Raw genomic sequence first — 278,311 nt, 5'->3', positions numbered from 1 at the left:
GGTATTAACATAACTCAAAAACCACTGGATGAATTGACACCAAATTTGGACACAATACACCTATCAGTCCAAAGAGTGACCACCACTCATAAAACACTGAAAAACAGAGTGGAAAATACTTTAAAAGCAAAAAAATAAGAAATACATTACAATGCATATGCAAAACCACATATATACACATATACACATACATACATACACAGAACACATATACATAGACTGGGCCACAGCAATGCGTGGCAAGGGACGGATAGTGTTATATAAGGAAAAAGCAAATAAAGAAGACCCATTACCAAACCCAAATTGCCACGCTAAGGCAAAAAGTATGTAACGTAGGGCATATCTACAAAGCAGAAATAATTCAATTTGACACTGCTTTAACTGCTATGATTGAATGTTATGAAATCATAGGGGTTGTAGTTTTGCAAGGTTTTTAGCCTTCTCTGCCAAATGTACTGATGCTTCACCAAAATAAATATTCTGTTGTACTTTGAACCTTACAAAATTCTGCTTATGCATGCTTCATTGGTAAGAATATTCTCTCCCCCCCCCCATACCAGCCCCTTCATTTATGCATTATACATATATTCAAAGTACATTTTTAGAGGCTGCATTCCGAAAGTTAACAAGTCTATAGTATCTAAATTTTTAACTATTGCCATCTTCAAAAACAACCACCCTGAAAATAAGAATCTAGTTTCATTCACAGGTACATAAAGTTTGGAACATTTAAGGGCCTATTATTCAAAATCACTTGTAAAATACTAAGGGTTGATATATCACTTTTCCTTTGGCTAACATCACATCATTTAGGGGTGCTCATTGCACTTATGTGAAACCAATTTTGGAAAATGATGAATCATAGAGTAGAGCTGTGCGCAGATCTGTTTCCTTCATTACACCTGTTCTTTCATTACTTCCGTTACCTTCAGGAGCAGATAACAGCAAGCCCCCTCCTGATACAAAAATCAGCTCAACATAAAAGCAAGCAGGAGCCAATTCCAGTTCCAGATTTTCATGAGCAGCCTCCTTGCCTTGTAAAGAGAGTGTGTGTGGTGTGCAGGCCCAGAAAGCATACACACCTGCCTCTAACCAAGCACTTCTCATCTAGAGTAGAGAAACAGGTAAGAGAGTAGTTCTCAGCCTGTAGGTCCCCAGATATTTTTGGCTTTCAGTTCCCAGAAATCCTAAAAGCTGGTAAACTGGCTGAGATTTCTGGAAGCTGTAGACCAAAACATCTGGGAACCCACAAGCTGAGAACCACTGAGGTACAAGAAGCCTCCTTAAAGCGTGTGCTTGCCTGCAGCTGAGCACTTCTCCTCTAGAGAAGAAACAGCTTAAATGCCTAAAATGATGGGAAGGAGAGCCTGGGAAGCTCTCTCCCAATAATGGGCCAATAGAAAACAGATCTTTCGGCACCCCAGAGCGAAAACATATTTGCCCTCCCAATTTCGGAAGGCTCCCAAAAAATGGATCGAGGCCCCCACCGAAAGCCAGAACACAACATGGGTCAAGGTTTACCAGGATTGCACAAGCCTATCATAGAGCTTTATTTGAAGATTTGCCAAAATCATACTTATGTTCAACCACTAATCTCTGGGAGAGATTAAAGCCACCCTAGCAGTTTAATTCCTGTATACTTTCTTCTACAATACATTTTCAAAACATGGCTTTGTTGTGTTCTGCCATGGACTCCTCCCAGAAACTTCTACTTTCTGCTTTCTTTTGCTCCTGAGAATCTGTATATATTTTCCAGGAATGCTGAATAAACTCATGTCTTCAAACAGAGTGAATGTTTCTGCCCTGATCAATCTACTTTGAGGTTGCACCCTCAACAGCAAGGGTGGTATAAAATTCCATATCTTCTGAACAACCCTGATGTATTCTTTTGTGAGAGTGTTGCAGATTTTATCTTTGAGATTATTTATTTATTTTACAACATTTTTATCATGCCCATTTCAGCCCGAAGGCTTAGTATTTTTAAGTACGGTTTCTTTTTATCTGTGACTTTGTTGTATATCTTTGTTGTGATTCTGTTGTTGTATGCCAATAAAGGCTGTGTGCATGTGTAGGTTGCACACCAACATCCTTCCCAGTGTAGTTTAGGTATCAATGCAGTATAAATAAGCTGGCTTTGAGAGAAAGGCACGATAGAAATTCAATAGATAATAATAAATCCACATTTGGAGAGATATTTCGGTTGTGCCAAAGCTTTGGAATATGTTCCCAGAAGAAATTAGATTGGCTCCTACCCTTCTGTCATTTAGAAAAGGAGTGAAGACCTTCCTATTTGAAACAGCCTTTAATCGAATCTTAACCAAGTTCTAGCACTTTATGGGCTCATGGAATATTGGCAGGATTTTAATATATTGAATATATTCAATTATAAGCCAACTTTTCAGCCCTTTTTTAAAGCTGAAGAAGCCCCACTCCGCTTATACTTGAATCAGTTATTTATTATTTTACTGTAGTATTATTATTATTATTACCTTTACATTATTTTACTCTATTATTTTATTACATTTATTATTTTACTCTCTTTATTATTATTGGAAGGATATGTAAGCACATATACACTGAAGAAGGTTAGAATAATGGTTTAATCCGAGTTAGACAATCTTATCTTAAATTAGTTTTATGTAAATATTCAAAAACATTTAACCTACTGATGTCTTCAATGAATGTAGTTTTACTGGCATCTATTTTTATTTTGAAATTTAGCAGTAGTTGTGGCATTTCCCACACTCAGCTTATACGTACCAGAGTCAATATATTTTCTCAGTATTTTTGGTAAAATTAGGTGCCTTGGCTGATATTCGGGTCAGCTTATACTCAAGGATATACGGTAATTTAATTTAACTGTTTACAAGATAGATGATGCTATGGAACATTTTTGCAACTTTTATGATCTGTTTTAGCGAATGGTTTTATGTTACTTTGTATATTTTAATGATGTTGTGAACTGCCTTGGGTCCGCTGGGAGAAAGGCGGACCCAAGGCAACCCTGAAATAAATAAATAAATAAATAAATAAATAATACATAAATAAATAGGCAATGCAAGGGCAACAACATAGGCAGGGTGATATGGAAAAGAATAGCCAGGATCCAGAAGCAAAGAAGTTTCAGAGTAAGGAGATAAACCTTGCTTCCAGTAGCCGAGAAGAGTTTGCTGCGTGCTTTATGGAGACAGAAGGGTTGCCCATTGAGACTGGCTAAAACAGCACCACCTAAGCTAAAACAGACACCCTTTATCCCAGGATCTCATCCCAATTATCCCAGAATATATGAGTCCCCACTGCCAGATAACCTGGGATAAGCAGATCATCTGGGATCAGATTCTGGGATAAAGAGGCAGTGTGGAAAGGCCCTAGGATAACTAATCTTGGCTATCTACAAGATTACAATATGTACATACTATCACTACCTGACTGCTTAAAATCTCAAGTGATGATGAACAGGAAAGTGTGGTTTCTATGTTAAACCTTTACATGTATACTATCTCCATGCCAACATCATATCTATGGTTTCCATGGCTTTTCTTTCACAGCAATGTGTGGAAGAGACGGCTGAGGAATGCAGGAAGCTAGGTGCCGTTGCATGTATATTTGAGGTGACACAATGCACAATGTACTGCCACAATGTCAACAGAAATATTTATTTTATAGTTGTGTTTATTTACCGAACTTTACTACACCATTTATTACATTGAGGGTAAAGCTGCAGGAATTCATTTTGGGGCATTTAAGCTCTCATCTAGCACAGGGCATCTTAAACTTTTTCCATTCATGACTCCTTTCTAGCCAAGTAATTTTTACACAGTTATATAAAATAGGTATGAAATCAAATATTTACTTATAATAAATCAGCATTTGCAAAGCTTTCTAAACAGGCTGGAGCATTTTCTACAGAGTCAACTGTACACTGCTTGTTGTTGTTATCAGATTTTATGTTGCCAATTTTTGTGATCCCAACATTTAGCTAAGGGGACCTCACATGAGGTTGGGACCCACCATTGAAGAAGCCCTGGCATAGCCCTCTAGAATACCTTACTTTTTCTCCTAAAACACAAGTGGGAATCGTGTGACCCTCTGGAATTTTGTGAATTCAGCTATTTTAGCAAGCATAGCCAGCGATGAGAAATGCTGGGAGTTGCAATTCATAGAATCATAGAATTGGAAGAGACCACAGTCTACAATGCCATATAATTCAGTTCAATGCAGTTAATTTGCATTCTGATACTGTGTTATATGGTAGTGTAAATGGGACGCTAGTCTCTGGAGCAGCAGAAAACAAGCCAGTTCCATCTTCGGTATGACTTTGTTTCAAATGTTTAAACATGGCAATCATGTGATCTCTAAACCTTCTCTTTGACAGACTAAACATACTCAACTTACTAAGCCATTCCTCATAAGGACGTGGTTTCTAGACCTTTGGCCATTTTGGTCACTCTCCACTAGACATGTTCCAGTTTGTCAAAATCTTTCTTGAATGGTGGCACCTGAACTGGGCATAGTATTCAAGGTGATCTCTGACCAAAGCAGAAGATAGCAGGACTATGACTTTCCTTGATCTAGACCAGTGGTTCCCAACCTGTGGGCCGCAACCCGGCAGTGGGCCACGAGAATGACAATTCAGTCCATGAACCACCTCCTCCTTTATATATCTATTAAATTTTATTTATTCTATTTCCACTCCTTTCCAAAGAGCTGACCAGCCCCGCCCCTTTTGCTACTAATGTTGAAGAGTCATCCCTTCAACAAATGCAAGATACTCCACTTAGGCAGAGAAAACGAAATGCAAAGATACAAAATGGGGGACGCCTGGCTTGAGAGCAGTACGTGTGAAAAAGATCTTGGGGTCCTTGTGGACAACAAGTTAAACATGAGCCAACAATGTGATGTGGCGGCAAAAAAAGCCAATGGGATTTTGGCCTGCATCAATAGGAGCATAGTGTCTAGATCAAGGGAAGTAATGCTACCCCTCTATTCCGCTTTCGTTAGACCACACCTGGAATATTGTGTCCAATTCTGGGCACCACAATTCAAGAGAGATATTGACAAGCTGGAATGTGTCCAGAGGAGGGTGACTAAAATAATCAAGGGTCTGGAGAACAAGCCCTATGAGGAGCGGCTTAAGGAGCTGGGTATGTTTAGCCTGAAGAAGAGAAGGTTGAGAGGAGATAGGATAGCCATGTATAAATATGTGAGAGGAAGCCACAGGGAAGAGGGAGCAAACTTGTTTTCTGCTTCCTTGGAGACTAGGACGCGGAACAATGGCTTCAAACTACAAGAAAGGAGATTCCATCTGAACATGAGGAAGAACTTCCTGACTGTGAGAGCTGTTCACCAGTGGAACTCTCTGCCCCAAAGTGTGTTGGAGGCTCCTTCTTTGGAAGCTTTTAAACAGATGCTGGATAGCCATCTGTCAGGGGTGATTTGAATGCAATATTCCTGCTTCTTGGCAGGGGGTTGGACTGGATGGCCCATGAGGTCTCTTCCAACTCTTTGATTCTTCTTTGATTCTTTGGTCAAAGTGGTCTCTGTTCAAAATGGGCCCTGGTCAAGAAAAGATTGGGAACCACTGATCTTGACAATAATATCAATAACATTGGGTCACAAAATTTCCAACCCTGCTTTAAAGTGATTGAATTCGGGGCTTTATTTGAAAGAAAAAAAAAGAAATTCACAATTTCTCTGTTAAGAAAAAAAAAACCCAATTTGTCAATCACAGTTATTAAAGTAAGAGATAGGGCATTATTGTATTTCCAAGAAAAAATGTAATTTCAATTCTACAAATATATATAGTGTGTGTGGGAGGTTATTTTCTAAGAATTTCATGCATACGACATTTCTCAATTGTTTCGATTATTCTCAAATTTGGTGCTCTCCAGTTTTTACAGATCTGAGCAATGTGGCCGATAAGGGGAGGCAGGGAATGGGATTTGTAAACTAATACAACCTGGTTTAAGTTCAATTTTATCCTTATTTTAAACATGAAAGCATTAAAGGCTAAAATAAAAATTGAATAGACACATCCATTCCCCTAGTTTTCCTCGTCCTTGTAGCCGATCATATAATCAAATTTAAGTTCATGTAGCTTCCAGAGAGCTGCGGATGACCGGTCTGGAAGCAATCTGAGGAGGAAGAAAGAGAAAGTGTTAACATAGTTCTTCTAAACTGAATTACCAAAAAGCTCAATGAAGAGAATATTTAATTAGGTTTGAATCATTAAATGGGAAGACGTAGCAAATGGTTATTTTTAATCACAATACTCACCTATCCAGCATTAATATGAATTTCAGAAGTGGTGGAATGAAAATCATGCTCTCGTTGGTTAATATACCCTTCATTACTTGTTTTGCAACATCCTCTGGCTCCATAGGTGGCATGAACCTGAATTTTTTAAAAAGTCATTGCATTACCACTGCATAACGTATTGCTGGAGTTTCAAATTAGCAATGGGGACACTTAAAATTCATGGATGTGCGAAAATGACAATTGGGAAGCAGCTACAAACAAATTTGTGTTCTACACCAATTCAAGTATCCCTTTCAATCAGCATATTGTTCACATCCATATAAATTACATAAAATCCACATAGAAAGTATAGTTTTCCAGCTCTCAAATAGGTCATAACTCTTCTAACAAGGGGCACAGCCCCCGGTTATGCAGCGGATTAAACTGCTGATCTGCTGAAACTACTAAACAAAAGGTCGCAGGTTCAAAGCCAGGGAGCGGCATGAGCTCTCGCTGTTAGCCCCAGCTTCTGCCAACCTAGCAGTTGAAAACATGCAAATGTGAGTAGATCAATAGGTACCACTCCGGTGGGACGGTGATGGCACTCCATACTGTCATGCCGGCCACATAACCTTGGAGGTGTCTATGGACAACGCCAGTTCTTTGGCTTAGAAATAGAGCTGAGCACCAACTACCCAGAGTCAGACATGACTGGACTTAATTTCAGGTGAAACCTTTACCTTTACTAACCCTACAAAGGACAAGCCTTCTAGTCCCGAAATAAAGGACACCCCTTATAATAAGGGGCATTTGACAACCCTAACACCATCTACAATTTATGTCAGCTAGTAGAGATTCTGCAAGATCAGGACCCAAAACTCAAATTCATACAAGAAAAACTTTACAGAAATGAGGAGAGATGATAGGAATTGAAAACCTTTAGTTTTCCAGATGTCTTCAAATCAAAGACCTCAATTTCCAGAAGTCCCTGACTATATGACCAATGATAAGGAATTATAAATCTATAGTTTAAAACATACAGAGAACTAGATGTTCACCAACACATGGGACTGTTCTTGTTGTGTGCCTTTAAGGCATTTACCTCTAATGGCAACTGACCCAAAAGCCAAGTTAATTTTTGACTTCATTTTCCACTCACTGACGCAAGCCTCCCTCCAGTCTCATACAATATATGTTTTCTGATGGTCTTTGTTGACCCCTCTGAAACCCTCTTGTGACCCCCCCCCCCTGCCCACACACCCAGGATTCAATGCTGGTGTCCCACCTCCTTACCGTGAAGATGGATTTTTGACAAAATCACTTTTTATAAACATAGGACAGACACATGATGTTTTAACTCCATGCTTCCCCAATGCAGCCAGCTCAGCTGTCAAAGCTCTGTGAAACCCGACCGCAGCACATTTAGATGAGCTGAAGAGGAGGAGGAGGAGGAAGAGGAAGAAGAAGAAGGAGGAGGAGAGGAATTCAGACATTATTAAGTAGCATATAATACTCATACATAAAATGTAGGCAATGGGGAATCTTGAACATATGGGTACAGTATTTTGTACAATTAGCTCTGTCTTATTACAGTGTTATTAATTTTTTTCTAAAGAATTAATTGAAACCATGCAATCATGTGGAGATAAGTCCAACATAGAATCATAAAATTGGAAGTGACCAAATGGGCCATCCAGTCTAATCCCCTCCCTTGCAGGAAAAGTACAATCAAAGCCCCCTGACTGGTGGCGATTTAGATGAGAGCTGTAGACCAACCATATCTGGCACTTTGACCAATCCTGTTGAATACGGTCAATTTTACATTTACTCCCCAATATTTTCCAAATGAAAACTAGGCACATGTGGTCAAGCAACATCAGTATGTGGTCAAGCAACATCAGATGCTGCATATACCAAAATGTACTGCTCAAACATAGTAAGTCAGGATTTTCTGTATCATGTGTGAACATAGAGAACATCTAGGTTAATTGTAAGAAGACAATAAGTAAGTATCCAAAATCTCCAGAAATATTTCCTGTGATTGCACTGGAAAAAGCATCATTTTGGGTTTCTAGGAATACTCTTGTCATACGTACCAATAAGCCACAAGAAAAGGTGTGACTAAATGGCCTCCGGCAGAGGCCACTGTGATAACATGGCCATGGTTATTTCTCATCATGGTTGGCACAAAGGCTTTTGTTGTCTGAAAGTAAACAAAAAGTGGGGAAAATAACTGTCAGTAAGAAGCAACTGTTCCTTATATTTGACTTAAACTGCAATTAAAACCATATTATGACTGAAAAGCAGACTATCAACTCACCCGCCGCATGTGAGGTTCACTCAGTGATACGGTTTTGTCAGCAAGGAACCTGCCTGCTGCAGAAATTCATTGACAGATTTGTGAAGTGTACAGTGATACTGTTATGAGTGAAAGCAAAGTGCGTAAGTGGGTACGACAATTCAAAGATGGCCGTGACAACGTCCATGATGAGGACCGTTCAGGTTCCTTGCTGACAAAAACCGCATCACATGCGGCGGGTGAGTTGATAGTCTTAAACATTTTTAAAGCACAGAACAGAACCGTACAGGTTAGCTACAGAGCGGAAACTGAGCACAGTTGTTCCCGAGGCATGCACTCGTTGCGGTATGCGCATGAACTACTAGTGTCTACAACAAAACGGACCTTACTTAAAAAATACCCCTCGTACATGCTGCATTATAAAATAAAATAGAATATTCTGAAGATGTATCCATTTAACATTATTATAGCACTTTGATTCCACTTTGACTATCCTGTGGAATTTTGGAAATATATGGGATACACAGAATTATTTGGAAGTCAACTGTAATTCTCATTAAATCCTGGAATTCTTTAGGATGGAACTATGATAGCTAATGTGAGAAGTTATAGTTGTATATTAAAATTGTAGTAGTAAATTTTATTGATTAGCCCAAAGTCATATCATAATACCAGACCAAACAAATTATAGTTGTTATTATTTGCTATAATTATGTGGCATGGATACATTCTAACTCAACTTGCCATATTTTGTCACTCAATATGGCAAGTTGAGTTAGAATGTATCCATGCACACAATAAGTATTCACACATTTAGAAGAGCACAAGAGGATTCAGGATGGGAATGAGGCTATACAGCCTGGCCCAATACAGACATAGATTGGTTATGGAACCTGGCCATAAGGATCACTGGCAGCATTTACCATAGGGTATGGCTTGATCTGCCATTGCATTTGATTTGCTGCTTGAGATGTTTGATTTTCACTAGCTGAGTACCAACACCTGTAAAATGAGCCTTCACCACTGGGAGGGGACAGAGAGGAATAGTACTGCTGCTTCTTCACACTAGAGAATGAATCCAGTTTAAAATACATCTTTTCCTTCCTGTCTTCCTAGGTCTTCAGCTGTAAATGCAGGGAGCCCCTCTTATCCCAAGCTTTAAGGGCTTGTCAGCTGTCAGAAAATGGAATCTGTTTAGAAGTGGAACCCAGCTCTTTTGAACTGCAAATACAATACTACAATTAGGCAATGATGAAATAAACTTAGTTTGCTTGACTTTCTGAGCTGTAATGTTACAGCTACTGACCATAACCAATTCTATAACACCAAAACACCCTGTAGTGTTTTGTGGGAACATGATAGCTCTGAGCCATGCAGTAATTCTAGGTACAACTGCAACATTATTACATGTTCATATGCTTGCACAGATACTCGCAGGAACACCTCAGCAAGTGAGAGTCCAAAAGTGGCAGGCTAAAACCCAGAATCTGAAGCTATGACTGATACCAAATGAGAGACTGCCCCCCCCCCCCCGGAACACAGAAAACTGAGTGATTTGGGGGGCACTGAATAGACTGCACTCTGGCACCACAAAATGAAGAGCCAACTTTAAGAAATGGAGCTACCAAGTGAAGTCCCTGACATGCGAGTGTGGAGAAGAGCAAACCACAACCACCTATTACAATGCAGTCTGAGCCCTGCCACATGCACAGTGGAGGACTTTCTCACAGCAACAACAGAGACACTCCAAGTGGTCAAAAGACATTTAGTATAATGCCAGGTTTTAAAAATGTGTGTGTGTTTTTAAATACATTACAACTGTACCTTCGGTTTGCTTCTGATACAATCCATAAATAAATAAACATGCTTGCAGACTTGATCTTACAACAGAGGGGAACTAGTAACATAAGACATTTAACAATTATTACCCAGCAATGAGCGAGAATGTTGACTTCAAATATTTTTTGAATATCATGGTCATCGGTGGACACCACGTCTATCGGAGCAACCACACCAGCATTATTCATCAAAATGCTCACATCACCAATTTCTTCTTTGACCTTTCAAATGAAGTGAAGAATATATATTAGGGAAGTGTTTACCATAACTATAAAAGGATTTTTATTCTGTAAGCCGATGGCAGTAAAACAGACCAAAGAGACAGAGCTCTCAGAAAGGCTTAGATGCAATGGAATCTGTGGCATAAGTTTTAGGACTATGGCAGAAAGCCATCCGGCAGGGCTCTTCTCAGGAGAACATGAATATGCTATGCTGAAAGCTATCTACATATTCTCTAGGCGACTGCTTGACTGAGAGTGAGACAACATAACAACAACAACAACAACAACAACAACAACAACAACAACAACTTTATTTGTACCCTGCCACCATTGCCCCGAAGGGATTCGAGACGGGTAAGATGGGGCCAAGCCCAAACAATTAAGGCAAAATAAAATACTTACTAAAACAGATGATAACATCAAGTAAAAAATGCTAAACAATAACATGGTAATACAATAAAATACTGGCATTAACATAATAAAACAGAGTATAAAACGATGCAAGGATTTAAACAAGGGTGAACTGGGCCAAATGCGAACGGTAAAAATTGTAAAACCCATGGGTGAGATAGGTAGATAAAGTGCTGTGTCTAGTGAGGGACTCGGGTGGGATAAACAATGAAGTTAATCTCCACTAAGGAATGAGATAAAGTGATTCAGAAAAACAAATTGATCCTGGGATGGGACCTGGCATGGGAATTAGTTATTCATTCTTCAAAAGCACACCCAAAAAGCCAAGTTTTTAAACTTTTCCTAAAGGCTGCCAGGGTGGGTGCTTGCCTAATCTCCCTGGGGAGCGAGTTCCAGAGCTGAGGGGCCACCACAGAGACGGCTCTCTCCCTCGTCCCCCCAAGCTGCACTTGTAACAAAGGTGGGAACGAGAGGAGGGCCTCCCCCAAAGATCGAAGGGATCACGCAGGTTCATAGAAGGAAATGCGAGCACAAAGGTAGGCAGGTCCCAAACCATTCGGGGCTTTGTAGATGATACCTGCACCTTGAATTGGAACCAGAAAATGAATGGCAGCCAATGGAGTTCCTTAAACATAAACCTGCATGTGGGATCCCAAGATGCAGAGCTGTACATTGTCTTTCTTGCAGGGACAAACTCAAACTGGATGCATACAATTAAGGAAGCCACGGCCTTCATTTTCAAGACTTGGGCAGAACAGTTGATATCTGAGAACTTTTGGTGGCCCGATGAATTTAATGGGATTTTTCTGAGCAAGGAACATTCACAGGTGGTTTTTCCAGTTCCTACCCACAGCATTAATATTCTTTGGTGGTCTCCCATTCAAGAATTAACCAGCTTGCTTAGCCTCCAAGATCAGACAGGATCTGGTGCCTTTAAGGTATTTAGGACCTACCTGTAATGTAGTCTTCCTCTTCTACTACTACATTCTACTTTTATAAGTGCTAACTTATAATGGGTCATGCTGTCTCATATCCAAAATACAGCAGGCTTAGTTTAGTGAGAGCTTCCATTTATACAGTTTCTGTCCAGACTAAAATTTTTTTTGTTCTGTCAGGAGTGCTTGAGAAACTGCAAGTCGCTTCTGGTGTGAGAGAATTGGCCGTCTGCAAAGACGTTGCCCAGGGGACGCCTGGGTGATTTTTGATGTTTTTATCATCCTTGTAGGAGGCTTCTCTCATGTCCCTCCAGACTAAATGAAAAACTGTATCTCCTAATATAATGCAGTGCATTATATGCCTAAAATTGGGGTTTCTTGGAATGCTTTTAGTGCACTACTTTCCATTTAATCATGTTGCAGTGCACATTAGTAGTGTGCATTTTGGGACAACCATGGTCTCAGGTTGGTTTGGAGCTGCATTATATGGTCAGCCTTCTGACAGAGGGGGAGAGAGAGAGGTAGATAAAGAGATAGAGGTTGATAAAGAGATAGAGATAGAGACAGAAAAAGAGATAGAGAAAAAAAAGACACAGATAGATCCAGACAGAGATTGAGACAGAGCAAGACAGATAGGTATCTTTTTCAAGTTTTAGAAAATCTTTCAGAATTAAAGTCTCACCTTCTCTGCAGCTTTGTAGATCTCCCTTTTCTTGCTACAGTCCACCACAAATGCATGTGCTGTGGCTCCCAGTCTCCTGCACTCTTCAGCTGTTTCCTCAACACCATCCTGCACATGGAAAGCAATGACCTCTGTCACCATCACTACAATAACAACAATTCAGTCATATATATCCTGCCTTTTCATGATGCGGATTGACATTTAAGGAAAGCTATTGCCCTTTGTCAATGGTTCTATTGTCCAAATCTCATGAGACTTTCTAGAATAGTGGTTTTCATCTTGTGGGTCCCCAGATGTTTTGGCCTCCAACTCCCAGAAATCCTAACATCTGGTAAACCGACTGGGATTTCTGGGATTTGTAGACCAAAACACCTGGGGACCCACAGGTTGAGAAGTACTGTTCTAGAAGCAGCATTGCAGCAAAATAAGGTACGTTCTAAACAGCTTGTTGATGGCCCAGGTCCTTTCCTAGGGCAGTGAGTGTATATCTTGACTATATCCAAGCCTCTATATTTGTCAGTTTAACTTTTGAGGATTTGACTAATTTTGGATTTGATTGATATATTATCTCTAGAAATCTCAAGGTTCTCCAGAGCAACTCTGTAGACCCAAAAAGTAACTTTCTTTTTGGGTCTACAGATCCGGCCCAAGCTACCTATCCGACCGCATCTCGGCCTATGAACCCACCAGGACTTTGAGATCTTCCAGGGAGGCCCTGCTCTCAATCCCGCCAGCTTCACAAGCACGGCTGGCGGGGACGAGAGATAGGGCCTTCTCGGTGGTGGCTCCCCGGCTGTGGAACACCCTTTCCACAGACATTAGATTAGCACCATCTCTAATGGTATTCCGCAAAAAAGTAAAGACCTGGTTATTTGTGCAGGCGTTCGAATAATTAGTGCAATGATTGGTAATGACATAGGAATGGAACAATGGATGACGAATCTGGATCGTGTTTTCTAGTGATGAGACGCTAGTAATTGTGTACTAACTGTGTATTAGATTAGGTTGTTAACTGTTTTTTATATTGGTGCATTGAATTTTGCTGTTTCCTGTGTGCTGTGAACCGCTGTGAGTTGTCTCCAGGCTGAGAACAGCGGTATAGAAGTAAAGTAAAGTAAATAAATAAATAAATAAACTTTCTGCCTTCTGTATATATGATTTTGTTAAGGAATTGAGTAGGAGAAATTTTAAACCAAAATACTATATGTAATGAATGTCTATAGTATGAAGCACTTGAAGATTAACATAGCTTACGTAGGTTTTCCATCAGAAATGTATAGTACAGTAGAGTCTCGCTTATCCAACATATCCAGGCTGACAGAACATCAGATAAGCGAAAATGTAGTATAATAAGGAGGGATTAAGGGGAAGCCGACTAAATGTCAAATTACAAATTAAGCACCAAAACATCATGTTTTACAACAAATCGACAGGAAAAGCAGTTCAATACATGGTAAAGTTATGTAGTAATTGCTATATTTACGAATTTAGCACCAAAACATCGCAATGTATTGAAATGGCTGTAGATCCAGGCGGGAGGCAGAGTATGTTGGATAAGACAGAACATTGGATGAGCAAAGGTTTGATAAGCGATATTCTACTGTACTTCAAATGTATATAATGTTGGCAGTATTAAACTGCAAAAATTAAGAATTCCTTAGAAACAAATCAAAGTACTGAGGAGCATACAATTCATTCCCCTAGTCACAGCAATAGGAATGTAGACCAAATGATACACTGAAATTGAGAATATGAGTTTAGTTAATGTAGGACTGCTCTACTTTAAACTGAGTTGGTATCATCTCTTTACTTCTTTGGAAAATGTTTTAGCATAAAATGTGAGAAAACACGTCAGAAATCTTCTGATGACTACAGGCAAGCAATGGGTGGGGCTGAAGTAAAAAAAGGTGAAAATCAGCACCTGAGTGCATATAGAGCATAGAATTATTGCAGTTTGACAACATTTTAATTGCCATACCCCAATTCTATGGAATCCCAGGATTTGTTTTTCGTTGAGACACCAGCATTATCTGGCAAAGAAGGCTAAACAACTTGTAAAACTACACCTCCCATGATTCCATAGCATTGAGTCAATGCCAGTTAATTGGTGTCAAACTACATTAACTCTGCTGTGTAGATGCATCCAAGGACACCATACATCAGAGTCAAAGCACCCCTGACAGACAGCCATCCAGCCTCTGTTTAAAAGCCTCCAAGAAGGAGCCTCCACCACACTCCAGGGCAGAGAGTTCCACTGCTGAACAGCTCTCACGATTAGGAAATTCTTCCTACTGTTCAGGTGGAATCTCCTTTCCTGAAGTTTGAAGACATTGTTCCACATCCTAGACTCCAGGGCAGCTGAAAACAAGCTTGCTCCCTCCTCCCTATGACTTCCCTTGACATATTTATACATGGCCATTATGTCTCCTCTCAATCGTCTATTCTAAACATGCCCAGCTCTTTAAGCCACTCCTCATAGGACTTGTTCTCCAGACCCTTGACCATTTTAGTCACCCTCCTCTGGGCAGAATATGTTTCAAAATAATAAGTGATGCTTTTCAAACAGGGTCACAACAGAGAACAAATTTTGAACTGCATTCACAGCTTTGCTGCTCCTACCTTGTTAATATCCCACAGAACTAAGTTGCACCGACGCTTTGCAAATTCATAAGCGGTGGCTCTCCCAAGTCCATGGGCGGATCCAGTGATGAGGACAAGTTCTCCACTGATAGATTTTTTCTTTGCAGGAATGAAAAGCTTGAGAAAGGCCTCTAAATAAGAGAAGAAGGTAATAAGGAGGAACAACGGGATCTCAAAGAAAAGATGCATTCTCTTCTGCTGCTTTCTTGACACTGAGCAATCCTCAGCTGTTTGGATACGGTTATCCATTTATCAAAGCTTACAGATTGTGTGTCCACCACAAGGTTGTCTCAAGCTTGGACAAAGCTCTAAATGCTTGACTAATGTTCATTCCCCATCACAAGATTTCACATGTTCCAAGGGACTGCTGCTGTGGTTTAGCAATATGTTGGAGCGTTACAGACCATGTTGCTTAACAGTATTTTTCATCTTCTGTCTATCAATTTGGTCTAAGGAAGAGGCAAGTTTTGTCATGTTAATTGGATTGAGAAGTGTAATTAATTTTTTTTCTACAAAGGTCTTACCAATTTTCATTGCTTTGTGGCAAATTGATGATTGTTAATTGATCTTCCTATGTATTTTTGTACATTGAAATCAGAACAACTAAGCATTATATCTTTTTTTTCCAGAGCTTGGTTAGGTTGGAACATGTCACCAAGAGGTCCTTTTCATCCACCACCCTAAACTGTGGCATGCCTTGCTTGAAGACATTTGACAGCTAGATGAGCTGTTAGAATTTAAACAAAATTGAAGACCTATCTCTTCCAGCAAGGTTCTCCAGCAAATTTTAAGCTATGGATTTAAAATTAGATTTTATTGGAGCAAATGATTATAATTTGTTTTAATCTAATGCCTATGTCTTTTAATTTATGTACTTTGGGGCGACTACTAGATCCACCCCATCACTCCCAGACCATCCTCAATCCAGGTGTATTTGGTGATGTGGAGAAGTTTTACCACTTCACCTAGTTTGCCACTGCTAGCTATTCTTAGGATTTGATCACAGGAGGCAAGTGGATGGCAACTGTAGTGGAAGGTCTCTGAGTCACCCAACTCCCTGCCTGTGTGTCCTTGAAAGCACCTCAAGTGGTTTCCGTTGTTTCCTCAACCAGGACCCATTGTGAAGTTCCAGCGAAGAGGATTAAGCCTATCAAACCCTGAACTTTGCACAGATTCCTTTCTATTAGGTAACATAACCTTTTAGAGAAGAGCCAAAAAACCCTTTAGAGCAGAATCTCATCTTATGGTGTACAACCAAATTTAATTATGCTAGGGAATGGTTTCAGTTGCTAGTCTGAATAGCCAACAATCTCCAATCAGTCAGGAAAACAGAGATTTGCCAGTGCGGGGGGGGGGGGGGGGGACCAGAGCTTTAGAAGTGTTTTTATTCAGTGCCCAAATCAGGTACTCTCCCATAAAACAACTTGTTTCATATCATGCACTCAAGAGACAAAAGTGAAGTAGACTTTGACTGAAATAACATATTTGGTTTACTCACAACTTTCATGTTTTCAGCATACACAGGTACAAAAAACTAGTCTAGTTTCAAATATCTTTGAGATGGCCAGGGCATCTCTCTTGTAACAAAACAGCCATCAACAGGTCACATAGTCAAAAGGAGAGAGAAAAAGCATGTGGTCTGCAGCCCCCTCTTTATAACTTCTCAGAAAGCTGCACACCAGAATAAACATACAGGAAACAGCAAGCAACAAGATCACAGAAAAACAGATTGCTAGAGAAGGCTTGAAGACTATTGTCATTTCCAACACTTTCCTCTCGCACATAAAGAAGGCAGAAACAGAAAATAGCCACAAGCTTCAAACAGAGCAATGACGATTTATTACATTTCATGCAAAGCCAGGAAACCAATCATCTACAATAGCAGTTGGTATGTGTCCAATCAGGGCGCAGATCATAACTTGCACCAATCAATGCCTGAAGAAGCAAAAGTCCTTTTTAAAAACATTCCTGTCAATTCTTCTCTGTATGAATCTGTTACTTTATGTCTGATAAAGTAACGGATTCATACAGAGTGTGTGTCTTCAAAAGCCACTTTTGAATAAACCTCTGATCCTTATCTTCATCTCTCTTGTGTCTGAATTTGATCCTTCTGAGCCTAAGTATGCTGGAAACCTGAACCTGCGATTCTGCAGAGCTGAAATCACATATCATAAACACACCACTTTTCCCTTTCTCAACCAGCAGATCCATTCTTCTCCTTTATCCATATGCTTTTTGGGGGAAAAATTTCACAGCCCCAAATACATACTTATATGACCTTAACTTTAAGAACCTTTGACCTAGAGGGCTACAAAGTTGGTTGGAAAGAAACCTTACTTAAGTACTTGCCAAACAGCTTCTTGTGAATGATGATAGCATCCTACCTAGGTTGTGTTACATCTGCATGGTTTTCTTTCTGGAATTAAATGTTTGCCTTATATGTTGGAAACCGCTCTGAGTCCCTTCGGGGAGATAGAGCGGTATACAAATAAAGCATTATTATGATTATTACTATCATTGTATTGTCAAAGGCATTCAATGCCAGAATCACTGGGTTGTTGTGTGTTTTCTGGGCTGTATGGCCATGTTCCAGAAGCATTCTCCCTTGACATTTCACCTGCATCTATGGCAGGCATCCTCATAGGTTGTTATTATTGTTATTGCTATTGTTGTGATTATTGTTGTTGTGTGGCATTAATTTCAGTTTGAGGTTTAACGCACAGCACACTTCATGATTCTCGAGAATTAACAAGCATTGGTTGCTTCATTTGGAAAGCACATTTACAAATTGCTTGGCCATTCTTTTCTATTGTAAATCTATTTTCTAGCTTCTGCTGAGGATGTACTGCAGCTTTACATTCTGTTGTTGTACATGTTACTCACATTTATTTGTGATGTGCCACTCCTACCTTATTGATATCCTAAAGAAATAAATTCTAGGATGCACTCTTTTCTACTGCTTTTTGGCACTGGGAGCAATCTTCAACAGTTTGGATAATCTTATTGATACAGCTTACAAGCTGTATCCCCACCACAAGGTTATTAAGGTTAGACAAGCATCAAAATATTTGTCTAATGAGCAATGCATAGCTTTCTACACAAGATTCTGCACGTTTCAAGGGACTGCTGCTGTGATTTGGCAATATGTTGAAAACCCACAATCAGTGTTGCTTGACAGCATTCTTCCTATTCTATTTATCGGTTTCGATCTAAAGAATGGGCAGGTTTTCTAATGTTAACTGGGTGAGGAGCTGTGCTTGAGTTTTGCCTGTAAATTTTCCATTGCTATATAGTGAACTGATACTGATCTTCATATGTGTTTTGTATATTTAATCAGAACTAAATTATATCTATTTTTCACAGCTAGGTATGGTTAGGTTTTGGGGCTGGAACATACCCATTGGTAAGCTATTCTGATTCTGCTAAAAAGGTGGGATATAAGGAGAAAGAAAAGGGGAGAGCAATATTCCAGTTGGGTGACTTCAGCCAGACTTGGATGACAAGGGTTTAAAGGGCAAACTATTATTTCAAGAAGGCAGTTTACCATTTGGTAAGTTTATTTTTTCCCAAAAAACATTTAATTGGTGGAGGTTAATGGGCTTTAGAGAATCAAGAACCTTGAGGTTTGTAAAAAAACAAAACAAAACAACAACAACCAGCTGGGACCACATGTGCCTAAGCATCACAGTTTGTCCCCCTCAGATTGTGGAATAATTAAACCAATCAGTCTAACATGCAATCTAACTGGGAACTGCAAATGATACCATCAGATTGGTTCACTTTACACCAGTTTTAGAAAGATGCACAAGTGGATGGTAATTTGCTTTTGAATCTGGGCTAGAAGAATGCAAAGAATTTGTTTCATTCTTGGTTCATTCTCAATTTTTTTTGAACCGGTTGGTAAAGGTAAAGGTTTTCCCCTGACATTAAGTCCAGTCGTGTCCAACTCTGGGATGTGGTGCTCATCTCCATTTCTAAGCTGAAGAGCTGGCGTTGTCCGTAGACACTTCCAAGGTCATGTGGCTGGCATGACTGCATGGAGTGCCCTTACCTTCCTGCCCGAGCAGTACCTATCGATCTACTCACATTTATGTTTTCAAACTGCTAGGTTGGCAGAAGTTGGGGCTGACAGTGGAAGCTCACGCCACTCCCTGGATTCAAACCTGCGACCTTACCGTCAACAAGCTCAGCAGCTCAGCACTTTAACCCACTGCGCAACTGGGGGCTCCAGTACTCTTGTGAGTACCGGCACTCTTGTGAAATTCATTCTGGGATTGTAATCCTTTTTTCCCTTTTGCCCTTTTTCTTTTACTAAACTAGAAGTGATAAGTATGTGCCCCCTCCAAAATGTTGTTGAATTACAACTCTTAGTATTCCAAGGCAGCACAGTCAATTGTGAGAAATACCAGGAGTTACAGACCAACTACACTTAGAGGACTTCGAAGTTGGTTCAGAAGAAGTCTTACTCAAGGGGTGCATCTACAGTGTAGAGTTAATGACGTTACTTTAACTGGCATAGCTCAATGCAATGGAGTCTTTAGACTTTTCTTTACTTTTAGACTTTTCATACAAGTCTTTAGATTTTTCTCTCAATGAGTACCCACGCCTCACTGAACTCTTAATGAGACATGCCGAATTATCACGGGGTGTCTGCGTCCTACACTACTGGAGAAATTACACTGCTTAGCCAATATTGCACCACCTGACATCCACCGGGCAGTAGCAGCCAATAGTGAAAGGACCAAGGCAGAGACATCTCCAGCTCATCCTCTGTTTGGGTATCAGCCAGCACGTCAACGACTTGAATCTAGAAAGTTTTCTAAGATCTACAGAGACACTCGCTGGAACACCTCAGCAAGCGAGAGTCCAAAAGTGGCAGGCTCAAACCCAGAACCTCAACCAATGGCTGATACCAAATGAGAGACTCCCCCTGGACACACAGAGGACTGGGCGACTTGGAAGGCGCTGAACAGACTGCGTTCTGGCACCACAAGATGCAGAGCCAAACTTCAGAAATGGGGCTACAAGGTGGAATACTCGATATGCAAATGTGGAGAGGAGCAAACCACTGACCACCTGCAATGCAACCTGAGCCCTGCCACATGCACAATGGAGGACCTCCTTGCAGCAACACCAGAAGCACGCTAAGTGGCCAGATACTGGTCAAAGGACATTTAATCAACTACCAAACTCACAAATGTTGTATTTTGTCTGTTTGTTTGCTTTGTTCTGTTAGAAATGTAATATAATTGACTGGTTGATCTGACACGACAAATAAACTGAACTACAACTGTCAGAATTCCATAGCATTGAGCCATTATGGCAAACTGCATAATTTTTTCACTATCAATGCACCCAAGGCCTTGCTAGGGAGCTTCCTATTAATGAAGTTATAGGTCACTTATAGGTAGGCCTCACGCCTACCTATAAGTGACATTAATTTCATGGCTGGGGTTTAAAACACAGCACACTTGGAGATTCTCAATGATTGGCAGGTGTTAGTAACCCTGTTTGGAAAGCACATTTACAAATGGGGTCAAGCTGTTCCTTTGTGTTGATGATCTATTCTCTTGCTAATGCTGAGGATGCACTGCATCCTTACATTTCATTGTTGTTTATATGACTCATGTACATTTTAATAAATGCCCTGTAAGTGTTGCAGCATACCTTTATCTTATACAATTTTCTCACGCTGAAAACAACAGTACCACCCACTCCATGTGGGCAGTTGCATCTCCTTTGCCTATTGTGATATTGCATACGATTGTTTTCACACAGAAGGTTATAAGTGGCATTTGGGCCCCTCTAATAAGTCAAAAGCTTCTGCTGCCAGAACATATAACAGTCTGTCGCAGTACAGAATGTTTCAGTGTAGAATTCCTCAAGAAGGAAAAGTATTACCTGTCCTACTGACGCTCCTCAAAAATGCCATCATATGTATCTATTCATGTTTGGAGGCTCTGGTAAAACTCTTCATTCCCAAGAACAGGAAGTCCATCTCTGGAGAAATTGTTCTCATCACTGGTGCTGGACATGGACTCGGTAGAGCAACAGCTTATGAGTTTGCCAAACATCAAAGTGTGCTGGTCCTTTGGGATATCAATAAGGTTGGTAGTTGTTACTATTTTCCTTCTAATGGAATTATCAGCAGCACTAGTTCTGTATGTTGGAAATAGCTGTCATTTTGTATGCATATAGTTGGGTGATTTCTTAATGGGGATAATGTTATTTCTGGAGAAGATAAAGAATCTTATGTCTTTAAATTAGAAAAAGGTGTTCTCTTTTCAGTTGTTGGTTACTACACTTTGAAGTAATGGTGTAAATTTCTCCCCTTATGTTTGCCGGTGCCATGGAGAGCAAGATATTTCAATTGGGTCACCTGTCAAAAGAAGCTAAAACATTTCTGAAAATTCTCAATGAATGAGAGCAAAACACATTCAGCTGCCTTTCTCTCCCTAATTCTTTTTTTGCAATTAGCACTGTGAACCATAAAAACCAGTTTGTAATGTCTAACAAGGAAGGGTGCCCTACATTATTTTTTTAACTAGATTGGGGACCCGGCAATGCCTGAGTTACTTGAGAAAGGCATTGCTTGTTTTGGGACGTTTGGTAATATCTCTAGATGCAGGGTGAACTACAACTCCTGTGTAGGCAGGTCATTCCCTCCCACAAACCCCTCCAATATGTTATGTTGCCCCAAGCTATTTGAAAAAGTCACTGTTTATTTTGGGGTGTTAGATAATATAAGTTTGATAATTTGTAGCTCTATATTTTCAAGTCATGGATGGTTGAATTCATGAATGCAAAATCCATTGACATGGAGGCTGACTGTATCTTGGCTTTTGACTAGTGATATTAATGTACTTATTAGCATGAAAACTTGAACATAAATATGTTATATACACATTCAGCCTATTTGGATAAGGAAAAATAGAACTAAATCATCTACATGTATCAGAACATTACTTGCTTCAAGAGTGAGAAGAAAAAAGAAGTGAATATAATTTCTTGCATTAAAGTGTTCATACACAAAAATTAAATAAAGGAGGACAAAATCTCCATACATTCCTTGAGAGACTCCATCATTTTCTGTGACTTGTCCATCAAATCCCACGCAATGTTAGTGACATTATTTTAATGTACCGTATATTCTGGAGTACAAGATGAGTTTTGAACCTAGGAAAATCATCTCCATAATAGGGAGTTGTCTTGTACGCTGGGTATCGCCGGGTCCCTTTGGTCTCTGCTTCAGGTGTCCTGCTCCAGCGGGTGCTTTGCTTGGTTGCGGGAGGACTGCACATGCATTTGTTTGCAGGGTGCAGTTTTTCCCCTCCTCCTCCTCTCCCCGCTTGGGATGCCATTTAACAAGCACCCTGCTTTGCTTTCCTTTTCCTCCGTCGGTGGTAAGAGGAGTGCGTGGAACTGCCTGTTGTGCCTTCGTGGGGCTTGAGGCAGGCAGGCATGCATTCCTGGTGGCTCCCGCAATAGGCAAGCCTTGGCGGCGGTTGCAATGCTGTTCCGTGAAGGCGGCGGGCAATGGCCAGGGCTTTGCAAAGAAGCGCAGCGGTGTGGCAAAGGTGGTGGTCGAGGAGGCAGCAAAGGCGGTGGAGGAAACAGTGGAGAGGCTTCTGGCTTGGCAGCACTGTGCTGAAGGAGACGAGAGAGGAGGCTGCTCTGGGCACGAGGAGAAGGAGGAGAAGGAGTTTAGGGTCCCTTCCAACTCTAGGATTCAATTATTATGGTTGTTATTAAGCAAAGTAGGATGGCCACCTATCATCCCGATATGTGTTTCTGCCTGGCGGAATTAGGGTTAGACTGACTAGGATTCTATTATTGTTACTGCTGTTGGAGAAAGGACATTAGACCTGGCCCTGGGCTCACTCTAGGTAAGGTCAATGTTTTCCCCTGACATTAAGCTGGCTATGAAAGAGGGGTAGTCTTGTATGGTGAGTATATCCCAAAATCTATATTTTAACTGGAAAATGTGGGGGTCGTCTTATAAGCCCAGTCATCTTATACACTGGAATATACGGTAGGGTTTCTATTAACCAAACAATCTTTTATCGGTGTTAGATTATCTTCTTCCAAGGGTGGGCTCTGTTTACTGAATCCAAGGCCGAAGTTATGCCTATAAAAACACAAACAAATATTTAACGATCCTTGTGTTTGTGTCTGTGTTTATTTTAACATTTAGCAAATCCCAATGTGTGTTTCTGTGTCTGTGTGTATTTTAATCAAATGGCAAAGAATAAATAGTCTGCTGTACTTTGAACTCTACAAAAATCTGCTTCATTGGTAAGAATAATATCTTCCACGAAGCCTCTTGATTTATGCAATATATGTTCAAAGTACAGTTTAGAAGCTGCCTTCAGAAAGCTAATTAGTCTATAGATCCTAGGATTTTAGCAATTGCCTTTTTAAAAAAATTACCAGTCTGAAAATAGGGATCTTAATTCATTAATAGATACACCAAGTTTAGGAATTTAAAGGACCTAGGAGTCAAATTCACATTAAAAATATCAGGGGCCAGCAGATGATTGTTTTGCCTTTGGCAAATCTCATCCAGCCCATCAATTGCAGTTGCTCATTGCTATCCAGATAAAGCCTGTTTTGGAATTAGTTCAAAAAGAGAAATTTGTTTGAAGATTTGCCAAAATCTTGGATATGTGCAACACTCAATCTCTAAGAAAGATTAAAGTCACCCAAGCAGTTTAATTCTTCTATGTTTTCAGCTGCGAATAACTCTCCAAAACTTGGCTTCTCTTTTTTGCCATTGCCTTCTCCCAGGACTTTCTATTTTCTACTTTCTTTTGCTTCTGAGAATCTTTATGTATTTGCCAGGAATGTCGAATAATCTCACATCTTTAAACAGAGTAAACTCCTCCCCAATAATCTACAGAGGATGCAATCCAACATCCTTCTCAGTGTAACCTAAATATCACTGCAGGATAAATAAGCCATCTTGGATCTCACTTTCATAGAAAGGTGGGGTATAAACTCAATAAATAATAAATAAAACCTCATTTGGAGAGAGATGTTATGTGAGCACTATGAGGTAGACAGAGTGACATGGAAAAGAATAACCAGCTTTGTTTCCAAGGGTCCAGGAAGCAAGGCAGAGTTTCTGGGTGGACTTGAGTTTTTTTTCTACAGAGTGGGAGATATACATTGCCTTATGGAGACAGAATGACTTTGCATTGATATTTCTTAAAGCCAGCACCACCTAAGCTATAGCAGTCACCATTATATCTGGCTAGACTCTTTAAGATAACTCATCTATCACCAAGATTCCAATATTTACATTCTATCACTATGTGGCTGCTTAAAATTTCAGTGGTGATGAGCAGAAAAGTGTGGCTTCTGTGCAAAACCTTTGCATGTTTCTCTACATGTCAACATTATAGTTTCTATGCTTTTTTTCTTCATAGCAAGGTGTGGAAGAGACAGCTGAGGAATGCAGAAAGTTGGGTGCCATTGTACATGCATTTGCAGTGAACTGCAAGAACAGGGAGGAAATCTACACAGTTGCAGACAAGGTAAAATATCAGTAGAATGAATACAAGCTTTTTTCCAAGCCTGTCGATGGGACAGACCTCAGGCAGCATTGTGAGGGGACAGGAAGGGGCTCTGTCACCTCTTTGCAGCTTGCTGTGGGTTGTCCAAATATAACTTAATTTCTTTATGAACATCCCTAATTTGTATTCTCCCTCTCATCCCATTCCATAGGTGAAAAAAGATATTGGAGATGTTAGCATCTTGGTGAATAATGTTGGAGTGATAACCGCAGCCAAACTACTTTCAACCAAAGATGAGCAGATCCAAGACATGTTTGATGTCAATGTTCTTTCACATTATTGGGTAACTGTCACTAATACCTGAAGTCTGAATTTGGAAATGAAAACTATAAATGCAGCCTTATAAATACAGATGTTAAGCAAAGATAAGCATCAGACTTTCTCAATTCAAGATATGTTGGACAACAACTCCTACCAACTCTATCCAGCATTGTGGAAGACTGGTACATGTGTACAAGATATAACCTTGCTATTTAATGGCATCTCCATATTATTACAGTGAAAACTTTGCAGATTATTTAATGGAAAATAGATATCAAGGGGATTAGAAGGCTGACAGCCAGTGATACGTAGCTGGGTGCATGCAAACCCGTGCAATACATTAGTATAGTATCTTTAGCATTTGGAAAAGTAACTTTAAAAAATTAAATTTTCCAGAATCCTTCAATCAGTAGGGCCAGTAGATGGGGAATTCTAGGAAAAAAACCCTATTTTCCCCAAACTCTGAAGTATCCAACCAGTTTAATGTAGCAAACATTCCAGTGTCCGCATTTCTTCCAGGTCATGCCACTCACTGTCATATCCTTCATTTGCAAACTGAACATTTGTATCATGATCTAAATAAAAATTGGCATATTTTTGATCGAGTGTTTTGAATACTGGTTTCTGACTTGGTTCTTCTTGTTTTTGTCTGTATTTAAGACAACCAAGGCATTTCTACCAGCAATGATTAAAAATAATCATGGCCATATTGTCACGGTTGCTTCCATTTCTGGACATATTGGTCTTCCATTCGCAGTGACTTACACGTACGTACCATGTCATTTTTCTCTCTGTTAACAATATGGTGAAACTCAGCCGTGACAGCTATTGGCTTCCATTTCAGAAGAGCTAGGATTCAGAACATTGGATATCTCAGTTAAATTTGGATAAAAACCTGGAGCTGATTCATTGCCTAACAAATATGATAGTTACCAATTGTCATTGAGATCCACCACATTAATAGAGCCTGGAATCAGTCCTGGAATAAGGATAAGCAACTAGAGCCTCAGATACTAAATCCTGATCTTGTAAGTCAGTTGCTCATTTAGCCAGCAAGGTAACTTCTGATCCCAAAGACATATTGCCACAGATAAGAAAGAAAAGCCCATTTTTTTGAATCTCAAGAGTGTATTTCAATGATACAGCTACAAGGCTCAGACCTACAGAATCCTGGGATTTGTAATCTGGTGAAGTACATAAAATAGTAATCTGTAGATCTCTCATGGTTCCCAAGCTTTTTCGATCATGGAAACCTTAAGAATACTTCTTTTTTTTATCATGATGGGGACAGCAATGTCTAGAGGAGCAATGGGGAACATAGACAGAAATGGCAAATATAAGATCAAAGATTCAACCATTGATTAGACTCAGACCCCCATCAAATAATTCTAGATATTTTTCTGTTTTTGGGTGGTCAATTACTTCTAGATTTATTTAGGATCTCCTAACTCTACACTGAATTGCAGTAATGGATTTCATAAGATTTTCTAGATCAGTAGTTCTCAACTTGTGGGTCTCCAGATGTTTTGGCCTTCAACTCCCAGAAATCCTAACAGCTGGTAAACTGGCTGGGATTTTTGGGAGTTGTAGGCCAATACATCTGGAGACCCACAGGTTGAGAACCACTATTCTAGATGAAAATGGCAGATTTTAACCACACACACTTACCCACACACACACACCATATGGAAGAGAGCCAGCCTGGTATGGTGGTTTGAGCACTGGCCAACAACTGTAGAGACCAGGATTCAATTTTCCATTTAGTCATAGAAGCCCATTGGTTGACCTTGGGCAAATCAGTTCCAGAGGATCTCATCCTTAGGGTTCCCGTAAGTCAGAAACTTCTTGAAAGCAAACAACAACAGCAACCGCCAGGAATACAATAGCTGAACTATTGTGCGTTCTGATAATTCTCCAGTTGCTGCACTATTGGGTCTGATCCCTGAGCTCATACATATGTCTCCCTCTCAGTTTCACTGTCTCTGTGTGTGGGTATATGTATGTGGCTAAAATCTGACATTTTCATCTAGAACTGCTCCTTCTGCAGTAATTAAGGATTGGAATAAACTTGAGGGTGAGTGGGGAGTGTGAAGAGTGGAAGGAGCCTAGACAGAAGGAGGTGGGAATTGGGGGTAAAGGGTGCAAAGGGACAAAAGATAGTCTGGACTGAGGGTTCTGCAGTAACATTTCTCTTGGGAGTAATGGATATAATTTTTTTTCAGTTCAAGCAAGTTTGCAGCCGTTGGATTCCACGAGAGTCTGAAAGAAGAGCTACGTTTTTTGGGAAAAGATGGGATCCAGATGACATGCGTGTGTCCCTCTATTATCAATACTGGATTTACAAAGATGAACAAAACACTGTAAGTAAGAGGTGAATTGGTAAATTTCGCATGTGCTTGTTCTTTTTTCTTTTTACTATTATGAGGTTCTGTGACCAAAGAAATTTCTTGGAGCTACAGTTTTAAGTGTCCCCCGCTATTATGTCATTGTATTATATTATATTATATTTTATATTATATTATATTATATTATATTATATTATATTATATTATATTATATTATATATTATTATCACTAGGTACAAGTTGAGTATCTCTTATTTGAAAATCCAAAATCTGGAATATTCCAAAATTCAAAATTGACTACATGGATAGATGAGATGGTGAAACCTTGGCTTTCTGATGGTTCAATGTATGCAAACATTATTTTAAAGTATTGTACATTAAACTGCTGAGATGCTGAACTTGCTGACCAAAAGGTTGGTGGTTCAAATCCAGGGAGCGGGATGAGCTCTCGCTGTTAGACCCAGCTTTGCCAACCTAGCAGTTCAAAAAGAAGCAAATGGGAGCAGATCAATAGGTACTACTTTGGTAGGAAGGTAACGGTGCTCCATGCAGTCATGCCGGCCACATGATCTTGGAGGCGTCTATGCCAGCTCTTCAGCGTAGAAATGTAGGTGAGCACCATCCCCCAGATTTGGACATGAGTAGACTTAATGTCAGAGGAAACCTTTACTTTTATTTTACTCACATAAAGTTATCCTCAGGCTGTGCATATACAAAGTGTATATGAAATGCAAAATAATTTCATGTTTAAACTTGGGTCTCCTCTCAAAAATATTTCATTATGTATATGCAAATATTCCAATTTTTTTAAAAAAAATAATAATCTGATATCCAAAACTTTTCTGTTCCCAAGTATTTCGGACAAGGGATAGTCATCTTGTACTTTTACAAAAATGTTATTTTTTAGCTTCTTTTTACCAAAAGTATCCAAAGTAGTAATTTTTTTAATTATGAAACATTTCTTAAGAAAAAAGCAAACACTGTTACAACTACATTATACTAGGTTTGGAATTATCCTTTATTATGTTACAATCAAAGTGTAAAGTTAATACATTCCCCTGTCTTTTGGAACTAGTCATAACTTACTGTAACATTACAGATTGACTTGAATCTCTATGATATCCAATGCCAAAGCAATATTTGTGTGAGCTGACCGTGCATTACATTCATAGTAATAGATGGCTGAAGTTTCTGAATAAGGCACAATATTCATTTCTCCTCTATATGTCTTCAGAATGGTTCCTGTGTTAAAGGTTGAGGACGCGGCCAAAGATTTGATGGAAGGAATACTTACAAATCAGAAAATCGTTTTCTCTCCACCTTGGGCAAAGATCATTGTAGTTTCTTCAAAGTAAGTATGCACCATAGAAAATCAAAGTTATGTTTATTTGATTTTAAGCTCAGCATTAATATTACTGATACAAATTAATTACTAGACATTATTAGCGAGAGTCTAACCCATCATGTCAAAGAAGGGTGCATAATACTGCAGCCTCTACTCATTCTGCAAAGGTTGAATTTCTAGATTCCTTCAAACAGGAGCCAAAAACAAACAATGTGTTTCCAATGTATTGTTGAAGGCTTTCATGGCTGGAATCACTGGGTTGTTGTAGGTTTTTCTTGGCTATATGGCCATGTTCTAGAGGCATTTTCTCCTGATGTTTCGCCTGCATCTATGGCAAGCATCCTCAGAGGTAGTGAGGTCTGTTGGAAGTAGGAAAACTTCCAACAGACTTCCAACAGACCTCACTACCTCTGAGGATGCTTGCCATAGATGCAGGTATTTATTTATCGTGTCATCAGCAACCATTGTGTTACAATTCTAACAGAGCAAAACAAACACAGAGTTTAAAAAGAAAAAGAAAAAGAAAGAAAGAAAGAAAAACCACACAGATTTTGTAAATTTGGTATTTGGTTAAATGTCCTTTGACCAGTATCTGGCCACTTGGAGTGCCTCTGGGGTTGCCACAAGAAGGTCCTCCATCGTGCATGTGGCAGGGCTCAGGGTGCATTGCAGCAGGTGGTCAGTGGTTTGTTCTTCTCCGCACTCGCATGCCGAGGATTCCACCCTGTAGCCCCATTTCTTAAGATTGGCTCTGCATCTCGTGGTGCCAGAGCGCAATCTGTTCAGTGCCTTCCAAGTCGCCCAGTCTTCTGAGTGCCCAGGGGGGAGTCTCTCATCTGGTATCACCCATGAATTGAGGTGCTATAGATGCAGGTGAAACGTCAGGAGAAAATGCCTCTAGAACATGGCCATATAGCCCGGAAAAACCTACAACAACCCAATATGTTTCCAATCCACAATTTCTGTTAGAATTAAATCAGCAGATATGAAGGTGTCTAGATGCATAACTGAATGTTTTGCCCCAGGCCGCTTTGTACAACCTGGCAAAAGAAAAAAAGGTTATAATTAAAGTCACAATAGCTTTGGAGGGTTTCAGAGCTATTGTGACTTTAATTAGATCCTTTCTCTTTTGTAAATAGTAGTTTTTTGTTCAAACTAGCAAGGTATTACTTATTGTTTGACATTAGTCAGTCATTGTATCTTACACATTGCGGAATTTTTCCCACACAATGCATATTTAAATTACTTCTTCTCATTGGTTTATTTAATGGCAAAATAATGTTATTGTGTTATAAGAGAAATAATAAAAATAATGAGAGGAAAAGTCAATTAGACTCCAACTGTGGCACTCTCCTCCCCAAAAAAGGGAAGAAGAACTGAATAATTACACTTTAAATACATTACATCAGTAATGCTTATAATAATATAATAACTTTATTTTTATACCCCACCTCCATCTCCCAGAAGGGACTCGGGGCAGCTTTCAAAAGGACAAGCCCAAGGATTACAAATTAAAACAGACACAGTAAAATACCATCAATGACAACAAATCAGTAAAAACATTAAAATCAATTGACATCAAAAGAACAATAACCTGGCTGGCCAACAAATTGCTTAAACATGTTGAACATAATCAATGGAAGGGAGAAACAAAAAAAGGAGAAGCTGTTAATTAATATTACAGGGGACAGTTGCTGAACAGAACCTACTTGTAAATAAACATTATAAAACAGTCCTGGGTATGGTGAAAGTCATTACCAGATAATATAGCACTTTATCAAATGCCACATAGAACCACTGCTTTAATGCCACTTTCAAATGGTTGTGGGAAAGCAACCCTCCAGTAATATTAATTGGTCGTGGTGTGGAAGCAACTCAAGAAAGGGTCAGACTAAACTGCTATTCTGCAGAAAAATTCTACTGATCTAAAAGTCAGCAGTTCGAGCCCAGACTTGGGCGAGCATCCGCCGTTAGTTCCAGCTCACCTGCCCACTTAGCAGATCAAAAGCAGAAATGCAAGTAGATAAAATAGGTACCGCATTTAGCGGGGAGGTAATTAAGGTGCCCTTAAGGACATCGATCAGAGGAAAACATTTCCACTCCATATAACAATTGTAGTAGAATTTTACCTTGTTCATTGCATTGAATGTTTGCTGTATGAGTGTTCTGTAAGCTGCTCTGAGTCCCCTTCGGGGTGAGAAGGGTGGGGTATAAATACTATAAATAAATAAATAAATAAATACAGGATTTTCTATATTTAGATTTGCATTAATGTTATCTGATTTTAAATACTCCTCTAGAAATACCATTCATTACATTATAATTTTTAAAATTATTTCTTCTAGGTTTCTGCCGGAACGTGCTTGCAAGGCTCTTGTGGATACTGAAAAGAACAACTATTATAAGCTGTTACAATGAACAAAATACCAGTTAATTCCACACATTAGTTGACATAACATATATGTTTTTCTCCTTTTCTTTCTATGAACAAATTCATTCTTATTTCTAAGTTACAATTTTTTCAGGGAACAAAATTACCATCTCACAAGAGTTTGCTGCTTCTGTATTAAAATAGAGAGTGTTATATGGACACAATGGGAAGAATTTAAAGATTTCTACAGGAGAAAAAAAGGTTGTTGAAACTAAATGACTTAGCAGATATGGTTTTTAGTTAGATGAAACAAAAAAAACATTGTGATATACACACACACACACACACACACAACACTAGCTGTCCCCTGCCACACGTTGCTGTGACCCACATGGGGGTTCTGTGTGGGAGGTTTGGCCCAATTCTATCATTGGTGGGGTTCAGAATGCTCTGTGATTGTAGGTGAACTATAAATCCCAGCAACTACAGCTCCAAAATGTCAAGATTCTATTTTCCCCAAACTCCACCAGTGTTCACATTTGGGCATATTGAGTATTCGTGTAGAATTTGGTGCAGATCCATCATTGTTTGAGTCCACAGCGCTCTCTGGAAATAGATGAACTACAACTCCAGAACCAAAGGACACTTCCCACCAAACCCTTCCAGTATTTTCTGTTGGTCATGGGAGAACTGTGTGCCAAGTTTGGTTCAATTCCATCATTGGTGGGACTGAGAATGCTGTTTGATTGTAGGTGAACTATAAATCCCAGCAACTACAACTCCCAAACGACAAAATCAATTTTTTGAGTGAAGGACATACATTGGGTTGTTAGGTGCCTTGTGTCCAAATTTGGTGTCAATTCGTTCAGTGGTTTTTGAGTTCTGTTAATCCCACAAATGAACATTACATTACATTATATATATATATATAAAGCAGGTTATTCTAACCTGCTAATAAGAAAGAAAAATGATTAAAAATTGTGGATTTTGAGAATTAATATCTGTTGACTATCAGAAGAATTGTAGCATGTAATTTGTTAGAGAGTCGAGGTGACATGTTCTGTATATATTGCCACAGAGTCATTGAAGAGAAGATTGGAAGTCATGTTTTAGAAAAGCATGACCTTTTAGAGATCATAGCCTTTTAGAGAAGAGCCAAAAAACCCGTATGAGTAGAATCTTCTCAACTGATAAACAACCAAATGTCTTGTTGAAGGCTTTCATGGCTGGAATCACTAGGTTCTTGTGCGTTTTTTCAGGCTATAGGGCCGAGCCTGGGAAAATCTTTTGTTGAGAGGTGTTAAGATGTGCCTGGTTGTTTCCTCTCTGCTGTTTTGCTGTTGTAATTTTAGAGTTTTTTAATACTGGTAGCCAGATTTTGTTCATTTTCATGGTCTCTTCCTTTCTGTTTTCCCAGGCTCAGCCAGGCCTTCAAATGCTAATGAAGGTGGTCAGTTGAAACATTCACACCTAGCTCCAGCAGAGAAGAGCTCTTTGCCCCACCCCAGCCATTCCACAGATATATAAACCCATTGTCCCAATTCCAACAGACCTCACTACCTCTGAGGCTGCTTGCCATAGATGCAGGCAAAACGTCAGGAGAAAATGCCTCTAGAACATGGCCTTATAGCCCGAAAAACCCACAAGAACCAAATGTCACTATGTAAGGCAATTGTCTTAAGTTGTAAAACTGAATAATCTGTTGTCCCTGATGTGTTAGGAAAGAGAGCATATGCCAGTGCATAAAAATAGAGTGGAAACAACCTAAATAGACTTAATATCTGGATAAAAGAGATTGGAAGTTAACAATTCTACTTTTTTTTCTTTTTTCCCCACTTACTGAGCTCACGATAACCTTTTACCCTTTGGAAATAACATTTTCCCCTTTTTGCTTAATAAAAATCATTTGAAAAAAAAAGTTCTTCAGAAGTGTTTTTCATGACCAAAAAAAATCTATTCTTCCATGAAACAACTTGTTTATATTATACACCCATGAGACAAAATAGACTTTGGTAAAAATAACATATTTGGTTTATTCATGACCGTCATGTGTTCAGCATACATAGGTACACAACTTATCAGTCAGCTATAGATATGTTTCTGTGCCATCCAGTCAGAACATCTTTCTACAATAAACAGCAGACAAGTGTTTGCAAGTCTGCGATCTGAGTAGTCTCAAAGTCTGAAGAAATCTGTGCTCTGTGCTTGTCTCAGAGCGGATCACATGGTCTGCAGCCCCTCCCACAACTTCTCTGGAAACATAGAGCAAGGAAAGAAAGCTGCATATCAGAACATACATACCATAAGTAATCAACAGGATTATAGATAAACAAACAGGAGCCCCCGGTGGCGCAGTGGGTTAAACCCCTGTGCCGGCAGGACTGAAGACCAACAGGTCACAGGTTCAAATCCGGGAAGAGGCGGATGAGCTCCCTCTATCAGCTCCAGCTCCTCATGCGGGGACATGAGAGAAGCCTCCCACAAGGATGATAAAAACATCAAATAATCTGGGCGTCCCCTGGGCAACGTCCTTGCAGAAGGCCAATTCTCTCACACCAGAAGCAACTTGCAGTTTCTCAGGTCGCTCCTGACACGACATATCCTATAGCATTGAGTCATGGCTGTTAAAGTCGTGTCATACTGCATTAATTGTAGATGCACTCCCGGAGAGCTGAAAATGCCTTCAAGAAAACTTACAAGGCAAGGACTTGCTGTCTTTGTGCTTCACTGTTTTGACAAGAGGAAAGGATTTAGATGCAAAAATGCAATGTTATTCTTTGAACAGACTGTATAAAGCTTTCCAAGTCATAGCAGATGTCACATACAAGAGCATGTTTCTGCGCTAGATCAATAGCTGTGCATTCTGTTCCGTCTGGAAGGCAAAAGGAATTTAAATCATTCCAACCATATGGGAAGAAGTCTAGGTTTTAGGACAGACCAAATGATTTGAAGCAAATGAATGAGAAGATCTCCTTTGTTTCAATGTGGGGAGATTTCTAAAATTCAGTCTGAGATGGGGAAGAATACGATCGGCAAATGGGGTTGCAAACAGTCAGAATAATAAAATTCTTGTGTACACTGCAGAGCAGATTTGTCCCAACACCAGCACTAAAGTAAAATAATAAAAAAGAAAAGTGTTATTGCAAAAAAATCAAGCATTTTCTGTGTGCTCACTTCAGGAAGATGATCAGGGTCTATTCAATTTTTCATTATCTCTAAGCACATTTGTGGGCATTGCACTGTGCAAGATAGACTTAACGTTTCCAACACATTTCTTCTTACGTCAGATTCTATTATTCCATGAATCAAGTAGACAAAGGCAATAAAAAAGGCTGAGATGCATGCCCTTTGTATTTAGCCTGGAACAAGAAGCTATTCAAGCAGAAATATGGATTGCTCCAGTGATTTGGGTGTCAAATTGTTGCTCAGCTATAGGTGAATCTGAGTCAATCACACTCTTTCAACCTCAGAGGAAGGCAATGACAAACCTCTTCTGAACACATTTTTGCCAAGAAAATCCTCTGATATTGTCATCTTAGGATTATCAAAGATCAGAAATGATCTACAGATCTACAATAAACTACATAACTTCTTAGAATCACTCTTTGATGTTAACTGAATATATTGTTCTTTTCGAAATATTACTATTCTGGTATTTCACACCACTAAAACCATGGGTTTGGGGTCCAGAGTGCCAATTTTCCAAAGGACTGGAAGAGACAAAGATGGGTTGAAGGCAAAATCAGAGGCTTTATTCTCAATAGCCAGAGAGGATGTCAGCTGAGACAGCACTCCAAAGACCTGATATACCCTATTCCAAACATGCATGAGAGTTTATGAAACTGGTATGTCCGGCCTAAAAGTCATTTGTGGAGGTTAGCTCAGATTGGGTTTGGCTATCAAGACCACAGGTTTTGGGTTTGGCTATGGCCACAGGTTTTGGGGTCATTCTTGAAGTTTCGGGGGTTTGATAAAAATATTCTTTGTTATTTTACCAATTAAAATGGAGAAGGGGGAAGAAGATGCAAGGTGGCTTGGGTGGCTTTTAATCAAAACCGAAGAGTACTAATAGATGCTAAACTGCCAATGAAGGTCAGAGACGATATTTTCAATGCTACAGTTCTACCGACAATGTTATACACATCTGAAACATGAGCAAAAACAAAGTAAGAGGAGGAAAAACTGGTGGTGACTCAGAGAGAAATGAAAAGAATGATGTGTGATGTGACAATAAGAGATAAAGTCACCAACAAAAAGCTGTGTCAAAGAACCAAGGTATGCAACATGGTCAATGATATCTATGAGGCAAAAAGAGCAAGATCATATATTTTGGCAAATGGTAGATTTGCGTGAAGCCCAAAAAAGAGGATCAATGACAAATTTATATATTTATTTATTTACAGTACCCATATATTCCGGCATATAAGACGACTGGGCGTATAAGACGACCCCCAACTTTTCCAGTTAAAATATAGAGTTTGGGATATACTTGCCGTATAAGACTACCCCTCTTCCAATGCACACCAAATAAAATTTTTAAAAGCATCAGATTTGATTTCAATATGGCAATTTTCCTATTACTGTACCTCCTTCTCTGCCTCTCATATCTTGCACATGCGCACCTGCAACACTTCACTGCAGTCTTCAGGAGCAAGATCTGTGTTGGGGTTCAGCCTGGGTGTGAACCTGAACCTGAACCTGCTTCTCTGATTGTATTTCCTGATGCTACTGAAAATGATTCTAATGAAAATGTATTTCCTGGTGCTAATGAAAATGTTGATTCTGAGGTCAGTGTAGAAGAAACTCCTGCAGGCTTGGAAGGCTTGGAAACTGAAAGTACACATTCTCCTGAGAATGTTTCAGGGTCAAGCGGTGATAGCTCTCCAGAGAAGTTAACACCTGGGATCCTTAATGAGGATAGAAGAGGACAGATTTGGAAAAGCAGGAGTGAATCGCAGAGTCTGCGAAGGTCAAACAGATTAAAAGAAAAAGAAACAAGGGCTTCAAAGCCCGGAGGCGTGTCACGAAACAGTTTCCTCGGCTGTAAATGCCTCTCACCGGGTTGACTCTGTAGATTAGGCTTCGTTTTAGACTGAGGCATTGCCTTGGCAGATCTCCCGTTTCCTGTGGCCTTCATCCCAAGAGGCTTCTAGTGCTCCAAGTATGGTTAGTGGATTGCTAACAGGTTCCAGGATTTTACAGTGTTGCTTTTGGTTTTTGATCCAGTACATGGAAATTTCTGATTGCTGATTTTTACTGTGGCTTTTTGACTGTGCATTTTCCTCTATTTTGTAACCATTTTTCATCAATAAAAAGGGATTGTTTTTCCTACAGTCAAGTGTGGTGGATGGTTATCTTAGGGTCTCGTTTCGTGTTCTGGGTTGCAACAATCTGAGAGGCAGAGGAGGAGGTACAGTAATAGGATAAAAGGGCGGGCCAGACAGGTAAAAGAGTTCTGTTTTTCTGGGCCCAGAGCCACTCTATCTCTTTTTTCCATACCCTGGGAGCCCCGGACGCCTGCAGCTTGCTCCTCCCTTGAATTACAACTTCCCGATGAGGTGCCCCTTCACCTCACCATCAGGACCACATTAAGTCCATGGATCCTGATGAATGGATTTTCTTCCACCATACTTGTACAGCGTTGCCCTTAATGCTTTCATACAGTCGCTGCATACGGCAGGCCATGTCATTTTTGAGCTCCCTCCACAATATGCACCAACCACAGATTCTCCATTCCGGATTGGAAGTTTCAGTACCCGCTCTATAAAATGACTCCTGGCATATAAGACTACTCCCGCATATAAGACGACTCCCGAGTATAAGATAACTCCTGACTTTTGAGAAGATTTTCTTGGGTTAAAAAGTGGTCTTATATGCCAGAATATACGGTACTTATATTCCACCCTTCCCACCACAAAGGGGACTCAGGATGGATATAAAGCAAAGTTTCAATGCTGATTATACAGTGACAAGACAGACAACAGACAGAGGTATGTCTTGGCTTTTTCTCATCATATGGCATCTTTTGGAGGCTGTGCTCAGTTTTGGCCACAGGGGGGTGCTGTTGCTCCATCTCCTTGCTGAGAGCTTTCTTTGTTCGTAAACTTTCCTCTGAATACCATGCCTAAAATACCTCCTTGCTTAATGCGGTACCTATTCATCTACTCACATTGCTCTTTTTGATCTACCAAGTGGGTGGGGAGCTGGGCTGAAGGCCAGGAGCTCACCCTGACCTGGCTTTGAACTGTCGGTCTTTCGGTTGGCAAGATCTACTGCAGCTGTAGTTGTTGATTAATCTGCTGTGCTAAAGCTAGCCCAAATTAATCAAATTGAATAGATAGAAATACTACAGTCCTGAACTCACAACCTTACTGACCACTTATGTTATGGAGCACAAGCCCATAACTGGGAATGCTGTATATTCGTCAACCTAGCCTTTTGGAATGGTAAAAACACACAACAGGAGCTCTGCTGAAGACCTCAAGTTCCAAGTAAATGTATGACTTTCACTCAGAAGAAACAGAGAAAACAGGGAGTTCTCCAGCAAAGGAGCTTCAAATTACACTTAATGCATCATTTGCAGGAAACTGTGGATGATTCCTGGAAATGTAGAGAACTGTTCAAATAAAAATAGCTGCCAGAAGTTATAATCGCCTGGAGTAACAGTGGAATATGTAAGAAAGTTCTAAGGCACAGAGTTCTTATTCTCATTAGTAATAAATACAAGGATTTAATTACACTAGGTAACATGATTTTTGTTCCTGGGTTATAAATGTCATTTCCTAATTGGGTGTATCATAAAAACATGGAAAAAGTTTACTCCCAATAGCACTGGCAAAGATTAAGGGTGCATTTACACCAGGCATGGACAAACTGCTTAAGTGGCTGAAGGAGAAAAGGAAGGGGCCTGAGGCTGTTAGGAATTATTATTATTATTATTATTAACTTTATTTGTACCCCGCTAGCATCTCCCGAAGGACTCGATGCGGCTTACACAGGCCGAAGCCTCAAAACACAATACAATAAAGGACGTAACATCACAATAACAAAGCAAATCAAACAATAAGCAAAATAACATAACTCCACAATAACTAAGCAAATCAACAGTAAGCAAATAAGCAAATAACGACATTATTAAAACAGGTTCGGCCGGCGTAATGGGGTACAAGGGTTAAAAGTGCTGAAATGGTAGGAGGCACGTAAGGTTGAAAGTGCGGTGTGCAGCGACAATTTATTATGCTAAGGTGCTACTAGGACTTGGGTGGGGGTTTCTAGTCTGGGAAGGCACAACGGAACAGCCAAGTTTTTAAATTCCTTCTGAAAACGGCTAGAGTGGGGGCCTGTCTGAGATCTTTTGGGAGGGCGTTCCAAAGTCTGGGGGCCGCCACAGAAAAGGCCCTGTCCCGCGTCCCCACCAAGCGCGCTTGCGACGTGGGTGGGATCATGAGCAGGGCCTCTCCGGATGACCGTAACGAGCGTGTGGGTTCGTAGATGGTGATGCGGTCACGCAGGTAGGGTGGTCCCGAACCGTTTAGGGCTTTGTAGGTAAGCACCTGCACCTTGAATTGGGCTCGGAAAATAAAAGGCAGCCAGTGGAGCTCCTTAAACAGAGGGGTAGACCTCTCTTGATAATGAGCCCCGGTTAGCATCCTGGCTGCTGCCCGCTGGACCAATTGAAGTTTCCGAGCCGTCTTCAAGGGCAGCCCCACGTAGAGCGCATTGCAGTAATCCATTCTAGAGGTGACCAAGGCGTGGACCACCCCGGCCAGATCAGCCTTCACGAGGTATGGTCGCAGTTGGCGCACAAGTCTCAGTTGCGCAAAGGCCCTCCCGGATACCGCCGACACCTGAGCCTCAAGTGTAAGCGAGGAATCCAAGAGGACGCCCAAACTGCGGACCTGTGGCTTCAGGGGGAGTGTAACCCCGTCCAACACAGGTAACCACCCTATACCCCGATCCGGTTTACGATCGACCAGGAGGACCTCTGTCTTGTCGGGATTGATCTTCAGCTTGTTCTTCCTCATCCAGATCGACACAGCGGCCAGGCACTCACCTAGCACCTGAGAAGCCTCCTTGGAATTAGGTGGAAAAGAGTAGTAGAGTTGCGTGTCATCTGCATAGAGATGGCACCCAACTCCAAAACCCCGGATGACCTCTCCCAGCGGTTTCATGTAGATGTTGAAAAGCATGGGAGACAAAATAGAGCCTTGCGGGACCCCACAGGTCAAAGGCCAGGGGTCAGAGCAGGCATCTCCCAGCTTCACCATCTGAGTTCGTCCCTCCAGGAAGGACTGGAGCCACGACAGAACCGTGCCCCCAAGGCCCATCCCGGAGAGACGACCCAGAAGGATACCATGATCGATGGTATCGAAAGCCGCTGAGATGTCCAAGAGAACCAGCAGAGTCACACTCCCCCTGTCCAGCTCTCTGCGGAGGTCATCCACCAAGGCGACCAAGGCTGTCTCGGTGCCATGACCAGGCCTGAAACCAGACTGTGACTGATCTAGGTAGTTGGTATCGTCTAGGAAACCCTGGAGCTGAGAGGCGACCACCCTCTCCAGCACCTTACCCAAAAAGGGGAGGTTGGAGATCGGCCTGTAGTTATTCAGCACCGAGGAGTCAAGGGAAGCTTTTTTGATAAGTGGGCGAACCACGGCCTGCTTCAGGTTAGATGGAAAAATTCCTTGCTCCAACGATGCATTGATAATCGGTACAAACCAGTCAAGCAACCCCCCTCTGGCTGATTTAATGAGCCAGGATGGGCATGGGTCCAGGGATGAGGTGGTCGCTCTCACAGCCCCAAGGATCTCCTCTACGGTTTCAGGAAGAACAAGCCTAAAAGAATCCCATAAAATTAGACAAGCAGGTGCCTCCGTCACCTCTTCTGGCACTGCGATGGAATTGGAGTCGAGCTCGAGGCGTATCTGGGCGACTTTATCTGCAAAATGGTGTGCGAAATCGCGACACCGAGCTGCGGGGTCGTCGGGGACCTCCTCCACCGCTGGTGGGTGGAGGAGTTCACCCGCGACCCGAAACAGCTCCGATGATCTATTTGCTGCAGATGCTATACGAGCGGTCGTGAATGACTTCCTGGCCGCCCGTATGGCCACGGAGTATGCCTTAAGAGAGGCTCTAGCCCGTGCTCGGTCAGACACGTCTCGAGATTTCCTCCATTTGCGCTCTAGCCCCCTTCTCGTATGCTTCATCACAGCCAACTCCTCGGTGAACCAAGGGGATGGCCTGTCACGACGCAACGAGATGGGGCGTTCGGGTGCGATCGTATCTAACGCCCTGGCCATCTCCCCGTTGTAGAGAGTTACTAAGGCGTCGATAGAATCGCCAGGCTCCAAGGCAGGAAGAACCCTAAGATTCCTCAGGAATCCGTCCGGATCCATCAGTCTCCTAGGGCGGACCATCTTAATTTGTCCTCCACCCCTGCGGAGGTTTAGGGTCGCAGTAAGTCTAAATGTGATCAGATGATGGTCAGACCATGACACTGGAAGGATGTTTTGATCTTCCACTCTGATCAATTCGTCGTCCGCCACAAAGACGAGGTCGAGAGTGTGCCCAGCTTGATGCGTGGGGCCAGATATTATCTGCGACAGTCCTATGGCCGTCATGGTGGCCATAAAGTCCTGAGCTGCGCCAGATAAAGTGGTCTCGGCGTGGATGTTAAAGTCTCCCAGCACCACCAGGCGCTGGGAGACCAAGGCCGAATTAGAGACCACCTCCGCTAGCTCAGCCAGGGAAGCTGCTGGATCTCGGGGTGGGCGATACACCAGCAGGAACCCCACACTGTCACGGCTCCCCACCTTCAAGTGGACGCATTCAAACCCAGCAGCTTGCGGGACAACGCATCTGGTCACGGCGATGGATTGCCGGAAGACCACTGCGACCCCTCCTCCCCGCCCCCCTTGTCTGGCCTGTTGATGCACTCCGAAACCTGGAGGACACAGCTGGGAAAGGTTTACACCCCCCACCTCATCCAACCAGGTCTCGGTGATGCATGCCAGATCCGCCCTCTCATCCAGGATCAAGTCCTGGATGGCTGCGGTCTTACCATTAATGGATCTGGCATTAATCAACAGGACCTTAAGACCAAGGGGGCTGCCAAGGAGCCTACCACTACCCACCTTTTCCAGGGTCGCAAGGACTCTGTTGCGCTTCTCCCTGGGATGTTTATGATCCGCAAATCTCCTTCCCCACACGACTCGGATAGCACCCCCTTTCTCTGGAACCTTCCCTCCCCCCGCTCGGCCGGAATCTAGTCAGCTCTCAGGGGAGGAAGTTGGGCTGGGAAATAGTCTACCTTGGGCATTTGGTAGGGATGATTCTGATATTGAGGTGGACAGAGAGGTATCAAGGGAGCTAAGTGGGCTAAATAAAGGGAGTGTTCTCGAGCGGAGAAGTGTGGCTGGCTGAGTGGAGGCGACTGGGGCAGATGGGGTCTCAAAATTATACGAACCAGGAGGGGGGGGCGTAACTGGTGAGCTAGTTGTGGAGTTCGCCCGGGGGCCAGGTGGAGTATGATGGGACAAAGCCCCAGGATCGAACAGGGGGCGAATGTGAGGGTCTACAACTACCCTCCTAATGGTGATGCCCCATTTCTTTAGGCCGGATTGTTTAGCCATTAGCTCACCAAGCCAAGTGCTGTCTTCTGAAGAAATTTGAAGACGGATGGAGCGGTCAGAGGATTGGTAATCCCTCCACAACCACACTATGGCCTTTAGTCTTATGTCCTGTGGTCTTTTACCTAGGATTTGGGCCAGGGAATTGCACACTGCCCTCTTGGAGGTCCATCTGCCTCTGTTTATCATTTGATCAGCAATGTCCACTGCAAAACTGTCTGTGGAAAGATGTTGATTCCAATCATAAAGTGCAGTGAGCTGATCCATGTGGCCGGATGTTGTGTTATTGGCCGTTCTCTGAGTAGCCAGCCCAAACCGCTGCCACTCCCGGATGTTTCCATTCCTATGTACGCCCAGAAATTCTCCTTTTCCCTCAGATGTCTCATCTTTGATCCCTCCCTCCCTCCCTCCTTCCGCCTTATGTTCCGAATGCTCTAAAGTGCTTTCCTCCCCATTCTGGCACAAGTCCTTAGCTAAGTCTGCACAGTCTTCAGTCTTTGGAGGGTTAGATTGCACAGTAATTCCTGAGAAGGAGGCAAAGCCTCTGAGGAGATGGTCCATTTTCTCGTTCAAAAACCTGAGCTGGAACAACACATGGTTGAACGAGTCCCTCAGGAGGTCGTAAAAGTGCAAAATGTCATTTTCCGGATAAGGGTCCGCTGTAGCCATTCCTATGTCAATAAATTCACTCTCTCACCACTAACACCAGACACTCTTATCACTACTCACTCACTCCCACTTACAACACAATCAGTCAATCCACCAAACATTCCACTGCTCCCATACTCTTCACATCCTCCCACATTTCTCTCAGCACACTAAAACCAACTTATACATTCTCTCACACACCCCGCAGTCATCCACACCTTCCTATAATTCGCTACTATCACGGACAACTCATACGCTCTCCTGGGCTTCTTCACTCACACCATCTCATGCAATCCTATCCTCTCCTATTGATACTCCTAATTGCTCCTCGCACCTCCTATTATTATCAGCAATTAAACATATAACATATAGCTAACTAAATAAAATACAACTAGCTAAGGAAAAAGTAAGAAAAGAAAATAAAAATAGTAAGAAAGAAGAAGAGTCAGATGGCAGCTGCAAATTCTGCTACAGGCAGAGCCTGATGAGTTCCTCAGCTCCTTCCAATGCTGGTGGGCGGATCAACCGACTCCCTCTTCTTCACCCCTTTATCCCGATGGTGTGGGAATAAAGTGGCGCAGCCTGGTTCTCAACCGGCCCTTTCCCGGTACGGCGAAAGGGCCGGTGGCTGGATGGGGCGACAGCGGCTGGCTCCCTCTTCCTCGCCCTCCCGATGGCGTGGGGGGGGGGGGGCGGATGGCGTGGCCTGGCGCTCAGCCGGCCCTTTCCCGGTACGGCGAAAGGGCCGGTGGCTGGATGGAGCAGCAACGGCTGGCTCCTCTTCCTCGCCCTCCCGGTGGCGTGGGGGGGGGGGCCGATGGCGTGGCCTGGCGCTCAGCCGGCCCTTTCCCGGTACGGCGAAAGGGCCGGTGGCTGGATGGAGCAGCAACGGCTGGCTCCTCTTCCTCGCCCTCCCGGTGGCGTGGGGGGGGCGGATGGCGCGGCCTGGCGCTCGGCTGGAAGGGCAGCAAAGGCTGGCTCCCTCTTCCTTGTCCTCCCGGTGGCGTGGGGGGGGCGGATGGCGCGGCCTGGCGCTCGGCTGGAAGGGCAGCAAAGGCTGGCTCCCTCTTCCTTGTCCTCCCGGTGGCGTGGGGGGGGCGGATGGCGCGGCCTGGTGCCCAGCTGGAAGGGCAGCAACGGCTGGCTCCTCTTCCTCGCCCTCCCGGTGGCGTGGGGGGGGCGGATGGCGCGGCCTGGCGCCCAGCTGGAAGGGCAGTAACGGCTGGCTCCCTCTTCACTTGTCCTCCCGGTGGTGTGGGGAGGGGGGGGGCGGATGGCGCGGCCTGGCGCTCAGCCGGTGGCTGGATGGACGGCCGTAGCTGGCTCCTCTTCCTCACCCTCCCCGGTGGCGTGGGGGGGGGGCGGCAAATGGCTGGCTCCCTCCCGATGGCGTGGGGCAGCAGGACGGCGGCCGAACAGGCCTTCACTCACCTCCTCCAGCACTTGGGGCCTAGATGGAATGGAGGCCCTACAGCAGGTGAGTGGGTTCCTCCCCCGGGACAGGAGATGGGAGGGCGCGACGATGGAAAAGTCGCGGCTCCAGGGCAGCCGGAGCAGGCCGCGATGCCAGGCGATGAGGAAGAAGCAAGCCGCGAAGAAATGGCGGCGTGGCGCAGCCAGCCGCGATTGAGTGGCGGCGGCGCGCGGCTGCTCCGTCCCTCGGGGGTCTCTTTCCCTTCTGTCGACCCCAGGTGCCCTCCGGGGGGGGGCCCTCCCCAAAAGCAGCTGGGCAGAGGAGGCCGCGAGGGGAAAAATCGGGGGCAATTGGATCCCGCCCTCAGGAGCTGGCAGTGCTGTGAGTGTTCACAGCGCCATCTTGGGAAAAAAAATATTGTGAGAGTTGAAGTCCAAAACACTTGGAGGGCCCAAGTTTGCCCATGCCTGATCTACGCAATAGAGTTGTTTGTTTGTTTGCATGCTGCAAGTCGCTTCTGGTTGCTTCTGGTGTGAGAGAATCAGCTGTCTATAAAGATGTTGCCCAGGAGATGCCCGTATGTGTTGCAATTCTGCAGGGTGGTTTCTCTCGTATGTCCCCCCCCCCCCCATGCTGACGATCGTGCCATCACAACCCAAGCAGGGAGCTTTGAAATAGCTGAACAGCTTCAGGTGCTCTTACTGCCTATTACAAAGAAAACCAGCTGATTCCTAATCCATCTAAAACACAGACGTGTGCTTTCCATTTTAAGAACAGACAATTCGTCCAGTGGTTTTTGAGTTATGTTAATCCCACAAACGAACATTATATTTTTATTTATATCAATTAGTTTACTTACTTACTTACTTACTTAGGCGATCCCTCGTTGGCCAAATAGGATAGTCTTCCAGGATCAGAATTCTTGTGAGTCCGTAGGTGGCTGTGGAGCCCTATTCTTGCTCTGCATCTTCTTCCGCAGTGAGGGCATTGGTTTCCAGGTGGAAGGCGGTCTCAGTCGGGGTTGGCTTGACGCGCCTTCCTCTTGGCACGTTTCTCTCTATCACCCTCCATTTGTGCCTCTTCAAATTCTGCAGCACTGCTGGTCACAGCTGACCTCCAGCTGAAGCACTTCCCAGTTCTTAGTGTCTATGCCAGAGTTTTTAAGGTTGGCTTTAAGCCCATCTTTAAATCTCTTTTCCTGTCCTCCAACATTCCGTTTTCAGTTTTTGAGTTCAGAGTAGAGCAACTGCTTTGGGAGACGGTGGTCGGGCATCCGGACAACGTGGCCGGTCCAGCGGAGTTGATGGCGGAGGACCATCGCTTCAATGCTGGTGGTCTTTGCTTCTTCCGGCATGCTGATGTTTGTCCGCCTGTCTTCCCAAGAGATTTGCAGGATTTTCCGGAATTGTTCCACGGGTTGCATGTGACATCTGTAGACAGTCCACGTTTTGCAGGCATATAGCAGGGTTGAGAGGACAATAGCTTTATAAACAAGCACCTTGGTCTCCCTACGGATGTCCTGGTCCTCAAATACTCTCTGCTTCATTCAGAAAAATTCTGCGCTCGCAGAGCTCAGGCGGTGTTGTATTTCGGTGTCGATGTTGACTCTGGTGGAGAGGTGGCTGCCAAAGTAGCAGAAATGATCAACATTTTCTAATGTTACACCATTAAACTGTACCTCTGGCATTGGAGATGTGTTGGCTTTGTTAGTTTTACTAATGTAGTAAATGCACATAGTAGTACATTTACAATGTAGTAAATGTACAATGTACAGATGTAGTTTTACTAATATCGATTCGTAAAGCACAGGAGACAAGACGGAAATGCTATGGAATCCTGGGATTTGTAGTTTGGTAAGGCACCAGCTCCTTTTGAAAGAGAAATCGGAAAAAAACCTTGTAAAACTACATCTCCCAGGATTCCATAATACTGGTGTGTAATAATGTAATAAAACTCAATCAATTTTTATTCTTTCCACACATCCGTTGAAGAGGAAAGAAACATGTGGTCTAACCTCTATTCTGCTCTGGTTAGACCACACCTGGAATATTGTGTCCAATTCTGGGCACCGCAATTCAAGAGAGATATTGACAAGCTGGAATGTGTCCAGAGGAGGGCGACTAAAATGATCATGGGTCTGGAGAACAAGCCCTATGAGGAGCGGCTTAAGGAGCTGGGCATGTTTAGCCCGAAGAAGAGAAGGCTGAGAGGAGATATGATAGCCATGTATAAATATGTGAGAGGAAGCCACAGGGAGGAGGGAGCAAGCTTGTTTTCTGCTTCCTTGGAGACTAGGACGCAATGGAACAATGGCTTCCAACTACAAGAGAGGAGATTCCATCTGAACATGACAAAGAACTTCCTGACTGTGAGAGCCGTTCAGCAGTGGAACTCTCTGCCCCGGAGGGAGTGTGGTGGAGGTTCCTTCTTTGGAAGCTTTTAAACAGAGGCTGGATGGCCATCTGTCAGGGGTGATTTGAATGCAATATTCCTGCTTCTTGGCAGGGGGTTGGACCCATCTAAACATGAGGAAGAACTTCCTGACTGTGAGAGCCGTTCAGCAGTGGAACTCTCTGCCCCGGAGTGTGGTGGAGGTTCCTTCTTTGGAAGCTTTTAAACAGAGGCTGGATGGCCATCTGTCAGGGGTGATTTGAATGCAATATTCCTGCTTCTTGGCAGGTGGTTGGACCCATCTAAACATGAGGAAGAACTTCCTGACTGTGAGAGCCGTTCAGCAGTGGAACTCTCTGCCCCGGAGTGTGGTGGAGGTTCCTTCTTTGGAAGCTTTTAAACAGAGGCTGGATGGCCATCTGTCAGGGGTGATTTGAATGCAATATTCCTGCTTCTTGGCAGGTGGTTGGACCCATCTAAACATGAGGAAGAACTTCCTGACTGTGAGAGCCGTTCAGCAGTGGAACTCTCTGCCCCGGAGTGTGGTGGAGGTTCCTTCTTTGGAAGCTTTTAAACAGAGGCTGGATGGCCATCTGTCAGGGGTGATTTGAATGCAATATTCCTGCTTCTTGGCAGGGGGTTGGACCCGTCTAAACATGAGGAAGAACTTCCTTACTGTGAGAGCCGTTCAGCAGTGGAACTCTCTGCCCCAGAGTGTGGTGGAGGCTCCTTCTTTGGAAGCTTTTAAACAGAGGCTGGATGGCCATCTGTCAGGGGTGATTTGAATGCAATATTCCTGCTTCTTGGCAGGGGGTTGGACTGGATGGCCCATGAGGTCTCTTCCAACTCCTTGATTCTATGATTCTATGTCTCTTAGTATCCCCACCATCTGCAGCTCATGCCTCATCATCATCCTTGATAATGAAAAGATGCACCCAAATGTACACCTGTGGCTTCCTGTATAAGGTAGTCAATAAACTACAGTTTCCGAGATGCTCTGCCCGAAGTCCACTTCCACTTTCAAACAGCGCATGCGCTTTGTTCCAGTTGCCTCTCAGAGCGGACGGCGCTCGAAGACGCGCGTGCGCAGTTCATGCATTGAAGCAGGCTTTTAAACACCTCCCCTCTCTCCTTCGCATCGCCTCAATTTTTTCTCACGCTTTTCCAGCCTCCATCAGTTGTGTACTTCAACTCCCAGAAACCTCCGCCAACGTAGTCGAGGATGTGGCATTCTGGGAGTTGAAGTTCTGAATTGATCCGGACGCGTTGCGCCTGCGCGGTGAGGTTGCTCGCGCTCTGAGCGTTTATCAGCGGCTCCTCAGCAGTCGCAGCTCGGCGGATGAAGGAGAAGTAACGGCGGGTGATGAGGAAAGGCCGGGCTGGGTAAGGAAGCCAAGGCTAAGCAGCCAAGTCGGGTTTTATATTCGGAAAGCTTTAATTCCCTGTCATTTCAGAGCTCTGGGGCTTGCCTGTGTTTGTGTGTGTGAGAGAGTGGGGCGGGAAAGCACTCTGTACATGCTCAGAGGCGCTGCACACTGTGTTTACACATTTCCCTCACATATTGGGATTGATGTTCCTCATCTTTAATACAGTTTTCCAAAGCAGGGCCATTTATTGGGTTGCTGTGAGTTTACCAGGCTGTGTGTCTATGTTCCAGAAGCATTCTCTCCTGACGTTTCGCCCACATAGCCATTTAATTAGGGTTGTTGTCCTGGGGAAGAGTATTATTTATTTATTGACATTTATATGCTGCCCAGAGCAGCTTACAATATATATTAATATATTATTAACATAGTACAATATCAGTATTAAATATTACTATATTGTACTATACCATTATATTGTGATATTATTGGTAATATTGCATGTAATATAAATATATAGTTATATCATTATTATTAGTATTATATTGCATTACATTATAATATTATAAATATTACATGTATATACAATATCTTACAATATATATACATATTGTACTATACCATTATATTGTAATATTATTAGTAATATTGCATGTAATATAAATACATAGTTATATCATATTATTAGTAGTATTATATTGCATTAATTATAATATTATAAATATTACATGTATATACAATATCTTACAATATATATACATATTGTACTATACCATTATATTGTAATATTATTAGTAATATTGCATGTAATATAAATATATAGTTATATCATATTATTAGTAGTATTATATTGCATTAATTATAATATTATAAATATTACATGTATATACAATATCTTACAATATATATATATATATATATATATATATAGTACTATACCATTATATTATAATATTATTAGTAATATTGCATGTAATATAAATACATAATTATATCATATTATTATTGGTAGTATTATTTTGCATTACATTATAATATTACAAAGATTATATGTATATACAATATCTTACAATATATATATTGTACTATACCATTATATTGTGATATCATTAGTAATATTGAATGTAATATAAATACATAATTATATCATATTATTATTAGTAGTATTATTATATTGCATTACATTATAATATTACAAAGATTATATGTATATACAATATCTTACAATATATATATATATATATATATTGTACTATATCATTATATTGTAATATTATTAGTAATATTACATGTAATATAAATATATAATTATATCATATTATTAGTAGTAGTATTATATTGCATTACATTATAATATTATAAATATTAGATGTATATACAATATCTTACAATAGATATATACATACAATATATTATATGAGCATAGTCAATATCAGTATTAAATATTACTATATTGTACTATACCATTATATTATAATATTATAAATATATGTATATACAATATATTATATTACATTATATTATTATTATATAATATATGTCTTTATTTATGTCTATATTTATGGAAGGCATGTCTTATTTTGTATCTCTTCCCAAATGGCTTACAATAATTATAATACAATAATTATAATATGCAACCAAAAAACCCACTCATTTACAAAAAAAGGGCATTAAATATCATGCTTAAAGACCCACTGGTTTAAAACAGATTGAAAGCATAGTTTCAATGAACACACAGTGTATCTTTATGATTGCAATTTAAGCCTTGAGGAAAGGCAGTATCAAATATGATTTGTTGTTGTTGTTTGTTTTTGAAAGCCTGCTTAGGACAACGTTATAAAACAGGATTATTGATTCTTAGGAAGGGTGATAGCCTTTCCAGCCTTTGTGCCCCATTGACATTGGACTACAACTCCTACCTTTGGCATCACTGTCTAGGGATGTTTTAATGGTTTTTAACTGGGGATTTTTAAATATTGTTTATATCTCATCCTGTTCCGATGTTTGCGTATATGTATGTTTTAAAGTGTATGCTATTTATTTATCGTGTCATCAGCAACCATTGTATTACAATTCCAACAGAGCAAAACAAACACAGAGATTAAAAAGAAAAAGAAGAAAAAAAGAAAGAAAAAAAAACCACACAGATTTTGTAAATTTGGTATTTGGTTAAATGTCCTTTGACCAGTATCTGGCCACTTGGAGTGCCTCTGGGGTTGCCGCAAGAAGGTCCTCCATCGTGCATGTGGCAGGGCTCAGGGTGCATTGCAGCAGGTGGTCAGTGGTTTGTTCTTCTCCGCACTCGCATGCCGAGGATTCCACCCTGTAGCCCCATTTCTTAAGATTGGCTCTGCATCTCGTGGTGCCAGAGCGCAATCTGTTCAGCGCCTTCCAAGTCGCCCAGTCTTCTGAGTGCCCAGGGGGGAGTCTCTCATCTGGTATCACCCATGAATTGAGGTGCTGGGTTTGGGCCTGCCACTTTTGGACTCTCTCTTGCTGGGGTGTTCCAGCGAGTGTCTCTGTAGTTCTAAGAAAACTATGTCTTGATTTAAGTCGTTGACGTGCTGGCTGATACCCAAACAGGGGATGAGCTGGAGATGTCTCTGCCTTGGTCCTTTCACTATTGGCTGCTACTTCCCGGCGGATGTCAGGTGGTGCAATACCGGCTAAGCAGTGTAATTTCTCCAGTGGTGTGGGTATGTGTATGCTGATGCTTTTTGCCTTTAGCCAGTTTGAGATTTATTTATTTAGCGTGTCAGGGGTAGACCAAACAGTTTCATTGCATTTTTTTTAACAATTAAACAAACAAAACACAAAGTTTGCAAGCTTGGTAGTTGATTAAATGTCCTTTGACCAGTATCTGGCCACTTGGAGTGCCTCTGGTGTTGCTGCAAGAAGGTCCTCCATTGTGCAGGTGGTAGGGCTCAGGTTGCATTGCAGCAGGTGGTCTGTAGTTTGCTCTTCTCCACACTTGCATGTCGTGGATTGCACTTTGTAGCCCCATTTCTGAAGGTTGGCTCTGCATCTCGTGCCAGAGCCCAGGCTGTTCAGTGCCTTCCAAGTCACCCAGTTTTCTGTGTGCCCAGGGGACACTCGCTGGAACACCTCAGCAAGTGAGAGTCCAAAAGTGGCAGGCTCAAACCCAGAACCTCAATCAATGGCTGAAACCAAATGAGAGACTCCCCCCTGAGCCACTTTGAGATAAAGTGGGGGTATAAATAAATATACTACTACTACTACTAATAATAATAATAATAATAATAATAATGCCTGGTGGGGTGAAGCACTTCAAAGGTGGCAAATTATAGAGATGCAAAAGTAAAGGTTTCCCCTGACATTAAGTCTAGTTGTAAAAAACACAAATCCACTACAAGCTGGAGTACATAAATAACAGAGGTAAATTGTTGGGTTTTTTTGTAGCTTATATAATGCCATTTTAAACATATATCCAACTTATGATATACAAGGAACAAAAAACTTATTTATACAGTGATTTTTACATCAGTCACAAAAATAGTCTTTCTTGCTGTAAAGCAGACTTCTCCTAAGGTCATAAGATCCCTTACTTTCTGTAAAGATACTATTGAGTGGAGCTTTCCGTCCCTTGTAAGAGGATATCCATGTGGGGAATTTCCAGACCGGTTTCGACTGTCTTAAGTCTTCCTCAGGTGGAGAAAATATGCAGGATACAATGAAGTGGACATCAAGTTCTCCAAAATATCAAATCTTCCTCAGGTGGATAAGTATGATGATACAATGAAGAAATGGATCTAAAGGGAATATATAGAGGTGGCTAGAACATGTCCCAAAATGGATAAATGTTTCCAAGTATTGCCAACATATAAGGCATAAATAACAAAAGACACATAGATACTTGCATCAAATTCTCCTAAATAGTGCTCTGCAATTGTTTGATTCCATAGCAAGCACATACTATCTTAGTAGTATTTGTGTTTTTTGCAATTTTGGGAATCCATTGTCTTTTGTATTAAGTCTAGTTGTGCCTGACTCTGGGGAGTGGTGCTCATCTCCATTTCTAAGCCAAAGAGCCGACGTTGTCTGTAGACACTTCCAAAGTCATTTGGCCGGCAAGACTGCATTGAGCGCCGTTACCTTTCCACGTATTGATCTACTCTAGGGGTTCTCAAACTAAGGCCCATGGGCCGAATGTGGCCCTCCAAGATCATTTGCTTTTCCCCTGGTCTAAACTTTAGACTTAGGGTCATCCTAAGTCTGAAACAACTTCAAGTCACACAACAGCAGCAATCTGAATTAACTTGACTATCTGATCAGCTAAAAGCAGGCCCACCATTCCCATTGAAATGCTAGTAAGTTTATGTTGGTTACACACTGTATTGTTCTTTCATGATTTTTTGGGCAAACTTCAGCTTTTGGACTTCAACTCCCACAATTCCTAACAGCCAACAGGGGAAAACAATTGCTCTGAGTTCACATTTAATTTACTTCTTTGATTTCCTACTTATATTTTGTGGTGATGTCCAAAGTTTTAGCAGTTACTTCTTTCCTCTTTTTTAATTGCAGGGAAGAGTTATTTACAGTTATTTGGATCAAAAACCGTGACGAAAAGCTAGGTATTCTTTTTCCATGAGAAAAAGCTGGTGGCATCTAAGCTCCTCTGGGACAACTTATTTAGGATTCATGTTGCTTTTGTATTCACTGTCTGCATTTGCGCTGTGGTGTTCACTCTCTGAACACTGCACAGGAATTTAAAAAATGCTGCTTGGATAAATTATATGCAGAGGGCATTGGTGCTTAAAACAAACATTCTCACAGCTTGGCAAAGACATCCAAGTGTGAATACATAATGTCAGTGGCATCAGCTTCAACACAAATAGTTCTGACTTCAAGCTACAGTGAAGTCTCAGGTGGCTAAGTAAAAACCTTGATTTTTTATTTTCAAAAATCTCATTTCTATGTTGGATTGCTGGCCAAAATGCAATTTCTAACATCCCATGTTCCACCAGTTTTGTATCAATTGCCTGAGGTTCCCATGTGTTCCCCTTTAAGGCCATGAACACTTTGGAGCCAAGGCTTTTGGAAAATAGCCTACAGTCATTCATTTGGATAATTCTGGGTGTTTTATGGACTCTGTCACTATATTACAATATCATAATTTGTATGATGGTAGGCGGTCTGGACAAGAACTAATTTTAAACCATTCTTGTTGTATTTGTAGGATTAATTGTTGAGATAGGGATAGTTGGAGAAAGGAATGTTGTTACTTTTGTTATGGTGCCGTGGTTGAAAATTTATGTTAATTTTGTTTATGTTAATAAATTTTTATATGTAATTACATTCCTGCAAATTGTGCTTTGAGATTGGCCTTGAAAGTATAGCCTTTTGATCTATTAGAATTGATACGTACCTGAAACAGACTCTTTCAGTTGTGGCTCCTCATATGTGGAATTTGCTTCCCTTAGAAACACTTGACTACCTGCTTTGTGATCTGTCAATCAGTCCCACAACAGACTATTGATATTTTTGCAGCCATCTATATATGATTTAACAAGCCCCTGGTGGTTCAGCAGGTTAAACCACTAATCTGCTGAACTTGCTGACCAAAAGGTCAGCAGTTCAAATCCAGTTAAGTGAGCTCCCACTGTTAGCCCCAGCTTCTACCAAACTAGCTGTTCGAAAACATGCAAACGTGCGTAGATCAATAGATACCACTTCAGTGGGAAAATAACGGCGCTCCATGCAGTCATGCCAGCCACATGACCTTGGAGGCATATATGGACATTGCCAGCTCTTCAGCTTAGAAACTGAGATGAGCACCACTCCCCTGAGTCAGACTCGACTAGACTTTAGCTTTAGCTTTTATATATGATTTTAATAAGGCTGTTTTTATGATCCACATTCCTGGTCAGTGGTTTTGTTTTGTAAGTTTTGTGAGGTTTGCACTGATCAGAGAGTTAAAAATTTATTAAATAGCTCAATGTCCAACTTCTTTGGCAGCTGTTCTACATACCAAGTTCAGAATGTGAGAAAATGCCATTTGACGGTGACACTTGTGCGCACACTTGCTGTTCTTTGGTATAGTATTACCTTAATATAAATATCTGTTCTATTGAGGTGGATATCAAGCAGCAGTATAGAGTTAGAGAGGCAGAAGATCTGGTTCTATGCCTAGAGACATTGAGACTGTGCTGTGTTTCTGCCATGCTATATTCCTCTCCTCTGTCTTTTGTACATAACAGTGCAGCAAGTAATGGATGTAGACACTGCATCAAAGTAGGACTTTGTAACTGCACTAGTTCACACTCATATAAACCTTCTTTAAAGCTGTCTATATGGCTTGTAGCATGTATAGTTCATGGTAAGGAGAGAGAAGGAATTCAGCACTGGACACTGTTCTCCATTTTGCATATATACACAACACTTTTTACATGCAGTTAGGACCCATGCGCTAATTGGGATTTCCAGCTGCATGAAGAAATGTAGGGAAATTAATCTGATCGATGTAAGTTGCAGAATAGCAGAAGAGCTTGCTTCTGTTTTTCTCCTCACCTGTACAAGCATCAGTTGTCTCAACAGCATTTGTTTCCTGCTTCCATGAAACCTTAGATTGTAAACTTCTTCGAGCATAGATCTGTTTAGTTTATTTGAGATTTCTTTGGTGTTCCATATATAATGATGATTTCTTTTCAAAATATTTTTTGTTGTGTGGCTTCAAATCAGTTCCAGGTTTTGGTGAATCCATCACGGGGTTTTCTTGGATTGATTTGTTTGGGGAGGTGAGCACTGTTTTCCTCTGAGCCTGAGAGAATGTGAAGGTTTCCATGGCTGAGGGATTCAAACCCCGTTCACCACAGTCCTCATCCAGTGCTCAAATCACTATATCATGCTGTCTTTGCACAATCTGAAAATTCCTCTTAAAGCTTTCTTTAAAAGTACATTGACCCATTCAATTCCTTGGGGGTTCTTTCAGTGCCAATAGTTTCATAATGTAGAGTATAGTTGGTTATCCATTTTTGTAGGTTTGACTTTTGCAGATTTGATTAAAATGTTCTCTTTTGGAATTTCTTTGTTCCAGTGTGACTTCTGTGGTCACCTTCTACCATACTGATAGAACTAGAGAGAACACTTCTCTAGGAATCTGTAGGTTCTCTAGTGTTATTCTGTGGTCACCTTCTAGCCATAGAGTTAACCATAGAGTCATGGTAGATGATCCAGAGATTCCTACAGAGGTAGTTTCTCATTTTTAAAATATGCAGTTTTGTATTTGCTATTTTTCCATTTTTACAGCCCTGCACTCCCAATTGGTGCAATGTGTCCTTATAGTCTTCCGCTCCTCCAGTGGATACCCAAATCCATAGATGTTCAAGTTCCATTATAAACAATAATGTAACAAAATTGTATTGGTTATATAAAATGGCCAAATCCAAGTTTGCTTTTTGGAGTTTGGGGGTGAAGGGTGAGAATATTTTCAAGCCCTGGATAGTGGAAACCATGGCTGTAGAATCCATAGGTACAAAGGACCAACTGTATTCCATCACCCTCCCTCAATGAACTTTCTCAAAATAGTCACAAACTGGATCACAGTATAAATGCCAACATGTTTTGCCTCGATACTATGTGACTAGGTTTATCTGTGGTATTTTTTAAATTTTACTATTAAACCGAGAGACTACAAGACTAGGCAGTTGGTATAGCAATGGGGACTAAAACCTATGAATCTAGTAATTGACTCCTTGCTTAGAGATGAAAAGAATGCCATTTTAGTTGACAAAGAAAAGCGCTTGTACTCTGTTTGAGAAAGGAATGGAACACTGCTGCATTGTTGAAAAACAGCTTGAACTTTCTAGACTTAGCATCTTGGAGAAGTTTCAAGTGGCTAAAGATCATTATTCTAATGTGCAGAGATCAGATTAGAGGGAAATGGGCAACTTTCCAATTCCAGATTGGTGGAAGAAGTGATCAGCTGCCTTTTGAAAGGAGAGTATACAGATCATAAGATGCTGAGTGGTGCATTTAAAAAACTATTTCAAATGATCTGACTGCTTGCTTCTAACATAAATGTTTATAGGACAATAATGACCTACAGGTCTCATGTCATGGCACCCAACGGTTTTTTAAAATGTTTGTGGGTGAGATAATGAGTAAAATGAGAGGTTCTTAAGTCATTTTGAATGATTTGTTCTAAATGTCCAGTTGGCAGGTTTTAGTTTATTTATAGAAGATAAAATGTACTCTATTCATAGAAAAGTCTGTCTGAAAACAAAAGCTAGAAGTTGTTCTCATTTTAATGTTGTTCAAGGTGTGTTTAATTCTCATGTCAATCATTTTACAAGTATTCAGAATACACAGATACAGGTTATTTTTGAATTGATTGGGATCAGTCTTCATTTTCTTGTGTTTTCTTGTATGTCTTTATATACATGTGATATGGAAAGTAGTACTCTTACAACTACTGGTAGTATTATATTTAAAGTGTCCAAATGTTAAATATTAAATGGAAGTCGGGAATTGAATAGTGGTTTGTTTGATAATGTTTGATACTTCACTTATAGTGAAGAATTAGTAATAACTGAGACATGAAAAGGAGGAAAGAGAAGGTAGTTTTCATATTAAGTGAATCTGAATGTGAAGTGTCAAGACTAAATGTTGGATCTTCCAAAATGGTGAGGGAGATCAGATTATTCTTTATACGTGCAGGTCAGTACAGTTGCCATTCTGATCTTTTTCTTGCTACAGGTGATTTAGTATAGAGAAGTAGTTAGGCCAAAGTTTTTGACAGAATAATGCACTTTGGGTTAAAAGCACCAAACTTGTACTGGTAATCCTTAAGCTTTTCCTGATAGACATCCCCTCCCCTTTATACTCCTGTTTTAAAATAAATGGGTTGCTCTTGTTATGCTTTTCCTATATATACAGAGATATGCCAGTTTTTAGGACACATCCTTGGAGGTTTGAATATAATTTTGGGGTGGCTTAAAGAGTTTTGTGGAGTAAATTAATTTCTACATACTTTCTACATACTGTATTTATGGTTTGGAGTGGTCTGGGCAAAATTTATGTAAATTTTAATTACCATATAACCACATGATTCCTACATCCTATTTTGTCTCTTGGGATGCATTTTCACTATGGAATTAATTCAGTTCCACACCAATTTATTAGTTATATCTCAGTGCTATAAAATCATGGGATTTGTTATTTGGTGAGGTACCAGCACTTTTTGGAAGAGAAGACCATTGATTTAAACTATAACTCCCAACATGTTATTGCATAGAGACATGGCAATTAAATTCGTGGCTGAGTTCTGTTTGTGTACCGATACAAAAAAGTTTTTTTTCACCCTGGGAAAGAAACACTCTGCAGCTTAAGTCTTGACTCTAAAAATACACACAAGAATCTTGAGTTATTTAAGAGATCAGTTTATAACACTTTGACTTAGAACCAAGGGTTTAATAGACCACTGTTTCTCAACCTTCCTAATGCCATAACCCCTTGATACAGTTCTTCATGTTGTGGTGATGTCCCAACAATAAAATTATTTTTGTTGCTACTTCATAAGTGTAATTTTGCTACTGTTAAGAATTGTAATGTAAATATCTGATATGCAAGATATATTTTCATTCACTGGATCAAATTTGGCACAAATACCAGATATGCCCAAATTTGAATACTGGTGTGGTGGGGGGGTGGGGGTGGGGGTGATCTTGTCATTTGGGAGTTGTAGCTGCTAGGATTTATAGTTAAACTACAATCAAAGAGAATTCTGAACTCCACCAACGATGGAATTGAATCAAACAAGTAACAAAACAGAAAATGCTGGATGAGTTTGGTGGACATTGACTTTGAGTTTTGGAGTTGTAGTTCACGTACATCAAGACAACACTGTGGACTCAAGCAATGATGGATGTGGACCAAACTTGGCACAGAAACTCAATATGCCCAACTGTGAACATTGTTTGAGGAAAATCGACCTTGACATTTGGGAGTTGTGATTGCAGGGATTTATCGTTCACCTACAATCAAAGAGCATTCTGAGCCCCACCAATGATATAATTGGGCCAATCTTCCCACACACAACCCCCATGCCTTGAAGGGACTTGCTAGTGCAAGCCTCCCTGCAGCCTCGCAAGCTCTCCCTCGCCCGCACATTTGCACCACGCTGCCATGCACCCAGAATGCTTGCTCTCCCCTCCTCGCTTGAAGTCTCAGAAGCAGCCCTCCCCTTGGTTGAGAGGCCAGCCAATCACAGCAGAAGAGTGCTTCTGGTGGGAGGATTCACCATCTGTTTCCAAAAAGGAAAAGGACGGGCAGAGAGATCTTCAGCCTTCTCTGCCAAACGGGTTCCTAAGACCATCAGAAATATGTATGTTTTCTGTTGGTGTTTGGTGACCCCTCTGAAACCCCCTTGCGCCCCCTCCCAGGGGTCCCAATTCCCAGATTGAGAAATACTGTTCTAGACAGCTTTTCTAGAACAGTTCTACAGGCAGCATTCATACAAAGAAGGACACTGCTTTTTCACGACCCTTTCTTCCTCAAGTAGTAATTGTAACAAGAATAGAGAGATATTCAAGATTTGTGTTACCTGCAAAGAGATAGAGAACTCTAATTATTTACCACAACTTTTTCTTCCATTTATTTCAGTATCTGTTTCTCCTTGCATCTATTTACTTAAGCTGTTTGTGGTAGAAGTACTGGAAGGCATTTGGTTGGATCCAAAAGTGTTGAGTGACTTAATGTAAACTATTTACTGTAGCATTAGGCAAATCTTTTAGCAGTCTGATCCAACCTGTTGTAAGACATGGCAATGTTTTTTGCCATATTTTAAGGATCAGGGTTATTCATAATCTCCTTTTTACTGGTCTTGTACATTAGACTCTTCAAAGAGGCAAACTAAAAATGGGTAAAGGGTTTCAGATAATATGTAATTAAGACTTCTACTGAAGAATATTTTTTCTCTTTCCTACAGTAAATCAGAAAGTGACGGTTCCACTCAGGACTGGATATTTAATCTGATTTGCTTGGCACAATGTCTGCCTTGGCGTCTTATGGAGATTGACAACAGATTTGGAAGGAGATAGCAGCTAATGGCTTCTGACTCTATGATTCCAGAGCAAGCAAAACACCGTGTGGTTAAAGGGAAAAGGCAGCAGCAACATGAAAGGTCGCCGGTGAACAGTGATGCGGAAGAAGAGACATTTGTGTTTGAAGCAAATGAAGCCTGGAAGGATTTCCACAGTTCTCTCCTTCGTTTCTATGAAGCTGGGGAACTGTGTGATGTTACACTAAAGGTGATGATACATATTTCATACTTCTTTGTGTACAAATTATGATCTTTTTACACCAATTTTCTCTGTGTCAGAAAGTGGGTTTGCTTTTTTACCAGGTACTGTTGGCATTTGTGAATTGGCATTCTGCCATGTTTCTCCACTTTTTAAAAAAATTGCTAAGAGTACTGCAAGTTTTGCAGAACAGTTGGCATGTGTGGGAAGCTGTGACTGTTATGTAATTATGGTCATGAGCTCAAATGAGAAAGTCACTTCCTTTAGTTCAGAGTTGCATACTTGTATAGCCCACGGTGCCAATTTTAACCCACTCAACTAGCATAACTGATGTTGTCTTGAATTGACTGTTTTGATATTGTGACTTTGAAAAGTTCCTTTCGGAGCTACAGCTGCCAGATCTGTCCAGTCAACATAACCAGTGGGCATAACTTTTCTGAGTTCAGGCTGTGACATATGAAAGCCTAGTTCTAGTGTTCTAGCTGTATAACTAATATGAAAAGATGTATGTGGGGCTTTCTAGTCTTGTGATTATTCTACTCACTGAATGTGGGTTTAGCTAATCTCAGCGATGCACATCCAAGTAAAGGGTTGGAAGCCCTGGATATGGTTACTGTCTTTGGAAGACACTAGTATTTTTACCTGTTTCCTTCTGTGGATCATGGGAAAAGGGGTGAATTCAACACCAATCATTTTTGAATTTGCTGCAGAATCTGCAATTGCCTTTAAAGAATCTAGCTTGACAAATGGTTTTTTGAGAAGTTTATATGAAGGTCATTCAAAACTGTTCAGTTCTTTATTTATGAAATTAATATGTAATTCAACTGATGAAACTCTTGGAGTGGTTTGCTATAAATCTCTCCCAAGAGGTACACTGACATATTAGGGAGAAAGACTTAATAAAGATAATGGCAACGTTTTTACAAAAAAAAAAAAAAAGCATTTTAGCCCTGGGTCTATCAGCTGAAAATATGGTGGTAATGAAAAGGATATGACACATGGATGTCGGCTTGTAAAATACAGTCATTTTTGTCACAAATGTTTCTGCTCAGTTTGGTATTTGATTTTTTTACATTCTCAGAGTCTTTGAATGGAAGCTAGCATTTAAAAGCCACGGTATAACCATGGTATTGTATATATTTTAAGTCTTTAATTTTTTTTCTTTTCTGCCTGTTCCTTTGACATTTTATTTCAAGTTTTGCCTATCAGACTCTTCAGTATCTGCAACATGTTTTGAAGTGTTTCTCAAGAATGTTTTTGTAAATTTTTATGGTTTTTTGAAGTGTTTGTTAGAAAACAGAATCATAGGAAAATTTTCCCCTTTGTTTTAGAAAGTCTATGAAAAATGACAAAATGAGCAAGACAAACTTTTTAAAATGAAGTCATAAGAATGTTGGATTATTCAATGTTTAGCATTAAATACGTTATACATTTTGATACTCCAAACAATTTAATCTTCAAGTAGAAGTTTAGTAACTTTTATCAGGGCTTTGAGCAACTTCAACAGTCTTCAGGGCAGTTCTTGTTGACAGAATGAAAAATTATGTAATGATTTAAAAATGGAATTCAGGATTGTCTTGGTTTCTTCTTTTGGTTTGATTTTCACATTTCTCCAATGTTGGGGGATTTACATCCAATTTTATCACAGAACAGTTGTGTTTGGCACGTGGAAACATCATTTTTGTGGAAAATATTATATTACCAAGGTCATAGGGAGGTTCCTGGATAGGATGATGGGCTCCAAAAGGGCTTGGGGGATATGTATGCCACATGTGCCTCTGTTAATTCACGCTTGCATTATCAAATTACCTTAATCTTCAATATATTTTTTCATCCAGGGTGACTATGCAATAGAAAGCAAACCATTATTGTCTTTATCTTCAGAAATATCAGTTATGTATATGTGTTGGCCACTTGTCACTCATTGATAGATAATCAACCTGTGTACATTCAGGCCACTCTGTGGGTCATACCGTACAGCCAGGTCTACCCAATTTATAATTTAGAGATCTTGACTGGATATAATTATTTCTGTGTGTTTCATGGCAGTACATTTTCTAAAGCCATATGCTGTTCAGTTACTTCCATGAGCTTATTTTGGGAAGCAACTCTCTTGGATGACTGTGACTATAAATAATTAAGATTATCTGATTGAGATGATGGGATAAAACATGTAGTAATAAATTGCAAACAGGACATAATCATTTTAGTGACAGCAACTTCATGATGTAGGCTGTGAAAAAATTACTAAATAATTCATGCAGGCAATAAAAATAGCTCAATTGGAAACTTATCTCAACAATAATTTTATGGGTGTGACAGATCTAATGGTGCTGTTTCCTTACACACCATGACTTTACAATCTGCTTATCCCCAGGAGAGTATTTCTCACCTCTCATTTTCAAATAAGTTTTATACTACTGTCAGGCTTTTTAGTTTCAGCCATAACTTTATATTGTATGTGCCCTGCTTCAAATCATATATCATTTCAAATCAGATATTTGTTTATTGAGACAAAGACATTAAATATTGTGAAGAGAAACTATGGTTTAAAACTATTTGCAAAACATTTTGAGCAAAGCACTCTGATGTGACTGTAATGTATGTTATATGACAGTACACATCTAATAGAAAACCATAATTTATTTTTGAAAATGGGGAATTCATGTGCTCAAGGTACATATTTAATTTGTAGACTATATTGATGGCAGTTTGTAATGGAAAATCCAGAATAGACATTGGTAACACCTTTATTAGACAAAGAAAGGGAAAAAAACATGAAGTTCATTGGCAAAGGTCGTGTAGAAATATTTTGCAAAGGGAAATGAAAGTGATGTTGTTCACAAAAGATTGCAAGTCTGCATCTGATGGTTTTAATTGTTATGTTGAGAATGTTTTCATATAAGCACAAAGCAGTGTCCCCATGTCCCCTTCCCAAGAGAGATGAAGGAATTAGCATTGTTTACAAATGGGAAAGATAATCTGATTACATAAAATAAAAATACTAGCATTGGTATCCTGTTAACTTGACAGCCTTGGATTTTAAAACTCCTCTGTGTTTCTGGCATCTTCTTCTGAAACTTAAAACAATTCTGCAAGGGTCTCAGATTAAAGATCTCAACATTCATTGTTAATCTTTTTGAAGAGTGAGGGCATTGACTGCTTTAAGAATCTGATTAAAGTTATGGTCTTCCAAATGTATTTAAAACACAATTTTGATAATAAAAGGAAGGAAAGTGTAAGAAAATATTTTTATATTTGTGCCTCCCCATGAACTTCTATAAGCCTGAGAAGGACAGGTTACTAACCTCTGGATTATGCAAAAATAGCTCAGTTTCTACTAAAACAAATGTATGTTTTCTTAATAGGTGGGGTCGAAACTGATTTCCTGTCACAAGCTTGTACTTGCTTGTGTTATTCCGTACTTCCGAGCCATGTTTCTTTCCGAAATGGCAGAAGCCAAGCAGTCATTGATTGAGATCAAAGACTTCGATGGTGATGCCATAGAGGATTTAGTCAAGTTTGTGTACTCATCTCGACTGACTTTGACAGTAGACAATGTCCAGCCTCTCTTATATGCTGCCTGCATTCTCCAGGTGGAAGTGGTGGCCAAAGCTTGCTGTGAGTACATGAAACTGCATTTTCATCCTTCAAATTGCCTGGCAGTGAGGGCTTTTGCCGAAAGTCACAACCGGGTTGACTTGATGGACATGGCAGATCGCTATGCTTGTGAACATTTTGCTGAAGTCGTGGAGTGTGAAGACTTTGTGAGTGTGTCACCTCAACACCTGCATAAACTGTTGTCTTCAAATGATCTGAGCATTGAGAGTGAAAAGCAGGTTTATCGTGCTGCTATTAAATGGCTCCTTGCTAATCCACAGCATCATGCTACATGGTTAGATGAAATAATTGCACAGGTAAGAATTAGAGGAATATATGGGGTAAAGGATGAATTCATGAACATTTCATTTTTGTATTCTCTGCCTATTGGAGTTAGAAGCACAAGCAGTAATGGCATTTTGAATGTCAGTAATTTCTCAAACGCTAAAATAGACGGACTAGCTTGCACACATCCGCTTCTTGTCATCACACAGTACTTGAAAATTGGCAGCGGAATGCAGGAATTGCTTCTCTTGAATGTCATTGCACTCGTGACAATGTATCTCCATTGAAATTTTTGTTTTGGAGCAGTCCTCAGTTATCATTCTGCATTTATAAATGGGCCATTAGTTTAATGTAAATGAATAAAACCTGTAACACTCAGACTAATGTCACTTTCTTATGGCACCTGTTGGAATATTTCTGCAACCTAACAACTATATGTTTATATGGGTTCTCAAGGAACCGTTCTCTACTAACAGGGACATGGGATATAAATTTATGTGTCCATGGAGAATCCAGCCATGTGCATAATGTATGCATAGCTGGATTCCCACCACCACCACCACCACCACAACAGCCATAACCAGTAAAATGCCCTCTATCTGTTTGTTGTGGTGGTGGTGGTGGTGATGATGATAATGAAGTTTATACTCAGTTTTTCTCTCCACAAAGAGACTCAAAGAGGCTTTTGCAGCTTCATTAATTTGCATTAAGGACACTAATAAAAAGATAAAGGATTCCCCTTGACAGTAAGTCTAATTGTGTCCAACTCTGGGGGGTGGTGCTCATCTCCATTTCTAAGCCAAAGAGCTGCCATTGTCAGTAGATGCCTCCAAGGTCATGTGGCCAGCATGACTGCATGGAGAGTTGTTACTTTCCTGCCGGAGCAGTACCTATTGATTTACTCACATTTGCATGTTTTCGAATTGCTAGGTTGGCAGAAGCTGGGGCTAACAGCGAGAGCTCACTCCACTCCCCAGATTCAAACCACTGACCTTTTGATTAGCAAGTTTAACCCACTGTGCCACATATGTACTAGTGTCCCAATGACACTAGTACATATGTACTAGTACTGCCTGCTATCAAGGTCTGCAACAGGAACATATCTCTAGCTGTTCATGTTTGTTACAAGTCCCAAACTGCTTCGTTAACATGACTGGCCTTTACAAAAGAGGACCTTCAACCAGAAATGGTTGAATGCCTGGTGTAGTCCATTTTCTCTAGGATTTCCATGTGATGTTCTTATGATTCAGGTTGTCTAGTGCCTCACAAGATTTCTGACATGCCCTGAACCTGCTCTTGCAACTTCATGAAATATAGTCAGTTTTGCAATGTTCCAACCATCCAGTTATTGAACAAAGCAGAAGAGGCAAGATTTATCTCTAATAGAATGAAAATGATTAAAAAGAAACCTGCACTTTGTTGCATGGCTAGTTCTTCACTTTTAATTTCTGCAGCCATTTTAAATAGATAAGCCGATACTTCCCTCAGTTGATCAAGTTGCATAGCGTATTACTAGTGAAGCCTTGTGCCTTACAGTATGAGACCGTTACAGACAAATTATCATTCCTTTCAGTAGCTTTGAATATTTTGCATTGCACCTACATGTTAGTGTAGGACTTGATAATTTCCATTTCATTTAAATGCATTGTCTCTAGGTACGCCTGCCTCTGTTGCCCATTTGCTTTCTTATGGGAGTGGTGGCAAAAGAAGAGATTGTCAAACAGAATCTAAAATGTAGGGACTTGTTGGATGAAGCAAGAAACTACCACCTTCACTTGAGCAGTCATACAGTACCAGATTTTGAATATTCTGTCAGGACCACACCAAGGAAGCACACTGCAGGTAATGCTTCAGCTCATCTTTTTCTTGAAATCTGCCTGTTCAGCAGTGGGACCGGTGCGTGCCTAATAGATTAATTTGAATTAACCATTTGTTCCCAGCTCTCTATTCATTACCCCCTCCTCCCGAAATGCTGCATGGTGTGTGCTTGTGATAACTGGATTTTGAAAAAAAAAATGGCTTGTTCTGGAAACAAGGATTTTTTTGATAAAGCTTCAGTGGAGACACCTTTTTCCCAGAATAACTCTTTCAGGAATGAAATTCCCTTCTGAGTGGTAGATTTCTCTCACTTCCTGTTGTCTTACCCCTGTTCTTAACTAGGAATCATTTGTAAATCAGATGTTTGTAACTCAGGGACTCCCTGTGCGCAGAAAGCTGCGCATGAAAATGTCAGAGTTTGATACTTTCATAGGTAGGAATAGCTGAGCTATTCTGAGTTTTCTTGTGTAAACCAAGCTAGCAGATTTCTTTTTGGCTAATTGAAATATGTATGAAATAGGCAGCCATCATGGCAGTAAGGAGCCGTTGTGGTGTATTGAGTTAAACTCTTGTGCCGACTTAACTGCTGACCTGAAGGTCGGTAGTTCGAATCCACAAGACAGGGTAAGCTTCTGTCTGTCAGCTCCAGCATCCCATGCGGGGACATGAGAGAAGCCTCCCATAGGATGGTAAAGCATCCGGGCATCCTCTAGGCAACGTCCTTGCAGACAGCCAATTCTCTCATACCAGAAGTGACTTGCAGTTTCTCAAGTCACTTCTGACATGAAAAAAAAATCATGGCATCACACAGTTGTATTTGTATTTGAGTGACCTTATACAGTATAGGGGTGGACAACTGTTGGGTGTTGTGGGCTTCGTTGGCTCATAAGGGGACCTTCATAGGCCCCTCTTCTTCCAGTTCAAGCCAACATACCCTGAGTGCATGGAAGTAATATGCCATTTTTGCTGAGAGACTTGGGCTATTTTAGACTTAGGTAAATGGCCTGGGTGTGTTTGAAGAAGTCAAGAAATTGCCCGGGCATGTCCCCTAGAGCACATTATGGAGCCAAACTTTTCATAGCCTCTAGGAGGCATTGAGGAGGCTCAAATTATTGGCAGCTGCAGGCATTTTGTGGACCACCCTTTTCAAATATCAAAGGACTTTACCACCTAAAATGCATATCATCTGCTTTCATTGAGTTTAATAGTAAAATTAAGCTGGATTTTGTCTGTCTGTTGTTGAACTTTGTAGCAGTATAGCTGAACATTACCTTTGGCATATTGTCGTCATTATGAATAGATAGGATTAGTAACATTTAAAAGTGATATTACCTTTTTCAAATCTGCATTCAAGGCTGAACTGGATATTTTTTTGTCAACTTTTGTATCTATGCTATAAAAACATTGGCTTAATTTGAACAAAGTTTGTTTGGGTAGAATTATTCACCTTGTACTGCTAGTGTTAAATGGCTACAAGGAAAAATAAGTCAACCAAACAGACTAGTTTCTGCTACGTGTTTCTTTGCCAGAACATGTTCATTCAGGAGGAGAGAAAGCATTTTTATTTGCTTATGTTGATTCTTTGTTGTTGTTTTTTTTGTCTTTGCTTGACTCATAAACCAAAGATGTTGCTTACAGTTCATGTGCAGTTCAGGACCTTGTATTTGTAACACAAAATAAAATGTCAACTAAATTCCATTTCTATTTATAATCTGAATAAACTGTAATATTCCAAATGTGATATTTTTATGCTATACAAAATTAAACATAATATGCTTTATGTTGCCAAAGTAACAAACTGATTTTCATTCTGTAAAGGATACTAATCCTGCTATTTTTCCTCCCCAGTTTTCCATATATTTTGCTTTGTTGAAGATACAAGTAAATAATGTTCTTCCGGATTCAAAATACTGCCGGAATTTCATGTCACTACCTTGAACCACTGCATCTTTCTTATTAGGTGTCCTTTTCTGTGTTGGTGGTCGAGGTGGATCTGGTGACCCTTTTCGCAGTATTGAATGCTACTCAGTAAACAAGAACAGTTGGTTTTTTGGTCCTGAGATGAACAGTAGACGGAGACATGTGGGTGTCATCTCTGTGGGAGGTTGGTAAAAAAAGTCAACTTTATTCTAAGATGCATATTTCCGAGTTGATGCTTCAGCTGTTCTGTCAATTGGAATTCTAGCCTTTGTATATAAACTAACCCAAAACATAATTAATTTCTTGAAATGAAAACATACAACATTTTGTTTTCATCTCAAATATAAGTTTGGTATTTTGTTATAAGAGATCAACCCTCTCCAGTACTAAAAATAATGACCATAGAAACTCACATTGAATTTGTATTATGAAGGATATATTCTCCTCAGAAATAGGATGACATATATATTTAATATTCGCTGTATAAATATCAAAGATCACTTTTTTGTGAAGTTGCTTTTGGATCCCAGAACAAGTAGCTGAAATTTGAAGGATCCATTAGTTTACTCTTTTTAGCACTCATTTCACATCATCATCATCTTTATTTATAGCCCAGTCTATCTTTCCAAGGGGACTTAGGGCAGCTTACAACAATATAAAACACAATAGCAAACATTTAATGCCAGTGAAACATATAACAAATAAGAAAACCAACTTAAATAAACATCACATAATACATTTAACATATTAAATCCATGCAAAGCTCTTAAAATCTGACTAAAATAATTGGGGTTAGGATGGTATACAGCAGATTAACAAAAATAGCTTTTTTGATGCCTTTCCACCACCACCCTGAATTTGTATCTTCACACACTTTGCTGGTTTAATATTAACTTTGTAAAAATATGCAGAACTCTTTAATTGCCAATGGATTTTTCTTGTTTCTCTTTAAGCCCTGTAGACATTTTCTGTGCTTAATTTTCTAGTGAAAAACCAACATCTTTGCCAGTGACCTACTTTACAATATTTCAAACCGTGACTTTCCAATTAAAGAGGATACCCATGGTACCTCACTGTGAAATTAAATGCATTAAGGCTAATTTGTAAAAACTATATGGAATAATATGTAGGCAGTTGTTTTTTTTTTTTTAAAGAAAACTAAGAACTCAGGGGAAACTAAAACTCAAACAGTTTAAGAGGTCAAATGCCTACAAATTAGAGAAGTCATCAAAAGATGGGGGTGGGGGATATCAGAGAGGGAACCAAATTAATTTCTGCTCACATAAAATTCCAAGCTTGGACACCACAATTGAAAAGGTTTTCCACAATATCATAACCAGTTTCCCTTTAGATACTGGTTATAGGGGTATGCACCTGAAATTCAAAATTAGTTTGTAAATGACAGAGACATAGAAATTATTTTTTGTGATTGTAACAATGTTGTTTAGATCATTAAGTAATTGGAAATTGTGTTCATTTAATTGGAGGAAATAATCAATAGGGTGCAATATATATCATTAGATATACCTAATAAGTTCTTATGAGTGAGAACTGTGTGGCCCTCCAGATAAAGCTGAATTGCAACTCCTAGCTGCCCTAGCTATTATAGATAGTGGTGGAGAATGCTGGGAAATACAGTCATTAACATCTTTATGATTCCCATCCCTGGCAACAGTCTGTAATATCCTGCTGGTTGTACTTACACTATCCAGACTACTTAACCCTTTAAGTGATACCAGCAAGGTAGAATTTTTATAACTTTTAGCAATAGGCAGATGTATTATAAATTGACAGTTATACTAGTTTGTGTGATTACTACATCATTTTGTTTTTCAGGTAAAGTGTATGCAGTAGGTGGGCATGATGGAAATGAACACTTAGGCAGCATGGAAATGTTTGATCCTCTGTCAAATAAATGGATGATGAAAGCATCAATGAATACCAAAAGGTTAGTTAAATCTGGGTTGGACCTTCCGTTTTAAAAAATAAAGAAGTGAATGTGGACTCCTGAACACCCATCAAGTAATTAGACTTGCTCATTTGTCTTGCAGTTTAAAGTACAATGGGAAACACCAGGAAAGAACTGGAAACTGAAACCAGGACATGATTCTGCTAGTGAAAAAGAAATGAACAAAAAAGATCAACTAGGCATAAAAAGCAAGAGCTGTCAAGTTATTGCCTGAAGAATTATAGATATATAATCTCAGTTATAAAGCTGAAAGCTAAAAAAATAATAATCTAAAGATAGTATTAACATTTTCACAATCAAAGTTATTCCTGATTTTGCTGCAAAAAATCCTCCACAGATTACATACGGAATAAAGATATGGAACTTACTAGAAAACAATTACTTGAGTCAATGTAAAGTCTGTTTTTTTTTTTATTCTGTTAAGTCTGCCAATAATATATGTTGATTTTTTTTTGTATTTTGACACATCTTTGAAGAAGTTTATGATCTCACATTTTACTGAATTGGTTGATTGCTCATTAATGATTTTCTCTTATGGCTGTAACCTACAGTTCCTTACCAAATAGTACAATTGAACTGAATTTAACGATAGTTTGTAGGCATAGTCAGTCCTCCATGTTAGCTGAGATTAGGGGTTCCAGACCCCCACAAAATGGGGGGAAACACATTTTTTAAAGAAATCTTACCATAGAAAACACCTCTCTAATTGTTTTAGTATGTCCTTGGTGTCAGTATCTGCTGCCAGAAGTTTCTAATTAGAATTTTATTAATTTTTATATAGATTACAACGAAAGAGTGAGAACAATAAAGTATAGGAAAGTGAGGAAATAAAGAAAAAAAGAGAAAAAAGAAGAAACAAAAAAGTATACTAAAATCCCAAATAACCCCTAAAAAGAATTCTACAAAAATACACAAAAAACACAAAAAAGAAAAAAAATGACTTCCATTCTATCTTCTTGGATCATATCTTCTTCTTATTCAAAAATATAAAATAAGTTCAAAAAGAAATTGTCTCTCTTGTTTCTTTTTCCCCCAAATTGTCCAGATATTCATGGAGATTATCCCAATTCGTTCTTCTTAGTATCATACCTGTATTTTTCTTCAACAAAAAAGTCAATTCATCCATGTCCTTTATTCCTCTGATTTTTTCCACCCATTCCTGTACGGGTGGGACTGAGTCTTTCTTCCATTCTCTAGCAAAAACAATTCTAGCGGCAGTCGTCATATATGTAAAAGGTTTATCCTCTTGTTCTGTCAGTTGTAGATCTATATCTGTAAAACCTAACAAATAATACTCTGGTTTTCTTATAAATGTTCTTTTTAAAATATTTTGTGTCTCTTCATGAATTACCCTCCAAAACTTTACTGCTTCTTTGCAAGTCCACCACATATGGTAGAAGGAGCCAACCTGTTCCAGGCATTTCCAACACTTATCAGAAACTGTTTTATACATTTTAGCCAATTGTTTCGGTGTGGTATACCATCTGTGGAACATTTTTATCCAATTTTCTTTTAAATCTATTGCGTATGTATATTTTAATTTTTTGTTCCACAGTATCTGCTGCCAGAAGTTAACCACAGGTTTGTGCCTGGGGGACCTACAAATGGCTAGAGAAGAATTCTCTAGTAATCTCTAATCCTCCAGCATAGTTCTATGGCCAATCTCCAGTAGAGTTAATTATAGGTTTGCAATGGAGAACATAGAGACTTGAAGGAGAGGACATATTACTTAAATGAATGGATAATCCATTTTGCAAATGTTGAATCTGAAAATGTGGAGGGCTGACTTTAGTCTGATTTTATTTATTTACTTATTTATTATTTACCACATTTATATAATGCCTTTTTCAGCCCGGAGGTGACTCAAAGCGATTAATAAGATGCTCAAAATCCTCGGTATATGATGGGAAACTGTACTGGCTTATAAGCATTATCAGTTGTGGCATAATGAATGATGCATTCCATTAACCCAGCTTTGTTTCTAATAGGAGAGGAATTGCTCTTGCCTCTCTTGGAGGCCCCATCTATGCCATAGGAGGCTTGGATGATAATACTTGCTTCAGTGAGGTGGAGAGGTATGACATCGAATCTGATCAGTGGAGTGGAGTTGCACCCATGAATACGCCTCGGGGAGGAGTTGGTTCTGTGGCTCTGATGGTAAACAGTTATATTTCTTAGTTGGTTAGAAGCCCAGCACTATAAGAAGGTGTGAGGTGCTGCTTTTTGCCCCTAGACATATTCAAGCATGGTAAGGTTGTGTGAAAGCCAGTATTTCTGAATGGGCTGTCACTATCATTGCTTCAGCTAATGCCTCAACTCAGGGTAATAACTTAACCACAGGTAAAAATTAAATTGGTGAAAAATTCTTTGTTCAAATAGATGTTCACCTGTTTGTAAATTTCATCATGTAACAATATGGGTGCATATTAGTAAAGTTCAAATTTGGATTATTTGAGAGAAACAGTCTATTGGCAACTCATTTCCAAAACTCTGACAAGCTTGTCAATGAATCTGACTGAAAGCCTTCTCTTTTTAGGTTCTTGATATCTGTGTATGTGCCTTCAAGTCGCTTGTGTTATAGCAACTCCATGAATTTTACATTGGTAACTAGACTTTGCTGAAGTCTTAACTGGGGACAGACATTTGCTGTATAACAAAGGAGTTGTACAACAATAACTTCTGTTGAGGAATTAAAAGGGACTGGAGGGATTGTTTTTGTTCTGATAATGCTTTCTAATTCACCTTCTGAGGCCCTGCTTTTGGATGTAAAGTTCTTCTCACCCTTTCCTCCTTTCAGAACTATGTATATGCTGTCGGTGGGAATGATGGTACTGCTTCCCTTTCCAGTGTGGAAAAGTATGATCCTTATCTGGATAAATGGATAGAAGTAAAGGAAATGGGTCAGCGAAGAGCTGGCAATGGAGTTAGTGAGCTTCATGGCTGTTTATATGTAGTAGGTAAGTAACCCATCGAGATGACAAGTGTTTTTCAGAAGCTCTGCTATAACCTGAGCAGTCGAGGTAGTCACATCTAATTGCAATGACTGATTTAATCTTTTCATAGAATCATAGAAAGGTAGAGTTCAGATTGGTCTTTGATTGTAGGTGAACTATAAATCCCAGCAACTACAACTCCCAAATGACAAAAATCATAATTTTTGAGTAATGGTCACTCCTTGTGTTGTGAGACTCTTTTTGTCAAGTTTGGTGTGATTTCATTCATTGGTTCTTTTGTTTTTAAGGTACTCATTATGCACAGAGCATTTATATATATATATATATATATATATATATATATATATATATATATATAGATGAGAGAGAGATTGATTTACCTAAACTACCATATAGCAACTGCTTCTTTCTTACGTATGTCTTTATGTAGGCGGCTTTGATGACAATTCACCACTTAGCTCTGTTGAACGATTTGACCCTCGCAGTGGAAGCAAGTGGGAATATGTAGCAGAACTCACAACTCCTCGAGGTGGAGTTGGCATAGCAACTTTAATGGGGAAAATTTTTGCAGTGGGAGGACATAATGGAAACGCTTACCTGAATACAGTGGAAGCCTATGATCCTGTGGCGAACAGGTAATTTGAGATTTTTGCTGGTTCTTTGCTAGATCAGTACATATCGAACTGACAGTATCTGACAATAGCTCAAAGATGTTCCAGGGAATTACAGAATTGGCTCATGTTAGCTGTCCTTGCTAAATATAAAATCATTCTGGAACTGACACATCTAGCCCAGGGGAGAGAAGAGAATGTGCCTTCCTCAGCAGTCAATTTCCTTATTTTTTATTTTTAACAATTCCCCTGAAGTGGTCCCAAATGTCATTTAGGAGCCTCATCAGGATTTTCCTCACATTTTGAAGCCACCCTTGGCCCCTTTAGGGCCTAAAATGGCCTTTTAAAAACCTCAGTTTGTGACCTTTTTTTCAAAAATGTTTCTCATGGGCTTAAAATTTTGTGGAAGGGGGTAAAACATGTTTCCCAAAAATGTTTCCCAGTGCCCCTAAATCAGGGGTCCCCAAACTAAGGTCTGTGGGCTAGATGTGGTGCTCCAAAGTGGACTTTAGACTTAGGGTCTCCCTAAGTCTGAAATGACTTGAAGGCACATAACAAGAACAATCCTAATTAACGTGACTCTCATCAACCAAAAACAGGTCCACACTTCCCATTGAAATACTGGTAAGATTATGTTGGCCCTCTATTCGAAAAGTTTGAGGACCCGTACCCTAGATGATATTGCAGACCAGAATGCTAGTTGGGTTGTTATGAGTTTTCTGGGCTGTATGGCCATGTTCCAGAAGCATTCTCTCCTGACTTTTCACCCACATCTATGGCAGACATCTTCAGAGGCTGTGATGTCTGTTGGAAACTAGGCAAGTGAGGTTTATCTGTCGAATGCCCAGGGTGGGAGAAAGGACTCTTGTCTGCTTGGGGCAAATGTGAATGTTGCAGTTGGTCATCTTGGTTAGCATTGAATGGCCTTGCAGCTTCAAAGACTGGCTGATTGCTGCCTGGGGGAATCCTTTGTTTGGAGGTGTTAGCTAGCCTTGATTGTTTCTTGTCTGGAATTCTCTTGTTTTTTAGTGTTATTTTTTTCTTTACTGTTCTGATTTTAGAGTTTTTTTAAATACTGGTATCTAGATTTTGTTCATTTTCATGGTTTTCTCCTTTCTGTTGAAATTGTCCACATGCTTGTGGATTTCAATGGCTTCTCTGTGTAGTCTGACATGGTGGTTGTTTGAGTGGTCCAGCATTTCTGTGTTCTCAAATAACATGCTGTGTCCTGGTTGGTTCATCAAGTGCTCTTTTACGGCTGACTTCTCTGGTTGAACTTTCACCCAGAGGAAAGTGTTCTTACCATACATCATGGGAACCATTGACCGCATAGGGAAACCGATTAAGAAACACAATCTACAAACTATCTACAGACCCACCAAGAAAATCCAGCAAATGCTACATTCAGCAAAGGACAAGAGGGATCATCTCACTTCTCCAGGAGTCTACCACATACCATGCAGCTGTTGACAAATCTACATAGGGACCACCAAATGCAGCATTGCCCAAACACGAATCAAGGAATATGAAAGGCACTGCAGACTACTTTAACCAGAGAAGTCAGCCATAGCAAAGCACCTGATGAACCAATCAAAACACAGCATTTTATTTGAGAACACAGAAATGCTAGACCACTCGTAATAACCACCATGTCAGACTACACAGAGAATCCATTGAAATCCACAAGCATGTGGACAATTTCAACAGAAAAGAGGAAAGCAAGAAAATGGAAAAATCTGGCTACCAGTATTTAAAAACTCTAAAATCAGGACAGTAAATAAATAGGAACACTCAAACAAATTCCTGACATGAAACAATCAGGGCCAGCTAATACCTCCCTCCCAACAAAGGATTCCCCCAGGCAGCAATCAGCCAGGCTTTGAAGCTACAAGTCCATTAAATGCTAATCAGTTTGGCCAATTGCAACATTCACGCTCACCTCAAGCAGACAAGAGGTCTTTCTCCTACCCTGGACATTCCACAAATATATGAACCTCACTTACCTAGTTTCCAACAGACCTCACCACCTCTGAGAATGCCTGCCATAGATGTGGGCAAAGCATCAGTAGAGAATGCTTCTGGAAGATGGCCATCCAGCCCAGAAGACTCACGGCAACCCAGTGATTCTGGCCATGAAAGTCTTCAACAACAAAATGCTAGTTCTTCAACAAAATTCAGATTGTGGTAATTTTCATCTTATCTACTTAGGTGTCATATATGTAAGCTAGCATGGGCTTTGTCTTCTCCCAGAACACTCTTGTTGCTCTCACTTTCTCTTCAGACAAATTATAAGCACTCTTGATTTAAAATGCATTTTGCCTTTGCACAATCCCAGCTATTGTACACATAAACAAAATGCCCACTTCTGCATATTTTTTTCTCTTTTGAATGCTCACCATTCAATTCTGTACTGAGCTAGACTGTTCTAAATGGGTGATGCTGCGGAACCCCTTAAAAACCATAAAATTGAATAAAAGCAATTTTTGAAATTGCATTTGTATAAAAGAGTTCATTTACATGCTAAGCTTTTTTCACTTATGATATCAGAAATGTTTGGTGAAAGGTGGGCTGCCATTGTTTCACATTCTTCCTTTATTTTTCTTTTTAGGTGGGAGCTTGTGGGTTCTGTGTCTCACTGCAGAGCTGGAGCCGGAGTAGCTGTCTGTGCTTGTCTTAGCAGCCAAATCCGTGACATGGGTCATGGGTCCAGCAATGTTGTGGATTGCATGTGAATTGGGGGTCGCAGCCAGAAATCACTGTGAAATGTGACAGGACTTGCCGACTATATTAAGACACTTTGAACTCTTGTACACTTATGTATAAATAGTCCAAAACATTTTATATGACAAGTTTGGGTTGAGTGGCAGTTTTTCTTTTCTGAAGCAAGAAAGGTTTCGGAAAAAATTGAAGACATTGACAGCACTTGTTTAAAATATACCTTCTTCTGTGTTCATTGCTGAGAACTTTTGATCTTCAGCATCTTGTAACTTAAAAGGATATTGGAAAAATAACAACTGTTTTTTTCAAGTGACTGTGTTTTTTCTCAGGTATGCTCTCCAAAAATGCTTATATTTAAAAACAACATGTAAAAACAATCCTCTGAAGAACGCCTTAAGGCTTGTATATGTTCAGTTGAAAACTTGTTCTTCCATGGTTGCACTATGCAAACCTAAATTAACCCATTGTGGATTCTTGGCTGATTCTTGATTTTTCCAAAACTATGTTATTTTGGTTTGTTTCCTCACTTGGCATGAGAATACCACCATATGCTGCTTTGTGAAAGCAAACAAAGTGCAACAGAAAATTACTGATTGCTGAGGAAATAATCTCATCCTAATTGTGTATAAATATAAAAAAAACCAATGCCAGAGAGATTTCAACTGCATTTTGTCATCTTTATGTTTTTATTCTGCTTATTGGTGGGCAGTGCAGTGGTTAGGTTTGCAAATTTTGTGTTTCATGCTGCTCTATTGTCGGATTTCTCATGTTTCTTTCCCCAATGAGCATTTGCCCCAGCCTCGGCCAGAAGGCTTGCTTCTTTGTAGCATGAGGGAAACCAAGCATGTGACAATCATTCAGCAAATCACTTGTAAAGTGTGTTCACTTCCCTGGATTATCTGCATTATTTTAATTAATAGCAAAGTAAGAGATTGTTTGTGTGTGTGCTCTTGATTTGTACACCTATGGCTGCCCTAATTATCGATTCCAGCTGGAAACAAATGCATTCTCACTTGGCATTTTTTTAAAAAAACCAACTATGTCAAGTACTTCCTAAATTGGCTAACCACCTTGCCTCCCACTTCTGCAGTGCCAGGCTATTGCTGATGCTTATTGGTAGGATGGAGATGTACCTTTGTGATATCCCTGTAAGATGCCAACTGTGTCCCCTGTGTAAATATATTTCCAAGCTCTGGGTGGAAGACTACCGTAGATTGAAGCTGTGGCCATATGCTTCTGTGTATGCAGAAGCTTATTCCTCACCAGCCCAGGCCAGTTTGCCCTTTTACTGGTTGAACCACTAAGGGTTTGTAGTGTTGAGACCACAGGAGAAGAAGGGATGACTTCAGTCAGTGTCTTATGTGCCATTATTACTTAGAGAAGTCACTGCTTGCTAGCGAATTAGTGACTATCACATTAAATATTTTTGTCTTAAAGAATTAGATTTCTGTTCAGATGTAATAGGGAGTTCAATAAGTAAACGAATATGCTTACTTTGATGTAGCAGATCCTTCCATGTTACTCTCACTCAAAACATTTTTTTGTCTAAGCTTCTTTTTGATGCTCAACCCAGCTGTGTATATGAGACTGTGCATCGCTTTGCTTTAAAAACAAGCAGGAATGGGCCCTTTAGGACAGGAGAAACTTCAAGTGGCAAAAGCTCACAGGTCAAGAAATACGGTGGAACATACACAACTTATAAAAGAAACCATGCAGATAGATTTGGGTGGCGCCAAGTTGTACAAGAAAATCATTATTTCACAAGATATTCATCAAGGCCCGAGGAAAGACGTAGCTTCATGACCAGAGCATTTTGGATGAATGAGAAAAATTGGAGCACAATAGGGGCATACAAACATTGTGTTTCTTGGGGAAACAGTTATATAGTTTTTTTTTGTGTGTGTATTACTGTCACAAAGCCCACAGATGGCTACTTTACATTTGCACTGCCACTTCTTTGTGTGTGGCTGTGATATCCAGTGGACAAAATGAAATATTGTGTTGTATAGAAAGGGGGAAATTTGTAATAAAATGTGTTAATTGTTTGACCTTGTGTGTTTTATTTCTCTGTTGAGTAGGAATTCAGTGTAAATAGATTAAAGATGCTGGGGGGGGGGGGGGGTCAGATTTACATTTTCAGACAAACTGCATGTCATGTGGCGAAAAATACATATTTATCTTGAAAGTGTTTGTTTTGGAAAATCATTGGCCCCTTTCCAGTTTCAAATGTTATTTCTTTAACCGAAATGGATTTCTTTATACTAACTGGATTAAACCCACTAAATCACATTTTGCTTGAAAAATTGACACTATAATGGCTAGTGCCAAGGAAAAATATGATTTGTTTTTGCTAAGGTTTTCCCTTTACCAAAATATATTGTTGGGTTAGCTACTGAGAGAAACTACTTCTTCCTTCATGGATCCTGTAGGATTCATCCATCAGCACAAGCTGTGCTTCATTTGCTACACATTAGTAGTGGCAAGGCTATGTAGCCTTGTAGTTGTTCCCTGGCTCTTCCCTCTTGTCCTACCTAATAGCACTTTGTTCAGTGCTCTAGCTATTCAGGAATGTATCCCTTTTTTCCTTAATCTCTGCTTTCATGGAGCATACATTAGCTCTGTTCAATTCCCCACAATGCCTTAAACATGTTGGATTTCTTCTCTTCTTCGCTCTCGTTGTTGTTCCACAGAGTGAAGAGAGCTACATGCAAATAACAAAAGGCAAAATGGATGAGCCTCAGAGTTGGAATCTATTTGAGCACACTTGTGATTTTTATTTATTTACTTATTTATTTACTCTTATTTGTATCCCCCTTTTTCTATCTTGAAGGGGATATGACAACTATGACAACTATTCAATGTCTTTGAACAACAAACAATTAAAATACATTAAGATTAAAAATTAAAAATTAAATGCACATTTAAAACATTACTATCACTATTAAAAATCATGCCATCCACAATCGTAAGCCGGGACCATTCCAAAAGTCATTGCACATAATTCCATAGCTATTATTGCACTGTAGCTAATCTCCAAAGGCGTGATCCCAGAGCCAGGTTTTCACTTTCCTTCTCTAATATCACTGGGGAGGGAGTTCCACAGCCAAGGGGCCACCACAGAGAAGGCCCTTTCTCTCCTCCCCACAAGTCACGCTTGCAAAGGAGATGGGACCGAGAGCAGGGCCTCCCCGAGCGATCTTAATCTCCGAGGTGGTTCATAGGGGGAGATGCATTCAGATAGGTTAGCTAGGCCAGAACCATTGAGGGCTTTATAGGCTAAAGCCAGCACTTTGAATTGTACTTGGTATGGCAGCCAGCGGAGCTGATGTAACATGAGGGTTGCATACACCCTTTATGCCGCTCCAGTGATCAGCCTGGCTGCAGTCCATTGGACCATTTGAAGCTTCCGAACAGTCTTCAAAGGCAACCCCACATAGAGCGCATTGCAGTAATCCGTTATTGATGTGACCCAGAGCGTGGACCACCGTGGCCAAGTCTGACTTCCCAAGGTATGGATGCAGCTGACACACAAAACCTGGAGTTCCACGCTCAGCGGGAGTGTAACCCTGTCCAACACAGGCTATATCCTGTTCAGCCTTGTGACTGACCAGGAGTGCCTCTGTCTTGTCTGGATTCAATTTCAATTAGTTTGCTCCCATCCATTCCATCACAGCTGCCAAGCACCGGTGCATTTTGATCCCGATCGCTGATTTTAACAATCTGCCAAACTTAGTGGAGGCTTTTTGCTCAACAGGCTCAAGTAGGGGCACAGCTGCTCCAGAAAAATAGCAGACTGTTCCTTTGGTGACTTTGATGCTTGGCCACCTCTGCTGCACTTTCTGTGGTTTGGGTTGTGACATTTTGATGATTAATTTCACCAACAAGATGACAGACTGTTTCTCTCAACTGGTGCTGGGGGACACTGTTGCCTATATCATCAGATGATGGGTCTCCTTAAGGCATTTGCATGGCCACTGCGTAAAACTTTCCTTTAACCCAGCATGATTCTTATGTTTTTAGGTGCTCCTCTGCCAGCCTTCCCTGCTCCTTGTGTTTGTCATTAGTTTGGAATCTGGTAAACATTTGTTCATGCAACTCAGAATTTGAAATGATTGTGTAAATGCAATTTCCAATTTTGGTTCACAGGTAAATTGCTTTGGGTTAGTTTTTCTATAGCACTAACTGTGCTAGGCACACCCACAAAAATAACATCAAACAACTACAGAGTTAGGTGTGTTCAAAGTTTACGCTTGGCATGCTCTGTGGACTTGCTTCCAAGGAGTTGCATCTTGCAGCCTTTGAGGTCTCTGATGTAAAAAAATACACCTAAAGCTTGTCCTTGTTGAATATAGACTGCAAGATTAGGTGGATCCCTAGTCTGACTCATGCTTACACTTTGATCTCTTCCCCAGCTTTTATATCAGACATAATTGCAGTACCTGTTTATTTAATTACAGTTTACTTATCCTTCCCCATATCCTGAGATCTCTGGGCAGCTGGCAATTGAAATCATTTGGGACAGTTTTAAAATATAAGACCAATTTAAATAATTTAAACATTCATGTATATACTGAAGTTAAAAGATGGTTGCAAAATCATATACACAAACAAATCTGAAAAGCTTTTATTTGGAAAAATAAAGACAATTTATAGCACAAGGCAGTACTTTTCTGTCTGCTTAATAATGAGCCTTTCTCCTATATCTGAATCATATTTTTGTGCTGTCCTTACGCAGTTTTTGGGGGGTGATTTCCATGTTTTGGGGGGTGATTTCCATGTTCTCTCAAGCTGTACTATGCCATTTCTTCCAGCAGAAGGCAGGAAAGAGCCACAGTTTGTCATTTTCCTCTTAAGCGAACTCTGCTACATTCTGATTGGAATCAGGAGTGGCTTGTAACAGGAGAAGCTGCTTTTGGCCTGAATCCCAGCTTGGTCCAGCTTCAAAATTGAGAATCATCATCATCAACTGGAAAGTCCTGTGGCTCCAGTAGGGACTTGTAAATGTATTCAAACATAAATCTTCAGTAGGCTAGAAGTTTCTGATGCAGAACGAAACCTTGGAGGGTTTCTAAGCTATTGCAAGCTGTCAGGATTTGTCCTTTTTAGCTCCAAGAAAATAGGACTAATTTTCTGGAATGTAGTAAAGATGTAGGGTTGGGAGGATGTGAATCTGCTTTGGTGCATTCATTCACATGTAAACCCACTTCTATTGTTATCATGAATCTATAAAGTCATTTACAGAAGCAGTACTAATGCATAGTGCTTCTACAGGTATTCACTTCCAGGGCATGTGTGCAGAGCAACCTGTACTCATAAGTACCTTACCAGAAATGATAGCGAAAGCATGTGGTAAGAGGAAATATCTAAATATTTCAGAAAAGCCATTCATGCATAAGGCACTAAAGCAATCTTGTAAGCCTTCACTAAATCTTGTTTCTTTTTGTTTCAGCTTCTCAAATTACCCCTGCAGAGTGTATGCATAGGGCAAGCATTTCCAGTTGGTATGCAAAGGTTATTTATAAGAATGTGGAGCTGTTTTACCCTTCCTGGCTTGTGTGCAGGGCTGGTTTCATATGGAAGGCACTTGGAAGTAGGGTTTTGGACCTCACAGTCAATTTCATACTTGTTATAATGCTTTTGTCTTGAGAGAACGAGCCAATCTTTAGATGGAGCGGGTGTAATATCTTGATATCTTCCTTTGCCAGTATAAATAGATTAGAAAAAGTTGCTGAGTGGTTACTCTTCAATCTATTCACTTTTTGGCATTTGATAAAAATGAGGCTATTGAGAAAAGTGTTTTACTGCACATTATGTTTTCAGCTGTAGCTTTTGAATCGCTCTAGAGGGGCAGCCTGGGATTCTTTTTGCAGCCAAGTTTATTAACAACATATGGGCTGGAGAGATAGATGACATGCAGTGTGGATTCTGGCTGAGAAAGAGGGGAGCCTGGGCTAGTTAGTAAACAGTTTTTAAATGTATACTATTCAATGATTACTTGTTTTCCATGCAATAATTTGGTGCTTTTAAACAGATTAAGATTATTGTAATAAATAAGAGACTATGAAGTTGGAGCACAAGATGTAGAGATTGGGAGTAGCAGGTTGCTTATTATAGGAGTCAACAGGAACCTATGATGTTCTTTTTTTGTTTTGTTGGCTAATAGCATGTGGTGCATTGGAAAATCAGAAGTAGTTGTTTTGGGATATTTTGACACTGGACACTGTTGTTGTGCCAATTTGGGACTTATGGTGACCTTAAGCTGAACTTGGTGTTGGAGGAAAGTTCTGAGAATGCCTTGGACTGCGAGAAGATCCAACCAGTCCATCCTTAAGGAAATAAAGCCCGACTGCTCATTGGAGGGAAGGATACTAGAGACAAAGTTGAAGTACTTTGGCCACATCATGAGGAGACAGAAAAGCCTAGAGAACACAATTATGCTGGGGAAAGTGGAAGGCAAAAGGAAGAGGGGGCAACCAAGGGCAAGATGGATGGATGGCATCCTTGAAGTGACTGGACTGACCTGGAAGGGGCTTGGGGGCGGTGATGGCCGACAGGGAGCTCTGGCGTGGGCTGGTCCATGAAGTCACGAAGAGTCGGAAACGACTGAATGAATGAACAACAAGAAGCTGAACTTATCAAGGGGTTTTCTTGGCAAGGATTGTTCAGGGTGAGCTTGCCTTTACCTTCCAATGCATTTTCATGGCTGCGTACAGATTGGGCCCCTGGTAGGCAGAGTTGAGGTCCATTAATCAAGCCACTAGACCTCATTAATGTTCTTAACACAGCAGGCAAGAACAGATGCTACAAAAACAGTGCTGTTATGCTAGGTGTTATAAAAGCCATGTCTCTTTCTAAAATGGAGCCCCTAGTGGCACAGTGGGTTAAAGCACTGAGCTGCTGAACTTGCTGATCAAAAGGTTGCAGTTTCGAATCTGGTGAGCTGCATAAGCTTCCGCTGTTAGCCCCAGCTTCTGCCAACCTAGCTATTCAAAAAACATGAAAATGTGAGAAGATCAATAGGTACCGCTCCGGTGGGAAGGTAATGGCATTCCATTTAGTCATGCCAGCCACATGACCTTGGAGGTGTCTATGGACAACACTGGCTCTTTGGCTTAGAAACTGAGATGAGCACCAGTCTCCAGAGTCAGACACGACTGGACTTAATGTCAGGGGAAAACCTTTACCTATCTAAAACAAGTCTTACAGAACAAAGTCACGTGTCTGTTCAGCTTTTGGGAGCCCTGAGGAGATATCCCTCATTGGCCAATGTGTAGCACTTTGCTGGTCTTTTCAGGGTATGTCCACAGGGCATTATATTGAATGAAGCTCCAGCACTCTATCACACTTGCAATCCATTGGAAGCATGTCTCTAGTAACTCACACTTGATTTTACTAGACAGATTCTAATGAGTTAATTAATGGGAACTATTCCAGTCATCAAGTTCTTGTGTTTAACTGAACAAGGATGAATTGCAGGAAATAACTGGTACTAATTCATACCTTATTTCTACGGTTGCAATACATTAAATATTTTTAAAGTAAAAATAACACAAGCTTAGTATTTGCCTAGATCAATATTATACAAGCTTCTGGGAGAAAATATCCAAAGTGATCAAAATGATGGAACTGGCACATCCCGATTGTACAAAATTATTCCCGTGTATTTCCACAAACAAAAATATTCCAATGTTATCATGCTTGTATCTCATGTTTTTAAAAACTGTGCTTAGCTGCACTACTTTATCATTAAATTCACTGGGAAACACATATAGAACATCACCACTTAGATGACTACAATCCTAGATTGCCTACTAAATTAAGTATAGTTTAGTGTCTTCCCAACCCCTCAAAAAGCTGCTGTACCAAGCAGCTGCTGCAAGAAATGTTGGTGGTTTGTTCTGTTAATAGGGGTGTAGTTTCCAATCTCTTTCTTGCTAGCGATCTCTGGTGTATCATTCAGAAGCAGGATCCTTATTGTAGTTTCACACATGGAAAATTACAGGCAGAAAGGGGTGTCAACATGTACCAGTCCCTAGAACTGACCTCCATCACTCACAGCAGCTGCTGCCAAGTAAAGCAAGATTGGAGCATTATGACTGTTGCAATAGTGTTACGATCATAAATATAGGCAGTGTCCAAGTTACAAACATCTGCCTTACAAACTACTCATAATTAAGAATGGAGGTGAGATAACAGGAAATGAGAGAAATCTACCTCCAGGAAGGGAAAGTCGCTTTTTAAAGAGTTATCATGGGGAGAAGGTGTTTCCACTGAAGCTTTTTCATCAAACTTTGTTTCCACCACAAGCCAATTTTTTTCAAAATCCAATTATCATAGGGACAGAAAGTGAGGCAAAATCTTCTGAACTGGGGCACAGACAGCAAGACTAAAACCACAGGAGTGTTAACCCTTCCCTATGCAATACAAGGCTTATAAATATTTTTGGCTGGAGTTACACTTTAAAAATGTACTTGTACATGAAAATGAACCAGCTATAGATGTCTTAACTGTAGGATATGCATCCATAACTAATAGCGAAACCTTTTGTAGAGGCCTATTTCACACTGATCTTCAGATGCTGGGCAGAGGCGCTGCATTTTGTACTCTATTGCTTGCTTGTCATTGTCTTGGTTAACCATTCCAAGAGATCATTTCCTGCTGTGAAATGTAATTATTTATAATTTTTCTGTGGAAATTGGGGTTGATTTATTTCCATTGAGAAGTTGTAACATTTCCATAACTGTCTTGTTGGCTCTTTGTCAGAAACAGTACTAGCCAACCAAAGCGGTATCGTGTGTGATGCATACAAGCTTGGAGGCACATAGAAGCAACAATGCTATATTTTTTGTGACTTGATTTGGAGTACTAGCCATTGAAGCAGTGTTTCTCAACCTGGGGTTTGGGGGGGTCGTCAAAGACCTTCAGAAAACACACATTTTTATGGTCTTAGGAACCCCTTTGACAGAGAAGGCTGAAGATCTCTCTGCCTTTTCTTCTCTTCCTTTTTGGAAACAGACTGCGTATCCTCCCACCAAAAGCCCTCCTCCTGCTATGATTGGTCAACCGCTGAATCAAGGGGGGGGGGTTGCTTCTGAGACTCCAAGTGGGGAGGGGAGAGCAGGTGTGCCCTCTCCTAAATTGCTGCCAATTCCTCCCAAATCTCAATATTTTCTGTTGGTCATGAGGGTTCTGTGTGGGAGGTTTGATCCAATTCTATTGTTGGTGGGGTTCAGAATGCTCTTTGATTGTAGGTGAACTATAAATACCAGCAACTACAACTCCCAAATGTCAAGGTCTATTTTTGCCAAACTCCACCAGTGTTCACATTTGGGTATATTGAGTATTCGTGCCAAGTTTAGTCCAGATCAATCATTGTTTGAATCCACAGTGGTCTCTGGATGTTGGTGAACTACAACTCCAAAACTCAGGGTCAATGCCCACCAAACCCTTCCATTATTTTCTGTTGGTCATGAGAGTGTTGTGTGTGCCAAATTTGGTTCAATTTCATTGCTGGTGGAGTTCAGAATGCTCTTTGATTGTAGGTGAACTATAAATCACAGCAACTACAACTCCCAAATGACAAAATCAATACCCTCCCAACCCCATCAGTATTCAAATTAGGGCATATCAGATATTTATGCCAAATTTGGTCTAGTGAATGAAAATACATCCTGCATATCAGATATTTACATTACGATTCATAGCAGTAGCGAGATTACAGTTATGAAGTAGCAACAAAAATAATTTTATGGTTGGGGGGTCACCACAATATGAGGAACTGGACTAAGGGGTTGCAGCATTAGGAAGGTTGAGAAACACTGTTGTACAGGAAATATAAAATGGGCACTGCTTTCGTTACTAATAAAAGACCAAGCAACTTGCAAACAAAAGGCCATTTCATGTAATATTTTATTACCCCACATGAATTAAACAAATCAACCTGGAAATACCACCAATATACAGGGAAGAAAAAAATGTTATTTACAAGATGGAGACACAACACCCCATAATAAATTTAAATGTACAGATTTTTTTTTATATAAAGAAACCAAGGAAACAGTAAGGGGAAGGGTGAGGGAGGAAGGGGAATTGCCCTTTTAAAATTAAATTGTCATCAATTTAGTTTTCAGTCCACGTCTCCAGTGTCAATGGAACTTGAAAATCATTAAATAATAGCATCTGTGACATATAGAACATTGACAATTTAAATACATTAATTATAATTCTAAATAAATATCGGGCGAAGGAGGCTGCTTTGAGTGCTCAGCTCCATTGACCTGTGTTTAAAATGGCAGAACAATTCATTTCTTGCTCCTCGGATAGAAAGCTCCAAATCCCTGCTCAGAAGTCGTGGGAGTTCCATCAGTGTTTTGAGTACCAGTTTAGTGACGAAGTTCTGTTTTTCTCATTCATTCAGTTGGTCTTTTGTTATATAAAACTCAAAGAGGAAGAAAAGCCAAGAATGAGATTTCTAAAAATGATCCCTATTGACCAACTGCTTAGTTGTAATTGCACATACAATAAAAAGAAATTGCAGAATGTACAGGAGAAGGGTTTTCTTAGGAGCGTCATTGTAACACCTGTAAAAATTAAAAGTGATCCTGTGCTCCCAACTTGGCTTTTTTGTTTGTTTTTTTGACCAGGCCATCCTGGTCATCAACCAAAACTGATTTTGTTTTTGTTTCCAGATAAACCCATGGGCATGGCTCATTTTGGCATCACTCCATAGGGATATAAAACCAGCAGCGCTGAGACAAAGGCTGCTATCTGAATCTCAATCACCATTTGGGAACCAGATGACAGGTTAGAACAGGGAGCATCACAGATCATCATTATCACTTGGGTAAAGTGCTCAACAGGCAGTCTATAAAGTGGGTCCCTTGCCAACTGGGGATTGCTAATTCCAAGATATATTTTAACAGAGCAAAAGCAGCAGCAATAAGGTGCGTGGGGTGAAGAGAAGAGGGAAAGTCCTGAGACTACACAGAGGTCAGTTGGCTGGGAAAAGCCGCGAACCTGATTTGAAAGAAGAAAAAGGTAAAGCAGGTTTAGTGTTTGCTGGCTTCTTTGCCAGACCGAGGAGGTTGAAAACATTCAAGTCGATACCATGATAAGACTTGGAAGAAATTTAACCACGTAGAAGGGCTAGCATCCCAAATTGCTCTTTTTCCCAGTCCGTGGCTAATAAATGTCGACAGTGATTCTGATTTCAGTTTCTGTTTACAACTTCAAGTTGCATTATACCTCTGTTTTACAAACTGACATACAAGGAAAGCTCTGGGATGGAGAGGAGAGATCCATCTCTCTCTACCCAATGGGTGTAAAAGAGCGGAAATGATGCCTTATCCTCGTTCTTTCATGCCATCTCTCCAATTATGGTTCCTGATGCAAATGAATTGCAGCACAAGAGGAAAGCAGAATGAAAGCAATATTTTGAATGCTTGCCACTTCAAATTGTGTCCTCTGCATTTTAATTTTTTTTTCACAGCACTTGTTATACAAAAAAGGGAGACAACATTATGGACCCTACTTAAGGCTTTAATGTTCCCCAAGACCATCTGTAAGACCTGCTTGCTTAATGCTACGCTTAGAATACATTCCAAGAAAAATTCATCTTGAGATGAGGAAGATAACCTTTCAGAATTGCATTTAAACAATTCCCAAAGGTACAGAACTGATCCTGCTAAACAGGAGCACAGCTTCAATTTCATAGAAAGGGCAACTCTGTTCTTATATGGGATGAACACACAAAAATGACAAGATATAGATCCTGGGAGTTAGCCAAAAAAAAAATGGTACCATACTCAAGAACAATTTATTTGGAAGATATTCCCATTGATCTGTCTTGACTGGTCAGTTGACGACAGAAACTGATGGGAGCGTTTAAGGCACCACTGAGAGAAGGGAACAAATGAGTTCTTTAAATCAGTATTACTCTAAATTAGGGAAAGAAGACAGCAGTGTAGCAGTCTTCAAGGCACACTCTTCTGTTGGAAAAGCTATAATGTGTAGAAGGAGGAAACAATTTGCTGGTCAACCAATGAAAATTGCTGGTTCCTTACTTTAGATCGGGAGATGGGGTGGTTCAAAACAGTTTGGGGAAATGGAAATGTTTTAAAAGGAAGATATATCTGGTCTTCCACCTGCCAGCATAAATTGAAACCCAGCAACAGCCAAAGGAAATCACCATCTATCATTTCAGAGAAAGTGGACTGCAATGACAAGCTCCAGTGTTTCTCCCATTTTTTTTAATGGATCCAAACTGGAAACATGAAATTGGACAGCTAGTATTGGCCTTTCTGGTAGTCCAGTCAGGCTTCTTTCAAATATAAAGGCGTAAGGAAGCCTTGGAGCAGTGGTTCTCAACCTATGGTTCCCTGGGTGTTTTGGCCTACAACCCCCAGAAATCCCATCCAGTTTACCAGCTGTTAAGATTTCTGGGGGTTGAAGGCCAAAACATCTGGGATCCACAGGTTGAGAACCACTGCCTTAGAGACTTCTTCCTATGTAAAGAAATCTTCTCCTGCAACCCTAAAGTGTGCTTCCTTGACAAGGCCCGGACTAAGACCCTTTTACTGAAACATTTTGTGATGTCTCCACTATATGAACCAGGAATAGGGAACATGAAAGAACAGCGGGTTTTCTTTTTTAAGTACTTCATGTAGGTGAGTTGCAAGCAATTCCAGTTCAGTTCTTCAGTGCAGTATTGCTCAATTCATTTGCAGGGCGAACTAGCCCACACAGCAACTTGCAGACCCATTGAGGGAGGGGTTACCATCACCTACACTTCATGTTCTGCCCATGTGGCTTCTGGTAGACAGCCCAGCATTCCTGTTTCCCTTTGTGAAATCTGCCCATGCTTCCCAAGAACATGCAATATCAAGGAAAACAGGACAACTGAGACTGCTGCGCTGTGGCTGCCACGCAAGAGTAAGAAAGATAGAAGGAAGGAAGAGAGAGAGAGAGAGAGGGGGGGAACCCTGGGAAGCACAGCTAGGCTTACTATGGGCCACACATCAACCAGCAGGAAAGGGGGCATTATTAGTGCAACAAACAGCTACAGGTAGCAAGTGGAGAGCCATTTTATATTTAAAAATCCAAGAAAAGAGGGGGAGCAGGAGTTTGCATTCAAGCAGAAGGCCAAGTTGTGCTGATGAAGGTCTCCTCTTTCCTCCTTTCTGTTCCCTCTGTTCATCCCACCCACCTGTAACCAGAAGGCATATGACAAACTTCATTTTGGTTTTCCCACAAAGCAAAAAGCAGTGTACGGTGGTGGGGAATTAATCTTACACTGGGCCCACAAACATCTTTACATCAATTGAGGTGTTGTGGAAAATTCTTTGGGAGGCAGATTTCCTTCTCACCGGCACTTCTTCATGTAGATTGATTCCTTAGTTGGTTTTCTTTTTTGTCTTGCTGGTTATTTATTTGTAGAAATGTTTTTAGACCATTGACACAATGAAACCATGATGGGGGAGAAAAAGAAAACAAAAAATAATAAGAGAAAATTGCACTTTGTCCATTGAAAGAAAGAAAGGAAGGCATCCTCCACTTTGAGGCCTCTTCTCCACTTGGCACCAGAAAAATATAGTCTTTAAAAAGGTTTTCCAGTGGTACCAGATCTCTACCATCATGCTTCATTCTACCTTGTTCCAGGTGCTATTTTTTTTGTACTCAACCAGTCCGCCAATAAGGCTGTTTTTGAGGCATTCAAAGTGCAAAAGAATCCAAGGCAAGGTTGTCACGAAGCACCGATTAAAGCGTATTTGGTTCCAGTCTCAGCCACTGCAAACCCTGGCGGGTGTAGTGTACCAGTTCGATCATACTGCTGTTCAGTGAGAGGTTGCAGGCGGCAGCGTTGAGATCAGAAAAAAATTCTGAAAGAGACGAGGTGGAGAAGAAATGTTTGCTTCACATCTGGCTTCATAACAGTTGCTATTCATTTACCAATACTCAAAGTTTTTTTTTTTGAGGGAGGGGGAGATTAACTCTTAAATAAATCAACAGATTTCCCCATTGCTGTGTGTAAGGTTACAAAAGGGAAAGAATGACAATATATTGAGCACTGGGGAGGGAAAGGGGAAGCTGAAGGAGGAAGATGCTGCTGGTCTGGGCCTGTAGGAAGGAAGAAACAAAAAGTGTGTTCCCAAATGGAGGGCACATCTTTTTTTCTTTTTCCTTTGGAACGAAGACCATCTACTTCCTCTTCCGAATTTGCTTCCCTTTCCCTACCCACCAGTAAGGAGTTCAAACGGGGACTAGATGGTACTGAAGAGTAAGAAAATAGTCCCCTGTGTCATTTTGTCCAAAAAGAATCAAACACTAGACATAAGCTGTATCCACACTGCTAAACTTTAGCAATTTGACACCACATTATCTTCCATGGCTCAATGCTATGGAATTCTGGGATTTGTATATTTCTGACATATTTATCCTTTTCTGATAGAAAACTCTGACAAATAAACCACAAGTCCCAGGATTCCATAAGATGGCGCTATGGCAGGTAACGTGGTGTCAAACTAATAATAATAAAATAATAAAAACTTTATTTATACCCTGCTACCATCTCCCCAAGGGATTCGGTGTGGTTTACATGAGGCTGAGCCCATAGAACAACAATAATAAAAGCAATAACAAAACATCAATACAAAACAATAAAAATAAATCTCATAAAAATAAACAATTAACAGTAACAACAACCATTTAAAAACCTATGGCTGGGCCAAATGTGATAATTAAAAATTAATGCTGGGCATGAACAAGGTAATATACTGGGATAAAAAATTTGGTGAGAGATGGGGCGAGCCAACAATCCTAAATCAATGATAAAGTGCATTTAGAGGACCTATTGCTGACAGTATTTCCTTATTCTGGGAAGGAACACTGGAACAACCACGTTTTCAGGCTCCTCCTAAAGACTGCCAAAGTTGGGGCATGTCTGATGTCCTTGGGCAGTGAGTTCCAGAGTCGAGGGGCCACTACCGAGAAGGCCCTCTCCCTACGATAACTACAATAATTCTGCAGTGTGGAAGGTCTCAACATCTCAATTCAAGTGCTGGATACGGCTGAATGAAATTTACTTAGCAAAAAATGTTTACTATAGGTGCAATAGAAGCAGAAGACAAACAGAACAAAGATTGAAAGTAGCCAAGCATTGATAAATATGCAGGGGATGTGATCTAACAATATCTTGCCAATCAGCACTGGTTATTCCAATATGACCTTGCATTTATACAAATGTGTGCTCACGCCCTTCTTGCATCACTACAACATCTGCTGCTAATACTGATGTGAAGATCTTGCTCCTATCTTGTCTTCATGTGCTCCTATCTTGTCTTGAATCTGTCTAAGTCAGCACAGATTCATCTAGCTCAGTTGACAATCTACTTTGCATGCCAGCAGCTCTCCATAGTATCATACCAGTCTTCTTCCCAGCTATGCTATGGAGTTATGGGGCCCTTCCAAATGGAAAAACAAAGTTTCAAGATGCTACATGCACAACTATTACCCATAACGCAAGGGAGTCAATGCTTACTCTTATTCCTCTTGGCCAAAACATCAGCTTGTTCCCAGAGATCATAGGCATAGAGAATATAGGAAGTGATGTTGACAAAGGAAGAGGTGATGGTTGGGATATAAGGAGGAACGTTGATGGAAGAGCCAATGCCACCACTCCCGCAGCTGCTGGCAGTGGAGCCCGTCTGGGAGCTTACAGAGCCGGCTGGAGAGGGCATCGGGGAAAGAGGAGAAGGCGTGCCCGTACTCCTGTAGGACAAAACACAGCAAGGAATGTTATCACCATTTCTAACTGATTGAATTCAAATGTGAAGGTAGAAGAGTAGGGTACCAAAGCAGGTCTACTGAGACAGAAAGCAAAAAAGGAGCCTCACATTTTGCAGAAGTACATATCTGTTCAGGGAAGGGGAACACAAAAATCCAGGAATGAAATAGAAAGGTATTCTGTATGAGAAGCATCTATGCTGCAAAATTTTATCCTATTTAATCTGAGAAAATATCCACAATGCTGTCTTCATAAGATGAGGTTTGGCATTCTGTTATTCAGACACACACATAGTCTTCTGGCTTTTTCAGTAAGGACATACTTAATGAACAGTTATCACTTGTGAATCTGGGCATTAAAATGTCCTCTCTTTACCTGTCAGCATGCAGTCCTAACAATGTAGGACATAGTCCTTTTAACCTACCACATAAAGCCTGGCTATGTCCAGATATTATTATCCCAGTAGGTTCACACAACTCTAGATGGGAACTTGAAATAGATACTTTTGGGAACCACTGTTTCCAGAAGCACTGCTCAGTCTCATGGATTTGGAGATCTAGGCTGCTGTGGCACCGACAGGCCCAGGAGGACCTTGCCATAGCCCTCCTCAAGGCTGGTGTGGCAGCAACAAGCCCAGGTGGGCCTCGTCATCACCTACTCTAGGCTGTCGCAGCACCAACAAGCCCAGGAGGGTCTTGCCATTGCTCTCCTCAAAGCCAGCATGGCACCAACAGGCCCAGGAGGACCTCGCCATCGCCCTTCTCAAGGCAAGCATGGCACCAACAGGCCCAGGAGGACCTTGCCATTGCCCTTCTCTGGGCTGCTGTGGCACCAAGAGCCCCCCCCCCCCCCAAGAGAGTAACTTTGCCAAACTCTCCTCAAAGGAGAGTTTTATGGAATATTGCAATTAGTCTTCTGTAAGGAGAATTAATTGAAAATAATTCACTGGAAATCGGAATCCCCTTTAGTGGAGTACAGGACTGTAAGTTGACAGTACAGTTATGAGTTTCAAGTGTAAAGAGCAACAGGAACCCTTAGTACACCACCATAACAGTGTTTATTAAATTGATTTAAAATTCATTTAAACTCAAAGGATAGAGCTTGAATCATACAATTAAAAATTCAGATTTTCCTTTTTTAAACAATGTGTACATTCAGTCCTACCTTGCGACACATGGGGAAGGTGCTTGAGTGATTTTTGAAGAACTCTGCAACAAGGAACGAAATTCTAGTTATTTCATAATTACATCAGTTTGACCAGTTTGCAAGTTGAAAGCTTTGAAGCCATCTTAGAAGATGCCAAATGTAAACCAAACATGTATCCAAGATATAAGGAAATGAAAACATAACATAATGAACTTCTAAGGCAGATCAAGCTTGTCTGTTAAATTCAGGTGCAAGATTTACACCTTATTCCATGACAATCATCTCCATAGTCATTGTCACTTCTTTTATTTATTTATACCCTGCTGTCCTCCGAATAATAAACTTCCAACCCATAAAAAACTAACCATTAAAAAGAACAATAAATAAAGGTGTCAATGAAAGGCGCTTTCTCCCTGAGCACTCGGCCCTCCAAGGTCTGCCAAAGAAGAAAGATCTTTACATAGCTATGTTCAGAAGAAACAACCTTGGTCTGATAAAACTCCAGCTTATCAAACCTTGGCTAAAATCCTACATCAGGGAGGCAAAGCGTAATGCTCCACCTGCAAAGTTTGCTGCTCTCCCCACTCTAACAGATGTCAAGCCCCCCAAAAAAGAGAGGAAAAGGAGGCAATTCAGATGACCAAGAAGTAGCTGGGCTAGATTTGGATGCTCTCATAGATTGAGTATATCTTTTCTGGGAGCCCAGAGCAGCTGCAATTTCACAGACTGAAGTGTATCCCCTTCACATTTCCACTTGTAAGCATCAAGACCAGATCCTCCCAGGGCTTGGCAACTACCAGAGGGAGATTTCATACAGAGTGCCCTGTTTAGAAAGAGATATACACTGGGCCCTTGGTATCCGCTGGGGTTCGGTTTCAGAGTCCTCTGTGGATACCAAAATCTGTGGATGCTAAAGCCCTATTATATGCAATGGCATAGTAAGTATTAGTTATTTTTAATATTTTCAAGAACTATTGGATCTGTGATACAGAAATTATATGTACAAAGAGCCAACTATGTGTGTGTTTAAGACACACAAGTCACTAAAGTTACGCCTCCTAATGTGTTGTGCTTGTGCACTCTCTGTTTCTCTTTTGGATGCCTTAATTCAAGAGTTCTGTCATGTGCCATTAATTCAAGTCCTCTTTTGTATGCCTCAATGCGGCAGTTTCTGATTAAGTACAAACTTGGAAATTATAACTTAAAGTCTAACTACAATCTATATGTTTAAACCAGGATCAAGTATGCAATCTTGGTTTCTATTTAGAATTTAAATAATGGTATCCTAGTTTGAATGGAACTGAAAGGCAATTTTCTGTTACCACCAGCCCTGAAACACTGAATACAGCTCATGAAAGACAGGACCAAATGAGAGAGGAAAACAAGCACATTCTGTCTGAGTTTTATCCAATGCAATTAGATTATGATTATTATGCCTGAACCAGACTATACTCTGCTTGAAGTGACCTACAGTAGTCACATGGGAGAAGCCACACATTCATGTTAAGATTGCTGCTATTATGCAAAAAAAAATTCTTTTCACAGCTGGGAAGCTGCGATCACGTATAAGTTTGCAGCTCCCAGGATAGCAGCTTCACTACTTATGTGCACAAGCCACTAGACCACAACATATCAGAAGAAGCCATTCAAAGGTTGAAAGGTTTTTATAAGCACCACATTCCACCATCACTTTGAAATTAATGCTTTTATCCTCTACCTTGAAGTGTTCATTAAGGGTCCGGGAATACTTTATTGCTGTGTCCTTTTTGTAGCGAAACATGGCCATGTACAGAATGGCTTGGCAGCGCATGCTGTGGAAACACAATGAACACAGAAGATATGAACCTGCCTTACAATGAGTCAGATGATTGATCTATCCAGTTTATAGAATCATAGAATCAAAGAGTTGGAAGAGACCTCATGGGCCATCCAGTCCAACCCCTTGACAAGAAGCAGGAATATTGCATGCAAATAACCCCTGACAGATGGCTATCCAGCCTCTGTTTAAAAGCTTCCAAAGAAGGAGCCTCCACCACACTCCGGGGCAGAGAGTTCCACTGCTGAATGGCTCTCACAGTCAGGAAGTTCTTCCTCATGTTCAGATGGAATCTCCTTTCTTGTAGTTTGAAGCCATTGTTCATCGTCCTAGTCTCCTAGTCTCCATGGAAGTTTGGCAATGCTACTCTTGAAAGCAGAAAGGTATTCTTCTGCGACTGCAACTGAAGACTCCTTTAAACCAGTGTTTCTCAACCTGGGGATTGGGACCCCTGGGGGAGGGTAACGAGGGGGTTGCAGAGGGGTCACCAAAGACCATCAGAAAACGTATCTCTGATGGTCTTAGGAACCCCTTTGGCAGAGATGGCAGAAGATCTCTTCACCTATCCTTCTCTTCCTTTTTGGAAATAGACTGCAAATCCTTCTATCAAAAGCCCTCCTCCACTGTGATTGCCGGCCTCTCAGCCAAGGGGAGGGCTGTTTTCTGAGACTCCAAGTAGGGAGGAGAGAGCAGGTGTGCCTGGCACATGACGGGATGGTGCGCATGTGTGGGTGAGGGAGATCATGCACGGTTGGAGGGAGGCTTGCACCAGCAAGTCCCTTCAAGCCATGGTGGTTCTATGTGGGACATTTGGCCCAATTCCATCATTGGTGGGGTTCAGAATGCTCTTTGAATATAGGTGAACCATAAATCCCAGCAACTACAATTCCCAAGTGTCAAGGTCTATATTCCCCAAACTCCACCAGTGTTCACATTTGGGTATATTGAGTATTTGTGCCAAGGTTGGGATAAGATATTCTGGGAGTGATAATCCAGAGAAGTAATTTTACCAAGTTCTTTTGAAACTTAAAGCTTATTTAAGCTAACACAGTGGAAAAAGTATGCATTACTGTCACACAAAGAAAAAAAAGAGTATACCGCCTTTCTCAGCTTATCGTATAGTATGATTATGTACTATGCTTTTCATAGTGGGTTTCACATATGTTTTCACCTTTTTTTCCAGAAAAAACATACAATAAGAAGATAAGAAAATTAGGACATGCCAGCATCATTGAACCTTTCCCATTCTAGTATCTACCAGCTGGCCAATGGCCATGTTGGAAGGAGATAATGAGAGTTGCAGTCTTGCTCATTTTGGTAGCAAATTTGGTGGCATCAGAATACAAAAGGAAAGTAGGCCAGAGCCTTTCCAAGGCTAGGCTAAGGCTTTTCCCATTCATATTTTATTTTAAATCCATATATACCAGTGTATGTTCATGTGAATGAAAGAAAGCTCCCTACAGCTAGCAACCTTTCTCTTACATGTTTGGTCTGCCTTGGTCAGACCACACCTGGAATACTGTGTTCGATTCTGGGCACCGCAATTGAAGGGAGATGTGGACAAGCTGGAATGTGTCCAGAGGAGGGCAACTAAAATGATCAAGTCTCTGGATAACAAGCCCTATGAGGAGTGGCTTCAAATGCTGGGTATGTTTAGCCTGAAGAAAAGAAGGCTGAGAGGAGACATAATGAGGACCATGTATAAATATGTGAGGGGAAGTCATAGGGAGGAGGGAGCAAGCTTGTTTTCTGCTGCACTAGAGAATAGGGAACAGAACAATGGCTTCAAACTACAGGAAAGGAGATTCCACCCGAACATGAGGAAGAACTTCCTAATGGTGAGAGCAGTTCAGCAGTGAAACTCTCTGCCCCGGAGTGTGGTGGAGGCTCCTTCTTTGGAGGCTTTTAAACAGAGGCTGGATAGCCATCTGTCAGTGCTTTGAAGGCAGTATACAAGTATAGTAAATAAATAAACTAATTTTCCTGCTTTTTGGCAAGGGGTTGGACTGGAAGGTCTCTTCCAACTCTGTGAGTCTATGATTCTCAAACTGAACTGATTAAAAATTAAAATTAAAAACAGAACAGTGTCCCACTCACCAAAACACAATGAAGATTTTTTCTGGCGTGGTTGTTGAAGAGTCCGCAAAGGATTTTAATGTCATTATGAACCTATGAAAAAACAAAATTAGTGCTGTTTTTAATAATAACAACATTAAGTTCTTATTTACATAACCAGTAACCAAAACAACCCCTTTCTTCTACGGCCACGTTGATGTAGAGGAAATAACTATTTGGCTTGGATCTCCAAAATATGTTTTTGGCATCTAAATTTCACATCTTGTACTTTTTAAAATTTCTCCTCATTTAGATAATTCACATCTAGCTGTTATAGGTACCTTTGGCTGTAACAGTATTCCTTTCTAATTATAAAATAAAGTATAACAATATGACCACTGGGAAGGTGGAGTTTTTGATGGATAGACAGAAAGTTCTTAGCTGTGACTCCTCCAAGAGTAGGAAAAAAAGGAAACATCTCTGTGGCTTTTGGGGGAAGACTTTTTTTCCTCTAGAAGAAAAATGGATAAAAATGTGACCTATGACCCTTAGGCACCATTTAGGACCCATAAGTACAGCCTAGAACTTTAACAAAGTAGTCTAAAACTTTGTAAAACCACAACTCTTAGGATTCCATAACATTGAGCCATTTCAGTTCAGAGTGGTATCAAACTGTATTAATTCTACAGTGTAGATACACCCTAAGACCAACAACATCTTTTCTTTTTCTCTAAGCAAACTATAGCAATTTCAAATAATTTGTATATACGTATTTTCAAAATTTGTACCACACCACTTGATGCTAAGCCTCTCAAGGTACAAGGTCTGAAATATAAAATGTGAGTCATGGAAAACAGCCACAACCTGATAAAATCATCAACCAAAGCCAGCTCTTTATATGAACAGCCAAAACATATAACAGATTTTTCCTGCTTTACGGAACCTTCAATACAAATTAATTGGAAAAAAGAATAGCCAGATTCTCTGGAGTGAACAAAAGTATTTGGCTCCTCATAACATGAATTGGCGAGGTGCTCCTTGGAGCTGAACACTGTGTAGATCCAAATTACTGGCACCAAGAGAGCTGAATTCAGCCTCAAAGCAAATATAACTGGGATTGGCTCTACCCTGCTTATCATCTCAGTACTGCTGGCTCCGGGTGGCAAAAGCTATCATGGGTTGAGTGCAAGAATCTTTCCAAGAATCTATAATATGATCAAGATAATTAGCAATGACAGGTACTGAACTTGGACCTTTTCTGTGCTCTAAGCTTAAGTAACAAACCCCATGTGCTGGAAGACTGGAGAACAGGTTACAAATGAAGTAACAGTAAGGCTTCCCTAGTCCCCAGGAAGTTTCACAGAAAGGGCTGCCCACTTACTTGATGAGTTCTATGGTATCTGCAAAAATGCTGTAGGCTGGCTTTGGTAAGACAGGATCAGACTCCAATGAAATGCCACATTCAATGAAGGACAAGGCAGCATCCAAGTACTTGAAGGCCTTCCCAACTTTCTCTGTCTGCAAAGGAGAAGTGTTGGTCAGTTAAGAGGCACCCAGAAGATTTTCTGTACAGTTTATCACTTAGTTGGATTTTCGAAATCCTCAAAAATCTGAAATTGTCCACAGGGGAGCTGAGACAGTGATATCTTTGCTTTTGGATGGCTCAATGTAAACAAATATATTTAAAATATTGTACAAAATAACTTCAGACTGTGTTTAAGGTGTATATGAAACATACATGAATTTCATACTTAGACTTGGGTCCCATCTCCAAGGGACATATATGCAAATACAGGTATTCTAAAATCTGAAATTTGGGCTGGGCTTTAGTACAGCAGGTTAAACCACCAGATGCAGAAAATATTGCCAATCAAAAGGCTGACAGTTCAAGCTCAGGTCGGAGTTAGCTTCTGGACATCAGCCCAGCTTCTGCTCATCTAGCAGGTCAAAAACAGTAATGTGAGTAGATAAATAGGTACCTTTTTAAGTGGGAAAGTAATAAAAGGAGCTCATTAGGACATGCCAACGATTTGCTTGGGAGGATGTCTATGGACAACAAAGCTCCTCGGCATGGAAGATGCAGCGACAGCACCTCCCTGTGGCCGGAATTGAGTAAAGTCTCCAGATGCCAGAGATGGAAACAGTTGGGAAAGCCTATACAGTGTTCCCTCACTTATCGCGAAAAGTGAAAATCCACAAAATAGGGACACAATCTCTCTCTTTCTCTCTCTCTCTCTCTCTCTCTATATATATAGATGGCATTCCGAGGGTGAGCCAGAAATGAAGAGACACTTAAAGTCACCGTGCACTTTTTTTTTGCTAGCTATAAGGAAACGGGCTATAAGGCCATGATTTACATACTGCTTTGTATCTCCATTCTCTTTTTTTAAATGAATGAAAATGCTCCTTGAAACAGTATGTAAATCACAGCTGCCTTGATTGGCTGCCTCTCTCCTGAGGGGGAGGGTGAAGCCCCCTTCCATACTCCAAATCGCGAAAAAGTGAGTCCACAAAAAGCGAGCCATGAAGTAGCGAGAGAACACTGTACATCTGTTTATGTATTGTCTGTCTTTGTTAATTGTATAACAACATTGAATGTTTGCTGTATATATGCTCTGTAATCAGACCTGAGTCCCCTCAGGGAGATAGATTGGAATATAAATAAAGTATATTTATTATTATTATTATCATTATTATTCATTAGAAATCTTATTTGCATTTTAAAAGGAAAGTAAGGGCCCAGAAGCTCTTAAAAGGGACAAGTGAATAAGCAATGCCTGAATCTAATGCTGTTATAGCCTTCCACTGCATCCAAAATACACAGGGATTAGCACATGCAGAGAGCATTTCCCTTGGCAAAAAATGGACTTCAATCAGCCCCGCACTTGTGAGTGGCATTGTACTGTGCCGTCCTTTACAAAAGAACAGCTGATTGGTTCCATTCCAAGAGGAAATAACTGTTGTAGTACACAATGGAGTAAATATTATCCAGTGCTTTCTGTGTCCAAAAGCCAGATCCCAATATTCTGCAGCACAAATACAAAACAGAAAACAGGGGGAAACTACCACTTAATTTACAGTTGGTCCAAAATATGGGGGGGTGTGTGTGTGTAAAATCATGAAGGGGGCAGAAAGGACTATATCAATTCAGGCGGCAAGGAGAAGAAACACTTCTGAATATTTCTTTGAAGTTTTTAAAGAACCTCTGCAAATTAAAAACTGGAACACCAAAGGGAAAAGTTCTAGGACAGTCTACTGCAAAGTGTGTTAACTTTCTCTTTGCAGTATTTTTTTGGGAAATAATAATTGGTTTGATTTTTATTTACCTGCTATTTGAAATGACAAATTCCACTGTACAATCTCATAGCTTTCCAATTCATTTATTTTAAGCATGTGGATCCTTTCACCAAACAATTCTCAAAATAGTCTATGCAGTTTTTTTTCATGTCAGGAGTGACTTGAGAAACTACAAGTTGTTTCTGGTGTGAGACAACTGGCCATCTGCAAGGATGTTGCCCAGAGAACACCTGGATGCTTTACCATCCTGTGGAAAGGCTTTTCTCATATCCCCACATAAGAAACTGGAGCTGACAGATGGGAGCTCACCCTGCTCCTCGTATTCGAACTGCCAACCTTCAGGTCAGCAGTCCTGCCAGCACAAGGCTCTAGGCAGTGATGTTATGCAATAGTAAAGTTTGCTCTGCTGTTTTCAATCTTTGTATTACTATTTGTATTTTGCTACTTTTAAAAATTTTTTAAATATATATCGCACCTTTTTGCCTGTACTCAAAGTACCAGCAATGCAATTAAATTGAAACAAAATACAATGAAAAGTTAAAAATTAAAAAGACCAGACAGTGCAAAGTTGTTAGGCTGAAATTAAGATGTTATTGTTTACAGAACACCATTATGTTTCTATTTTGCACTTGAAACACCCCCAAGAATTGTATTACACTGCCCCCACCCCCACTATTTTTCCCCACATATAAGATATGTGGTTGAGAGAGAGAATATGATTTTGATCACGGCCATCCAGGATTGTGCCTGTTATTAATATTGTCACATAAAACCCTGCAGCAACAATATGATTTCATCTCACATGCATTCTCTCCATACTGCTTGCTTTTCTGGGTTGCTTCATGGTGACACCTGGTTTGACTACTGTATGTGTGAAAAGAATCTAGGAGTCTCAGTAGACAACAAGCTGAATATAAGTCAACAGTGTGATCCATCAACTAATAAAGCCAATACGATTCTAGGCTGCATCTATAAAGGTATTGCATCTAGATCGGGTGTGGCAAACCCAGGCCTTGGGGCCGAGTGCCACCCCTTGGACTCTTTTCTCGGGCCCTCCTCCCTCACACCATCCTTTCCTTCCTTCTCTCTTTCCTTTCTCCCTCCCTCCCTCCCTTCCTTACCTCCCTCTTTCTCCCTCCCTCCTTCTCTTTCACCCTTCAATCAATCCCTCCCTCTCTCTTTTTCCTTCCTTCTTTCCTTCCTTCTCTTTCCTTCCTCTTCCTTCCTTCCTTCCTTCCTTCCTTCCTTCCTTCCTTCCTTCCTCCCTCCCTCCCTCCCTTCCATCCATCCTTCCTTCTCTTGTCTTTCCTTTTTTCCCTCTTTTTTCCCTCCTTTCCTCACTCCTTCCTCCTTCCCTTCCTTCCACTCATCCTTCCCTTCCACCCTTTCATCCTTCTTTCCTTCCCTTATGTCTTTCATTCCTTCCCTCTCTCCCTTTTTCTCTCTCCCTCCATTCCTTTCCACCCTTTCGTCCTTCCTTCTTTCTCTTTTTCCTTCCTCCTTCCCTTCCTTCCTTCCATCCATCCACCCATCCCTTCTTCCCTTTCTGTCCTTTCTTCTTCTTTTCTTTCCTTCCTCCTTCCCTTCCTTCCTTCCATTAAGTAGCCAATCCTCCTAGCAAGGAGTGCTGGTATGTGGCCCCCAAGTCAGAAAGTTTGTCCACGCCTGGTCTAGATAGAAGGAACTAATAATCTACCTGATTGTGTTTTCATGCATAGCAGAACGGGCTTGCACTGGATGGCCCTTGCGGCCTCTTCTGATTTTATGATTCTACAATACTCACATTCGTTTTAACTAATATTATGACTGTACCCTTAATACACTTACTTCATCATATTTGCCAGCAAATCCCAAGCCAATTTCCTTCTTAAACAACGACTTTGTTTTTGAAAACAGAACTTACCATTGCATCAGCTTTGTGCTTCAACCTTTTGGCTTCATTTAAGTGAAATTCTGCTGGATTTTGTCTGGAAAACAAAACCATGGGCATGACTTTTAAAAATAATTAATAAATAAAGGACTGATGAGTGCGCAAAAACATGCACACTGGAAAGGTTGATATTCAGTTCATATGCAGTAATGGCATGGGTTCACACATAGTTAAAAACATACCTTTTCATTTCATAAGTGTGTATGTGGTGTATGATTTGAAAAAGTTTCTTTGTATATAATAAACTATGTGCAAGTGAGAAGAATATGTGCAATTTCTCTCTCTAGTGGAATAAATGTCAATCACAATAATAAAAATGGGGAGAATAGTGAAGAAATCAGAAGATGGCTATTGCTTGGCTATGAAAAAACTGGATAAGATCCTGAAGTGTAATGATACATCATTGAATACTAATGTTATGATGGTTCATGCCATTGTATTTCCCATTTTGATATACTTTTCTGACAGCTGGACAGTAAAGAAAGCTGATAGGAAAAAATCAACTCAGCCCTTCAAACTGGATTCAGTATAAAGGTCTTCTTCTCCTAAATAAGCTTGTGAAGAGGAAAAGTGAGGAAGTAGCCATGCCATATGGCCTAAGTGAGATAGACACATGCTAAAGAAAGCACTTTGTTTAGAAACACACAGCGTCACACCAAACTTGTTATTTTAAGTTACATTAAACATGTACAAAACATTCTGAGCCATGTTCCAAAACATCCCAATACATTCTGTTTTGTAACAGCCAGAAAACCAGAATAAGATACAAAGAACAAATGTGGTATACACAGGGTTGCTGTGAGTTTTCCAGGCTGTATGGCAAAGTTCCAGAAGCATTCTCTCCTGACGTTTCACCCACATTTATGGTAGGCATCTTTGGAGATTGCGAGGTCTGTTGAAAACCAGGCAAGTGAGGTTTATATATCTGTGAAATGTTCAGTGTGAGAAAAAGGACTCTTGTCTGAGGTAAATGTGAATATTGCAATTGGCTAGCTTGATTAGCACTGAATAGCCCTGCAGTTTCAAAGCCTGGCTGCTTCCTGCCTAGGGGAATCCTTTGTTGGGAAATCTTGACTGTTTCTTGTCTGGAATTCCCCTGTCTTCTGAGTGTTCGATGATATCAGAGAATTTTAAAGGGTTGTTTACAAGGAAAGTAAAAAGGGTAAGTAAGAACTCAAAAAGAGGACACATTCAAGTCAAAAAGTTTCTCTTACTTGTATGGCTTGCATTGAGGTTTTGTTGGCTTGGAGGTACCATTTGGCAAAGAAGGCACTGGGAAAGGGTTTGGAACATCCTCTGCAGATCCCTGGGAAATCAGAAAGGCATGATGTCAGATCGTTATGCTCAAAAATATGAGAAAAAACATGCATTTCCAAAATAAACATGCATTTTATACATCCCTCCTCCCATTTCCCCTTTAAAAAGTAAAGGAAACTTAGTTGGCAATTATGCAGCATATGAGTACTTTTCTAGACTCAAAAACATATTAAGCCTTATATTTTTCTTGATAAACATGTCCAGAGTGAATAATTTTACATAAAACAACTCGTATTTTGCTTCCAACATTGTCTGCTCCTCATTCAACATCATGCTGCCTTCTTTTAAGTTAGATGATGGTAACAGCAGAACTTTTAAATTATCTGAGCGGACTCTGAAAAGAACAATAAGCTCTCCGACAATCCTTCAAGCAATTGATTGATAACTAACTTGTGACAACAAATCCTGGCCACATTTAGGTGCAAAGTTCATTTCTTCCTCCCATTTGTTCCAAAGAGCTGGGTTAAAAATAGTTTTTAATATATACATCTGTACTAACATGTGCTCTACTTACTGACGTGTGCCTTTCAACAAAAATATAGGACTGTATAAAATATCAGTCCTACCTAATTACCTTGGGTAACCAACAAAGTTCATTCATTTCAAAGGATCTAAGTGATATGTGTGTTGGATTAAGCATATTACTTCATTTTGTAATTTTATATTGTAATTTTATATTGCTATGTTTTCACATGTTTTATGTAATTATGTTGTTGTTTATTGTTTGTGTTTTCGGTTTTATTTTGTTGTAATTTGTTGTTTGGGCTTGGCCTCATGTAAGCCGCTGTGAATCCCCATTGGGGAGGTGGTGGTGGGTTATAAATAAAGATTATTATTATTATTATTATTATTATTGGGCTAATCTTATAATCGTAATTTTGCAGCTAAAAGCTGGAGCTACTAATAGAAAAGTTAAACATTGTTTCATCCTACTAAATAATGACTTGCAAAAGCAAAGAGATGCTCCCAAGGCTTGAAGGTCAGGTCTAGGTAACATCACCTGGTCCTCAAAGTATTACTACTCTGGAAAATGGAAGCTCTGATTTAGTGGTCTATTATGGTCAATAGCTACTGACAGCAGTCTTTATGAATCTTATACAAACGCCATCTAAACTATCACCATATCTTGTGGCAATTAATTCTGGAAGTGGATTATGTACTAAATGAGTAATATTGAACTTGGGCCACATAATGAAGACATTTTTAACAGCTCTCTACTATCATTTTTCCCTTACTATCACACCAGAAATGTTGAGTAATGGTTGCCAGTTCAGCAGCATGCTGCACTTACTCTGTGTTTTTGGTCTGACATCTTAAAAATCTATCCAAGGTGCTGAATCATATTGCCAAAATTGCCACTAGCCATTCACCAAGAGGAAATAGGTCACAGATAGACCTGGTTTTTTATATGTCTTTCACTTCAAAAGCACAACCCACAGTGTAACTACACTGAAGAATGAATGTACCACTAACTTATAGCTCAATACTATGGCATCACGGGAGTCATAGTTTTACAAGGGCTTTACCCTTCTCTGTCCAAGAGTGCTGGTGCCTCACCAAACTACAGTTCCCAGGATTCCAGAACACTGAGCCATGACAGTTGAAGTGTTGTCAAACTGTATTAATTCTACAGTGCAGGTGCACCCTAAGAGCTACTAATTTGGATGGAAATGCACATACAGCAAAGGCAGTTCCTAGACCAGCTGTGCAAAGTAGGAATTGGGAGACAGCCTTACAATTCAAAAATAGGTATTTGCAAGCTCTGCAGCTCAAAAGTTGCTTGGTCACCAGGACGCATAGTGAGGAAATGTGTTTCTATAACTTACTTTGTTGCTTTTTGAGCTTTCGGAAGGCTTCCCCTCCAGTCTCCTGTGCTTGGAGGAGGATGACAAATCTTTGCGGCTTTCCTTGCTCTTGGCAGTGCTGAGAATGGGATTGGAAGGCTGGCTGCAGGCACTGCTCTCTCCCTTTGGCCTCTTGTGAGTCGTCTTGGCTGGCTTTTGGGCAGGCTGAATGGGAGACAAGGGCGGAGGTGGAGGCAGTGGCATCTCTTTTCTTTGTGTCTCTGCGGATGGCTTCGAAATCCTAGAGAGGAGGAATCAAACCACTTTTGAGCCACCCAGAGTTGTGTAAAGTGTGTGTCCAAATTGAAATGCACAACACGCATTTAAATTAAAGCCTGTTTTTGTTCAGGCTTCATCTTGAGTAATGGGGGCTTGGAGCGGAGACTTGGGGACTTTTTGCCAATTCATTAACATACTGATAAGATGCAGAAGCAAAAATAGGCAAACACACACACACAGAGTATTGCACATTTAAGTTTGCTTTTAAGGGAAAACTGAAGCTAAATGATTTCAAAATCTATAGGCTTATTAAGGGTGTGATTAGTTTCAGGCTGCTGGAAGCCATAACCATTTGTTCTCTATTGTGGCTAGGATCCAAAGAGCTACTTTAAGTGCACCTATAAATTTAGACAATTTGCTGAGTTTTCAAAGTGTTTGCTCTGCAAAGCCTTTTCAATGTACCAGAAACATACATGTTCGTGCATACAAACAAGTAAAATATTCAAAGAGCAGCTAATCAACATTTGCTAGGGAAAAGAGGAATGGATAAGAAATGTGTTGAGGCTCCAAACCTATCAAGTTTGTCTAATTTGTGTTCATCACTAAACAAAAACTGCAGTCAGAAAGCTGCAGTTTTGGAAGGGAATTATAAGCTGACATAGAGGGGAATTATAAGCTCACATAGACTGAGACTGGCTTGAGCTCTGGGATAATATACAGAGGATTGCTAAACTTTCGTTTGATTGATTCGTATCTCTTTTGGAAGGAACAGGAGCAAGGGAACGTTGCTAAACTTAACATTTCATTGGTGCTGTTTGACCTACCTAAGTGCAGGCACACACATGCTCTCTTTGTGGAATGGGCAGGAGCTGCCAATGAAGCAGCTGTTTGGCATATTTTCCTCTTCTGGCTGGAGTTGTTGGCATGTGCCTCTAACTCAACCCTATCCTAGAGTTCTCTTGCAAGAGTTATGCAGGGGAGGTTGCCATTGCCTTCCTTTGAAACTGAGAGAGTACAACTTGCACAAGGCCAGTAGTTTTCAAGGGCTGACAAGACATTTGAACCCTGGGGTCCACATCCAATGCCCAAATAACACTTGGGGTTGCTGTGAGTTTTCTGGGTTGTATGGCCATGTTCTAGAGGCATTATTTCCTGACATTTTGCCCACATCTATGGGAAAACTCACAGCAACCCAGTGATTCTGGCCATGAGAGCTTTCAACAACACATTCACACAAGATTATCTGGCTGTAGGAAAGAATATAAATGCCCACTCCAAAAATGTAGGATTACCTCTCCGGGTCAGGTTTATGGATTTGTTGCCCAAAAAAAAAAAAAAAAAAAAAAAAAACCCCAAAACAACAAGCACCCCTTACAGGTCTTGGAAGCTACAGAGTACTTCTGGAAGAAACTGGGGGAAAGAGTAGTCTGAACAAATACAATGTTACTAGCAAGGCAAATATTGGGCAACTCTTTTGCAATACATGTATTAAACAGTAGTGTTTGGGAATTCTGGAAGCAACAGCATTATGACTCCCAGCAGCTTTTAAGCATTCTGAGAAGTCAGACTGCTTCAACAGTAGAAGCACTCAGAGATGCCAAAACCAAGATGCTAACACAATGCTTATGTTCTACAGACTGTACTGGATCCTCCAGTACAGTACCCCATATCAAAGTATGATCTTTCTAGGATGATTCCATGATATGTTTCCACCAAAAGATACTATACAATCTTAAAGCAGGACAGAGGAAATTCCCAGAAATATATAGGTCCATATATAGTTTTGGAAGGGTTATTTTTCCGTGTCAGGAGCAACTTGAGTAACTGCAAGTCACTTCTGGTGTGAGAGAATTGGCCGTCTGCAAGGACATTGCCAAGGGGATGGCCGGATGTTTTTACCATCCTTGTGGGAGGCTTCTCTCATGTCCCTGCATGGAGCTGGAGGGAGTTCATCCATGCTCTCCCCAGGTTGGATTCGAGCGGGCAACCTTCAGGTCAGCAACCCAACCTTCAAGACATCAGTCCTGCCGGCACAAGGGTTTAACCCACTGCACCACTGGGGGCTCCTTTGGAAGAAGCCACTAATTTCAATAGTGCTTGCTATTATTCATAGTTTCCTGTTTGAACTTTAAGTTCAGGGATCTATCCCTTTTGGATATGAGGGATCGAAAGCCAAAGCACAAAAACAGACCATGTTGCACCAAGCTGATTTTTAAAAGCCTCACATTCCCAACAGTTTTGCACTCACTTGATTTTACTGGAATCTTTGTGACCTGATGATGAGAATGATTTGGTTTCTTTATCCAGCCTGGCTTTTTTCTGATCATTTCGCTGATGATCTTCCTGCTGATAAAAAGACAAAACAGAGAGCTTGGTACTGAGGAATGATGTTCCCATACAACCCAATCAATACACAGCAGAAGCACTACACAGGACAAGACTTGTGAAATGTTGCCCAGTATTGCCATTATGAAAAGAAAAAGGAGGAATTGGCTGAGGAGAGGAAAAGGAGGACTATCAATTCCTCCTGCCTTTGCAGGCAAAACTGCCAAGTTTCAACTAAGATCTCCTTCAGTGTTGTTGTCCTTCTCTTCTTTCTGAAGAAGAAAAACAACATTGAAGGAAAAAATTGTAGCAGCAGCTGGAAAATGCAATCTGTAGAATAGAAGAGGGTATCTGTGTTTTTTTGGATTTTCATAGATGTCCTGCATCCTGAAACCTGATGACTGTGGGGGACTGGCTGTACAAGAAAAAAAATTTCTTATCCTTCCCTTGTCCTCCCATCCCCCACTTTCCTAATAGACATTGAATAAAAATTATTTGGAGAAATAAAGAACAAAAACAAAAAGAAGAAAAGACATATGGACTAAAACTTAAATCAGGAAGAACTTCTTCATGACAAAGTTATTGAAAAGTCGCCTCTGGCTGAGAAAGGTGGTATACAAATGTGGTAAATAAATAAATACTTTGGAAGATGATGGTCTCTCCAAAACTGAAAATTTTAAAATCGACGTGAGATATCCAACTGTCATGAATGCTTCACCTAGGGATTCCTAAATATGCAATGAGTTGGACTAGATATCCAACTTACAACACTACAAGAAGGGAGATAGGGCGGTATAGAAATAAAGTTCATTATTACTATTCTGTGATGGGACGCCATACTCCAACACATCTGAGGCTACCACCTTATAGAAAGCTTTACTAATCACTGTACTACATGATTTCACAACAATGAACACCTCTCAGGGATATAAAAGGGGATTCTTGCGCTGGTAAGAGGGTTGGACTAGATTACCTTCCAAGTCTATGATTCTATGAAATGTCTGTAAATAATTTATTTTGGGATTCACAGGAAAGAGAAAATCACTACCTCCACTAAAACCACACATAACAACATTTTCTAGTCTGTCACAGTTCAAATAAGCCTGACTCTAAATGTATGCTTGGATATAAAGTCAGTGGTGAGTATGAATTATACGAAGACAGCAGAGGGAGGGAGTGAGGGCAGGAGAAGGAAAGAAGCTACAATGCATCAAGTTCCTTCTGGCCAAGCCATTAATACTTTTGCCAAAACATAACAGCATAGTGAAGATTTAAACCCACATGGATTCCCCAAACTCACTTCAACAGGAATCAGATATGAGGGGAGGGAGAGAAAGAAAAAACGATTGAAATGGCTTTTATCCATACAACCCCAGTAGAAAAAATGCCAACATCTGAGCCAGGACTGGCTCAAGAGTACAGTCAGAGAATATCCTGTAAAAATCAAAGGAATCAACTCTCACAAAGCCAAATAGCAATCACTAAAGGGATGCTTCGATTTTACTACTAAAGTAACAACTGTTTACTTGCCGTTAAAGCCATCTCATTAACAGATGATACTGACTGTACTTGAAAATATTTGCTCAACAGCTGCACATTTTCAACCGATCTGATTCAATATACGCTCTTGTAAAGCAAGACAATATTTTTGATACAACACTCTTCTTGTTTGCAAGCTATGTCTTAAATCCGAAACAACGCCACTATGAATTGTGTCCAGTCCTCACTTCCTAGACACCTTAACACTAGGAATAACTCTGCAAACTTCCTATGTCCTCTCCAATTTGTAACCTACTGAGTCAAATGAACCCCAACAATCATTGAATCTGTTTTCATGTTTTAACATTATTTGATTTTAGCATGATTAAGATTCTACTTAAACTTTAGGTTTTGATTCCAATTCTATAAAAAAGGTAAAAAATTATGAAATCTTCTGGAGGGAATAATCACCTTCCTCTTTTGGAGACACTTGCTTGGCATATCCACGCTCCTCTTGTTTACATCCTGCTTGCTCATAGTGTTGTGGCTCCCTCTGCCTTGGAGCCTTTCGGGACCGGTCCCCTTCCCAGACGGTTGTGGGATCCGTGAGAGAAGAGCAAGTTCAATTTTAACCATAAGTGAGGGAGGGAGGGAGCTATCCCTTAAGGGCGAGAGCAACTTCTTATCCCTGATAGGCAAGAGCAACTTGTCTTTGTGAATGTCCTCTCTTACCACAACAGAGCGTTTCGTGCCACTGCTACTTCTGCTGGTGGCAGTAACTCTGGGGCTTTCACTTAAGGGGCTGAGGGGCAACTGACCCTGGGTGCTGTCCACCACATTGTCTTTTGCAGCATCACGGTTTGAAAATGTTTTAACAGTAGCCTGGTGCAAACTCTTGTGCTTCTTTTTTTCCGAGGCCTCTGGCACAGTCGGTCTGAGCTCCTTCTTCTCCCCTGGCTTGGGCCTCCCTTTTGTTTTCACTTTGGGCTTGTCTTTGGAAGATTGGTCCTTGGCCCCGTATAGGCCAGGGGGCTCACTTTCTACTGTCAAGCTTCTCTTTGGCTCCTCCGATACCGTGGTTTTGATGGATTTACGGGGCTGTTTGCTTCCCACAGTCTGGTGGAAAGGCTCCTTTGTGTGCACCGGAGATTTTGGGGAGTTCCACTTGGTAGGTAGGTGTACCTCTGCGCCAGGCCGGGGAGGTTTGTTGCCAGTTTTGGAGTGACTGTCTGCTGGAGAGGGACATTCCCTCTTGCTACTGCTGCTGCAATTCCCAGTGCTGAAAGTTTTCTCTTGTCCTTTGCCCTCCGGGAGGCTGCTCCTGCTATGTTCATCCTCAAGCACACTTTCATTGGGTCTCAGCCAGTTTTTCAGCTGCCATCGGTTGGATGCTTGTGGATCGGGCTGTGGAGGAAAAGGCAAAATCAATTTTGTGCCCAAAGAAAGATTTCAATGAAACATTCTACCATTCCTATTCCTCCACAGGGCTTAAGTTATGTTTTATGCTAAACGAGAGCCAAAGAACCAGTAAAGGCAAAGCCCACTGAGAAACTTCTCTGTGATCCTAGGTTCAGGCACAACGTTTCATTTCCCCAGTTTCTCTGCTTTTTGCTATCTTTAAGTCTCTTGTTCTCCCAAATGGCATCTACTGTACTCTTCCTTCCTTGCTGTACTTTACGAAGATCTTGTGCAATGCAACTTCTTTTACAGCCTTCAAGTCTTCCTTGCTTCTGTGCCCTGCTGTAACTCGATTGGTAAACAAACCTAAAATGAAACTTTCTATGGTAGGCTCTCTATTTTCACAGGGGTGAGAGGCACAGGACCTCACAAAAATGGAAAGTACTCCAATAAAAACCCATCATTTGTATACCTAAGAAAACAGCTCTCCGTGAATATCTAGGTTCTTCAGCATGACTCTATTGTCAGAATCTCTTGGAAGATGACCATACAATCATGCAGGAGGACATACAAATGCTTCCTCTTTTTGAGGTGGTTTACCCATACAACTATCATATCTCTAACTGATGTGAATAGTATTTCTTTTTCTGAATGTGGGAGAGTATCTCCTCCCAGCTTGCCTCCAGCTTTAAAGATTAAATGGCCCTGCAAAGGAGCCTATAACTTTTTAGCATAAAGACACACAACTTGCCAATTCATCACACTAGAGAATGAATCCACTTTAAACCCAGTTGCTGCCTCTTGGAGAATTCTGGGGTTTGTAGTTTAGGGAGGAGCATTTAACTAAACTATAAATCTCAGAATTCTATGGGAGGCAGAAACTGGTTTTAAAGTGGATTCATTCTCTAGTGTGATAACCCTAATAGTCTTCTGGATCCCACCAGCAGAGCAATCAACAGGAGAATGGGTGCTATAGCATTCAGTTTGCTTGTTGTTTAATCCTTACTTAGCTCTGTATCCATCATGTTGAAAGTGACACAAAAGACTAAGGGTCGTTCCAGACGGCCCTTTAACCCAGGAGCAATTGCATAGGAATGACGTGCCAGGAGAAAGAGGAAGAGGAGGAAAATCACTCCTGGTCGTTGTCCCCCCTCTCCTGGCATGTCATTCCTATGCACCAGGAGAGCTCCGGCACCGGTTTAATGGTGGCTGGGTAAGTTATTTTATTTTTAAAGGCTTTTTAAAGGGGTTTGAGGAGGGAGTGGGGATTGACTTGCGTTTCTTGGGCTCCAGGAACTGAAGAAACCCGAGACAGCTGTGTAGATGGGCACTGGAAGTTGCACAATGCAATCCCTGGTCCTCATCCACACACAAAGGCATGACCCTGGCCTTTCCAGGTGTCAAATTACTTTGGGACAAAGCAGGTTTTTCCTGTTTTGTCCTAAAACCATTCACTTTTATGTGTGGTGTCATTTGGACATCCCATGTAAAGAAGTGAGAAGATGTGCGTTTTAGGGGCTGTCTGGATGGGCCCCAAGCATGTTCTTGCTAAACATTTGGCTTCACTAAGGACCACACTTATTCATCCTCAGAGAAAGTGCAAGCCCTCGCACAACTGTTTATGGTAATGTGGCATGCACAATAGGATAACAGCTTCATGGCAAAAACAGAACAGCAAAACGAAACCAATGAAGAACCAGGTGTCTTTGTGTTTTCCCTTCCATGGAAAAAAGAAAGGTAAGATATATGGGGAGGGCAAGGGAGTGCTTCTGACACAAAGCCTACTGTTATACATAGTAGTTGTGTTCCTCGGCACTACTTTTCTAACACAAAATATGGTATCAGAGGGAGAAATAATAGGGGGAAATCCTTATATCATGAAAAACGAAAACCAGTTCAACATGTTTCAGCAAATGTTTCTTCAAAGCTAACAATATGCACATGTGACCAGGTCAGGCAACTCTTGCATAACAAACGTTTTCAGTCTTCTAGAGACTTGACGGTTTCTTCCAAAATGCTCCCAGGGTTGACTTTTTTCTTTAACCAGCTTTCACTTTTCTAACATTTTATTGGCCAGACTTATAGCTTGATGCCAGAAGTTGCTTGCCTGCTCGCTCACCTGTCACTCGCCTCCCCCCCCCTCCCGGTCTCGAAAAGTTTCGCTATCACTGCTCTATGCATTTCAAAGATATTGGACACAGCAGGGTTAAGCAGGCTTATCTGTCTTTCCCTCGTCTATTTGTTTTGGTGTACATGCATTCTTAATAAGAAATGCTGGAGGCAGCTCCTGTTTGTCTTTCTGTTGTAGGTAGGCACATATGGAAGCAGCAGGGTCAGCTAAAACTGAGCCTTTCAACAAGCATTAGGTTCTCCAGATCAAAACTTCATATCAGAACACATGTATTACATTCTGTCTCTTAAACAGTAAACAATACAAAACAAATAGGTCAGGAAGAGGATTATGTTAAAATACTTGCCCTGGCACAACAATTTCCTATATGCATGGATTATACTGCATGGGCAAAATTTCAGAGATATGAGTCCCAGCCCAGACAAGTTTTGGTGTATCAAAAACCCACTGTCATGTGGTTGCACACACATCCTTTAAACGTTAAACTGCATTGGACATAATTTGTAATAATTAAGCTACATGGTCTAGAGGTGATTAATTAAAACAATTTCAAAAAGAGATTTTTACCAATCCATGGTTCCTTTTCTTAACATGCCACCAAGCCTAATACTGTAATGAATGACGTAGAAAACAATTTTGTTCCCAAAGCAATCTCTAAAAGGCCTGCTCTTGATTATGAAACACTCAGTGTTTTCTCCTATTTTGCCTTTTCAAGTAGGTCAACGGAGTCCTCCAAAACCCATGAAGCCAAGCCAAGTGAAACCACAGTTAGTCCAGCCACGTCTCAGAAGAAAGAAAGAAAGAAAGAAAGAAAGAAAGAAAGAAAGAAAGATGAATCAGGAAGGAAGAGCCCTTCCTATAGGCTAAATGTTCTAGGCAGATTCTTGGCAAAGTTCAATATTGTCTTCCCAAAATTTAAAAGTCACAACGCATAACTTTTATACATGTGTGTATACCTTCAAGTCACCTATCAAATTATACTAACCCATGAATGGTTTTGTTAGGCAAGGAATACTCACTCAGGAGTAGCTTTGCCAGTCCCTTCTTCTGAAATATATCCTATAACACTTGACATTTTTGGTGGTTTTTCATCCAAATATTAACCAGGGCTGACCCTGCTTAACTTCCACAATCAGACAGAGTAAGAGTCTGATGGCGTTAGGGTATTTGGGCTGTCTTTTAGGTACTGATACATAAACAAAACAAGAGAGGACAAAGACTCTCCATCCATTTATCAAAATAGAATTTAGATGGGGAACTTCTGAATTTCTTACTGAAATACCTAATAGAAATTCCCATTTTATCAATGTTAAGTTTTCTGTCTTTGGTTTGCAACTAAAGAATGATGGGATTTCCCTAAGTCTACAGTTCATGAACAACAGTTCATCGTGTTCCAGAAAAGGCTGTTTTATTTTACCCTGTGAAAAATGACACTGCGAAAAATGGAGCACTCTTCTTTTGTGAACTGTAACCAACTCACTGGCTCAAATGGAAATGGAATATAATGGAAATGGAGCATGCTTATTCCTCTTCCTAGTTGGGAGGCTTAAAAAATAACACCAGCAATGTGGGGATGGTGAAAAAAGGCTGGAGAAAAAAACAATATTTTTATATCATGGTGCAGCAATTTGTCTGGTATAACCAATACAATAATATATCAGCTGGAAAATAGAAAGATTCTATGCAAACAACTATGTGTACCTGTGTGTGCCTGCCTACAACAGGCAAAATACACAGCAGGAGCCTCCAGAATCCCTTATTGAGCACATGAAAACAGTAAAACAGATAAAAAAGTACCAAAAAGTTAGGCCTCCCTCAACAGCTATTCCCAATGAGTTTTTAAAAAGCAAAGATCTTTAAATCTGGCCCAAATGGGAATGGTAGATAAAGTGAAGATAAAAAAAGCCATCCCTGACGTATTCTGGAAGAAGATGGCTTTTTTTATCTTCTCAACCGGTGGGTCCCCAGGTGTTTTGGCCTACAACTCCCAGAAATCCCAGCAAGTTTACCAGCTATCAGGATTTCTAGGAGTTGAAGGCCAAAACATCTGGGGATCTACAGCCTGAGAACCACTGATCTAGAAGATTTATCATGCCATCTATGAAAAGGTCCTACTCAATTGACCGGCACCTGGGCATTTTTCCAGAAATTGTATTACAATTGTTAGAATGAATTAAATACACTCTGGGCAGGTTCTATTCACCTACATTGGGATAAAGGTGGGATAAAAAAAACCCCAAAAAGTGTGTTTTGATTGGCTATATTGCAGCCTTGCCTGCACATTTCCCACTATGAGACCTGATGGAACTGGTTGAGAGAGGCTTTCATGAGTTGGCCGTAATGACATGTGCTGAGCGTGTCATGTGCATGGCAGAAAGAATGACATAAGTAAAACGCCCAAGCTCAAAATGCACTGTGCAGGACATTAGAGCAGCGCAAAAGGGCTGATAGCACAGTATGACAGAGTGACAACATCCAATTCCAAGAACTGTTATCTCAACCAGGACTTCTTAAACTTTTTCAACTCATGGTCACTTTCCACTGGATAATTTTTTACATGATCCCAAGTATATCAGTATATAAAATAGGTATAAAAATCAAACATTTACTGATAATATATCAGCATTTGAATGGCTTACTAAACAGGCTGATTTCTCCGTTATGAAGTACAGCTGAAGCATTTTCTGCAGAATCCACTATAAACACGGAACATTGTTGATAATAGAGTTGTGTAAATGGGTGGCTTTTACTATTGCCAGTTTTTTTTGTGACGCCAACATTGAGCTAAGGGAACCCCATTTGGGTTTGGAACCCACAGTTTAAGAAGCAATGCCTTAGGTGACTGCAAATGCTAAGACGAGCTCTGCATTGGCAATGCACTTTGAACAACTCACAGACTTAGAACATGGACGCCGTACCTCAGGTGTGGAGGTTCTTGTTGGGGGACCATTTGCTTCACTGTCACTGGAGCTGCTCTCACTCTCAGAGTCAGAGGAACTGTCTGAATCGCTCGTGCTCCCAGACTCTGGGCTGCTGGAATGTGCCAATGCCACGCTCTCCGGCTGCGATGGTGGGGCACTGCAAGCCAATACCATGAGACAAAATTAGAAACAGGGAAGGATCATCTTTCCGCACTCCCCCACTCCACCTGACACAGCACTGCTAAGAACTATTCAGCCAGCATCATCTAAAATAGCCTGTCATTGTTCATTGAAAGACAAAATACAATTCCCTTCCCCACAAAATGGTTGGGGGGAGAGACAGATGGACGGAAGCATACTTAGCAAGAGAAAAGGGGCCTTTCTTTAAAAACCTGGAGAGACAAATCAAGAAAACCTAAATATGAAATTAATTTAGACATACTTGATTGTTTGTCCTTCCTCCCTCTCCAGACATATTGTAGCAGCACAATTCAAACAACATTACAAGTATAAGTTTTCTATCTCTACTACATTAAGTAAGTCAAATGAACATTCCCAAGCTTAACTGAACCCTGTTGCAGTCTAGTTACTGCCTCCATGACAAAAGTTTATGGACTGATTCCTCTTGTTTGCAGGGATGCAAGAAACCTGCGACACACTGCTATTGGTCACCCTTGCAAAATTTTCCATGGACGGCTATGATAAAGCCTCTAACACATGATTTAAAACAGCAAACACACAATAGCTGTTACATGCAATTTAGAGATTTCTGGTAAGGAGTAGAACAGTATGTTGTTCTTCTCGCAATTATAAAAGTTAAACATTTGCTTTCAGTGTGCATTGCAGTTTTTTTTTTTAAGTTGCAATCTTCCTTGACGGAGTTCAGCTAAACATACATCAGATTAGAGTCTTATTCCGTTGCCTCCCTCCTTCCCTGTTTTCTTGGTTGGCTCTCCTTGTGTTTCTAATTCACTGTTTGAAACATCTCAACTAGACAGATTAAATGAGGCAGCATTTCACAGTATTTATTTCAATCAATGATAAAACTTCTGCACTTTTATTAAAGTGAATGAGACCAGATAAGGGACAGCATCAGAAAAGGAAAAAAAAAACCCTGATATTTTGTGTTTAGGTACACAATGTTCAACACAACAAAATCACAGGCTGAATACCTTGGTTTTATCTCTCTCTCTCTCTCTCTCTCTCTCTCTCTCTCCTCCCTCCCCCCCCCCCCCCCCCCGGCATATTTTACTATCTACATACTCAATCCAAAATTGTTGTTTTCATCCTCAGGTCTAAATGGCTAAGATCAGTGTTTCTCAAACAGGGGGTTGGGACCCCTGGGGGGGGGGTCATAAGGGGGAGTGTCAGAGGTGTTGCCAAAGAGTATCAAAAAACACAGTATTTTCTGTTGGTCATGGGGCTTCTGTGTGGGAAGTTTGGCCCAATTCCATCGTTGGTGGGGTTCCGAATGCTCTTTGATTGCAGGTGAACTATAAATCCCAGCAACTACAACCCCCAAATGCCAAGGTCTATTTTTCCCCAAACTTCACCAGTGTTCACATTTGTGCACATTGAGTATTCATTCCAAGTTTGGTCCAGATCCATCATTGTTTGAGTCCACAGTGCTCTCTGGATGTAGGTGAACGACAACTCCAAAACTCAAGGTTAATGCCCATCAAACCCTTCCAGTATTTTCTGTTTGTCATAGAGTTTATGTGACAAGTGTGGTTCAATTTCATCATTGGTGGAGTTCAGAATGCTCTTTGATTGTAGCCGAACTATAAATCCCAGCAACTACATCTCCCAGATGACAAAATCACACACACACCCCAATGCCACAAGTATTCAAATTTGGGCATATTGGGTATTTGTGCCAAATTTGGGCATATCGGGTATTTGTGCCAAAGTTGGTCCAGTGAATGAAAATGCATCCTGCATATCAGGTATTTACATTACAATTTATAACAGTAGCAAGATTACAGTTATGAAGTAGCAAAAATAATTTTATGGTTGGGGGTCACCACAACCTGAGGAACTGTATTAAGGTGTCACAGCATTAGGAAGGTTGAGAACCACTGGCTTAGACCAAGGTTACTTGAAAGAGCTTCTAATCATTTTACTGTCCATCTTTTATATTTTTAATGAAATGCATATTACCCAAAGAATTCTGGTTTCTTGATGCAGTCAATCAAATCAAGCCAGCCAATCAATCAATTTTTCATATAGTACCAAAACTGAAATACTAACTGTGAATTTTATTCCATGGTAAGTTTCAGCCTCATGAATATAAACAGAAGCAGACAAGAATTAATGTATCTGTGAACTGGGATCTCAAAAAAAAAAAAAAAAAACTCGCTGATGTCAGGGTGGAAATGTGCAAGTTAAAAGTCCCACAGCTGTGAAGTTCATTTCGTGGCATTGGGCCAGACTCTTAACTTTCAGCTTAACCTATCTCATGGCAGTAGTTTGCAAGGTTACCCCTAGGGCAGCCCAAGTGGGCAGGCTGCCCTGATTTCTTTTTACAAGAAGGGGAGGAGAGAAACGGGAGAGGTGAACAGTAATGACCCCATTCTAAAATTCTCAGCAATAATAAAGAACTGCTAAGCCACTTCAGACCACAGTGAAAAACATGACAAGATTTTGGCTGCTGCCTCACTAATAATTTTTACTAAGAAGACTGTAAGGTGGCCATTCTTTTCTTGCCAAGACTTGTGGCTTAGAGAAACAGGAAAGGAACAAATTCAACTGCAGAGGTTTTCAAGACAAACTGGGCCAATGACAGAGAAAGGTTAGTGTGGTTGTTTTCCATCGTAATAAGTCCAAAGATCTTGAGACTCTTGCCATAAAGTAGATGACAACCTTAGAAGTTAAAGGGCAAAGCCAACTTCCTGTATGCCAGTGTTTCTCAACCTGGGGGTCGGGACCCCTGGAGGTGTCGCCAGAGGGTGTCAGAGGATCCCCAAAGACCATCAGAAAACACAGTATTTTCTGTTGGTCATGGGGGTTCTGTGTGGGGAGTTTGGCCCATTGGTGGGGTTCAGAATGCTCTTTGATTGTAGGTGAACTATAAATCCCAGGAATTATAACTCCCAAATGTCAAGATCTATTTTCCCCGAACTCCACCATTCATATTTGGGTATATTGAGTATTAGTGCCAAGTTTAGTCCAGATTCACCATTGTTCGAGTCCACAGTGCTCTCTGGATGTAGATAAACTACAACTCCAGAACTCAAGGTCAATGCCTGCCAAATCCTTCCAGTATTTTCTGCTGGTCATGGGAGTTCTGTGTGCCAAGTTTGGTTCAATTCCATCATTGGTGGATTTCAGACTGCTCTTTGATTGTAAGTAAACTATTAATCCCAGCAACTACATACAGTATTCAAATTTAGGGCTATTTGTGCCAAATTTGGTCCAGTGAATGAAAATGCATCCTGCATATCAGATATATGCATTACGATTCATAAAAGTGGCAAAATTTCATTTATGAAGTAACAACAAAAGTAATTTTATGTTGGGAGTCACCACAACATGAAGACCTGTATTAAGGGGTTGTGGCATTAGGAAGGTTGAGAAGCACTGCTGTACACTATGGTTTGTATGTTGAGAATTAGGCTCCCTGTTGTCCTTCTTCAGCTTAACTCAGAATTTCAACTCAGTCTGACACAGCATCTAACAACATTTGTGCATGCTTCTGAATATAAATTATTGGTGGGACACATACAATGGTAGCCTGTTACTTTCAGAGAAGCCACGCTGAAGGAAACCAATCATTCTTGGTCAATATTTTCTCTTCTTAGTCTTTTTATTAACATATGAAGGTCAAGCAGTGCAATGAAACATAATCCCATGTTTGTCAATCTATGCCAACAGGAAACCAACCGGCCCATCTAATCTGTAAAATGCTTAGCTAGTCTGACCCTCTTGCCATTCAACTACCCAGACTGAGCTCCTTCCAAAAGTGTGGTTCAAAATTGCATACAGCAACAAAGTTATCGCCTCCATGACATTTTAGGCTCCCTGAATCCCAGTTTTGATTGAAAATGGGTCAATTACACTCCTCATAAGTCTCCAGCAGGTATAATTGCCCATTTGTAGCCATTTATGGGTTGTTGTAGGTTTTTCCGGGCTATATGGCCATGTTCTGGAGGCAATTTTTCTCCTGACGTTTCGCCTGCATCTATGGCAAGCATCCTCAGAGGTAATGAGGTAATGTAGCCATTTAGTTTCTCCACTGTGTTTCAAAATCACAACTGATTTTGGAGGGGAAAGACCTCCCAGAGATGGCCCATTATCTCTCCTGGAGGTGCAGTCATCCAACTGCTGGAAGTTTCCCCAGTCATAAAAACATCAATATCAACCTGCCACACTGGTTACTACTGGCATCTCTTGCCAAAGAAACTGTACCTTGGAGGGGTTGATGAGGAAGATGGCTTATCGGAAACCTAATATTTAAGAAAAAAGAAAATGGAAGAAGTTAGTTGACTTAGTTTAGAAAATAATACAGACCAGAGAGAGATTAAAATGAGTATTTTGCGCATTTTATATGACTGGAAGTTTTGTATACACACACTGACTTGGTCATCATCACCATCTTCACTGTCACTGATCTCAAGATCCTCACGCAATGTTCTGAAAGAAAAAGAGGTGATCAATGCAGTTTCAAGCTTGAAACTGGAATATCATAAGCTCTATTTCAAAATTCCAGGATCATCATTCATTTCTGATCTGGTACTCAATTGGCATAGTGGGTTAAACCTCTGAGCTGCTGAACTTGCTGACTGAAAGGTTGGTGGTTCAAATCCAGGAACTGGGGTGAACTCCCACTGTTAGGCCCAGTTTCTGCCAACTTAGCAGTTTGAAAACATGCAAATGTGAGTACACTAATAGGTACCGCTTCAGCAGGAAGGTAATGGCACTCCATGCAGTCATGCTGGCCACATGACCTTGAGGTGTCTACGGACAACACCAGCTCTTCAGCTTAGAAATGGAGATCAACACCCCCCCCCCCCCCAGAGTCGGACACAACTAGACTTAATATCAAGGGGAAACCTTTACCTTTTACTCAATTTCACCTCCAAAGATTAAGTACATATGCCCTCCAAATACACTCTGCTTGGAAACCATTCACTAGTCGGGTGAACACCTTCTTTATGCTTAGCGTGGTCTGTACACAGTACTTTTTGCTGGAAAAAGTTGTGTACTAAATATTGGTTGCACTTTTGCATAGCAAAAAGGCCAGGCTGAACCAGCTTGACTCTTTAAAAAGTGAGTCTCCAACTTACAGAAGCAAATATAGATTATCTGGGATGGTGCTGAGGATATAAGGGTTGGAGGGAAGTTTGGAATGTGCAGTAAGAAGAAAAGAGAAAGATTAGAAAGGAAAGTAAAAAGGGAAAGGTAGGAAGCATTGGTTGTGAGGAGTAAGAAAAGGATGGGACAAGGAACAAGAATAGACAGAGGATGCCTAGAAAAAAGAAAATTAAGCAGAAGCAAGGGAGCCTTCCTGGAAGGGTCTTTCTCTCTATCTACTCAGCAACTTCTGCAGTTGTTGCTCCAGGACTTTCCCCCAGACCTCAAAACACACACACACACACACACACTGTAATCATACTAGGAAAGCCAACGCCAATTGCTCTCTCTCAAGTCAGGACAAGCTCCCCTTTCTCATGCACTCACACAAACTCTTATTACAAACCTCAGTACCTAAAGATTACAAGGGTTCATATAACATGGATGAAAACAGAAAAAAACAAGTTCTAAAAACAAACTTGGGCTAAGTGGAAAAGGATGTAAAGACAATTGAAAATGTTGCCATACAAGAATAAAATTGAGGCTGGTTTTGTTCTTGTTCTGATAACAGTAAAACAAGAGGGTTTTTTTAAAAAATCCTAAATGTTATCCTTCTTAGACTCAAATGAATTTGCAATGGCAAATATTTATTTTTCCAGTTACACACCACAAATTTTGTTCAGAAAGTACATCCAGCCACTTCTGAAGGCACTGATGTATGACTGCTTTGGGGAGGGAATCTGGCAGCTGTTTGATGCCAAACAAATAGTTCTTTCGAGAGCCAAATGGAGTAAGTGATGGATAACCAAGTCCATGTGAAGCCTCTAGAAGAACTGGCTTCTAAGCCAGTTAAGAACTTTTCTAACTTTTCTTCCTTCCTTTCTGTTCCTTGCACTCCAATTTGCACTCCACTATTAATCTGTGTGCAGGTTTACAATTTCTAGGCCCCATCTTCCAGTCAAAACATACCATACACTCAATCTAGAGGACCCAGAAAATGGTAGATGACATCTCTCTAGCATATCTAAGTCCTCCAGCACAACTCCATAGTCAATATCTAAGTATGCATACCACAGAATTGTGCTGGAGGGCCTAGAAATGGTAGAGGTAATCTAAAAAATTCATGAAGAGAACACATTTTCTCAGGACATGGGTAAGTGTAACTGCATTTATCAGTCCTGCAGATATGGGGGGTTGTACTTTACTTTTCACCACAATGTGCCAGGAACTGGCATTGTATTTGAGCCTATTTGCTACACTTGTTTACATCTTTCCTGGAAATTCATCAGTGACTGGCAATCAAGAGCTCGGGAACAGCATTGGCCCACTATCTAGCAGCATGTACTCTTTTCCTGCCCTGCCTGGAAATACAACAGAACTAACCAGCAACCTTTTGCATGCAATGTCTGAGTTATGGTCTCCTCCTATTATAAGCCACCCAACTGGAATTCATGGCTGAAGCTAGGATCTAAATTGGGGACTTTGGTCTCACAGCTTTGTCTCTTAGCCATGGAGCTACCTTTGGATGCTCTCCAATTGTTACACCTACCATCCTAGGAAAACAGTTTCCCTCAAACCATATGAGCCGGCACAGTTCTGTGGGATAGGCAGGGTGCCTGGCACAGTTGCTGGCAATGCAATCAGCCCCTTGTTAAGCCCCAGTTAATGTAAACAAAAGCTAATGAATTCTGGACCTTCGGCATTTGTGGTGTACAATGGATTCCCTTATGTTGAAAGGAGGAGCTCTATCAAGGGATTATTATCAGCATAACCACAAACCCCAGAGGGCAATCCTACATATATTTACAGAAGGCTAATAATAAGGTTCTCAAAATGAATGTCTCCTTTCGCCCTCTATCTACAATGTTGGTTCATACAGTATTATGCAACAGCAAGCACACAGTTGCCAAAAAAACCCCAAAAAACTAATGATGATCAAGCAGAAGCACACAGGACAAATTTGGAAAGCTACAAAGAGAGACCAAAAGCAAACTATGATTGTTTGGTTTCAGAACCAACATGGATAGCAAAAATGTGGATGCTGGAGTCCCAATTAATAAAATGGTGGAAACAAGTCTCAGTTGCCAGACGCTCATTCTTTAAATACCCAGAGACGTGTTCTCTTTAAGCAATTGTACATCCTCCAGAGCAACTCTATGGTATGCTTCAGCAGGAAGCTCAAGACACCGTTTCAGGCAAGGAAAACAGGGTTCAAGATTACACAAAAGTAATATTACATGAAAGGACCAACGGCATTATGAAACATGCAACCAATTTATTACTAAAAAGAAATTGAAGTGCACTATTACGTTCCAGGATGAAGACGTCTGAGCCCAAAATAAACTCCCATTCAAAAGAAAATGACATTATGTGGGAAGACTACATCTATTATCCAAAGATGAGACCATTTATTTTTCCATTATTTTATGAAGAGTTTCTCCCAGAATAATAGACAGATACACAATGCCTCTATTGACATATTATTAATAGCTTCCGGATAGACTATTAATAATACAGCACAAAAGTGATGTTTTCAAGTAGGGAGGAAAGATACAGTTAAAACTTTACAGACAAGTCGCAGCTTTTCCTGTATACACAAGAAGAACACTTGCTGAGCAAAAGGTTTTAATGAACTCTAAGGCATTGGTTCTCAACCTGTTGGTTTTGGCCTACAACTCCCAGCAATCCCAGCCAGTTTACCAGCTGTTAGGATTTCTGGGAGTTGAAGGCCAAAACATCTGTGGACCCACAGGTTGAGAACCACTGCTCTAAGGTGTCATCCAGTATTCTTTATCAGCTACTTAGCTAACTATACAGTAGCCATTGCTAGGATATCTGCTGAGGTTTGGTTCCAGGATTGCCAGTGCATACCAAAATACATTGATGCTCAAGTACCATTATATATAATGGTGCAGTAAAATGGTTTAACTTGCTGGTGGTTCAGAGGTTAAACTGCTGAGCTGCTGAACTTGTTGACTGAAAGGCTGGTGGTTCGAACCTGGGGAGCGAGGTGAGCTCCTGTTGTTAGACCCAGCTTCTGCCAACCTAGCAGTTCAAAAACAGACAAATGTGAGTAGATCAATAGGTACTGCTCCAACTGGAAGGTAACAGTGCTCCATGCAGTCATGTTGGCCACATGACCTTGGAGATGTCTACAGACAAACGCTGGCTCTTTGGCTTAGAAATGGAGATGAGCATCACTCCCCAGAGTTGGACACGACTAGACTTAATGTCAAGGGAAACCTTTACCTTTACTAAGTAATAATAATAAACTTTATTTGTACCCCACTACTATCTCCCCAAGGGACTCGGTGTGGCTTACATGAGGCCAAGCCCAAAGTACATCAAACAAAACATCAATAAGCACAACATCAATAAACAATCAATAAAAAACAAATCCTATAAATCACATAAACAAAAAAAAACAATCAATAGTGACATAAACAATTTTAAAAATGGCCGGGCCAAATGTAATAGATTAAACTTGAAAATGCTGACGTGAACAAGGTAAAATATAACTAGGATAGGATTTTTCGGAGAGAAATGAGGGAGCACAGTCCATCCTAAGTCAGTATTAAAGTGCATTATGAGGACCTTATATAAAATGGCAAAATCAAGGTTTGCTTTTTGAAAATTTGTAAAAACGTTTTTCATGTTATGGATGGTCAAATCCATGGAAACAGAATATGTGGATATGGAGGGACAGCTATACTTAACTAACCAATCTCTCTTGTTCCAATTTGCTGCAACACCCCAAGCTTGATATTCACACATGCTTCGGTCAGCAGTGGAATGGATGGACTTTCTCCATCCATCCAATAAAGTAGGTTGGGAGGAAGTTACGATTGTGGCAATAATGGCACAATTGTTCCTGAGTAGCAATCATGAATATCAAACAATAACTGCATACTTAACTAAGCATCTGATGTGCGATCATTCATTTATGGGAAAAGAATAGATTTAATTTTAAAACCCATATTGCCACTTCCATCTTTTTTATTTATTTAAGCATACTGTTCAATAAATGCCCCAATTCACATTTCATATTCAGCTCTATCAACAAATTCAGCTGAGATGACAAATTCTGGGCACTGGTGGCTGTTCGCATTTTAGATGTTTGGATTCTGGACTATTTTGGAAGTGACTTTTTAAAAAAGTGCAGGAGGGAAAGCATGCAATAATCTTTGGAAATAAAGCTGTTTAAAGGGGGAAAAAAACATTTATTTACAGAATAGCCCCTAAAATATTAAAGATTAGGAGCACCCTAACTGAATGAAGAAGTGTGTTTTCCAAGCAGGCCTAGCCAAAGAGAATGAACTCACCACCTGCCCTTTTCAACAACAAGACGCACTTCCATGCCAGCAAAGCCAGGCGCTAAACTGAAGGGCTGAACTCCAGAATGAAAAACCCTCTGGGAACCCCCCCATTTGCTCTGCGAAGCTTCCTGCTTAATTTGCGCACACAGATGCAGAGGGATTTCAGCTTCTAATTAAGCCACACAAGTGCTGCTTGTTTTCAGTCTGCTACGCTTTGTGACATGAACAACTCAAGGTGGCTGGGCTTTGAGACGGTCACGTGCGTGTGAAAAGAAAGAGGCGCAGCTAAAGAAAGAGCACCATTGTAAGGAACAACAAACACACACACACCCATTACAGCTGAATTCTCATTAATTAAAAACAAACAAACAAACAAACACGAGACCCAGACATAACTGAGTTTGTAGTCCAAAAGAGATTTATATTCTTTATGCACAAGTCTTTGGGAAACGGTAACTTCTTCAATTTTTTGCAGCCTGATAGGACATTTTTATTAATTGCTGATGAAAATATATTCTTTAGTACTAATTGCAAAAAGACTTCTAAAAAACTGGATCTATAATATATACTAGGGAAGAACCCACCTGCCAGATTGACCCCCCCCCCCCAGCCTAATTTTGGCAGCTAACAAAGGCTAATGATTCAAAGAAAAATGCAAGCAATTTGGGCTCCAGAACCATGGGATTTGGATCCACAATTTACACTGACTACTGCAAAGATAACCACCTGAAGCCTAACCCTGCCAAGACACAAGTGTGTGCTTTCCACCTAAGCAATGGTGAAGCCAACAGGAAACTGAAAGTCACCTCGGAGGATAAAGAGCTTGAACATTGTTTCCATCCTAAATATCTCAGTGTCACTTTAGATTGAACACTAGCATATAAGAAACACTGCTTGAACACCAAGCACAAAGTAGCTGCACACAATAACATCCTGCGGAAACTTACTGGCAGCACATGGGGTACAGACCCAAAATTAATAAGAACATCAGCCCTAGCCTTGTCTTACTCAACTGCCAAGTATGCCTACCCTGTTTGGCATAAGTCTGCCCATGCAAAGCAAGTGAACATAGCATTGAATGAATCATGCAGAATAATCACAGGATGTCTTAAACCTACTCTTGTTGATAAACTCTACAAGCTAGCTGGCATTGCTCCCCCCCCCCCCCCCGATGTGCAAAGGGAAGTTGCTGCTAAATGTGAGAGAAATAAAATTGAATACTGTGAAAGCCATCCACTACATGGCTACCAGCCTCCTTCCAGTAGAGTCAAATCAAGGAAAAGATCCATGAGAACTACCACTCCTCTTGGCATCCCCCCAGCAACAGCAAGGGTATCCCTTTGGGCAGTTAAACCAGGAAACCCCAACTGCATGGCCCCCATGAGTGTCTTCCTCCAGGGCCAAACCAAGAATGGGCAACTTGGAAGTCCCTGAACAGACTCAGAAGTGGAGTTGGGAGATCAAAAGACAACCTGGCAAAATGGCACTACCTAGAAAAATCCCACACCTTGTGTCACTGCGGCGCAGAACAAACTCCGCATCTGTATGCTTGTCCACTATGCCCAGCCTCATGTACAGAGGAAGAATTGTTGGAGGCTACAGACAATGCCATTGCTGTCACCCATTTTTGGTCAAAAATATTTAGCTGCCTGTGCTCTTCTATTTTTATCAGTTTTATACTAATGTATGCAATGCTTTTGATACGAAATAAATAAATGTGAACACAGACACTCTGAAACATCCAAGCGCACATCATCACCACTTAATATTATGGGATGCAATCACTCTCCCTTTTTTGGCATCCGCACACTGTTGGAAATAGCAACCTTCTACCTCCTGTACTAATGATTTGTTATGTATATAATTCAGATTGTTTACTGTATTGTATATGTTTGTGTTGGTATGCAATCTTCCTTTACTCTGCGTTTCTTGAGGTTATGGGAGGGGCAGCAGACTACATGATCAGATCTGAGACTGCTCAGACCTGAGACTTCATTTCAAAAGACAGACTCCATTCAATTCTCAGAATGTAAAGATGTTGCTGTTTGATTATAAGAAAGATGCCCTGTGTTATCTGCACAGAGAAACTACTTAAAACCTATCTGTAACTGGATTGACAACTTATGTAACTACATGCTGAATACATGAAGGTTGTGAGTAAACCAACTATATTACTTTTTAACAAAAACTACTTATTTTTGTCTTTTCAGAGCATGATTTCAAACCAAATATATTTTATGGAATAATAGATATTTTTGGGCAACTGAAATAACACTTCTAAAGATCTGCTATATATTTTGTGCAATGGCATAATCTTTGTGCCTAAGAGATAACCAGGTATATCAGTCTAATAACTGAGAAACCTAATTTGTCCTGCATAAATACAAGTGGATATTTTTACTACTAAAGAGGTGATTCACTCAAACAAGTTTGTAGCTCTTCTCAGGAAGATCATACTTTACAAAAAGTTTATGATTTTCCAAATGGTGTGAATGTTAATTAATCTCCAAAAGGTCACGCTTCCAAAAGCCTTTGAAGATACTGGTTTTCCAAAAGGTTATGATCTCAGAGGTCATCCTTTTCCCAAAACATAGGGTCCTGGAACTGAACCCCCTTGGATCCAGAGGGTCCATTGTAATTAAATTAACATTTTGAGTAAAAGAAAGGCATAGGGGACAAAATCAAGTTCACAAATTGCCACAATTCCACATTGCCTTGAAATATGTTTTTACAGCTGTGTTTTTATGCTGCCATCACCAATTTCGACAGTGATCTACAGAGCAGCAAGTGAAGGTTGCAAAACTGGCCACTGGGGTCCATGGGATAGCCACCCATTTTATCCACTTTATGTTTTTTTTCTACAAGAGTGCAAACAATGGAGCTCATTCACACTACACAATTTGGCACTATGATTCCACTGTACCTGGCATGGCTGTATTCTATGGAATACTGGGGATTGTTGCTTGCTTGAAAATTCCAAGTGCCCTTCCTTAAACTACAAATCCCTGGATTCCATAGGATGGAGCCATGGTAGTTAAAGTGGAATAATAATACTATAATTCTCTAATGTGAATGGGCCCTTGGTATAGTAAAGGGAGGAGGGAGCAAGCTTGTTTTCTGCTTCCTTGGAGACTAGGACGCGGAACAATGGCTTCAAACTACAAGAGAGGAGATTCCATCTGAACATGAGGAAGAACTTCCTGACTGTGAGAGCCGTTCAGCAGTGGAACTCTCTGCTCCGGAGTGTGGTGGAGGCTCCTTCTTTGGTGGCTTTTAAACAAAGGCTGGATGGCCACCTGCCAGGGGTGATTTGAATGCAATATTCCTGCTTCTTGGCAGGGGGTTGGACTGGATGGCCCATGAGGTCTCTTCCAACTCTATGATTCTATGAACTGGGAACACCTAATTTCAGCCATAAGTGACAATTTACAGCTTCATTACTTTAGCTCATCTGCAACCAGCTTACCCATCTACCAAGAATGTTAGCTGCTAGCATGCAAAAATACTCCATAAAATTCTGTGGCCAAGATACAAACACAGTTGATGAGATGGATGCAAAAAGACCCACAATATATGGTTGTGCCTTTTTCTTATTTACCACATGAGGATGCATTTAAAAAAATTATTAGTTACCTGGAAAAAAATGTTAACATTTCAGGTTGCCTCCTACCTGTACACACGCACACACTACAAATGCCCAATCATATTGCACAAGCTAAATTTCAGAATCCTAAGCACAGACCCTGAAAACTATTGCAAGTCAAAAACCCACAAGTATTGAATTCTATGCTAAGAGAATTCTGAAGGAATAGAGAAGACCTGGAAGGGTTCAGGATTCAATGACTCATAAAATAAATACTGTCCTAAATGTCTCGCTCCAGCTTCCAATGTAGCTTCAGTCTTTACTTTATCTTCCAACAACCTGCTTCCAAGCTTTTATGGCAGAATAAACTATTTGGTAGCTTTTCAAATACTCTGGACAATAAATTTCACAATCCATGACTACTTGCTATTTTGGCTGGGAGTTATAGCAGTTGCAATCCAAGTTTACTGTCAAAAATGTACTTTCCTGTAACTGAAAGCTATTAGGCCTGGTCCTACCCTTTGGGGCAGCAGGAAACAGATCTGGGGAGGGTGTTCTATCTGAGATGCTCTGAATGCCATTTTCCTGCTTTTTGGCAGGAAGTTGGACTGGATGATTCATCAAACTGTATGATTCTATAATTCTATTGATCCACCACCATCACAGATGCAACTGAGAAGGATATGGGAGAGTGTCCCTCAGTAGCTTGAGTTTTAACAGCTCCTATTTTTTGTCTAACCTAGATGATTTATCATATTATATGTATGTATTCAATCAATCCATAATCATGGAACTCTTGTATATTACTGGAGAGTTGCACTGGAAGACCTAGCAAGTTCCTAAAAAGGATTCCTTTCCAGAAATCTCTTAGTGCTCTAATGCATTCCTATGATATGCTGAGACCAGAAGTGAAAATATTCAATGGCATTCTGTCATATCCCCAGTTTCATGGAAATGTGGTTGAAGCTGGGCATCTTACTGTATAGCTTGCCTTTCTCATTATGTAGGACCCCATGTGTCCTACAATGTTTTGAAAACATGATATAGTATTTATTTGTTTGTTTGTTTGTTTGTTTGTTTATTTATTTATTTATTTATTTATTTATGGCATTTTTATCCTGCCTTTCTCAGCTCAAAGGCAGCTCATGGCAGCTTACAAATTGGCAGTAATTCGATGCCACAACATACAAGCAGTTCCTAAGATATGGACAAGATAGGTTTTGTAGGCTTGTTCTTAAGCTGAATGTGAATGTAAATCAGAACAGGTACATTTTTAAGCATAACTCCAGCCAAACAAATATATGCTTTAGTTTTGGATAGCATAGGGAAGGGTTAACACCCTGTAATTTTTTTTCTGAACCTGTGCCCCTGTTCAGAAGATTTCACCTCACTTTCTGTCCCTGTGATAATTGGATTTTGGAAAATTTGGCTTGTTGTGGAAACAAGGATTGCTTGTCAGCTTTTCCCCATGATAATAACGCTTCCAGGAATGGGGTTTCCTTCAATCCAAGGAAGAAATTTCTCTCACTTTCTGCTGTCTTACCCCCTTTCTTAATTATGTAAAGTGGATGTTTGTAACTCGGGGACTGCTTGTAATTAAAACACTACATTCACCGCACAATAACAAAAAAACTTGGTGTCTTGGTTTTTAGGCCTGTTCCTGGAGTTATTTGGGGTGCTGATTCATAAAATTGTATTGGACAGACCGCATCTGCTCTAGTTTCTTACATGTGGTTATGATGTTCTAAGGGCAAGCAGATGGTGACTGGTAGATGGCATATGTTCTGTATCTCAAAAACTGTATCTCAAAAAAAGACTATAAATGTTTCAGATAGGGGGAAAAAACTATGTCATTCTTGGAATCAGCTGGTCAAACAAACCCAGAAACAGATCTGAGGCACCAAAATGTGTGTTGGGGAAGGGAATTCTATAATCTGTGATGTTGGTGGGACCAAGAGAAAGCCTAAAGATCTTAAAATTGGGCACGCTCATACAGGATGATACAATCTTCCACACATTTGTAAGCATCAGTCACACACATTCTCAAAACCAATTTATGAATAGCGCTTGTTTACACAGAATCAAGATTATTGCTTTCAAAGACCAATTCAGCTCAAAAAATAAATAAGTGAAAGTGTACTGAAAGTAGCAGAAAATATTTACAACAGAAGCATAGCAAAAGACAGCATGTTATGCATTAAGAATGAGTAAGCTTGTGATATGAATGGAAAGGTTATAAATGTTTCAGATGAGGGAAAGGAATGGATTCAAAAAACATCAGTGGCATGTGTCACTATAAATCAACAAGCAACATGAAGGGACGACAAAATATGTAAGAATCAGATAATACATATGGTTTGTAAATATAATAACTCTTTTCCTCCTGGTTAAAGATTTAGTTGATCAGGTCTATTGTTAAAAAAATATAAAGAGGATAGCCTGGATTAATACAGAGGTACAGTATGAATTTATAATAGATGTGATAGGTAAACAGAGCATCTGTATTCATATGCACTGTACCACTAAAAAGCTAGTATTTTTTTAAAAATAGGAATGCTTGGTTTTATGTCTATGCATAGTCTGAACAACCCTAGAAACATAAACAATGTTAGTCATGAAAGTACAGTTGGCCCTCCACATTTACAGGTTTGAAGTTTGCTGATAGTTATTGCTTACACGGCCAAAATATCTAGACATCCTATCCCATCTCTTTTCTCAGTGCATCACAATGAAACTTGGAGCTTTCTATCAATTCTTTGGTGTTATATAGCTATCCTTTCTTGGCAGCCAGAAAGATTTCTACAAAAAACACTAGTTCAGGATTGGAGCATTTCAGAGACTTAAAAGAAGAATTAACAATTTCTGGTTTTGTTGGCAACCCATCAGATGTGCCTTAATCTATTCTCACTAGTTTTGAGCATCACAATCTCTAGCATAATGAAGATACCTAGAAAGAGTGTAGCAACTCATACAAAACACTTAACCACAGAGATAAATTATAAGGATTTCCTGCATGCACCTCTTACAGCAATCAGGCAAGACAAACCCTGCATCTTTGCTGAACACAAAACCCAAAGCTTTGCCAAAGATTTTAATCTTTAAGAAGATAGTGTGTTACTAACCTTTTTCACTACAAAACGAAACAGAAAATATCACACTGAACTCTAAGGAAAAGGAGCAATTTGGCAGAGTTTGGTAAAAAGAATAGCAAGCTGAGCCTTTGTGTCAGTCCAATTTTCAGACACTGCTGTGAGATTTGTGGGATGTCTGTGAATTGTAAGTTAGCACATGGATCCAACTTTGCCAGGCAGGATTCTCATTTCTTTAGCTGTTGTTTTTTTTCAGTTTAAGAAGCACGTGTACATTCTCATGAGAAAGGGTGACACCATCTGGGGAAAAGCCTTAGGCCCCACTGGCCATGTGCAGCTGGATGCATATTTCTTGAATTGTGGCCAAGTTCAGTATGGAGACCAGCTAGCAAAGCAGCTAGATCTCAAAAACATCTGTGTAATTATCTCAGTAGGAACCCTTCATATAGAAAAAAACATGATGGTGTCTCAGAAACTTAGGAACAACTCTGATAAAGCAGAGCTTAAGTCCTATTTAAATCCTAGCCCTTGACTTGCCAGTCAAAATCATAATCTCAAATCCTGCAATTCCAAGGCCCTCAGGAACTGATGCCAACCACTGGCTTCTCTCTTTTTGCTTTCAGATGAAGACAAACAAACATACTTAAGTTCTTTTGGTGTCAGTCTAAGCAAACATTAGGGAAGACCTATCTAATCCAGTGGTTCCTGACCAGTGGGCCACGAGACCTAAAATAAGGTCCGTGGCCAAGGGTGCGTGCCATCGTTGGAGGAGCGCGAGAGAGAAGAGGAAGAGAAGGAAGGAAGCCCTCTCGCAGCTTCAATGGTGCCGTTGGAGAAGAGCGAAGGAGAGGAGAATCCCCCAAAGCTGCTGCTGTTGCTATTGTTGTTGTTAGCTTTCATTGCCAAGCACAAGGGTTGTAATGGGAAAGCAGCCCTTTGTAAAACCCTATTTAGTCCCCTGTTGTTGTTGTTGTTGTTGAAGCCATTAGGAACAGTTTATTGGGTCTCGAGCTCTGCTTTTTGTATTTTTTTAACCTCTTCTTTTTTTTAACATGAGCATTAACAAAATCCACAGATAATAACACCGCCCAACCAAAAAAAATTTTTTTCTTGGTATCTTTGTGTTTAGGTCTATTCCTGGGGTTATTTGGGATGCTGATTCAGGAAACTGCATTGGATAGACCACATCGCCTCTAGATTTTATTAAATATGGGTTTCTGTGGGCAAGCAGATGGCAACTACTGGATGGCATATGCTCTGTATCAGAAACTAAAGATGACATGGTCTATCCAATGCAATTTTCTGAATCAGCACCCCAAATAACCAAACCAAATCTAAAGTTGACCAAAAACTGATTTGATAATAATGTTGGAGTGTGATCCCTGGTCAAAATGGTTTCTGTTCAAGTGGTCCCTGATAAAAAAAAATATTCTAATCCAACACTCTAATCCCATATCAGATATTTCTAACCCAATATTATAATTCAATCTAATTTATACCAGATTTATCTAATCCAAAGTAATCCACAACAGATCTCTTTAATTCAACATTCTACCATGATTTAACCCAGTGTTTCTCAAGCTCTGCTCCTCCAGGTGTTTTTGACCTCAGCTCCCACAATTCCTAACAGCTGGTAAACTGGCTGGGATTTCTGGGAGCAAAAGTCCAAAACACATGGTGGAGCAGAGTTTGAGAAACACCAATCTAACCAATACCAGATCTATCTAACACAACAGTCTATCCTCTGACCCTAGCTCTTGAAAGCCTTATGCCAGATGTCTTTACCTGTTAATTGGATCTATTTATAGCACAAAGAAAGTTGTAACCATGACAGGCCTTCAAACACTCAGAAAAAATAGTGTATTGACTTACGATGGTGTTTGCTGAGAAGTAGAAACACTCTTAGAAGGTGCATCATATTGCTCTGTTAAAAAAAGAGAAACATTTTTAGGCACCATGAACAGTGAGAGATTACGCTTGTACCATAATCAACTGCATAATATTAGATATCAACAATATTTAGAAGGCCACAGGTTGAATAAACATGCCATGAAGCAAGATTAGGATGCAGATGAACTGCCTGAACCTACACTCATACAAGACCTGAGATGTTTTACTAATTCTATTGGTTAGTTCCAAATATAGTAGAGCTATTGAATTAACTGTTGAATGCTGAATCAACATATGATTAAATCTCATTGATTTAATAGCTTTAGTCTAGTTGGGATTAACAGAAGAATCCATATACTTTGAGTGTGTTCCTCTCAAATTGAAAGGGGTATTTACTATCTCATAAGATTGATGGATAGTGTAGTGTAATGGTAAGAGTGTTAGATTTAGGAGATCGGGATTCTCCATTTACCAAACTGCCCAAATCTGGACCAATATTTTTTTCTCTCCATCTGATTTATTCTCAAAGTTGCTGTGAGAATAAATGAAGTTGAGAAGAATCATGTATGCTACTGGGAGAAAGGTGAGGATATAAAAGTCACTAAATAAACAAGAAGGGGATAAAATGCAAAATGACCTTGACAGAATGGAGAACTGGGCCAAAACTAACAAGATGTAAAGCTACAAAGAAAGAGAGCTACACTTCAGCCAGAAGATATCCAGTTTTCTTCTGTCTTGTTTTTATGGATGAATTTACTCACAAATAGGGGCTCAAGGATATCGATTAATAGTGTGATACAGTTGGGGAGCAGGGAGATTAACGTGATTTCAGGCTTTGCTGAATGAACCACAGTGATTCTCCACAGGAAGCAATAGCTCCACATTATTCTACACCAGCCAGCTCTCATCTGGAGTTCTTTGCACTGCACTTCAAGAAGAATGTGGACAAACAGGAATGGAATATACATTCTGTGAGGAGAGTTTGAAGGAACTGGTTATTTTTAGTTTGGAGAAGGGAAAACTCAAGAAGGAAACGAAAACAAATCCTTCAAGAGCCATCACAGAAAAGAGGGCAAAGACATGTCCTAAATCTTGAGGAGATAATATATTTAATGGGTTTGAGATGTAGGAGGACAGATATCTTACGACAGTTAGGAGCAACCTCTACCAAATAAGGATAGTTCAGTGATGGAAATCATAGGGTGCATCTACATTAAAAATGTAATGAGGTTGACACCACTTTAACGGCCATGGCTCAATGCTTTGGAATCTTGTGATCTGTAGTTTGTTGAGGCACCAGCACTCTTTGGCAGAGAAGCCTAAAGACTCCAAGGAGGGGGTGGAGAGACGTCAATTGCTGAATTGGAGGAGAAGGGGGAGGATAAGGAGCTCAGATTGGGGGTGGGGGGCGGCAACGCCCTCATTGGCCAAGGCCTTGGCATGTCCCAGTTATGACCCCTTTCCACCTTTTCTCTTTTAGATAAGTTTAGAAAGAATCAGATTATTGGTATGGAATAGCAATAGCATCCTTAAATCAATGATCTTCCTGTTGAGGATTGTCAACTTATTTTTCTACCCACAGTTTGGTTCTTCCAAAAGTCGCCATTCTAAGATTGTACCAAAACATTTGGAAAACATGTCCTAACAGCGGAAAATGCTGCTCTGGATTGTGGTAGAGTCTCCATCTCTGGAGGTTTTTAAGCAGAGGTTGGGTGGCCATTGGTCTGGAGAGCTTTGATTGTATTTTCCTGCATGGCAGGAGATTGGACTGGATGGTCCTTAGGGTCTCTTCCAACTTTGATTCTAAGATTCTTGCTTAAAATGGGCTGTCATGAGCCTTCCCGAGAAAAACAAGCTCATTCCATCTTCTATATGGCATCCCTTCAGATAGTTAAAGACAGCTACCATGTCACCTCTCAGTTATGGAGATACCATATAGCAGCAGAAGGAGAACTACATAATTCCCATCTCTATTCCAGAGAGGTGGGTAGCTTTGCCCCACTGGATGGTGGCTGTCTGCGGGGAAAATTCTAGTTTGGGATTTCCTGCATTGACCTGGAATTGGACTAGACAGTCTGCAAGGCCCCTTTTTCAATGCCACAAATAATCTCATTTGGTGTATTTGCAAATTTCCAACCTGTAAATTCATAAATAAATAATTTCAGAAAAGGCTACAGCATCTCTTTCACACATGCTGAACTGGAACCACTAGGTACTGCTACTACATTGCCAGCTTTCATTTGAGTGTAACTTGAATGGGAATTTATGTGTAGTCTCTGCTTAAATGAATGCACAATGTGAAGACGCATAAAACAACATTTGAGGAGTTAGGCATCTTTCTTCTTACTTACTCTGGCTCTGTATTACTGATCCACCATGCTGGGTTTCCTAGAAATAAGGAAACAAATGAAGATTTATGTGTTTTGTATTAGCAGGCTGAAACTTCACCAAGAATTCACCAGATGCACTTTATTAGCCCAGTACTTTTCAGTTTCAGGATTCCCATCTCCAGTACATGTTTACTAATGCCGGCTTGCCTTAAGAAGGTTATTGCAAGCATTTTTCCATTATTTATACAGATTGAGCACCCCATGCTCAGAATGCTAAAATTTGAAATTGTTTGTGTAGTTGGCTGAGACAGTGGCTTCTTGGTTTTCTAATGGTTAGTGTAAACAAACTTCATTTCATGCACCTATTATTAAAAATGTATAAGTCTCGGTCTCAGTGTATAGAGTAGATATTAAACATAAATGGATTTTGTGTTTAGACTCGGGTCCCATCTCTAAGATATCTCATTATGTACATGTATACAAATATTGATATATCAAAATCCAAAATCCTAAAACCGTCTGGTTCCAAGCATTTTGGAAAAGGGATGCTTAACTTGTACTAGATTGTCACATTTTAAAGACAAAATACAAAGGTCCCTGCTCCAAGGAGCTTGAAATCTAAAATCCCATACAGAAGAAACACTAGAAGAAGGCAAAGGAGATGGAAACATGAGTGAACAGACATTATTTTGGCCACACACAGTTCTTCTTATTTATTTTATTTTTAAGATTAATAACACTCACCCTTAAGTTGAGCTTCTATGAAAATAGTAGTTAATACAAAACATTGCATAAATAAGTATAAAACTGATAAAAATAGAAGGAGCACAAGTGGCAAAATATTTTTTGACCAAAAGCAGGCAACAGCAACTGCATTGTCTGTAGCTTTAAACAATTCTTCCTCTGTACAAGAGGCAGGGCATTGTGGACAAGCATACAGATGCAGAGTTGTTTGTTTTGCTCCACAGTCACACAAGGTGGATGATTCTTCTAGGTAGTGCCATTTTGCCAGGTCTATTTTGATCTGCCCACTCCATTTCTGAGTCTGTTTGAGGACTTCCAAGCTGCCTATTCTTGATTTGCCCCTGGAGGCAGAACCTTGTGGGAGACCATCCAACTGGGATTTCCTGGTTTAGCTGCCCAGAGGGATACTCTTGCTGTTTCTGGGGAATGGACTAACAGGCTTTGTTAAAGGCTCTAATATAGAGATGGGCAAAGTGAAGCCTGTGAAGCTCCAAAGATATCTAAAGCCCTTGTACAACTCCCCAAGACCCCAGATTACCTTTCAAAAGTTTGAGAAATATTTTTCTTGCTAATATTACATCTCAATACTTCATTGACTTTTTGCTTCCATTTTAGCCAATAAAATAGCTAGACTGGGTGGTCCTGGGTTGGATTGGATGTACTTGTGGTCTAGTCAAACTTTATACTGTCGTACTATGATTCCATATTCAGTCAATTTTGGACACATGGCTGAAAATTGACGCTACACTCCCTCTTGGCATGCCCATTGCAGCTGTAATAAAAATGAATCTTGAAAAGGAATTTTAAGGGTGCTTTAGCTATATTTCAGAGGACAGAACTAGCAAACCCACTTCTGGGGGTATTGCTTGCTTTTAAAAAGCCTCTCAAATGTATGGGGTCACCATAAGTTGACTGCACATACACATAGGGAAAAAGAGATCAAGCAATATTCTGGCAAGCAATTCTAGGCATAGGAGCTAGCAAAGTGGGATGGACAGAATGATTCTGGGTGGTAATAGAGTTGAGATAATGAAATAAAGTGATGTAATGAGTTATTGTGGAAGATCTCTAAACATTATACAGAAATGTAGGTTGGTTTCCTGCTAAGTTATTATTATATTCATCTACCTCACGACAGTATAAAATCTACTTTCATGGTGTAAAGGAAAAACCTTTCTGTCCTGAGGAAATTCTCTTTCCACACCTTCTAACCTCCTTTGAAATAAACCACATGCTTTTTAAATGTAACCTAAGTTGTATGCAAATTGTACAGAAACATGAAGAGTAGAATATGAGAGACACACACATCTAGAGACCCAAACATATCAAGTCAGAATTAAAAGGCACTCTCAATTCACATGGAAACAATACTCTTCATCGTCATAATGGTATGGATTTTTAAAAACTTTTTTCCATTCCGAAAATGGAAATATCAGAAAGGCATATATCTCAATTAATTGGTTCTAAGCAAAGAAGGAGCAATTAAAACAAAAATACCTTTGCAGGAAAGGGAAACTTTGATGGCTCAGCTGTGCTAGGTGTATGGATGGCTGTCAACAGAGGTGGCCATGAATGGGTCATTTCCTAGGGAAGGAAAATAGAAGGTCAGGTTCTGGTCTTCGCTTCCTGTCGGACTTACCACAGAGGCTCCAAAGGATATTTCACATCGTGGGAAAACTGTGACCTAGTTTTGCTCCCCAATGCCTGATTATTCTTGCAACTATCACTGGAATACAGTAAGATCCCTACAGCTGACTGGAATATGTTCCTAACCAGACCATGGTTGTCTACATCAGAGGATACAACCTCATTAAACTTCTGGTCCCAGCATATCTTCAAGTTGCCTTGCAGGACTTCGAAATTCTTGGAAAGGTATGACATGCCCAAGGTCACCCATTAGGTTTCCATGGCTTAGTGGGGATTCAAACTTTGGTCTCCAGAATCCAAGTCCAGCACTCAAAACACTATACCATTCTGCCTTCTAACACCAAAATATTCCTTGGGTAGTAGTGGCATGGTTTCTATATTGCATAGAACAACATACCAGAATTGCTGAGAATTCTGGTTAATTAATAATGAACAGGCGTGCTGCTGTTCACTTCCTAGTTACTCTTTCTTAACAGCTTCTGAAAGAAAGCAGCTATAATAAGCAGGAATATAGTAGCAACAGAAATTCACTGTTATATTGAGACCTGGGTTCCTGGCTTGTGTCATCTTCAATAAACTAGGTTTGGTAATCATCAAAAGCTTGACAAGACAAGCCAACACTAAGTTGTCTACTGCCAGTATACTTCTGGATATATTTGTACCTCTGAATCCCTTAGGGGCTGAATACTTTCTTCTGCCATAAATTTTGCTAATGTTTTGCTTCCATTTGTAACATGCATGCTTGTAACTGATAGGCCAGTATTTTTCGTACGGATGGCTAGCTAGCCTTCTAAAAACAACAATATAGTAATCTTGTGGAATATGTTCATGGTGAGACCATGGCTGTCTGAAACCAAGTATATAACCGAATGCCCACTAAATTACCTGATTTCTGTACCCAGCATACTTTAGCATTGTGTTGGAGGACCTACAGATTTGCTAGGTCTTCTAACTCAACTCTTTAGTAACTTCTTGGGAAAGCATACCATAGAAACCATTGAAGACCTAGAAAAGTCTTAGAGAAGCTATTTTCCTCCAAATGTGGATATGTAAAATCACAATCATGCATTTCACAGTTACAGGGATCTTACTATATCCAGTATGATTAGCACATACTTTTAAAATTCTTCTTACTGATGGGCCAGAAATACAGCTTATTTTTCCTATGGATAGCTAGCAAACCTTCCAAAAACAACAATATAGTAATCTTGTGGAATATGCTCCTGGTCAGACTATGGCTACTTGAAACCAAAAATAAAACTGAATGTCCACTAAATTACCTGATTTCTGTACCCAGAATATTTTGGAGTTGTGGTGGAGGACCTACAGATTTGCTAGGTATTCTAATACAACTTTTTAGTACTTCTTGGGAAAGAATACTATAGAACCATGGAGGACCTAGAAATGCCATTTTCCTCCAAATGTGGGTATGAAAAATCACGATTATGTGTTTCACAGTTACCGGGATCTTACTGTATCCAGTATGATTAGCACACACTTTAAAATTTGGGGGAATAGTAAAAGAACTTCTGCATTCCCGCTTAGTAGACCACAGTAGAACTTGGAAAAAGTAATTCTTCCATGTTTAGCATGCTCAAATCTCTTGCTTAAAACATGCCCTCACCAGTGGTATACTCACCTTTAAAATTTCTTCAACACAATGGACTTCATTGGAGAAAGATTGCTGAAAAACACCAGGAAATAAGTAATTATTTCATGTGATCTGGAGAAACTTCATGAGAAGAAATCGACACTTCAATTCAAATACTGGCTTTATTTAAATCATGTAGAATAGAAAATACATAATACAATAGAAAATGTGGGCTTTGTGAATACCGATACAACCAGCTCCATTGAGGGACTGGATTGTCTTGTGTTCTCAAGAGAGAGAGAATCGAAGCACACACCCAAAGCATGGAAGACGATCAATTTCCCAAAAACTGGTGGTGCTGTTTGGCCAGATGGACTTGTTGAAACTAACTTGTATTAATGGGAATTCCCAACCATCAGGGAGACAAAAAGCACCACCAGGCCTCTTAAGATAGTAGCTCCGTAACTACCTTTCTCCTCTAGTTGGGAAGTACAAAAAAAAAATCATCCCAAGAGACTTCTCCTCTAAGGAATAAGACCAATGTGAACACATTCTCTCTTTTCTCTTCTCTGTCAAGACTTTATGCCACACCCATTGCTTTGTTAGAGAAGCACTTAGAAATTCAACCTTTGTCCAACACACCCACTCAAAGCTTAAATGCTGTGGTTTTCTGCAGAGTAATTTTCGCTCACAGTAGAGAAGAAGGCAAGCCTCGGCTAGACTTGAGCATTTCAATCCAACATTTAGCTAGCAGTTTCAACACTAAGATGTAAGCTACAGTGAGACAGATCCACAACAGGGAAAGAACTAATAAATGGCTTCTTTGTAAAAACAAAATACTGGTGGTAGTCTCCAATGGGCTCCTGGTAGGGCAGCTGAACTAGCTGATCAAATGTCAGTGGTTCGAATCTGGGGAGCAAGGTGAGCTCCTGTTGTTAGCCCCGGCTTCTGCCAACCTAGCAGTTTGAAAACATGCAAATGTGAGTAGATCAATAGGTACCACTTCTGTGGGAAGGTAATGACACTCCATGCAGTCATGCTGGCCACATGAACTTGGAAGCATCTACGGACAACACTGCCTCTTTGTCTTAGAAATGGAAATGAGCACCACCTCCCAGAATCAGACATGAGTAGACTTAATGTCAGGGAAACAGTCACATTTACCTTTTAGTCTCCAATGTGAAAGTAGAGATCTTAAATTAAAATATGTTGGGCCATCTTTCCATCAGTGTGCAAACAGATGAATGAACCGACTGTCAGTAGGAGCGATAATTAGCTTCTTATATCTCTCTTCCCTTGGAAACACCATAGAGACCCGAATTTCATGAGATTTTACACAGTCTGTCTCCCTTTACATATCTGACTCTTTCTCTCAATTCCCACCATTCCCTGCTGACACTTTTCTTCAACTTCAACTGACCTTTACAAAACAGCTAATGGGGGAAATCCTTGCAAAACCAGTGCTGCTACATCAGAGTAGCTTCTGAACTTTACTTGTGTTTGCAACTTATTTTGTTCTAACCTATGTCATATAGAAGCTCAAAACAAGTGTTTCCTAAACATACTTTATCTATTAACTAAACTGGAGATAACAGAAAATACTTCAATATACTGTTCTGTCTACAAAATAAACAACAGCAAGCATGAACTTTTTTAAAAAAAATTGCAAAAGCAAGTTTGAATGAATGAAAAAATAGAAATATGCATGTTAGCAATTTGCACAAAATAGTACAGAGGGTGGTGCAGCGGGTTAAACCGCTGAGCTGCTGAACTTGCTGACTGAAAGGTTGGTGGTTCGAATCTTGGGTGCAGGGTGAGCTCCCACTGTTACCCCAGCTTCCACCAACTTAGCAGTTCAAAAACACACAAATGTAAATAGATCAATAGTTACTGCTTCTGTGGGAAGGTAACGGCACTCCATGCAGTCATGCTGGCCACATGAGCTTGGAGGTGTCTATGGACAATGCCGGCTTTTCAGCTTAGAAATTGAGATGATCACCATCCCCCAGAGTCAGACATGACTAGACTTAATGTCAGGGGAAACCTTTACCTTTCGTACAGTGGTTCTAAACCTTGGGTCCCCAAGTGTTTTCGCCTACGACAGAAATCCCAGCCAGTTTACCAGTTGTTTCTGGGAGTTGAAGGCCAAAACATCTGGGGACCCACAGGGTTGGGAACCATTGAAATAGTACCTTGAGGTGCCTTCTAATGTTGACAGCTTCATGATCTCTTCCGCTCAACTAAGTTAACTCAACAACTGTTCATTTAAAACAAAAACAAGGCAAAGATTCAAAATATGCTACCAGATGAAAGTGCTTTTATTAAAAACAGCCACTAAGATGAGTACAACTGAATGCATCAATCCTCTTCTAGAATTCATGATCTTAAATGGTTAAAGAAAACTTTAAAAGAGGAAGAATATACCTGGCCAGAAGAGGAAATGTCAGAAGCAGCTGTCTGATAATATCAGATCGGCAAAAGAACTTGTTTTCCCCTCCTTCACCTTCTTTCTCAAGAGAAAAATAATTTATCTCGGACAGGTAATATTTTTTCTTTTTATAATCAAAACTCTTACTTTGTTTCAGTGACCGTCTGCTTTTAAAAAATGGAAGACAAAGATTGGCCTGCAGCACTTCAATAGTACGAGGGGTCTCTGGACTTTTGCTAAAGACCCCCATCTACTGCTTTCATAAGTATATACAGTAGACCAGGGGTCCTCAAACTAAGGCCCGGGGGCCGAATACAGCTCTCCAAGGTCATTTACCCAGCCCTCACTCAGGATCAACCTAAGTCTGAAATGACTTGAAAGCACACAACAACAACAACAACAACAACCTTGTCGCATTAGCCAAAAGCAGGCCCACGCTTCCCATTGAAATACTAATAAGTTTATATTTGTTTAAATTGTTCTTCATTTCTATTATTGTATTGTTTTTAAGTGGGTTTTTTTTGCACTACAAATAAGATATGTGCAGTGTGCAGAGGAATTAATTCATGTTTTCTTTTTTTTCAAATTATAATCCGGCCGGCCAACAGTTTGAGGGACTGTGACCTGGCCCTCTGTTTAAAAAGTTTGAAGACCCCTGCAGTAGACTCTCAGTTACTGGAACTCTTGAGCAACCAGCAAGAAAATCGAATAAAGAATAGCTTAAATTTTAAAAAGCTGTTTTAATAAAACAATAAAACAGTGTTAAGTTAGCCTTTATTTGTCTTCATTTGCTTGAAATTACTTTATTTCAATATTAATATCAAGTGAATACAGAGTTTATGGCATGGTATAAAACAATCAGGTATGGGCAAACCCAAGCCCATGGGTTGGATGCATCCCCTTGGGCTCTTTTCTCAGGCCCTCCTCTCTCTCACCATCCTTCCCTCCCTTCCTCTATCCTTCCATCCTTCTTTTCCTTCTTCTCCTTCCTTCCACCCTTTTGTCCTTCCTTCCTTTCTTCTTTCCTCCCTCCTTCCCTCTCTCCTTCCTTCCTTCCTTCCTTCCCTCCCTCCCTCCCTTCCTTTTATCTTTCCTTCCTTCTCCCTTCCCTCCCTCCATTCCCTTCCTTCTTTCCTTCTGGAGGATGGTTAGCTGGGAGAAGAGACAGTAGAGAGAAACAAGAGAACCATGCTTCAAGATTTCAAAGGGTGTTCCATTGAGAAGGAAGGAGGAAGAAAACTGACTTTCTGCCTCTCTAGAGACCAGGGCACAAGGGAACAATGGTTTCAAATGGCAGGGAAAGAGAATCGAATGAAAAGATTAGGAAGAACTTCTTGAAGAGTGGCATAGGAGGCCTCAGAGTGTGGTGGATTCTCCTTCTCTGGAGGCTTTTCCACAGGGGCTGTCTATTGGGAGTGCTTTGATTGTGCCTTCTTGGATGGCAGGGGGTTGGACTGGATGGCCCTTGGGGGTCATCCTGTCCAACCCCCCATATTGCCTACTCCTGATACAGGATTCTGTATCAGGAGTAGGCAATACAAGGTCTCATGGATACACTTTTCCTCTCCAATCCACCATCAACCCCCTCCCTCCCAGCCCACCTAACCCGCTCCAGCCCTCCATGCGGCCCCCAAGTTAGAAAATTTGCCTATGCCTAGCATATATACTATGGGACATATTTTTAATAGCAACTCTCAAGCAGCCAGAAAAACATATATCCAGCATCTACCAATCCCTATGGATACCAATTAACCGAGAGTCTACTCTGTATAGGTTTTATGGTTTAGCTAAAAGAGAATGGGGTGGGGAAGGAATCTATGTATTTAATTATGGATCACCCTACATTTCAATTGGAAGAACTAGAAATTCTACCACACTGACAAGGAAGACTCAAAATCTATTTTTCAGTATATAACATAGTGGTTATCAGAAACTCAGAATCATCTTTCTGCTTATCAGAAAGGCTATTTTTTACCTTTTGGGCACAAGCACTACTATGGCTTCACTTTCTTTACTTACCCAGATTTCCTGAATGAGGCTTGCCTAAGACCACCCAGTGAGTTGCCAACTAAGCTGAGACATGAACTTGGGGCTTCTTGGCTTTCTTTCCCTTAGCTGCTTGGTGATACTAGGTCTCTCGGGTCTACGAACAGCCCTTAAACAAACAGGGGCCCTCTCTTGCTACAGAGCAATGCCTATGACAAATAGATTGTCCTGTTTACAACATGCCCTAAACTGATAAAGTTGCCTGGATTCAAAACAGTTTGCATTTCACCGCAGAAAGAAGGTGGGGGCCACAGTTTCTTTACCATGGAACCATTCCCTGTTATAGCCTCCAGCTTTCTTATTTATTGATTTTTATGGACTTGCAGAACCGGTCTATAAAGGAAGGGGACCTTCCCAAGGGACGTGCCTTAAAGCAGGTTAGCTAAAAAAGAGGAGATAAAGCAGCACCTTTTACAGGATAAACAATTTAGGACACTGTGTTGTCGAAGGCTTTCATGACTGGAATCACTGGGTTGCTGTGTGTTGCTGTATGGCCATGTTCCTGAAGCATTATTTCTTGATGTTTTGCCCACATCTATAGCAGCATCCGCCAGGCAGCAATCAGCCAGGCTTTGAAGCTACAAGGCAATTCTATGCTAATCAAGGCAGTCAATTCCAACATTCACACTGGCCTCAAGCAGACAAGAGTTCTTTTGCCCACCCTGAACATATAAACCTCACCTGCACAGTTTCTGACAAACCTCACATCTCTGAGGATGCCTGCCATAGCTATGGGTGAAACATCAGGAGACAATTCTTCTGGAAAATGGCCATACAGCCCAGAAAACTCACAGCAACCCAATTTAGGATGTGCATACACACAGAAATACAGAACAGAGGGATCTTACTTAAAAAGAACTGAAAAATGTACCAAGCTATATTTACTAAAATTTATTTGCAAAAGGGATTACAACTGGTCTCGATTGAAATCACTGCAATGCTGAAAAGCATTTCCTATTTCTCTCTTTCTTTCTCAATGAGAGAATTTTAATTTTTATAATGCCTCCTTTAAAAAAGAGTTAAATGCTACGGTGGTGCAAGACAATGGTGGGGTGTGTTATCACATCACATTAACCCATAATTTTGTTGCTAAAAAGGACAGTTTGAAAGAATGCAGGCTATGCATGACCAGATTTTTAAGCTGCTCCTCATAGGCTAGAGTTGAAAGACTACAATCAGGTTCGGTGCTGCACTTTTGCCCATCCATGGTTCAACATCCATGGTTTAACAATGTGATTTTGGCCTGCATAAATAGGAGTCTAGTGTCTAGATCCAGAGAAGTCATGTTTTCCCTCTATTCTGCCTTGATCAGACCGCACCTGGAATACTGTGTACAATTCTGGGCACTGCAATTGAAGGGAGATGCTGACAAGCTGGAATGTGTCCAGAGGAAAGTGACTAAAATGATCAAGGGCCTGGAGAACAAACCCTATGAGGAGCAGCTTAAAAGGTTGGGCATGTTTAGCCTGCAGAAGAGAAGGCTAAAAGGAGACATGATGATGACCATATATAAATATGTGAGGAGAAGTCAGAGGGAGTAGGGTGCAAGATTGTTTTCTGCTGCCCTGGAGACTAGGATGGCCATCTGTCGGGGGTGCCTTGAATGCGATTTTCCTGCTTCTTGGCAGGGGGTTGGACTGGATGGCCCATGAATCCTCTTCCAACTCAGTGATTCTGTGATTCTATAACATTGCCAAGCAGGAATGAGCCATAATGGGCCACAAGTCTGTGTACTCCCTTTCCTCCTCAAATATGAGAGAGAGGAGCAGCTGAAGAGCTTTCACCTTGGCTACTGATTACTCAGGGCTTGCTGGGACAATAGTTAAAAGTTAACTGTGCTTAACAATTATTGCTAAAACAAACCAGCTTCAATAACTACAGCTTGGAGATGACCTGTTTGAACCTAACTAGAGTTTGTTCATCACGGCAATGCCGAAAGACTTCAAGATTCACGCAGGAAAAGTTCCCAGCTAGACTATGGTTGCCTGAAATCACAGAGACGACTGAACACTATTAAATAATATATCCTCAAGCATACCACTGAGTTTTGTTGGAGGACATAAAGGTTTCTGGAAAGATAATTTCCAGGGGACATATACTCCAAAATCCCCCCAAAAAACCATTTTCCATCAGAAGTGGATAAATGAAATTGTATATTTGGATTCTGCAGATATTATGGGGGTACCAAACCATGGATTAGCAAAAATAGTATCACCTCCTAATCACACAGCAGGAGAAGAGAAGAGCAACTTGTTCCTACTCATTCTCAATGTGTAAATGTGGCAAACACAATTAGTTTAAAATGATACAATCATAAACAGATAAATACTCTTCCTACATATGAAACTGAAGTGTACTGTCAGGTCTTAGACAGTCAAGTTAGCAGATCTAACCATCTGCTGTGGTTAATGGGACTCAAAGAAGAGAGAGTGTCTGCATGACAAAGTAGGAGGACAAGGTGAGAAACAAATATGATCCCAGAGATTAGACTGAAATTCTAGATGAGATTAAATTTCTGTTCATATGCTTCCCCACAAAGCTTGGTCTCTTTAAAGCAGCTCACAACCAAAGGCACACAGATCAAATAATCTGGATATTTTACGTCAATGTGTACAGCCAAATGTAGCTCAACCAAAAAAGGAAGGCAACCAATTTCAACCTCTAGTCTATTAAGACATCTAGGACAGGGATGCACAATCTTTTCAAACACAAAGGGCACATCTTGTTTAAGAAAAATACTATTTACAATAGAATCAGGAAACAGTTTAGAAAAAGAAATAGAAACAGTACATTCATTCTCTTTTTCCATGGATATGAAAAGACTTCCACTGGCAAATGAAGGTTTCCCTTTTGGGGGGCTGTTATATTATTATGAATACGACAGTTTGCTACAGTTTGGAGCCACTAGTCCAGTGTTTCTCAATCTGAGGAATGGGACCCTGGGGGGGGGGGGGCAGTCTCGAGGGTTTTTTAGAGGAGTCGCCAATTACCATCAGAAAAACTTATATTTCTAATGGTCTTAGGAACCCCTTTGGCAGAGAAGGCTGAAGATCTCTCAGCCTGTCCTTCTCTTTCTTTATGTAAACAAAATGCAAATCCTCCCAACAAAAGGCCTCCTACGCTGTGATTGGCTGGCCTCCCAGCCAAGGGGAGGGCTGTTTTCTGAGACTCCAAGTGGGGAGGGGAGAGCAGGTGTGCCTGGTGCATGGCAGCATAGTGCACATGTGTGGATGAGAGAGATCATGCAAGGTTGGAGGGAAGCTCTCACTAGCAAGTCCCTTCAAGCCATGGGGGCTCTGTGTGGGAGGTTTGACCCAATTCTATCATTGGTGGGGTTCAGAATGCCCTTTGAATATAAGTGAACCATAAATCCTAGCAACTACAACTCCCAAGTGTCAAGGTCTATTTTCCCCAGACTCCACCAGTGTTCAATTTTGGGCATATTGAGTATTTGTCCCAAGTTTGGCCCAGATCCATTATTGTTTCAGTGCCCTCTGGATGTAGGTGAACTACAACTCCAAAACTCAAAGTCAATGCCCACCAAACCCTTCCAGTATTTTCTGTTGGTCATGGAAGTTCTGTATGCCAAGTTTGGTTCAATTCCATCATTGGTAGAGTTCAGAATGCTCTTTGATTGTAGGTGAACTATAAATCTAAGCAACTATAACTCCCAAATGACAAAATCAACCCCCCCCCCAAACCCACCAATATTCAAATTTAGGTGTATCAGTTATTTGTGCCAAATTTAGTCCAGTGAATTAAAATACATCCTGCATATCGGATATTTACATTACAATTTGTAACAGTAGCAAAATTACAGTTATGAAGTAGCAACAAAAATAATTTTGTGGTTGGGGGATCGCAGAATTAGGAACTTTTAGAAACACTGCACTAGTCCATTTATAGCAGATTAGGGTCCATAGTGTTTAAAACCTATTGTACTTGTAACTATTTCCAACTGGAAACAAATTAATCTTAAAAATCACACAAAGCAACTTCTAAATAAATGTGGTTATGAAAATGGCAGTGGTTTGTTTACAAAACAGTATTCAGGTCTGACATGTGTTACCTGGTTTGTTTCCTTGTTTGCCATGTGAGGAAGGTTACTGCCACTCTCATTTTACAAACCAGAATTAAAGTCCAGAAAAACTAAGGCCACCCAGCCAGTTCACACTGAGCTGCCATCTCCCAGGGCCAACTCTGAGGTTACACTCCAGTGGACCACACACAGACCCAAAATACTCTCCAGCCTGTAACGTACTTCCTATGTGGGTCTTGATGATGTGCAATGTGCCCACAACTATTACGGGTGGGCTGTAGCATCTCACTGTGCGGATGCTGGAGCATATAATTTTGTCCATTCTGAGGTCTAAGGAAGCAAGGAAATGATGGCATGTGGAGTTGTTCATTAAATGACCAAGAATATGAAGGTACATAATAGGCTAAAAGGGAAACTAGTGTTCCTCTCCAAGGACATGATGTGTGTATACACATATTGTGGAAAAGGTGGTTTTAAAGGTGAAGACTGAACACCAAGTTTAGCATCAAGCCAGGAGAACGGGGAGACCACAATCTGGCTTGGGAGGAATACCAGAAAAAAGTTGGGAGAAGAAAGGCTGGGGTATAAATAAAATTATTTATTTATACAATTGCATATTTATTTATGCAAAGGCTCTGGCATAAACCAGTACAGGTGGTCCCAGTGGTAATTGGCACACTGGATGCCATGCCAAAAGATCTCAGCTGGCATTTGAAACAATAAACATTGACAAAATCATGATCTGTCAACTGCAAAAGGCCACCTTACTTGGATATGCAGGTATCATTCGAAAATACACCACACAGTCTTAAATGCTTGGAAAGTGTTAGACTTGTGATTTTGTGATACGAAATCCAGTGTATATATATATCTCATTTGCTGTGTCATACTATGTTTTTGTGTCAGTATAATAATAACAACAACAGTGACAGCAGAATTGACTAGAAGCAACTGGAAAAGTTTACACGATACGAGGATTTAAACAGAATTGCAAAGACTCTGGAACAAGTCAGTAAAAGTGGTCACAGTGGTGATCGGCACACTGGGTGCAGTGCCTAAAGACTTGGCCTGCACTTATAAACAATCAGCGCTGACAAAATTACCATCTGTCATCTACTCGGATCTGCACGCATTATTTGCCAATATATTACACAGTCTTAAACACTTGGGAAGTGTCCTGCGTGTGATTAAACACAAAAGCCAGCTTAGCGATCTTGTTTGCTGTGTACTAATCTTGTTATGTATCTAATGATGATGATGATGATGATGATGATTATTATTATTATTATTATTAATACAAAAATCTGTTGACACTATCATGGAGCTATCATAGCACCTTCCAAACATGAAAAGGACTAGAAAATGGGAGGAAAGAAAGACACAGAGAGGCTAAACAGAGTCAGCCCAGGTTAGTACTTGGATGGGAGACTGCCAGTGAATACCAGGTATAGAAGATTACATTTGAGAGGAAGGAATTGGCAAATCACTTCTTAAGTATTTCTTGCCTAAGAAAAACATACAACATTTATACTCAAGTGGTGAATTGCCATTGGCTTCTTCTGACATATAGCCTACAGCACCTAGTCTTCATTTATCATACTCCATCTATTTGATCATGTTCAGCTTTTGAGATCTGGTATCTTAATATTCTAGTGTTTGCATACTGCTTCATGTACATTTTGCTTTCTTAATCTTTGAAGATAATTTGCAGTTAAGAGCTTTTAGAAAACTTGTCTTCTGTCTATATTTCTTTAATAGCTTTCATGCAGAGATTTTAACTACCTTGGAGACCAATGTAGAAAGGATATAAATCTTTTATATAGAATAAATACAGTATCCTATAAAGGTAGGTTCATATTATCTCTATATTGCAGGTGGGAGCACGAAGCAGAAAGAACTAGCAAATCCAAACGCAAAGGGATATTGTAGCACCCTTGAGATTGACTGAGAGAGAAGAGTGTGTAGCATAAGCTTTCACGTACTGAATCTACTTCGCTAGATGCACACAGGTGTGTTCACAAACAGTAATAGAAATGCAAAACTTGTGGGTACTGTATGCTGATGAGGAAAACAAGTTCAGCTTTGCCATTGGGGGACACAACTGGAAGGAAAGATATTGCCTGAAGCCAAGATGAGAAGATAACCAACCATATGCTACAATATCTTTTTGAAGTCTGATCCAGACTAATGCGGCTACAGCTTGGAATTCTAGCTTATCTAAAGTGACCAAATTAGACAGACGGAAAACCTTTATGGAGTACTTCACATTCATAGTTTAATCTTTGTTTCTACACTCCCCTATAAACACACTTCCAAGGTTAAACTCACTAGATGCATTATTCAAAAAGGAAACATTTTTCTAGGATTCGGAGATAAACAGCACTGGGGTTTTTTTTTTTTCTCATTTAAGGTCAAACCAAAAGTTATGCTGCTCCATCTTCTGATCTTTGCAATTTTTTCCTTCACTTGACAATGATAGCAATGAGGCATATTTAATCTTTTTCCTGCCTGAGATTCCTTCCACATTTCATTTGCTCAAGGTCAAGTTCCACACACACACAAACACACTTATATGTATATACTTGAAATGCGCCTCAAATAACACAAGATTCATATCTGTTATCTTGATTAGAATAACACTAGGTAACAGGATTTTTATTCCTGGGTTATAAATAACGTATTCTAATTGGTTCTATCATAAAACATGGAAATAACATGGAACATTCTGCAGCACATTTTGCTATAGTTTTTGAATGAATATCTTATTGACTTCAACCAATTCAACCCCTGGTGGCACAATGGGTTAAACCCTTGTGCTGGCTATATAGCCATGTTCTAAAAAACATGGCCATATAGCCCGAAAAAACCTACAACAACCCAGTGAGTCCAACCATGAAAGCCTTCGACAATACAATAGGTCAGTGATTCGAATCCAAGGAGAGCGGGTTGAGCTCCCTCTGTCAGCTTCAGCTCCCCATGTGGGACATGAGAGAAGCCTCCCTCAAGGATAATAAAACATCAAAACATCTGGGAATTCCCTGGGCAACGTCCTTGCAGATGGCCAATTTTCTTACACCAGAAGCCACTTGCAGGTTTTCAAGTCACTCCTGACATGAAAAAAAACCCCAATTAAACATAGTTTATGGCAGCCACAGAAACAAAAATTTTGGAATATAACAACTACTTTCAAAGTAAGTACTGCACAATTAAACAGGAATAACACTTTCAAAGTAGGAAGAGAAAATCTTTCAAATTTTGTTATATAGTGTAATCTTTCAATTAACTAGATTGACTCAAGAAACCAAGTGTTCATTTCAAATGTCCAAAGTCACTGGAATGGCTAAAAAATACCATAGTAATTTCAAACATCGTTCATTTTAGATAGACCTTTCTTTTCCTAAATGCATGTGCATTATCTTTGTTATTTATTACTTTGCCTTTTTATTTTCAAAATGATTGTGAATGGTGCTATACAAAATTATACAAACATTGAAAACATTTTCCCTTAGCAACACATGTTTACATCATTTCTCCTCTTTCTCCCTCCCTCCCCTCCTCAGGAACAGTTTACAAATTTCTCTGTACTGATTATGATTGTTCAATCATGAGGATAATCTTATAATTCCTTATATTTATCTTTCCCCTTTATTCTGTAAATTAAGCATTTCCATTTTGCCTCCATTCCTAACCTTTATGAGAAAAAGGTATTGTGTTGTTATGTTTAGAGTGCCATGTAGGGACTTGAATCCTACGAGCCAAAGCTTTTCATTTTCAGGGACTGACACAGCCAGACAACATCTGCATAGACAACATAAGTTATAAAATCCATGCTTGTCTGTTTTTATAAAAAAATTCAGGCCACCCATGAGATAATGTATTCAATACTAAAAGAAAAACCAAAAACCACATGGAGTGACACCTCATTGTCAAAACTATTTAGATGCTGAGGCTGTGAAAAGTAGAAAATGCATGCAGGGCTCTTGCTGCAAAATGCTATCAGTCAGAATTAAGCTAAAGCAAGCATATGTACACCAACAAACAAATGTGGATTAATTTGTTGCAAAGAGGCTTAATGGGAAATACCACTTTAATTGCAATGGGGGCTTTAACTTATTATTTTACCACTATAGCTTAATGATATATAGGTAATGAAAATTTAACTGTTCCAACTTGATGGATGTTAAGTGTGATTTTTTTTTTAGTGCTGACTGTGTTTAATTTTATTTTATTTTTTGCATATCTATATATTTTAAATTATATGCTAATGCTTTTAAGCCAAGCTGCTTTGAGCCCCTTATGGGGAGATAATGCAGGATAATGAAGGATATAAATAATAATAATAACGTATTGTCGAAGGCTTTCATGGCCGGAATCACTGGGTTGTTGTAGGTTTTTCCGGGTTTTATGGCCATGTTCTGGAGGCATTTTTTCCTGACGTTTCGCCTGCATCTATGGCAAGCATCCTCACTACCTCTGAGAATGCTTGCCATAGATGCAGGTGAAATGTCAGGAGAAAATGCCTCCAGAACATGGCCATATAACCCAGAAAAACCTACAACAACCCAATAAGAAGAAGAAGAAGAAAGAAGAAGAAGTCTAAAACCATGAGTGTACTGATTTGTGTGTCCACACAAAGCTTGATTTTGAAAAAAATATTTTTGTTGATTCAACCTGAAGGTAGATTCAAGAAATTACTACTCTCAAAGCTGTGTGCAAATGAACACACTTTTGACCCAACTCTATTACTACATTAGAGGCACCCAGAAGCTGTTCTAAGATGGACATAGTTCTGAATTTATTCAGAATGTTGCTCCTCTATAAAGCTCATTGGTTGGCTCTGAACAAACTATACTTAATTAAGACTGACTGTGGCTACAATGTCTGACTGACACACCAGTTAGCTCTGTAAGCTGTTGCACCAAAAACTAAGACATTGAAAAAGATGAACACAGCCCATAGTTTGCAAGCTTATATCATGGTTTATAGTTATACAACCCCTGTTTAAACACAATTTGTTTACAAACCATGATGTGCAATTTAGTTTAAATTTAGGAAACTTTGGCCATTAATAACAATAGGAAATCCTCCCTCTTCATCCCTTTTCCTGTCTGTATTATGCCTTAGTTTAGAGATGTCAAACTCTTTTTCATCAAGGGCCTCATCAGCCTTATGGTTGCTTTCAAAGGACTGTTGAATCCATGGATAGATTATATGTAAATACAGAGGACCAACTCTAATTTTTAACAAGATGGTCAGTGCTTTTTAATTGATACCCAGTTTGGGTCCCCAGATGCTATTCAACAACAACTCCCACCAGTTATGATTATCCACCATGCGGACTGGAGATAATGGGAATGCAACCCAACAGCACTTGTAGCTCTGAGGTTGGGGAAACTTTAGAGGATATTTTTAAGTCACGCATCATACCCACTAACCTTGTTTCTAATTCAAACCCCATGCTCCTGACTAAACAGAACAAACAGCAGCCTTTCAGATGTTACTGTATCACAACTCCCATCTGCTCTAGTCATGATGTGTAATGATGAGGAATGCAGGAGTTGAGGTTCAGAATCTGAAGGGCCACAGAAAATGATACGGCAGGTGCATTCAGCCTGCGGACCTTTGAGTTTGACATATGTACCTTTGTAAGTCTGAAGGCAGAATCTGTGAAACTATCTGTTTCAAAGCTAGCATATTTCCTGACCTAATAGTCACCACGACATAAGTCATACCCCCATTTTTGGGTGGCAAAATTGATATTTTACTGTTCCTTGCATAATAGTCGCACCACACACTTGCCCTCTTGAAGTTACTGATTTTTTTTCACCACAGAATAGTCACTCCTGTGAAATAGTTGCACTCTCTTTTTTCAGTACAAACATGGGTGGTGCTATGTAGTGAAATATGGTACTTTGTGAAGCTTTTTAGCTTGATGGAGTATAATATATTCATCAGAAATTAATATCATGTAAAACTAACATCTGGATATTTTTATACAGCACAGGGGAGTGAAGGTGATCCACCATTAATGGAATTGCTGCCTGTAGAAATTTATTCCTGCTTCACCCACATGAACCAATCCTAAATTGGGTAAAGGAAGACTTTGCACTGCAATTAGAGTACAAGCTAAATTTCCTCCATAGCTTGAGTAAGAATGCAATTATCCTCCTTGCCCCTCTCCAACTATTTCGGTTGCCTGGGAAGGAAGAAAACAGCCTCCACAACACTTGCGCATAATTACTTCAATCCAAGAATGCAAGTTGTGGGAGGAAACAAAAATATGATAATATTTTGAGGGGATAAAACAGACACGGAACCACCACCAAAAGAGAGGAAAGTAATTTTAAGGCTCAAATGACTAGAACACAGAATTGAAAGCCAGTTGGCTCTGGCTCTGAGTGCAAAGGGGTTATGGGACCTACAGTGCAATTAATACAACAGTACAGCCCTCAGGCATCTCCTCGTGAAATTCTGATTTAAGCAGATTTCAAAGTGTGTGGCTATATTTATCAGAATCCTGCCAGATCACTGAGTAACCAGGACTTCTGCATAGTTGAGAATTTCAGCACTGAGAGGTTCTGAGATATACATTTATCGAATAGCTATAATATATCACAGCGGATACAGTGATGAAAGGAGACTGAGCAATGAAGCATTGCTTAAGTCTGTCTGTCTTTATCTATTGGAGCCTTTCCTCCTTCACCGGTTTGCTGTGAGGATAATGTAGGGAAGAGGATCAGCAGGCATGCCACTCTTGGTGTACTGGTAGAAATGCATACCCTCCAACTGTTCCCATTTGCAAGGGACAGTCCTTATTCATCCTCTGTTGTCCCACTTTTTGGCTGCTTTTAAAATGCAGTTCCAAGTGCAAAATAAGTTTGCACTCAATTAACTCAAGACTAATTGAAAGGAGGGTTATAATCTTGCCCTCCCAGTAAGTTCTGGCAAAAGCAAACTGTTGCAGCCTCTCTTACCTTGTATGTTCCTCCTTAGTAATAACTTTTCCCATCCTGACTCTAACCTTATTTGGCCATTTACAAAATGTTGGAGGGCATGGAAGTGCACAATATAAACACAAGTCAATACAGACTATGTATGGTAGGTAAAGGTTTTCCCCTGACATTAAGTCCAGTCGTGTCCGACTCTAGGGATTGGTGCTCATCTCCATTTCTAAGCTGAAGAGCCGGCGTTGTCCATAGACACCTCCAAAGTCAAGTGGCCAGAATGACTGCATGGAGTGCCGTTACCTTCCCTCCAGAGCAGTACCTATTGATCTACTCACATTTACATGTTTTCGAACTGCTAGGTTGGCAGAAGCTGGGCCTGACAGCGGTAGCTCACGCTGCTCCCCGGATTCAAACCTGCAACCTTTCAGTCAACAAGTTTAGCAGCTCTGCGGTTTAACACACGGCACCACCAGGGACAATGTATGAGTAAACATAACTATAATTTAAACAGCTCATGTACTACAATCCCTTATTTCTTTGTATTTTGCCGTGCTCTTCTCGCCTGGCAAGTCATTTAGCATACAAAATGCTTCCTAACCAGACAACTACAATGAAAGCAGCAAATGCCAACTCATTGAGAAAACCAAACACTTATTTAATAACCACTGACATGCTGTGTTATCTAAACAAGCACACATTTACTACAACTCTCCAACATGAATGCTTGTTATGAAAGCCATCACCCAAGATAACTATTACTCATGAGCTTGTTTGTGCAGTTTCCCACATATGGGGAGTGTAAGGTGGATCTAGGTGCACTAACACTGTAGAATTAATACAGTCTGATACCACTTTAACTGTCATGGAGCATTGCTATGGAATCATGGGATTTGTAATTTTATAAGCTTTTAAAGCCTTTTCTGCTGAAGTGTACTTCCCCCCCCCCCCTGTGTCAGGGTTGAGAAGCTGCAAATTGCTTCTGGTGTGAGAGAATTGCCCAGGGAATGCTGTGGGAGGCTTCTCTCATATCCCTGCATGAGAAGCTGTAGCTGACAGATGGGAGCTCACCCTTCTCCTCAGATTGAAACCACCAACCTTTTGGTTAGCAGTCCTGCTGACACAAGGGTTTAACCCATTGTGCCATTTGTGGGTCCTTGATGAGTACTGATGCCTGACCAAACTACAACTCCCAGGATTCCATAGCAGTGAGTCATCACACTTAAGTGGTGTAAGACTGTAATGATTCTGGAGTGTAGATGCATCCTTTATCACTGGGTTGCACAGTGGGTTTCCATGGCTGAGTGGGGATTGGTTGTAGTCTAATATTAAAACCACCATGACAGCTAAATAAATAGGGAGCCTTTGGGCATGTGCAGAGTACCAAGTTGTAGCAAGATTCCTTCCCGTGCCGTGGATTAAGAAGACTGGGCTTGTTGGGTTTACTGGCAAACATGAGCCCTTTGCACCTTCTTTTAAGGATTTATGTTCTGCCCAGGACCACCCAGGACTCCCCTGAACTCAAGTCTCTCCAACAAGGAAGTAATAATACTGACAGATTACCTCCCAAAGCAGCCGAGGGGATTAACAAAGCTAATGATTATACATTGCTCTCCAGTTTATGTCTGGCATGAACTAATGCAAGCTCAGCACACTCCATTTCTCCAATAGAAGGGGAGGGCTGTTTCCTACCTCCCCCATTCCAACACAACCCCTTCTGCCAATACAGAAAGATAATTCAGGCCAGAGAGACAAAGATTTCCAGGGAATTCTTCCCTCCCTTTCTTCCAATGACACTGGATGACCCCCCACTCACCACCCAAGTATTTTACATGAAAATGCTTTTTAAAACAATGTCTGCATTGTAGACTTGAAGGGTAAAGTGCTTGAAGGGAACCAAACATTCTTTTTCTTTTCAGGATTTCCAAGCTTTTCTAAGCTACTGATAGAGGACTGAGACCAATCTATATTACTGGCTCATCTATTTTTCTTGTCTTCTCCTTTTGCTTGTTTGGAGAACTAAGAAATATCTAGAAATCAGTCAACTTCATGGCAGAAGTTGACTGAAGTTGGCAGAAGTTGATCACCGGAGTCCCCGGTGGCGCAGTGAGTTAAACCCCTGTGCCAGCAGAACTGAAGACTGACAGGTTGCAGGTTCATATCTGGGGAGAGGTGGATGAGCTCCCTCTATCAGCTCCAGCTCCTCATGCAGGGACATGAGAGAAGCCTCCCACAAGGATGATAAAAACATCAAAAATCATCCGGGTGTCTCCTGGGCAACATCCTTGCAGACGGCCAATTCTCTCACACCAGAAGTGACTTGCAGTTTCTCAGGTCACTCCTGACACGACAAAAAAAATGGCAGACTGGATATTCTATTCTATTGATAATAATAATAATAATAATAATAATAATAATAATAATAATAATCTTTATTTGTACCCCGCTACCATCTCCCCAAGGGAGCCCACAATACATCAACACAAGCAATAACAACAACAATACAAAGCAATTAAAATAAATTTCAAACACAAATAGCATAAACATTGACAATAGCACAACACACATTTAAAATCTATGGCTGGGCTGAATGTAATTAAAATTTAAAATAATGCTGGGCATGAACAAGATAGGGAAGTGGGGCGTTGGTGGGAACATACAAACAATCCTAAATCAGTATAAGGTGTTTTAGAGGACATCGTGCTAAGGGTTCATTATTCTGGGAAGGCACACTGGAATAACCACATTTTCAAGCTCCTCCTAAAGACTGCCAGAGATGGGACATGCCTGATGTCCTTGGGAAGTGAGTTCCAGAGTCGAGAGGCCACCACAGAGAAGGCCCTCTCTCTCGTCCCCCCCCCCCCCCCAGTCGCACTTGCAATGCAGGCGGGAGCGCGAGCAAGTGCGAAAATGATCGAAAAGATCGTGTGGGTTCGTACACAGAAATGTGGTCACACAGGTAGGCAGGTCCCAAACCGTTCAGGGCTTTGTAGGTAAGAACCTGCATCTTGAACTGAGTCCAGAAAATGAACGGCAGCCAATGGAGCTCCTTAAACAGGATCTACATAGGAAGGTGATTTAGGGAAGACTCTGGAGAGGTTTTGAACAACAACCTCATTTCTATTTAAGAGCCACATCAAATTTCTGGAGCAAAATTTCTGCAATTTTTCACTATAGATTTAAGAAAGAATTTAGTTCCTGAGTTGCTATGTTTTCAAAACACTGGAAACGTGTACTTTTATTCAAGGAGCTGTTTTATAAATATCTGCCATGAAGACATCATCCTGGATAAAAGGAATTATTCATAATACATCCTTTGCATGAAGTCCATCATGCCTTTTGCATAATTTCCACACTTACTGTTTTTCTCTTGGGCTTCCAGAACAGATATTGCAGAGAAAGCAAAAATCTAAGACTATATGCCTTGTGCTTCAACAGAAGGTACACCTTCACATATATTTCCAGACTAAAAATAGATTTATCTGTACATTTCTGTACTATTTATATACAGGCAGTCCCTGAGTTACAAACATCAGACGTACAAACAACTCATAGTTAAAGAATGGGGGTGAGACAACAGGAAATGAGAGAAATCTTCTTCCAGGAAGGGAAATTCACTCCTGGAAGAATAATCATAGGGAAAAGGTGTCTCCACTGAAACTTTATCACCAATCCTTGTTTCCACTGCAAGTCAAATTTTTCAAACTCCGAAACAGAAAGTGAGGAGACAGTAAAACAAATATCACAGGGATGTTAACCCTTCCTGGTGGTGCAATGGGTTAAACCGCTGAGCTGCTGAACTTGCTGACAAAATGGTTGGCAGTTCGAATCCAGGGAACGGGGTCAGCTCCGACTGTTAGGCCCTTTTTCTGCCAACCTAGCAGTTCGAAAACATGAAAATGTGAGTAGATCAATAGGTTTTGCCTTAGCAGGAAGATAACAGCACTCCATACAGTCATGCCAGCCACACAATTTTGGAGGTGTCTATGGACAATGCTGGCTCTTCAGCTTAGAAATGGAGATGAGCACAACCCCCCAAAGCCGGACACGACTAGACTTAATGTCAGGGGAAAACTTGACCTGTACTATGCTATCCAAAGGTATCTCTCTAATTATCTATCTTCAGTTGGAGTTACACTTTGAAAATGTATCTTTTCCAACTTACAAATAAAGTCAACTTAAAAAGAAATCTACAGGACCTACCTTGTTCATAACTTGGGGACTGCCTGTACTATCATTTATGCAAATTCCACCTACCCAAATTAACAATTGTGTTTACCCACTTTTTAAGCACTTTGTACCAGACAATGGTCAAGTATCTGGAAACATGGCATTCAGCCAATTAATAAATTCCCATGCCTTGCCAATTATTGCAGTATTAGTAGTGACATAACAAAGTAAATTGCAACTTCCTAAAAACCAAACCTAAATTTCAGGATGGAACTCATTCTGAAAGCCAGACAGCTTCAAGAAGTCAAGAGCCACAAGGTTTGACATTTCAACTAAAGCCACTCCATACATGAGAAACAGGTTTATTTTAAGACATAAACAGAGCTTGGAAGGAACTGGGTTTAAATAGGTAATTATTTACAATCACTTCCTTTTTCGTTGTTCTCGTAACGCTACACCTTCCCCAAAACTCATGCATTAAATGACAACTGAAAATATTCCCAGTCTTTCTGGATGCTACAGTGAGAGAGAAAATGGAAACACTTCATGGATTAGAAATATTACAGGTTAACAAACTGTATTTGTATTAATATAAACATCATATTAATGGGCCCCTGCTGGCGCAGCGGATTAAACTGCTGGGCTGCTGAGCTTGCTGATTGAAAGGTTGGTGCTTCGAGTCCGGGGAGCTGGATGAGCTCCCACTGTTAGATACAGCTTCTACCAACCTCGCAGTTCGAAAACATGCAAGTGTGAGTAGATCAATAGGTTCAGCTACTGCAGGAAGGTAACAGCACTCCATGCATTCATGCTGGCCACATGACCTTGAAGGTGTCTACGGACAATGCCAGCTCTTCAGCTTAGAAATGGAGACCATCACTCCCTGGGGTCAGACATGACTAGACTTAATGTCAGGGGAAACCTTTACATATTAATTATTTTATGTGTGGCACTGACTGTATCCAACAGACACACTGATTCATTTTAAAGCCCCAACAGTTTGCTCTGTTCCTTTTTCCAGTTATCAGTTAAGAGCAGAATTACTGGCAAACACTACAGAGAAAGTTAATTATGATATGAAACCCTTAATCAAAGTTTCCCAGGCATTTAATAAAGTCTTCAGACTGAATCAACCTGATTCGACTTTGTCTGAACCCACAAATTATCCAGTTGCAAGAAGCCAGTGAGATACTCCATTTCAAAAAAGGTTCATTCTGTTCTGTTTTACTGTTAAAGGCCATCAGCCAATAAACATTTTCAAAATAATATATATCAGTAAATTTTGCTGCTTTCCTTCTCCAATCACCATAAATGCAGACTGTTCCTTTGAAATGTCATTTCCAAAACTCCATTTGATTATATCTTAATCACCGTTTCTTTGACTTTCCTTGATTTTCCTTGAACAGTTTCCACTCTCCTAACTTTACAAGGTTACAATCCCGAGAAAAGGATTTCTTAAAGGAACCGTTTACCATAACAATCAAAAGAAAATATTAACTAGACTTAAACTAAGTGAATGAATGATGGTGCAATCCATTTCCAACAGTAATGCCACATAGTTATCATTTCTGCCCACAGTGGAGCAAAGTAGCTGTTTTCGACATCCATGGTCTCAAGTGGTTCTTGCAAATATCGGAAGATAATTGCTTTTAACTACTGATGATCGAGACATTCCCTCCTTTTTGCAGATGCAAAACATTTTACTGCAGTACAGTGGTTTAATAACATGGAAGTGCTCAATAAGACTTAGACTGAATCCATTTTGCTGAATTTTTTAGTGCACACAGTCCAAAGCACTGTGCATCTAATCCCCTGAAAAAGCTCTGAATGGGTGTTACCCATGCAGCGGCCATCCACTGGTAGATTGATAGATTTGTGTATGACCCTATATCAGTGGTTCTCAACCTTCCTAATACCACAACCCCTTCATACAGTTCCTCATGTTGTGGTGACCCCCAACCATAAAATTATTTTTGTTGCTACCTCATAACTGTAATTTTGCTACTGTTATAAATCATAATGTAAATATCTCATATGCAGGATGCATGTTCATTCACTGGACCAAATTTGGAGCAAATACCCAATACGCCCAAATTTGAATACTGGTGGGGTTGGGGAGGGGATTGATTTCGTCATTTGGGAGTTGCAGTTGCTAGGATTTATAGTTAACCTACATAGTTAACCTACAACCAAAGAGCATTCTGAACTCCAACGATGGACTTGAACCAAACTTGGCACACAGTTTGGCAGTACGGCACATGACTAACAGAAAATACTGGAAGGGTTGGTGAGCATTTCCCTTGAGTTTTTGAGTTGTAGTTCACCTACATCCAGAGATCACTGTGAAACAATAATGGATTTGGGCCAAACTTGGCACAAATACTCAATATGCCCAAATGCAAACATGGGTGGAGTTTGGGTAAAATAGCATTCTGAACCCCACCAATGATAGAATTGGGCCAAATTTCCCACACAGAACTCCCATGACCAACAGAGTAAACAAAAATACTGTGTTTTCCAATGGTCTTTGGTGACCATCTCTGTGGATGCCTGCCATAGATGCAGATGAAATGTCAGGGGTGAATGCATCTGGAACATGGCCATACAGCCCGGAAAACTCACAGCAACCAAAAAAAAAAAAAAAAAAAGCATTAAAACACCCACTAAAAACATACCAACATTAAAATTATTAAAATAACATAATACAATAAATTGCATAAATCATGCAAATTCATTCCCTATTATCAACTGTTTCAGTTATCCAGAAGGACCATATTATTATCTAGGGATGTGGAGGCCCTACTGTATAACACAGAGTGATGATATGCTGTTTGGAAGTGTGTTTTTATAAAAACTTCACTAAATCATAGTCTTTTTATTGACTGAAGGTGTTCTTTCTAAACAAGTCGAGAAAATAAAGAGACCTTTGTAAACACTAGTACCTCTTTCAACTAAACATCCTAGCAGAAGTCAAGAATCTCACTGCACAATTTCAAGCTCTTCAGAACATTTTAGTTGAAATCTCTTTGCTGAACCTGTTGTATTTATTGCACAAAAGGGGCCCTGGGTGGGGGGACGGGACTAAGTGGCAAGATTGGAAGGCTTAAAGAGAGAGTATGGAATCTGCTGGGAGAGGAGGTGGTGAAGGAAAATAACACTATGTAACATTATTTTTGTTCCTGAATTATAAATGTCATTTCCTAATTGATTTTATCATAAACACATGGGAAAGGTTTATGAAACTGCAAAAACTGTGTTTTGCAGGACATCCTGCAGAAGATCTTGCTATAGTTTTTCAATGAATATCTCATAGTATCTCAACCAATTCAACAAAGTTTGTGGCAGCCACAAAAACAAAGTTTCTGAAGTATAACAACTACATTAAAAGTAAGTACCACACAATTAACCAGGAATTAACACTTTTGTGCGAGGAAAATATTTTTTTTCCAAATTTTGTTACATAGTGTAATGTGAAGCAGAGAGATCACAGAAGGTGGGGATGTAAACCACTAGGTCCAGGTAGAGCAGGCATGGGCAAACTTGGGCCCTCCAGGTGTTTTGGACTTCAATTCCCACAATTCCTAACAGCCAGTAGGTTGTTAGGAATTGTGGGAGTTGAAGTCCAAAACACCTGGAGGGCCCAAGTTTGTCCATGCCTGAGGTAGAGGTATGTAGGGAGAATCAGTATGGTGTAAAATACTGGATTAGGACTCTGAAGACAAGGATTCAAATCCCCAATCAGCCATGGAAAGCCACTGAGTGGTCTTGGACAAGTCACACTCCCTCAGCCTCAGAGGAAGGGCAAGGAAACTCCCCCATGAATTAATATTGATACGAAAACCCCATGATATGTTCATCGTAGGGTTGCCATAAGTCAGCCAACGACTTCAAAACACACAAGAGGTGTGTAGAGTTTATGGTCAGCCCAACATTAACATTCCTAGAAAAGGAGAATTTTCTACCCATGAAGATGTACCAGCAAAGGAAATAAGGAGGTGGGTCATTGAATGACTAGGAAGGCAACTAACTCAGAGCTTTAGCTTTAGGCAAATGATTATTCTGTACTGGACTGATGTAAGTACTCTACGCACCTTAACAGCCAATAAAGAGTAATGCTTTCTACTGCCACCTCAGTTTCTTTGTTTAGTTTAGGTATTAGTCAAAATGGTGGTCCATGGACCATTGCTGAAGCACAAGTCCATTAGCTCCTGGTTCCTGGATCATTCCCAGGAAGAAAAGAAGCAAGTGTAGCCAATATAGCATTATGGTTATAAAATCATTGCAGTATATTAAATTTTAAAATATGGGCCAGAATTCCCTTGGGTATTTATGTATTTGTAGCAGAACTTAACACATTGAGCAATTCTTCAGCATCTGTAATTCAGCAAGGGGTTGCTATTACATTACCATAAAGTATCTGGTGTACATTAAGGCTCTGGTTTTTTGGGTTTTTTTTCTTCATGTCAGGAGTGACTTGAAAAACTGCAAGTCACTTCTGGTCTGAGAGAATTGGCTGTCTGCAAGGACATTGCCCAGGGGACACCTGGATGTTTTGATGTTTTACCATCCTTGTGGAGGGCTTCTCTCATGTCCCTGCACAAGGGTTTAACCCAGTGTACTACTGGCACAGAATCTGTGTCCCATGTGAATGGTGCACATTAAAACCTGGTGCATATGGGACCCAGTGTGCAATAAGACATTCTTGCCGGTGTCCCATCACACATCTTCACAATTCACTTAGCAACTCTGCTACATAGCTAAGTATGCATGCACGTTTGCAATGCAGACTACAAGAGAGAATCCCAATAATGCTTTACTCTGTGAGTTGTCAAAGTGTGGCATTCCCTACTCCCCACTTTTCTTCTCCCCCCTACACCACTGGCATTCACATCTCTGAAAAGCTGGATAGTTACATAACTACCCTGCTGAATCAGTCAAGCAGTTTTTTTCAGAAGTTACTGGCTAGATGTTTCAAGAAATATACAAGCAAAGACCACCTATGCTTGTATACATATTGGCTTGCAAGTTGCCTTCATAGGCCTATGTATGCAATGACATCAACACACAGAAATGTAATGAAAACACAGGAGAGCTGGTAATTTCTGATTTATTTAGTTGAGGAGGGAGTTTGCAGATTAGGTGTAGAAAAGGGCAATAAATCCTATAGATTTGATGTATTAATATAAATCCAGCACATAGAGCATTCATATCGGATCATCAGGTTCAAAGAATCTCAAAGCAGACTATTATTCACTGGTGATTGTGAGGGGTTTGGAGGTATTGACACGAATGAATTTACTGACAGGGGAAAACCTTTATCTTTACCTATACTTTGAGGAAATGATCTAAGCAAAATAGAGTCAGGAAAAGATCTCTGGTATTACTGCTACCGTAAGGTGAGGACATTAAGACAACAAACCATCCTGCATCCATTATTGATATTGCTTCCTTTCCTATTAACAGGAAATCACTTTTGCTAATATTTACCATCCCTTTTCCAGATAACTGGTTTCTTTATAGTAAAGGAGGAAACAAGAGGCATAAATAAATAGCTAAATTGGGGAAACCTCAGCATTCTTGTGAAGGGTAGCTCTTTTCAACCCAGCAAGCCCCCTACTCAATGTATACACAGTGGGATCTGGACTAACATTCAATGGAACTGGCCAAGTTGACCAGTTTTTCCATGGAATTATAAGGTGTGTCTTTTGCGGTCTGAAAGGTAGTACATCAAACCAGGATTTATAGCTTTATGCCTTCATCTGCAAATGTTTGCTTTGAAATCTAAAGAGAACCTGGGAGGCTTATACCTGGATTTGTTTTGCTTTCCTACATGCTAAATTTGCAACAGCTTCATTAGTTTAATTATGCATATATAAACATGAGATGAAAACAGATTGGTACAACTAACATAAATCCAGACACAATTCAAAGTGCAGGCTATGATCCATGAAGTCCTATACGCTGAAGAGCAACATACTTGAAAGACTGTGATCTCCTAAAATGAACCACAACACCCCCCTCTCCCTTTCTGTAAAGATCCTTAGGAAAGGGCATTGTCTTATCTCAACACCTTCACAGACACCGTTGGAGAAAAAGCCTTTTTAATAACTGCTCCCAGGCTATGGAATTTCCTTCCATGGAAGGCAAAGTTGCCTTTGCTCTCTTTTTTTGGTGGCAAAGATCATAAGTTAGAAACAACAACAACCCTTCTTATTTTAAGCAAGCCTTTAACCACCAGCTGTCCACTTCAGGACATCTTTTAATAAAGGCAAGCTATATTTTGTCATGGTCTTTGTCATCATCATCATCGTCGTCGTCATCATCCTCATGCCTTAAATTGTTTTAAATTAGTGTTTTAATATGGCTATTTAATTGCATCTTAAACTCTTGTATAATCATTGTCTTAACTACCTGAGTTGTGACTCATTTTGTGAGCTGCCTGGGCAAAGAGGTATCTCCTCTTTCTCAAACTCTACCACAATTGGGGGAGTATGGTGGTTATAGGAGATTTTGCAGATTAAGGGATGAATTTAGTCACTGGCTCAATTCTCAGTACAGCATTTCTCACTGAATTTCTCTACAGGCCGAAAGAGGGAGCAGCTACCAAGAAGACTCTTTCCCAGGTCGTCACTTGATGGGACCAAGAGAAAGTCCTCACCCAAAGGGTAGACTCATTTAGGGAAATGATATTTCATATAGCCTGAACCTAGACAGTATGTAGGGCAGGCATGGGGAAACTTCAGGCCTCCAGGTGTTTTGGACTTCCAACTTCCACAATTCCTAACAACCTACTGAGTTGAAGTCCAAAACACCTGGAGGCCTGAAGTCTGCTCATGCCTGATATAGGACAACCTAGCAGCCTAGATTCAACAAGACCATGTGGACTGTTTCTTTACCACTCCAGCAAAAAGCTCTGAAACTTTTGGGGGCAAGTTTCAAACCTACCCCAGTCAAGTGGATTCCCTCAGTGCAACCAGTGCCACAAAATAGGTGATTTTTCTAAGCCTGGCCTCCCAGAACACCTTGGCTTCAAGAAGGCACCCAGAAGACAGACACTGTGTGAACAGGTCCTTCAAAGCTGAAATCATTCCTTCCTGTTGACGATGACTTTCTATGACCCCCCCCCCCCCCCCATCTCCAAGTCACTGTCTACCTGAGCACTTACACAGTACCAACAGGAATTCAGTTCTGATTTGATCAAGCTAAAAACACAAGAGCTGTGCTATTTCAGATCTTTCTTGTCTGGCACAGTGTTCCCATGTGGCTAATTTGATGCCTAGGAAGTCAGCAAGCTAAACATGAATGCAACAGCATCCCCCTCACTCAACCACATACATTCAGAGGTATACTGCCTCTCAGGTGTGTGCACATGTAGTTCAGTGGTTCTTAATCATTTTGGGTCTTGGGCCTCTTTGAGAATTTGATGAAAGCTTTGGGACCACTCTTCACAAAAAAAATTAATGTGAATACAATTTTCAATGAAATAAAAAGGACAGCCAAATGGGTTAGTAGAGGAGTTTTTCTTTCTTTACTTACTTACTTTGAACTTGATTCACAAACCCACTGAACAACAGGTTAAGCAGACCTGGTATAGACCATTTTGACTATTATGATGAAGAACCCTTGCAACAACCTTTCATGACTACCAATATCAATCCTTATATATTTGGGGGGAGGGGGGAGTTGTAATTGGGACTTTTTTTTTCTTCTACAAGGAAATCTATCCAATGACACTCTTGTTTTCATTAAGGTGCCAAGCAAACAACCAATATCTTCAGTCTTCACTTTGTTTTATTTATCAGTTGATTAGAATCTATTTTATTGGCCTTTCTCCCTCTCTCAGTAAAATGCTACTTTGCTGGGGCAGAGCTTAACTACTGTGATCAAATACTTCTGATTAATTTTAGTTGTACTCTTTTTAAATCTATGTTGTGAGCTACTTGGATTCCATAATGCGGGATATAAATAAATTAAAATAATTACAAACTAAAAATGTATATATCTGTGGAATGACCTGGGTGGGGCAAAGAACTCTTGTCTGTTGGAGCTAGGTGTGAATGTTTCAACTGACCACCTTGATTAGCATTTGATGGCCTGGCAGTGCCTGGGGAGAAACAATCAGGCACATCTAATCACCTCTCAACAAAAGATTGCCCCAGGCACTACCAGGCCATCAAATGCTAATCAAGGTGGTCAGTTGAAACATTCACACCTAGCTCCAACAGACAAGAATTCCCTGGTCATTCCACAGATATATAAACCCACTTTCCTAGTTCCAATAGACCTCACTACCTCTGAGGATGCTTGCCATAGATACAGGCAAAACGTCAGGAGAAAATGCCTCTAGAACATGGCCATATAGCCCGAAAAAAAACCCTACAACAACCCAGTGATTCCGGTCATGAAAGCCTTTGACAATAAACTCTTCAGAGCCATCCAAAACAACGGCGGGAGCCTGTCTCAGCACAGCACTCATGCAACACAAGAGTTGTTGACTTCATTTGGTTGGGATGTTTTAAGTCACCCCTCTCACAGCCCGATCTTGAACCCAGTGACTATGATCTGTTCACTAAATTAAAGAAACACCTTGGTGGAAATACTCTTCCGACGACAAGGTGAAAATCCAAGTGGCGAACTGGCTGAAAGAGGTGGAGGGAAACGTCTATGACACAGGCATCAATAACACGTCCCACGGATGGCAAAATGTATTGAACTGAATCGTGTATGTGGAAAAATTATGTAACACCTATGGTACAATCCATGTAAGTTTTATTAAAATATATTCATATATATATATATATATATATATACACACACACACACACACATTAACCTTACTTTCTAGATAATCCTTGTATTACAAATGATACGTTTCCAACAAAGAGAGATCCTAATGTAGCCACTACTCTTAAGAAGAACTTTATTTCATGTTTCTTGCTAGTCGTTCACTCCAAGAAGGTATTTCAGCTCCAATTCACTTCATGCTACGGAATTCCCATTAGAAAGGGAATTTTGCTCAAAGGAAGGCAGGTATTGGCAATCCCTTCCTCAACAAATCTTGCAAAGAAAACCTGGTGATACTTTTGCCTCTTTTAAAATGAGAAAACAATTGTCTAGGTATCTAGAAATTCCTAAAAGCTGCAAGAACACTGAAAGGCAAACATCTACTTTTATATTCCAAGGAACATTAAAATGTTCACTACACAACAAGATGTAAAAATAGCCCAAGAACCAATGACTGATCTACCCGATAACAAAGTAGGTCCCTGTAAACCTACTCTGCTCTGGCCATCACTGGTTTTGATGCAGCCTTAGACTAGTCACAGTTGGGCACTAAGGAAAGTCTGAAAGAAACTATATAATACACTGCTAACAGATCATGGGCTTTGAATGCTGTGTAGCATGCACAGATCAGCTGAATGTGTTTTGGAGACAGATAGCACTTGTCACTTATAGTATACGATTAAGTGAGGAATAATCCGCATGACCTTTGAATGTAGAGTACTCTCAGTAAGCGGACCTTATTGCAGGGGTGATCCGCTTTTTTAAAGCTTGGCGTGCCTCTAAAAAAATGGGAACAAAATTATTCTCTACCTTCTCATAAGCAGTTTGATGCTCCACTCATGAAAATGCAGGAATCTATTTATTTATTCGTGTCCGGAGTGATTTGAGGAACTGCAAGTTGTTTCTGGTGTGAGAGAATTGGCTATCTGCAAGGACATTGCCCAGGGGACACCCAGATGTGTTACCTTCCTGTGGAGGCTTCTCTTATGTTCCCGCATGAAAAGCTGGAGCTGACAGATGGGAGCTCTCCCCACTCCCTGGATTTGAACCACCAACCTTTCGATCAGCAGTCCTGCCAGCTCAAGCGTTTAATCCATTGTGCCACCGGGGGCTCCATGCATATGTATGTTCAGCAACATATACACAGATTCAAATGATGACCTGAGCTACATCTATACTTTAGAAATAATGCAGTTTCATTCCACTTTAAGTGTCTTGGTTCAATGCTAAAGAACACTGGGGTTTGTAGTTTAGTAAGGCACTAGCAATCTTTGGCAGAGAAGATGAAAGGCTTAAAACGACAGTTCCCATTATTCCACAGCAGCGAGTCATGGCAGTTACAGAGGTGTCAAACTGCATTAATTCTGTAGTGTAGATACCCCCTTAGTGTCATATCAAAAAAAAATCCTAGCAGACCCAGATGGACGTGGAACAATGGCTTCAAACTACAAGAAAGAAGATTCCATCTGAACATGAGGAAGAACTTCCTGACTGTAAGAGCCGTTCAGCAGTGGAACTCTCTGCCCCAGAGTGTGGTGGAGGCTCCTTCTTTGGAGACTTTTAAACAGAGGCTAGATGGCCATCTGTCAGGGGTGATTTGAATGCAATATTCCTGCTTCTTGGCAGGGGGTTGGACTGGATGGCCCATGAGGTCTCTTCCAACTCTTTGATTCTATGATTCTATGAAATATATTAGGACTATTAAGCATTACTGTAAATCTCTCCATTCTGACAGCAGTGGTAAAATCCATGCAATAAGGTGAAAAAACAGTCCTTTTCAGCTCTCACAACGTTTAAATACATGCTTTCAAAGCCATCAGTTATTCACAAAGTAAGTCTGAAAAAAAAAAAAAACAGGGATGGGTACGGCTCAATCAAATGGATAGACAAAACGGCTCCTAGAGCACAAAATCAAATAAACCTGCATGCATTTTATTTAACTACCAGTGGAAGACAAAAGTCCTTAGAGATAGGAAGCTAGTGAATAATTGATAAAGCAACCATTTATTTATCTGGTAAAAGACAGCCCTGTAAGTGGGAAAAATAAAAACAAAGTAAGCATGATCACATAACTCCCAGGGCGCAGGTAATTTTGCTATATGAAGATTGAATATTTTCAAAGTATCATCAGAAGTTGAAAAACATATAACGGGCAGTAATTCAGGTTTAAATAAACACATTAGCTGTATATGGCTCATCCGCTGGGTAGCCAGGCAATTTCAGAATCTATCTAATGAAGCTGTTTTTAAACTTTGCACCTTTCCTCAGGCCCAATAAAATAATCCTTCTGTAGTAACATTGCAGGAAATGAAAATGAAGCTAACTGGCATGTACTAGAAAACTAGTGTTAGGATGCATCTACATTGAAAATTAATGCAATCCTGGAACCTATAGTTTGGAGAGTCCTGGGATTTATACTTTGGAGAGGCACCAGCAGTCTCTGGAAGAGACGTTTAAAGACCCTGTAAAATACAACATCCATGATTCCACAAGACGTGGCAACCAATGATCAAAGCCCTTCTCAAATTTAGAACTGGTCCTATGGTTTTCCAGAATGGTTTTACGGATTTTGGAAACACTTATATATAGCTGCATCATTTCTGCTGGCTTATCACTCTACAGATTCCGAAAGTACACTACAGACATAGCTGAAATACTATCAGCAAATATCAACAAGAAGGCACACATGAGAGCATGCTGGAAATTACAACCTTCTTTAAGCCTCCTCTAATAATTTGTTTATAATCCTGTTGCTTACTTATTGTACAAATGTTCTGATATGCAGCTTTCCTTCCTTGCTCTGTGTTTTCCTGAGAAGTTGTGGGAGGGGCTGCAGACCACATGATCCACTCTGGGATGAGCACAGAGCACAGACTTCTTTGGACTTTGGGACTGCTCAAATTGCAGACTTACAAACACTTGCCTGCTGTTTATTGTAAGAGAGGTGTTCTGACCGGATGACACATGAACTATCTCAAACATATCTGTAACTGATTGATAAGTTGTGTGCCTGTATATACGGAGCACACAAAGGTTGAGAGTAAACCAAATATGTTATTTATTTTTTTTGCCAAAGTCTATTTTATTTTGTCTTATGAGTGCATAATATAAAACAAGTAGTTTTATGGGAGAGTAGATATATTTTGGGCACTGAAAAACACTTCTGAAGAACTGCTTTTTTAAAGCACTGACATATTCTCTGTTTCCCAACAGATCAGAGACAACAAGTTATTAAGTCTAACCACTGAAGCAAATTGCCTTGAATAATTACATTTGGTTGTATACCACTTGAGAAGATTCTACTCAAATGGGTTTTTGGCTCTTCTCTAAAGGGGTATGAATACCATTTTCTAAAAGATTGTGATACCTAAAAGGTCATGCTTTTCTTAAACGGCAGCCAATAAAAAGAAAATTGTCTACTATTTTTCAACTTATTAGTCCCAGGTCAGAAGATACAAATGTAAGAAAGCCCACACTGATCCGACTAAAGATCTATCTTGCCCAGCATCTGTTTTACCAACTGACCAATTCTTTTGGGAAGCTGAAAGCAAGAGATAAGCCAAGGGCAAGCCACACACTACAAAGAGTGGGTGGTGGGGAACATATAAAAGTGGCAGGAAATCCACTTTTCATTTTGAGAAACTGGTATTTTTTTAATGTTGAAAGAGTGCATAGCAGCCCTGCAACCCATTTGAAAGGTTAAATGCTACACCTAGTGATTTCCATGAAAGGCAATCCACCTTTCTTGGGCCAGAAAAAGGGAAGTCTATGGAACTGAGGGTCAAATAACAGTCATAGAAACTATTATTATTATTATTATTATTATTATTATTATTAACTTTATTTGTACCCCGCTAGCATCTCCTGAAGGACTCGATGCGGCTTACAAAGGCCAAGGCCTCGAAACACAACATAACAATACAACACCTAAAGCAAATTAAAACAATTAAAGCAATATTAAACAACAAGCAATAAACAATACATCAAGACACTATAAAACTGGGCCGGGCCAGAGTAATGGGTACAGGATTAAAAGTGCTGATGTGACAGGTGATATGTAAGGATTATAGGGTAAGTGCAGTGTGCGGTGTGCAGCAATATTAGTTCTAATAAAGTTCTTCTGGGACTTGTTACTGGTGATTCTTATTCTGGAAAGGCACATCGGACCAGCCAAGTCTTCAAGTTCTTTCTAAAGACTGCCAATGTTTGGGAGGGTGTTCCAGAGTCGGGGGGCCACCACAGAAAAGACCCTGTCTCGCGTCCCCACCAAATACGCCTGCGACGCTGGCGGAATCACAGCTACATGCATCAATGGAATTAACTGCCTAGAGATGTGAAGGAAGGCCCTTCTTGGACTTCTTCAAAAAAGAGCCTAGACATATATGTGCTGTGGATGACTTATGCCAAGATACTTCATTGAGCATGAGGTTAGACTCAATGGAAGTTACTTCCTATTAAGGCTTGGAAAGAAAATTCTTTATTCAAGGTCTCTGTTTGCCAAAGGAGAAAGCTTTGGTATCATCTTCTAATCCAGAGGATGAATCACTAGCAGAACATCCCATCTTCTCACCTCAAAGGTTTTAAAAAGTCAAGTGAGGGCCATTTAATAATTCAATCAGCTTCTGGGCTTGGGAACTAACCAAATACAGGTTCCCACAATCTTCATAAATTGGTTTTGGGTTTTTGCTGAGACAATGTTCACCAACAGCTGTTCTAGTAAGAGTGATCTTCAGCCAATAGGACTAACTTGGAGCTATCCAAGGATTTGATTTCTCCTGTCCTCTGAATAAGGGGGTTTCTGTCACAATGATTTTGGATATGACCTGGCTTCACCTATCATAACTGGAACTCAGCTGCGACTTTACTTCCAGTTCAAGCCTTAAGAATCAAACAATGGAAGCAACCACCATAATCTGCCACCAATTTGATTCTATTAATTTTTCTGAAAAAGAATAATCTTCTTCCTTCTTAGGTGATCCCATGTAGCCCGAGGATGGTGGTCCTCCAAGTTTTGTGTCTTGGCAGTGGGTCCATATGTTTCTGTGGAGCCCTATTCTTAATCTGCATGTTCTCCTGCAGTGAGGACATTGGTTTCCAGGTGGAAGGGGGTCCTGGTCAGGATTGGCTTGATGCACCTTCCTCTTGGAACATTTCTCCCTTTCGCCCTCCATTCATGCCTCTTCGAATTCTGCAGCACTGCTGGTCACTGCTGACCTCCAGTTAGAGTGCTCAAGAGCCAGGGCCTCCCAGTTCTCAGTGTCTATGCCAGAGTTTTAAGGTTGTCTTTAAGCCCATCTTTAAATCTCTTTTCCTGTCCACCAAGATTACATTTCCAGTTCTTCAATTGGGAGTGTAGTAACTGCTTTGGGAGATGGTGATCAGGCATTCGGACAGTGTGGCCAGTCCAGCAGAGTTTATGCCATAGGAGCATTGCTTAAATGCAGGTGGCCTTTGCTTCTTCCAACATGCTGACATTTGTCCGCCTGTCTTTCCAAGAGATTTGCAGGATTTTTCAGAGACAACACTGAGGGAATCTTTCAAAGAGTTAAGTGTGATGTCTGTAGACAATCCACGTTTCGCAGGCATATAGTAGGGTTGGGAGGACAATAGCTTTATAACAAGCACCTTGGTCTCCCTACAGATGTCCTGGTCCTCAAACACTCTCTGCTTCATTTGGAAAAATGCTGCACTCGCAGAGCTTAGATGGTGTTATATTTCAGCGTCAGTGCTGACTTGTGTGGTATAATATTATAGCTCACTCTTAAATCTCCTCCTAAAATAGTAACCTGAAAACTCAAACTAATTATCTGCATCTCACCAGATAAAATTATTTCAGGGACCACAACTACTTTGTATGCACATCACATATCTATTGTACACATCTGGCATTTTTTAAACAAATTCTTCTTTCTCTTATGCTGTGATTTTCCTGCTCTCAAATTGTTATGTTCAATAGCTAAGAATCTTGCTGCCAAGTTAAACTTAGCATTAAAATTTCTCCTCCAGAAATTAAAGTTTGTTGTTGCTGTCGTTATTTATTTTACTTGTTTTTATACCTAGTTTGTCTTCCTGGCAGAAATAGTACTTTCTGAAGTTTGGTGCCAGTGGAGTTTGGCAAAGTGCATACGCTTTAATTTGTCAATTATCTGTCAAAGTCTTGGAAAATGAAGGAAAGGAAGGAAGGAGAAATATGGCTCAGCCTCTGAGCCCATCCTTGTTTACCAGCCAGGTAACTTCTTTTCGATCTGTTTGCTTAAGCGATACAATTCTCTGAAGAAGTCCAATGGCTATTTATAGGCAACAGCACAGAAATTCAACATCTGGCTGTAGACCTCTCAACTAACCTGCCTTACTTTCCCCAGCCCATCCCCGAATTACTACTCCCTTTCAGAAAATCCTCTGAGCCAAACCATATTTGTGCAGGGACCAGGGCAACTTACCTCCGTGAACATGTCTTGCCGCCTCCCTACATGGCAGGAGAGGTTTCCTGTTTTCATACATTCCCTTGTCAGCTGTGCTCAGTGTCAATAAGGTTAGTGCCTTTTGTGCGGGCGGCTGGAGAGGGAGCCCTGACAGGAAAGAACTTTTTAATCTCCTTCCTCACACTGAGCCATGCGAAGGCAGCAGCAAGCAAGCGCTCCCAGGCACAAGTCCCTTGGCTCCTCTCCTAAAAAAACGCTCCCTCAAGTACAGGGTTGCTAAGCAATCTGCGCCGTGGTGTGTGCCCCCACGCAAAACACTCTCCACTGCGCCTTGTGCGTTCGCAATTGGCAACATCCTTCCCCTTGGCAGGTTTGACTTGTGCAAAAGACCGTAGGGAGAGTTGTTCAAAAGAGAATAAAATATACACCGGTGGAGAGGTTTCATCTGCGCTCTTCTCATAGCTGGCTTTGCTTTTAAGACTTCTAGTTTGAAACAAGGGGGAAAAGAAGCATTAGCTGTGAAGGAAGAGCAAGGAGGAAAAATGCAATCCCCATAGTCCAGTGGGAATTACACACAAAAGCAAATACATCAAAGCAGTGGGTTTTTCTCTAGGCATTTATGTATGTCAAACCTGAAGAGTCTGGTAGGGTTTCCAAAGATACATTTTTACAGCCTTCCTCAATTTTTGTAATACTATTCCATAAAAGTAATACACTACTTCATAAGGGACCGGTTGTAATAAATCCATTAATATTAGTATTATAATTGTATTAGTTTCCATTAGAACCGTTCTCTCTCTATTTTTTTCAAAGGGAATTATTTTCAATTTGCACATAAACATAGATGTTTGCATTTGTGCACACGCAAGAATGCAAACAAAGTTTTTGCTGCTGTTTTTATATACCAGTGCTGGAGTTCACACACCATGTATTAGATAGGTAATGATGTTCAGAAGATGCTTCGCAATTTAGGCAATTCCATGTCACAAATTAGCATTTATCAACAAAGCAAAAGTAGCCATGTTGCTGAGCTGTACATTTAATATGGTAGAATACAGTGGCTTGAATCCAGTTGAGAGTAAAATATGCTTAAGACCATTAATTCTTTCAACAGGCTTAAGCTATGTCTGTGCTGAATTAAGGACAATGTCTGTTACAATACTAAACGCATGCAAAAACAGGTCCCTTAAGGCATATTTAAAATCTTGTTCAGAACCATTTTCCTCACCAGATGTTCAAGAGCTGGAGTCACATACACACACCAAGTTTACACAGAGAGTTCAGTGGCACCTTACCAATGCACATAGTTTAGTCTTTAAGCTGCCACAGAAATGTACAAACTTGTGGCTGGTTGGTACAAGCAGTTCTTGTTCTCTGTGCGAACCATCTCCTAACAGGCAGACAGACAGGGGAAAAGTTCTGAAAACTAGCATTAAATCATCCCAATGGAAAGCCCTATAGGTAACACCAGCTCTCATGGTATTTTTCTCTCTATAATCACAGGCACTTAATATTGGCCTGCTCAAATTTGGTTAAAAATGTTGTATACCTTCAAATCATTTTGAACCCTGCCAACTAAAAGGTGAACTTACTATGGGGTTTTCTTGCTAATGACTGTTCAGAGGGAGTTTGCTTTTGCCTTCTTCTGAGGCTGAAAAAGTATGAACTGACCATGGTCACTCAGTGGGTTTCATGGTCATGTAGGGATTCTAGTATCTCCAGAGTTTTAGTCCGATGCTCAAACTAGTAGACCACACTATACTCCTCTGCAAGAATATTTGTTAAAAAAGATTTCTCAAAACAAAGACAAGGTACAAAGAACTAGGAAAGTACTTCAAAAAGCATATGCTTTTCAAAGGGAGGCTTTCTCACCACTTTATAAGCTATGAGATTAAAAATCAGACCTGAGAACTAAAGCCAAAGATAGCAGTGTATACAGGCAGTTCCCCGAGTTACAAACATCCAATTACAAATGACTCATAGTTAAGAACGAGGCTGAAAAACAGGAAATGAGATAAATCTACCCCCAGGAAGGGAAATTCACTTTTGAAAGAGTTATGATGGGGAAAAGGTGTCTCCACTGACGCTTTATCACCTACCCTTGTTTGACCAACAAGCCAACTTTTTCAAACTCCAATTACCATAGGAACAGAATCTTCTGAACAGGGGCACAGATATATCTATAGTCAGTCCATGCAGTCATGCCGGCCACCTGACCTTGGAGGTGTCTACGGACAATGCCAACTCTTTGGCTTAGAAATTGAGATGAACCCCCAGAATTGGAAACAACTAGACTTAATGTAAAGGGGAAACCACTACTTGTGTGGCCCTGTGGTTGGAGTTACACTTAAAAATGTACCTGTTTCAACTTAAATCCAAATTCAGCTGAAGAACAAACCTATAAAATCTATCATGTTCGTAACTTGGGGACTGCTTGTAGTGTGTTCAGCCAGTCAGCCAATGCTCTCATTTTTGTTACTGAAAATATTGCCTTTGTGGATTGGGAAGTGGTATTAAAGCCCTGATTGCCCTTTGAATTTTGCTAAAATTTTGCATTTCAATGGTCAATGTTTTGCTACAATTCTCTCAGGAGCCAGCAGTTGTGATGGCTATTATGTATTATATACCACTACCTGTAAGACCAATACTTACTTGCATCTGGAAGAAAATGTCCTCTTTAGGAATTTTCTTGGTTTTCCTGGCAATTCTCTTGTTTGCTCCCACCAGAAGTTACCCCAGAGTCTTAAATTATTAGGAAAGATATCACTCTAAGAAATTTTCTAGGTTCTCCAGGGTGACTCTATGGTAACTTCCAGAACTCATTCATTTCCACAGTATTTGCTAGAGTACCAGCTCTGGACATCTGAGTCTGCACCAGGATAGTATTGTGCAATATCCTTCCGTAAACCAGAGGAGAGGAAATTAATGGAGCAGAATGGGAAAATTGGCAAAATTTTGCCATTGCTTAAGGAAAGCTCTGGATGCCAAAATGATTTGGCACTTCTACTGGCCAAATTCTCTGGGCTCAATCCTGCCTGACTTGTCCATTAGGAGCCAGGCTGAGGTTAGTTTTACAGGAAGGCCAGATATGCTAACAATTATTAGTTTCTACACTGTTGTTTCAAAAAAAGCTCTCAGAAGAAGTCAGCAAAGAGTTTTAAAGTGCAAACACCACTCCCAAATGCACGATCTATACATAGGACTCTTTTTCCTATTTTCCAGAAAACGTAGTGACATCTAAGGGTTCACAATGCACCACAATTGCTTGCATGTGGGTTTCATTCTCTTATGTTTGTTCCAATATTCTGTTACTTTCTGTAAATGCATCCAACATTCATACTCTGCAAGACTAAGTTCCTTCTCTCTTGAACCTCTTAACTGCAACAGACAATGTTCAGAAACTCTTACTTTTGAAAAAAGCTGAGCTTCTCGCATTAGCAGAATGAAGAAATAACAAGCTAAGGAAAAGACTTAAAAATGGAGATAATTCAACCATATGGGTTATGCTGTTTCTTAAAGCTGTTCCATAATACACAATTGTAGAACTATGATTCAATTTTATCTGGGATGATGGTGTCCTATGAAATCCAGGAAATTGTAGTTGTGGCACTAGAGCGCTCTGCCTGAGAAATCTAAGCATCTCTCAGTAAATTATGGATCTCAGTATTCCGTAAGATGGAACCATAGCAGTAATAATGGAACAATACCACTATAAACATGTTGTGTGGACGAGCCCTTACTAAGCATGTGCATTTGGGCCAAAAAGCATGCCATTTTTGGGTCCATTTTTGTCTGACCCAGCATTTCATATACCAGAAAGTTACCCAAAAGGGGAGGGGTGTTTCCGTTTCATTTGGCAGAGATTCGGCCCATTGGGAAATTTTAAAGGCTGGCAAGAACCAATAAATTCAACAACAAGCATAGGAGAAAGCACTCTTATGGCTCAGAACTGCGGCATGGAGGGGGGGAGGTGTTCCACCAGCCGAGGGGCCCCCATAGAGGTCGTGGTGGGAAGGAGGAGATGCGGGAGAAGGAGACCTCGAATTCGGCCTGATTCGGACCGCTTTTCCAAATTAACTATTCCCAATAGGTCTCCTAAGGGAATTTGGTGTAACCAGGTGAGCGGGCCCTCTGGCTTGAAGGTGGTGTTGTTGAACGCCAGGTCTGTCAACGGGAAAACAACTTGGATTCAGGACCTAATCCTGGAGGAGCGGGCAGACCTGGCGTGCATCACGGAGACCTGGTTGGATGAAGCGGGGGGCGTAAATCTCTCCCAGCTTTGTCCTCCAGGTTTCTCCGTGCAACACCAGCCAAGAGCCGGAGGACGGGGAGGCGGGGTCGCAGTGGTCTATAGAGATACCATCCATCTGACCAGGAGCCCCATCCCGCAGACCACAAATTTTGAATGCGTCCACCTGAGGGTGGGTAACCGGGACAGAATAGGGATTCTGCTAGTGTACTGTCCACCTCGCTGCACTACAGTCTCCCTACCTGAGCTAGCGGGGGTGGTCTCGAGCCTGGCGGTGGAGTCCCAACGGCTTCTTGTGCTGGGGGACTTCAACATCCACGCCGAGACAACCCTCACAGGTGCGGCTCAGGACTTCATGTCCGCCATGGCAACCATGGGGCTGTCCCAACAAATAACTGGCCCCACCCACTGTGCTGGACACACATTGGACTTGGTTTTCTGCCAGGGATGGGAGCAGGGTGGCGGTGTGGAGGAGCTGTCTATCTCTCCGTTGCCGTGGACCGACCACTTCCTGATTAGATTTAGGCTCACTGCGCCCCCTAACCTCCGCAAGGGTGGAGGACCCATTAAGATGGTCCGCCCCAGGAGGCTAATGGATCCGAACGGATTCCTGACGGCTCTTGGGGATTTTCCCGCCACCGCGGTAGGTGACAATGTCGAGGCCTTGGTCGCTCTCTGGAATGGGGAGATGACCAGGGCTATTGACATGATCGCTCCGGAACGTCCCCTCTCAAGTAACCGAGCTAAACCAGCCCCTTGGTTCACCGAGGAGCTGGCAGCGATGAAGCGAAGGAAGAGGGTTCTAGAGAGCGTGTGGCGATCGGACCCAAGCGAGTCAAACCGAGCACGGTTTGTGTCCTTTCTGAGGGCATATGCCGCGGCAATAAAAGCCGCAAAGAAAATTTTCTTTGCGGCCACTATTGCGTCTGCAAAGAACCGTCCGGCGGAGTTGTTTCGGGTTGTCAGAGGCCTTTTAACTCCCCCCACCGGGGGGAGCCCTGACAACTCGACAACGCGCTGTGAAGCATTTGCTCGGTTTTTCGCAGACAAAGTCGCTTTGATCCGTTCTGGGCTGGACGCCACATTAGACGCAGTCTCCGTGGATGTGACACAAGCACCTGCTTGTCAGATTTTGTTGGATTCTTTTCAGTTTGTGAAACCCGAGGATGTGGACAAGGTACTTGGAGGAATGAGACCCACCACGTCCATCCTAGACCCCTGCCCATCCTGGCTTCTTAAGGAGGCCAGAGGGGGATTGGCCGAGTGGGTAACGGTGGTGGTTAACGCCTCCCTTCGGGAAGGCAAGATTCCAGCGAGCCTAAAACAGGCTGTTATAAAGCCGCTGTTGAAGAAACCATCACTTGACCCCACTAAATTGGAGAACTTTCGGCCTGTTTCCAATCTTCCCTTCTTGGGCAAAGTCATGGAAAGCGTGGTGGCCTCACAACTCCAGGTATTCTTGAGAGACACGGATTATCTGGATCCGGCACAGTCTGGTTTCAGACCGGGACATGGTACCGAGACGGTCTTGGTCGCCTTAGTGGATGATCTCCGTCGGGAGCTAGACAGGGGGAGTGTGTCCCTGTTGGTGCTCCTGGACCTCTCAGCGGCCTTCGATACCGTCGACCACGGTATTCTTCTGGGGCGCCTTGCAGAGATGGGTCTCGGGGGCACTGCTTTGCAGTGGCTCCGGTCATTTCTGGAGGGTCGTACTCAGAAGGTGTTATTGGGGGACTCCTGTTCAACGCCGCAGCCGTTGACTTGTGGCGTTCCTCAGGGTTCCATCTTGTCCCCCTTGCTGTTTAACATCTACATGAAGCCGCTGGGTGAGATCATCCGGAGTTTCGGGGTGCGGTGTCACCTGTACGCAGATGACGTCCAACTCTGTCACTCCTTCCCACCTGCTACTAAGGAGGCCGTCGAAGTCCTGAACCGGTGCCTGGCCGCTGTAATGGTCTGGATGAGGGCGAACAAACTGAAATTAAATCCAGACAAGACAGAGGTACTCCTGGTCAGTCGCAAGGCCGAACAGGGTATAGGGTTACAGCCTGTGCTGGACGGGGTCGCACTCCCCTTGAAGGCGCAGGTTCGCAGCTTGGGTGTGACCCTGGACTCATCGTTGAGCCTGGAGCCCCAGGTTTCAGCGGTGACCAGGGGAGCATTTGCACAGCTTAGGCTCGTGCGCCAGCTGCGCCCGTATCTTGGGAAGTCTGACTTGGCCACGGTGGTACACGCTTTGGTCACATCCCGCCTCGACTACTGCAACGCTCCCTACGTGGGGCTGCCCTTGAAGACGGTCCGGAAGCTCCAGCTAGTCCAGCGCGCGGCAGCCATGTTGTTAACAGGGGCTGGACGCAGAGAGCATACAACGCCCCTGCTGTCCCAGCTCCACTGGCTGCCGATCTGCTACCGGGCCCAATTTAAGGTGCTGGTGTTATCCTACAAAGCCCTAAACGGTTCCGGCCCAAAATACCTTGCAGACCGCATCTCGGCCTACGAGCCCACGAGGGCCTTGAGATCATCCGGGGAGGCCCTTCTCTCGGTCCCGCCTGCCTCACAGGCACGTCTGGCGGGGACGAGGGAGCGGGCCTTCTCGGTGGTGGCCCCCCGGCTGTGGAACACCCTCCCTGCTGAAGTTAGACAGGCGCCCTCCCTGATGGCCTTTCGCAGGGGCCTGAAAACATGGCTCTTCGAGCAGGCCTTCAACTGAGTGTATGGAATGACAATGGAATGAACTAGGACTACGAAATTGGCTATGACCCCAGGATTTTTGACGAAGCGGATTTTTAGTATAAGTATATGTTATGTTGTATTTGTCTGGTTTGTACTGTCACGGCTCACTGTACATTGTCTCTTTGTTGTTGTTCACCGCCCCGAGTCGCCCCCGGGCTGAGAGGGGCGGTCAATAAGTGCAAGAAATAAATAAATAAATAAATAAATAAAGGCTCAATCCTCAGCCATTTGAAGTCCTAGCAGCATGAAACCTACCTCAGTTGTAGACCCCATTTACAACTGCAGGCCTGCCAAGTTTCAAAACATTTTACCACTCTAATGATTTTTTAGAATTATTTTAAGTTTTACGACACACTGTAAGAGAGGATTCTGGTAACTGTAGTCAATGGTTGTGTCCATTCCCAGTCAATCAGAGCATGGACACCAGTAGGCTTTTTATTGGCTGAGAGACACAGAGAGGGAAAAACTTCAACACCCATGATGTTCCAAGAGAAACTTTTCAATGGTCACCCTATGTTAGTACCACTGGGAAAGTGAGCTCCCAAGGCTTTTTCTGGAGGAAAACATAACTTTCCAAGAAAAAATGGAGGAGGCTTCTTCTACCAAGGAGATTCTTCTACCAGATCCCCCTGTCTCAAGTATTTTGTGGACTTAACTCTTTCTGAAAATATCACCTCTCCGAATCCGTTTCACTGACCTTTTCATCTTTTTCTTCACATTTCTGTTTTTTGGAAATTAAACGAAAACAACTCTCCGAAAACTACAAATCTTTTTGCCCTTACTCTCCATGTAAGGATTAAGTAGGAACAAATCAGTCGTTTCCCACTAAATGCCAAGCACTACTTGAAATATGAAAAGGGGCGTTTGAAATCTCTCAGATTATCCTTATTTCAAATGTCTCCCTTTCTCCTCCTGCTCTACAGAAACATTATCTCTTGTTCAGCTCAAACAGAGACTTAAAACAGCAACAACCTCAACACTTGGAAAGAGTAAGATAAAGGCAGACCAGCATCACTGAATCTTTATCTCACTGAAGGTTGTTGCACTTCAGGTCATTGTTCTTTGCTCATTGACATGCGCAGCACTGTTCCCTGCCACCCCCAACTGTCACAATCTCTATTGTTCACCACATTGCTGCCTCCTTGGAAACATTTGCCCGTCATCTGCTCTGGAGTATTGCTCAAGCTTTTCCTGCTGGTTCCTGCTGGCCTTTCATGTCAGTGCAAATTCCACTAATGCACGGAATGATCCAACAGCTTCCTATTAGGAATTCTAGCCTGCATCAAACTGTGCTTAATAAAAACAAAAGCCAAGTAAAATAATAGGATTTTTTTTCCATTTTCATGCCTGGGGTTGCAAGATGTTCCCAATTTAAAGGAATCATTATTATTCAAAAGGACTGCTTTCTACATCTCAGAGTAGTCACTATTTCTGCTGTGTCACAGAACCAGCTTAAATGTCAATGTGGCCGCAGAGATCGGATTCCTCATGGCATGCACAGTTTGCTACAATTTACCTGACTGGCATATTCAACTTGCTAATATACTATCCAAGAGTGACTGTACCATCTGATATGATTTCCAGGTTAGTTTTCCCCAGTCTTGCCAGTTAGTGCACCCAATTGCCTTAAGTAGATCACAATGTTGCAAGCTTCAACTTGTATTGAAAAGCAAACTCAAAGCAAGGGAAGCACCTGGCTTATGTTTATCAAACCTAAAGGCAACTACAACAGAAACTTGAATGTGTGCCCCTGCAGATACTGTTGGACGACACTTCCCACCATCCCTTATTATTGGAAACAATGGTTATGGATGATGGGTGTTGCAGTCTAACAACATCTAGAGCAGGGGTCCTCAAACTAAGGCCCGGGGGCCAGATGCAGCCCTCCAAGGTCATTTACCTAGCCCTCGCTCAGGGTCAACCTAAGTGTGAAACGACTTGAAACCACACAACAACAACAACAACAACAACAATCCTATCTCATCAGCCAAAAGTAGACCCACATTTCCCATTGAAATACTAATAAGTTTATATTTGTTAAATTGTTCTTCATTTTAATTATTGTATTGTTTTAAAGTGTCTTTTGCATTACAAATAAGATAGGTGCAGTGTGCATAGGAATTCATTCGTGTTTTTTTCTTTTTCAAATTATAATCCAGCCCTCCAATAGTTTGAGGGCCTGTGACCTGGCCCTCTGTTTAAAAAGTTTGAGGACCCCTGATCTAGAGGGTGACATGTTCTCCCAAATTGACGGGAACATCTCATCCATATTATTGAGGACATTCTGGAACAAATGCCGGATACATCTACTATTGTAAACATAATTAATATACTCTATGTAACACATAAGTCCGTGCTCTGCTAAGCATATCAGTCTTTATTATGTCAGATTCAATTTTGTTAAAATATGCTATCGATTCAGATTTAAAAACAAAACAAAACCTATGGCTGGACTGGAGGATACTGGAGTTTTGGGTCCAAAAAAGTGACTTCCCCAAAATTTCTGGAAACAATTAATTGCTGTCCAAAACATGGAAATTCCAAAGTTATTGATCTCCTGATTGATAGATAACGGCCATGGTAGAAAAAACCTAATACAAATAATACAAATCACTGGTTTACTGTGAGTTTTCCGGGCTGTATGACCATGTTCCAAAACCATTCTCTCCTGATGTTTCTCCCACATCTGTGGCAGGCATTCCCAGAGATTGTGAAATCTGTTGGAAACTGGGCAAGTTGGGTTTATATATCTGTGAAATACACTAAGAAAACAGAGGAATTCCAGACAGGAAACAATCAGGGTCAGCCAACACCTCCAAATAAAGGATTTCCCCAGGCAAGAAGCAGCCAGGCTTTGAAGCTGGCAAGGCTATTCAATACTAATCAAGCTGGCCAGGTGCAACGTTCACACTTGCCTCCAACAGACCAAGAGTTTTTTTCTCCCACCCTGGACATTCCACAGATATATAAACCTCACTTGCCTAGTTTCCAACAGACCTCACAACCTCTGAGGACGCCTGCCATAGATGCAGGTGAAATGCCAGGAGAAAATGCTTCTGGAACATGGCCAGACAGCCCGGAAAACTCACACCAACCCACAAATATTTTATTTTCAAAAAATGCTGCACCCATCACTCTGAACCAATCCAATGGATGCAATGCAATTGAAACCCAGGACTCTAAATTCAAGCATGGATTGGGACTGTATGCTGCTCAACCCTTTTTTAAACTAAATATTTCTATTTGTCTTTTTCTCTAAAAGGATTGATATCACCCCAGATTTCCTCCATGCCACATTTGAAGCATTTTCTCAAAATATTCAGTCCACAGAGAAATAGCTGCAAAAAAACCAACACAGTTGTGAAAACCTTTTGGCAACATACTGGCAGCATACTGGCAACGAACATAGGATGTATAACATAGGAAAACACTGTTTAAATTGGTCTTCCTTCTTCCTGCATTTTACCATTTAAATGACTCTGATTCAAAATTCAATATGTTCTGTTCACGATCAATGCCACTTACACTGAAGCTTCCAGCCACAGCTTTGGATTGTCATCCATCACAACAGGAAATTAATTACAAAATGTGTCATTCAAAAAGCACATAAGCCAAAAAGTTGGTAAAAAGCTGAATTGACTGTAAAAACAGTCAATTCTAAGTGTGTGGGAACATGTTGGGGAAGCTTAATAAAAGCCTCATTATTCAATATTCTTCCCTTTTACTTCACTCTGTCATAAAGCTGTCATGATCTCCTCTACGGAAGTACTTTTCACCCTCTTATTCCACTTGACACAGGGCACATCTATAGTCGTCATTTAATGCAATTTCAAACTGATATTGAAGAAAGTGGCTTCATTGTGCAGAGGATTACACAAGAATAATAATAATCATCATCATCATCATCATCATCATCGAACTGCAAAGACTGTGGCACAAGCCAGTAAAGGTGGTCCCAGTGGTGATCGGCACTCTGGATGCAGTGCCTAAAGACCTTGGCCTGCACTTAAACACAATCGGCGCTGACAAAATTACTATCTGCCAGTTGCAGAAGGCCACCTTACTGGGATCTGCACGCATTATTTGCCGATACATCACACAGTCCTAGACACTTGAGAAGTGTCCGACGTGTGATCCAATTCAACAGCCAGCAGAGTGTCTGCTGTGGACTCATCTTGTTGCGTTTCAAATAATAATAATAATAATAATAATAATAATAATAATAATCTTTATTTATACCCCACCAGCATCTTCCGCAACGGGGACTCGGGGCGGCTTACATAAGGCCAAGCACAAACAACAAATTACAATGAAATAAAATAAACAACATATACAATAAACAAGGTACACAAAACATTAAAAATTGATAAAGTATGAGGCCCGGATGTGGATTACGCAAACCACAGAGTACTGGTGAGCATTCAGGGCTTTGTTTTGTGAGCTTTTGTGGAAGTTTGTTGTCTGACTGCCACAGTTTTAAGTTTGCTCCGCACTGCATTAAGTGGTCAGTGTTGTTGGGGTCACAGACTTCTGTGAAGGTCTGGCCTTTCCCTGAATGGCTGTGCCCTTGTTATGAGCAACAGTATACAAGCACACCAAACAGAATTCAATTACTACTCTGTTATGATTCATTTGATGCCTATGGGCACTCAACTTCTCTTAAAAATGGAAATAGTGATTGGGACATGATTGTGGACAAACCCAAACAGGCATAGGGGATTTTCACCTGGGAGAGTGCTACCCAAAAACCACACACCTTAATAAGAAAAGAAGTAAGGAAAACCCCTTCTGCTGTGCTAAAGAGCATTATGACATATGTAGCAAAATAGATCAATTCTCCATACCCACCCTTTTCAATCTAATTTTCCATTCCTGTCAAGTATAAAAATTTCAGGTTGCGGATTTCAAACGTCATCATTCTTTGATGGGTGTTTCCGTAGCTTAAATCAACAGCTCCCAATCTTCAATTGTTTTTATGATAGAACCAATAAGGGAATGACATTTATAATCTATTAGAACTCTGCCTGGCTAAGGAGGGGCAAATCCCTCTGACACTGGGCAGTGCACAGAATTCCAGGAAATGTAGTTTAGGGCAGGACCTTTTGAATTCTCTGGCATAGGGCTCCCCTCTTCCCAAACTACATTTCCCAGAATTCTGTACCATTCCCAGAAAACACTGCTACCTCTTTTCCCTGCTCCTAATGGCAAGACTCTATTAATTTACAGAGGAAAGGCAAGGCACTAAGGCAGCCCTTGGCTTTGCTTCCTTGCACTGAATATGAAACTGACTTTGGGAGCCTTCCGAAATTTACAAAACTAAAATGAAAAAGTATGGGATAAGTTTCAATTCTTAAATTTTTCACACGGGCCATGCCCACATATCAGATATTGCCTTATAAATACAAATTTAACAAATGTGATCCCAATTACGAGGACTAACCAAAAATGCACACCTCTAGTATCTACTTCTAAATATGGAATGACTTGAGAATGCAGCTGTGCAGTGCTGCATGAACACAATAGTAGACGCAGCAAACTGCATACCATATTTCACAAACGACGCTTTTCATTGTAACTGGATTTCACATGGATCCGTTTTACTGCCTGGCCACTTGAATACTTGATGCTGAAAATGGCAATCTGCAACAGCAGAAATACTTGTATAGGTTTAGTTTCAGTGCAAAGTGAGTCATAGCGCAATCATCCATGGTGGATTAATTGACTCCACAGTAAAGCCGACTCCTCTGTTCAAATGGAGAGGCTTAACTTGTCAGGGCTGCCGTGAGCAGAAGCCGTCAACAATTAATTCACAGCTGCAGGTGACACACAAGCCTCGAACAGTTAAATGAGCCAATCAGCATTTGACGAAAGATGTGATGTCAATGGAGATCACTAGAGGGGAAAAGTGCTTCTTTTTCTTCTCCCCGGCTTTCATGAACAGCGGAGAGGGAAATCTCAATGGTTTTGGGATCCAACGGGCCTTATATCCCCTCCCAGGCACTGACATCATTCTTAGTCTAATTCCTTGACTGCAAAACCAGGCAATTTTTTAGCTGCAGACTGAATCTACTCTCTTCCCGATGGAGTTCCATCACACGCTGAAAACGATTTTGTTTTGGCAGCATTTGAGCCTTACTGCAGATTGTATTTATCTTGCTCTTCCTTTTGTTTTTCTTGCTGCTATTTTGTACCTTGCCCTGCTGCTTTGTTTGCTTAATTATTTTACAATTACAGCTTTGCCTTACAAATAAGCAAGGAGGGAAATATCTGAGTTTAGATCAAAATTTATCAATGCCAAACTTCCATTCTGTGTGTTCAGTTCACTCTTAATTAATTTGAATTAATCAATACAGAAGAACTACAGCTTCATGGACATGATATTCTGAGTTGTTGTAGGTTTTTTTTCATGGACATGATTTTCTGAGTTGTTGTAGGTTTTTTTCATGGACATGATATTCTCAGTTTTTGTAGGTTTTTTTCTAGAGGCATTCTGTCCTGACGTTTCGCCTGCATCTATGGCAAGCATCCTCAGGGGTAGTGAGGTCTGTTGGAAGTAGGAAAAAGGGTTTATATATCTGTGGAATGACCAGGGTGAGACAAAGGACTCTTGTCTGCTGGAGCTAGGTGTGAATGTTTCAACTGACCACCTTGATTAGAATATAATGGCTAAGACTACACAGAGAAGCCATTGAAATCCACAAGCATGTGGACAATTTCAACAGAAAGGAGGAAACCATGAAAATGAACAAAATCTGGCTAGGCTACCAGTATTAAAAAAAAACCTCTAAAATTACAACAGCACAACAACAGAGAGGAAATAAACAAGGACATCTAATTACCTCTCAACAAAAGTTTGCTCTAAGTACTGTCAGGCCATTATATGCTAATCAAGGTGGTCAGTTGAAACATTCACACCTAGCTCCAGCAGACAAGAGTCCTTTGTCTCACCCTGATCATTCCAGATATATAAACCCTTTTTCCTAGTTCCAACAGACCTCACTATCTTTGAGGATGCTTGCCATAGATGCAGGCGAAATGTCAGGAGAGAATGCCTCTAGACCATGGCCATATAGCCCGAAAAAACCTACAACAACCCAGTGATTCTGGCCATGAAAGCCTTCGACAATACAATTATATTCTGAGATAATCGATTCTGTACAGCATAGAGAAAACTGCCAAATATTGCACACCAAAACAAACAAAACCCAATAAAGAAATAGCCATTAAATAAAACACAAATCTATACTGGTGCTTGCTAGGAGTGACTGGATCTTTTCAAATTCTGGAGGAAAAAAATATGCCTACTGCCACAGACCCTTCTGCCATCAACTTCTTTTTCTATCCCATTTTTTAAAATCATTCAGCAGGTAGTGTATTTTCCTAGACCTTTAACTATTAGGTAAGGGAACAGCTGTTAACGTTTTCACCCAAAATGTTGGGATTTATGGTTCCAATTCCAGATGTAAAAAGATGCTTCTTGTAAGGACTTGAAGCCCACACTATTGCAACTCTCAGGGAAATCTGTGGGTCTAGGAGTGGGAGAAATGAAGCCCCAATGTCCTTTTACTCTGAAAGGAAGGTTGATTATCCTTCCCTTGCATTGGGTAGCAACTGATTCTCAGCCTGCAGTACTCTGCTAAAAGCCAGCTTTCATGCAGCATATTCAAACTGGATGATCATTAATTAACAATCCACCTTCTTTCACGTTCTCATGAAAAGCCCTCAATAAAATAGGAAAATCTTAACATTTAAACCAACATTTTGGGGGGCACTATAACAAAAGCATAACCAAAGCAAGCCATTTCACTAACCTCAATTGGTTCAGCAGGTATTTTCAGTTTGGGTAAGTTGGTCTTGGCATTTGCTTTTAAAGTGGTTATCTTCCCATAGGACGGTTCGTGGTATTCCTTGGGAAGAGGTTTCAGCTCTGGAGACTCATCCGGTGCCTGATCTTGACCATCCATTGGCCGGACGTAGGCAGTCGGTTTCTGCTGTATTATTGCACTGGTTTTGGAGGACAAGGATGAGGGAAATGTCTGGGAGGAAGGCTGGGCAGCAACAGTCACAGCAGCACTCACGCTGTCCTGGGTTTCATTATCACGTGTTCCAGCCACCGGCTCTTGAGGAGGAGAGCTTTTCTGCCCAGGTTTTTTGCTGCTGCTGTTGCTGCTACTACTCTGAGGCCTGGAATTGAGACGCTGGCCGGAATGTAGAGGCGACAAAGGTGCAATAGGGGAAGACAACGTGGACAACAGGGGGGAAAGATGCAAAAGGGAGGCTTGCACCTCCCGTGTGATATCTTCATCCATGCATCTTTCGTTCTTCTGCTGGCGCCTGCTACTTGGGATTTCTTGAGTCTTGCAGCTGAGCTGTTGACTTTGCCTCTGGTGGCTGGGCATCCCCCCACTTTGTGAGGCTGGTTCAGTCCTTGAGTGGGCTTTTTGGTAGTGCACAGAGTTTCCTGCTGGAGGAGCGCTGGAAGGAAGGGGCCCCAAGGGCTTGTGGTGATAGCTGTTGTTCTGGAATGAGGGGGGCAGTACGCTGGTGGTCTTTTCGGGGAAGAGCGGGCGGTCTGGCTTGTGCGGAGGGATCAGAGACATGACACTCTCCGGGATCCCTATGTAATTCTGCGGGGACTTGGCAGCAATGAGCTCCTTCATCTCTTCATAATCGCCAAACATTTTTTGAATTCGATTGGATAGCTCGTCTGCTTTGTGTATCTGAAATGGTAAAGAGCAGCAAAGAACAAGAGGGTTAGAAACAATGAAACAGAGGATGCCCTTGCAAACATTATGAGTAGAGAAATGATCAAAAGACCATAATATTACTGGTCCATCTGACTAATTGAACAGACTGATCTAACAGCCACACAGACACCCACTAAGTTTTTTAGGAAACTGCAAATTGTTGTAATTTGCAGTAAATATTTTTGAAAAGCTGAAATGGAATGAGGTGAAAATTACTCAATTTCCTCCCATAGTTCATGAAGGCTACCTTCTCCTTGAAAGATTGAACTGCTTAGGGAAATTAAACAACAGGGGTCATAGGCAAATATTTGTGTATTGTCGAAGGCTTTCATGGCCGGAATCACTAGGTTCTTGTGGGTTTTTTCGGGCTATAGGGCCATGTTCTAGAGGCATTTCTCCTGACGTTTCACCTGCATCTATGGCAAGCATCCTCAGAGGTAGTGAGGATGCTTGCCATAGATGCAGGCGAAACGTCAGGAGAAATGCCTCTAGAACATGGCCCTATAGCCCGAAAAACCCCACAAGAACCTAGCAAATATTTATATTTATTGGCCTACCCATAAGGGAGGGTGATATCTTAAGTTCATATAAACTTAAATATGAGTAGCAAATGGGAATTTTAATGGGAATTATAAAAGATTATCAGGACTATTACTACAGTATGATATGTGCGGGGTATATTCCAAGAGTTTGCAGGACATGCAAACCCTAATGAAATGAAGGACATTTGGCGAAAGAATAACATAGTGTTGCACTGGAAAACCTAAAAAGAAGAGTAGTTGGATGTGGATAAATGAAATCGTGGATATCGGACTCATGGACATGGGCATCAGTTATTTATATCCTGCCCCTTTCCCAGTGTGAGACTAAAGGCAGCTTACTACCATCGAAATCAATATAGTTAAAATTACCAGCATACAGAAGTTAAAAGGCAATTAAAACTGCCATAAAATCCAAAACCAATTAAAACCAATTAACAACAATAAGAACAACAACAGCACATTATAGTCGCTTCTGGTGTGAGATAGCTGGAGCTGATAGATGGAGCTCATCCGCCTCTCCCCGGATTTGAACCTGTGACCTGTCGGTCTTCAGACCAATTGGAGCCCCCAGTGGCGCAGTGGGTTAAACCCCTGTGCCGGCAGGACTGAAGACCGACAGGTCACAGGTTCGAATCCGGGGAGAGGCGGATGAGCTCCATCTATCAGCTCCAGCTCCTCATGCGGGGACATCAGAGAAGTCTCCCACAAGGATGATAAAAAACATCAAATCATCCGGGTGTCCCCTGGGCAACGTCCTTGCAGACGGACAATTCTCTCACACCAGAAGCAACTTTCAGTTTCTCAAGTCGCTCCTGACACGACAAAAAAAAAAAAAAAAAAAAAAAAAAGCACATTATACAAGGGCTGCAAAATCAATTTTCAAAGGCATGTCAGAATAAAAAAGAGCTTTATCTGCCTGTGAATGATACTGAGAAGGGTGCCATAGTCTAATTTCTCAGGGAAGGGGTTCCAGAGCCTGGGAACACCCACTGAGAAGCCCTCCCCATGTTCCCATCAAACATGACTATGAGGATGGTGGGACGAAGAGCAAGGCTGCCATACAAGACCTCAACAAATGGTCAGGCTCACATGGTCAAATGAAAGTGATTCCACTGCTAGAAAGCAAGAGCAGATCCCTTTTTTGCAACTACTTCTCATGTACCACTGTGGAGCAGCAATAGTTAGAATGGATATTTGGCTAAGCCTCGCTACAGGAGATAATTTAAACAGGGGATGCTGAGCACTGAGTTCAGGGTCTTCTGCATGCAAAATATACTCTAGTATTGTGCTATGTGTCTTCTAGGATTTACTTCTTGCTCCCAATTGCTTAATGCTCTACCTCCACAAGATATGAACTCTTCCCTAAGATGATGCTCTCCATATGCTTTGGAATAATTCCGATTAGCCCCAGCCATCATGGCTACTGCTCAGCAGTGATGAAAAATGCAGTGTGAAACATGCAGGAACATATAATGATAGGGAAATCCAGCACAGAGTAAGGGTCTTGCTGTAACTCTAGAAAGAAGGTAATTGATTGTATAAGGACCACTCTTCAAACTGCAATGCAATGGGATATGCCAGTTACCTTGTAAGGTTTTTCAAAGAGGGGAATGGCTGCGGGGAACGTCTCTCTTTCTTGGTGAGCTTCCTGATTCCTTCTCTCTTTTGCTTGGATGCGGAGCAAATTCCTCTGTTCATTGTACAAGCTGTTGGAGAGAAGAGTGGGAAACAATTACTGTCTAGCACCTCTGTCTCTTATATCTATATATCTCCACTTTTTCAACATACGCACTTTTCAAAACTGGAAAATAAAGTAATGGAAGAAAACAGGAAATTTGACCCAAAACACCGTACCTAGACTTGTGCCTAGAGGCATGCAGTAATGGCACATATAAAGCAATTAACCTACTTGCAGACAGAGAAACTTTTGAAGCAGAAAAAAATGTATGTATGTATGTATGTATGTATGTATGTATGTATGTGTTTAATGTATCCTCCCATCTACCTGCCACAAAATTTGAGGCAGCTTATAGCCATTGGCAACTCTGAAAATATTGATACAAAAGTTAAAACACAATTAAACCCCAGATCTGTTTTGAAAAGCACATTTAAAAGAAATTCAGCACCTGTGATAGAAAGCTCCATCTGCTACAATGTATTAAAAACCAAATGCCTCATTAAATAAACTAAATAAATAAATACAAATGCCACCAAGCCTTTTTTTCCCCAAGATCCTCAACGTAACTGTAAATGCAGAACTGGTGGCTCATCTACTCTCGCCATCATGTTCTTCATTTCCGTCACCAGATGGATCCAAGAGATTAGGGAGAGACAACTTCCTCTGCTGTTCTGGAGCTTCCAGAAGCGAAAAGAAGGGATGTGGAGGCACTTCCCCCTTTATAGAAAATACATAGATCTTGGGAAAAAAATTGCTTACAAGAAGTCTCTACAATTTTCTTGGTTCTGATAGCCATAGGGTAGGGAGAAGGACGGCAATGCCAGTTCCCAACCTCCTCAAATAAGTGCTCTCTACATCAGGGGTGTCAAACTCATTTTCATTGAGGGCCACATCAGCCTTATGGTGCCTTCAGAGAGCTGTTGAATTCATGGACAGAGAATCTGTGGATAAAGGTCCAACTATAATTGTTTAACATAGTGGTCGGTGCTCTTCAGTTTGTAATTAGGAGCCATGGTGGTGCAATGGGTTAAATTCTTGTGACAGCTGAATGACGGTTCAAATCTGCAAGACAGGGTGAGTTTCCATCTGTCAGCTCCAGCTTCCCATGCGGGGACATGAGAAAAGCCTGGATGGTAACACCCAGGCGTCCCCTGGGCAACATCTCTGCAGACAGCTAATTCTCTCACACAAGAAACAACTTGCAGTTTCTCAAGTCACGATAAAAAAATTGTAATTGAATGACAACTCCCATCCCTTTTGATCATGCATCAGATGGACTGGGATAATGAGAAGTGTAATCCAACAACACTTGTGGCTCTGAAGTTGGGGAAAGGTTAAAAGACATTTTAAAATCTGGAATCATACATTCACAAACCTTGCATCTAAACTGAAACCCCACTATCCTGACTAAACACAAGAAACTGCAGCCTCCCAGATGTTACTGTATCACATCTCTCATCAGCTCTAGTCATGAAGTCTAATTTTGAGTAATACAGAACTTGTAGTCCAGCATCAGTAGGGCCACATAAAATGACATGGCCAGATTTGGCTGGTGAGCCATGAGTTTGAGACATGTGCTCTAGATGCATTTGACTACAATTCTCAACAGCGTCATCAAGGGCAACCTGGCATAGAGCATATTGCAGTATGCTGTAGTCCAGGGATGGGGAAACTTGGGCCCTCCAGGTGTTCTAAACTTCAACTCCAACAGGTCCTAACAGCCTAATCAGGAAGATGCCAATGGAAGAATAACTGTGGTGAGGCTGTTCCTGTCCAGGAAAGACTACCGCTCTCTGATCAAAAAAACTCAGATGCATCTAGGACGGTGGTTCTCAACCTGTGGATCCTCATGTGTTTTAGCCTACAACTCCCAGAAATCCCTGCCAGTCTACCAGCTGTTAGGATTTCTGAGAGCTGAAGGAAAAAACATTTGGGCCCCACAGGTTGAGAACCACTGATTTAGGAGTATTTCCAAATTATACACCACCTGCCTCAAAAAAGTTGTTATTGTGAAGCCAGCTTTTTAAAATCTCCAGGACTTTTAATCTCATATCAAGGCATAGGGATACAGCATCCTAGTGAAAGTGTGGGAAAGTAAACACTTTAACTTGAGCCAACACCAGTCTTAGGAATCTGTAAGTCCTGTGAACATCTCTATGGCCAACTTCCACCAGAATTTCATTACTGGACCTTCAAATGCTTAAAAAATGTTCTCTCTAGGACTTCAGGTCCTCTAGCTCAACTCCATAGTCAATATCCATCAGATATTTACCACCGAGTTAGGCTCAGGGAATTAGAGAAAACATATTAATCAAAAGTGCAAGAAGTCTAATCTGCAAAAGTTTACTCCACAAATGTGGAGGGTCAGCTGTAGTTCTGATCAGCTCCACTTTGGCCACATGTTTCTCTATGTGGTATTGCTAACCTGACCTATGTTTTTCCGTATTTTGTTTTTACCTTTGTAATAAGCCACCATGTTATAGATAGCTCAGACTTGCTAAAATAAAAGAAATACAAATGGGCAATAGTAATCACCCTCAGGAGCAACAGTAAGGGCATCTAAGGTAGAGATGTCCCCCGAAAGATATCTGTGGAAACAACACTGGCTTCCCCACAGCTCAAATCCCTTCTATCTTGTCCCTCCCTGACTCGCTCCACACCCTGCCAGTTCGCATCTTGCTGAGACCATGAAAACTGGAGCAAATCCATTTTCCCAAGGAACAGCGACTTTGGGGGTTTCATGCTTGGATTGCATTTGGAGCATTATTACCCACAGTCACGCACCAGGAACAGGGGAAAGAAACTACTGTCTTTCCAATGGTTTTCTATGCAAGCAAGCTCCTAAAAAGCCTCCAAATGTTGATTTGTTCAAAAACAACTGCTGTGTGAGAACCAGAGCCTTTAAACCAACCATTATTATTCCCTTATCAATACAAAGCAGAAAAGACAGATGTGCACGGCCAGAGGACAACAGTGTTATGTAAGAAACCTGGCTGCTCTCAAACTGATCTGTATCCTTCTTCCAACTCATACATACCAACTTAATATAACAAGGAAATAATCCAACACCAGCCCCATTCATTTCACTGTGTCTAAAACAGATGGTCGATGGGTGCATCTTAATGAAGTTGGACACCACTTGAACTTCCAAGGCTCAATGCCATGGAAGGCTATAAAGACTTTGTAAAGCTACAAGTCCTATGATTCCATAGCATTGAGCCAGCTAAGTTGGTATTGTTACATTAATTGTACAGTATAGATGCACCCAATATCTTCTAATTTTCAGATAAGTCACTAGGCTGAGGGGAAACCAAATATTTTATACAATACAACATTAGCACTGAATACTGATTGAAAACTGGAAAACCTTTCATGACTGTGTAGACTGTGTTTGAAGCAGGTGTTGGTTGTCACACAAGCTAGTAGCAATCAATACCTGTTGAAATTTCCCCTTCTAGAGAGCCAGAAGGGTGATGGTGTGAGGGTTGGGGACTATGACTTTGGAGACAAGGATTCAATTTCCTGCAACGCCAGGAAAATCCACTGAATGACATGTGAGTAACACAATTTCAGCTCCAGAAAAACCAAGTGATAGGGTCATCATAAATCAGAAACAACTTGTGGACTTAGAACAATAGCAACAACAATAACAACAACCACCCTTAAAGGAACAAGAGCCATCTCTAATTTTCACTTTGGCAAACTAGTACAACATTCAGGCAATATAATCAAGTACTGCACAATTCAGCAAAATGTATCCCTAAATGGATTAAGGATTGTAAATAATTCACAGAACAGGGGAAACCTCACTATGTCATTTCGGTCCAGCATCACCGAACAAAATGTATTATTGCTTTTGTCAGATGGGTTGCACTCAATCACCTTATCATACCAAGGTGTTTGTGCCACCAGCAGCTCCTTTTACCTGTTCAGAGCATTACACTACACCAAAATGAGTACTCTCGTAAAGCAAGGCAGCTTCATCCTTCTTACAACATTTCCAGGCACCAGAATCTTCCTTCATTACTACAGTTGATTGGCAAATGTAACTTCTCCAGAGTGGACAGAACTTTGCAAAACAAGGGAACTGAAATTAAGTCTTTTCCCCCTTCAATGGAACAGACAGGAAAAGAAAAGATATACTATTGATTTGATCAAGGAAAGTGGCGGAGGGGGGTGGGTGGGGTGCCTGGCATCTTAAAGGCTAATTTATTTTATCACAAACGTTTGTTGATTCCAATCAACTTTCTCAGATATACTCGCAGGGAACAATATTTGAGATTTTAAATAGTGTGGGAGTCAGCTCAGGGTGAAATGGGTTACAATGATAAAACAGGGTTGCAAGATAAAGCACTGTCAAAAGTCCATTGGCCCTGATATCCACATATCAGCCTTACACACTTGTTACAGCTACAATGAATTTTAAATCAAGAGAAACTTGGGAGTGGATGGGAAAGAAGAGCAAGAAACACCCAAACCCTTCTATGTGAGGTTTAGCTCTGATTTAACTACCCATTGTATTTGCATCATTGCTGTTCATAAGGTTTCTAATCCAGGATCCCATGGTATGCCCATGTCTAGTCACCAATACACAACTCCAGAAACTTTGATAAGGCATCCATGAGAAAAGACCGCAGAAACAGCTTATAATCTAGTTATACTATCATAATGCTCAACCCCACACTTCTTTGACAATATCACAAGTTCTTGCACAAAGGGTCAGTGGAATCACATCTGCCTTGGAGCCCAGATCCGGAGACCTCAGGTTTTCACGTCTTTGGTTCAATGAAGAAAAGCCTTTTAAGATAGCATTTCGATAATGTAGGTAAGTTGGAAGATGCTCTCAGATACTGGATCAAGGAGTGCTCAAAAGAGTTTTCCCAATGTAAATTTGACAAATGGATTCAAAAGTGGCATAAATGCATCACCACTGATGGTGACTATTGTAAACAGAACACATGTTGGAGACAAAGAGGTACCTTTCACACAAATGTAGCTGCGTTATGTCCCTTCATGTTGGAAAAGGAGTTACAACTCCATAAGCATTACTTTCCACATAACCCTATTCATATAAGGAATATCTAAGGCAGTGGTTCTCAACCTGTGGGTCCCCAGATGTTTTGGCCTTCAACTCCCAGAAATCCTTACAACTGGTAAACCAGCTGGGATTTCTGGGAGTTGGAGGCCAAAACACCTGGGGACCCACAGGCTGAGAACCACTGATCTAAGGTTTTGCCCATTTATGAAGAGTATGCCAAAAAGCCAATTAAAAACAGATGAAATAACCAACATTACTCCAAAGTGCCAAGGGGATGTAAAACATCATTTCATAAAAGAAAAGAAAAAACATTCCAAGACCAGGAATTACAATGATGCTAGAAACTGTATGCAAATGCCTGTAAAATGTTCCATTCCTAGTGGTTACCATGTTCTGTTGTACTGCTAGCATAATGGAAAGCATAATGCCTGTCAAACCTGGCAGTTTGAAGACTGAAATTATGCCTTAGACAGATGAACATACTAAATGCATTTGTAGACAAGCAAGTGAAGAGGAAGTGATAAATAAAAGAGGAAAAATAAAATCGAAATTAGGCATAACCGACATGCAAAATGGCACAAAGGATGATTTCGAATCAAATCAAATTCCTTAGTGTTTCTTGTACATATGTAGAATGGTATAAATACAATAGCCCTGAGGGATCGTATCCCAGAATCCTTCCAACACTTCACTAACTTGTTTTTCAGTTTATATTAAGAATCTAAGGTTTTGTTCCTGTCATAACACCAACAGTGACATTAAAATTCAAACTAAAAGCTACAATTGCACGAGTCTTAGTCAAGTGCATTTCAAGAAAACTAAAAAACCTCAGTTTAACTTATTTTGACTACTAAGAAAAATAATACTTTTAAAGCATAGAAAATTAAATAAATAAAAGCTGGGGAGAAATGGAACTTGGGAAACCTAAGTTCTCATTCTGTCTGCTGTCCCCAGTGGAAGATACTCTGATTTGTTAATTCTGTACATATTTACAAAAATCTCAAAATCTCTCTGGTTTTAAAATCCTTTTAAGGCTGCCTTTTTTAAAAAGAAAAAAAAAACATTTTATCCAGATCAAGGATCTCATCACACTAGAGAATGAATCCACTTTATTTCGGGTACTTCTACCCTGCCCTTCTCAGCCTCCTAAGGGGGACTCCGGACTTTAAATCTGGTTTCTGCCTCCTGCAGAATTTTGGAGTTTGTAGTTTAGGGAGGGGCTTTAAACAGCCTCACTCCACTACAAACCCCAGAATTCTGCAGAAACCAGTTGTAAAGTGGATTCATTCTCTAGTGTGATGAAGTAGCAAGTCATACATTAAGGTAATTTTTAATACCCTGCCTCCATCTTCTTAAAGGGACTCGGGGCGGCTTACACGTGGCCGAGCCCAACAGAACAGTTAAAACGTAACACATTAAAATGCATATCAACAAAATGATAACAAAAAACAATATAACAAAATAAAACAACAACATTAAATAGTATATACAAGGAACATCAAACTGACAACTAATAGTAAAGTTAAATGTCTCGTCGTGGGTGGGCAGACTGGTGCCACAACATTAGAGGATAGAGCTAATGAGCAAAGTGTAAATATTCTATAGCAGCAATGAGAATAAGAACTATTTGCCATTAAGGATTTCGATATAACAATCATAAAGTGCTTGAGGACAAGATTTTGGGATCCTAACTGGGGCAAATCTGCAGCAAAAAAGAGGGTGGAGGCAACATATTCATATGTGATATATTTCCATTCTAGAACACTCCGTACTTCTTCCTACTAAAATTAAGGTGAACGTTTCCCTTCAATACAACTGCAGGAAATCATGAGCCTTAATCAAACACTTTTCTCATTAATGCTACAATCTCCTTGCTGTGAGATACCTCCAATTCAAGTTTTTCTAAACCAAGAGTGGAACATTTTCCAAAAGGTCAGGATGCTTTTTTTGTGTAAAGAGCAGTAAAAATTGCCTCCTGATATTCATCAGAAGATTAGTCACACAGAATCCAGTTCCGCTTCTCACTAAAATCTTGATGGGGAAACAGAACACAAAAGGCAAAACCCATCCTGCCATGTGCCGCCTCAGTATTTGACGCTGATGTGAAATGAAGCACATACCCCTGTCCTACCAGTTTTCTAACCTTTCTACATGTCAGGCCTTCCCATAGGCCTTACTTAGACAACAGCCTTTCATGCTCTTGACCCTGTAACAGGATGTCTTTCTAGCAAAATAATGGTCTTCTCCTCTTACACGGTAGATGTGCTGATTGTCAATATCCTCTGACTGGGAAATGTCATGATAATTTCTTGCCCTTGACACATTTTTTAAAAATCCCTGCTTTCCTGATCCTTCCTTATATGCAAGAAATGTTTTAACCTGGGTCTTAAAATATCCTTAAGTTCACATTTGAAAACATCTACACTGAAAAGTCTCAGCATTTCACTAAGCCTTGGGATTTCTGTTGCATGCCTTCAAGTTGCTTTAGTCTATTCTTAGGAACTAGGGTACTGTACCTAACAATAACAAGTAAATAGTAAGTTACAGTAAGAAAGGGAATGGAGAATAAGTGGCCCTACTGATGTTGTCTGGGTGCAACTGCCATCATCATCATTACTGGTAATGCCAGCTAAAGATAATGGGAGCTGCAGTCCATCATCACATGAAGGGCCATATATCCCACACAGAAACACAGGGTTGGAGGGGCCACACAGTACATCGATACATCTGTTTTTCAATCTAGCAACTCCAGCTAGAGAAGTGGTTCTCAACCTGTGAGTCTCTGGATGTTTTTGCTTACAACTCCCAGAAATCCCTGTCAGTTTACCAGCTGTTAGGATTTCTGGGAGTTGAAGGCCAAAACATCTAGGAACTCACAGGTTGAGAACACTGAGCTAGAGCATCCTTAGCAGTTAGCTCTCTTTAGCCTCTATCTGAAGATCTCCATAGGAAACCATATCTCTAGGTAAATTGTTTCATTCCCAAAACTGTTCTTACTATCAATCTACTTTCTAATCTACTACCCTGCAACCAAAACTATAAGACCTAGTTCCATACTCTCTTCTTGGTGACAGCCCTTTAGATGTTTAAAGAGTGTAATCACCTTTCTTCATACGTTATATCCTCCATACTTCTTTTCATCATTGTTGCCCTTCTTGGAACCCACCACAACTTCTCTATATCCTTCTTAAAATTAAGTGCTGCAACTAAACACAGTACTTTAGATGAGAACAAAATATAGAGAAATTATTACTTCCTTTATCATGAGTACCTTGATTATATTAATGCAGATTAAAATCCCCATCTCCCCTTACTTTCCGCTAAAGTAGTGGCTCTCAACTTGTGGGTCCCCAGATGTTTTGGACTTCAGCTCCCAGAAATCCTAACAGCTGGTAAACTGGCTGGGATTTCTGGGAGTTGTAGGCCAAAACACCTGGGGACCCATGGGCTAAGAAACATTGCTCTAAAGAAAAATGATCAGGAAAGCTGTTTGAGGACAGAATTTGCAAAAAAAAATATTTTAACTACTCAAGTCTTCCAACTAGAAGACTTTTTTTTCCATGTCAGGAGCGACTTGAGAAACTGCAAGTCACTTCTGGTGTGAGAGAATTGGCTGTATGCAAGGACATTGCCCAGGGTACACCCAGACGTTTGATGTTTTATGATCCTGTGGGAGGCTTCTCTCATGTCCCTGCTTGGGAAGCTAGAACTGAAATGGGAGCACCCTGCTCCCTGGATTCGAACCGCCAACCTGTTGGTCAGCAGTCCTGCCAGCAGAAGGGTTTAACCCATTGGACCACCAAGCTTCTAGCTAGAAGACTGCAAGCCGAAAAGATGAAATCAAAACATTCACTAACATCCAGACCCTTAAACCTATTCCTGATACAAATATAAACAACAACAACAATTTTATTCTTATACCCCACCACCATCTCTCCAAAGGGACTCGGGATGGCTAACATATGGGACTAAATGTCCATAAAACATAAAACAAAACAATCCATAAAACAAGACACATTAAAGTTGAAGCATCATAAAACACAACAATCTAGATAAAACACATTAAACATAACAGAATAAAACAAATGGCATTGGAGCTCCATCAGACCAAGTTCAACAAAAACAATGACCAAGACTACTAAAACGGGCAAGACCAAACTATAAACTACAAAACCTGCTGAAAAGGTGTGAATGGTATGTTGTGCAGGAGTCGGGTACCATTTATCACCCCCAGACCACAAGCCTGTTCCAGAGGAAGGCACTCTGTTAGGAGGAAAGGAATACTTAACTTCCTTTGACACCTTCCGCATGTGCTAAATGGTTAGAATTAGGAATGGCTGATGGGGAGTTTTGCAAGAAGAGAAAGACACCTCCTAGATACTGGTTCATTGTTTTGTCCCCCAAATGAAAGGCATATCAAGCAGGCTTCCAACTAAGATCTTTCAGTCGGATTGGTACAGTGGGTTAAAGAGTAGGAGCAACCCGATATTATATCTCAGCAGGGCTGTTCAAAAACAAAACAGAGCGAGACAGAGAGCGAGATTGAGAGAGAGCGCTAGCACAGAATACAAAGGAAGGAATGTGCTTACACACAGCCAAATTGGGAGGGTTAATTAGCACATCAAAGGTAGGAGACAACAAAGGAGAAAAATCTGCAGCAAGCCTTCAGCTTGATAAGAGAGTTGCAAAGATCAAACATTTACAGGACTGTTGCCTTTTTATTTTGTATTCTTTTTTTTCCTGGCAGGCTCCCTGTGTCTTTCACTTGTCTAGTGACCAGCAGAAAGATGAAATTTCCTTTTTTTTTCCCCTTCCCTATTTCTGTTTTTAACTTCATTTGCCAAATCTCTGATTGTCTGACAGCCATTAGAAATACTGGAAGGAGAAGCAGGCAGACTGTGTAATGCAGGTGGAGTATCCCTATCTGAAATGCTTGGACCAGGTGCTTTGAATTTTTTTTTCAGATTCTGGAATATGTATATGAGATACCTTAAAGATGAAATCCAAATATAAATATGAAATTCATTTATGTTTCACATACACCTTATACACATAGTTGATAGGTAATGTTATTCAATATTTTGATGTATTGTGCATGAAACAAGGGTTGTGCACCCAGAAGCATTCAAAGGCAAAGCCACCCATGTGGACAATTTCAGAATATGGAGCACAATATTTTGAAATTTCAGATAAGGGATGCTAAACCTGTATCACTTGTAAGGATCAAACTAGACTTGATAGAGGCAGCACTTGCATGGCATTCTATGCATCAGATGAAAATGAGAATGAAACAACAGAGGGAAAACAATCTTGGACATCTAATCACCCCTCAACAAAAGATTGCTCCAGGCACTGCCAGACCATCAAATGCTAATCAAGGTGATCAGCTGAAACATTCACATCTAGCTCCAGCAGACAAGAGTCCTTTGTCCCACCCTGGTCATTCCACAAATACATAAACCCTTTTTACTGGTTCCAACAGACCTCACTACCTCTGAAGATGCTTGCCATAGATGCAGGCGAAATGTCAGGAGAGAATGCCTCTGGAACTTGGCCATACAGAACGAAAAAACCTACAACAACCCAGAATGAAACTCATCTCCTTGCCCAACATCTTGTTCGGTTGCTTTAGACCTGGCATGGGAAAACCAAGGCCCAGGGCCCGGATGCGGCTCCCTGGTCCCTTACCTAAGGCCATCCTCATTTTCCCTGTCCTCTCGGCATAGAACATGGTGGCCCACCACATACTTATGCAGAAAGGCCGGGAGAAGAAGTCACAAAGTAGCTGAGAGCCCTCTGGAGCATTCTCAGCCACTGCATGTCTTGCCCTCCTCCTGGCATAAGGACATTGTGAATGGCCCCATTCTTATGCCGAGAGAACAGCCCAGGGAAGGCATGAAGTGATTCGGAGCTCTCCAGAGCATTCTCAGCCATTGCCTGCCATGCCCTCCTCCTGGCATAATGCCGAGAGGATAGCCCGAATATCAGGGGAAGAGGATTTTATTTTATTTTCCTCCCGGCATAAGGATGGAGTGAACAGCCCAATCCTTATTCCAGAAGGACAACCTGAGGATGACCCTCTCATGTCCCCGCATGAAGAGCTGGAGTTGATAGAGGGAGCTCATCTGCCTCTCCCCGGATTCGAACCTGCGACCTGTCATTCTTCAGTCCTGCCGGCACAGGGGTTTAACCCACTGCACCACCGAGGGCTCCTCATCATTCATATGGATGAGTGGCAGTGACGCATGTTGCATGTAGCCTTCAATATCACATGGACAGCACACACTGCTCTTGGGGACAGCAAATGTAATGTAACATCTGGATAGTTATTACTATTTACTACATTGCGAAGTCTAGACTGGTGTTGGAGTTGGACTACAACTCTGGAGATCAGATTTTATTCTCTAGCCAATATTGTTAATTTAGCACTTTCTCAAGGAATTCCATAGAAAATTGATGAATTTGTGATGGGGAAAGAAGGGGAGAGACAACGTGTTTTGAGCACTGCACAATGATTCTGGAGACTAAGGGTTTACCTTTGCCTTCTTTTGAGATTGAGAGAGTGAGACTTGCCCAAGTTCACTCAATGAGTTTCCATGGATGAGTGGGGATTCAAACCCAGGCCTCCAGAGTCATTATCCAATGGTCAAACAAACCACTACACCAACTCATTGTAGTGGATTCTCCACATAGTTGACTCTGCTCGAACCACCCCTAAATACCTATCAAGAAGCCCCATCGCTTTGGCAGATTAACTATAACATGGAAAGAGTTCTCTCTGTGTTGAAAGTATCACAACTTTTTCTTATCAATGTTTAGTTTAGTTTTTTTCTCCCTAACATCTCTATTTAACAGCCATGATCATATTCATTTTCTGATTTGCTATCACCTACTCCTCATAAACAAGAACATTTATCTGAAAACCTTTTTTTTAAAGGACGGACAAGTAGGCATGTTGTTAGACCTGCTGGCTGCGTATTAATAAACAGGTTCTGCTCCCCTGAAAGTGAAAAGGTTACATCTTTTAAACATCAAACAGATAAAAAAGATATTCTGCATGCTCATGAAAACGTTAAGGTCAATTCAAATAAAAGCAATAAAAATGGGAATACCATGGGTTTTTTTTAAAATGCATAATATCTCAGTGTCAAGCAACTAGTTGGATTCTCTTTTCACATGTATCTGAAAGCTAACTATCTCTTTTTTGTATAGAGATTGAGAATATCCTTGCTCCATTCACTTAAAATGTAATTGAAAGCCTTTTAATCAGAGGAACATCGAGGGGAAGTGAGGTCAATAAATTTCTCTGAATGAACACAAATTATTTAAATTTTAGTAAGATTGTTGTGGCAATCTAAAAATCCCATATTTAGTTTAATGGATCACACACTCCTCCTCTTACAGTTGTTTGATCCAAAGAGTTATTATGATAGGCACCACACAATTTAATATATGCTACCAAATAATTTCTAGTTCTTAAGCACACACGCACACAAATTGACCTAAGGAAAATACTGTCATGCAGAAGAATCTTCCTGAATATTCCTTATGTATATAGAACAGCATTTCTCAACCTGGGGGTTGTGAGGAGGTTGTCAGAGGAGTTGCCAAAGACCATCAGAAAACAAGTGTTTTCTGTTGGCCATGGAGGTTCTGTGTGGGAAGATTCGCCCAATTCTACTATTGGTGGGGTTTCAGAATGCTCTTTGATTGTAGGCAAACTCTAAATCCCAGCAACTACATCTCCCAAATGACAAGATCTATTTTTCCCAAACTCCACCAGTGATCACATTTGGGCATATTGAGCATTCGTGCCAAGTTTGGTCCAGATCCATCATTGTTTGAGTCCACAGTGCTCTCTGGATGTAGGTGAACTACAACTCTAAAGCACAAGATCAATGCCCACCAAACCCAGTATTTTCTGTTGATCATTGAACTTCTGTGTGTCAACTTTGGTTCAATTCCATCATTTGTGGAGTTCAGAATGCTCTTTGATTGTAATCCCAGCAACTATAACTCTCAAATGACAGAATCAATCCCTCCCAAACCCCACTAGTATTCAAATTTGGGCATATTGGGTATTTGTGCCAAATTTGGTCCAGTGAATGAAAATGATCCTGCATATCAGATTCTCACACTACGATTCCTAACAGTAGCAAAATTACTGTTGTGAAGTATAGCTGGGGTTCCACCACAACATGAGGATCTGTATTAAGGAGTCACAGCGTTAGGAAGCTTGAGAACCACTGATATAGAACTACATAATGTACTCCTGGCCACAGTTTATGCAGCTGATGTTCCAGTACAAAAAAACTGGACATTGGACCTACAATAAGGTCAATTACATAAGCATAGCCTTTTGCTGTTTTGACACCTGTTAAAAATGCAAGTTAACCAACAGTTTAAAAACCATGGATGCACAACAATATCATTTTTCCTTCTCTGAGAGAACATGCCGTCCTGCCAAGCAAGTATTTGCAGAGAGGAGTGGAGGAAAAGGCAGACAAGCAGATCAGGTTCCTTGACGTTAAAATTTAATACACGTATATCAGATGCATAAAAAGTCAACACTCAGGTTATATCACTTTGGCACGATCTAGCATAAATAAACAGACAAAGCCCAGCAGCCTGGGCTCATTTGATAAATGTATGCAGATATGGAGGAGACAGATTCTGGCATTAACACCACCACCTTGATGCATGGGAATTTAAAAGCCCTCTCTGGCCTCTCTTTCCAGCAGCAGGCCAATACTTTCCTATTTAAACACGCCTTTAACCTTTAACTGGCTGCGGTACAAGGATATTCTTTAATCTAGTAATATGTGGTTTATATGTTTTTAATTAATGGGTGATTTTAATTTGATTGCTTGTTTAATGCTTTGAAATATATTTTGACCACATTTTGTTTATTTTGTTTTAACTTCTACTGCAAACCACTTTTGCAATTTGGGGAAGGGGGGATAGGGATAAAATTGAATAAACAAACCTTGGCAGGGTGAGGGAAGTAAAATGTGCCGTCTATTCCCATCTCCTGTACAGATTTATCACTGTCTCTTAAACAGGAAATGATTCGCATTCATGGGTACTTGAAAAAGTACAACAATGCTGGGTTGCTGTGAGTTTTCAGGGCTGTATGACCATGTTCCCGAAGCGTTCTCTTCTAATGTTCTGCCTATATCTGTGGAAAGGATCCTCAGAGATTGTGAGGTCTGCTGGAAACTAGGCAAGTGAGGTTTATATATCTGTGGAATGTCCAAGATGGGAGAAAGAACTCTTGCCTGCTTGAGGTGAGTGTGAATGTTGCAACTGGACACCTTGATTAGCATTTAATAGCCTTGCAGCTTCAAAGCCTAGCTGTCATGTTTACCATTACAGTAAGTGCAAAAGCTACACCTTCCAAGTGATGGTATCAAACAGGGATGTGTTATTGCCCCAACCTTATTTTCCATCTTTATTGCTATGATACTTCATCTTCTTGATGGGAAGCTTTCCACCAGAGTGGAAATCATCTATGGCAAGCTATTTAACCTAAGCAGACTGAAAGCCAAAACCAAGGTCACAACAACATCTAATAGAATTCCAATATGCCAATGATAACATAGTCTGTGCACATTCAGAAGAAGACCCATAAGCCACTCTAAACACCTTTGCAGAAGCATACAAGAAGCTTGGCCTCTTATTGAACATTGTGAAAACCAAAGTGCTCTTCCAGCAGTCACCTGCCAAATCCTCTGCAATGCCAGAAATACAGCTTAATGGTGCAACATTAGAAAATGTTGACAATTTCCACTATCTTGGCAGCCACCTCTCCACAAAAGTCAACATTGAAACTGAAATACAACACCGCCTGAGCTCTGCGAGTGCAGCATTTTTCTGAATGAAGCAGAGAGTGTTTGAGGATCAGGACATTCATTGGAAGACCAAGGCACTTGTTTATAAAGCTATTGTCCTCCCAACCCTGTTATATACCTCTGAAATTTGTGTGTCTACAGACGTCACACTCAACTCCTGGAACAATTCCATCAGTGTTGCCTCCGAAAAATCCTGCAAATCTCTTGGGAAGACAGATGGACAAATGTCAGCGTGTTGGAAGAAGCAAAGGTCACTAGCATTGAAAAAATGCTCCTGCCCCATCAACTCCGCTGGACTGGCCACGTTGTCCAAATGCCCAATCACCATCTCCCAAAGCAGTTATTCTACTTCCAACTCAAGAACGGAAAAGGGAATGTTGAGGGACAGGAAAAGAGATTTAAAGATGGGCTTAAAGCCAACCTTAAAAACTGTGGCATAGACACCGAGAACTGGGAAGCCCTGGCCCTTGAGTGCTCTGGCTGGAGGTCAGTTGTGACCAGCAGTGCTGTGGAATTTGAAGAGGCACGAATGGAAGGTGAAAGGAAGAAACGTGCCAGGAGGAAGGCACATCAAGCCAACCCCGACCAGGACCGCCTTCCACCTGGAAACTGATGCCATCACTGCAGGAGAACATGTGGATCAAGAATAGGGCTCCACGGTCATCTACGTACCCACCACCATGATACCACACTTGGAGGGCAATCTTACTCAGACAATGAGGGATCACCTATGTAAGTAAGAGTAGCTCACTATCAAACCATTAGGAAAAAAGAAGTGGGGTTGTAATTGACACATCTGTCTTACTGAGGCAAGCTGTAAATTGCCTTACAGTGGTGTTTAAGTGGTAGATTTGGACTAGGAAAACATATTTTCAAAACCCAACTTGACCATGAAGCTCACTGACTGACCTTGGACAAATCATTCTTTTTCAAGCCAGCCTACTTTAAAGGGAATGGGGAGAAGGGCCATGGATACAGTCCTGCCTTCCTTAGAGGAGTGGTGTGATATAAGCAGAACAATAATCAATCATAATTCACAGCCTTCAGCCTTTTTATTCCAAGCTACCCAAAGCAGCTGATCTTTCAGAGCCAGCCACTGACATACTTACATTTTATTTGGTAAGACATAACAAGTTCCAGTTTTATTTTTTAGCTGCTGAAACAGCACACAAATATTCTTTGTCTTGTAGCTGTTTATCTGTCAATACAATTACGGATACATTGCTAATTGTTAGAAATGATCCATGACATCCTTTAAAAATATGCTGCTAACGTACATTAGAACATCTTCGTTTTCACATGTACCACACTGAGAACAGTGGCTTCCTGCCATTGCTCTTCTCTGAAATCAAACTCTAAACTTAGTTAAGACCTCTGAAGTTGTTAGCCACTGGAAATCGTGCATTTCCTTTCCTTCTGCGAGATGTCAACAAGAGTATCAGCTGCAAATGTTGCAACCATTTACAACTGTATAACCACATAATCTTCTCACTTTTCAGAATCAGAATGGCAAAGTGGTTTGGGTGCTGAACTATGACTTTGGGAGGCCGGAATATGTATCTCATCCTCTACGAAGTCAAGAAAACCCACTGAGTGATCTTACAGCTTTTAAGGGAAGTAATGGGAAACTAATACATTTCCCCTTCCACAAATGGTGGTAACAACAACAACAACAACAACAGCAACAATATTTATAACCCACCACCATCTCCCCAAAGGGGAATGGGGGCAGCTAGCATGAGGCCAAGCCCAAAATAATACAACATAATTAAACACAAAGTAAAAAAGGAAATACATAATAACAAAATATATAAGATAACAAATAAAATAAACAATTTAAAATAGCATAATAAAATAGGACAAAGAGGGTGGGCCAGGTGTATGAGGTAAAATGTTAAAAGGTTAAAAATCTGGGGCGAGATAGGGATAAAAGTGCATTTATAAGAGAGGAGCCCAAAAGGGAGGAGCAATGGGATTTGGCCTTTATGGGGGACAGGGGAAGGTGCTTTATTCTGAGGGCAACTGTAGATGGAAACAACCAAAGGGGTTGAGTGGTCACTCTCCGAAGGTACATCGAAAGAGCCAAGTTTTCAGATCTTTCTTGAAAGCAACTAGGGTAGGAGCTTGCCTGATCTCCCTAGGTAGCGAGTTCCAAAAGCAGGGGGTCACAGCGGAGAAGGCCCTCTCCCTCGTTCCCACAAGTCGAGCCTGTGATAGAGGAAGGGGTGAGAGAAGGGCCTCTGCAGAGGATCGAAGAGATCATGCAGTTTTGTGGTAGGACATATAGTAACAAAGGTAGGTGGGTCCCAAACCGTTCAGGGCTTTGAGGATAATAACTTGTACCTTAAATTGGGACTGGTAGATGAACGGCAGCCAATGGAGCTCCTTAAACAGGAGGAATGCCTGTTCTCTTGTAATTTGCCCCGGTTATTAATCTGGCTACCGAGCGTTGGACCAATTGATGGCCCGGAGGCTGTCTTCAAGGGAAGCCCCACGTAGAGTGCATTGCAATAGTTCAATCTAGAGGTAACTAAGGCGTGGACCACTGTGGTCGCAGCTGGCACACGGGTTTTAATTGTGCAAAGGCCCTCCCAGTCACCGCCGACACCTGTGCATCAAGCGCCAGTGCTGAGTCCAGGAGGACCCCCAAGCTGCAGATCTGCACTTTCAGGGGGAGTGCAACCCCGTCCAGCATAGGTTGCCACCCAGTACCCCGGTCAGGCGTATGACTGACCTGGAGGACCTCTGTCTTGTCGGGATTAATCTTCAGCATGTTTGCCCACATCCAGATTGACACAACAGCCAGGCACCGGTTCAGCATCCAAGGGGCTTCCTTGGAGTCCAGTGGAAAAGAGTAGTGGAGTTGGACATCATCTGCGTAGAGATGGCACCCAACTCCAAAACTCCGGATGACCTCTCCCAGCGGTTTCACATAGATGTTAAAAAGCATGGGGGGCAGAATGGAACCTTACAGGACCCCACAGGTCAATGGCCAGAGGTCTGAGCAGATGCCACCCAGCTTTACCATTTGGGAATGACCCTCCAGAAAGGACCGAAGCCACAGGAAAACCGTGCCCCCAAGTACCAAAGATGTGTGAACTACCAAGCTTGCAAACTTTGCGTTTTGTCTGTTTGTTTGTTTTATTAAAAATGTAATAGAACTGCCTGGTTGCTCCTGACACGATAAATAAATTTCATCAGTGTTGATGGCACAAGATAAAACAGTTTCAATAGTAGATACTGAGGGCCCTTCCATACAGACCCTATATCCCAGTATCTGATCCCAAGTTTTCTGTTTATCCCAGATTATCTGGAAGTACATACTCAATATAATCCAGTTTAAAGCAGAAAACCTGGGATCAGATCCTAGGATATAGGCCCTGTCTGGGAGGTCCCTAAGACGGAGACATTTGCTTCTTGAGACTCATAATGATTTCAATTTTTAGACCTTCTAAAGTTGTAATAAATCTGTGTTTGCTTTTTCTAAAACTGTTGCAGTATTTGTTGCACTATTGTTTTTTTTAAAAAAATTATTTCAATCCATATATGCCAGGGGCCCGCAGGTGGCGCAGCAGGCTGAACTTGCTGACCAAAAGATTGGTGGTTCAAATCAGGGGAATGGTGAGAGCTCCCACTGTTAGCCCCAGCTTCTGCCAATCTAGCAGTTCAAAAACATGCAAATGTGAGTAGATCAATAGGTACCGGTCCGGTGGCAAGGAAATGGCACTCCATGCAGTCATGCCAGCCACATAACCTTGGAGGCGTCTACGGACAACACCGGCTCTTTGGCTTAGAAATTGAGATGAGCACCACTTCCCAGAGTCGGACATGACTAGACTTAATGTCAGGGGAACTTTTACCTTTGCCATCTACAGTAAAGTTGTATATGAGTCAAATGTAATAGAAATAAATATCCTGCCTTCAACAAAAGTGTGTTTTTTAAATATTGGGGCTTACAAGTGTCACCTGCTTGATCAATCCATCTCACAAGGTTATTTTCCTGTGCAAACTGCAAATGTAATGAATGAGGTCCATTCCAACTGTACAGATCCCATTTGTTGTGTTTTTCTCTATGGCAAGAACTATAGTTGTGACTGACTGAAAGCAAAAAGCTGCAACTGTGGCACCAGTTTCATTTTATCCCTGTTACAGCATCTTCTAGGTAACCACAAACACAGATAACCACAAATGCTTCAGAGATAAATATCTGCTTCACAAGGTAAGTGGTTTTATCTCATAAGCACTTCTCCTTTCCAAAAAGAACTTTTGCATTCAGGGGAAGTTATGTCAACTTTATGCCTACAAAAAACCCTGTTATAAAATAATTTGGATAAATCATTTACATTTTTGCTGCTATAAATAGATGACTTTGCAGATTTACACAGGCTGACCTATTGCTCTGCATTTACAGTAATTTAGCAGTCTAGAATGTTTCAAAAACATTTAATAGGACTATTTTCTATAGTTCGTGCTGACTATGCACTTTATTTCATTGTAATCTCTAACAGATATGACACAGAAAGGTTGGCACAGAAAGCAGTATGCACCTAATTTAGCAATGAGAAAGCACTGCCTTAAATGAGATTAAGACTCATCTAGCCAACAAAATCTGCTCTCTCTAGGAACAACAACTTTCTTAGTGCTTTCTTTTATATAGAAAGGAATCATCTGTGTGCTCTCATTAAGTGTCTTCAATTAACTTCCAATTTCTAGCCACCGTAAAGAGAACCAATTGAAGGAATTTCTGGGGCTGAGCGAGTGACTTCCCAAAGGTTTTTCGTGGTCAAGAAGGGATCTGAACCCTGATCTCCAAAATCTATCAATCAGCTACAGTCCATTCCTCACAAACTGATGAAAGGAGAGATTTGCTGAGGTCCTCACATTGCTTGGTCCCTGAATATATGGGTAGCCTGTGTGATTGAGACCCTATTTCACATGCCTGCATGCACACTCAAAAGTAACAACCATACTGTCATAGCAATGCATACAAGCCAAAACAGGCTTAGATTCATAACTCTTGTCATTTCATACACTTCCATTTTCTCCCTCAGATATTCCAGATTATTTGCATACACCTCACAGTTCTAGTAACACTGATGTTCACTTTATTCTCTAAGAAAAAGGTCTTCTCATACATAACGCACACAAATACCTATCAGTTGCTTCTTCAAAGGACCAGACACAAGTTCCACTGGCAAGCTCTCACCACATTGGGACCTTACTTCTCAGTTCCTTTCTCATTACAGCTGGTCTTCCATTTTCAAAGGGGTTAGGGGAGCAGGGCTCCAGTGAAAGTGGAAGAACTGTGAATGCACGCAGGCCCGTTGTCAGGGGGGGTTTCGGGGAGGGGCTGCATTTCGGGGGGGGGGGGGGGCTGAGTCTGATTGAAAGAGGGTTTGGCCTTTTGTATCATTACCCCAATAATACCCCCATGCATATGGGATATATTGAGTATGGTGATCAGATCATGATATGAATAAACATAACAGTTTAAGTAATGCACCAGTAAGGCCTTTTCGCGAACCACCATGAGAATTTCGGGGGGGGGGGGGGGGCTGAAGCCCCCCAAGCCCCCCCCCCCCCCCGGCTACATGCCTGAATGCACAATATACTTGAATCCGCTGTGGGGAGCATGGCAGTTACCAGCTATTTTACAAAACAGAAGCAGGGGATAGTAGAGCTTGCAGACTCCACTGTTGCTGTCTTGTGCCATTTTAAATAGGGACTTACAAGCCTCACCTGAAATCCCATGAGGCTTGCAAAAAAGACTACAAAAACAAGTCCCTGCTAAAAACAGGGAAGCAGCAGAGGCAGTGGCAACTAATTCGTTAATAAACAGATCAGAAAAAGTGAAACAGGCAAATGTGGAAGGATGATTGCAGTGGCGAGCTAGAGAAGCATTTCTCAACCTGGGGGTTGGGATCCCTGGGGAGCGGGGAGGGGTCGCAAGGGGGTTTCAGAGGTGTCACCAAAGACCATAAGAAAACACATGTTTCTGATGGTCTAAGGAGCCCCTTTGGCAGAGAAGACTGAAGATCTCTCCACCTGTACTTCTCTTCCTTTTTGGAAACAGACTGCAAATCCTCCCACCAAAATCCTTGCTCCTGCTGTGATTGGCCAGCCTCTCAGCCAGGGGAGGGCTGACACTCCAAGCAGGGAGGAATAGAGCAGGCATGCTTGGTGCATGGCAGCGTGGTGTGCATGTGGAGGTTAGGGAGAGTGTGCGAGGCTTCAAGGCAGGGGGAAAAGCGCCCTTTGATTGCTGGTTAACTATAAGTCCCAACAACTACAACTCCCAAATGACAAAATCAATTCCATCCAACCCACCAGTATTCAAATTTGGGCATATAAGGTATTTGTGCCAAATTTGGTCCAGTGAATGAAAATACATGCTGTATATCTGATATTTACATTACAATTCATAACAGTAGCAAGATTCCAGTTATGAAGTAGAAACCAAAATGTTATGGTTGGGTGTCACCACAACATGAGGAAATGTATTAAGGGGCTGTCGCATTAAGAAGGTTGAGAACCACTGAGCTAGAGGGAAGTCTGCTTCTTATATTGAATTATCAAATGCCATTTAAAAGTCAAACATGCAAATAATGTTGTTTGTTTGTTATCCTAGGCTTCTCCCAACACAGCAAGAAGCAGTTAGCAACACTAAAGAGTTACCCTGGAGCAGAAAATCCATATCACATGTGGTGCCTACATTCATATCTATGCTCTCTCCAGTCTAGATATTCTCAGCATTACCCCCCAAGGCCTCATATTTACATTCTAAACCAAACATTTGAGCTTTTTCTTTAACACAGATTTGATCTAAATCAGCCAGGGAATTTATAAGATCAGTTAAATATTTATACTGCCTGTTGGTGTCCTATCACATACCCACTTTAAAACATCAAAAGTATCTTCCTAATTTCTTGTAACTTCTGATAGAAGAGTTATTTTCTCCTGAAACTCAATCATTTTGACATAAGACAATTTATTTATCATGTCATCAGCAACCAGACCATTGTGTTACATTTCTAACAGAACAAAACAAACAAACAGATTAAAAAAACACAACTGGCCACTTGGAGTGCCTCTGGTGTTGCTGCAAGAAGGTCCTCCATTGTGCATGTGGCAGAGCTCAGGTTGCATTGCAGCAGGTGGTTAGTAGTTTGCTCTTCTCCACACTCACATGTCATGGATTCAACTTTGTAGCCCCATTTCTTAAGATTGGCTCTGCATCTCGTGGTGCCAGAGCGCAGTCTGTTCAGCGCCTCCCAAGTTGCCCAGTCCTCTGTGTGCCCGGGGGGAGTCTCTCATCTGGTATCACCCACGGATTGAGGTGCTGGGTTTGAGCCTGCCACTTTTGAATTCTCGCTTGCTGAGGTGTTCCAGCGAGTGTCTCTGTAGATCTAAGAAAACTATTTCTTGATTTAAGTCGTTAATGTGCTGGCTGATACCCCAACAAGGGATGAGCTGGAGATGTCACTGCCTTGGTCCTTTCACTATTGGCTGCTACTTCCCGGCGGATGTCATGTGGTGCAATACTGGCTAAGCAGTGTAATTTCTCCAGTGGTGTAGGGCGCAGACACCCTGTGATAATGCGGCATGTCTCAATAAGAGCCACATCCACTGTTTTAGTGTGGTGAGATGTGTTCCACACTGGGCATGCATACTTAGCAGCAGAGTAGCATAGTGCAAGGGCAGATGTCTTCACTGTGTCTGGTTGTGATCCCCAGGGTGTGCCAGTCAGCTTTCGTATGATATTGTTTCTAGCAATAAGACAATAGATGACACTGAATGATAGAATAATGCAGTTGGGTCACTATTCTGGCATTGTATGTGATCCAGTATATCCTGTATTCAAAAGTTACAAATGTGACATAGTATTTCACAAGCGATAACATCCGATCTAGAAAATGTGCTCCTTTTAGAATAAAGCTGAATTTCTATGCATGCCTCGCTTGGAAATAAATCCTCTGAATAGAGCAGCGTTGCTGCATTTCCATGCACTGCAGAACCATATTCTGCCAAAACAATTAACAAAGAGTTATCTCTTACTTTAGAAATCCACAAAGCAAATCTTTACATTTCGAGGTTGTAACAGCACAGCCTTTCTTTTCCAGAACATTAAAATGTTCACAATTTAAGAATCCAACATATGCAAGACCCAGTCCCCAGAAAATATAGATTTCTGCCAGCAGAAGAACTGTATTAATCTAGTACAGAAGCTTTGCGAGAACTGCCATAACCATTAATAACAACATTATAGGGAATGTACTCTTCTCTTAAATTAGCTCCATGAGTGATAGCAAGGAAGGCACAGTCTCTCAGGAATAATAATAAATCTTACCTAATAGAAAGCCTCAAAGGAAAAGGAAAGATGATGTGTGGAGTCTACCAATAGAAACTAAACAACTTTTCAGGAAGGGAAGGAGAACAATTCTAATTAAAAAGTTTTTTTTTTCATGTGAGGAGTCACTTGAGAAACTTCAAGTTGCTTCTGGTGTGAGAGAACTGGCTGTCTGCAAGGACATTGCCCAGGGGATGCCCGGATGTTTTTGATGCTTTACCATCCTTATGGGAGTCTTCTCTCATGTCCTCACATGAGGAGCTGGAGCTGACCGAGGAAGCTCATCCATGCTCTCCCCGGATTCAAACCTCTGAACTGTTGGTCTTCAGTCCTCCCAGTACAAGGGTTTAACCCATTGCGCCACCGGGGGCTCCTAATTAAAAAGTGTCTCGCAAAATTTACAAGTAATTGCAGAATATTCTTTAACTTTCATGTGATATATAAAATTCCCAGTATGGAATCAACCGTTCTCTAGGATTTCAAGGAGGATTTTTCCTAGCTTCAACTGGAGTTTTCTCATACAAACTGGTGGTCAAGTATTAACCAGGGCAAAGCTTGTTTAGCTTAAAAAAAAAAACAGATAAGATCAGGGTATTCAAGGTGGTATGGCAGTTATTTCTACCTCCTGTTCATCTACTTCTACTAGGTGATCCATGCATTCATTTATGCAGTTTATCCTTGACAATCAGAGAAGATTAAATACCTCTTTTCTGCTCTTTCACACATAGTAGGCGTGACATTCCTAACGCCAGCCCACAGCTGTTTTCTTGCTGCTCTGCAAAGCTCTGAACTAAGCTGGCGACAATGGGAGAATGGAGGGAAGAAGACTATTTCTACATCTAAACATGTTCATGCCTGCATGAGGAGGTGTGCACGCCCAAATCATGCAACCTGCGGTCAAAGGCTTGAAGCTTAGGGAACTCAGTCTGACACAACTCAAGTCATCCTGCCATTTATCACGTACACAGGCACAGGGGATGATCAACAACCTTGTGCTTTTCTCTTATCTACACTTTAAGATCCCCAAAGCCAGAGTGGTGGATTAGGACTCTGGGAGCCTGGGGTTCAAATCTCTGCTTGGCCATGGAAAACCACTGGGTGGAATTGGGCATCACTGCAGAATGATTGCCGTTTGGCACCACTTTAACTGCCATGATTCAATGCTATGGAATCATACATTACAACAGCATTTTTCAACCTGGGGGTCGGGACCCCCGGGGGCGTCACAAGGGGGTGTCAGAAGGGTTGACAAAGACCATCAAAAACACAGTATTTTCTGTTGATCATGGGGGTTGTGTGTGGGAAGTTTGGTCCAATTCTATCGTTCGTGGGGTTCAGAATGCTCTTTGAATGTAGGTGAACTATAAATCCCAGCAACTGCAAATTTCAAGTCTATTTTCCCCAAATTTCACCAGTGTTCACATTTGGGCATATTGAGTATTCATGCCAAGTTTGGTCCAGATCCCCCATTGTTTGAGTCCACAGTGCTCTCTGGATATAGGTGGACTACAACTCCAAAACTCAAGGTCATAGAATCATACAGTTGGAAGAGACCTTGTAGGCCATCCAGTCCAACCCCCTGCCAAGAAACAGGAAAATCACATTCAAAGCACCCCTGACAGATGGCCACCAAACCCTTCCAGTATTTTCTGTTGGTCATAGGACTTCTGTGTGCCACGTTTGGTTCAATTCCATCATTGGTTCAGTTCATCTATGCTTTTTGATTGTAGGTTAAGTACTGTATAAATGTCAACAACTACAACTCCCAAATGACAAAATCAGTCGCCCCTCTCCCAACCTCACCAGTAAAAATTTGTTTACATTACAATTCATCACAGTAGCAAAATTACAATTATAAAGTAGAAACAAAAATAATTTTATGATTGTGAGTCACCACAACATAAGGAACTGCATTAAGGGGTTGTAGTATTAGGAAGATTAAGAATCACTGACTTGCAAGGTCTTACAATCCTGGGAGTTGTAGTTTCACGAGATCCCTGGCATTCTTTGCCAAACAGTGCTGGTGACTCATCAAACTACAAATCCCAGCATTCCATACCATTGAACCATGGCAGTTAGTGACGTCAAACTGCATTCATTCTACAGTGGAGACTGACTTACAACCTCTTAGCCGCAGAGGAAAGCAAGGGCAAATCCCACTACAGAGATCATGCCACAAAAAGGGAAAAAAATAACACGATAGATTTGCCTGAGGGTCACCATAATTTGGAGACTACTTAAAGACACACAGCAACAAAATCTAGGAATCCATGCAAGCCATGGTTTTGCTTTTTTTTTTTAATAGGAGGAGATAAAAACCCGCTCCTTGGTTGCAAACACAGTAAGTATAATAAGCTTTCCAAATGCCAGCCAATCCATTAAATAAACTAAATGTGCTTCCTTAGTTTATTTTAATTATTGCTCTGAAACTACAATGCTTGGCATTTTATCCACCATAAATGGTTTATCCATCTCTCTCTCTCTCTCTCTCTCTCTCTCTATATATATATATATATATGCTATTTAGAGCTTGATCCCATCACTGGTGTTTTATTTATAAGATAAGATAATGTTTTTGGTTTGGATCTGAGATCAACAAAAGTGATATCAACTTTACCTGAAAAGAAGTCCACCAACTGCAATGACATTTACTTTCAGGCAAGCATATAAGACTGTGCTGTAAGGAAGGGATTCCGAATATACATTCTCTGTAGTCCCTCCCTATCGTAAGTGAATCATCACAACAATCATTAATTGGGGGAGGAGAAAACAGAAGGGAAAGGGTATAAAATCAGAAAAACACTGACAATAACATGAAAACAGATACTCCAAAATCAAAAGCACATTCTGAAGACTATGATTGGTCTGAAAAGCTGAAGGTTACTGTGCTAGATTAGATTCAGCTTTCCTTTCTGTTATGGAGATAAGGTGCACCAATTTTTGCATCTATCTCCCTTATTCCAAACATGTGTGCAAGCAATTTCTACCAGTTGGTTATCTTCACAGCAGCATTTCATGACTGTGTCTCATCAAGGCACATTCTCTCCCTGAATTTTAACATTAAGAGGATAATTAAGTGTCTTTAAAACAGAAATTACAGAGGTAAAAAAGGATACGTGTTCATTTTCAACATGAAAGCAAGAATAATCATGCTATATCATGCATAAGCACTTTATAATCATTTTGACTGCATGTTCTTGAACTTCCATTTTCCAACAATGATTTGTGGAGATTATTTAGCCTAGTGTTTCTCGACCTTCTTAATACAGTTCCTCATGTTTTGATGACCCCCAAACATAAAATTATTTTCATTACTGAATTTTTGCTACTGTTATGAATCGTAATGTAAGTATCTGATATGCTGTATTTTCATTCACTGGACCAAATTTGGCACAAATACCCAATATGCCCAAATCTGAATACTGGTGAGATTTTTTTTGGGAGGGGGGAAATGATTTTGTCATGTGGGAGTTGTAGTTGCTGGGATTTATAGTTCACCTACAATCAAAGAGCATTCTGAACTCCACCAGTGATAGAATTGGGCCAAACTTCCCACACAGCACTCCATGCCTTGAAAAGCCTCACTGGCATGAGCCTCTCTCCAGCCTCGCATGTTCTCCCTCACCCCGTACATGCGCACTACGCTGCCATGCACTGAGCATGCTTGCTCTGCCCTCCCCACTTAGGAGTCTCAGAAACAACTCTCCCCTTGGCCGAGAGGCTGGCCAGTCACAGTGGAGGACTTTTGGTGGGAGGATTCACCGTCTCTTTCCAAAAAGGAAGATAAGGACAGGTGGAGAGATCTTCAACCTTCTGTGCCAAAGGGGTTCCTAAGACCATCATAAATATATGTTTTCTAATGGTCTTTGGTGACCCCTCTGAAAGTCCAGTTATAGGTATGTTTGAGATAAAGTTACAGATATGTTTGCAGATGGCACAGGACATCTTTCTTATAATCAATAGCAGGCAACTGTTGGACTGAGCAGTCCCAAAGTCTAATAGAGCCTGAGGTCTAAAATGGAGTGAGGTCTGAGCAGTCCCAGAGCTGATCATGTGGTCTGCAGCCCCTCCCACAATTTCTCAAGAAACATAGAGGAAAGAAAAGAAAGCTGCATGCCAGAACATACATACAATAAGTAAGCAACAGGATTATAAATAAACAAATCCTAGGAGGCTTGAACAAAGTTGTAGTTTCTAACAGGTATTACTTCCGTTTTAAGAAAAATATGAAAATTGCACCAGAGGATTTTTAGAACAGTAAAATTATGTCTTTTATCCTTAGCATAGTTTTGGGCAACATCTAAGTTAAACATGACCCACCAATAAGTCCATTGTAAGTGCTATGTGAATTATCCAGAAAATAGGGTTCATGCAGAACAAGGAAGCCACACTATACATAACTACAATGTAGAATAAGACTTAATTGGTATAAAATAGGCCTCCCGGTGGCGTAGCGGGTTAAACCGTTGTGCTGCTGAACTTGCTGACCAAAAGGTTGGCGGTTCAAATCCGAGTGGCGAGGTGAGCTCCTGCTGTTAGCCCCAGCTTCTGTGAACCTAGCAGTTCGAAAACATGCAAATGTGAGTAGATCAATAGGTACCTCTTCTGTGGGAAGGTAATGGCACTCCTTGCAGTCATACTGGCAACATGACCTTGGAGGTGTCTACAGACAACACTGGCTCTTCAGCTTAGAAATAGAGATGAGCACCATGGAGATGGTAAAAATGCTAAAAGGTCTGCCTTATCCTAGTACCTATGTCAAAAAGCTTCACTTTAGTGCCAATAAACAATATCTCACTCTCAAACAAATGGGGTGGTGAGAGAGAGAGAGAGAGAGAGAAAGAACAGCTTTCGGTTACTTTTCCCCTTGCCTGAAGCACATATAAGAACAAATTTTTCACTCTACAGTTTCTGTTCTCCAACTGAGTAATTATGTTCTGATCAATTTAGCTACCTTCCTCCTGGCTATGGCTGCTTTCTAGCTTTTTGTCAGCTATAAATATAAAGAACATCAGTGTTCATTTCCTGTCCGAAAGGCATCTGGGCTGCACAATGTTTATACAATGGCAGTTTCCTGAGTAGGTAGCATTTCAAAACTTTTTAAACTGCTCTGGTATGAAACGTATTCTGAAATTCTACCACAATAACATTGCTCCATCTCATTCTCAGTTCAGCTTCTTCTGCACCGTTCTGCCTGATGCTCCGCAACTATCTAGCACATCCCTAACAGAAACATTCAAATCCAGTGTCATTTCATATAGGTTAATTGAAAAAAAACGTTTGAAAATAGCTGTTATCATGGAAAACAAAAGCTTTGTCTCAAAAACTGAGAAATGTTGTTTACTGTAGCAAAGTTGCTGTGCCAGTTTCCTTTAACTAGATGCAAAATAGAATTATCACAGGACAGAAAGTGAGGTGAAATCTTCTAAAAAGGGCCACAGACAGCAAAACAAACACCACAGGAGTGTTAACCTTTCCCTGTGCTATCCAAAGCTTGCATATCTATCTATCTATCTATCTATCTATCTATCTATCTATCTATCTATCTATCTATCTATGTATCTCTGGAGTTACATTTAAAAATGCATCTGTTCTTTCTTACATGCAAATTAAACTTAAGTACAACCTACATAACCTATCTTTATCGTTACTTGGGGACTGCCTGTATTCTGAAATTCAATTCTCATAATCCATGAACTGGAGTTGATGTGAACCACACTTAAAAACAACTATAGGGCATCAGGTTGAGAAAGGCCATTATATGGTGTGAACATAGGCTCTGATGTACAGGATGTTCCTTTGGACTTTGAGATCAGATTAAGCTACCCCCCTGGATCTCGTCCAATTCAACCATTTCAAACAAATCTGGTGTGTTCACAGATCCTTTGCATCACAACAAAGCATCTCTTTGGCTACAGATTGAAACCAAAGAGCAATAGCCCTGTCCGGAAATATTTACAGTTCCAAGAATGTGCCTCCGTCTGTCATGTTACACATTAACTTTTTGTTTGTGAAAGAGGAAAGAAATGGGACCTAATTAGTGTTCTATTGATGCTGATGACTCAGGCAGCAAAATGTTAAATCATAGAATCCTAGAATCAAAGACTTGGAAGAGACCTCATGGGCCATCCAGTCCAACCCCCTGCCAAGAAGCAGGAATATTGCATTCAAATCACCCCTGACAGATGGCCATCCATCCAAATTGTTTATATATTCTCCAACATTTTGATTTAGAATGATTTAGAAAACTTATCACATTGATCAAAAAAGGATTTGGGGAAAAATTGTTGGAAAACATAATAGTAACTACTTGATATGGGATAGCCCTTGAGCTATTGTTGTTTTTGACCACTGATAATGTTAGCTGTGGATGAGAATAGCATTTTTAGCAGAGCTGGATACCAAAAAGGAAGAGCATATATGCCTCCCACATCCAAAACTTGCCAATATTAAAGTATCAGAACTGATCCAACAAGACCCAGCTGCAATCTACGTTTGGAAGGCAGTTTCCAGGAAAAGGGGTTGAGTCACTGATGATCCGAGTCTCTTTTCTCTCTCTAGCTACCAATGACGGCAATCTGGCCTGGATGAGGTCAGAGAAGAAAAAGCAAATGCTTCTCTCTCTCCTGAAGCAGCAGGACATGACTTGGAAGAGAGAAGGTGGGGCTGGCTGAAAAGCAAGCACAGCCAAGGAAGCAAAGCAGCCTTCTCTACTCTGGTGCCCTCTGGCTGTGTGGGATTGCAACTTCTATCATCCTCAACCAACATGATGGGAGATGTAGCCCAATGCAGCTAGAAGACTGTTAATGGCTGGCTGCTGATTGCTGAAACAGTGAGAAGCCTGTGCACCACTGAAAACAAAGGTTTGCTCTTCAAGAACAGTTGAAACAGGAAATTCGGCTGTTTAGGAACTTCTTGTTCTGGGAGCTCCATATCAGCTCAATAAAAAAAAATTGCACTTGATTAGCTGGCCCAAACAATATTTACTCCAATGCAATTTTGATGCATTTTTATTGCCCAGAGTATAATAATTCCACTCCATATCATCATATCTCTTTAGGATGCTCAGATTTTGGAATTTTTAGAACACGTTTGTTACAGTTGGTCAACAGTATCCACTACTTTCTTAACTATCTTTTCCAGAAACGTGTTTGGTATTGATGTGAGGCTGACCGGATGGTAATTGTTTGGGGTCGTCCTTTTTTCTCTTCTTGAAGATAGGGATCACATTTGCTCTCCCCCAATCTGCTGGGACTTGTCCTGTTCTCCAAGAACTCTCAAAAATTTGGTTGGAGTTACACTTTTAAAATGTACCTGTTCTGACTTACAAACAAATCCAACTTAAGAACAAACCTATAGAACTTATCTTGTTCATAACTTGGGGACTGGGTTGTTGTAGGTTTTTTCGGGCTATATGGCCATGTTCCAGAGGCATTCTTTCCTGACGTTTCGCCTGCATCTATGGCAAGCATCCTCAGAGGTAGTGAGGTCTGTTGGAAGTAGGAAAATGAGTTTATATATCTGTGGAATGACCAGGGTGGGACAAAGAACTCTTGTCTGTTGGAGTATACGGTAGACTCCTGCAGAAGTGAGAGGATCCCTCTTGTGTTTTGCTGAACGTAGCATTTGTTGGATTTTCTTGGTGGGTCTGTAGATAGTTTACCATGCAGCTGTGGACAAGTCTACATAGGGACCACCAAACGCTGCGCCCAAACACGAATCAAGAACATGAAAGACACTGCAGACTACTTCAACCAGAGAAGTCAGCCATCAAGGAGCACCTGATGAACCAACCTGGACATAGCATATTATTTGAGAACACAGAAATGCTGGACCACTCTAACAACCACCATGTCATACTACACAGAGAAGCCATTGAAATCCACAAGCAAGTGGACAATTTCAACAGAAAGGAGGAAACCATGAAAATGAACAAAATCTGGCAACCAGTATTAAAAAACTCTAAAATTACAACAGCAAAACAACAGAGAGGAAACAATCAAGGACATCAAATCACCTCTCAACAAAAGATTGCCCCAGGCACTGCCAGGCCATCAAATGCTAATCAAGGTACTCAATTGAAACATTCACACCTAGCTCCAACAGATAAGCATTCTTTGTGCCAACCTGGTCTTTCCACAGATATATAAACCCATTTTCCTCGTTCCAACAGACCTCACTACCTTTGAGGATGCTTGCCATAGGTGCAGGCAAAATGTCAGGAGAGAATGCCTCTAGAACATGGCCATATAGCCCGAAAAAACATACAACAACCCAGTGATTCTGGCCATGAAAGCCTTCGACAATACATTGAACTTGGGGACTGTCTTTATAGTACTGCTGGCACTCACAGATATCATTCTCAGAACCACCATCATGCAAAACCTCTGTCTTTTTATTCTACTTAGCAATCTAACTATAAGTATGCTTTTTACTGGAGCATCCTTGCAAAGGAGGACATGAGCAAAATCTTGATAGAAAATGCCTGATCTGGACAAGAAACCTTCAGGTGATCTTTCTTCTGCACCAAAATCTGGATTCCGCACCAGCAATCATTTCAGATAATGTTCGCTGTATGGGGCATACTGTAACACATTATACTGCATTACCTGGATACAGACAATGTCACTGTAATAGAAGACTCTTCCATTTTGCAGCCTACTGTTATAAATGAGTGCAGTATGTTAATAGCACTCCGGAGAACTACTGCACTACTACTTCCTTTCTGAGAACATATTTTACAGCTAATAATGAGAGTCTATCCTTAGCCATTATGCAGCCACATTAAATCAGAGTGGGAGAGAGGTGAGAAGAGAAAAGCCATCTGCATTTGTTAAATCTCGGTTTCCCTTTCCTTTATACTAGGTCTAACGTTCATCCAAGCAGGTGTTCTCCCTCTCTACCAAACTCTTTTAACAGCTCTGAAAAATAATCTCCATTCATGAACAAAAGAAAGGAGGCAAATGTCCAGACCCAGAGCACTGAAAGCAATTTGAAGAGAATACCTGAAGTTTTCAGTTCATTAAAATGTTTCTCAGTATCAGTGCTGAGATACTTTAAAGGCAACAAATTATGTGTATTATTGGAAGATAAGCAGGTTCAGCCCTGTTTACTACTTGGATGGAAGACCACCAACAAATAACAGGTGCTGTGGCTAACGACTTGGAGGAAGGAACTGACATCAACTGAGAAAAATCACTTCTGGATATCTGTTGCTCAAGAAAACTCTATGAAATCCATAGGCTTACCATAATTTGGCAGACAACCTGAAGACACATATAAACATAGTGCATAGTCATGTGCATCTGCTGTAGTTTGATGCCAAAACTACTACCACCATCCCATGGATACAAAAATGTGTGGGTGCTCAGGTCCCATAATATACAGTGGCATAGTAAAATGGTGCCCCTTATATAAAATAGCAAAATCAAGATTTTTTTTTTAAAAAAAAAATACTTTCATGCTGTGTAGACAGTTGAATCTGTGGATACAGAGAGCTGATTGTTCTTCTCTCAACCAAAATGTTAAGAGCAGGCCTACAGCACTGAGGAACAAAAGGTAATGTTGAAAAGACATGCTGGGAGGTCTCCTAAGCTCCCCCCCCCCCCCCCATTTTTAGTCCAGTAATAAATATATTGTGTTCCTACGCCATGTCTATTTCTTCTTAGAGGACAATTAAGTCCATTTGCACTAAAAGATATAAACTATGCAAAGAACAAACATCCACTAATTAAAAGCCTCTTATCATTTCAAACTCAAGAAATGTATTTCTTCAAATCTTCCCCAACCTGGTATCTTATTGACACTGGAGGTCCTGTAAGACCCTGCCAATGTGGATAATAGTCAGGAATGCTGGATGGTGTAATCCAAAATTTCGAGTTGAAGAAGGCAAGCTATAGTTACTTAGAGACAATGAATAAAATTGCATGTCCACCTCATCCAGAGAAGAGCCCCGAATACAAAGCAGGTTATGTATTTTGCAAATTCTACAATCTTTTAGGGTTACAAAGATAAATACCAGCCTGTCTAGACATTTAGCCCAATTAGACAACGCAACCATGATGAATCTACAAGAGTGATTTGAAAAGTAGACTGACTAAATACCCTAAAGGCACCAGATCCTGTCTTATCCTGAAAGCGAAGTAGGGTCAACCTTAGATAGTTCTTGGATAGGAGACCACCAACAAATACCAGGTGCTGTAGGATATATTTCAGAGGAAGAAACCTGCAAAACCACCTCTGAGCTTTCTTGAGCAAACCCAATGAATTTCATGTGTTCGCCATTAAGTGGACGGACAACGTGAAAGCATATACACACAAATTGTTTTAAAAGTAGTTGCATGGTAAAAGAAAACCTGTATACTAACATTTCTTTTGGATTTCCACCCCCACCCAATACAGCTACAAGGCTGCCTGCAGCTTTTGCTTGATAATCTAGCTCCTGGAGAATGTCCTAAGGATCTCAGGAAGGAGAGGGTGGAACCTGCAGGAGCCATGACACAACTTCTCCTGCCCAGCTCTCACCACAAAAACCGGTTTAGCAACACCTTTTCACCCCAGAGACAGTAGTCAATAAAAGCCTAACAATACATGAAAAGGAATACACAAAAACAACTACAGTAAAATGAAACAATGAGGAGACCAATAAAAGGTGATGCTTCCATGCCTCAGTATTTCCACTGACATAACCAAATAGTCTCTTTTGAAAAATGTATTGTTGGGGCTGTTTTGAGATGACTAAGAGAATGGAAGGACACATGCTTCTCCAAGCTGCTGCCCAGTTCTGATCCTCACAGAGATGGGGGTGGAAAATTTTCCAACATTTTTGGTTGCATTTTCCTGTGGAAAACATTCATTCCATTTTTCTTTTGAAAATTTTCCACACCATGGGGTTGCCCATGGTGATCTGGATTGCAATCATGTAAGACTAGTTAAATAAAACAATATGGACATCTATCTATTCTTCTAAGGAGACCCAAGCTCTGTCAAATCTAAAGCTCAGGGGAACGGACTAATAAATCAATGTGCTACTAAGATTGTCCGTGATTTGCAAAATCTCTTGCTTCTCAATGAGTCACAAGTACAAGTAGTCAAAACAAAATGTGATATCTTGCATGTGCCCACAGACTCACATCTATCGCTCAGTAAAACAGAATGTCCAGCAGTTGTACTGAATCTGATTCTTCTCTACTTGAAATGGGACTGATAACTAGTACAGAGCGAATGGAACTGATAACTAGTACAGAATGAATGGAGCAGAAAGCACAATCAGCTCTCTGCATCCATGGATTAAACCATCCACCGCTTTAAAATATTCCACCCCAAAATTTCCAAAAATCACACCTTTCATTTGCCATTTTATATAAGGAACACTATTTTACTATTCCACTGTATAAAATGGGACTCGAGTATCCACAGATTTTGGTACCATGATAATAAGACACTGTCTTATATTTATTTATCCTCAAGAAAACTTAAGAGATATATTGCCAAAGACCATCCAAAAACACAGTATTTTCTGTTTTCTGATGGTCGTGAGGGTTCTGTGTGGGAAGTTTGGTTCAATTCCATCATTGGTGGAGTTCAGAGTGCTCCTTGATCGTAGGTTAAATATAAATCCCAGCAACTACAACTCCCAAATGAAAAAATCAAGTAACCCCTACCCCAGCCCACCAGTATTTGAATTTGGGCATATCGGATATTTGTGCCAAATTTTGTCCAGTTAATGAAAATACATCCTACATATCAGATATTTACATTACAATTCATAACAGTAGAAATATTACAGTTATGATGTAGCAACGAAAATAATGTTATGGTTGGGGGTCACCACAACATGAGGAACTGTATTAAGGCGTTGCGGCATTAGAAAGATTGAGAAACACTGGTCTAGAGCCCATCACTATGTCTTTTTTACTGGGTATGACATATTGCGCAAATGTTTAAAAACCCTGCTATGGCTTATTTTATGGGTATGTCTTATTTTCAGGGAAATGCAGTATCTACGAAGAATCCCGGAACTAAACCCCAGCAGGTATTACTCTAGGGCCCACTGTACCTACAGTAATACCCAGCAAAAGAAATTTCAACTGTTGATATTATCGGGTACATATCTTTAGCATGCTGCACTAAAATGTGGTCTTTCGAGTATTTAAATGTAAAAGAAATACAATCTCTCTCTCTCTCTCACACACACACACACACACACACACAATCTGCAGAACCAGTAACCATGGTTTTATTTATCCATACACAACAACATATGGCACTTTGGGCCATATTTCATTCCCCAGAAGCATTTCATTTCCCCAGATATACTATTATCTGCAGTTTTGCATATCCACACAAAGTCTGGGAAGGTGCTAACCCTTGCAGGCCATGGGACTCTACTGTATATGCTATGCTGTTCAATTTATTCCAAATATTCCAATCAAATAATTTCCACGTAACACTTTTAATGTGTTTGGCCATACCACTAACATCGAAGGTACATCGAACATTCTAATTCAGATAACGTTCAGTTAGCGCTTACAGTCCTTGTTCCAGAAAACTCACATTGCTGGATCGGCCCATCCCACATTGATCTGAACTTTTACAAACATAATGGGAAACTGACAGCACGGGAGTGGGTTGGGAGAAGTTAGAGGAAGGCAAAAAAAAAATCTTTTTTTTCTCTTGCCTGGCACTTTTCCTTTCAATGCAGCATGTATTAGGAAAATACAAGGTGCTTTCAGACTTTTATTGTCAAGTTGTCTCCCTCTTTCACTGATATGTAGGAAGAGAGAGAAGCAGACTCTCTCATAACCCTTCTATCTTTACTCATAACTCAGTCTTCCTTATCATAGAAAATCTGCTAAATAACCAATGATGGAGTAGCTGCACACTGTTGTTTGGCTAGAAGTCTTCCACCTTTCTGGATGTGAATCATTCCTCCGTTTGAATATGGGTTTAGGGACAATCTCTGATGCCTGGTCCAGGAGAAATGTGGTACAAGGAAATGAAATATGTTCCGTCAGAAAAGATCTAGATACACTGCACTTTAGTCTCTCAGGGATCAAAATTAGTTTCTGCAAAAAAAATTTACAATAAGGATACAAATTGTACCAGAATGATGCAAATCAGGAATAATTATTCATGCCAAATAAAATGGACTGCTGCTGTTTATTTTTATTTATTTATTTGCAACATTTATATGCTGCCCTTCTCACCCCGAAGGGGACTCAGAGTGGTTATAGTCCTTGTTAGCAGGACTCTGGGAAATGGGGGGAAAGGGAAGAAGAAAATAGTGTTAGAGAAAATATATAAATGTATACTGCACTTGCCCAATTCCAGAAACTCGTAATGAGGCAAAACACAAAATTCCAGAAACTCGTAATGAGGCAAAACACCAGCAATGCCTGGTGAAATCTCAGGGTCAATTTCCAATTAGAAGAGACCTTGGTCATGCATAGGCTACACAGGGGACTAAGTCAAGAGATTATTACTTATTGTACACCTTCTAAAATCTTAAGAAGTTATGATGAAGGTAATGCTCACTCAATTTTTCACTTAAGAGGCTGAGAAACTTAATTAAATTTGGCTAGGTATATCAAGCACAAAGATTATAATCTTATGTTCACATGCCCAAGCATAGGATCCATGAAACACCATGACATTTTTTGATTGCACTGGAAATTCCAGTTTTCCTCAATGCAAAAATTTATGAAATGTATACCTAGTCCTTTATGGGCAATCAGTATTCAGAGATTATCCTGGTACAGATTTTAATTAAAGTAATGTGATTTATATAAACAGCCTTGCAAGCTGTCATCACAGGAGAGAACGGAGGCACTTTATAGCCTCTAAATGCATCCCCTGACCACCAGAGATTATTTGAATGTAGATGAATGCCTTGACAGCATTTTCTGCGCTTGTACAGCAGTCGACGGATCTAAATATACAGAGCTCGGCAGAGGACTGTACTCAAGACCCTGTCAGCATTTGGCACTCACCGTCCGAAGCCTGTCTGTGCTGACTTTATTCATGCTGCCACTTTCTGAAAAGGTAATGAGGAGGGCCCAAATGGCTGCTGAGCAAAGTCTGTGCATTGCACACAGAAGCTTCCAAGATTCAATCCTCAGCATTTTTCTAAGTATGGCTGGAGAAACTGGCCTAAATCCTATCTTAGTCCTGAATGGAGGAAGACCATGAAAACTCACTGGGTGATTTTGGGTAAGCTACACACTCTTTTAAGTCTCAGGAAAAACCCACAAGTGAAAGCACACAAAAACAACAACAGCAGGAGCAGCAGCAATAGCAACAACAACAGTAAACCCACTGTATCAATATTTACTTACACGTTGACTCAATATTCAACAAAGGATTGCATGGGTCTAATCTAGCTGGGAGTTTATAGTGTGCCTTCAAGTCATTCCTGATTTATGGTGACCCTAAAGTGAACCTATCATGGAATTTTCTTGGCAAAATATATAGAGTGATTTGCCAGTGTCCATCTCCTAAGGCTGAGGGAATGTGACTTGTTTAAGGTCATGAAGGGGGAGGGGTTCAATCCTGGTCTCCTGAAGTCCAAATCAAGAGCTAATCGACAGGTTTCCAACGAATGTCTACTGATATTCCAGAAAGCCACTCCCAGCTACAGGGCTAACTGGATAAGCACCCAACATAACACAAGCTTCCTGTCTTTTATGTATTTTTAAAAGCTAGGATGGGAAGCCTGCGGCATTTCAGATATTGCTGAACTCGTGTCAAACCCAGCTACCATTAGTCTATTATAGAGCACGTAAATCACACCATATATGAGCACCAATCACGGAAATAGTGGGTACAAGGGCTGAAAAACTGAAGTGAAGCTATGAGAAGCTCTCTCAGTGACTGTAAGACTACGTATCAATTTCCTCAAGTTATATAAAATCAAGGTAAAGGTAAGGTAAAGGTTTTCCACTGACATTAAGTCCAGTCATATCTAACTCTGGGGGGTGGTGCTCATCTCCATTTCTAAGCCTAAGAGCCGGCATTGTCCGTAGACACCTCCAAGGTCATGTGGCCGGCATGACTGCATGGAGCACTATTACCTTCCCATTGGAGCGGTACCTATTGATCTACTCACATTTGCATGTTTTCAAACTGCTAGGTTGGCAGAAGCTGGGGCTGACAGTGGAAGCTCACGCCACTCCCCGGATTTGAACCTGCAACCTTTCAGTCAACAACTTTAGCAGCTCAGTGGTTTAATAAAAATAGATAAATTATTCCCAATATATAAACAGTCAAATGCTTGTGCAGCATGGGAGATGTATTAGCATTTGGTTGATAACTCAGATAGCCCCTTTAAATAGGTTTTCATACATATGCTATGTTGTCAGCACAACTAATTATGCTTTCGTACATCAGTCACATCTACACGTACCCCAGACCCACTCCTCAAAAAGAGCATACATGACTACAGAGGAAAGGATATAGAAATCAATCAGAGAGCAATAATGTGCCGGTGTATTTTAAAAAGTCAGGCTACAGAGCCTATAGCCACATCCCACAACTGAATTTCCCAAAATGCAAACAACTGTACTGATCCATTTAAACAAGTGAGTTCTAGCAGTCTTCATTTGCACTGAAAGCAGGTTTAGGGCCTATAACCCTAAAGGCACCTGATCTGGTCTGATTCTGGAAGTTTAGCAATCTCAACCCTGGTGAATATTTGGATGGGAAGCCACTAACAAATTCCAGGTGCTTTAGGTTCTATTTCAGAGGAAGGAGCTAGCAAACAATTCTGAGTATTTCTTGCCTAATAGGACTTTATGTGAAATTCTCAAGAGTTGCCTTAAGTCAACAGACAACTCGAAGGAACATATGCACACACAAGAGGAGGTTTTCAGAAAAGCAAATTAATTTGAATTGCCAATTCCAGACCAAACTACCTCCAAATAAAGGTATTGTTTACAATAATATACTAATGCTTAGAAAATGCAGCTCTCCCTCGCCCCAGTTAATACAAAGAACTGCAGCTACATTGAAAGGCAACAGTGAAAGGATAGTTGCTGCTTTCTGGATGCTTCCAGCATTCGAATCTTGTGAGCCCAGGATCCATTGCATAATCGGCAGGGGGATGGGATCTATGGCAAAACCTGCAGAGACAGAGCCATGGTAAAACCTGAGAAAGCTATGCCTTTTTAAGGATCCTTTAGGTATGGGGAAAGTATCATGGAATCATAGCTGGTTAGCTTTAAAGATGGGATATTCCAATGTCCAGTATTATTGTTTGTTGCATAAAGCCATTGTACACTACAGCAATTTGAGCCCATTTTCTCTTGCACTAAAAACATCGTATGTTGGAAATCACAACCTTCTCAACCCTCCACTAGTTGTTTGTTATGTATACAATTGCTTACTGTATTGTATATGTGTATTGGTTACACGAAGATTTGTGAGTAAACCAACTCTGTTACTTTTATAGAATACTACTGTATTTTGTCTCTTGAGAGCATGATTTAAAAGCAATTATATTTTAAGAGAGTAGATGCTTTTGGACAACGAAAGGAACACTTCTGAAACTCTGCTAATATATGTTTTTGTGCATTGGCATATCTTTGCCTCAGTTTAACAGCTGAGAGACCTAGTTGCCTTGCATGAATGCTCATGAACATCATTTTTCAAAAGGTTGTGACTTCTAACAAGGTCATACCTTTCCAGTGACCAGTGGGTTTTTTTTAAAAAAGGTTATGAATCCCATTTTCCAAATGGTTATGGAGATTCACATTTTCCAAAACAATATTCTAGTGCTCCTTAATCTATTGAACCCAACACCAAATACAAGCATCTTATTGGTCAGTCAAAGTGTTGAATCGGTCCTGGAATTCTCCTCAAATTAAGTAAGGACAGCACTTTCTATTTTAGAGGACTCTTTAGCTCTAGAGGGTAATATAAAAAACAGGAGAACACAAACAATACACCAATCCTTGATATGGAAAATATTAGGAAGGAATACTACTCAGAAAACCAGGGTGAAATGTATGGTTAATGTTGAACAGAGGAATGAACTGGCCAAATCACCTCTAAATTTTCCTTTCCAAAGAAAATCCTATCAAATTACTAGGATTGTCATAAATTCACTTCAAGGAACACCACAACATTTGGAGGGCCACACGTTCCCCATGTATACTTTATGTATCAAAAAATGGGGTTTTAAAGGGTGCCTTGGAAAACAAGAATGAACACAAAGTATTTTATTGGTCATGTTACATTGTAATCAATACTAGGATGGGTTAAAGTTGGAAATTTGCTAATTAAAAAGGTCAACAACTTTATTTTTAACTAAAGTAATTGATCTAAGTTGAAATATCAGCATTTACTTAATTATAGAATTAAGTTTTTAAGTTAGTGAAAACAGAAAATAAAATGAAGCAGCAGGGTTATGGAATTCAGGTAATGTTTGACTGCCATTTCTCCCTCACGTTCCCTCACAAAATAATTAACACCATGTTAATACAGAACTAACACAATAAGAAAGGAGGGGAACTTGTGCTCAAAAATAGTGCAAGGCTTGAGTTGGCCTTTGAAAGAGTTGCCACAGTTAGGCCACTGCCCAGCATTACAGAATCAATAGTCATTTGCCCTTCCCCACAATTGTTATGCATCCAAGCAATGCAACACATGATATCAATGCTAGGCATTTCATTTGGAAAATGTAACATGGGGACAGTTTAGTACCTATCCTGGAAGTCCCAGAGGACAATGCACGAACAAATGCAATTTCAGTGCTTTCAATGGGTTTAAGTGGTGCAGAAAGGCAAACTAAGTGGGGAATCATGCTGTGATAGGATCCACTCATCCTAGTGGAAATCTTGTACTCTGTTCAATTCTTCTTGCTTACTCCCCTGAAAGTCCTGCTTTCTGGTTACTATGAACACATAATAAAACACGTGTAGTCAAGGTTCATACCATTGTATGATGTCACATATGTAAACCAAGCCAAATCAAGCTCATTTCCCTCTTAGGCCATTGATGTGCAACTATACTATACTAATATCTATGTATATGCAGGTGTGCAAGCTAGTGGTGCATGCTTCCATGTTTATTGAATCATCAAGACAAGACAAGGAGATGGACTGGATGCAAGTCTACAATGTATGACTACATACCTAAAATATTTCTGGCAGATAGCCATCCAGACTCAGTTTAAAAACTCTATAGAGAGGGAGATTCTGAAGTTGAGTAAATTTTGTGCATTTACTGTCCAAGGCTGCATGGAATGATGTGGATTATGATAACAATATGTCTATATCTGCCCAGGTCTAGAATTCAAGATGGCTTGCAACAGTTAAAACAAACATAGCTGAACATTCTCAATATACAAAAGTTTTAAAATCTATCAACAACAAAACACACTTTAAAACAGAAATCATTAGAAAAGAAAGTATCTAATAGAAAATCCAGTGCATTATGCAAGGCCCATTCCACAATGCTCAAAATCCTGCCAAAACAAAAAAGTTAGCGAAAAGACAGCAAAGAAAGTGGCAGTCTAAACGCTCTAGAAAGAGAGTTTCAGTGCCTGGGGGCTAGGCTCCCATGTTCCCACTAGATCAGGCATAGGCAACCTTCTGCTCTCCAGGAGCTTTGGACTTCAACTTCCAGAAATCCCAGTCAATTTACCAGCTCTTAGGAATTGTGGTAGTTGGAGTCCAAAACACCTGGAGGGCCAAAGTTTGCCCATGCCTGTATTAGATGCAGCTCTGTAGATGATAGTACAGAAAGAAGTGCTTTCCCATAAGATCTCAAAACATGACCATGTTAATAAAAGAGAGTATGATCTTTCAGATAGACTAAGTCTGGGTGCACAGGGCCTTCATAGATCTTCAGCAGCACTTTAAATTATCCCCAGTAACAGATCAACAGCCAATGAAGTTGCTGCAACAAGGAAGTTGGGTGCTTCCTGTGACGTTCCCCAGTTAAAAACCTGGCTGAGGTTCGTTGGATCAGTTTCCACACACTCTTCAAAGAAAGCAGTGAAAAGAGCATATTAAGGGTAACCCAAACTGGATGTAACCAAGAGGTGTGTGTGACATATAGGGAGGAGCACAGTTAGTGGTACCAGAGCTCTGGTACCACAAGATGCAGAGCCAACCTTAAGAAATGGGGCTACAAAGCAGAGCTCCCGACATACGAGTGTGGAGAAGAGCAAACCACAGACCACCTACTACAATGCAGTCTGAACCCTGCCACATGCACAATGGAAAACCTTCTCACTGCAAAAACAGAGGCATGCCAAGTGGCCAGCTGTTGGTCAAAGGACATTTTGTATAATGCCAAGTTCTTAACTTTGTGTTTTTAAATACATTACAACTGTACCCTCAATTCGTTTCTGACATCTATCTATATAATAAAGGTGAAAGTTTGTATGTGGAGGACAAAAGTGTGGCGGTGCGGCGGTGTATGTGCCAGCATTCTGATTGGCCAGCCTGAAAGTTCCAACATTCGGATTGGCTGCCGCAGCGGTGCTATTTGCATATGGTCTCTGATTGGCCAGCTTCAATAGGAGCCCCTGGTGGAGAAAAGAGTTCATGGCAGAAACGGGGACATGAGAAGGAAATTTGCATATGGTCTCTGATTGGCCAGCCTCAATTCCAAGATTCCGAGATGACAAAGAGAGGAAAGGAAAAGGCCAGAGGGGGCTGAGTCAGAGAATTACCAATACAGACCACACTTGGCACACAGAGCGCACAAGATCCACTCGACATCCTACTGCAGTTTGGAGGAGGATGAACCATGGATGATGGGACTTGCAGTACCATCACTCACATTCTGAGACCGCTGTTAATCTCATCCAATGACTGATCAGGACCAAACTTGGCACATAGACCTCTCATGACCCACTTTACGCCTGGTGTGGTTTGGCAGGGGATGGACCATGGATTATGGGACTTGCAGTACCTTTGCTCAATTCTTGAGACCACTGCAACCCTCATCCAATTACCGATAAAGACCAAACTTGGCACACTGAGTCTCCATGACCCACTCTACATCCTGGTGCGGCTTGGAGGAGGATGCACCATGGACGATGGGACTTGCAATACCTGCACTCCCTTCCTAAAACCATTATAACTGCCAACAATGATGGATCAGGACCACAATTTACACAGAGAGCCCGCATAACCCACTCTACATCCTGGTGCGGTTTGGAAGAATTTGACAATGGTTGATGGGACTTGCAGTCACTTCACTCACTTCCTGAGACCACTGAGACCCTTGCCAATGACGGATCAAGACCAAACCTGGCACACAGAGTCCCTATGACCCACTCTACATCCTGGTGTACTTTCGAGGAGGACAGGCCATGGATGATAGGACTTCAAGTACCTCCACTCTCTTCCCAAGACTGCTGCAACCCTCATCTAATGTCCGAACAAAACCAAACTTGGCACACAGAGCCCCCATGACCCACTCTACATCCTACTGCGGTTTGAAGTAGGGCATACCATGGATGATGGGACTTGAAGTACCTCTACTCGTTTTCCGAGACTGCTGCGACCCTCAACAATGACTGAACAACACCAAACTTGGCACATAGACCTCTCATGACCCACTTTACGCCATGGTGTGGTTTGACTGTAGATCGAGCATGGATTATGGGACTTGCAGTATCTTCGCTCAATTCCTGAGACCACTGCAACCATCATCCAATTTCCGGTAAGGACCAAACTTGGCACATTGGGTCTCCATGATGCACTCTACATCCTGGTGCAGTTTGGAGGATGATGCACCATGGACGATGGGACTTGCAGTTCCTTCACTCACTTACTGAAACTACTGAGACCCTCATCCAATGACTGATGAAGACCAAACTTGGCACACAGAACCCCCATGGCCAACTCAACATTCTGGTGAGGTTTGGGGGAGAACAGATTATGGATGATGGGATTTCAAGTACCTCCACACACTTCCCAAGACTGCTGCAACCCTCATCTAATGACCAATCAAGACCAAACTTGGCACACAGAGCCCCCTGAGAGACTCTACATCCTGGTGCTGTTTGGAGGAGTACGGACAATGGATGATGGGATTTCAAGTACCTCCACACACTTCCCAAGACTGCTGCAACCCTCATCTAATGACCAATCAAGACCAAACTTGGCACACAGAGCCCCCATGAGAGACTCTACATCCTGGTGCTGTTTGGAGGAGTACGGACAATGGATGATGGGACTTGCAGTACCTTCACTCACTTCCTGAAACCACAGTGACATTCATCCAAATACCAATAAAGACCAAACTTGGCACAGAGAGCCCCCATGGCCAACTCAACATTCTGGTGATGTTTGAGGGAGACTATGGATGATGGGACTTGCAGTATCTTAACTCACTTTCTGAGACTGCTGTGACCCTCATCCAATGACTGATCAAGACCAAACTTAGCACACAGAGCCCCCATGACCCTCTCTCCATCCTGGTGCAGTTTGGAAGACGATGGACCACAGATGATGGGACTCACAGTACCTTCACTAACTTCCTGAGACTACTGCGAGCCATATAAATAACTGATGAACACCAACCTTGATATACAATTCCTTTCTCTAATAACCCGGGCAGTGCCGGGTCCCCAAGCTAGTAATAAATAAATAGCACAGTTAGTGCACAAGCTTTGACTGTGCAAATGTACACCTGGCTGCCACTGAAGCTTGCATTTCCAGGCTCACAACTCAATTCAGTAGCACATTTAAGATGTACACCAGCATCTTAAGTGGAGTGTAACCGCACTCAGAACATTCTGAAGTGATAGACCACAAAAACCACAGAACCAGGGGAACAGCAGTGGACTGCTAAGCAGCAAAACATAGTCAACCTGATGCCCAATTCTGCATGTACATTTACTCCTACAATCTTTGAGTAGAGTTGCCCAAGGCATGTGGAAATACCACTTTAGCATTCAAGTCTCACTTTGAGAGAAGGAAACGCAAGCCTATCATTCAGGCCCTCCAAAGAGAATCTTGTGATAATCACAGTTGGCCATGCTTTGGAGGTGCAAAAGTATAATCCAATCCAGTATGGGGAAAATATACACCGCGTGAAGATCACTCTTGCTGAATCCAATAAAATATTCCAATATCCTTAAACTCAGTTTTTTTTCCAAATCTGGTTTCCCAGTTTTCTGAGGGGCGAATTATAGTTCAACACATCTGGAAGGCACTAAAAGTTGAGGTGGGGAAAGTATTTTTGCATATATGAAACAGACTTTTGATAGAGAGGTGAATCAGACAGCAGAAAATGTATAATTATTTCTTTACTGTATTATATCAGTTTAAGAAAGTTTTCCTTTCGGCGTAAGGAAGATTACTGCAACCCAATGCTTCTCCTCCCCCTTCCTCAGTTTCTGCTGCCAAACTTTTTCCCCTTCACCTCCAGGGCAAACAGAAGCCAGCCTGGCTTGGATTACAAAAATGGCCTCTCTTAACACAGAAAACAACTCTATCTCTGGGATTTTTTTGTTACTGAACAATCTGTAACGTGACAAGGTCTTCGACAGGGGGCTGCTGTAAAAAGAAGTGTATTTTACTGTTCTCCAGAGGCACAGTTGAAAACATATGTCAACAGACAACATGTCCCTTTCTGGGTTTTTTAAAATACATACAAAACTTTTTTTCTACCCACAAAGAACAGGATTTAATTGGGGAAATGGTATACACAGTGCTCCCAATGTCTGTAGACCAGTAACATACAGGAATAGTAACAAACACAAGAACAAACCAAGTTCAATCCTATTACTTCCTAATCATTAAAAATAAATCTGATGAGGTAGAATTAGTCCATGGAAGCTTATGCTAACAACGTCTTTCTCACAGTCTCAAAAGGTGCTACAAGATCTCTTTGTAAACCAAAAATAAAGTTAGCGGGAACGCTCTGCTCCACTCCAACTCATGCCAGGTTTTCCAAACACTTTGTATGTGATCACTGCATGCTGAGTAGGCAAATAATGGTTTTGGCAAATCTACCAGAGAGTCTTCTAGAAGATTAGGGAAGAAGGCCAACTAATTATATAGAGCAGTGGTTCTCAACCTTCCTAATGCCGTGACCCCTTAATACAGCTCCTAATGTTGTGGTGACCCTCCAACCATAAAATTATTTTCGTTGCTACTTCATAACTGTAATTTTGCTACTGTTAGGAATCGTAATGTAAATATCTGATACGCAGGATGTATTTTCATTCACTTGACCAAATTTGGCACAAATACCTAATATAACCGAATTTGAATACTGGTGAGATTGGAAGAGATTGATTTTGTCATTTAGGAGTTGTAGTTGCTGGGATGTATAGTTCACCTACAATCAAAGAGCATTCCAAACTACACCAACAATGGAATTGAAACAATCTTGGCACAAAGAACTCCCATGATCAACAGAAAAAACTGGAAGGGTTTGGTGGGCAGTAACCTTGAGTTTTGGAGTTATAGTTCACCTACATCCAGAGAGCACTGTGGACTCAAACAATGATGGATCAGGACCAAACTTGGCACAAATACTCAATATGTCCAAATGTGAACACTGGTGGAGTTTGGGGAAAATAGACCTTGACATTTGGGAGTTGGAGTTGCTGTGATTTATAGTTCACCTAAAACCAAAGAGCATTTTGAACCCCACCAATGATTAAATTGGGCCAAACTTCCCACACAGAATCGACATGAACAACAAAAAATACTGTGTTTTCTGATGATCTTTGGCAACCCCTCTGACACGCCCTCATGACCCCCCCCCCCCCCAGGCCTGACTCCCAGTTTGAGAAACACTGGTATAGAAGCTATCTCCATAAGCTGGTGACAAATGCTTCCAAATTATGCCATGGACTATTAGCTCAACATCTTGTGATTAATCTATTAGCATTATTCTCTCTACTGTACACTGCCCTCCAAACTTGTGAAGTCGCACATCTCTGCACCACGAAGACATCCTTGGCTTATTCACCAGCCCCAAGCAGCAGTGACCAGTCATTTTTACCCGACATGCCACTCGCCCTATTTCCACCTCCTGGTTTCCAACCAGGAGCAGAAATACAGGAACCGACATGACTACTCCCAGAGCCAAACCTCATCTGGAAATAGCCTGCCTGGGCTGGGAGGGTGGCGGCTATGAATCCTCAAAAAGGCTTCCAAACACAGTGGCCAGACGCTCTGAAATAAAGCCAGCCAGATAACCCACATTTAGTTAGGGAATGTCTTCAAGTAGACCTTTCTTTCCACTCCAAAGGAAGGGAGCATTTTATCACTAGTCAATATCCTTCTTCCCTTCCAAGAAGTAAACCCATTGTGATTAAGGGCAACCAAAAATGGAGGCCTGGATTCACCTCCTTGAAGTGAAGCGTAAGGGCTCTTCCACACAGCCCTATATCCCAGAATATCAAGGCAGAAAATCCCATATTATCTGAGTGTGGACTAAGGCACATTCCACACAGCTGAATAAAATCCCACATTATCTGCTTTGAACTGAAATACATGGCGGTGTGGACTCAGATAACCCAGTTCAAAGCAGTTATTGTGAAATTTTCTGTCTTGATATTTTGGGACATAGGACTGTGTGGAAGGACCCTAAGAAGAGAACATTATGCTTCCCTTTATGGACATAGGAAGGGAATCCTTTGTGGATCCTCTTCCTAGGTCTCTTCCACACAGCCCTATATCCCAGAATATCAAGGCAGAAAATAATAATAATAATAATAATCATCATCATCATCATCTTTATGTATACCCCACCACCATCTCCCAAAAGGGCACTCGGGGCAGCTAACAAAAGGCCAAGCCCAAGAATTACAATCAAGCAAAATACAATACAAACAAGCAAATAATAACATCAAAGTAATATGCAAAACAATAACCAAATATACAATAAAACAAACAAAAAATAAAATGGTAGAGAAATCCCACAATATCTGCTTTGAACTGGGTTATCTGAGGGCCCTTCCACAGAGTCATATAACACAGAATATTAAAGCAAAAAAAATTCACAATATTTTAGTTGAACTGGGTTCTCTTAGTCCACAGTGCCATATATTCCAGTTCAAAGCAGATAATATGGGATTTTGTTCAGCTGTGTGAAAGGGGTTCGAGTACATACTCAGATAATAAGGGATTTTCTGCCTTGATATTCTGAGATATAGGGCTGTGTGGAAAGGCCCAGAGACACCTAAAGCATTCCCATGACATTGCCTACTCAGTAGATTCCTCACCTTCAGACACCCAGCCAGTTCTCATTTAATCTGATCTGCGACCATTTTAATCTGAGGGCCCTTCCACACAGCCCTATATCCCAGAATATAAAGGCAGAAAATCCCACAATATCCGGTTTGAAGTGGGTTATTTGAGTCCACACTTAGATAATGTGGGGGTTTCTGCCTTGATATTCTGGGATATAGGGCTGTGTGGAAGGCCCCTGAGCGACAACCCAAAGGAAATTGAAAACACCAAAACAATAATAATAATAATAATAATAAAATATGGGTTTTCTGCCTTGATAAATTCTGGGATATAGGGCTGTGTGGAAGGCCCCTGAGTGACAACCCAAAGAAAACTGAAAACACAGTAGTAGTAGTAGTAGTAGTAGTAATTAGATAATATGGCGTTTTTGCCTTGATATTCTGGGATATAGGGCTGTGTGGAAGGCCCCTGAGCGACAACCCAAAGGAAACCGAAAACACCATAATAATAATAATAATAATAATAATAATAATAGTAATAGTAATAAGATAATATTAATAATAGTAATAGTAATAAAATAATATGGGTTTTCTGTCTTGATATTCTGGGATATAGGGCTGTCTGGAAGGCTCCTGAGCCACAACCCAAAGGAAACTGAAAACACCAAAATATTATTATTAATAATAATAAGATAATATTATTATTAATAATAATAAGATAATATGGGTTTTCTGCCTTGATATTCTGAGATATAGGGCTGTGTGGAAGGCCCCTGAGCGACAACCCAAAGGAAACCGAAAACACCAAATAATAATAATAATAAGATAATATTATTAATAATAATAGTAATAAGATAATATGGGTTTTCTGCCTTGATATTCTGGGATATAGGGCTGTGTAGAAGGCTCCTAAGCAACAACCCAAAGGAAACCGAAAACACCATAATAAGAATAATAATAATAATAAGATAATATTATTAATAATAATAGTAATAATTAGATAATATGGGTTTTCTCCCTTGATATTCTGGGAAGGAGGGCTGTGTGGAAGGCTCCTGAGCAACAACCCAAAGGAAACTGAAAACACCAAAATAATAATAGTAATAATTAGATAATATGGGTTTTCTGCCTTGATATTCTGGGATATAGAGCTGTGTGGAAAGCCCCTGAGCAACAACCCAAAGGAAACCGAAAACACCAAAACAACAACAATAATAATAATCCTAGTGTGTACATTTGCTCCTATGGATCCATACACACATAGTGATACAGATAAGAACAAGATCAGCATTAAGTCTCACCCATTTTTTCCCTAGCAGGGGCCCCATTTGAAGAAGAAAAAAAAAAGGAAAACACAACCACAAGAGTTCAGCCTTCAGCTTTCAGAGCTGTTTTTTTACAGCCAATTCGAAAGGCGATTAATGTTTTAATGTTTCAACCTTTGGGGTTGTCTCAAACCTTTAGGGGGAGAAAGGAAAAAAGTCAATAAAGAAGGGCTTGCTCTGTTTCCAACTGATGGGCTTGCCTTTTCCTTTCCCAATGGGAAGAGATGGGGAAGCCCAAACTTTTGGAGCCTGGCCAGCAAAGCCTTGAAGGAGAGCAGCTGAGAGAAGGCAAGGGAAGAATGCGCAAAGGGAAGGGAAAAGGGGGGAAGAGGAGGGCTGGCTCCCAATATTGTGGCTCTTGCTTTTCCTGAGCTTACCTTGACTGGGCGGCCATAGTGAAGTTAGCAAAGTGGGCGCCTCTGGTCCATCAGCAGCCTTTGGGGCGCCCTTGCCCTACCCGCCGCCCAGACCCCAAAACTTCTCCTCCATTGGCCTTCCCCGGGGAAGCGGCTCTCTCTCTCCAAGGCTTCGTCCTTCTCGCCTCCCTTTGCCTGGCTTCCTCTCCAAAAGGCTAAACAGTAGCACTCGCTTCCTGAGCTCAGCCTCTCTCTCTCTCTCTCTCTCTCTCTCTCTCTGTGTCGACTCCGGTGGAGGAGTCCTGCCCGAGCACTTTGACAGACATCCGGGCAACGCAGAGCCTCCTCCAGACCAGGGCGAGGCATTGCAAGCCCAAAGCCAGGCAGGAGAAGACAGCCAACAAGGGGGCTGGGCTGGCTTGGGGGTTCCCTCCTGCTGCTGCTCTGCAGGTAAAGCACCCCCAGGGATGGAGGCATTTATCTGGGGGGAGGGATGGCGCTTTCCTTTGCATTTATTTGCATTCATTTGCAAAGACTCCCTTCCCCATCCCAACAAATGCTAAAAGAGGAGGATTCCAGCTTCACACAATGTTTGTATTTCCTCTTGCCTGTAAATACTCAAATTAGAGGAGTCTGTGCCCCCCTCCCCCAAATGGTACAATCCTCCTCCTGAGATGGAAGCCTTGTCCTGTCAAAGGGGACTGGGCTGCTTTGAGGAGCTTCCACAAAACTTTTGAAATTGCATGTTTATTAGGGGAAAAAATAACATGCATTTTCAAGTAGATAATATTTTGTATATATCTTGTTTCTTCTTTTGCTTCTATTATCCAGAGAGGCCCTGCTCGCAATCCCACCTGCGTCGCAGGCACGGCTGGTGGGGACAAGGGACAGGGCCTTTTCTGTGGTGCCCCCCCCGACTTTGGAACACCCTCCCCAAGGATATTAGACAAGCCCCTACACTGGCAGTCTTCAGGAAGAGTTTGAAAACCTGGCTGTTCCGGTGTGCCTTTCCAGAATAGGAAACTCCAGCAATATGCCCCAGAAGCACTTTAGGTAAAGGTAAAGGTAGTCCCCTGACATTAAGTCCAGTCATGTCTGACTCTGGGGTGTGGTGCTCATCTCCATTTCTAAGCCGAAGAGCCAGTGTTGTCCGTAGACACCTCCAAGGTCATGTGGCTGGCACCGTTACCTTCCCTCTGAAACGGTACCTATTCATCTACTCACATTTGCATGTTTTCAAACTGCTAGGTTGGCAGAAGCTAGGGCTGACAGCGGAAGCTCACGCCGCTCCCCGGAATCGAACCTGCGACCTTTCGATCAACAAGCTCAGCAGCTCAGTGCTTTAACCCACTGCGCCACCGGGGGCCCCCTGCACATTGCACTTACCCCAAAATCCTATATTCCACCTGTCATACTCAGCACTTTTTAACCTGTACCCATTACATCTGGCCAGCCCTAGTTTTATTGTGTCGAGGTGTATTGTTTTATTGTTTACTGTTATTGCTTGATGTTTGACTTGCTTTATAATGCTATATGTATTGCTATGTTGTTGTTTTTACTGAGGCCTTGGCCTTTGTAAGCCGCATCGAGTCCTTCGGGAGATGCTAGCAGGGTACAAATAAAGATGATGATGATAATAATAATAATAATAATAATAATAATAATAATTGTAAACACAGGGTGACCCAAAAGTCTCCATACATAGGAAAACATTAACAAACCCATTATATATTACAAGCATTTTCAAGTAGACAGTGTTTTGTATATAACTTGTTTGTTCTTTTGCTTCTATTGTAAACCCAGGGTGACCCAAAAGTCTCCATACATAGGAAAACAATTAACAAACTCATTATCTTACAAGCATTTTCAAGGAGACAGTATTTTATATATACCTTGTTTGTTCTTTTGCTTCTATTATAGACACAGGGTGACCCAAAAGTCTCCATATATAGGAAAACATTAACAAACCCATTATGTATAACAAGCATTTTCCAATGGAAAGTATTTTGTATGTATCTTGTTTTTTTACTTCTATTATAAACACAGGGTGACCTAAAAGTCTCCATATATAGGGAAAAGAAATAACAAACCCATTATATATTGCAGGCATTTTCAAATAGATAGTATTTTGTATATATCTTGTTTGTTCTTTTGCTTCTATTTGTAAACACAGGGTGAACCAAAAGTCTCCATACGTAGGGGGGGAAAAATAACAAACGCATTATATAATAAGCATTTTCAAGTAGATAGTATTTTGTATATATCTTGTTTGATCTTTTGCTCCTATTGTAAATACAGGGTGACCGAACAAACCTATTATGTATACCAAGCATTTTCAAATAGATAGTACTTTGCAAATATCTTGTAATGAATATTTTGTAAATAAAGGTACCTTTGACTATTTTTATTTATCATGTTGGAAGCAAACTGAGGATACAGTAGTAATCTATATAAATAAAAATGTAACATTTGTTTGTGGGATTAACATGACTCAAAAACAACTGGGCGAATTGACACCAAATTTGGACACAATACACCTATCAGGCTAACAAGTGACCATCACTCATAAAAACACTAAACAACACAGTGGAAGAGACGCAAAAAGCCCAAAAATAAAAAATACATTACAATGCATGTGCAAAACCACATATATACACATACATATACACATATATACACACAAAAAACACATATACACAGACTGGGCCACAACAAAGCGTGGCAGGGGATGGCTAGTTTATTTATAAAACAAAAACAAAGTTTAAAAACTTGGCATTGGACTAAATGTCCTTTGGCCAGTTGTTAGCCACTTGGAGTGTGTCTGGTGTTGCTATAAAAAGGTCCCTCATTGTGCATGCGGCAGGGCTCAGACTGCATTGTAATAGGTCAGCATTACTCCACCTGGGGGTCAGGACCCCTGGGGGGGTCACAAGGGAGTGTCAGAGGGGTCATCAAACACCATCAGAAAACACAGTATTTTCTGTTGGTCATGGGGGTTCTGTGTGGGGGGTTTGGCCCAATTCTATCAATGGTGGCTTTCAGAATGCTCTTTGATTGTAGGTGAACTATAAATCCCAGCAACTACAACTCCCAAATGTCAAGCCTATTTTCCCCAAACTCCACCAGTGTTTACATTTGCGCATACTGAGTATTGGTGCCAGGTTTGGTCCAGATCCATCACTTTTTGAGTCCACAGTGTTTTCTGGATGTAGGTGAATTACAACTCCAAAACTCAAGATCAATGCCCACCAAACCCTTCCTAGTATTTTCTGTTGGTCATGGGACTTCTGTGTGTCAAGTCTGGTTGAATTCCATGGTTGGTGGAATTCAGAATGCTCTTTGATTGTAGGTTAACTATAAATCCCAGCAACTATAACTCCCCAATCATAAAATCAACCACCCACCCCCACCCCACCAGTATTCAAATTTGGGTGTATTGGGTATTTGTGCCAAATTTGGTCCACTGAATGAAAATACATCCTGCATATTAGATATTTACATTACAATTCATAACAGTAGAAAAAATTACAGTTATGAAGTAGCAACGAAAATAATTTTATGGTTGGAGGTCACCACAACATGAGGTATGAAAAAAATTGGCCATCTGCAGGGACGTTGCCCAGAGGACGCCCAGATGTTTTACCATCCTGTGGGAGGCTTCTCTCATGTCTCCTCATGGGAAGCTGGAGTGGACAAAAGGGAGCTCACCTCATCTCATGAATTTGAACCGCCAACTTTAAGGTCAGCAGTTCAGCCGGCACAAGCATTTAACCCATTGTGCCACCGTGGCTCCTCATTAGTAATACAATAGGAATAAAAGCAAAGAAAAAAATGTCCTTTTTTCTTTGCTTTTATTCCTAGTAGTAGTCGCAGTAGTCATAGAAATACAATAGGAATAAAAGCAAAGGACAAGTGATGGGGAATGGGGACTGATCACAGAAGAGGAAAGGTGAATCCAGGGAGATCCCAGGGCTTGACACCCTGCCCTGCAGATTTAGAGAGAGGAGGAATGGGGAGCGAGGGGAAAGGGCGAGTGCCAAAAGCCTTAACAATGTACAAACATGCTCCAACCGGTACAAAGAGTTCCCAACCGTCAGGCACTGTGCTGGCATGCCAGCCAAGAGCTCTGCTGCATGGGGCAGAGAGAAAGAAAGAGAGGCAGGCGGCAAGGAGGAAAGATACTGGAGCCTTTGCACAAAAGGAGCATGCTCAGCTGGTGTTTTAGGCTGCATCCACACTGCAGAATGAACACAATTTGGTAGCACTTTAATTCCTATAGTCCAATGCTATGGAACCCTGGGATTCCATAGCACACTCATTGGCAGAGAAGGCCAAAGACATTGCAAAGCTACAGCTTCCATGATTCCATAGCAGTTAAAGTGTTGGGTTGCTGTGAGTTTTCTGGGCTGTATGGCCATGTTCCAGAAGCATTCCTACCTGACGTTTCACCCATATCTATGGCAGGCATCCTCAGAAGTTGTGAGGTCTGTTGGAAAATAGGCAAGTGGGGGTTAAATATCTGTGAGATGTCCAGGATGGGAGAAAAAACTCTTGTCTGCTTGAGGCAGGTGTGGATGTTGCAGATGGCCAACTTGATTAGCATTTAATGGCCTTGCAACTTCAAAGCCTGGCTGGTGGTTGTCTGGAGGAATCCTTTGTTGGGAGGTGTTCGCTGGCCCTGACTTATTCTTGTCTGGAAATTTACTATCCTGATTTTAGAGATTTTTTAAATACCGGTAGCCAGATTTTGTTCATTTTCACAGTTTCCTACTTTCTGTTGAAATTGTCCACATGCTTGTGAATTTCAATGACTTCTCAGTGTAGTCTGACATGGTGCTTGTTTGAGTGGTCCAGCATTTCTGTGTTCTCAAATAATATGTTCAAATAATAGGGACAGTAAATAAAGAACAATACTAAAAAAAACAGGGGAATTCATGACAAGAATAAATCAGGGCAAGCTAATACCTCTCAATAAAGGATCCTTCCAGGCAGCAACCAGCCAGACTTTGAAGCTGCAAGGCCATTAAATGCTACTCAAGGTGGCCAAATTCAACATTTACACTTGCCTCAAACAGACAAGAGTGATTTCTTCCACCCTGAACATTCCAGATATATAAACCCAATTTGTCTAGTTTCCAACAGACCTCACGATCTCTGTGGTTGCCTGCTATTGATGTGGGCAAAATGTCAGGAGAAAATGCTTCTGGAACATGGCCATACAGACCCGAAAACTTACAGTAACTCAGTGATTCCAGCCATGAAAGCCTTCAACAACACAGTTAAAGTGGTGTCAGCCTGCACTAATTCTACACTGTAGATTCACCCCAGGATGATGTGACCCATGGTGGAGAAATGGCAATGGTGTAGAGTGGCAGCCTGCAAGGTGGGGTCTCCTGTTGCCAAGCTGTATCAACTCAAGCTCCATCTGAACCCAGAACAGGCTGAGGGTGCCTCTACATTGGAAAATTACTGTAGTTCGACACAACTTGGATTGCCATGGTTCAATGCTATGGAAATACTGGGAGTTGTAGTCTGATGAGGCACCAGCACTCTTTGACAGAGAAGACTAAAGACCTTGAAAAACTACAAACCTCATGATTCTACAGCATTGAGCCATGGCAATTAAATAGAACTGCATTGGGTTGCTAAAAGTTTTTCAGGCTGTATGGCCATGTTCCAGAAGCATTCTCTCCTGACGTTTTGCCATACAGCCCGGAAAACTTACAGCAACCCAGTGACTCTGGCCATGAAAGCCTTTGACAACAAATAGAACTGCATTAATTCTACAATGTAGATGTACCCCAAGCCTACTTCAAGGGTAGTTATGATAACAAAGGGTGTGAAAAACTAATATGTGCTGCTAATTATTCAAACAAATATTACATTTGTTTGAATAATTAGCAGCACAGATTAATTTGGGAATCTGAGGATGCTTGCCATAGATGCAGGTGAAACGTCAGGAGAGAATGCTTCTAGAACATGGCCATATAGCCCAAAAAAGCTACAACAACCCGGTGATTCCAGCCATGAAAGCCTTTGACAATACATTAAATATTACATTGCAGTATTGCTTTCCTCCACAGAATTCAGGTAGTATATATCACTGATCAGTTAAGCCAAAGAATAACAACTTGCTGAAGAACACCAACTAGACTTCATGAGTTAGCAACATTCAGACCTGCTTCCTAGACCAAGAACTGACTTCGCAACACTATGTATTTATTTCTACATTAGTTTATTTATTTATTTATCATGTCAGGAGCAACCAGACAGTTGTATTACATTTTTAACAAAACAGACAGACAGACAGACAAAACACAAAGTTTGCAAGCTTGGTAGTTGATTAAATGTCCTTTGACCAGTAGCTGGCCACTTGGAGTGCCTCTGGTGTTGCCGCAAGAAGGTTGTGCATGTAGCAGGGCTCAGGTTGCATTGCAGCAGGTGGTCAGTGGTTTGCTCTTCTCCACACTCGCATATCGAGGATTCCACTTTGCAGCGCCTTTTCTTAAAATTAGCTCTGCATCGCATGGTGCCAGAGCCCAATCTGTTCAGCGCCTTCCAAGTCACCCAGTCTTCTGTGTGCCCAGGGGGGAGTCTTTCATTTGGTATCAGCCATTGATTGAGGTTCTGGGTTTGAGCCTGCCACTTTTGGACTCTCGCTTGCTGGGGTGTTCCAGCGAGTGTCTCTGCAGATCTTAGAAAACTATTTCTTGATTTAAGTCATTGTTGTGCTGGCTGATACCCAAACAAGAGATGAGCTGGAGATGTCACTGCCTTGGTCCTTTCACTATTGGCTGCTACTTCCCGGCGGATGTCAGGTGGTGCAATACTGGCTAGACAGTGTAATTTCTCCAGTGGTGCAGGGCGCAGATACCCCGTGATAATGCAGCATGTCTCATTAAGAGCTACATCCACTGTTTTAGTATGGTGAGATGTGTTCCACACTGGGCATGCATACTCAGCAGCAGAGTAGCACAGCGCAAGGGCAGATGTCTTCACTGTATCTGGTTGTGATCCCCAGGTTGTGCCAGTCAGCTTTCATATGATATTGTTTCTAGCACCCACTTTTTGCTTGATATTCAGGCAGTGCTTCTTGTAGGTCATAGCACGGTCCAGAGTGACTCCCAGGTATTTGGGTGCGTTGCAATGCTCCAGTGGGATTCCTTCCCAGGTAATCCTCAGAGCTCGGGATGCTTGTCTGTTCTTCAGGTGAAAAGTACATGTCTGTGTTTTAGATGGATGTAAATTGTCTGAAAACAGCACACTCCAAACTAGAAAATACTGCTTAAATAGCTCATGTGTGGTGACCCTCTTTAGTTACTCAGTGGTGTGCCGTTGTACTTTGAACCTGCTCTTCTCTCATAATAAAAGTTGTGTTCTTATCCACTACTAAGTTTTGCTGTTGTTGCTGTGTGCCTCCAAGTCATTTATGACTTGTAGTAACCCTAAGGCAAATCTGTCATGGGGTTTTCTTGGAAAGATTTATTCAAATAGCATTTGTCATTGTCTACCTATGTGGATAAAAGAATGTGGCTTGAACAAGAGCTCACAGTCGCTTTTCATGGCTGAGTGAGGATTCGAAACCTGGTTTCCTAAATACTACAATATTCAAATCACTACTTCTCAGTAATGTTGTACACCACCTGCTTAGCTGCATTGGCTTTCAGACTACGTACTCAGAAATTACTGGGGTTAGAACAGTGGTTCTCAACCTTCCAAATGCTGCGACCCCTTAATACAGTTCTTCGTGTTGTGGTGACCCCCAACCATAAAATTATTTTTGTGGCTACTCCATAACTGTAATTTTGCTATGGTTATGAATCGCAATGTAACTATCTGATATGCAGAATGTATTTTCATTCACTCAACGAAATTTGGTACAAATACCCAATACGCCCTAATTTGAATACTGATGGGGTTATGTGTGTGTGTGTGTGTGTGTGATTTTGTCATTTGCAATTGTAGTTGCTGGGATTTGCGGTTCATCTACAATCAAAGAGCATTCTGAACTCCACCAATGATGGAATAGAACCAAACTTGGCACACAGAATTCTCATGACCAAGAGAAAATAATGGAAGGGGTTTTGGTGGGCATTGACCTTGAGCTTTGGAGTTGTAGTTCGCCTACATCCAGAGAGCACTGTGGACTCAAACAATAATGGATCTGGCACAAATACTCAATATGCCCAAATGGGAACACTGGTGACGTTTGGGGGAAATCAACCTTGACATTTGGAAGTTGTAGTTGCTGGGATTTATAGTTCACCTACAATCAAAGAGCATTCTGCACTCCACCAACGACAGAACCCCCATGACCAACAGAAAATACTGTGTTTTCCAATGGTCTTTGGTGATCCCCCGACACCTCCTCACAACCCCCCACCAGGGTTAGAACATCTACTATATATGCCCAGGATATGCTCAAAATCCAGAGGAAGGCATGACAAAACCATTTATGAGTATTTCATACCCATAAAAACCTTATGAAATTCATAGGGTTGCCATATGTCAAGAAGTGACATGAAGGTACATGCTCCAATTGTGAGATTCAAGAGGTAAGAAAATAGGCATAAAAGATTAACAGAAACCTCTCTCCTCACCAATAAAAAATAAAGTCCTGGAGTTTCATATGCTCCAGTTTAGAGCTTGGAAGATCCTAAGGTGGATCCACATTGCAGTTTGAGTCCACATTAGCTACCAAGGCTCAATGCTATTGAATCCTGGGAGTTGTAGTTTTACAAGGTCTTTAGCCTTCACTGCCAAATAATGTTGTTTCACCAGCAAAATACTACTCTTGTGATTCCATAGGATTGAGTCATGACAGTTAAAGTGGTGGTCAAACTGCATTATGCCTATAGTGTAGATGCACACTTAGGGAGAATAGCTAGCCAGTTATACATGCAGTCCCCGGGTTACAAACATCCAACTTACAAACAACTCATAGTTAAGAACGGAGGTGAGACAACAGGAAGTGAGAAGAATCTACCCTTCGGAAGGAAAATTCCTTCCTGAGTTATCATGTAGTAAAGATGTCTCCACTGAAGCTTTCTCACCAACAAGCCAAATTTTCAAAATCCAATTATCACAGAAAATGAGGGAAATCTGACCAGGGGCACATACAGCAAAACAAACACTGCACAAGCATTAACCCTTCTCTATGCTATGGTGGCACAGTGGATTAAACTGCTGAGTTGCTGAACTTGCTGGTCGAAAGGCTGGCGGTTCGAATACGGGGAGCAAGGTGAGCTCCCACTGTTAGCCCCAGCTTCTGCCAACCTAGCAGTTCAAAAACATGCAAATGTGAGCAGATCAATTGGTACAGCTTCTGCAGGAAGGTAACGGCACTCCATACAGTTATGCTGGCCACATGACTTGGAGGTGTCTATGGAAAATGCCAGCACTTTGGCTTAGAAATGGAGATGAGCACCCCCCCCCCCCCCCCGGGAGCTGGACACAACTAGACTTAATGTCGGGGAAAACCTTTACCTTTACTTTTATGCTATCTAAAGCTAAAGAATATATATATATATATATATAGAGAGAGAGAGAGAGAGAGAGAGAGAGAGAGAGGCTGGATTTACACTTTTAAAAAGATACCTGTTCTGACTTACAAACAAATTCAACTTAAGAACAAACCTATAGAACCTATCTTATTTGTAACCTGGGGAATTAAGTAATCCTTTTGCAAGAACAAAACAACTACATTTCAGTTGCAACTCAGCTAGGGATAAACTCACCCCTTCTGGGTTGTTAATTAATCTTCTAATTACTTCCCTGGGGGGAGGGGGGTCTAATAAGCTCACTGAATGGCAGAAGTTGAATATCTCACAGTTCCAAGTGTTGGCTCATACTGCTAGCCTGGAATCCATTGCGGGTGTTGAAATGACAGTGAAGTAAGTGAGAAGACAAATGTTTTGTACCGCAAGCCTGCAACTTGTATTAACTGGTCTTTTTTAAAAAAATAACTATTTTAAGTTACACTGGAGTCCCCTTCTCTGCAGGTTTTTAAGCAAAGGCTGGGTGGCTATCTGTCAGGAGTGCTTTGTGTGTTTCTACACGGGAGAATGGGGTTGGGAATGGGTGGCCCTTTTGGTCTACAAAAGGGGTCCTCAAACTTTTTAAACAGAGGGCCATTATAATCTGGCCCTTCAAAGTGTTGGAGGGCCGGATTATAATTTTTTTAAAAAAACATGAATGAATTCCCATGCACACATCTTATTTATAATGCAAAAAACACTTAAAAACGATCGAATAATTAAAATGAAAAACAATTTTAACAAATATAAACGTATTAGTATTTCAATAGGAAGTGTGGACCTGCTTTTGGCTGATGAGATAGGATTGTTGTTGTTGTTTTGTGTTTTCAAGTCATTTCAGACATAGATTGACTCTGAGCGAGGGCCGGGTAAATGAACTTGGAGGGCCATATCCAGTTTGAGGACCCCTGATCTACAACTATATTATTCTTTTTCTGAAAAACAGGAAAAGGACCACTTTTTTTTTAAAAAAAAGTAATACTGCAACAGTTGCTATCTATGGGGAGTTTATAGATTAGACATTTTTTTTCATGTCAGGAGCAACTTGAGAAACTGCAAGTCGCTTCTGGTGTGAGAGAATTGGCCATCTGCAAGGACGTTGCCCAGGGGACATCCGGATGTTTGATATTTTTTACCATCCTTGTGGGAGGCTTCTCTCATGTCACTGCATGGGGAGCTGGAGCAGACAGAGGGAGCTCAACCCACTCTCCCTGGATTCGAACCTCTGACTTGTTGGTTATCAGTACTGCCAACTCAAGGGTTTAACCCACTGCGCCACCAGGGTCTCATTACAACTTTTTGGAAAGTAACTCACCAAGCCCTTTTTGTAGGTATCTGGTCAACCTTCCTTTATCAAAGCCTCTACTGTTTATAAACAGCGGGGGAGAAATAAATGCCCCCAAAGAAGCCAGATCCTGCTTGTCGTTTGAAGGTAAGCAGAACAGCCCTGGTTAGTACTTGAATGGGAGGCCCCCAACAAATACCACGTGCTGCAGGCTGTATTTCAGAGGAAAAAACTGGCCAAACCAGTTCTGAGTGTTGATACACTGGAATTTAGAGAGAAAAAAGCCTTCCCAATCAGTTGTAAATCAAATTGCAGGCTACCTTTTATCTAGTTTTACAAACAATTTTTTAAAAGGGCAATTTACATGTTGCTAAGTTCTCCACTGTGTGAGTCACTGAAAGCTCATCCTTGAATCATTATTAGAATCAAAAGAAGTGTGCATATACAGTAGTCTCACTTATCCAACATAAACAGGTTGGCAGAACATTGGATAAGCAAAAATGTTGGATAATGAGGGATTAAGGAAAAGCCTATTAAACATCAAATAACGTTATGATTATGATTACAAATTAAGCACTAAAACATCATGTTTTGCAACATTTGTAGTAATTACTGTATTTACGAATTTAGCACCAAAACATCACAATGTATTGAAACAGCTGTGGATCTGGGTGGGAGGCAGACTGCATTGGATAATACAGAACATTGGATGAGTGAAGGTTGGATAAATAAGACTCTACAGTAAAGTTTCATATATAAACCTTAAATACTAAAGAATACTCTGTGCTGGTCATGGAGCATAATAAAGTCTTGTTGCTGAACTAGAGAATATAAAAGCCAACTTATTACAATCATGTACCAAAATGTAGGATTGTGCCATCATAATGCTACTTTTTGTTCTTATGGATATGGAAATATATAGGTTGAGCATCCCTTATCTGGAATTCCAAGATTGAAAATACTCCAAAACTCAAAATTGTCTCGATTGTGTAGCTGAGATAGTGACACTTTTACAAGTATTGGCTCGGGTCCCATATTCAAGATCCCATTACCTATTAACAGATATTCCAAAATCCAAAAAAAGTCTGGTGCCAGGTATTTTGCATAAGAGCTACTTGACCTGTAGTTGAACCATGACAGCAATACATGCAGAAATTCCAGAAGCTGGAAGTGGTAGAAAAACAAGATGTAAACAGTTTGGACTTTGGTGTCATCAACCTGTACAATTTTATTCTTCTGTAATTCATGTACAATAACAAAAAAAATGCTAAGAAAATACTGCTAATTTGTTCATTTTGCGTAAGTGACCCCTACTAATAGAACACATTCATTTTAGCACCAACTTACATTGGCTTGGCAGTGTGATTTACTAAACTAAGAATTGTCATCTTTGACTTCCGTGCCCGACTGGAAGAGAAGATGAAGAAATTTTGTAATTATTGTCAGGTATTTTTCTAATAAGAACTTATGGGTTCCACTCACTGCTTTTTCCGGCAGTGAGATACCGATTTCATCTATTCATTTTTCAGCACCCATCAAAATGATGAATTTCCAAAGGGTTCGCTGTGTTAATCTGTTGCAGCAAACACAACAGAGTCCTATGGCATCTTAAAGACTAATGTCAGTTATAGCACGAACCTTTGTGGATTAAAGATCTGTAACAAATTGTCAATGGAAAAGGGGAAGCTGGTCAGTCCATTGTACAAAGGTCAACTGCACAGACCTTTCCTCATTTCATAGTAGCTTGGGGAGGAGAATTACCTTCCAGTTGCATGAATGGGCAGCAAAAATCAGAAGAAGTGAAAGGAACAGAACTTGATAAGGCATTTCTTTTGGAAAGGGGAAATAAGGGACTGAGAAACTGTATATGGTGTGTGTTTGTATTTGGAAAAGGTGCTCTTGGATTTCTAGTAAGGGTCATAAGAAGTCTGAAGTTTTAAACCATGTTGACAGTGTTTTTTAAAAAGCATGTGCATTTTCCCAATCCCTTCCTACTCCCCAAAATAAATGTGTTACCAAGTTCTGGTCATTCCACCTCTTTACTAGGAGCTTACTTAAATGTGCAAACACACATAACTCTCCAAAACGCCCCATAATACACAGCCTGACACTGCCAAGAAAAATCTGCAATGGGAAGATCCCCCAAAACCCAAGGCACACAAAACATTATTGATCCACGACAGATGGCCCTCTTTGAGAACTCTCAGTTATTCCCCTTCCCACCAAAACAATCCCAAAGCACTGTGTAAGTGTGTGTCTCTGGGTGCGTACAAGTGTCTCAGTATGGGCTTTGAAGCTAATGTTGTTAAAACACACATATTGGGCATGCATGTGGAGCTGCTGTAAATTTGGAGGCAGGTCTGAAAAGAAGCAGAGAGAAGGCCTATTAATTAACGTGATGTGTCTTAAAGGCCTCCATTTACATCCCATACAGATTCCTTTGCAGGGGGAGGTGAAGGGTCAGCTGTCTATTGTGATTCCAAGTACATCAAGCACTAAAATGATGAGCTTTTCATTTGCAAACAGACCTTTGGCTGGAGTCCATGAATTGGCCCACTGAGGACAGTTTCAGTAACTGGCCCTCCACAATTTCTCTTCTGTACTGTACAACCAAAATAACCAGTTTCCCAGCCAAGACTGCAGATGTAACCCTTTCTCCATCTCCTCAATAATAATGCACAAAGAATCTTCAAGGGAAAACTATATCATTAAAGTCAGAATTATCCATGTCACAGCATTTCCTATTTCTATGTATGGGCATGAAAACCTAGACAGTAAAAGAAGCTGAGAGAAAGAAAATCAACTCATTTGTGCAAGAGGAGAGTTCTGCATATACCATGACTTGGATACAAAACAAATCAATGAGCCCTAGACCAGTTCAAGCCTGAACTCTTACTAGAAGGCAAGATGACTAAACTGAGTCTGGACATATTCTGAGTTGCTAGAAATGACAAAAACGAAGTGATAAAGTGAAAGGCAGTAGGAAAAAAAGAGGGGAATGCACTATAGTTGGATTGATCCACCACCAGGCCCGTAGCCAGGATTTCGATTCGGGGGGGGGGGGGGGTGTGAGTTTTTTTAGGGGGGGTTTCGGGGGGGGGGGGCTGAGTGTGAGTGAAAGAGGGTCTACCCTAGCAAACCTTTTGTATCATTACCCCAATACCCCCGTGCCTATGGGATATATTGAGTATGGTGATCAGATCATGATATGAATAAACATAAGTTTAAATAATGCACCAGTAAGGCCTTTTCGCGAACCACCATGAGAATTTCGGGGGGGGGGGCTGAAGCCCCTCAAGCCCCCCCCCCCCCGGCTACATGCCTGTCCACCACACTACAGGTGGACTGAAGAAAGTCTGCAAGACTTAAGCAAAGCAACTCATGACCAGGCCTCTTGGAGGTCTTCCATTCATAGAGACATCAAATCAAAACAAGACAATATTTTCTACGTTTGCTTCTTTCTTTCCCAGAATCCATTCACAAAACTTTCTTTCCCAGAATTCATTCCTAATCTTACCCACCATAACTGTAAATAAAGACAACTAAAACATGTAAGAGGGAGAGAGAACTTTCCAACATCCTAATGTTTGCCTGACCTCCAACCCTTGCCTAATCTCACCACTCCAAACAGTGAAGTCTGAACAGCTTCTCTGCTTGCATTCAACTATTTTATCAAGGTCCCCATCAACTGAAAGCAGGTAGGAACGTTGCTCAACACAGGAAGCTTGGAGTATGAAGGAGGGTTGGAAATGTGGTCAGTCTGCAAAGCCTTATCTCTATCCTGAGACACAGAAATTGTGAATTCTTTGGAGCTTGTGTGTCCCATTCCGTACCTTGCAGGGCCATTGTGTGGATTAAGTAGGGCAGGAAAGTAATAGACATCCATTGGAAGAAAAGCAGCTATGGTGGTTAATATAAAACCTGAACCATACAACTTTAAGCATAAGAACTACGAAGTCTTTTTATGGCCTTTTCAACTTAAGCTGCAACACAATGACCCCCCCCCCCCCCCCACAGACACACTTTTTTTGGACAGCTTCGGGCATTCTATAGAAGTGGTAAGTCTGCATCAATATAGGGCTGTTACTATAATAAGATGCCTATGAACTACCTTTGTCCCCATGTAAAGTGTCCCCAAACTCCCTGCATCACCTTAAAGGATATTGGATGTTATTTCCATTTGTTTGGAGAGTTGCCTGTGAGGAACCACAACAGATGCCCTTGAATAGTGTTTTCCCAGGAGCCCGTTGCTTAGTCTGTCTGAACAGTTGAGCCAGACTTGGGCTGGCTGAACTCTAACTGCAAGGGATTCTTGCCAAGGTTTACATGAAAGAATTTAGAAGTCTTTACAAACTCCCCATCCTTAGCTAAACTTCCCTGAACATAATGTCTCTGTCCTGACTTGTGGCCAGACATTACCCCATTGCCATTTGGGATAGCTTATTCATTTTGTTTTAATTGTTCTGCAAGGGAGGCATCCTTTTGCTAATGGCTTGATTTAGCATATGCAGAGGCTTATATGTTCCTGCTAGACTTGGAGGGCAATTCAGTGAGAGAGCAAGCTATGAAGGGTGTTAAATGTCTTGATTTATATTCCGGCTGAACAAAGACGGCATGGACAGGCAGACTGCAATTCAGATTCACTACAGCTGTCAGATCCATTTTGTTGAGATATGTGATCTGGGATGAGAAACAGAGGATAGCACTCAAATTAAATCCAGGGATGGTTTGTCTGTTACTTTCTTTAACATTTGAGATGAAGGAGTGTTACCCTCTTGCACTGGGAAAAAAACAAAATAACTGTGAGTTTGGGGGAGTTTACTGACCCAATGAGAATTTCAGCATACTGTGGGTGCAAACACTACCACATTTCCAAAGGAAGGCTGTGAAACTAAATAAGACAAATGAGGATGCATCCACACTGTAAATTTAATGCAGTTTGACATCACTTTATCTGCTATGCTGAATGTTATGGAATCATGGGAGTTATAGCTCCCGGTGGTGCAATGGGTTAAACACTTGTGCCGGTAGGACTGCTGACCAACAGGTCAGTGGTTCAACTCCAGGGAGAGTGGGTTAAGCTCCCTCTGTTAGCTCCAGCTCCCCATGCAGGGACATGAGAGAAGCCTCCCATAAGGATGGTAAAACATCAAAATATCCGGGCGCCCCCTAGGCAATGCCCTTGCAGACGGCTACTTCTCTCACACCAGAAGCAATTTGCAATTTCTCAAATTTCTCCTGACATGGAAAAAGGGGAGTTATACTTCGATGGAATTCTGAGAGTTGTAATCTCTAATGTACCATACGGTTTCTTCTTACTCCAAATTAACCTAAAATGTGAGATCATAGTACACTATCAGTGATATGCTTATGGCAGCCCAGTTCTGCTTTTCTTTTATAATCAGACACCAGGTGCAGCAATACATTCCTTGAATAAGTGCCCAGACAACATTGCGGGATGTAGAAGGATTAACTGAAATGAAATACTAATCGTTTTTATGTAAGTTACTTAGAGCACTTTTTATTTGGGAGAGATGCCTCAAAAGTAGCTCCGTTTATGTTTTAGTGGAAAAGGAATGACACTATGGGAGAGCTAGAATAGTCTAATGGTTTAGCTATGATACTGGAGATTAGGGTTCAAATCCACATTAGGCCATGGAAATCCTCTGGGTAACCTTGGGCATGTCACACTCTTTCAGCCTCAGAAGAAGCCAAAGGCAAGCCCCCTTTGAACAAATCTTGCCATGAAAACCTTATGGTAGGATCACTTTACTGTTGTCATAATTTGAAAACAATTTGAATACACATAGCAACAGCAACAGCAACAACAACAACAAAAACAACAACAGCGTTATAGTACTGACAGGAAGTTTCCCTTTCCCCTCCTACATGGCTGGTTGAGCACTGTCTTTCAGAATTGCTTTATCAAATAAATCAAAGTCATTTACACAAACAAGGCCAATTGTTGTAAGTCCAAACTCCATATTTTCAGATTTAACTTTTGCAGATTTGATAATTAATTGATTTGATTAATTACATTTCTCTAGGAATCTCTAGGACTTTCTACCCCCCCCCCCCCCCCCCAATAGCAATGTTTTTCAACCTGGGGGTTGGGACCTCTGCAGGAGTCACAAGAGGATTCAGAGGGGTTGCAGAAGACCACTAGAAAACATATATTTCTATAGTCTTAGGAACCCCTTTGGCAGAGAAGGCTGAAGATCTCTCAACCTGTCTTTATTTTCCTTTTTGAAACAGATGGCAAATCCTCCCACCAAAAGTCCTCCTCTGCTGTGATTGGCCAGCCTCTCAGTCAAGGGGAGGGCTGCTTCTGAGACTCCAAGCAGGAAGGGGAGAGCAGGCATGCTCAGCACATAGCACCATGGTGCACATGCACGGGCGAGGGAGAGCATGTAAGGCTGAAGGAAGGCTTGCACCAGTGAGTCCTCTCAAGGCATGAGGGTTCTGTGTGGGACGTTTGGCCCCAATTCTATCATTGGTGGGGTTCAGGATGCTCTTTAATTGTAGGTAAACTATAAATCCCAGCAGCTATAACACCCAAATGTCAAGGTCTATTTTCCCCAAATTCCACCAGTGTTCACATTTTGGCATATTGAGGATTCATGCCAAGTTTGGTCCAGATCCATCATTGTGTGAGTCATCAGTGCTCTCTGGTTGTACATGAACTACAGCTCCAAAACTCAAGATCAATGCCCACCAAATCCTTCCAGTATTTTCTCTTGGTTATGAGAGTTCTGTGTGCCAAGTTTGAATTCCATCATTGGTGTAGTTCAGAATACTTTTTGATTGTAAGTTAACTATAAATCCCAGCAACAACTCCCAAATGACAACATCAATCCCCCCTCAATCCCACCAATATTCAAATGTGGGCATATTGTGAATTTGTGCCAAATTTGGCCCAGTAAATGAAAATACATCCTGCTTATCAGATATTTGTATTGCGATTCATAACAGTAGCAAAATTATAGTTATGAAGTAGCAACGAAAATAATTTTATGGTTGGGAGGTTACCACAACACCAGGAACTGTATTAGTGCGTTGCAGCATTAGGAAGGTTGAGAAATACTGCCCTATGGTCAACTTCCAATGTAGAACCAAGTGAGTCCTAGGGAGAGCACACCTTTAGGCCCTCTAGCACAATATTATATCATAGAGACACCTTGTTTCAAGTTTTTAAAAGTGTTTTAATTTGTGTTTTTTTTTCCCAATGAGAGTGTCCTGCACCCCTTATCCCAGTGAGTGTGGAGGACCAACTGAATTCCCAAGAACTAAAGCCAGCCACAGTCAAGGTGATATTGCATATAGCACAGTAGAAGTTAGATTAGAAACCATATAAACGTGTATGTGCAAATGCATAGAAGGAAAAGAAGGTGAATTATATACAATGTTCAAAGGGTAAATGGGACACAAAAACTAAAGTGAAAATGAATTACAGTCATAGTTGGACCATCCATCTGTCACCTCTAGTACGCACTGCTTCAACATATGAAATGGGTTCCAACTACTGTGTTTAAAACTAAGAAGCAGAAATAAAGTTTTGCTCTTGCAAATACTATAAAGTCTGTGGCGGCTATTCAGTACATGCTTTAAAAGATACTTGTGTGTTTAAGATAAAAGGAAAGATTGTAAAAATGACATTCAACGTCAGTGAACACATACAAAGGGTTGCTTTTGCTTGCTAATAAAATATTACCTGTTTTTTTGAGTTGATATATTTGTGGAAGCCATCTTGACACTTCTGTGTAACTCAGCTTATCTGTAAAAGAAGAGTTAGCCATCAACTAAAGATATTGCTTGAAAAGAAATCACACTCCATGAAGCATTTTGTTTCAAAGCCTTTTCTAATACTCATCTTGTACCCTGCAGTACTGAATCATGAAAAGGCAGAATTGGAAGGAAACCAGAGGGTCATTTGGTAAAATTCCTTGGCAGTGCAAGAAACAACAGCTAAACCACCCCTGGCAGATGGCCATTCAATGTGTGTATTGCTATCATATCAGCTCTCAGTTTTCTCTTGAAGCTAAGTGTAGCCAGGTCCCTCAACCATTCATCATAAAACTTGGCCTCCAGATTCTTTGCTGTCCTGGTTGCCCTCCTCCATACAAGTTCTACATTAAATGATACGATATTCCAGATAGGGCCTGAATAAAGCAGAATAGTCATAATATTAATTCTGGGCCTCATTCACACTATAGAATTGCAGTTGCTCCTCTATATTTGCAGGTTCAACTTTGCAAAGTGGAATAATAGTGTTACAACAGTGCCATATGACAGGCCCCTAAAAGCAGCATGGAACCATAGCAATTAAAGTAGAATAATTATGCAAATTGAATAGGCCCTTGGCCACCATACTGCTGTTTTTTCAATCTAGATTTTATTTACTTTTTCTTGCTACCTTATCATACTGTTGACTCATATTTAGTTTATGATCAACTTCAATTGTTACCAAACTTTGGTCCTCCTGGTGTTCTGGGCTTCAATTCCAAGAAGCCCCAGCCAGCTTGCCCAATGGTCAGGAATTTTGGGTACTGAAGTCCCAAACATTTGGAGGACCGAAGTTTGGGATCCAATGGTAAGGCCCCACCAAGCCATGTGTCCCACATCCTATTGCTGTGAATTGTATTTTTCCTACTGAATTGGTCTACCTTTATCCCTGCTGAAGTTCACTTTATCAATCTGGTCAAGTTCTTCAATCTATTGAGGTCATCGTGAATCCAGATTTCTCAGGAGGAAATAACTACTTGACAAGGACTATTCCAGTTGGAACCCCATGGCTTTTCATTTATTTATTTAGCCCCATGATAAGAAAGAAGTAGAACTACTGGTGAGAACTCTTCAGGTTCAGTCCGTCAACCAGTCACAAAACTATCTAACAATAGCAACAGTGTAAAAGTAACTAGTAACACAGTTACTTTGTAAAAAGTTACAAAGTAATAAGCAGACTCTTGAGTTCACTGAAGGGTGTGGCATTTTTAAAATAATATAAATTTGGGGATATGAATGATAATGCCCAACAAAATAAGACCTACCTAATGCCTCTGAAACTGGCGTTGAAGCTTCGTCCCTTAGGGAATGGGCTACTGTAACCACTAGTCAATTCAACTGTATTAGTAACTACTAACTGAAGGCTATTGTCAATAGTCACACAGGGGCTTACATGCCTTTATGGGTGTGCTGAAATCTCTACGTCATCACAAAGCTTATATGTCAAAGGAGAACCTTAAGCCAATGAATATCTCTCAAACTAACCCACGTAACAGGGCTGTTGTGAAGATACAGTTTAAGAGCAGGGAGAGGGAAAATAATACAACAAAATAAATACAGTCAGCCCTGCACATTTGCGGGTTTGACATTTCCAAATTAGATTAATATGTTCTCTCTAAAAATCTCTAGGTCTTCCAATGTGACTCTATTGTCAGTTTCAGTAGGACTTTGACCATAATGATGTACTGGAGAATTCAGAGAGAACCTAGAGAGAATAATTATTATTTAGGCATTTGGAGGTTCTCCAATATGATTCTAGCTAAAAACAAGGGGGTTTAAATTCGATTTTTTTTTTGCACTTTTATGGTGGATCTATGTTCCTAGTCACTCCAAATGTGATGGGTCTGCTGTCATAAATGCAAAGAAACATAAAGCTTCAGAAATAGTGTCCTTTCCTTACTTTTACCTCCCTTCCCTTTATTGGTGCGCGTGCACACACACACACACACACACACACAAAGACAGTCTTCAACATTTTTAAAAAGTCTAAGACGCCAAAGGCTTCCTTCAAAGCAAGGCAGAGGAAGTTTTGCTCTCTTTCAAGTGGTTTTCCGAAACCCAGCATTTACTTTCAACAGTAGGCTTCAAGCCTCCAGCTCACACGTAATGCTGCTAGAAATGCTTATAAACACAAACAGACACATATAATATGGGCAGCTTCCTTGAGACATCCCGAGAGGCTATTATAACTTAGTACTTACATAAAGACATACAATGGTTCTGTCTACAATGTCAAGAAATAGGGGACTGGAGCAGGAGAAATACCCTTGATGAGATTTATAAGTCTGTTGACAAATGTAAACAACAGGGACTGGAATAACTTGTAACCATGAAGGGGTTTTTTTCCCTTTAAATACGAGTTACAGACAAAAAACAACAGTCTTCCAGTGCTGTCCCAGCTACATAAGAAACCTAAACCATTACTAAGATTATAATATTAATTCTGCAAAATAACTCTGGACTTGAATCTATTTGGGGTAAGAATTTAGGGTCTGAAATCCTGAATGTGGAATGCTCAAAGTTTGGAAGGTGCAACTTAAAAGCAGATATACACTCGACATTTACTGTACATCACTCCAGGCAGAATGCAAGGAATCAATTGTAACATCTCTTCTAATTTTAAAAAAGAGTGCAGAGCTATGTATTTCCTTAAACCAGTGGTTCCCAACCTGTGGTGCATGGACCACCAGTGGTCCACAAGAACTAAAATATGGTCTGTGACCTCACTGTTACAACACCATTGCAACTAGAGTGACTGCTCTTGCAAAACCCTCTTATAGTGCCCAGGCTTATGAAATATGGTTTTCTTTGGGCAAGCAGATCGTGGTTACTGGGTAGCATATGTTCTGTATCAGAAAGTAGAGCTGATGTGGCCTATCCCATGCAATTTTCTGAATTAGCACCCCAAATAACCAAACCAAATCTCAAGTTGTCCAAAAACTGATTTGTAACCCTTTTGGTACTAATGTTGGAGAGTGGTCCCTGGTTAAGTGGTCCCTGGTCAAAGAAAGGTTGGGAACTACTGTCTTATACAGATGTGAAAGAAGGCCTTCAAATTCAGATCTTATGGAACAAAGCCCAAATATGGTTCTTTGTATCCACAGATCCTACATCCACAGACTCAACCACCCACTTAGCCACTTCGAAACTCCTTGGAGAGAAAACGCAGTGTATAAATAAGCACAATAATAATAATAATAATAATAATAATAATAATTCATAGCTTGAAAATATTCAACTTTTTCCCCCAAACAGCAAACTTTGATATTGCCATTATAGAAAGAGGACAGCACTGCAAGAATCATTTTTGGGGGGACAATCCAGAGTTTCCATGACCAGATGACACAAACAAGCAGGTTTGGCTCAGATGCCTACAGACAATTCTAGAAAATCCTGAGTCTTGGGGATGGAGGGACCTCCAGACTTTTAAACTCTGCTATGGAGTCAGACATACACCAAAGAGTACCATCATCTAAAGCAGGAATGGCAACTATGAGCCTCCAGATATGAATAAACTGCAGTTCCCATAAATCTAAGCCACTGGTTGGATTTCTATAGTCCGGGCTTCTCCAACCTGATGTTCTCCAGACTGAGCTACCATTCCATCATCCACAATCAAGCTATCCTCATCTATTTAGGGTAGAGGTTTATAATCCTGAGTTATGAGAGCCTTCCCAACTGCAAGATGCTCAGATGGTCCTACCAACAAAGAGCTTTCCTGGTGAGGAGTCTTTCCTTGTGGATGGTCACTCTTTCATGTGATTTGTGCCTTTAAATTAGGAGTTCATAACCCAGTAGCTGTATGAAACCTCCTCTCATTGGCTTCAGATCACTGTCATGTGAACCAGAGTAAAAACAAAAAACAAAAACTTCAACCTAAAGTATTTCAAACAAATGGTCAATAGATCCAACAGCAAGCAACATGTTATACAGTCACAAGAACAGCAACTCCTAAATAGACCCTCTCCTCTTCCTCAAACCTTTCAATGTTTGTATGTATTTGCCTCTATAACCTCAAAGATCGAAACATAAAATTATCTAACTATTTTGAGGATTTGGCCAGAGGTTAATGAGCCACCTCTAGTGGAGAAATCACTATTCAGCTTTCTCAAGCTGACTTTCAAAATAATGACAGGACAAACCATATGTTACAATAACAAACCAACAAACCCAACTCTAGTTTTACAAAACTAGATTTTATAATTCAGTGGATTATTTTGTGCTCACACTGACATTCAGACTTCATTTTACAAAGCCAATATTGCAATATTACCACACCTATAGATTACTTTTAAGGCCAGTTCAAACATTTCCTTTTAAAATGTGTATGTGAACACCTTCTTTACGCATACACAACAGTTTCAATATCAAGCAATTTTGGGGAAGGTTGCCAATACTTTGCTCCTCTCTGGGTGGATCTGCACTGCCATATAATGCACTCCAGAATTCAGATTAACTACACATCGGCCTTCTCTGCCAAAGAGTGCTGGTGCCTCACCAAACTACAACTTCCAGGATTCCATTGATAGCATTGAGACAGGGCAGTTAAAGTGTTGTCAAACTGCATTCATCCACAGTGTTGATACACCCAGAATGTGTGTCCGGGGGTGCCTTCAATTGCTCTGACAACTTCTGACAAACCCATGTATTTCGTTGAGTTTTCTTAGGCAAGGAATAGTCAGCGGTGGTTTGGCCAGTTCCTTCCTCTGAAATAGAGCCCACAGAACAGCTGAAAGCATTTACAACATACAATTCAATACGATTGTACATTATTTTAATAACTATATTAAGATATCTCAAAATTCTTTTGAACCTGACTAGAGCAATCACAATGGCACTCTCATTATGGAACCCCCAGTGGCACAATGGGTTAAACCCTTGAGCTGGCAGGACTGCTGATGGCTCGAATCCGGGGAGCGGGGTGAGCTCCCATCTGTCAGCTCCAGCTTCTCATGCGGGGAAATGAGAGAAGCCTCCCACAGGATGGTAAAACATTCAGGCATCCCCTGGGAAACGTCCTTGCAAACGGTCAATTCCTTCACACCAGAAGCAACCTGCAATTTCTCAAGTCGCTTCTGACACAAAAAACCAAAACTCTCATGATAAAACTGGTACAAAACAAAGGTTGCTTTGCACGATCCCATGCATTTAGAAAGCTGAAATGACCACCCAAAGGTCAGCATGGCTCTGATGTGCATGCTTTCCCCATCAATGTATATACACTTGAAGTAGTTTACAGCAGGAATAAAATAAATCTGCTCTATTCCATTTTGGAGGGCTATAGACATGTAATATGTCCAAAAAAAATCCTAAGTGGACAGTGCATATTATTACAGGATAAAGGTTTTCCCCTGACATTAAATCCAGTCGTGTCCGACTGGGGGTTGGTGCTCATCTCTATTTCTAAGCCAAAGAACCGGTGTTATTCATAGACACCTCCAAGGTCATGTGGCCGGCGTGACTGCATGGAGCATCGTTACCTTCCTGCTGGAGAAGTACCTATTGATGTACTCACATTTGCATGTTTTCGAACTGCTAGGTTGGCAGAAGCTGGGGCTAACAGCGGGAGCTCACGCTACTCCTCAGATTCGAACCTGTGACCTTTGGGGCTCCTTGAATATTGTTACGCCCACATAGAAATAGGAAACAGCAGTTGGTAGATTTGAATTTAGAACTGCTCATAATCCCAAGAAAATATAAAAGTTACATGAGAAAAAAAGCTTTGGCATAGGTCTTTCAACTCTTGACAAAACTTTGTCACCAGCCTATGCATATTTTCATGCATCAAGCCAGTGTACAGTTCCTGATGAAAATATACTGCAGCACCCATCATCCCTCCAACTCCATTACTACACAACCTTCTGTGTCATCCTGCCAAAATTGTTACTCTCCTCAAGCAAAGGCTTGTTGAAACCCTTTCTCTCTTTGCTGCCTTTGCTATCTTGTCATCTGATGACTTTGAAGAGCAATCAGGGCACATCTACACTGTAGGATTAATGCAGAATTCTAGTTACCAAGCCTCAATGCTAGGGAATCCTGGGATTTGTAGTTGGGTCTGGCACCAGCACTCTTTAGCAGAGAAGGCTACAGACCTTGTCAAACTACAACTCCCAGTATCTTTATGGCAGTTCCAAAACTTGTTTTGAAGCACCATCTGGGCTGGATATTCTCTTCAAGGCACAAAACAACAGAAGAGTATTTTTGCAAATTGCAAGTTGTTTTAATCCGATTTATATATTTAAAAAAATAGACACTCACCTCCGTCCAGACCTGGCAAATTCCCATCGGGAGACAAGACGACTTAGGGGGGAAAGCAAGCTGCTTTTGCCAAGGTTTTGCTGACTTGCTTCCCCCCCCTTTAAACCTGTTGCTGCTGCAGCTCCTGCTGCAATCCCTTTGCACTGGGAAAAGAATAGGGGCAGGATTAGGTTGGAAGAGGATTGGCTGATCGACAAGCACTGGCCCCGCCTCCTCGGCCATCGACCCGCCCCCTGAAGCAGATTATTCCTCCCTCCCTCTCCTTCTGTAGAGCAGCCAGGAAAACAAGTTGTTCCCTATGTTGAGACTCAATGACTCTCCATTGTAGAAGTAATGCAGTTTGACACCACTTTAGCTACCCTGGCTCAATGCTATGGGATCCTGGGAGTTGTCTGCAAGGAAAGCTAAAGAATTTGTCAGACTACAAGTCCTATGATTCCATAGCATTGAGCCCTGACAGTTACACTGGTGTCCAACTATTCATTCTACAGTGTAGATTTTTTTTTCCGTGTCAGAAGAGACTTGAGAAACTGCAAGTGGCTTCTGGTGTGAGAGAATTGGCCGTTTGCCAATTCTCTCACATCAGAAGAGACTTGCAAATGTTTTATCATCCTGTGGGAGGCTTCTCTCATTTTATCATCCTGTGGGAAGCTTCTCTCATGTCCTAGCATGGGAAGCTGGAGCTGACAGATGGTAGCTCATCCTGTCTCACAGATTCAAACTTCTGACCTTCAGTTTAGCAGTTCAGCTGGCACAAAGGTTTAACCCATTCTCTCACAACAGGAGCGGTTACTCCTGACACAACAAAAAAAATGCCACAGTTGGACTAGATGGATTTCTTCTGGTCAGCAGTCCAGCTGGCACAAGGGTTTAACCCATTGCACCACCGCAGTTTGGCTAGATGGCTTTCTTCAGGTCAGCAGTTCAGCTGGCACAAGGGTTTAACCCATTGCACCACCGCGGTTGGACTAGATGGCTTTCTTCAGGTCAGCAGTTCAGCTGGCACAAGGGTTTAATCCATTGCACCACCACAGTTGGACTAGAAGGCTTTCTTTAAGTCAGCGATTCAGCTGGCACAAGGGTTTAACCCATTGCACCACCGCAGTTGGACTAGATGGCTTTCTTCAGGCCAGCAGTTCAGCTGGCACAAGGGTCTAACCCATTGCACCACCACGGTTGGACTAGATGGCTTTCTTCAGGTCGGCAGTCCAGCTGGAACAAGGGTTTAACCCATTGCACCACTGCAGTTGGACTAGATGGCTTTCTGCAGGTCAGCAGTCCGGCTGGCACAAAGGTTTAACCCATTGCACCATCTATGGACAATGCTGGCTCTTTGGCGTAAAAATGGAGATGAGCACACCCTCGCAGAGTCAGGTACAACTAGACTTAATGTCAACGGGAAACCTTTAGCTTAAACTTTAAGTAACAAGATTTGAAAAAAAAAATCTGTTCCTGGTTTGAAAGTATTATTTCCTGTTTGCTTGTGCAGTACTTACTTTGAAAGTAATTGTTATACTCCAGAAACATCATTTTTGTGGCTGCCACAAACTATGTTGAATTAGATGACTCTGAGATGTTCATTGAAAAACCATAGCAAAATGTGCTGCAAAGTTTTTGCAGTTTAATAAACGTTTTCCATGTTTCTATGATAGAATCAAATAGGGAATGAGATTTATAACTCGGGAACAAAAATTGTGTTACATAGTGTTGTTGTTATATCTCATTTTCCTCTCCTAAAGGAGACTCAAAGCATAGTCACAGGCAACAACTAGATGGGGCTTCAAGCAGAGTTGGTCCTAAAATAAAAAACTTTTCAAAGTTTTATAACTGGCATTCTTACCTGCTGGCATTTTATTAACTGGAGATCCAGATCAATTGGAGATACAGATTATATGATTTAAAATACCAGAAATATTTAAATCAATAAAACCGTTATTATATAGAAGGACTTCAATATCATTTGTTCCATACAAGGGTTAATTTTATTTATGTTCTTTTACCTTTATTTTATTAGCACTGCCTGAATATCAAGCAAAAGGTGGGTGCTAGAAACAATATCATACGAAAGCTGACTGGCACAACCTGGGGATCACAACCAGACACAGTGAAGACATCGGCCCTTGCGCTTTGCTACTCTGCCGCTGAGTACGTATGCCCAGTGTGGAACGCATCTCACCACTCTAAAACAGTGGATGTGGCTCTTAGTGGGACGTGCCGCATCATCACAGGATGTCTATGCCCCACACCACTGGAGAAATTATACTGTTTAGCTGGTATTGCACCACCTGACATCCACCAGGAAGTAGCAGCCAATAATGAAAGGACCAAGGCAGTGACATCTCTGACCCATCCCCTGTTTCGATATCAGCCAGCATGCCAATGCCTTAAATCAAGAAATAGTTTTCTAAGATCTACAGAGATACTCACAGGAACACCTCAGCAAGCGAGAGTCCAAAAGTGGCAGGCAAAACCCAAAAACTCAATCAGTGGCTGAGACCAGATGAGAAATTTTCTCTTGGGCACACAGAAGAATGGGTGACTTGGAAGGCACTGAACAGACTGTACTCTGGTACCACAAGAGGCAGAGCCAACCTTAAGACATGGGGCCACAAAGTGGAGTCTACGACATGAGAATGTGGAGAAGAGCAAACTGCAGACCACCTATTACAGTGGTTCTCAACCTTCCTAATGTCAAGGCCCCTTAATGCAGTTCCTCATGTTGTGGTGACACCCAACCATAACATTATTTTTGTTGATACTTCATAACTGTAATTTTGCTACTGTTATGAATTGTAATGTAAATATCTGATGCACAGGATGTATTTTCGTTCACTGGACCAAATTTGGCATAAATACCCAATACACCCAAGTTTGAATACTGGTGGGGTGGGGATGGGTGGTTGATTTTATCATTGGGGAGTTTTAGTTGCTGGAATTTATAGTTAACCTAAAATCAAAGAGCATTCTGAACTCCACCAACAACGGAAGTGAACCAAACTTGACACACAGAAGTCCCATGAGCAACAGAAAATACTGGGAAGGGTTTGGTGGGCATTGATCTTGAGTTTTGGAGTTGCAATTCACCTACATCCAGAAAGCACTGTGGACTCAAAAAGTGATGGAGCTGGACCAAACTTGGCACCAATACTCAGTATGCGCAAATATAAATACTAGTGGAGTTTGGGGAAAATAGACTTGACATTTGGGAGTTGTAGTCGCTGGGATTTATAGTTCACCTACAATCAAAGAGCATTCTGAAAGCCATCATTGATAGAATTGGGCCAAACTTCCCACACAGAACCCCTATGACCAACAGAAAATACGGTGTTTTCTGATGGTGTTTGGTGACCCCTCTGACACTCCCTTGTGACCCCCCAGGGGTCCCGACCCCCAGGTTGAGTAATGCTGACCTATTACAATGCAGTCTGAGCCCTGCCACATGCACAATGAGGGACCTTTTTATAGCAAAACCAGACACACTCCAAGTGGCTAACTACTGGTCAAAGGACATTTAGTCCAATGCCAAGTTTTTATATTTTGTTTTTGTTTTATAAATATACTAGCCCTCCCCTGCTATGCGTTGCTGTGGCCCAGTATCTGTATATGTGTTTTTTGTGTGTATATATTTGCATATATGTGTATATATGTGGTTTGGCATATGCATTGTAATGTATATTTTATTTTTGGGCTTTTTCTGTCTCTTCCGCTGTGTTTTTCAGTGTTTTTATGAGTGATGGTCACTTGTTAGCCTGATAGGTGTATTGTGTCCAAATTTGGTGTGAATTCACCCAGTGGTTTTTGAGTCATGTTAGTCCCATCTACCCATGCACTATGCTACTCTGCTGCTGAGTATGAATGCCCAGTGTGGAGCACATCTCACCACACTAAAAAAGTGGATGTGGCTCTTAATGAGACATGCCACATTATCACGGGGTGTCTGCGCCCTACACCACTGGAGAAATTACACTGCTTAGCCGGTATTGCACCACCTGACATCTGCCAGGAAGTAGCAGCCAATAGTGAAAGGACCAAGGCAGTGATATCTCCAGCTCATCCCTTGTTTGGGTATCAGCCAGCACATCAACGACTTAAATCAGGAAATAGTTTTCTAAGATCTACAGAGACACTCGCTGGAACACCTCAGCAAGCGAGAGCAGGCTCAAACCCAGAACCTCAATCAATGGCTGATACCAAATGAGAGACTCCCTCCTGGGCACACAGAAAACTGGGCGACTGGGAAGGCGCTGAACAGACTGTGCTCTGGCACCACAAGATGCAGAGCTAATCTTAAGAAATGGGGCTACAAAGTGGAATCCTCGACATGCGAGTGTGGAGAAGAGCAAACTACAGACCACCTGCTGCAATGCAACCTGAGCCCTGCCACATGCACAAGGGAGGACCTCCTTGCGGCAACACCAGAGGCACTCCAAGTGGCCAGATACTGGTCAAAGAACATTTAATCAACTAACAAACTTGCAAACTTTGTGTTTTGTCTGTTTATTTGTTTTTGTTAAGAATGCAATACAAATGTCTGGTTGCTCCTGACACGATAAATAAATAAATAACCTCATGGAAGCTTCCAGGTCTAACATGGAAGAATGTTGTGAGGAGTTTTTCATACCTAGGGAAGATGTGAGAGGGGACCATCTGTTGGTCAGGGCCGAGCTTTTACAACCGTATCACTCTACTAACCTTGATAGAGAGGGAAAAAAATACTTTAATCTGTTTTCCACCTAAAAGGTGCTGAGCGCAGGCAAGAGAGATTAGGATTCTTGTCTCCTTCTGCACAAACTCCCACTTTTTGTTAAAAAACAAAAACAAAAAACAAAACCAGGCTTTTCTTTTATCAGCACCACTTCGGAAATGTTGCAAATTTCACAGGAGAGCCAGGGAGAGGGAAAGATAAGACGAACACAATAATCACAGCAGGAAATGAGATTATAAGAATGTGGTGTCTTATACAAGAGGGTGTAAGGTAGAAAACAAGTAGCCTCAAACACAAAGCCTTCTGGTGATGATGGGAATAGCAATCCAACATACTTGGAAATCTTTAGGATGAGGAATATATTTCTAAACCAGTATTTTTTAACCTGGTGGTCAGGACCCGGGGGGGGGGGAGGTGAGGGGGCATCAGAGGGGTCGCCAAAGACCATCAGAAAACACAGTATTTTATGTTGGTCATGGGGGTTCTGTGTGGGAAGTTTGGCCCACTTCTATCTTTGGTGGGGTTCAGAATGCTCTTTAATTGTAGGTGAACTATAAATCCCAGCAACTACAACTCCCAATGTCAAGTCTATTTTCCCCAAACTCTACCCGGCATATTGAGTATTTGTGTCAAGTTTGGTCCAGAACCCTCATTGTTTGAGTCCACAGTGCTCTCTGGATGTAGGTGAATTACAACTCAAAAACTCAAGGTCAGTGCCCACCAAACCTTTCCAGTATTTTCGGTTGGTCATGGGAGTTTTGTGTGCCAAGTTTGGTTCAATTCCATTGTTGGCGTAGTTCAGAATGTTCTTTGCTTGTAGGTTAACTATAAATCCCAGCAACTACAACTCCAAAATGGCAAAATCAATCCCCCACCCCACCCCAGCAATATTTAAATTTGGGCGAATCAGGTATTTGTGACAAATTTGGACAAGTGAATGAAAATACATCCTGCATATCAGATATTTACATTACGATTCACAAGAGTAGCAAAATTACAGTTATGTAGTAGCAAAGAAAATAATTTTATGGGTGTGGGTCACCACAACATGAGGAACTGTATAAAGGAGTCATGGCATTAAGAAGATTGAGAACCACTCTTTAAATCTTTGCATACATGACTGTAAAAGGTGCGGAAACCGAGGGGCTTTGTATTGAACATTTTCAATATCACATTGCTTTTCAATCACACAATTGAGATGATTTGCCATTCTAAATCCTGTGATCATTCTTCCGCACTTCTTCTGCTGTTCCTTAATGTATTGTCAAAGGATTTCATGGCCGGAATCACTGGGTTGTTATAGGTTTTTTGGGCTATATGGCCGTGTTCTAGAAGCATTCTCTCCTGATGTTTCACTTGCATCTATGGCAGGCATCCTCAGAGGTTGTGAGGTCTGTTGGAAACTTGGAAAATTGGGTTTATATATCTGTAGAATTCCAAGGTGGGAGAAAGAACTCTTGTCTGTCATTCACACCTAGCTCCAACAGACAAGGCTTCTTTCAGATGAGGGCCATGTATCAAAATGTGAGGGGAAGTCATAGGGAGGAGGGAGCAAGCTTGTTTTCTGCTGCCCTGGAGACTAGGACCCGGAATAATGGCTTCAAACTACAAGAAAGGGTATTCCACATGAACATTTGGAAGAACTTCTTGTGAGAGCTGTTCAGCAGTGGAACTCTCTGCCTCGGAGTGCGGTGGAGGCTCCTTCTTTGGAGGTTTTTTAAACAGAAGCTGGATGGCTATCTGTTGGGGTGCTTTGAATGTCATTTTCTTACTTCTTGGCAAGAGGTTGGACTGGATGACCCATGAAGCCTCTTCCAACTCTATGATTCTATTATTTATATAGAAAGATAGATGTATTTTAGATAGATTGGTGATAGATAGATATCAATAGATATTGTATAAATATTTAAAATACTTTATAAACTGACCAAATATTCAGTTGCTCTTCTATCAAATATATGCAATCCAAAGTAAGAAACAGTAGTAAGGAGACCAGGATTTGAACCTCTGCTTGGCTGTGGAAGCCCACTGGGTGATCTTGGGCATATTGCATTCTTTCAGCCCCAGAAAAAATAATAAAAAACCAAAAGAACAAAGGCAAGCCTCCTCTAAACTAATCTTGCCAAGAAAACATCATAATAAGTTCCCGTTAGGGTTTGGATAAGTTGAAAACAATGTGAATGCATGCAGTAACAACAATGAGAAAGGTCCATAAGAAATCTGTTACTGAGGGAAAGTAGAAAGCCAAAGTCGTCCATAAATTAGAGGCTAGACACATTTTGATAAATGGTCTTCCTCTGTGGACACTAAAGAGTTCTTGCTGTATTCCAGGTTTTCTTTCAGACTGAGTCTAACACATCCCTATAAAATCCTTATAGTGTAAAAGAACATGTCTCTTCTTCATAGCTCACAAAAATGCCCCATTCTTCACTTGGTTCCATGCATCATCTTTTTAAAGTTTAATTCCCCAAAGTTGTACTGGTAGCTTTAAATAGCCCCATCTCCAATACAAGGTTACCTGCAAGGCATGAAGAACATTGTTTTCAGATAAGGCTGGAGTAAATCTAACCAAATAAGGTATTTTACCTACAGCACATCCTGAAATTGATAAGGAAATGATTGTTGGCAGTGGATGATTGGCCTGATAGTGTTCCCTTTGTTTTGTTGTTGCATACCTTCAAGGTGTTTCTGAGGGCCTCTCCAGACAGGGCCTTTGTTACGGGAACTCCCACAATAAAGGAGGGGCTGTCCAGACAACGTTCTGGACAGTCCCACATTAATTAGCTACAAACCAGTAAAACCCTGGTTTGTAGAGAATTAATTTGATACTGCATTTATTCCGCACCTTTTTAGAAGGCACAGGATAAATGCACTATTTTCAGTGTCTGGACTACAGTCCAGGTACCATTCCCATAGTTTAATGGGTTAAATAAGCCTGGTAAACTGTGGGAATACCCACCCCCTCCCCTCAAGCCCCTGGACCCCTTAGAAAACTAAGAAAAATGTACGTAGCCTGTATTAGATGCCCCGGCAGACTCTCCCGGTCATAGAAATAACATGCCAGGAGAACGGGGGGGGGGGGGGGGGGGGCATCATTTCTACATGCCGGGAGAGTCCGTCGGAGCTTTTAATGGTACATGACCCTCATCTGAAAGAAGCTAGGTACATTTTTCTTAATTTTCTAAGGAATCTGGGGCTTGAGGGGAGGGGGGATAGGGACCCCCAGGAGGGTCAGCAGGGGGTGTCAAAGGGGTTGCCAAAGACCATCAGAAAACACAGTATTTTCTGTTGGTCATGGGGATCCTGTGTGGGAAGTTTGGCCCAACTCTATTGTTGGTGGGGTTCAGAATGCTCTTTGATTGTAGGTGAACTATAAATCACAGCAACTACAACTTCCAAAGGTCACGGTCTATTTCCCCCAAACTCCACGAGTGTTCACATTTGGGCATATTGAGTATTTGTGCCAAATTTGGTCCAGATACATCATGGTTTGAGTTTACAGTGCTCTCTGGATGTAGGTGAACTACAGTTCCCAATCTCAAGGTCAATGCCCACCAGACCCTTCCAGTATTTTCTGTTGGTCATGGGAGTTCTTCGTGCCAAGTTTGGTTCAATTCCATGGTCAGTGGAGTTCAGAATGCTCTTTGATTGTAGGTTAACTATAAATCCCAGCAACTACAACTCACAAATGACAAAATCAATGTCTCCCAACCCCACCAGTATTCAGATCTGAGTATACCAGGTATTTGTGCCAAATTTGGCCCAGTGAATGAAAATATATCAGATATTTACATTACGATTCATAACAGTAACAAAATTACATAAAGTAGCAATGAAAATAATTTTATGGTTGGTGGTCACTGCAACCTAAAAAACTGTATTAAGGGGTCGCAGCATTAGGAAGATTGAGAACCACTGGTATAAACAGATCAATAATTTTGGAAAGACATCAGAAAATAACATGTTCCATACTTATAGCATCACTTTTAATATAGAAATAACATTTGTAACATTCACAGTAATTGTGCAGTACATAACTATGCATGTATGTATGTAGACGCTAATACAATACTAAGATGATGATGATGATGATGATGATGATGATGATATCTCCAGAACTTCTGATTCGTTAATGTGCATTCAGAATCTTAAAAGGACAATAATTGTTGGTTGTCTCACAAGCAATCTTCTCTTCTCAAGAAAGGAGATATTTTTTTCCATCTCCCAGGAAACTGACAGGAAAGGGCACTGAAATGTTTAATTTTCATTGTTGTATTTTCCACCAAGGACAGGGAAAATTTCTCAGTTTCTATAATTAAATCAGGCACAGCCTCCTTCAAGAGGGAGGTTATTGACAGACTCACAGTACCCCAAAAGTTTTCAGAAGTACTGTAGATAATAAAAGGAGGAAATAAAAGGAGAGAGCCATCACATGACTCAGGACCATGAACCACTATTAGCATCATACTAGAGTCAACATTAGGAGATTGCTTTGCAATATTTGATCTAATAAAGAGATATCTACCCAGCCAATAAACTTTGATGACCTCCACATCACTATGATGATACAATGTTATGGGATGAGAATCTGACCATGTACACCACCCTGAGTTTCTTGGAGAAAGCTGAATAAAAATGTAATAACTGAGTACACCTTGAAGATCCATAATTTCATCAGTGGCAATGGTATCTTCACCAAAGCAAACTGCAGCTATTGCACATATTTTTTGTTATTGAGATTGCTTGATCACTTGGTGATTAATGTTTTGCCGACAAGACACTCTTCATTAAGTAGACTGGTGCTTGGGTGCAGACATGAAGTCTGCTAGTAAGGCTCTACTCAAAGTCTTATCAGCTTGAGTAGAGTCTACTAGAGTAATTAGCACTGTCTTTAAAAACCCAGGGTCACTTCAAGTCATCACAAGGTGGTAGAGAAGGACTTTGAGGTCTCTAGTGCAGTGGTTCTCAACCTGGGGTTCCCAGATGTTTTTGCCTACAACTCCCAGAAATCCCAGCCAGTTGACCAGCTGTTAGGATTTCTGGGAGTTGAAGGCCAAAAGCATCTGGGGACCCTAGGTTGAGAATCACTGCTCTAGAGCAGTGGTTCTCAACCTGGGGTCCCCAGGTGTTTTTGGCCTACAACTCCCAGAAATCTCAGCCAGTTTATCAGCTGTTAGGATTTCTGGGAGAGGGGCAATGATCCATTCAACACCTGGGCAATACTGAGCATATGCTGGATATATCTAACAACCAGTTTAATAATTTCCACAGACATCTCTTTTTTAGCTTCAAGTATAAATTGAGGGCCTTAGGCTTATCATATGTCATTGACGACTTGAAGACACACAATGCAGCAACAACAAATAAACCTGAAGACATGAAGGAAGACAATTCTATATAGCTGCTTCCCAGTTTTACCTCCTGCTTTTCATTTTCTTTTTTATGCAGAGCCTGCTAGGAGGAGTTGCTGAAAGCAGCAATATTTGGGGAAGTGTCAACAGGAGAACGCATAATTGAATCATGTGTGCTTGCCCTGCTCAGCAAAGTTCCGCAAATATGTCTTCTCTCAGGAATTTTTGCCTTCCTTTCCAGCTGGGATGAGGCGCCACTTTGGACAGCAGTATTCCTTTTGCTGGAACAACACCGAAAACAAAACAAATCCAGTCCTTGGCTTGCTTAAAGTCCTGGCTGGCAGAACTGGAACCAATGCATATGTTGAACATTGTGTTCCTTTAGGTTGACAGTCTCTTCCCAAATTCATCCCTCACAAACCCAATGAAGGAGTGTTGGGTGGCTGGACATAACTGGCTACCTTTGGAAAGATGGTTCCAAGATACACTGTTTACTTACACATGCATAACTATAAAGGTGCATCTATACAGTAGAATTAATGCAGCTTGACATCACTTCAATTGCTGTGGCTCAATGCTATGGAATCCTGGGGGTTGGAGTTTTGGTGAGGCAACTATACTATTTGACAAAAAAGACTAAAGACCCTGTACAATGACAACTTCCGTAATACAAAGTCTCCTTCTTCCTGCACCAACATGAATGATCAGGCTCCCTTCCCTTTTCTTGTCTGGACTGTGGGATTAAATAACATGAACTATCACGTGCCAGAAAAGCAGAAATATAAATCCTATTAAATATTCCACCAAGTGGTTCCCAAAACCAGTTTCCTTACATAGATTTATAGTAGGTCCCTGGAATTTGGCTTTTCTGTGGATACCAAAATTTGTGGATGCTCAAATCCTGTTATATACAGTGGCATAGTATGATGGTGTCCCTTATGTAAAATGGCAAGGCCGAGCTTTAAAAATTGGGGGAAAAATCAAGCTATGGATGATTGTATCCATGGATGAAGAATCTGTGAATGCAGAAGCTGACTGAATACATTACATTTATACTATATGTTTGTATAACTATAACGCATCTAAAAGATACATGAAGTCCCTTCAACGTTTAGTGTTGTTTTTCTTATTTGTGAAGTTGGCTGTTTAGGCCGAAAGCCACTAGATGGGAGTCTGCACCATTACTTTTGGGATAAATGTTGTTTACATTCTAGATTTAGCAACAAGGACAGGACAAAACAGCTCTCTCCTGCATAATCTTTAGAATTGTTTCTCTCTCTCCAAGGTAGGTAACTCCCCATAAACTGTGAAGTTAGCTGTTATAGGAAGCAGTAAGAGACCAGAGCTTTAAAACAAAAACAAACCCAAAACGCTCTATCAATATGTCAAGGCCTGAAAGGGTCACATTCCTGGAGACTGAAATGCATTTCAAAGACTCAAAGGCACAGATTTTGGAAACATTTCAGTTGGATTTATAAATATGCTCAACTGTGACCTTTGAATTTTGTAACCTACTCATGGATTGATGCAACTAGTTTACCTGTTGTATCTACCAGACATGGCTCTTGTAAGGAAAGGTTGATAGCTGAGATTATGATTTTTGTTTGTGTCAGGAGTGACTTGAGAAACTGCAAGTTGCTTCTGGTG

General features: G+C 41.0%; 4 protein-coding genes across 9 annotated transcripts; 2 read left to right on the top strand and 2 right to left on the bottom strand.

Moving 5' to 3' along the window:
• Positions 1–5,634: 5,634 nt before the first annotated feature.
• On the bottom strand, positions 5,635–15,550 carry LOC132775497 (estradiol 17-beta-dehydrogenase 11-like). Its single transcript, XM_060776220.2, has 7 exons — positions 15,244–15,550; positions 12,625–12,732; positions 10,465–10,596; positions 8,334–8,440; positions 7,531–7,668; positions 6,277–6,393; positions 5,635–6,134 (listed from the first exon to the last, which is right to left on the bottom strand). Exons 1-7 carry the CDS (start codon positions 15,511–15,513, stop codon positions 6,044–6,046), a joined length of 963 nt encoding a protein of 320 aa, XP_060632203.2. The 5' UTR covers positions 15,514–15,550; the 3' UTR covers positions 5,635–6,043.
• A 5,491-nt stretch (positions 15,551–21,041) lies between these two features.
• LOC132775498 (17-beta-hydroxysteroid dehydrogenase 13-like) lies at positions 21,042–31,474 on the top strand. Its single transcript, XM_060776221.2, has 7 exons — positions 21,042–21,371; positions 24,693–24,800; positions 24,991–25,122; positions 25,761–25,867; positions 27,323–27,460; positions 28,680–28,796; positions 31,136–31,474. The coding sequence occupies exons 1-7, from the start codon at positions 21,126–21,128 to the stop codon at positions 31,206–31,208; spliced, it is 921 nt and encodes a 306-aa protein (XP_060632204.2). The 5' UTR covers positions 21,042–21,125; the 3' UTR covers positions 31,209–31,474.
• A 16,030-nt stretch (positions 31,475–47,504) lies between these two features.
• KLHL8 (kelch like family member 8) lies at positions 47,505–76,784 on the top strand. 2 transcript variants are annotated; one of them, XM_060779265.2, is made up of 10 exons: positions 47,505–47,625; positions 58,552–58,873; positions 62,461–62,781; positions 64,405–64,591; positions 66,528–66,671; positions 68,324–68,435; positions 70,445–70,613; positions 71,254–71,413; positions 71,841–72,045; positions 74,630–76,784. In XM_060779265.2, the coding sequence occupies exons 2-10, from the start codon at positions 58,670–58,672 to the stop codon at positions 74,751–74,753; spliced, it is 1,626 nt and encodes a 541-aa protein (XP_060635248.2). In that variant the 5' UTR covers positions 47,505–47,625; positions 58,552–58,669; the 3' UTR covers positions 74,754–76,784. The 2 variants fall into 2 exon arrangements, with proteins under 2 accessions (XP_060635248.2, XP_060635247.2); XM_060779264.2 differs by having other exon boundaries at positions 47,506–47,625; positions 62,233–62,781.
• Positions 76,785–84,630: 7,846 nt separating this feature from the next.
• AFF1 (ALF transcription elongation factor 1) lies at positions 84,631–266,739 on the bottom strand. 5 transcript variants are annotated; one of them, XM_060779266.2, is made up of 22 exons: positions 266,609–266,739; positions 260,280–260,342; positions 191,570–191,690; positions 188,507–189,415; positions 138,929–138,973; positions 137,140–137,226; positions 134,920–134,956; positions 132,551–132,602; positions 118,970–119,030; positions 118,806–118,843; positions 114,396–114,555; positions 108,420–109,352; positions 106,393–106,490; positions 103,908–104,166; positions 101,979–102,070; positions 100,738–100,801; positions 96,919–97,055; positions 95,580–95,651; positions 93,384–93,477; positions 91,685–91,728; positions 90,275–90,504; positions 84,631–88,616 (listed from the first exon to the last, which is right to left on the bottom strand). In XM_060779266.2, the coding sequence occupies exons 2-22, from the start codon at positions 260,312–260,314 to the stop codon at positions 88,495–88,497; spliced, it is 3,690 nt and encodes a 1,229-aa protein (XP_060635249.2). In that variant the 5' UTR covers positions 260,315–260,342; positions 266,609–266,739; the 3' UTR covers positions 84,631–88,494. The 5 variants fall into 5 exon arrangements, with proteins under 5 accessions (XP_060635249.2, XP_060635250.2, XP_060635251.2 ...); XM_060779267.2 differs by having other exon boundaries at positions 106,393–106,487; XM_060779268.2 differs by having other exon boundaries at positions 118,976–119,030.
• Between the last annotated feature and the right edge of the window lie 11,572 nt (positions 266,740–278,311).

The sequence above is a fragment of the Anolis sagrei genome, chromosome 5 (assembly GCF_037176765.1).
Source record: "Anolis sagrei isolate rAnoSag1 chromosome 5, rAnoSag1.mat, whole genome shotgun sequence".
NCBI lineage: Eukaryota > Metazoa > Chordata > Lepidosauria > Squamata > Dactyloidae > Anolis > Anolis sagrei.
Note: the sequence above shows the minus strand (reverse complement) of the source record. Positions and strands in the feature narration are given on the sequence as shown.

What these genes read in the sequence shown, in the direction of transcription:
- LOC132775497 (XM_060776220.2), bottom strand. Translation starts at nt 15,513, where the DNA reads ATGGATAACCGTATCCAAACAGCTGAGGATTGCTCAGTGTCAAGAAAG. An exon ending in GTCAAAAATCCATCTTCACG is followed by an intron (nt 6,394 to 7,530) that starts GTAAGGAGGTGG and finishes TAAAAAATTCAG; the next exon opens with GTTCATGCCACCTATGGAGC. An exon ending in TTCATATTAATGCTGGATAG is followed by an intron (nt 6,135 to 6,276) that starts GTGAGTATTGTG and finishes CTTCCTCCTCAG; the next exon opens with ATTGCTTCCAGACCGGTCAT.
- LOC132775498 (XM_060776221.2), top strand. Translation starts at nt 21,126, where the DNA reads ATGTTTCAGTGTAGAATTCCTCAAGAAGGAAAAGTATTACCTGTCCTA. An exon ending in ATGTTCTTTCACATTATTGG is followed by an intron (nt 25,123 to 25,760) that starts GTAACTGTCACT and finishes TCTGTATTTAAG; the next exon opens with ACAACCAAGGCATTTCTACC. An exon ending in ACAAAGATGAACAAAACACT is followed by an intron (nt 27,461 to 28,679) that starts GTAAGTAAGAGG and finishes ATATGTCTTCAG; the next exon opens with AATGGTTCCTGTGTTAAAGG.
- KLHL8 (XM_060779264.2), top strand. Translation starts at nt 58,670, where the DNA reads ATGGCTTCTGACTCTATGATTCCAGAGCAAGCAAAACACCGTGTGGTT. An exon ending in TGTGTGATGTTACACTAAAG is followed by an intron (nt 58,874 to 62,232) that starts GTGATGATACAT and finishes TTTTCTTAATAG; the next exon opens with GTGGGGTCGAAACTGATTTC. An exon ending in ACCAAGGAAGCACACTGCAG is followed by an intron (nt 64,592 to 66,527) that starts GTAATGCTTCAG and finishes CTTTCTTATTAG; the next exon opens with GTGTCCTTTTCTGTGTTGGT.
- AFF1 (XM_060779266.2), bottom strand. Translation starts at nt 260,314, where the DNA reads ATGGCTTCCACAAATATATCAACTCAAAAAAACAG. An exon ending in TCCTCATCAACCCCTCCAAG is followed by an intron (nt 114,556 to 118,805) that starts GTACAGTTTCTT and finishes ATTGGCTTGCAG; the next exon opens with TGCCCCACCATCGCAGCCGG. An exon ending in AAAGATTCCAGTAAAATCAA is followed by an intron (nt 104,167 to 106,392) that starts GTGAGTGCAAAA and finishes CCTCCTCTCTAG; the next exon opens with GATTTCGAAGCCATCCGCAG.